The sequence below is a fragment of the Pongo abelii genome, chromosome X, assembly GCF_028885655.2.
Source record: "Pongo abelii isolate AG06213 chromosome X, NHGRI_mPonAbe1-v2.0_pri, whole genome shotgun sequence".
NCBI lineage: Eukaryota > Metazoa > Chordata > Mammalia > Primates > Hominidae > Pongo > Pongo abelii.
Window position 1 is genome coordinate 15,413,704 of NC_072008.2, and position 278,080 is coordinate 15,691,783.

Below are 278,080 nucleotides of genomic sequence, written 5' to 3' on the forward strand. Positions count from 1 at the left end.
TGCTCATACTTAAAAGAAAGGGACAAAGGAGCTGATCTGAGGTCTGAGCCCAGGAATGGGGCTTGTTGACCTGATTGGGTTGTTCCATTTGATAGTCCCTCCCCCAGCTAATTTTTAGTCCTTTTTAGGTCTTTTCTCTTAGGCTGGTAAGATTCCCCCTAGAGAAGCACTTTTCAAGTACAGATCCAACTGCCTGAATTGTGGTTGCACCTAGTATGTACGCGTTCACTTAATCCTCTTGTTAGTTCAGCACCCTGCCCTCATGGATGTCAGGCATCCCCCATTCAGGATGCTCTCTCTTTTACCTTAGCCAAATGACTAATACCCCATCTTTTGCCTGGGCTTGGAAGGAGCAGTCACTCCACCACAGGGAATGTGGGAGAAGATTTGGGATCAAACTGTTTCTTATACAGATTTTTGGAATGAACCTCATTTTAGCACCCCTCTCATCCCTCCCACTTCTAGAGGTGCTTGGGACACCCACTTCTGAGCTTTTGGGAACTCATCTTTCCAGACTGTTGGCTTAAATTATTTTTTTTTCAGGTCGGCCAAATCATTTACAACTTATCTACATGCTTTTCAGCTTTCAGAACACTGTTGTTTCTGTTGACTTTATCATTTACCCTGTCCTTGTGGGCTTATGCTATAACAAAAAAAAAAAAAAAAAAAAAAAAATCCCAGTCCGGGCACGGTGGCTCACACCTGTAATCCCAGCACTTTGGGAGGCCAAGGCGGGCGGATCACAAGGTCAGGAGATCGAGACCATCCTGGCTAACATAGTGAAACCCCGTCTCTACTAAAAATACAAAAATTAGCTAGGCATTGTGGCGGGTGCCTGTAGCCTGTAATCTCAGCTACTCAGGAGGCCGAGGCAGCAGAATCACTTGAACTTGGGAGGCGGAGGTTGCAGTGAGCCGAGATTGTGCCACTGCACTCCAGCCTGGGTGACAGAGTGAGACTCTGTCTCAAAAAAAAAAGAAAAAAAAATCCCCTTACTCTTTAGGAGTATTTACTTTACCCAGGGCATTGGAAAAAAGAGAGAGAAAAAACAAACAAACAAAAAAAACTAATGTGTTTATGCACTATCTGTATTTAGAGTCCACGCCATCAACACTAACATTTTAGAGATATACCACAAACATAACTAGAACCCATCAATAAATGTATCCATGACTTTATTTGAGTTGTGGAAACCTGAAATTTAAATCATTGTAACTTTTTAGCTTCATTGGGTTGCACACTACACAATGACTCAAATAAGGTGAGGCCAGTTGATTCCAACAATCGATCAAGGCCAGGTAACAGTGCCATTTCTTATAGGGGTTCAAGAAGCAGTCTAATTCATTATATTTAATGTTCATTGATGACGTGATAAAATAAGAAATATTTTTACACAAGGGGTTGGCTAACTTTTTCTGTAATGGACCAAAGAGTAAATATTTTAGGCATTGCAAGCCATACAGTCTCTGTCCCCAACTACTCAACTCTGCTGTTGTAGTAAAAGTAGTCATAGACAACACATCAACAAATGAGCATAACTGTGTTCCAATAAAGCAGTATTTACCAAAACAACAGGCAGTGAGCTGAAAGTGGCCTACAGGCCATAGCTTACTGACCACTGTTTCAGAACAAACAATATCAGTGATAAAATTACCAAAGGCAGACTTTCTTTCACTAAGCCATTAATAAGGGTCAAATAACAGAATTTTTTTGCTCCTTTTCATTTCATAAATATTTTGAGAATAGATTAAATTCCTTTCTAGAGTTGCAACATCTGAATAATTCAGACATGCATATAATTTAGCTGAGTTTGAAAAACATGAGCTATGTAAAATTACTCTTCACTTTTTAAAGAGATAATTTCATTCGCTGGCCACAAAATCAACGTAATAATTTATTATTTATTAAATAGTTATTTAATAATAATAACTCAATAAATAAATATTTATTGAGTACCTAATATATGCGAGACATTGTTCTCACACTGAGGATTAAGACTAAATTAGACAAAGTCCAGCTCTTGCTGACCAAATCTATTAAGCTCACAATTTTCACTGAACTATGGCTTTTCTTAAGGGCATTAAAACGTAATGTTTGTGTAATTTCCTTTATCAAGTCTCTGAGACAGTATTTTAATCTTCATTCAACTCTGATCATCATGCTGCCTAATCTGTTTCCATCTCTAAAGGGCCTCCTGCCACACTGTTTTAGTCATAGATTCATGATGTGTGCTGTCACATTAATAATTCTCTGGCCCTGTGGCGTAATCAGGGACATCATGCATTGCTGGCATTTACTGTGTTTGCTTAAAGCTCTTGGAGTTTCTCACTTACTTTTAGTTTGCAACAAGTTGAGGATTTTCAACTCACGTTCCAGGGCTGTTAGTATGACAAATATTCCTATGCAATGTCTAGTGAACTCTAACAAAGCAACAGGCCAGTTACCCCACCTCCGCCCTCAAGGACCAGACCCATCCTGACCCAGCGTCAGGGATCCAAGTGCAGGTCTTGATGGCAATTGGGAATTAAGGAGGAAGAAGAGGGAGGGGTTTTAGAGGCACAAAGCCAGATCACATTGAGTTTTGGCTTAGCTTAGAATTCCCTACGATAATCTCCATCTAAATGGCAATTATGAAGCCAGAGGCATTTCGAGCCAAAACATGGTTTGAGTTGGTTTTAGGACAGATCCAAGGATCCAGTATAAGCCAAGAACATCTCAGAGGTCCCAAGCTTCTAGATTTGCTCAGTCTTGCTTTTTTCCTTCAGAATAATTCCTTTGAGCTATAAGGTACATTGTATTGCTCAATTTTTTTTTCACTAATCGTAACTCTAATGAAATTATCAATTCTGAGATTTAGGGAAATGAGATTATCATTTACATTTGACAGATGAGAAAACTGAGGATTGATGACATTGTTCAGGCTTACAATGTGTTTAGGTGGCAGAGTCTGTCCTTAAATTCAGGTCTTTTCTCCTTAGTGATACATCCCCTCTTTTTACCAGTCGAGGATAAGCAAGGTAACTCCTTTAATTGTGTGGTATCCTTGAATTGTCTTCTGCCCCAGATCTCAAAGGAATTTAACCAAATATCATGGAGAATTTGGGAGTGGTAGAAACTGAATGAAAAGGCAAAGAGTCGAATGCCAAGTATGTTTTAAAAAACGAAGTTATGTGCAAGCATTTTCAGAAGCCTGATTAAAAATACAGTAAAATGAGAAGGAAGAAGCCTGTTGACATCAAGGTCATAAAGTGAGGGCAAAAAGAACAGTGGCAAAAGAGGAGTGACTGGGTTGGCACCAGTAAATGACAAGAGCAATGACAATGGCAGCACAGTGGGGAGTGGTTCCAAGGCCAGGTGAAGGTTAGCTCATGTCCCCAGGGCAGGGACTGAGAGTTAAAGCCAGGGAAACATCAAAGGACCTGGAACCCCAGGCTTCAGAGAATTTCAGTGAATGAAGGAAGAATTCAAGAACTGCTTAGAAACCCTGGCAGAGGAAGGGTAGGGATTTGGGCCAGGATCAAACAATGCCACTACCGTGGGGCTACATTTGTTTACCATTCCATTGTTTATCATTGTCTTTCTCCTTTTGATTGTACTGTTCCAGGGTGTTCTGGCCTGAGAAAGTTGGGTTACACAAATTTTATCAGGACACAGTTTCCAATCATAATGAGGTCTCCGTATGGTGGGGAGATAAACAGGAACACAACTATTTACACAAATGTGTTGTAAGTACCATAATGGGTTGTGTGTGTCTATACACATATCTATCTATGCAAGATACTACGCAGGGATTAATTTTAAGTTATTTAATACATAACAAACCTGCTAATGCTGCTAAATTATCTCTGTTATGGCAAAATTTCAATAAAGTCTACATCACCAACAAATTAGATGTAGGAGTACTTTGAGGAAAAAGGCTTTATGTGGCCGAGCGCACTGGCTTATGCCTGTAATCCTAGCACTTTGGGAGGCCGAGGAGGGTGGATCACAAGGTCAAGAGCTTGAGACCATCCTGGCCAACACGGTGAAAACCCGTCTCTAGTAAGAATACAAAAATTAGCTGGGCATGGTGGTGTGCATCTGTAGACCCAGCTACTCAGGAGGCTGAGGCAGGAGAATCACTTGAACCTGGGAGGCAGAGGTTGCAGTGAACCAAGATCGCACCACTGCACTCCAGCCTGGCGACAGAGTGAGACTCGGTCTAAAAAAAAAAAAAAAAAAAAGCGATAGCTGTAGAACAGAGAGAAGAACTGTGTTGCCATGAGAGTTGGGGTGTCCATGACACTGAGATTTGAGTAAGTGCAGAAACTTGGAGCCAGAGGTGGCTAGAAAAAATGCAAACTCTCAAAGAGGTCAAGGAAAGAGGTCAAGGGCAGGGATGGGTTCCCCTTTGCCATGGGATGGGGATCAGGTCAAGTTCAATTTAATCTCAAAGCACAGAGTGATTTGCAGTGGATTCTTGGGTCACATTTGCTTAGCCTCATTTAAGATCTTAACCTTTCTGAGAGCTATTCCCTTGGTTTCCCAAAACTGAGGTCCAGTGTTTGTGTCTCTCCCTGCACCTTCCACTTCGAAATTCCTTTCTTTCTTTAAAACACTTTTTCTTTAGCATAAATATGGAGTGGAAACATATTAAATGACATAAAATTATATGGCTTGAATAATGGTGTTTATTTTCTTTAAATACACTTAAATATGCAACATCAGATGGTAGTTCATTAAACTGGAAGACTATAAGCTGGACAGTAATCAGAAAGTCAGTACTGATCATACGAATCAAATTCTGCATAAGAAAGAATGAGAACAATTCACAAGAGTTGCGATTAGCAAAGGACTCAGAGACTACAGTTTTCCTCATCTGCTCTGAGTAATCAGTCATATGGCACCTGCCATTCCATGACCAGCACACCTTTCTCATTCACCAAAAAACAAAAACAAAACTAAACAAAAGGATTGCATGGGTCCCCTCCTCTCCATTCCTTGGTGTGCAGAGGCATCTGCAGCTAGAAGACATCCATCAATGAACCAGGGACTCAGCTGGTGTGAATGGAAGGTTGGTCTGGATTCACTGTGGTGCTTTGTAAAATGGATTTTTTTTTTAACACCTGGGAAAAAAACAGTGACAGCAACTTGGCAAAGCAGCATGCTGTTAAAAATGACAGGGATAGGGAACTTGGAACACTGAATCAAGGATTCTTCCGGCTGTGGGGCCCCTGGGCAGCCCTTTTCTCCTTTGGAAAGCGGCAATGCTTTGCACACGCTGTTTTGCCATTTGCACATGTTCTGGTATGAAAGGGGCATCTGTCCTCACAGCTGTTGCAAAAGAAAATAAAGATGAGAATTCAGAATCAATGACTAGATTCAAAAGAATAACTGTTCTGATTTGATTAAGTTTTCAGAGGAAGTTTTTCAGACATTTATTTAAAATGTCAGTATAAAATCCTGCATGGTTATCCCACATGGATTCAAAATCCACTAAAGTGAATCAGTAACCTCCAAGTGTTCTATTCATGAATAAATTACTTGCTATATAAATCCAATGACATTCCCTTCATTAAAGAAAAAAAACAAACATACATAGACATATACAATGAGAGATTGAACTAAACAGGTTGATGATCTGAAACCTCCCCTTCCTAAAATATTATTATTAAGCAATATCCTAATAATTGCTTAAATTTTACCAATTTCATTGTTGTTTAAGAGCTCTAAACCCCGGGTGGGCGCGGTGGCTCATGCCTGTAATCCCAGCACTTTGGGATGCTGAGGCGGGTGGATCATGAGGTCAGGAGATCAAGACTATCCTGGCCAACATGGTGAAACCCCGTCTCTACTGAAATACAAAAATTAGCTGGGTGTGGTGGCACGTGCCTGTAATCCCAGCTACTCAGGAGGCTGAGGCAGGAGACTCCCCTGAACCAGAGAGTCGGAGGTTGCAGTGAGCCCAGATCGCGCCACTGCACTCCAGCCTGGAGACAGAGTGAGACTCCCTCTAAAAAAAAAAAAAAAAAAAAAAAAAAAAAAAAAAAAAAAAAGCTCTAAACACATAATAGCAGGCAGGATTTTCTTAATTTCATGATTAATCATGATTCTGTATACTCTTGCTTATTCCTTAGCTGCTAAACCTCTGTTCTCTTATCCAAAAGGGACTCAGGCACTAAGGGGAAAAATTAGCTTACTAAGGAATCCCACCAAATTAAAATGGCATTTACATTAAATGTCATGAGTAAAGGCAAGACAACTCAAGGCATTTACCTGCAGGTGTCTGGGTGAAATAGCTTGTGCTTCTGGCAGCAGGTCTCCAGACTTTCTTTGCACTCAAAGCAACTGCAGTTTTTGGGGTGCTGGATTAGATCTTTGGGACATGGTGTTTTACAGACACACTCGCAACGATCTTCGTCAAACATCATGTGTGGCCCACAGAGAGCTGGTTCCTGGAGATGAGAGTGGTCTAAAGAGAAACAGAAACGTGTTGGTCAGATAGCTGTAGTGTGGATAATTGGATCATCAAAGTTGATTGTATCTTTTATGTCATCCGTAACTAACTTGGATTCACCCAGTCTCTTTCCTATAGATTTATGACCCTAATTTTTTCACAGGGTGAGGGAGATTAACCTCTGATTTCACAATACAAACACAGGTTTGTGTGTTTTCTTAGGTTTGTGATTTTTAAAATATCATAAGCTGAATATTCTTCATAAAATATTTTTAGAGATTTTTATGTTGATGACTTGCTTAAAATGCAAACTTCCACAACCAAGTATTAGTAATAAAATATAGGATGTCTAAGGGTTATGAGTCTAACTGTCTCCATTTTTTGGTGGAGATTAAAAGGAGAGACAGACAAAATAATTGGTGTTGTAGAAATACACCTCACACATTCCAGGCCAGGGGTAGCAATAGTAATGCATGTCCTCACTGCAGATCATAACACTAGTATAAAAGGTATAGGAGCAACAATGAACTTTGATTCCACCAACATCTGCTGGAAGATACATTCAGGTAAAGGGGAGGGTTTGAGAAGTTTTTGACATACTCAGCTGACAAATATTTCTTCTGGAAGGTGTATAAAACAATTGAATAGCTACTACTCCAAATCCATTTCTGATTAACAAGTTGAAACTCATTGCAAAATAAATAGAAGAGACAGAAACTTTGGAAGAACTTGACTCTGTCCCTTTAGCATTCTTGAAGGTTTTGGAGGGACGTACATGTTTAGTAGTTTTCTCCCCAGAGAAAAACTGCTTCTCTCCCAGTTTGCCTCATTTAGGGAATGGTGACATCATTTTTGACTCACTTGCTCTGGTAAGTCTGAGCATCGTGTCCACTCAGTTCTGCCTCTCTAAATTTGTTCTTTATTTTCCATCCCCACTACCACTGCCACAATTCAGTCTGTACCCTGTGTTTCTTGTGTAGATGGCTGTCGCTCTGTCACTCATCTCACCACCACAAGTTTTATCCCTCCAACCTATTCTTCTTCACATGATTAACAAATGCAAACCAAATCACTTCATTCCACTGCTTTCAATGCATTAAAAGGTTCCCTTCCCACAATAAAAACCAATTTTCCCACCAGGACATACAAGACCCTCCATGAACTGGACCATAATAACCTTACAGACTCATCTTCTGTTTCTTGCTCTCATATATCCTGTGTGTTCCATTTGTACCAAATGACAGCACTTTCTGTTGCCCTAATATTCCAGTGCCTCCCAGTCCCATGCCTTTGGCCTTGTCTTTCCTTCTGCCATCCCTTTTCGCTGACATCTTTCCCAATGTCTGCAGGTCTAGCTAAGTGTCCTTATCCTGTGCATATTTCCGTCCGATTCTTTCTTGCACTGATTACATTTGTCTGTTTACTTGTATGTTTCCCCCATTAAGTAAAATGTCCTGAAGGAGAAGGAGCAGGTCTCATTGTTCTGATATAAAATAGGCACTCTATGGATGTTTGTTGGGTTTATTTGGTGTAATAAAAGGGTCCTGAAGCAGGCTGATGTATGGAGCTTCTGGGAATCCCATCCAGCATTCCAAGACATTGGGTTAAACCATATGTTCTTGCCAATATCTGACTTTAATGACATATCAAAATGACAATCTCGTGTGGTTCAACTTTATAGTTTAAACTGTTCTGTAATGGACGACGTTTGAGAATGGGTGCTGGAAGGCTAAATCTGAGATATCCCCATTTTGAACTTTGTGAAGAGGAAAAATGTGAGCTTTGTAAGTCATATGCCAGTGAGGCAGATGCTGCTTTGGGGCAAGACAAGAATAACTTGTTAAAAGGATAAAGAGGCTCTTTAAAAATTCACAATGATCACTAGGTGGCAGCAGAAGTTCACTAAGAATACTTCAGACAGGCCCAAGGCCACTGTCGGACAAGGTTGTTTAGGGAAACACAATCCACAAGGTGTTTGCAGAACTTCAGCAGGCTGTTTGGCAGAGACTGTGCTCACATCCTTATAGCCAAGTTAAAAGAAACAAAGACTGGATGCAAGAGAACTGGTGGTGGAACAGCAAGTAGCTGAGGGTGATATCCTGAAGTATTATGTATTGATTTCCGTCCCTAGAGAGTTTGGTGATATGTTCTGTTCTCAGCTTTGTTCCTTTTACCATTTTTATCAATAAACTGATAGAATTTTTTCAAAATAAATTCTTGAAATTGTAGCTCTCTTCAAGAAGGAAGGGACATATTAAGTATTTTAAAACACAGAATTGGGACCTCCTCAATTTATTCTTTTGTGTGTGTGTGTGTGTTTGTGTATATCGTTTGTTTTAACAATTTAGAGCAATGACCTGAATCTAACAAGACTCAATTAAATTAGACTTGGATTCACTAACCTAAATGTGCTCATCTGGGCAAGAGAAGTCACTGTAGAAAAGGCAGTTGGCTTAACAGTCACATGTGTGGAAAAAAAGTATAGTGAGCAGTAAGCTCAGTAAATGCCATCAATTTGATGGGGCCACTGGAGAAATGAATGTGAACTTGGTCCACATTGGGGACTTATGGGAGATGAGAATGAGAAACAATTGTGATCCAGTCCACCCTGCGCCTCTCACTTAGATCATTGCTACAACTTTCCAAAAGGTTTCCTGCCTCTTTCCCCGCCCCGAGTCAACGCATCCTCTTCTACACTGTTGCTGATATGATTTTGTTAAAATTGTAATGGGTACTGTCACTCTCCTGCTTGAGCCAGTTGTGTGGTTTCCCTTTGTCCTTAGTATCACATTCAAGCTCCCACGCAAGAATTACAAGGTCCTTCTGCTTTGCCCCTGTAAGCCTGTCCAGCTTCTTCTCTCATATCTAACCAGCCCCTTCCCCATTATGTCCCCACCCATTATATCCCCACCATGCTGAACTTCTTCCAGTATGTTCTCTCACCTCCAGCCCTGAGTGCTCATATACCCCCTGCTTAGAGCAGCACTTCTCTTCTTCCCTATTCTTCTTTCCACCCTCTACGCACGTGTACTGGCTGAGTGCCTTCCCAAGAATTATCTACAGCAGAAATAAGCTGCCTCACCTAAGGCTACATCCCCTCTCCAAGGCAGCCAATGAACGGTCTACAGGGCTCAGCCTCTTCACCTAGATTTAAGACTTACCCCCGCAGGGGTTCCCAGCTTCAACTTCCCATTGGCTTAGGCTGATGCCTCTTAGCAACTGCGCTGTGGTCTGCTGCCTCTCTCTTTACCCTTTAATGCCTTGTGCCTGCCTACAAACCTCCTCGGTACAAAACCGTCTCAGAGGCTTTGTGCTAGGAAATCCTCAGCTAGAGCCTTTAAGCTCTAAATATATTGCCCTTCCCACAGTAACTTACTTTCTTTCTTTCTTTTTCTTTCCTTCTTTCTTTCTCTCTCTTTCTTTTTCTTTCTTTTCTTTTTTCTTTTTCTTTTTCTCTCTCTTTCTTTCTTTCTTTTTTTGGAGGCAGAGTCTCACTCTGTCATCCAGGCCCGAGTGCGGTGGCATGATCTCGGCTCACTGCAACCTCTGCCTCCCAGGTTCAAGAGATTCTCATGCCTCAGCCTCCTGAGTAGCTGGGACTATAGGCGCACATCACCACGCCCAGCTATTTTTATTTTTATTTTTTTTATTTTTATTTTTTAGTAGTAGTAGAGATGGGATTTCGCCATGCTGGCCAGGCTGGTTTTCAAACTCCCAACCTCAAGTGATCCTCCCGTCTCGGCCTCCCAAAGTGCTAGGATTACAGGCATGAGCCACCATTCCCGGCCAACCCCACAATAATTTTCTAACACTATTAAAACATGAGCCACATGGAGAAAGAATTAGATTTGTTTTACATGGTTCTACAGGGTAAAACCTGAACTAATGAGTTGATGCTCTTGAGCTGGGCTGTCCAACAAGGTAGCTATGGGCCATATGTGACTATTGGGCATGAAACAGAGTCTAAATTGAGATGTGCTGTAAGTGTACAACACACACTGGATTTCAAAGACTTAGCACAAAGAATGCAGGCTAGCTCATGAATTTTTTATATTGATTGCATGTTGAAATAATAGTACATTGGATAGATTGGATTAAATAAAATATATTAAGATAAATTTCACTTGTTTCTTTTTACCTTTTTAATGTGAGTAATGTAAAATGTGAGTTACATATATGACTCTTACTGTATTCCATTGGGCAGTCTGTTTTGTTCTAGAGAGAGATTTCAGTTCAGTATAACAACAGGAGTGTGCTCACCCCTTGGTGCTGCCTCATTGGATGGCAAGTCTCCAAATAACTGATGTATGTTCTGGTAGAGGATGGCTGAACACTTGGTGGGAAGGGTGTAAAGAACATTCAAGATCGGCATGGGCATTTAAACTACATAAATATTAAATTTCCCCACATGCTCTGGGTTGAGCTTTCATGAAAACATTTAGAAGGAAGCTGAGAGGCAGAAGAATGGAGAGTAGGTTGCTATTTACAGTTTTTAGGACAGCTTTCTTAGAGTTTAGCCCTTACTGTTCTTGCTTGTAGATTATAGTTTAAAACAAGCAAGGTTAAAACTGCATGACTACTTGTGACTTTTTTTTTCTTTCTCTCTTTTTTTTTTTTTTTTTTGGTGGAACCATGTAAAGCTCTCTGGAAAATAAGTTAAAATGAATTCATTTTCAAGCAAATGTTCATCACCCAAAGTCACAGAATTACGGATTATGAGCAATGACAATTTGACTATATCTCATTTTGCTCCCAGCTCCCCTTAGACCAATAGCCATATTTTGCTTTTGCTTTGCCCTAATTCCAGAAGAAGTTTTCTCTTATTCCCCCATTTCTTTTTTCAAATTACTGGTGTGTTTTCATATGATGCAGCTGACAAAAACCAAGTCCAAAATTACTTTTTGTTCCTGTGAGACTTTTATACAAATAAATTAGTAAACTGCAGTTGACTAGTATTTAGTTCCGAAGCAGCTTTCATTCAAGTTTAACATCCCCTTTCAATTTCAGTGTTTCAGGATGCTCCAATCACTCTGGGCTTTTCTTTGAGATTAAAAAGCAGAGTGATGCATTGATGGACTTACTACATGATTATGGTACAGAGGGTTCTGGAATCTGACCACTTCTATCACTCTCAGCTGTGTGACCTTGAGGAAATTACTCGATATCTTGGTGTGTCCATTTTGTAATTGTAAAAAAAGAAATAACAATAGTATATTATAGGGTTGTTGTGAGAATTAAATGAGTTAAAACATATAAAAGATTTACAACATTGTCTGGTCATACTAGGTACTCAATAACGGTTGCTGCTATTGTTGCTACTTTTATTATTACTGTTATTATTTTACTACTACTATCATTACCTTCTGTTCCAGCAAGTGGATTCTCCTCCTGTAAAACACATTTACATTTGTTGCTATCCCATAGCATGTCAATAGGACACAGTTTCTTGGAATGGGAACAGCTAGGAAAAGAAAACAATGAACCAGATTTAAAAGCTTTCAAGGATAATCAAAACTTTGGAACATTAAATAAATTCCTGAGTAGATAATAGTTAAGATTTTTTAAATTTATTTTTTGCTTTTTATTCTCAGTTTGGATAAATAAAGTTTTGAGATCTATTGCACAGCATGGTAACTGTAGTCAATAATAATAATGTATTTTATATTTCAAAATTGCTAAGAGAGTAAATTTCAAATGTTCTCACCACAAAATGATAAGGATGTGAGAAGAGTTAAGATTTTAAAGGAGCGGGCCAGGCGCAGTGGCTCACGCCTGTAATCCCAGCACTTTGGGAGTCCGAGGTGGGCAGATCACCTGAGGTCGGGCGTTTGAGACCAGCCTGACCAATACGGAGGAACCCCATCTCTACTAAAAAATGCAAAATTAGCCGGGCATGGCGGCACATGCCTGTAATCCCAGCTACTCGGGAGGCTGAGGCAGGAGAATCACTTGAACCTGGGAGGCAGAGGTTGCAGTGAGCCGAGATCTCGCCATTGCACTCCAGCCTGGGCAACAAGAGCGAAACTCCGTCTCAAAAAAAAAAAAAGATTTTAAAGGAGCTTAATTTGTATTTATGAACTGCATCTTACTAGATAGTGATTCTGTAATTATAAATATTCTACGTGGAAATGTTTAGAAACTAAACTGTAATTTTGGAAATTGTAATCTTCTTAAGATGATATATGTTAAAACTATGCAAATTATAGCTGTCAACAGTTTATTTACCAAAATTAAATATGTTCTAACATACCTCCTAAGATTTTTTTTTTTTTTTTTTTTTTTTTTTTTTGACAGAGTCTCGCTCTGTCGCCCAGGCTGGAGTGCAGTGGCGCGATCTCGGCTCACTGCAAGCTCCACCTCCCGGGTTCACGCCATTCTCCTGCCTCAGCCTCCCAAGTAACTGGGACTACAGGCACCCACCAGCACACCTGGCTAATTTTTTTTTATATTTTTAGTAGAGACGGGGTTTCACCGTGTTAGCCAGGATGGTCTCGATCTCCTGACCTCGTGATTCACCTGCCTTGGCCTCCCAAACTGCTGGGATTACAGGCGTGAGCCACCGTGCCCGGCCCCTAAGATTATTTTCTTTAAAATAAAGATAAAAGCATTGGCCAGAACAGCAGGAACATCTTGAGAATAAATGTTGCTTTTCTACAAGTTTTCTTTTCTGCTGGAGAGAGGCGGAGGTGTCTTCTTGGTTCAGTGTTAACTAATCACCAGCTTACTGTTTTACTTGCCACTCACACAATATATTTATTGTTTTACTTTTGCAAAGTCTAAGTATCTAACTAATGATCTTTTCATTCAGTTACCCTTTACTTGTTTCTTTATATTAAATCCTTTTTTTTCTTCAAATAAGTGATCCTTACCTTTGGTTTTGTCGTTTGTCTTATAAATAATCACAAAATTAATCTCAAGAGAATTTCAAAGCCAAATTAATTTTAAGTCATTTTAATTTAAAATAAGGGTTTTCCATTTGGTAATCTTAAGGGGGAAAGATTAGAAAGTTGCAAAACTCACGTGCTGCTAGTTTTGTCACTTCCCAGTGACTCCAGGAATCTTCTTTGTTTTCTCTCATTTCAGGATGTAAATATACAAACAGCTTGAAATAAGTTGTATTTAATGCTTGTTCTGGAGCATGTGCTAAATTTGAGGTTAGAGCGGTTTTACACCTGCAGTAGACTATGTATATTAAGAACAAATGTGTCTACGAGTGGACATGACGAGCTCATACCACTGAGCGTTTTGGTCCTACCACAATATATATCTAACATCTAATAAAAATATGTATTTGCCAGTTATTACCAGTAGGTTCAGGTTAGAAGCTAAAATATGAATAATTTGAAGATAAATTGATAACTCTACATTAATGAAATATCCTCTACACACAGTTCTGGCAAGGCAAGAACAAGCATAATCCACTATAAAAAAAAAAACAAAAGTGCTTACCGATCTTCCTCAGGGATCTGGATGGATCTTCTGATAATTGAGTATGGATGGCGGGGGGCTGTTGGCAAGCACTTACAACCTGTATGATTGGCAACTTTAACAGGCACTAATTCAGGTACTGATGTCAAAGGCACTGATATCTCAAAGAGCTACAGCAGAGAAAGATAACCACAATATATATTTTTAATTTTATATATTATTTTTAAAGTTGTTCTAGTCTGAATTTTTGCCTTTGTCATTTATGGCAATGACTTTAGCCAAGTTGTCCATTAAGAATGGAACTAAATAGGCTCATCTAACTTTATGAAGTGTTTAAGTTTGGTCAAATCTTTTAACTTTTTGATCATTGATACCCTTGTAAAATGGTACTGTTAATCCCTGCTCCTGCTTTAAATTTGAGTGTAAATCGTAAGGGTTAAATGAGATTAAAGCTATGCAGTTTCTTTAGGATTTTATTAGAATAGGTTATTATTCAAACTATTTATTCGTCCCTTCTCATACCATCTCTATTGAAGAAATATAGTTTCCTGTCTCTTGACTTTGTATTTGGCCACGTCACTTTCTTTGGCTAGTGGGATGTTAGCAGACATGACAGAAGTACAAATTTGAACTGTACATGTTTTATGGGGCTTGTTTTCTCAAACTTATGCTGTAGCCATGAAAAGAACATAATCTGGCAGGCTTGCTGGTCCAAGCGATGGGAAACATAGAAGTTGACTTGGACTCACACTGCAGCTCAGAGTCAAGCCCAGCTGAATCCACCCTAAACTAACTGAACCTCAGATACATAAGTGAGAATAAATCATTGTTGCTTGGAACCACTGAGTTTTAGTGTGTTTGTTATATAGCATTGTGTATTAATAGCTGACTGATACAAGATCATGATGCCCAAACAAATAATTATAGCTAACATGTATATCACTCTTTCTATGCTTTCCATAGGCCAGGCCCTGTTGTAAGTGCTTTCATGTCAACTCATTTACCCCTTATAACATTATGGGGTGGGTTTTTATTATCCCCATCTTACAGGTGAAGAAACAGATGTACAGAGAGATTATACAACTTTCTTGAGTGGTTCTATGATGTGTGGATGAGTTTGAAGTTGATTTTAATGCATTGTCCATTCAATCACCATTCCATGTAGTCCTTACTACATATTCATTTGTTCGCTTTGTTTCTAAGAGGTGGTTTGCCAAATAGTCCATAACTTTGGGGTGAGAGATAGTTTTTTAAAAACTACTATTAAAATACATGTTTGGAAGAAAAACTGCTGTACACTTAAACTTAAGTACATTGCATGAAATTAATCATTTGTTGAGTACAGCAGTCAAAATGAAGTACTCAACTATCTATTAAGTGGAAGCAATCCATTAAGGTTGTGTTTATTCTGACATCTCAATATGTAATGGAACTTCCATGAGTCTAAGTGAGAGTGTTTTTGTAGTGTTTACTTGGCATAAACTTCATCTTCTTGCACAATTTTTTGGCTATGCTCTAGGGAATCACATGATCATGAACTAAACCCTCTTACATTATGCAAGCTTTTTTTTCTACTAAGAATTGATGCTTAGCCCTACTTGGGTCATTTTTTTTTTCTAATTGTCAAATAGTAGAGGTTAAAATTCGCACAAGCTCCAAGATTCTCTAAAAGAATTTAGAAAAAGAAACTCTCCAGTTTAAAGGATATTTTAGAGGGTGGAGGAACAAAATTAAGGATAAGTAAATCTATTAACAAAACAAATCAGCATTAAGAAAATTACCTAACATGGATATATTCAGTGCATGTAATTTCTTGTACTACCTCTTTTTACAGTTAAAAGGAGAATAAATCATATAGGCAAACTGACAATTAAATAACTATATCAACATTCAAGGAATTTGCAAGAGATACCAAAAATAATGTAGTTTGATGTACAGTTTTTTAGTATTGCTTTCCCAAGTTGTTACTACTGCTCTCATATGAGACATTTATTAAAAACATGGTAACCAGAGAAAGGAAAACTTACCTACTAAGCAAAGGGAGTTTTATAAGATGAAGAGGGCTAAATTATTTCTTTCATGGGGACTGCAGAATTATTTCCAAATGTCTTTTGTGCTAGATATTCTCTCTTTGCCCCTCCAGAGACACCATCCTCTCTCCTTCCTTCCCCATCAGGCTCTCTGCCCCAGGACACTGCCCTCCATGGGCTACATCTATAAACCCTCTTGCCTCTCCCAGCCCCTGCCCCCACTCCCTGCCAGGCTAAGAGTTGACAGTGGCCAGTCCAGCAACCCTCTTCTCTGCTTTCCCTCTGGGTTCCCATAACTGCTCCCTCCCCTTGTCTCCTCAGTCTAAGGGTGGGGAAATCTCCCCCTTTTTGCTAGCTTCAGGTGCTTCACTGTCCCATCCCTCTTTCCCCAATTCTGCCCACAACCTTCATTAAACTTTTCTCAATCACTCCATTTGAGCAACACAGAACCTGATGGATACACAAGACAGCACAGCTATCTTCATTCCTTTTAACGTCCTGTCCTACTAACTTCCGTATGGCTTTCTGAGTCTTGACATTATAGCATCAGAGAGACAATAACTGATAAGAGTTCAGGCTCTGGCCTCCCACAGACCTGGGTTTGAATCCCAGCTCTGCTATTTATCAGCCGTATAAACTTGGATAAGTAAGTTACCTCTCTGAGCCTCAGTTTCCTCATCTATAAAGGAGCATAAAATACCCTCTTGACTTGTTTCAAAGATTAAATGCGATTATGCACATAAAGCATTTAGTACAGTGTTTGGCAACAAGGTTGTTGTAGCTATCAACGCTATTATCATCAGGGCTTTAGAGATGGCAGGCTTGCCGATGTCCTCATACCTGTTTGGAAATGTACGAGGTGCTGGTGTTCATACAGATAAGGCTCTCTTCATTGCAACAGCCACCACATCGGAACACGTTCACACAAGGGGGCTTGAAGAATGTGTTGGTACTCTTCCCCAGCTCACTGGCCACCTCCACACACGTTTCTCTAGGGCTGCACTGAGTTCTTTGCCATTCTTCATCTATAACTGCAGAGAGAAAGCTCACTGGGGCTAGCAGGTGGAATGGCCCTGGTGTGCCAACATGTGCCAGGGTTATGCTCAACACAGTCATTTTCACATTTCTACTGCTTGTTTCTTTTACTAGATGGATATTTTTTGTCAGTCCTTTAACCAAAGATTGTTTGCAGAGAAGTTACAACCAATCTCTGTGCTCTTTCCCATTTATACCATACCTTTGTAGAATGTAAGTATTTTATTTCCCTTTGAGGTAGAACACCATGTCCTGTACATAATTACATTGAATACATCTGGAGAAGCTTGCTAATAGGGAAGTAAATAGAAGCATGTAAAGAAGTAACATGTAAATATTATTTATCAAGCAATTTACAGGATACAGCTGGATAGCATTTCTTCTGCTTAAAGCCAGGTGTAGGTAGGTTTTAGCATCATCAAGAAATACGTTTCTGTTGGTTGCTTAAGTAACTACAGTAGGATTTAAACTTGGCAAACGCATAAATGGAAATTGAAGTGAAACTAATCCTTCCTCAAATCAGAGTTTTCTCATTTGCAAGTGCCCGATACTGATATTTATGTAAATGATGAAATAAGCCTGTTCTTATTAATAGAATGAGCAATGCTTTGGCCATAGTTAATCTGAAGGTAACAAAAAAAGAAGCATATGAGAATAAAAAAAATTATATACTTTCTTGTAAAACAGTACTTGCTTTTCTCTCATAATTTATTTTTTAAATTAGATTTTGACCCTTTGATACTTAATGCTGCATAGCCTTTCTACAGGTGTTTTGGGGGAAAGATTCAATTTTATGATAAAGGCAACACAAAGACTTCCTTGCAGCTTGCCATTGAACTGTAGAGTTTATTTATTATATGTGGGGATGTGGTGCTGGTGAAAATCTCTTGTGGTAGGCAGCTTTGAAACTAACCCCCAGTGGTCCCCACCTCCTGATTGTCATGCCCTTGTGTAAATCTCTTCCCCTTGTGTGTGAGCTGAACCTAGTAACTTGCTTCTTACGAAGAGAATACAGCAAAAGTGATAGGATACCACTTCCATGATGAAGTTAAAAAAGATTGCAGTTTTGTTTCTACTTATTGCAAGCTCTCTTCTTTCTTACTCTGTCTCACTTTCTCACACACACACTCTCTCCTTCTCCTTCTCCACTTGCAGGCTTTTTTTTTTTTTTTTTTTTTTTTTTTTTAGCTTATTTTACTTTAAGTTCTGGGATACATGTGCAGAACGTGCAGGTTTGTTACATAGGTATGCATGTGCCATGGTGGTTTGCTGCACCCATCAACCCGTCATCTAGGTTTCAAGCTCCACGTGCATTAGGTATTTGTCCTAATGCTCTCCCTCCCTTTGCCCCCCACCTACCAACAGGCCCTGGTTTTTGATGTTCCCCTCCTTGTGTATATGTGTTCTCATTGTTCAACTCCTACTTATGAGTGAGAACATGCGGTGTTTGGTTTTCTGTTCTTGTGTTAGTTTGCCGCCATGTTAGAAAGGTCCACAGGACAAGGACTTGGGGCAGCCTCTGGCCAATAGCCAGCGAGGAACTAAGACCCTCAGTCCAACAGCCTGTGAGGAATTGAGTCCTGCAAACAACAGCTGACTGAACTTGAAAGCACAGTCTGCTTCAGCTGTTCCCTAAGATGCCTGCAGCCCAAGCCAACATCTTAACTGCAGCCTCCAGAAACATCTGAAGCAGAAAAACTGATCTAGGCCATGTCAGCATTTCTGGCCCACAGAAACTGAGATAAATATTGTTTTAAGTAGCTAAGTTTTGTGGTAATGTGTTATGCAACAATAGGCAAACTCTCCTTTATTTTTACTGCATTTTCAAGAACTCTCCTGAGATTATTCTGAATTCCCATATAGGGGAATAGAAGGGATAGAGAAAACCTCTGCTTGAAGTATACTGATACAATATTACCATTTGAGATGTGACCCTAGTCCCTAAATTATTCCCTTATAACATCTTCTCCATATCCTTTCTCCTTTTTCATCCCTTAATACCAATTTTTTCCTATGTTGCTTCTTCAATCACAGAAAACATAATAGGAGTTGTCTGGAGCACTGCATTATACTACACAGTCTACCTAAACTTTGTTTTTTTAATTTTTTTCCTCACAATAAAACATTCTATCCCGAGAAACTTTTTTTTTTGTTTTGAGACGGGGTCTCGCTCTGTTGCCAGGCTGGAGTGCAGCAGCGCGATCTAGGCTCACTGCAACCTCCACCTCCTGGGTTCAAGCGATTCTCCTGCCTCAGCCTTCCAACTAGCTGGGATTACAGGTATGCGCCACCATGCCCAGCTAATTTTTGTATTTTTTAGTAGAGACGGGGTTTCACCATGTTGGCCAGGCTGGTCTTGATCTCTTAACCTTGTGATCCGCCCACCTCAGCCTCCCAAAGTGCTGGGATTAAAGGCGTGAGCCACTGTGCCCAGCCCCCAAGAAACCTTTTTAAAAATTTCTGATTATTAATATTTATATAAAAAGCCTGAAGGCTGAACACATGAAAGATAAATTACTCAATTAAGTATTATTATGGTTATTATTTAATTCACTACAATTAATCATGAATCCTTGAAAAAACAAGAAACCAACCTATGAAAATATTCCCAATTTAAAATTCTACTTAAAGATTGCTTTCCATTTGCTTTTTCTCTTTTTATAAAACTAAGTTTTGAAATTGGAGTGGTAAGCTTTTAATCAAAATCATATGCAATTATGACCAACATCACTGATTAAAGGCTTCATAACTCTACTATTCTTTACTACTTCCCAGCAGGACTGCTCTGCCTCAGGAAATTACCTTGAAATCCACAAGGGAGAGTTGATAAATTCTAATTGGTGTAACATGCTGATTTCATTATTTACTGCTTCTAACTTAGTAAATAACTTTAGATGATCCCCTAGAAATTACGAGATAAATTCATAGGGTTTGCAAATTCCGTGATATTTTAATGGTTTTCTCCTTAGAAAATGTCAATGTCATTGACTTTTTTTAGATCACCTAGTCTTGGTTTTATGGTAACATTCATCTTCATGAAATAGCTCCAGGTTCACCTCAGGCCTTCAGTCAGGTAATCTGGTTAAGGCCTTTGACCTCTAGATGAGGTGCCAACCCTTTGTTCTCGTGAAGGCTATATTAATTCACCACATAGAAACATCTAGAGCTTCAAATTCCTGTCTGAAGTGAGCTCGAGGCTATGGTTCCTAGCACGTCAACTCACTTAGACACACAGTCATACACATGAACACAAAGAATCCTCTTCACACTCATGCCCAAGGTGCTACCGAAGAATATGTCCCCATCTATGCACAGCTTTCCCCACAGCCAACAACAGAGGTCTGTGCAACCCCAACATCTTTTTACAAATGGGAAAAAACAAATACAATTTTAGGTAGAAAGAAAAAATAGTTTTGGCCTAGTGGTTAATATGAATTATGCTATATATATAGTCAGTTACCAGGTAATCATGGTAATCAAATCTAGAATGCTAGATCAGCAATGCTATAGCAGCTTCTTGTGTTGTTTTGACATGACATCAAAAAATTAAGTGCCTAATCAGAAACCACAGAACTTTACTTGACAAGCATTTTATTCATTATGACAGTACCTACTCACACTGGTTTTCTTTGTTTGTTTGTTTGTTTGTTTGTTTTAAGATGGAGTTTCACTCTTGTTGCCCAGGCTGGAGTGCAATGGTGCAATCTTGGCTCACTGCAATTCTTGAACCCGCCTCCCAGGTTCAAGCAATTCTCCTGCCTCAGCCTCCCAAGTAGTTGGGATTACAGGCATGCACCGCCATGCCTGGCTAATTTTGTATTTTTAGTAGAGATGGGTTTTCACCATGTTGGTCAGACTGGTCTCGAACTCCTGACCTCAGGTGATCCACCTGCCTCGACCTCCCAAAGTGCTGGGATTACAGGTGTCATCCACCACACCTGGCCTGATTTTCTTTTAAAGAATCTTCATATGTTACTAGGGAACGATCATTACCCTTATTTCAAATTATGTTATTTTCTAGTCTGGAGTTTTGATCATTTTGTCTTGAGAATTTTCTCCCTTCGTTATTCTCCTAGCAATACCAGTATCCAATATTACAACTCAGTGTCCAACTTTTACTTTTCACTTTTACTAAAAATCACACAACTTTGAAGAAATAAAAAAAAGCTATACCTAATCTATTGGTTCGGGGGTGGTGGTTTTTTTGAGACAGGATCTTGCTCTGTTGCCCAGGCTGGAGTGCAGTAGCATGATCATGGCTCACTGTAGCCTCGACCTCCTGGGCTCAGCCGATCCTCCCACCTCAGCCTCCCAAGTAGCTGGGAATACAGGCACGTACCACAATGCTCAGCTATTTTTTTCTATTTTTTTGTAGAGATGGGGTCTCATCATGTTGCCTAGGCTGGTCTCAAACTCCTGGGCTCAAGCGATCTGCCTTCCTTGGCCTCCCAAAGTGCTGGGATTACAGGCATGAGCTACCATGCCTGGCCATCTTTGGTTTTTATCTATGTATGTATGGCAGTAGAATACTCCTTGTGGATGAATCCCCAGGTTTTATTTTCTAAGTAAACCTGATGATTTTTTTTCTATTGAGAACAATAGTCTTCCTGGGTTTTCTTTGCCCCCACATCCTTGAGTTAAATTTATTTCTATATTTTGTGATGTTCTTTTGTGTTTTTTATCTCAAAATCATATTGACTATATTTCTCTGTGAAGCAAACATTAAAAAATCAAGATTCTGCACTAATACTGGAAATCAAAGACCGACTTTCGTTCTCCCTCTGACACGTGTCTGCCCTATGCAGACTTTTGGAGAAAGTAAGTGTGTTTGTCACTATCTGATAAAGAGAAAGAATTTGTCTCCACATCCACATACCTACCTTTTAGTGTTTCAATGTCATAGAAAGTTGCCGCAAACCTAGTCGACCGATGGGATGCTGAGCGAGAGTCCATACTGGTAAAACTTTTGAGCCTCAGCCTGCATCTCCACAGCTTCCAGTCCTCAGAGTGAGTAATTCGAAGTAGTTCCTCCAAACTAGAAGCAGCCCTGATCTGCTGTTCAGATCGTTCTAATGTGGACTGAGATGACCGCTTAAAAAAACAAAAATACCAGTTTAAAAACAAGTTGCTAAATTTTAAATTTGTCATAATAATCTTCATTGCTGACACTTAGAAGTGTAAATACATCTGTAAAGTAATTAGAGATACTATTGAAATGTATGCCAGTGCCTAGGAAAAAGGATATCTTCTAGTATTTTTGGTTCACATTCTGCTCATTTTTGATTGAATCAGAGGATTTACTTATTCTTCCTGGGTTCTCAGAACACTTACAAAAAAAATTGTAGTGCATTGAATGGTGGGCCTCAAAATGATATGTCCACATCCTAACCCACAGAACCTGTGAACATTACCTTAATTTGGACAAAGGATCTGTACAGATGTAATGAAGTTAAGGATCTTAAAATGAGATCCTCCTGGATTATCTATGTGGACCCTAAATACTGTACAATGACAAGTGTCCTTATAAGAGGCAGAAGAGAAGACAGGGACACAGAGGAATGCCATTTGAAGATGGAGGCAGAGACTGGAGTGATGCAGTCACAAGCGGGGGATTGCCTAGAGCCATCAGAAGCTGGATGAAGCAAGAAAAGATTCTCTCCAAGAGTGTTTGGAGGGCATGCAGCCTTGCTGACCCTTCCATTTTGGAATTCTGAACTCTGGAGCTGTGAAAAAATAAATTTCTGTTATTTTAAGCCACCAAGTTTGTGATAATTAGTTATGGCAGCCATAGGAAATGAATACATGTTTATCATATTATTTTTGTGACAGTAGCTAATGACAGTTGTTTTCATCTCTGTTATTTGTTTGGGAAATTGATCCACAAAGGCCTGGGTAACCTGACTACAGTCACAAAAAAAAGATACCAAGCCTCTGATAACCTGAATTTTCTTACTTCTAACCCTCTTTCTTTGTTTTCTTTTAAAACCTACTATTGCAAAAACATGATTTTTTTCTGACAAAATACTTTTCTGGAGTTTTACACTCTAGAAGTGTAAGAGTTTAATACTCTTACAGAATTATCAAATACTCTTCTAGAGTTTGCTTTCCATATAGTTGCATGAACTGTATTGGCGGATACAGTGCAACTGTATTGGATGGGTTTGTAAGAAAAAAAAAGACTTGGTAGATAAAAGATTTTCAGTATGTAGCCTCTTTTTCAAAATTGGGGGCTTAGTTATATAAATAATGATATATGCATACAATGAATTCTATGTGATCATCAAAACAAAGGATGTAGAGGTATATTGGGACAGAACGAATTAAGATCCTTCCTGGAATGTGCTGGAGAAATGATAAGGTGATCTGTCTATGGCTAGGGCCTCGGATTTTCTGTTGCTGACCCTGTAGTTACTAGATGTTTGTTTTGCTGGGTGGTTGGAATATGCAGGCTGAGGCCATTTGTAGAGCTGGGATGAGGGAGGAGGCAAAGGACCAGTGCTGAGAGAGGAGGGTGGAAGGGAAAGGGGAATGTCAGCTGCCTGCTGCAGGGTGAGGAACAGTGGAGGAAAACAAAGATGAGCAAAAGGGGCTGTTAAAAGGCTTTGCATTGGGTAGTGTGATGTACACTCTCCTCCACTGAGCCTCAAAAGCTGTAGTTAAAATCTACATCATGCATTAGCATTTTAGGAGTAGAAACTTTTTTTAGACATGCTAGTGGACACTGAGAGTTGTCCAAAAATGGGTACTCAGAAGAGCAAGTGTGGTCTAAGTCGTGGGTGATTCAGTTATGCTATAACCTCTTTTAAAATTACTTATGTATTTTTACTTTTGTACTTATGTACATCATATATACATACTTATATGGATATATGAAGAACATCTGGAGACATATACATGAAAATGTAAACAAAGGTTATTATTTATTTATTTATTTTCGAGACCGAGTCTGGCTCTGTCGTCCAGGCTGGAGTGCAGTGGCACCATCTCCGCTCACTGCAACCTCAGCCTCCCAGGTTCAAACGATTCCCCTGCCTCGGCCTCCTGAGTAGCTGGGACTACAGGAGCCTGCCACCATGCCCGGCTAATTTTTGTACTTTTAGTAGAGAAGAGGTTTCACCATGTTGCGCAGGCTAGTCTTGAACTCCTGGGCTCAAGTGATCTGCCTGCCTTGGCCGCCCAAAGTGTTGTGATTACAGACATGAGCCACTTCGCCTGGCCAACAATTATTATTCTTTAGATCAAGAGCTGTCAAACTATGACCTCCCAGCCCAATTTAGCCTGCTGCCTGCCTGTTTTTGTAAATCAAGTTGTATTGACACACAGCCATGTCCATTCATTTACTTATTGTCTATGGCCGCTTTCATACTACAAAAGCAGAGTTGAGAATTTGAGACAGAGACCTTCATGGCAGTTTCAATCTGAGGCCACTTGTCTTTTTTATTCTCAATTCTTTAATATTCTCAGCCATTATCATTTTCATTATTCCACCTATAATATTGTCTCTACTCTCTTTTTTGAAAAATGTTGAAGGCTTTTAATCATCTTACATGTCTCTTAAATGTGCTTTTATATTTAGCTATTTTTTTCCCCTTCACCTCTCTCTAATGTGTTATGGGTAAATTAATTGGTTCATCTTTCCAATCACCAACTCTCCAGTTGTTGTGAGTCTAGAGTTTACTTTGTTAAGGTTTTAATTTCAATCACCATATTTCTAATTTCAAGCATTTCTACTTCATTCTTCTTCCCATCTACTTTCTGTTACATTTCTTTATATTCTTCCTAGTTTGTCTTTTTTTTTTTTTTTTTTTTTTTTTTGAGACTGAGTCTCATTCTGTAGCCCAGGCTGGAGTGCAGTGGTGCGATCTCGGCTCACTGCAAGCTCCACCTCCCGGGTTCACGCCATTCTCCCACCTCAGCCTCCCCAGTAGCTGGGACTACAGGCGCCCACCACCACGCCGGGCTAATTTTGTTTTTGTATTTTTAGTAGAGACAGGGTTTCACCGTGTTAGCCAGGATGGTCTCGATCTCCTGACCTTGTGATCCACCCAGCTCGGCCTCCCACAGTGCTGGGATTACAGGCGTGAGCCACCGCTCCCGGCCCCTAGTTTGTCATTTTAATTTTATCAATATTATTTCTTTATCTCTTTGAGGGTTCTAAATATATTTAAATATTTCTTCAAATTATTTTAGATTTTAACTTTATAGGTATGACATATCCTGATTATTCATTTTGTTGCTGTCATTCTTAGTAATAATTGTATCAACGTGATTTGGAATTTTGATTAGTAGTTCCATTTTCATTCAGAGATTCATTTTTCTTTCTCATTATTCTTTCTCCAACATTTAGAAGTTTTATGGTTGTACCCCGTGATTCCCTAGGTCCTGAATCCGAATCTTGTTGAGTATTTATGATTCAGGGATCAGCTCAGCTCACGTCCTAGTTGCAAGGAAGTATCTGCTTCCTCCTTTGCCCCCTGTTAAGTAATTTCATAGAAGTCACAGCTCCAGGCAGCAATGAGCAGTAACTCTTCCTTCCTCTTTCATGAATCTGATGTAGTGCACTAAAAGAACCCATTTCCAACTGAAGCTGAATTTTTGATGGCCCCTGTCTTCTAGCTCAGATCCATAAGTCCTGCAGCTTCAGCTTCATGGCTTTAGTGCCATTTCTGTAAATGATTGTCATCTGCAGATGTTTGCCATCATTAAATCAATTTTATATTCTATGGACTAAGAATGATCTGAAAACATGAGTCTACAAGGTTATCGTACTTGGGAATCCAGATGTGAGTGTGTGTCTGTGGGTGCATGTTTTTAATAAAGGCGGGAGAATTATAAGCTGGTGGAAAGAGGCAACAGACAGGAAGAAAGAGAAAGCATATGCAGGAGCGCTAAGGCAGGACCTAGAGGGGTTGTTTTGACATAAGTGCCAGAGATAAGTGGATGTAGTGTGACTAGATGAGAGGATCACCGTCAGAAACAAGAGAAAAATACAGAATGACATGGGTTTGTAGATGGCAAGACTGCCTGGGAAGCTCAGTGAGCTCATACCTGTGGTTTCTCACTTTTCTATAAAGTTTGAATCAAGGCAAAATTCTGGGAGTGAGAGGAGTGGGGAGCATGAGGATCATAGATCGGGTTTGTGAAATTGGCTTGCCACAGCTTCTTCATCCAAGAAATCTGGAGATGAAACTGAGCAATTGTTAATGTCTCTGGCAGCTTGAAATTCAATGCTTCTCCATTAAGTCTTATTTGTCAATAGTCTCTCTTTTCCTGATTATTCATTCTCTTCTAGTTGGACAGTACTCCGTATACAATTCAGTCTTCAAAATAAAACTTTGTGACAATGCTGCTTCCACGTGAAAATAATGAAACCAAGCAGCTTTTTAAAGATTTTAGAGTTGAAGTATATTGAAAGGATTTTTATGTATTGAGGCAAATTTCACTCAGTACTATCCAAAAATACAAGGCCAGGCATGGTGGCTTACACTGGTAATCCCAGCACTTTGGGAAGCTGAGGCAGGAGGATTGCTTGAGCCCAAGAGTTCAAGACCAGACTGGACACATGGTGAGACCCTGTCTCTACTAAAAATACAAAAATTAGCCAGACATGCTGGTGCATGCCTGTACTCCCAGCTACTCAGGAGACTGAGGTGAAAGAATCACCTGAGCCTGGGGAGGCCAAGGTTGCAGTGAACCATGATCTCGCCACTTGCACTCCAGCCTGGGCAACAAGCGAGATCTTGGAAAAAAAAAGAAAGAAAAAGAAAGGAAGAAAGAGAAAGAAAGAAAGAAAGAAAGAAAGAAAGAAAGAAAGAAAGAAGAAAGAAAGAAAGGAAAGAGAGAAAGAAAGAGAGAAAGAAAGAGAGAAAGAAAGAGAGAAAGAAAGAGAGAAAGAAAGAAAGAGAAAGAAAGAAAGAAAGGAAAGAAAGAAAGAAAGAAAGAAAAGAAAGAAAGAAAGAAAAGAAAGAAAGAAAGAGAAAATAAAGAAAGAAAGGAGAGAAAGAGAAAGAGAAAGAAAGAAAACAGGCAGATGTATGGTTTTATTATAGTTCTTACAGGATTCAATTCAATCTTAGAAATATTTTTAAACTATCCAACTGTGAGAACTCAGGAGAAAATATCAAATCTCTGGATTGAATTAAAGTAATTAAATGGCTCGTACAACTTGCCTCATCATAAAAAATGCAGTGTTTACTCAAGTACTCAGAGTTATTTAAGCTTACTTTCAACCCCAGAATTTAAAACCTAGTTTGAAATAACAGAAATTGCAGACAGTCATTTTGCTATTTTAAGTGGAAGTACTAACAATTAAACATAAGTAGAAACCTGACAACTAATTCATCAAGGGCATACATTTTCAAAGGGTTCAAGAATGGTTGTTTGTTTCCAGTCGGCTTTCTGCACTGGTTGATTTTTGTATAATGAACTTTATGTTATCCACTTGGGTAAGACAAAAATAAAAATTAAACAGTGTGATTATCCCAAATACATACTTAAACCATTGATTTCAGTGGTTTTAATTACTAAACCTTTGCCAAGTGAATTGCTCCTAATTTCTTCCTATTTTCTGATGGAAGTGTTAATCAAAATTAAAATAATTAAAAGGCTTTCATCAAGAGGAAGAAAGTGAAGCAGGGTTACCAGATCTCTGCTTTTTATTACAGTGGCAGCTTTTTTATGGTAATTAATTCAAGACTACTAGCAATTTCACTCTTAAATAACAAATCATTCTCTAATTTCTTGGCTACCACAAGCCAGCTTCTAAATTGGGAGGCTTAAAGTCTTTTTAATAAGACTTCACCATCATTTGAATGTATGCTCCTTTCTGTGGTACAATTTCAAGGGTAGTCATTTCTCCTTTTGTTAATTTCTAAGTTCACACAGCATTCTCCCCTGAGGAAGCATGAGCATCTCCATAGCTTCCTAAGTATTAATTTAGGTCGTGGGTGACCAAGATGGCAGGCAAGATATTTGGAAAGGTATAGTGGTGGGGTTTGTAGGAGAAACTTAGGAGTGTCCCATGTTGTGAGGAAGTCAAAGGCCTTCTGTACTCCTACCAATTTGATCTCTCAATTTCCAGCCCCTCTCCTTCACCAAAAATACATATCCAGTCAAGTAACACATTCAAAGTGTGAAGAAAGGCATAATTTGGGGATATCAATGAGCCTCAGTGAAAAAAAAACCAGCAAGGGGTTCACTTTGGTTTTGCATAGAGCAGGTTTAGGAGTGGGGAATCTGGCAAATAAGTTAGGAAGAGGGGCTGGTGAAATGAGATACCACTTCACACCCAGTAGAATGGCTATAAACAAAAAGACTGACAATACCGAGTGTTGTAAGGGATATGGAGCAACAGGAACCCTCACACATGGCTGATGAAACTGTAAAATTGTATTGTTGCTTTGGAAAAGAGTTCAGCAGTTCTCTAATAAGCTAAATTTATTATACAACCAACCAATTCCACTCCTAAGTTTCCAGCCCGTAGAGACAGAAAATAGATTATTGGCTGCCTGAGGCTGGGAGTGAGAATGGAGGGTTCATTGCAAAGGGGCATAATGGACCTTATGTGGATGATAGCTATACAACTCAGTAAATTTACTAATATACTTGAATGAAATTTTATAGTAAGTAAATTCTATATCACTATAGTTGTATAAAATTTATAAAAAGAGGAAGGACTGGAGGCGTGAAGACCAGGCTACTTTGACCCAATTTGGGAGGCAATGAAAAATGTTGCATAGTTGAACGATGGAATATTACTGGACATCCATTTTATCAACTTGCTCTTTCATTCATATCTTCTTGTTTTGACCTTAGTCCATGCTGTTTCCTTTGCCTGGAATGCCATTCACTCTTTGTCTAACTAAATCTTTCCCAGCTTAGATGTTACCTACTCAGGGAAACCTCCTCCATAACTCCCACCCCTGCCTAGGTCTGGTCTGTCACATGGATTTCTAGCACCCCATCCTTGTCCTTCACAACGCTACCAGTAACACTAATGAATTGTGTCATTTCTTGTTATCTGCTTGTCTTCCCCACTAGGTTGTAAAAACCACCTGAGCAGTAATGGTATCTGTCTTATAGCAATAGTAAGAGCTGAATAAATATTTATTAAATGTATGAATAAACAACTTGATTCACTAAAAGCTATAGAAAAAGTAACCCTGAGATTATTCATGTATTCAAACTACATCGCTACATCACTTGTCTTTTGAATATCTTCTTTCAGTTCTCATTCCAGGTCCAAAATAAATGCCACTTCTTCCATCAAGCATTTTATGAAGTCCCTAACTTAGACTATATTATTTATGAACACATTGTATTTCCCTTCCTAGACTGAGAGCTCTTTGAGGGTAGGATATGTGTCTGATTCATCTTTTTAAAGTAATAAGCATGTAATACATATCTGATGAAGGAATTTATAAGTAATAAATACATACATGTATCTGACAAATAGCAATTGGGCCCAGGTTTGTGTGGTCTGTTGAATATTTTATATGTAGTGCTGCCTCTCAAAACTTAATGTGCATACCTGGGGATCTTGTTAAAATGCAGATTCTGATGCAGTGGGTTTGGGGCAAGACAGCATGCTGCACTTCTTTTTCTTTTTTCTTTCTTTCTTTTTTTTTGGCTGAGTACAGGGAACTTTATTGGTGGTACATGACAAAGTGGGGCTCCCTAGGCCCTTTCCTCTTCGGGGGGTCTGCATGGAAATTGTGAGGAGAGGAGATTCTCAGTGTGGTGGGGACTGAGTGTGGCAGGGATTCCCAAGCAGCTGAGGGCCTCTCTCTTTCTCTCATGCTCTCACTGGGGCTGATGGTCCTGGGGTGTTACTCCTTGGAGGCCATGTGGACCATGAGGTCCACCACCCTGTTGCTGTAGCCAGATTCATTGTCATACCAGGAAATGAGTTTGACAAAGTGGTTTCTAACAAGTTCCCAGGTGATGGCAATACTGTTGATTGGCTGACTGCACTTTGAGAAGGGTTTAAAGCAGGGGTTCACATTGTTAATTTTAAAACTAGCAATCTATTAAGTGCATCAGGTCAACTTGAATTAAAACACTATCACAGCCAGGTTTGCCAGTTTGCAGAAACTATCTAACTCTTCTCTCTCACATCAACGTTTGTAAAATTAATGTTATAGTGGAAAATAACATGTGGATTAAACAAGAAAATTTTTATCTTTTTTTCAAGAATATAGCTGGCAATCTTTAAGAAAGATGATATATCCTAAACAGCTTTGCAAGTAATTTTCTTTTTTCTTTCTAGCATTTGATGTCTAAATAATTTTGGACATCTTTTTATTAGACCATGTTTCTGTCTTAATCTTAAACCTGATAACACTTGATTTGCCTTCTATAACCTATTTATTTCAAGCATTCATATTTGAATTTCTTTGGGAAGAAAGTAAATCTGATGGCTCACTGATTTTTGAAAAGCCTGAATAAAATTGGAAAGGACAGAAAGTTAGGAGAACTGACTAGCTAAACTGCTACAGTGTGAAATTGGTATTACAGGAGGGAAAAGTAAAATTATTCTTTACCTGAAACTGACTTCTTACAGCTAGTGCATTGTGCTCTTTCCAAATTCAGCAGCAGTTCTATCAGTAGTGCCATTGAACCTGGGTATATTTATGATTTCTTTCAACGTTAAAAAGAAACATACTGTTGCTCTTTTTCTTAAAGCATCAGTGAAATTATGGAAAATTACTTAAAAAATGAATACATCATAACAGTAGAATTTATTATGAGAGCATGTAGTATGTATCTGTAGCCCTAACACACGGGATGAACGTTTTACTACTACCCAGATTTGTGTTGAACGAAAACATTGTGTATTGGAAAGGAGAATTCAACAATTAACTGTTGAAATTGTGAAATTAATGTTTAAAAAGCTTTACACCTATTTACAATTTGGGGACAAAAAGGCAGGCTTCATTTTTCATATGTTTCATGAAAACTGGCTTAAGATATTTGTAAATAGAATCAAGAGCAAAACTGCACAAACTTGCACATTGGAAAGTGCAACAAGTTCCTGTGATTGCAGTAAAAATATTTACTATTCTAAAAAAATGAGAATTGAAGACTTAGCCAGTCAGATGAGTTTTTTCATGAACCCATTGTGGAAATTATTGGATTAACTGAGCCAAAGTGATTATGCGTTCTCCATCTATTTAGTTAGCACTTTGTATCATTATATACAATTTATAATACATGTATAACTTGTAGCTATAAACATTTTGTGCCCTTAAAGCTCTCACCAAAAAAAAAAATAATAAAGCAGGGGTTCAAAATCTTGGCTTCTTCTTGAATCTACCTGGGAATAAGCTTCAAAGAAATACTGATGCTCGAATCCTAACTCAGAGATTCTCATTTTTTGGGTCTGGGCTGCAGCTTTGCTATCAGGATTTTTTAAAAAAACTTCCCAGGTGTTAGCCTTAGAGGAAGATGGGTTATATAGGAACTCTCTATATTGTCTCTCTACTACTAATTTACGGCATGAGAAATGCTGTTTTTAAGTTACAAGACCCAGGTTAACTCCCGAACTTCATACAAGTCCACTAGTCTTCAAATGGTCGATGCATGCTCAGAAATAGTCTTAGTCTTTAAATCTATTTGATGTATACCTTGGGTTCAAAATAGTTGTATGAGTATCTTGCTGACCTGGATTTGTAAATCCTTTTCCTATCTCAAGATACCTGACCGTTTGCAGGTCAGCTCCCAACCTGTACGACTTTTTCATGGTTGAAGACCAACAATATCGCTTTTCAGGCTAAATAGCATGATGAAGTTGGCTGCCTTATGTGATACCATCCTAAATGACAGACTAATTTGCCTCTCAAATTCCCAAAAAGCCAAACCAACCAATTTTTCAAAATAAAATTAAAGATAATAGGTACTGCTTTAACCTACTGAATTCAACAAAAAATTATAAATTATAATCCTTTCAAAAGGCAACCCTAAAAGGTATTTGAAAGAAGATATGAGAATATAAATATACATGCCAAGTGGAAGAGGCTTTGGTTTAGGAGTACCTAGCTGGTTCCAGTGCTGGTTTTGAGCTGTAAGGCCATCAGCAAAGAAGGTTTAAGGGGGGACCCTGGCTACTTTTCTCAAAGGCTGCAAAAAGCTTTTCTTGAGCCATTCCAATCCCATGCTATTAACAATCCTCTTGTTCTATATATATGGAAAAGGAGGCCAGCTTTGCTAAATTCATCCCTGGACCTCTTGAGAGCCATGAGTCTGAGACTATCCTTCCAAGGCTTTAAAAAGCTGTTGGTGCTATTTTCTTTGTCAAATTGTGTTGGCAATATGTCTTCAGGAAGCTTGGTGATAAAAGGGTGTGATGAATAGAATTTGCATATTTAGAATACCCAGAAGCTTTAGGGTGAGTTACGGAAGGGATACATTTCACACAACTTTCCCTAGATTTGCTTAAAAATTTACAAGTGTTCCCTCGGGGGGGGGGGGGGGGGGGCGTGGTTCTCTTCTTACTTACCCTGGAGTTCAGGGACACTGCAGTCAGCAATTTCCCTTTGCAGTGGATTTGGGGAGGTGGATTCGGTTGCAATACAAATAGTTCCATGCTCCCTCTACCTCTTAGCAGCTTCTTCTGTTTCACTGGAAGAGGATTTTGCATTTCCTGTTTAACCTGATGGTTCAGGCTCAACCAAAACCACCAAATTTTTCCTGGTTTTGGGGTCCAAGTAGCAATGTCTCACTCCACTCCCAGCCTTCCTCAGCAGATGTTGTCCCTCCCCCACCTGTCGAGGTATCTTCCCAGATCAAGTTAGATTTGTGAGTCTGAGCTGAAGTTTTGTGACTTTGCCTCCCATAGCTCTCAGTTGGAAATAAAATTCCCCAAGATGAAGCTTTGCCTAATATAGTAAACCACTCTGTCATCTGGAGAAACAGCTTACTGGAAAGGAGAAAGCATAGATTTGAATTGTTCAAAACTGGCTTTGAATGGTATAACACTCTGGAAAATGTGTTTGCAGTTTCTTATAAACATATGTTCACCATATGACCCAACAGTCCTACTTCTGGGGATTTTACCCTTGATAAATGAAGCCTTATGTTCACATAAATACATGTACATGAATGTTGGTAGTAGCTTTATTCACAATAGCCAAAAAACTAGAAACAACTTATGTGTCATTCAATGGGTGAACGGTTCAGCAATCGACGGAATACTACTCAGCAATAAAAAGGAATGAACTACTGGGACATTGGTAGAATCTCAAAGGCAGTATGAATGAAAGAAGCCAATCTCAAACTGTTACATACCGTATGATTCCATTTACATGACATTCCCAAAAAACCAGAATGACAGTAAACCAAAAATACAAAACGACAGTGAAGGAGAACAGATCAGTGATTGCCAGAGGTTGGGAGGCTGGGAGGAGGGTCTGACTATAAAAGGATAACCTAAGTGAATTTTTGGGGGGTGATGGAATAGTTCTGTATCCTAATTATGGTTGTGGTTATATAAATCTCTACATGTGTTAGAATTCATAGAACTACACACCAAAAGGGAAAAAAATCCATATTACTCTATAAGTTAAAAAAATAAGCTGTCTTTGAATCCAGGCACTACCCTTTCTTTCTTTTTTTTTTTTTTTAGCTATTTGACTGAGGATATGGTATTTGACTTCCTTAAGGCTTGGTTTCCTCATTTATAAAGCAGCATTGTTAATAATAGTCACCTCATAAAGCTCGTGAAGAGATTATATGTGGTCCTATGTAGGAAAGGGTCAGGTATACGGTAGGCACACAATAAATGTTGCATTCCTTTCTTTCCTTCCTCTTTCCTTTCTTTCCACACATAGGTGTGTCCTATGTGTTGGGGTTTAGAAGTCTGTGTTTTAGGGCCCCTGATATTCCTTAGGAGCCAGACAGATGAGCTTGAGAAGAGTAAGACACGGCAACTCCAATCATAGTAAATAAACATTAAAAAAATTTTTAAAGACAACTTTCCCACGGTAAATCAAAGACAAACTTTTTCTCTCCACCTTGCCTCCATCTCCTTTTTAAAATGGTTCTAGGAGGTATTTTCAGATAGAAGATGAATTTTAAGGTATCTGCTCAGGCTTTACATGTCTTTAGAAGTGTGTAAAGAAAAAAACAACCCACATTTTACATTTTGATGTTTTGTCATTAGGGTCTGACTTTACCTAGAACAGATGACACCTGGTGGTATAGGGTGTACTAACTGGGGCAGGGAGAACGCACACTTTCTAATAATTATTGCTGTAGCTATGGCTGCTGTGGCTGCTCAGATGGAACCTGCCAAGGGTCTGATCTTGCTTCTCTGAAATCCAGAAACCTGGCCATTTAAGGTTGGGGTGGGCTCATCTTTCATTTCAGAGGCCTCATGCTACCATTGGTGGTTCTGGTGGCTCTTTGCTTTATGCAATTCTATATTTAAATGAATATATATGAAATCCAAGTTGTTTAATTAAATTTAGACTGAGGAAAGGAAATACAAATGCAGGAAAAGTGTGTGTGAATGTATGTGTGTGTGCGTGTGCATTTGTGTGAGTGTGTGTGCATGGCTGTCTGGATTTTTTAAGGACATACTAGGGGACTAAATGCCTGGGACCTCCACATCCTCCAATTTGATGAAGACTGCTCGTGGTTTTCTCCCAGCCAGATCATCTAGCCCTGGGGGAGATGGCCATGCCCTGCCTTTATGTGTTTGAAATCTGTGCTCCACTCAAATGCCTCTGTTCTCACTTGACATAACTGTGCTCAGGATATGTGGGGGCAGATGGGTGTGGGATGGGCTTGAATGGCAAGACAACCCCAGACCCTCTAGAAGTGTGCTCTGAATAACCCCAAGGGGTTTCTGAGGTCTGTTACAGTCTATCACTGATCTCCAAGATCGAGGGCCCACTGTGCCACCCAAAGCCTTTATGGTGATTAGGCTATTGTTAAAAACAATTTCATTTCCACTCCTGACTCTCTGAGGGAGGGATATATTTCCCAGCCCTATTGACCAATGAGACATTACAAGACATGATGCAAGGAGAGGCTTGAAACTCACCTATGATTGCACGTTTTTCTATTTCCACCATCACTGCAAGCACACGCTCCTGCTAGCCCACTGATCAAAGGAGGATGAGAGACACGTGGGGCTGACCTGCACCAAACCTATGCTTTGAGCCTTAATCCTCTGACTCCCAGCTGACTCGGAGACATAAGTGAGAATAAGGTAGTGATGTTTTAAGCCACTGAAATTTGGACTGCTTTGTTACACAGCATTATTGTGGTAATAGCTAACTGCTACAGCCCTATTCCAGCGAAAGTGTAGCATAATCCATTGGATGGGGAAAGGATCCTTATGCAAAACTTTATTGTCCCTTCTACAAAGCAGCCTTGCTATGCCAGTGGCAGTCAGCCCAGCATATCCTCTTTCACATTTCTTCCCTAAGGATCTAGTATCCCACATCAAAATCCACTGATCTCCTCTTCCTCTTCCTTATCAACATCCTCTGCACTCTCTAAGATGCCCAATCATCCCTAGTCTTGCTGTGACAATGTACTTATAAATGAAGCACACCATTGCAAAGTTGTTTTCACTTTTTCATTCCACTCTGTTCTTTTGTGCAGTTTCTTATTTAGGGTGTTTTTTTAGCATATTCATTCAATCAAAATTACACTCTTTCTAACACTCTCCATAATGGAACAGTAAGTAACAGCAAGAATTTGCCATAGGGACATTCAACACATGTCATTTTCTCTTTCCAGAAGCAATGTTAGCCAAACCTAGATTTCAGGAAACCAATACTTATCTCCAATATGTGAGTGTTATAGTTACTTAGGAATACTCAGCGAATGACAAAAAGAGAATCAGCATAAAAATTTACATTACTAAAGTTTCAGGCATAAAATTATCCTTCCCACTGGCCAAATTGAACTCCCTGACTGTTAGTAAGACATGCAAATACTTAAGACATCTTTATTTTATAAAAACATCATTTCCACTCATATGTCTGGCACATGGTAGACATTCCACAAATATTTACTGAGATGAATATGTGTCTTTCCTTTTCCCAGGGAGAAGATGCCTCCTGAGAAATAAACCTGTCTTCCTTCAGCACACTTTACCCCATTGACCAGCCATGGTTGTTTCCCATCTTCACTAAAGTTGTTCTGAATGTGGTAATGTGATTTTCTAAGCAAAGTATACGTTCTTCCATGCAGTAAAGGAGGCATGACACATGACAGAAATCAGTGAATTTTTTTTATTCCATCTCCTTCTACTCCTCCCAACTTGTCTCAATACAATTCATTTTCCAGCACTGCTGTAAAATTGGGAATGTTTTTGACATTCTACAGTCAAAGGTGTGTTCAGAAGCACTTAGAAGTCACCAATGTGAAGAACTCACCATGTGTCACAGTCATTAATACGGTTTGTCAAATATTTCCATCTCTCTGCCTTCTGAGTGCATGGTGGGATTGCACCTCCTGGCCCTTTGTGGCTAGATGGGGCAGTGGGTCAAGGGGCTGCAACTAGAAGTAATATGTGTCACTTCTGGGCCAGAGAATTTAAGTGCCAGGGTGAGGCTCTCTGGGGCTCTCTCTCCCTCTGTCATAGTGATTCCTAACATTCAAGATTGGATACTCAGCCAGCTTCATCCCCATGTGGAGTTGACCCCAGATGAACCAGGCTGGTCATGTGGTATAAGCAATAAATAAGTCTCTGTTGTTTATGAATCCATCAAGATTTGGGGGGTTTGTTTTCACAGCATATCCTGGCCTAACCTGATAAAGTATCTGACCAGAGTATTTTGCCATAATTTACCATGATTTTACAAACCACCTAGCATAAAATGAAAGCATAGGTAGCATTTCTAAGGATCTCAGGGATGAAGGAAAACATCAAGATGTTGAAGTTTTGTCCAGACCCCTGTGCAGCCAGATGCTACTTTGCTCGTCTCTCTTTCTGTTACCAACAGGCTGGAATAATGGGCTCAGATGACTTCCTTCTATACCTGTGGCTCCTAAAAGGGAACGCTTCATAGGATGTGCCTGGAAGGACAGTGGAGAAGTCTTTGATACATCCACACAAATCCTATCGTATGTCCACAGGAAAATAGCACAGGGTGAATACACTGCCTTAAAAATGCTTTAGAATTTTTTTTAAATCATGAAGTGAGACAAGCCATCATGAGAGTAGATGTTGGAGATGATTTAATGCAGTAGTTCATATCCTGATCCTGGATATCTAAAAATCCTGAGGTCTAGTCCATCAATCAGTCAACAAATATTGTTTTTAGTATCTACTCTATTACAGGCTTTTCACAGGTGATTGGGATGCTGCAGTAAACAAGACAATTAAGAGCTCCTTTTCTCAAAAAACTTGTATTCTAGTAGATGGCGACAAAGCAATAAATGTATACACAGGCAAATAAAACATGTCAGGTATGGATGTGTACCATGAAGATAAAATAGTGTAATAATTTATATATAACACAATTGCCAAACTATGACCCATGAGCCAAATCTAACCTGCAGCCTGTTTTTGTATGGCCTGTTAGCTAAGAACAATTTTTTACATTTTCCAATGGTTAAAACAATTTTTTTTAAAAAAATTTCATGATGCAGGAAAATTACATAAAGTTCAATTTTTAGTGTCCATAAAGTTTTATGGGAACACAGCCACACCTTACATGATCTTCCCTGGCTACTTCTCCAACCTCAACAACTGCACTTCTGGCCTCCACTCACCCCACCTCCAGCTGCACCGGCTCCCTGGCTAATACCCAGACATCGAAGCCAACTTGCTGCGCCCACCATGGCCACTGCACTGATGGTTGCCTCTGTCTCTCTTATTTCCTTCAGGACTCTGTAGAGACATAACTGAATCAGAAAGGTCTCCTCTGATTTATTCAGTACTGTATCCGCTCCCCCTACTTGATTTTCTTCATAGCATTTATCACAACTGACATGTTACAGAGTTGCATATTGTCTGCCTCTACCCATCACACTTGGAATGCAAATTCCAAGAGAATTGAAACATTGTCTTACTTCCTGCTGTATTCCCAGCCCCTAGACTTATTTCCTGCTTCATTCCCAGCTCCTAGATCAGTGCCTAGATATATAGATGCCCAATAAATACCTGTTGAAAAAAATAAATGAATGAATTGTCAAATATTAGAAAGCTCTAATGAGAGACAAGGCAGATTCTTTATGAACTAGGACATCACAACCAGCTAAGGCTTTCATGATGCAGTAGCAGGGGGCCTCAGGGTGTGTTTGCTGTATAATGCCCTAGTGTCTTGGTAGGGACTGCAAGAACTAGTGGCAAGGAAGACAGAAGAGTGAACTTACCACCAGAAAGGCAAGGGAAGAAGAAATGCTTCCATCTCATCTTCGTCTCATCTCAGTCACATTCCCAATTATATACAGTTTCCACTCTCTCTGTTCATCCTAAGTTGTAGAAAAAAGTGGAGCCTAGAAATGTGCTCAGAAACAATTTTACTGTCATTTGTGTGCCTATTTCTGTAGCACCTCTATCCAATTGTGGTAATAATAAATGTATCTGGGAGTCCCAGATCTTATTACCTCAAGTTCTACATGGAATCATGTGTGTGGGCAAATACTATATTCTCATTCCAGAAATTGTCTTTGGGATTTATAGTAAAGGTTTATACACAGGTCTAAAACAGGATTTTTATGTTAAGAAATAAGTCATACAAGGAAGTACTACATCGAAGATATAAGATATTGAGGATTCTATTGTATCCTGGGTACCAAGAATACGCTATAGTGATATAAAAGTTTCAGTCACCAGTTATAAGTGAGTAACTGGATTAAAACAGATGTGTATAGAAGCATATAATTCAACACACTTAACTACAAGGTCATAAATAAAGAAGAAATTAATGGAAAGTATTTCAGATGTCTTTTGTGCCAAGGACTCTGTCTGACAGAAAAATGGACAAGAGCTTGTGGGGCCATTTGACCAACATCAAAGTCAATGGACTTCCCTGTACGTGACTTTGGAACTGGAAATAGGGCAGGGAGAAGGAGTGGGACTGCTTCCTGGAATTAAAGATGGAAAATACACCTCAGTCCTTGTTATTTGATTCACTGTAGAGACAATTTCAGGAGAAGGCAAGTAACACAAAGGTAAAGAAGTCTTGTGAGCCATGTGGCTTCTCATGAAAGAAGTATCCCATGTTCCTGTGGATCTTGGACTGATTCTAGTCTTACACAGAATGTGAATGACTCCATCACCCACCAATATTCTTCTACCAGTGTAATTAAGAAAGAGGGTGGATAAAAAAAGATAGTATACAGGGAAGATAAAGCAGAAAGAAACAAATTCTGTCAGAAAAAAGTTGTGAAAGCCTACCATTGCCTGGTATTCCTTTGTTGCAATAGTGACATGTCTTCATTTGAAAAGATTTATGAAGGCTGGCTTTCCCCCAGCATCTTCAGAAGACTCACAAAATTTCTGGGGACAAGAATTTTTTATTAAATAAACCAGAAATAGTGCTGGCCAGAAGGCCAATGTGAATGAGAGGAGAGTGAGGATGTAGATACTTATTTACCAAATGTCCAGAGTGTCTACCACATTGTACTTAGGGCTGTCACATACAGATGTGTCTATATGCATGGAGCACCCTAGAGTTGTGCAGTGCACGTCGTGTACAACTGTATATGACTGTCTGAGCTGTATTAAAAAGCTGGAGAAAATAGAAACAGAAATAAATTCCACATCTAGGCTGTAATCTGATTATATTAATGAACCATGCATACGTACTGGGTTAACCTTATTTCTAGAGGAAAACGTGTTCTTCTTAGACGGAGAAACTTAAAGAGCTAAATAGTATACACAGTGGATTTGAAATCTTAAGTTGAGATTTTCAAACAGATTTGTCTCAGTTCACATGTTCCATGCACTGCTGACTCCAAACAGCTATCCTTGCAAGCACAAGTGGTAAGACTAATGAAATGAGGAGGCCTTACACCCAAATGGCATTAAGCACAATCGTCCAGAGCACTAGTAGCTATTTCATGATTGCTACAGGAAAAAAAAAAAAAATCTTCACAGATACCTAGAACTATCGTAGAGGCAATGCTAGTCTAAGCTGGAAAAGTGGACAATCTTCAAAGCTAGAAAGTGAAAACTGGGCTGGGGGTGGCTGGAGGACAACCTAGGAGCAAAATTGGCATCACCATCCATTCTGGAAAAGAGGTGGTTAGAAGAGGCGAGAGTGAGGAGAAAGAAATACATATGGACCAAGTACTGAGGAAGACCATGAATTTCTTATAATAAATAAAACATTTTATGTCAAAAAGTAAAAAAAAAAAAAAAAATTCAAATACCACCACCCTAAACCATTACCACCATGAATATGTTTTCACACTACATTTTAATTTTAACAAGAAGAACTTTAACATTTAGAAACATTATTTCCTCTTAGATTTTCTTTTCTTAAAAGTTGGGGAAAAAAGAAAACTATAACCAATATTATATATCTCATTATCCCTTACCACTCAGTCATATCTATGCCAAAACTTCTGTTTAGCTATAGGCAATCCTTTCCTTCATATCACAAATAATTTAATTGAGCGAGGGGTTGGGTGGATATAAGTTCAGTATATGTAGCTTCACTTTTTAAAGGAAATTCTGATATATTCTGAAAAAAAAATTGCTAATCGTATCAGTAAGCATAGAATGAAAAAAATTGCTAATCATATTAGTAAGTATATAATGCTGCATCCTCCACGTGTAATGACTTGTTTTCTGTCACATGCAAATTCAGCTGCTTTCTTTCGTTGCTCCATTCAACAAATTTATATATTAACAGTACATTCAAAGCATTTAAAACTTCGCAGTGCCAGCCGGGCGCGGTGGCTCACGCCTGTAATCCCAGCACTTTGGGAGGCCAAGGCGGGCAGATCATGAGGTCAGGAGATTGAGACCATTCTGGCTAACACAGTGAAACCCTGTCTCTACTAAAAATACAAAAACTTAGCCCGGCATGGTGGCACGTGCCTGTAATCCCAGCTACTCGAGAGGCTGAGGCAGGAGAATCGCTTGAACCCGGGAGGCAGAGGTTGCAGTGAGCTGAGATTGCATCACTGCACTCCAGCCTGGGTGACAGAGCGAGACTCCGTCTCAAATAAATAAATAAATAAACAAATAAATAAATAAATAAAACTTCACAGTGCCCAGGACACCTGAGACATTCTTGGTGCTGTGCTCTTTAAAAGAGCTGAGCAACCTAAAGAATATGACTTATGTCCAACAATTCAGAGTCTCCTTTATTATACCATCAGATAAAGTGATGTTTTACAAGGAAAATGGAAATATTTTAAAACTGGAGGAGCCCAGCACATCTAAAGGATTTCCGTCTTATGAACTTACGAAAAAGCTGGACAGTCTGAAAAGTCTTACTTGCTTCAAACAAGTCAGACTGTTTTCTCCTGTTACCTATGCTTACAATCAGATTCCCATTTACCTACAATCTGGCCTTGAGATCCAATATCAAGGCTGGTGGCAGTAAAATGGAGCCGAACACTGTGATTTCTCCCATGTAAATTTGGAATTTGAAAAGTCAGAAAACTGCTGGCTGCCAGATAAGGTGACTTCCTACTCACCTCCAGCTCAGTGTTCAACATTTTTAAATATCAACCCCCACCCTCGCCAGGCCACCAACGCCAGCCAGGAGCCCTTGAAGACATTTTTCCCCTATGAAATTTGAATGTATAACGTATTTTAAAATACATACCATATGTACTCTATGTACGTCTGTGCGTGATGTATCAAGAGTAAAACTTTTTCATCCCTCCACGAACCAATTTTCCCCTGCTGGGGGCGATATCACCCCTGTTGAAAATGCATGTCCTAAACAACAGCTACAAAAACTCAAACTCACATTTAATTCTTTTCAAGGCCAGAAGTTCCTAAATCAATAATGATTTAGCACCACTTCAGTCAAAACAATTACATTCGAATCATTTTCAAAATAGAAGCTTAAAATATATATAATCTATGAAATGCATAAAATTGGGCTAAGTATTGTTCCAGCAGTCAGCAACATTCTGGTTAATTTTTTGCATTACTCTCAGTTCGTTAAGCTCTATTTGACGCTTGCTCATAGAACCAAAGATTTGATTAGTGTTGAATTTTACACCTTTCAAGAAGCGAAAAAACCAAACACTCTCTGAGAAAACATTTTTCTGGATGGCAGCAATTGGTAATTTGCAACAGCAGATAGAAAATGTTCATAGAAAGCACTGCAATTTTCAATTTACCAAACGAATAAACTAACCTCTGCTGCTCACAAAGACCTGAAAATAAATGGCCCACAAAGTTATCAGTCATAAAAACAAATCAATGTTTCATTAAAAAACCACTGTGCCATCTGCATATGCAACCGAGGAGAAACTGCTCCATCCAAAAAGATTCCGGACTGCTCATGTTCTACCATAACTTCAAAAAACAACCAACCCCCACCCCAGCATTTTCAAATACTCATGGCCAGAAGTTTAATAAGACTAAGAAACAGAATAGTCACCAATAAATGCACGATATATCCTGTCCAGTCCACTACTAGGATGGTTCTGCATTTTTATATTGTTTCAAAAATAGTGAGGGCAAAGAAAGTCCTCTGTATGAGCCAATAAAAAGAACTTCATCACATTAAAAATTGAGCTCACCTACCTTCACTGGTCCATGTTCATTACTGGAGCCCTGCACCAGCTGGACGTACAACATCATGAAAATATTCACCACTACCCACTCTCTGTACATTTTGAATATTTCAATATCCACTGATTACTAAGCAGTTGACATCAGGCAGCTAGAGAAAATTGTTTCAAAAGGCATTCTCCAGAAGGAAAGTTTGAAACCTCAAAACTTCACATAGAAAACCAAATAATCAGTTCTGATCAAAATCCAACGAAATTATTTCAATTAGGCAAGGTACGCTTTTTTTGCACAATCTTAGGGGTGGGGAGAGAGAGATGAAAAAAATTAAAATGTTCTCATGCTCCAAAAATAATCAGAAGGTGGACATGTCTTCTACCTGAAATTAGAAAGCACTCTAAATTTACTTCATGTCCAGAAAATTAAAAAAAATCTCTCCACCGTATGCCGCAGGTTCTAGTTGCTTTGTAAGGAGGTGGTGTGGCCACCAATGCTTACAGCTACAGAAAGCTGGAACCCAACTCTGGATTGAAACTTTTTTGTACAACCTTCATGGAAGCTTGCAGAAGCATGTGTCTTAAATCTGACACAGATTTTGGCAGAAAATGCAGAGAAGTCTTGGCTGTAATCCTGTTGCGTCCCTACCAATAGCAGGGCAGTTTTAAGAACTGACTCAAATGTTCAGGGCTGCCGTTATTTTAAAGCAGATAACCTGTAACATGAAACCCCAGCACATAGCTTTGACCTTTGTATCTCAGTAGGATTGCTTAAGAAGGGACCTCAGATGCTCATGCATCTGCTGCCAATGACACACAGAAAGCAATCAAATATGATTTTTAAAACCTGCACATGCACAAAAATAATAAAAACATCCATCCATACATGCAAAAAAAGGCAAACATACACAAAACGACTTTTTAAACAGAAGCTTAGTAACTTAGGTATTTCAAATGAAAAACACCGATTTTTAAAGAAACAATGATTAGGTTTATTTGCATGTGCCAGGAAATATCCTACATTTATTGTTACAAAAACCATGTTATCACTTTAGTGCGGAATTCTTTAGAAGCACCGGCTAAATAAGCTTTAGAAATGGAATGCCTTCAATGGCTCAATCTCACAAATGGCAAAATTCTAGGACACATCAAGACCTGCTCTTCTGCTTTCCACTAGTTCCCAATCTTTGATTTCCAGGTTTTGGCCCTTTCAAATCCATTTTTTGCGTTTCTGAAATCAAGAATGGCTTGAGAAATCTCTTCATTGGTGTTCATCACAAATGGACCTAGGGCAGAAAGAGACATTCAGAAAGTTCTGGGTGGCAATATTTTCCTCTACCACTAGAAATGATATATATTTCTGTAGTTCTTAATTTAAAACAAAATCCAAGCACATCCGAAGAGTAAAAGTTTATTTTCACAGTGTTCAATCCCCAAGGACTATAAGATGAGTTTCTTGACTAGGATTGTGTATGATTATTGATTATAAAGACAAAACTTCAGATAAATGCAATGGCATCTCACCCATTCAGTATAGGTTTCTCACCAGCAATGGTGATCTTTTTTATTAAAAAGAGTCTTAGATTTGGTTCTATTACAACCATTTTTGTAGTTATTTTTATGACATTAGCTGATGTCAAGAATTGAACCCATCTGATACAAAGAACTGACAAATCTTATCATAGCTTTGGTGTCTAAGCAGCATATAAGGCTGTACACTTATTTGAGGATTCTAAGTCATTTTTTGAAAATTAGCAGCACCTATTGACAATAAACAGAAGATTATAAAAATTTCAAGTCAAAAAGCATCATTTTTTAAAAAGTTTTCTCGGGGTTGGCAAATGTTTGCTAGGAAGGGCTAGATAGTATGTATTTTAGATTTTGTGGGTCAAACAGTGTCTGTCTCAACTACTCAACTCTTTCATCAAAGTGCAAAAGCAGCCATAGATAATGCAAAAGTGAATAGGTATGGCTGTGTCCCAATAAAACTTCATTTACAAAAACATGCAGTGGGCAGATGTAGCCCATGGACCATAGTTTGCTGACCCTTTTGTCTAATTGCTGGGTCTGAACTCAGATTTTGCTAAAAATGTACAAGAATTCCTCCCCTAATCTACCAGGAGGCAATGTGTGTTTCTTCCCCTTTCTTCATATATTGTAGGGGCAGAGAGGCACTGGACTGTCTCAACCCCATGATCTGCTAGATGAACAAGGCCAGCTTTTATGTGGCATTGACACTGTCGTTAGAGCAGTTGACAGACTTGTTCTCTCAGTGTATGTCCTCATCCAGCCTGCAGAAGTTCCTGACATTCCTTTTATGGAACTGCCTGCTCTAAGGGGCTTTCTCTGGGAGAGTCTGATTAATATATAACTGTATTGCTTAGAGAAAATAACATATTCAAACTTCTTAACCATTGTTATCATATCAACATGGATTTGGTGATCACTATAATTTAAATCTTCAGAAGGAAGACACAGGATAATATGTCTTGATGATACTGAAATCTTTGGAGAGGATGTGGGGAATAGAATACAAGTAGAAAGAAAACACCCAGGCATCTAAATCCATTCATTCAATTACCTATCTATTACGTATTGAATGCCCATTAAATGACAGACATTGTGCTAGAAGCTAGAGACATACAGATGAAAGACAAATAAATGGCAGACTCCCTCTCCTCAAGGACTCAAATCTATCACACAGATATGAAAAGAAATCATTACAAAACTGTTTGAAATATGGAAGGATAAAAGTGTAAAAACTATAAAATCAACACAGAAAGGGGGAGGAGGAGAAATCCAAGAAAGGATTCACAGAGGGAGTGATGTTTGAGCAGTCATACATGGAGGAAAGGCATGTTCAGGCTTAGTATGCTGGAGGAATACTGGAGGGGATAGGGGTACAGTGGTGGAAGGAGGGATCAAAGGGGGAAAAAATGGCGATCTGAAATATAGGAAGAAACCAGACCCTTCTGGGCTTTGGATGCAATCTACAGGAAGAAGTTTGGACCTACTTTTGCAGGTGATTATGAATCACTGTAAGGTTAAGTAGGGAGTAATATAATATGATTTATAATTTTTAAAGAAGACTTTGGCATCAGGGTAGAAGAGCAGGTGTCTAATTTGGGAGGCTGAGTCAATGGTGGAATTGTTAAGGGTATTTGAGATACAGGACATGGGAGGCTTTGGATGGAGCAAGGTGTTTGGTTCTGGATATTTTTGTTTTGTTTTTCTTTTCTTTTCTTTTCTCTTTTTTTTTTTTTTTGAGACCGAGTCTTGCTCTGTCACCCAGGCTGGAGTGCAGTGGTGAGTGGTGCGATCTTGGCTCACTGCAACCTCCGCCTCCCGGGTTCAAGTAATTCTCACACCTCAGCCTCCCCAGTAGCTGGGATTACAGGCACGCACCACCATGTCCGGCTAAATTTTTGTATTTTTAGTAGAGATGGGTTTTCACCATGTTGGCGAGGCTGGTCTCAAACTCCTGACCTCAAGTGATCCGCCAGCCTCGACCTCCCAAAGTGCTGGGATTACAGGCATGAGCCACTGCGCCCGGCCCAGTTCTGAGTATTTTAACATAGAGGTACTAGAGACAATAAAGTGGTTTCCCAAGCAGAGGTTTTTGGTACATTGTTGAAACTATGGATCTGGAGCTCATGAGAGAAATTTCATCTGGAAATGGAGGTTTGGACTATATCGAGTAGGAAAGAAAAAGAGAGTTAACATATGCAGAATAAACAATAAACCCAAGAGGGTACCCTGGGGAAGCCAACTTTTTAAAGGACACGCAGTGGAAAGGGAAATGCAACTTGGAAGATGGGAGCAGGTACTGAGTCAAGGACCAAATTCTTGTGCCTCATAATTTTGCTATGGTTGGGACTTGTGGAGCAGTACTCCCATCCCCCAACTATTTTCTGTAAGAATGGTGTGCTTCTAGGCTTCCATTTTGACACTTTCTGGGGTAGTCTGTCATGTTTCTCAATTTATAATGTGCACATGAATCAGCTGGGAATCTTATTAAAATGCAGATTCTGATTCAGGAGGTCTGGAGTGAGGCCTGAGATTCTGCATTTCTAACTATCTCCCAAGTGATGCTGATACTGCTGGTCCATGGACCACACTTTAGGAAACAAGTAAAACCTCTGTTATACAGGGAAGCATTGGAAGCTTGGAGTCCCCTAAAGCTAACTGATGAAGCTTATCTCCTCAAATCTTCAAGGAGAAAACTGAATCCAGAAAGCGTGTTCTTAAATTGATCAACTACAAGGGTTGTGAACAAGAAAATTATTTGATAGTTATCTATAGTTCTCTTTCAAATTATAGCTTTCATCACTTCTCTAATTAAGCCTCTGAAGCCCCCCTCTTGTATAAAATGGTGTGTCTAACCTCTTGTTATGTAGAACTTTGGTATAGTGGAGCGAACATAAGACATGGGGTCAGGAGACTAGGGTTCGAGTCCCAGCTCCACTGCTAACAATCGCTTTCCATTAGAGAAGCTACAGGGTAGAGCAATGGACGACCAGCATGGTAAGAGGCAGAAGGGCAGGGTGTTTGGAAAACAGACAGCCTGAGTGTGAATCCAGCTATGTGACCTTGAGTAAGCCAATGAACCTTTGACCTTCTGCTTCTTCATCTGTAAAATGGGCATGAGAGTACCAACCTCAGAGGGTTGTTTTGAAGGTTAAACGGATTAACATTAGGAAAGTGCTTTAACCAATGTCTAGGAAATAGTAAATTCTATGCAAGTATCTGTTAAGCAAATAAATAAAATATCTGGATTTTATTTTCCTCATCTATAAAAGAGGCATGACTACATCATGGCTAAGGTTATTTTCTATCCTAACATTCTATGACTTCCTGTGCTTGATCTGTGGATGAACAATTAAGGACACACGATGATAAGAGGAGAAAGGGTCTTAGCTAATTCATAAGATCTGTGCAAGTGCCCAATCAAGAGATGGTTGTGGCTGCCTTTAAACACACATAAGTAAAAGAAAAACTTAAATTTCTGAGTTTTTAAAAGTTAAAAAACAAAAACAAAATGCTTTGCTTCTCAGTAACTGAACTTTCAAGGGACATATTTATTTTGTCTGATTACTCTGAGTTTGTATGTGCAGGCATACCTAGTGTCCCTGTGTTCCAAGCCACTGGGAGAGGATCCACATGACCCCAGTGTAGGGTGGCTTTGAGCAGTCCCACTCCTTTGATCTGTCACCTAATTCAGTTAGACTCTTGCTTTTCATTATTGGTACAGAGGAGATTGCCTAAAATAAGACTTCCATCTCACACATGTTTTTCCCACCTAAATGTTAGTTACTAGGAATAAAGATTATGACCCTACTCAGTTTGTCTGAAGGCTTTTTCCAAAAAACAAACTATAATATTGCAGTGCTTTTCAGTTGAGAGAAAGGAAACAAGAACCACAAACCTTTGGAATGGAAATCGGATGCGTACAAAATGGTTGTCAAATGCTACAGGCAAGGCAGGGTACAATTTAATGTTCCCCCTGAAGTAGTTAGTAGAACAAAAAAGAATATTTTTAAAGCAGTCCGTGTTCTTTAAATTCATGAGCAGTTGGGGTTTATCTGCAATCATTGTGTGTACCTGGGAATTCATGCAAGGCAGGGAAATGCAATGGGATTTTAATGCATGTTGAATTTAATAATTGGTGAAGTGGACATATGTTTTGTAAGCATTTATCTAAATAATAAAATGGGTTTTAATTGCTTTTAGATGTTCCTCATTTAATCAAACAACAAAGATATGAAGAAGTCAAAACCCAAAGAGTTGAAGTAATCGTTATGGGTACTTAAGCCAGGATTTTCTGCCTCTAAGTATAGTACTATTTCTGCTATATCAGTTACCTCTACTCATTTTTTTAAATAAACAAAAAATAACAACCATTTTCTTAAAAATACTATTCTTAAGAGTTTCATATTTTTTACTATAAATGCAATAGACTACAGGACAGTATTGAAATCACCTTTATTTTTGATAAAGATAAAAAGGATGTTAAAGTTCCCAACAGACTGCAGACTCTTTTTTCAAGTTAAAATTCCCTATGACATAATACAAAAATACTATTTTTGTTCTTCTCACAGTTCCAAACTCAATATCCTACACATAATAGGTATCTAAGAAATGTTTCTTTAAAAAAAAAGAGATGAATAAACATCACATATATATTTCCCTCTGATGACAGAAAAATTAAACAATCCTCAGATTTATAGATGGAGAGACAGGACAAAAAAACCCAGCTATTCTTCCCAACAATAGTATACATGTATATTGTTTTCAAAGAAAAGGAAAATCAACCAAGAAAATCATTGTCATTTTGGTCTTACCATGTTGGACAACTGGTTCTCTTAATGGCTCCCCAGCAATTAAGACAAAGTGGCTTCTCTTGGGATCCTAAAGTTAACAAAGAAAACATTAAACAATAAGCAGGCTTATTTTCTAAGGTCAAATTGTGAACAACTTGAAATTGACATGCTAGCCAAATAGGCGATGTTCCTAATTCTGAATATAATTTTGAAAAATATTTTCTGTGCAACACTCAGTATAGACATGTTTATTTCTTAAGTTGTTTAGTAGCAAGTAGAACTCAAGAATAAGTCCAGGCCACCAAAATATTAACATTCTCAAATTTAAGAAGGAGAACTTAAATTAAGATTTCTTTAACTGGAAATATCTTCATGACAAACCATGTGATTAAATGGCTTATCATGGGATTTATGATTTCTCAGTAACCATATAATTTTTAAAAGGGAAGATTAGTTATGCAAATCCAAAATAAGATTTTATTACTTTTGAAAATTATTACTAATAATGTAAAATATGCCCCAGAAATATTGCACTAAATGGAACCTTATAAAAAGAGAGAATCCAAGGGACATCTGCTCAAGCAAATTTCCCTCCAAAAGGGTCCTATTACGTTAAAGTCTCTAAAAGTTTTTGCTTAGAATTAAGGATTCAATTTTTTTCCTGAAACTGGAAAAAATATTAACCATAATATCCAGTGTTAGTATGGATACAGGGAAAAATACACTTTCATATATCGTTTGGGAGATTTTCAATTGGTGCAGTAATCCTTCCAGAGAGCAATTTGACAATATGACTCAAAACCCCCAATATTGCTAATGTCCTCTGATCCAGTAATGACAGTTTTAGCAATATAGTGTAAGGGAATTTCACTATTGTAGCACTATTTATCACAGCAGAAATTGAAAACATTTCTCCAAAAATGAGGGGTTGGTTAAATAATTATATGTTTATAAGAAAAACTACCAAGTGGCCATTAAAATTCATTTTCTCAACAAATATTTAAGTGTGTAATAAAATGTTCATAATGTGTTGTAAGTTTTGTAAATATCACAAAATGGTATGTATATACTATGGTTTAAAAATACCAAAATGTTAGCATTTATTATTTCTGAATAATGGGAATTAAAGCAAATTTTATTTTCTTCTTTATGCTTTTCTGTATTTTTTTTAAATTGCTACAAAAATTTGCTAATTTTAAAAGTTAAAAGGAAACATATATATTTTCTAAAGTTTGTGTTTGGGGAATTGTTTTGTAATCAAATGCATTTCTGGTTTAACAATCATTAGATCATTTCATTATATAAAACTAAGTATTTTAAGTAATTCACATGTTATAATTGTAAGAGTCCTATCTATCAAAATCATACATATATCATATATATATATACACTTTTCAGTAATTTTATTTATTAGAAATGGATGTTTGATTTGAAATTAAGGAGAACTGTAGTTCCATCAGAAGTGAATTACGTATGTACTTAGATATACTTATATGTGATGTTTTGTGCCCTGGTAACTTAGTTAAGTTGAGACAATGTGGCGGTTAGTTGTAACAGGTAGTCAGAGGTGCTGCTAGACTTCAGCTTGTCGTCATCCTCCTGCATGCTATGTCCAGCTCTTCTTGCTGACTGCTAATTCTGCTAAGAGCGGCCGCAGCCCCATCCCTAGACACTAGGCTGCAGAACTACAGACTTCTCCACTAGACTTCTTTTGTGGCCTCATTTTAGTGCCTGAATATGCTTGACATTCCAGATTAACTGGTTGGTGACTTCTCTGATTCCCCAGCTTCTGCTTTTCTATCTTCATTTCCACAGCTCCTCCCATATGCAAATGCTCTGGGAAGCTGTCTTGTGACTGCCCTCTCGCGAGGAATCCCAAGCTAGCCAAATGGAGAGGCCACCTAGAGCAGAACTGAGGCATCTCTAAACAACAGCCCCAGCAGAGCCCAGCTCCCAGCCTGCCAGCCACATGAGTGACCCCAGAGAAACCGGCATTAGAACTCCCCACCACATGGAGAAATAATAAATGATTGTTATTTTAAGCCACTAAATTTTAGCGTGGTTACTCACTAATAGATAACTGAACATTATATATCTCTTTTCAGGCTTCTTTTAGATATGTCTTATTCAGAATAAAACAATAAACAAAGCCAAAATGATTACGCACTTTAAAATGAAGCCTTCAAAATTTTTGAAACTTCACCCCAATTCTAATAATATAGCATATTTCTAAATATGTAAGTCCATATTATACTATATCATACTTCTAATGCAAAGCCCTTTAATTAGAAATTATTATAATGTTACTAGTTCCAGAAGATTTATTACTGGATTCAATAAAATTAATAATTAATTCCTTAATATTCCATGTATTTAATAAAAACTACTGTATTTCACATGACTGAAATTTGTTTCCCTTTCCTGCCTTCAACTTAAAAAATAAATGGGACTGTAGGGTAGAATGGTTTCTTCAAAAGTCTTGATTTACTCCCTACAACCTCAGGGCTGGGGTCATTTAATACATCCACTCAGTTATGATGTTTTGATCACTTCTTTACGTTTTAAAAAGTCTCTGTTTAACCATTGCAAGGCCTATATTTATTTATGTACCATCACTTTACTTATCCATAACCCAACTAGCTGTCAAAATATGCAAACATGAACCTAGATGACATTTTCTTTCCTTAACTCGCCTTCTTTGGTGAAATCTAATAATCTTTCCAGATATTCCAGAAAATACAGTGATGATGTGGCTGAAAGTCTCAGTTGCTGTTATCTTGAAAAGCCCTTGTCTATGATGACCTTGTCGATGGTGTCAAATGATGAAAATCATGCAAAAGCCAAGAGAATTAAATACTCATTTAAGACCCAAGTCCTTGCATGGTTCTAAATGCCTTTACGGGATTTGATTTTAAAAACCCATATAAAAGTAGCAGAGGTCCACTTACTACTTCATCCCAACTAACATTCACCATCTTTTGGCACCATGTCTTTTACTTTGGTGCACCTTCTCAGAGTTTCTGGTACAGAGTTAAGCTCTTCTGGGTTTACTTAATAATTTACTTTTTTAAGTTGCTCTTGTTATTCCATAAGTATTTTTGCCAAGATATGTCTCGAGTTCTGCTGATACCAACAATAAATAACCAAAGCCCAGATGAAAGTTTTATGGTTCCCTTAATATGTTGATAACTTCTAAACTATGAGTAGCTACTTAGTTTGATCAACTATAAATATAAAGCTCAAGATGGCAGTAGGACTCTGAGTATGAATCTAAGGCAGGGGTCCCCAACTCCCAGGCCATGGACCAGTACCAATTGGTGGTCTGTTAGGAACTGGGCTGCACAACAGGTGAGTGGCAGGTGAGGTAGTGAAGCTTCATCTGTATGTACAGCCACTCCCCATTGCCCGAATTACCACCCCAGCTCTGCCTCCTGTCAGATCAGCAGTGGTGCTGGATTCTCATAGGAGCACAAACCCTGTTGTGAACTGCACATGTGAGGGATCTAGTTTGCAAACTCCTTATAAGAATCCAATACCTAATGATCTGTCACTGTCTCCCATCACCCCCGGATGGGACCATCTAGTTGCAGGAAAACAAATTCAGGGCTCCTACTGATTCTACATTATGGTGAGTTATAGAATTATTTCATTATATATTACAATGTAATAATAATAGAAATAAAGTACACAATAAAGGTAATGCACTTGAAGCATCCCCAAACCATTCCCAGCCACCCCCGTCTGAGGAAAAATTGTCTTCCAGGAAATTGGTCCCTGATGCCAAAAAGGTTGGGGACTGCTGATCAAAGGGCATGTTTTTGCATCAATAACATTGATTATAGTGATATATTACCTGAAAAAAATTACCAGAAAGAAACTGTGCTTTAGCGTGACTTATTGCATGCATTTGTTCCTACCAGACTTCATTGTTTATACTTCTTGGGCCAATGAAAAGATCAAACAAGTAACTGTTATCAGCTTAAAAATTTAGTGGTTTATTTCATCATGAACTTTTACACATAAACAAGCAAAAAAGTTTTCTCTAGTTTTAACAGGATGTTTTGTTTTATTTCTGTCTTTCAATGTTTATTTTGATCAAATGCTATATATAGTCAAATGTTAATCTTTATTATATTAATGAGTTTTCCATGAATAGTGCCAGTTAAAAAGCACTGTTACAGTGAAGTATGGCTTTGATGACAGCCAGTGAGGTATTGATTGTCTTCCTTGGTCCACTACGGGTGAGTTTGCTAATCCATGAGGCTTAAGACCTTCTCAATAGTACACCACTATAAACATAAGCCTAAGGGTGAGATGAAGCCTTTCATATCAAACTCTTGTACTCCTGATCGTGGAGCCATCAGGGCAACCATCATCTTAAGAGAAAGTCCAGAGTACCATCAGTAGGTCAAAGCAGCACAGGAAGCCTTAGCCCTTGAAACAGAAGCTATTCTGGGATGACTGGTACCAGCCCAGGATTAAATGTCCAGAGTAGTCTGGAGTTGATTCCAATCTCTAAGAACTCTGAAAAAGTTCTAAGATGGAACAGGGAAACCTGGGGCAGAAAGAAGCTGTAGTCTTTTGCATCATCCCTTCCTTGTCCTCCTCTCCTGTCCTGGAGATTGGCCACTATAGGAGATACTGCCCATACTACTGGTCAACCAGTAGTCAAATGGGTGTGATGGTGGAGAACACAGAAAGGAGGAGTAGTAAAAGTGCAGGAAGAACAGAGCCAGAAAAAAAGCCAGGCAAAAAATCAGCTTCTCATTCTTGACCACAGTTTAGTGGAAATGGGATTGGCGCAGCACTGGGCAGTCACATCTTCCTTCTTTATCAAATCCTCAGGCTAATGCTAGGTCCAAGTGAGGATAACACTGGCTTGGAGCATGAGTGAGTCAGGGTCTCTTGGAGCCTTCTTCTACCTGTAGGAACTGTTACATGCCCTAAGCCTTCAGGTCTACTGTATAAATCCTTATTAGGTAACATGTATGTGGTATGACTATCAAATTAGATATTTGGATACATAAACTTTCCAGTTACCATTATTGAGCATCTACAACGTAGTAAACCAAACTTTTTCTGTAAAGGGCCAGAGAGTTTTAGGCTTTATTTGTCACAACTACTCAATTCCACTGTTACTGGATGAAAGAACCTATAGACAATATGGAAATGAATGGGTGTGGCTGTGGTCCAATAAAACTTTATGAAAAAGGTTTGGATTTGGCCTATTGGACATAATTTACTGACCCCCATGCTCAATCTGGAGTAGACTTGTAATATACGTAATCTCAAATATTCTTTCTAACAATCACTTGCAGTTGGTAGTATTATTTTAATTTTGCAGACAAAGAAACTGAAGCTCAGAGGGCTTTACAAACGTGTCCAAAGTCACAACAGCTAACAAGTAGTAAAGCCAAGATTCAAACCTTCAGAATTTCTTTTCTGCTGTAATCTAAAGGGGACTTTCTACTATTGTGTGGATATAAGTGACACATGCTGCCTTTAAATGCTGATTTTTTAATATCAATTTTTTCATAGAAATCTTTCTAAGGTTTTGATGGCTCGGGCTACGCTTATACACAGCAACAATTACAGAATTGCACATAATAGAATGATGCCACTGGAGCCAGGAGTGCTGCTTGCCAGTGAATTGATGGTTTTAGCTGACTCTTTTCTATGTTGGCTGCACCTGTTCTTCTGACTCCCTTCATCACTTCTTTCTGGTGTTCTGTTTTAGCTTCCAACTCCTTATCTGCAATGTGCTCTCTGTGTATTATAGGAAGAACTGAGGTTGCCAAGTTAAGCTAGATAATGTGACAAACCACTCTGATATCAGTAGGTTCTGGCCTATGTGTAGCTTTCATGCCTCTTTCCTATATTGGATTGAAAGATATACAATAGACATTTTTGTAGGTCAAAAGTGGCAGTTTCATATGGCTGAGTCTAATATTAAAGGGCACTGACCCTGACATATGCATTTTTCTAGTGCTCATGAGGTTTTTCTTCCGTTTACCTCACAGTTCATGGTGGTGCTGCAGTAGATTGCTGCCAGAAAAGTGGGCTAAGATCTAATAACTCTTCAAATCCACTGTGTTCTATAACAACAGGCAGGATCAGAAGGCCAGAAGTCAGTCAGACTGCCTCGGCACTAGTCATCCACACACTGAAATAGTTTTCAAAGTTTGTTTTTTTCAGGAGCTTTTGCACAATTTTCTCCTCAATTGTCTTTATAAGAATGACATAAAGCAGTCAGATTGACTAAACAGACTCACAACATGGTGATTCAATTACTCAAGGGAATTAAATAGACATGAGAAAGAAACTTGGAAACTTGGGAATTAAAAACCTCCCAAGACTCCTAAAATATCAGAAACTTTACTTAAAGAGCAGGGATTCATCACAAAAAGACTATGAAATGCATCCTATCTTCCTCTCAGTTCAAAGTGGGGATTCTTTTCTTTTTCTTTTTCTTTTTTTTTTTTTTTTTTGAGACGGAGTCTCACTCTGTCGCCCAGGCTGGAGTGCAGTGGCGTGATCTCGGCTCACTGCAAGCTCCGTCTCCCGGGTTCACGCCATTCTCCTGCCTCAGCCTCCCGAGTAGTTGGGACCACAGGCGCCCGCCACCATGCCTGGCTAATTTTTTGTATTTTTAGTGGAGACGGGATTTCACCGTGTTACCCAGGATGGTCTCGATTTCCTGACCTCGTGATCCACCCGCCTCGGCCTCCCAAAGTGCTGCGATTACAGACGTGAGCCACCGCGCCCTGCCAAAGTGGGGATTCTTTTCAAAGGGCTCTATGTGAGTATGCATGTAGATTCATATTTCTACTTCTATAGGGCTGATCTATTTTCACTTATGCTAAAAACAAAATAAATCAATTGTATAAAGAAAGAAAATTAAGAGACAACAAAGATGTGTTGCTTCCAGATTCAAATTTCCAGGAGTAAACAATAGGGACTTTATATGATTTCTGAAGATAAAGAATCAATAAAGATAAAACTTTAAAATAAACCCATAGAAATAGCAGAAATTAATGAAAAGACATGATAAACTTCTGGTATAATTTCTTCTCCAAGGAAGAGAGAAAAACTTTCAGTTATCCACAACATTTAGGCATTTTCTTGGAAACCAGTAGAAAGTACATGTTAAGAAAGTTGAAGGAAAATAACACACTTACCTTGTTCTCCACCTGGACACTGTCACCTTCTCCAAGCACTGCTGTGTGATGAGGTTCTATTTTTTGTTGTGCATCATCGGGCCCTAAAAAGCCAATGACCCACTAATTTAATACCTATTATAGTACATTTGTTATATGGTTACTTACTTGGTTAACTATATAGCAGAACAACATTTATTTTAATTTGAGAAATAACAGACTTAGTAATTTTCTTGAATCTCTTGGTTAATTATATTTGCTATTATTAAAGCCTGAAACTAGTTTGTTTTCAATTTTGAAAAAGGACAAGGAGATGAATCCTGCGTTGTGTTTCCATTTACACTTTAATTGATAAGCAAAGTCCTTGGCATTATGTGCTCATGTTTCCTTAGGTAAATTATAAACTTTATAAGAATTAAGAATAGTTAGAAAAATTATCAAATGCCATAATTAATTCATTTCCACAAGTATTAATTGAGTACCTACAATTGCCTAGTACTATGGGACAATACAGAGACATGCAAAGTAGATTCCTTTCATAGAAATAATTCAAAATCCCATTGGAGCAAACTAAATCTATACACACAAAATAATCAGAGAATAATTCAACTGAAAAATAAGTAAATTGGATAGCTATTGAATAATAGCTATTGAACTCTGAATAAGACCCTGGGGTAGGGGGAGGGGGGAGGGATAGCATTAGGAGATATACCTAACGTAAATGATGAGTTAATGGGTGCAGCACACCAACATGGCACATGTATACCTATGTAACAAACCTGCACGTTGTGCACATGTACCCTAGAACTTAAAGTATAAAAAAAAGACCCTGTTCTAAATGTTGTGGGAATATTCAGGATAGATAAATTTCCATCTCTTCTATACTGAGGTTTACAAATAAAATAATACAAATGAAAGTGTCTCTTAAAGGCAACGATAAATTCATAAGCAAAGTTCAATAAGAGAACAGGGGTGATGGGGGCTTGTGCAGGTCTAGGGACCACAGATATTTGTTGTGGAGGAGGTAAGACTTGAACAGAGCTCTGTAGGATTAGATAAACCACAAGAGGCAAATCTGGGGAGAAGGGCATTCTAGACAAGAGAAAAGAGTGCAGTGAAAATTCTACCATTCCTGGAACAGTCTTTTGGGAAGAACGATGGAAACGTAAGCTGTCTTCAGATCAGGGAAAGCCTTTAAACCCATGTTTATCTGTATAAAATTGACAGCCCTTGAGGAGGGTGTGTGTGTGTGTGTGTGCGTGAAATTACCAGATCTGTGTCTTGGAGAAATCACTCTGATGGCAGAATGTGGAGTGAATTGGAGGGGACAACACTGAAGTTAGGATGACCTGTTAGGAGTTTGCTGTAACAGTCTAAGTGAAAATGAATTACACTCTGAATTGAGAAAGTGGCAACAGAAAGATAGGGATGGATTTGACAGGTGGAGTTGAAAAAGAAATCTAAAGGATTTGGCAACAGTTGGAGAGAGAAAAGTCTAACATGATTCTCACTAGGAGCAGAAGAATGTAGTGACTTGAAGATTGCAAGAGTGGTTCTGCAAGAGGAGGCTACAGATTGGAGAGGCCAAAGTGCACCACAGAAGGCTGTAGAGAGGGGGTGAGATTTGGACTAGGTCTTTCAGTTGGGAAAAACCCCGATACGTTAATGGGCAAGAGAGAGAAGATTTCAAATTGAATGAGCAGCCCATAAAATGTCTTGGGAGATACATCTGCATGCCCTTTTGGGATGTAAATAAGGGCATTCACGTGACAAGTTGGAGCTGAATAATCAATAAGGAAATGCTTATTTAAATGAAAACAATAGCTTGAGCAATTATTATGTAAACAGAAACATAATTTGTGAATTTTGGACATATTGGTTGGAGTCCAAACAACCATATTTTCTAGAGAAGACCTTCTCACGTCCACTTTGGAAATAACCAGTATGAGGCAGCAGGGTTCATTCTGATGCTTGCACACATGAAATAGGATTCTAACAGAGCAGGAGTTCTTAACGTGGAGTCAATGTCCTCCCAAGGGGGTCCATGGATACAATTCAGGGCATGGGTGGACTTCGATAGGAGATAAATTACATGTTTACTTTCACTAACACCTAAATTGAAACGTATGTTTTCCTTCAATCATGAATGTAGCCAACAAGCCACAGTAGTATTAGCTGGGCTGATGACTTTGTCTGCAGCAGACATCATAGATATTTTCATATCACATTATGGTTTTGTAGATATCTCAAAATATAGTTTCTGTTAATTATTACTTAAAATTTTGGGCAGGCCTGCTACTAGATCATGTTATGTCAAATGTCATTAAAGAAGCACACATATAGCTATATCCTAAACCTGTTCTTTTAACATTTTCATAACTGCACTGACTTTAAAAACATTATTTGAGGAGGCAGGAGGCTTGGCAGATGTCAGAAAGGTCCATGGCAGTAAAAAGATTAACAACTTCTGTCTCAGAGGAAGTAGTGTGCTGGATAATGTTTAACAGTTGGCTTTCAGGAGTAAAGGGGAGAACTAACCTGATTTGTAAGTGTGTGCCAATATCTGTGGTGTAAATACTCCCACTGTGGCCAATTTCAACCTACTAATGTGAGGCCAGGGAAGGCACACAATCAGCTCCTGCAAACTAGCAAGAGCCAGCCCCAGCATAATACTAAAGGTTTCTCCTCCATCAAAGATTTAGGTCAACAAACGTCGTGGAAACAAATGATAGAACTCCACTGATTTTCCACTTATGCAGGGATTTGGCAATAAAAGAGAGGTCTGGGAGTTTAAAAAAATCTCATTTAGAGTTGAGTAATATTTTTAACTGTGATACAGAGCAGCATTTTATTAAGTGTGCTTTACTGAGATCCCCTGGGAGCAATGAAACATGTCTTTATCTTCAACTAATTCATATATAACACCCATTACCCACGTGATCCACTCCTGGCCCATAATTTTGTCATGTAGGATGTTTCATGATACATAAACCAAAACAGTTTATAAACCCCTTCGCTATGTTTTAATGGAGTGAGCTGGCAAAAGAGTGCTCAAAAATAATGCTGAATTGGTATTTCTCTGCGCCCCCTATCAGGGGAGCTTGCTTGACTATGGTGTTCATTGGTCTGTGAGGAAATCTTAATTCAGCAACAAAGAGTTTAGCTTGTCTAAAGGGCTCTAACTCTAATCGTATGTGGGATGCAATTTCTGCCCATTCTCTTTGCAATCTCAGTGTTGATACTAAAGAGGTCATTTGAAATGCTCCACTCTGAGGTAAATATTTATTTATTTATTTATTTTTGAGACAGAGTCTCTCTCTGTCGCCCAGACTGGAGTACAGTGGCGCAACCTCAGCTCACTGCAACCTCTGCCTCCCGCGATTATTCTGCCTCAGCCTCCTGAGTAGCTGGGACTACAGGCACGTGCCACCAAGCCCGGCTAATTTTTTGTATTTTTAGTAGAGATGGGGTTTCACCATGTTAGCCAGGATGGTCTCGATCTCCTGACCTCGTGATCTGCCCCCCTTGATCTCCCAAAGTGCTGGGATTACAGGTGTGAGCCACTGCGCCCTGCTGTAAATCTTTATTTTTATTTATTTATTTTCTTTTGAGACAGAGTCTTACTCTGTTGCCAAGTCTGAAGTGCAGTGGTGTAATCACAGCTCACTGCAGCCTCAACCTCTGCGGCTTAATTGATCCTCCCACCTCAACCTCCCAAGTAGCTGGGACCACAGGCATGCACTACCATGCCCAGCTAGTTAAAAAAATTTTTTTTGGTAGAGGCAGGATCTTATCATGTTGCCCAGGCTGGTCTCAAACTCCTGGGCTCAAGCAATCCTCCCACCTCGGTCTCCCCAAGTGCTGGGATTACAGGCATGAGCCACTGCGCCTAACCAAGGTAAACCTTTCTTATAGACACTGGAGTCAGGGTTCCAGGTTAATAATAACTGCAAGTGTACTTTTAGCTTCTGTATTATTACATGAAATGTTTAAAACAGGGTCACGGTCACAGAAAGCAAAGATTGATTCTATCTTTATTTCCAGATCATTTTTATATTATTCACCCATCTGGTTATCTCCTGAACCTAAAATAAGTCTCAAAAAACATATCTTATTGTTTCTGACTACTTTCAATTATAAATAGACCCAAATCAGATAACAAATAGTTTCCATTGGGAATCACTGCCAAGAATGTTAAATCTAATAGCACAGTTAAGGAAAAAATTAACTGAAAACAATTTAATTGCAATTTTTTTGCCTAAATAGTCATAAAAGGGCGAAATACTTTAAAACCTATTTTAAAGTTAGTGCTGCATCTTCAGTGTCTGATTAATTGCTGTACAACTTTTCTGCAAATGCCAATTTTTCTTTTCCTTTTTTTCTATTTATAAGAATTGCTGTCCTATTTATCCTCTGTTCTATACACTCTAGTACTTCTATCATAGGTTTGATATTATCAATTTTATGTGTATAGTTGAAGCCTTCTTATCTGATGCAATTGAGATTGTTAATTGAAAAAGACAGTCAAACTGCCTCAAACATTTTATTTTAAATTAAAGCATAAATGTGTATTTGTTTGTAAATGTTTAGAAATACTCCTGTAGCAATTTGGGAGGCCAAGGCAGGAGGATTGCTTGAGCCCAGGAGTTCAAGACCAGCCTGGGCAACATAGGGAGACCCCGTCTGTACAAAACATTTTTAGGTGTGGTGGTGCACACCTGTCATTCCAGCTACTCAGGAGACAGGTGGGAGGAGTGCTTGAATGGAAAAAAAGAAAGAAAGAAATACAGTTAAGGTGGGTTTACTGACTTGATTGAAGCATTTTCTTTTTAAAGCATACCCATAATGCACCACCCATTAGATTATTAGAGTTTCCCCAAATCTTTCACAAATTCAAAGGCATTTTCTTATTATTCAATTTTCAATGTTTGTGGGTACATAGTAGGTGTATATATTTATGGGGTATATGAGATGTTTTGATTCAGGCATGCAATGCAGAACAGTCACATCGTGGAGCATGGGGAGTATCCATCCCTTCAAGCATTTATACTTTGTGTTACAAACAATCCAATTACACTCCTGTAGTTATTTTAAAATTTGCGATTAAGTTATTATTGACTATAGTCACCCTGTTGTGCTGTAAAATAGTAGATCTTATTCATTCTTTCTATTTTTTTGTACCCATTAACCATCCCCACCTCCCCCCGCCCAGCCCCCAACTACCATTCCCAGCCTCATGAACTCATGGTAACCTTCTTTCTATTCTCTGTGTTCATGAGTTCATATTGTTTTGATCTTTAGATCCCACAAAGAACTGAGAACATGTGATGTTTGTCTTTCCGTGTCAAAGGCATTTCCTTTAGCAATTCACTTTTACAAAGCATCTGCCTTAGTTATTCTGGAAATACCAACTCTCTTTTCACATTTATTTCATTAATTTACAACTGTTTAATTAAATTACATAATTTCAATTATTGGTGCAACTAGCATAAATGGACTGAGAACAAACATAGGTGCCTTTAAGTCCACTACTTAAAGCTGATGGGAGCAGCTATGAGCAGGAAGACCAGGGAGGAGCGGATCATCCTGGGTGTTCAAGCACCTTCCTCAAAGTATTCACCATAGAATGAAGAGCACTGGGCAATTCAGTTAGTTGGATAAATGGAGGTCAATTACGAGGCCTGCTGGTGCACATTTGTTTCCCCGCCTTTACTGCAAGATCCAGAGCCCGTTTCAAACTGCTTAATATCACCCAAAACCAGAGCACAGAAGTTTGTGCTCAAAACGTTAGCACAAACTAAGCGTGAATCATTAGTTATTTAAATGAATTCAAAACATTTTACTGCCTTTGTAAGCCAGTTCATTTCAATAAACACAAACAAATGTTTTTAGATTTCTAAAGATTTTCTAAGCACCAACAGTATACTTGATATCAGGCCTTCTAGGAGACTAGAATTCAAGCTGATAAACTCTACCAAGCTTCAAGGATACAGGATGTAAACTTTTCTATCCTTTTGATCTCTGCATTAATGTGTAAAGTAATTTTCAGCACAGCTGCAGGGAAGAGATTTGGTACTAGTATCTGTGGGATCTACTGGTTTTCTGACAGTGTATTTTTTATTTTCTTTTGACTTCTTTTTTTATCATATGATACACAGATTCCAGCTGTGGGCTAGTCAAAGAACTTTTTGCCTCAGCAAAAGATTGTTGTCAAAGGTCTCTCCCTCTGTTGCACACTTTTTAAAATTACTATTCAATAGTCAGCTTAGAAGGCTCTTCATTGTTGGAAAAAGCAAATATATTAAAAATTAAGAAGATCCTTGAAAAGCACAAAGTGAGTACTTTCAGACGAGTCTCAAATGAATACTTTCTTTGAATAAGAAAATGAGAATTCTACTAGTCTTATTTTAGCTCTGTTAACTCTTTTTCTTCAGGGTGTCATTAGAGGACAATTACATAGCCTCACAATACTTACCTTTACCTTTAAAATGACTGACTTACTTTGACAACTAGTTAAACATCCAGCATTTTCTTTTTTTCCCCCTTTCTTTTTTTTTTTTTTCTTTTTTTCAGACAAGAGTCCCACTCTGTTGCCTAGGCTGGAGTGCAGTGGCACAGTCTCGGATCACTGCAACCTCTGCTTTCCGGGTTCAAGTGATTCTCCTGCCTCAGCCTCCCATGTAGCTGGGATTACAGGCGTGCACCACCACACCCAGCTAATTTTTGTATTTTTACTGGAGATGGGGGTTTCACCATGTTGGCCAGGCTGGTCGCAAACTCCCAGCCTCAAGTGATCTGCCTGCCTCAGCCTCCCAAAGTGCTGGGATTACGGGCGTGAACCACCATGCCCGGCTGTGGAGCATTTTCTAATGTTCAAAACTCCACCTGTTTGTAGTCAAACTAAATTTATCAATGTCTTTTAAGCACTTCCTGTAATCAGTTAATATTTTAATAGCCCTCCTAAATTTCCATTTTATGCAGTCTCCTCAGATTATTTCCTTGACCCAAGTTGCAGCCCATTTATTCCAGCCCGATACACTAAGTATATATATATTAATTACATCTACTTCAACTGAACATGTTTGACATTTTGAAAAAGACAATTCCTTGCTTATCACTTCCTGCCATCTGTGGTTCATTGGTGCCAACCTAGTTTTATAAGCAAGATAAAATTGAGGCAGTGAAGTCAGAAAACATTTTCTGGATTTTCTCTATTGATTTTATAAGTCAGTGCTTATTCAAGAGCTATTTCTGTTGCGTCATTTCTTTTTCTCTGATGATTTGTTCTTGCCCTTTTGTTTTTCTCATTAACTGCCCCCCCCCATTAGGGTGTTGGTAGGAGGAAGGGAAGGAGATAAAATTCAAATGAGGTCATTTAGCCAGCCACTCACTGGTTAAAGCACAGTCCCAAGAGGCCAGTTGTGTGAGCTGGATTCTCTTCACAGTCCAGTTTATTCTAGACAGACGCAACTTTGCTCCAAGGCTACAGACCCATCCCCTGCCAGATGTTTTGCAGTGTGGCCCATGGTCACGAGGGGGGACCAGGTCAGTAAATAGAAATGACTCAGGAAAATCCTGCCTCATCTCAAGAAAAACAAGTGGATGTGTGGGTCATTCTTACCCCGAGAATTGCAGAGCATTTCACTTGTTAACTTCTCAGGCTAAAGTTCTGTCAGGAAACAAGGCTCTAACTACTGCTTAAAACAGGTTTTGGCAATTACTCGTTAATTTCTTTCCCTTTCATTCTCTGCAATTCATTTAAACCAAAATCAACTGTCACCTTTGGTAGAGCCCACAGGCTAAGAAAAATTTTCACTATTATAAATGGTTGAAACAAACTAAATAGCCTTTCATGACACATGAAAAAACATGAAATTCACATTTCAGTGACCATAAATGAAGTTTTATTGGAATAGCCACCCAATTTGTTTATGTATCATCTGTGGCTGCTTCTGTGAGACACGGGCAGGGCTAAGTAGTTGCAACTGAGACTATATGCCTTGCAAAGATGAAAATATTTGCTATCTGTCCTTTTACAGAAAGTTTGCTTCTCCCTGCTTTTTCTCATTCTGCACAAACATTTCTGTTATCCTTACCACCTTAAAATTCATGTGCTTTCTTCATTTCCATTTGTGCAGATTATTTTGTTGCTCTTGAAATCATAAATCGGGAGCACCACCTCCATAAAAATGTTTTTTTCTATTTTTATAAAGCACTATGTTTTTCTCAGGATTTTCAGAAGATCATAAAAACAAATAATGTATCATCTCTTCCAGATGGTTAATACAGTTTAAGCTGTGTACATATAAACTTATGATACTACTACAAGACTTTTTTTCACACTTTCTCCAGTGCTAAACTAAATGAATTTTGCTCCTGACTCCTAATTGAAATGCTATTCACTGAAAAGGGAACTAAGCCCATTTGTACTTTATTAGGAATAAATTCAAAATGCATGAGTTTGCATTACAATTATTTTCCAGAAGAATAATTTCAGGCAATTGAACATCCTTTTTGGAGAATAAAAGGAATGGTTTAAATAGCTCTGGGTGTGGCCTTCTATCCCTCAGCAGATGTTATCTGTAAGCCAGCTGCCTGGAGCTGGGAGTGTATTGCCCAAGGAGGTGGCCATGTTAGGGCTCCAGAAAGTTCAGTGCTGGCATCCCTGCAGGAGCGGGTGGAGAGCACCCAGCTGCAGAGGGTCTCAGAAATGGGGATTCTTGGCCTGTACCTTGAGATGCCCCACCCCATCCACACCACCCATAACCGTCTGTGGGGATGAGGAGGAGAAAACAAGAGGCTGGTTCTCTGAGGTGTCTCAGAAGTATAACTGGAGATGCATATATTCTGGTACAAGGAATTTATCTGGGAGATGATCTCAGGAAACAACAGTTCAGAGTCAGGAGAGTTAGACAGAAAAGGGAAGATGGACAATGAAGGGTATGTCATCAAGCACACTCAGGTGGCTTGGCTGTAATCCCACTGGGAAACTAGTAAATGGCTTTTCACACAGGCTTCAGAGTTATCCTGCCTGATGGGTGAGGTAGCTTCTGGGAATGTTAATTCTCCAGTACTTTCATCCTGCCCTGATTGGTTTCAGAGAAAAGCCTTCAGGCAAAGTGACACAGATACTGGCTATTGTTAGTTGGTCAGTGGGCACTCAGGAAGTAAGGGCCCAGGGGTGTGGGTGGGGTACCAACAGCATCTGCTATAGCTGTTTTCTCCCAATCCTACCAAGAGCCTTTTACGGGAACCCATGGCTGCTTTTAGGAGGATGGGAAGGGGAGGAGTAGACCCAGGCAGGAGCCAGGCTGCTCTGCAAGCCCCTCTTTCCCACCCGCTCTGTCCCTTCTGCTGCTGGGTTCGCTAAGGGATTTATACTTGAAAAGACAAGTTAGATGGTGCTATCTCTGCATTGTCATTGAACAAAAGGTATGGGGTGGAGCGTGGAGAGCAGGACTGAGGAGACCTTGATTCTGGTCCCACGTCTACCAATGCGTAACCCTGGCAAGTTAAACAACTTTCTTAGATTTCACATTCCTCATCTATAAAATGAGCATTGGTTAGGTCTCAAATATCTTTTCTTGATTAGACTCAACAAGCAACACATATACAACCCTCGGAAGAAGAGAAAAAAGCCACTTTTGAGATTTCTCAGAGGAAACTAGCATTGCAAATTCACCTCCTTCCACTTCCTTCTCCCAGGAGATAGGCAGATTCCTGCTCCCCTTGGAGTCCACTGTAGCTCCATCCCTTTATCAGTATGGAGGTTGCCAACATCTTAGCAAGGTATCAAAACACATAATGGTGCCTGGACTTTCATCTGTGCACAGGATGTGTCATGACTGGTGTTCATATTCTCTTCCCTCACTGAATGTTCTGTAAGCTGAAAGGCACCCTGCCCTGGGCATACCTGTGCTGGGATATAGAGAGGGCTAGTGTGGGAGAGAAGGTGGCATAGTATTCAATTACATAAAATGGTGTCATCCTACCTTTTCTCCCTTCAGTAGTTTAAATTAAATTGCAATTGAGCCCTAAGTGATATAGCCATAACTTACCAATATACACATCTCCAGATATCGTGTAAATGAAGCTTGTCCACCCTGGAAAGGACCAGCAACATTAAAATGTTAGTGTCCATAATGCCAGAAGGAACAAAGACATATACGTATTACAAACACAAAGATAAATTTGGAGATGAAATCCTTTTTTTCCCTTTAGATAGACATTTTAAGATTTAAGTTCTGTGAACTGTTTAAAATATACACTGACACTCATTCTCTTTCTCACACACAAACACAGACATACCCCTAAACCTAAATGACTTGGTCCCAAATATTTAAGAAGCACCCAAAGTACAGTGTACAATTCACTTGGCTGTGTATCTATAGGCTACAAGCTGTATTATCAAACAAACTATTCCTTCCAGTTGTAATGTTATGATAGTAACTGCAATACTCCAGTCTGGCTTTATCTTCCATTTGTTGTGCCTCCAGTGTGTCTGAAGTGTGAAGTTGATGCTAGAAATATGCTTTTTTTTTTGAGCTGGAGTGCAGTGGTGCCATCTCAGCTCACTGCAACCTCTGCCTCCCAGATTCAAGCGATTCTCCTGCCTCAGCCTTCCTAGTAGCTGGGATTACAGGCACATGCCACCGCATCTGGCTAATTTTTGTATTTATAAAATTATTTAGTAGAGATGGGGTTTCACCATGTTGGCCAGGCTGGTCTCAAACTCCTGACCTCAGGTGATCCGCCCGCCTTGACCTCCCAAAGTGCTGGGATTACAGGTGTGAGCCACCGTACCCGGCCTGCTTTTTTGTACTTACTTGCATTCTAGTTCCAGTGCATTCTAGTTGCATTCTGGTTCCAGTGAACTCCTTCTTTTTTTCTATCCTAACATAGAATATGCATCAGTTCCAGGGATGCAGGAATACATAATCTTAGGGATATAAATGGGCTCCAGGATGGCCTGTGAACTCCCTGGAATTGTTCACCGTTTTTCAAGTGTGTACACTTTTCTGGGAAGAGAGTACATAGAATTCACCAGATGCCTACCATGACCCAAGAAATCAAAATCACTCACAATAGGCTATTTGCACTCTCAGCACCAACACTTGATTTTCATGGATGTTTATGTATTGTACCCATGGTTCAGAAGAGATGCTGTGTTTCCACTGAGACATATGAACCTAGAAAAGGCACAGTCGAAATGGAATCATGATATCCCTCCACGTGCCTTCAGTGGAAAAGGAGATCTGGAAAGAGAATGCAGGGCACAGTTCAATGCTGGAAGGACAGAGCCCACACTGGAGTCTCTGGAGGAGTCAGCATGATGACAGAGTAAACAAAGGCAAGTGCAGAAGGAGCAAGGAGGCCAAAATATGTTCCAAGGATATGATTGTCATGGTAGATGGCTTGAAATGCCCAACTGGATACAAAAGAAAAGCTATAACTGAGAAAACGTAAATTAAGTCTCACTAAGAAAATCTGAAGGATGGCAAAACAAACACACTTGAGCAAGTGCCAGAGAATATTTTCCCATCCTCCTGTTTCACAGTTTTTCCTCTCTGAGATTTTACTAGAATGAGTTTAAGCTCTCTGAAAGTAATGTTACTTATTCATAGCTTACTCGTTTTTCTCCCATTATTTATTTATTTATTTATTTATTTATTTATTTATTTATTTATTTTGAGACGGAGTCTCGCTCTGTCGCCCAGGCTGGAGTGCAGTGGCGCGATCTCGGCTCACTGCAAGCTCCGCCTCCCGGGTTCACGCCATTCTCCTGCCTCAGCCTCCCGAGTAGCTGGGACTAAAGGCGCCCGCCACCACGCCCGGCTAATTTTTTTTTTGTATTTTTTAGTAGACACGGGGTTTCACCGTGTTAGCCAGGATGATCTCGATCTCCTGACCTCGTGATCCACCCGCCTCGGCCTCCCAAAGTGCTGGGATTATAGGCGTTTTTCTCCCATCTTAACCCACTCATACTTAGTCTTCCGAGCTTGGTCTACCATCATTTACTGAACATCTACCATGGGCATGTACTTTAGAGGAAGATACAAAAATGAATAAGGCATAGCCGGGGTGTGCAAATTGTGCACCTTTGGCAGGGGGAGGTCCATGGTAGATGCTGAAAACACATACTAACAATTTACAGCCAGATCCCATGTCTTATCTGGATGGGCTGGCTCTGCTGGAGCACTTCTTTCTTTGTTTTCTAATGAATGCTAAGCTTTTCTACTTCTATTTAGCCTGACTTATAATCACACTCTACAACCAAACCCCTTTCTTCTCTGCTTTTTCAAAAGTTTCGCCACAATTGTTTAAGTGTCTTTTTCAGAGCACCAATAGCTTCATTTTTTCTGATTATAAAAAAAACATTAATTTAAAAATATTTTAAGAATATGAAAGTGTGGGACATCTAAACTGAAAATCTTTCTGCAATCTTCATTCCTACCCTGACGTAAATATTGTTAGCAATTTGGTATCTGTGCTTTCAGTTTTTTTTTTCTTTTATGCACTATAAGTTATTTCCTTAAAAACTAGAACTAACTCGGGTTGGGCGCGGTGGCTCACGCCTGTAATCCCAGCACTTCGGAGGGCCAAGGCGAGCAGATCACGAGGTCAAGAGTTCGAGACCAGCCTGGCCAACATGGTGAAACCCCATCTCTACTAAGAATACAAAAATTAGCCAGGTGTGGTGGCACGTGCCTGTAATCCCAGCTACTTGGGAGGCTGAGGCAGGAAAATTGCTTGAACCTGGGAGGCAGAGGTTGCAGTGAGCCGAGATCTCGCCACAGCACTCCAGCCTGGGCGACAGAGCAAGACTCTGTCTCGGAAAAAACAAAACAAAACAAAACAAACAAACTAGAACTAACTCAATATTGTATTTTGGATACCTTTCCATGTCAAAACATAGAGAAGTAACTCATCCTTGGGAAAAACTGCATGCATTCCATTGTAAGGACATGTCATAATTTATACAACGAATCCTCTATTCATGGTTTAAAGGTATTAAAAAATGGTTACCACATTTGACAAAACCTCAAAACTCTCAATGGTTCAACTAGGCTTTTATATGAGTTCATTTTGATTGTTCTAATCTCATTTCTCCTCTACCTGCTTTGCTTCCTGTTCACCCTCCAAGCAGAAATCTAGTCCACAAATAATTGCCTAGATCTGTTTTCTTTCCTTTTTTATCTCTTTACATGATCTGGAAAGACCAAACATTTGCTTAAAGGAATGGCCTAAGTCAATTTACTAAGTGCGTTCATATATTTTTACTCCTTGTAAAAGTCTTCTGTTAGGATATAGTGTCCATCTTTGCCAGTAATAACACAATTCATGTTGCTGATTGGAAAGCACAGAGTGTTAGAGGGCATGGAATAGGAATGAAGGCAATTTACTTTTTTCTTTCTTTTTAGCATGATGCCCATCTGCACTTGCTTCTATTCATTTGTTTAATTTCCACTAAGCTTTGTTTCTTAAGCTTGCTGCAAAAGAAAACAAATGCCAAATTTCATGAATGCTTACTATATGTTTAACAACAGCCACATTTTATGAGAATTCCTTCTTTGTTAAGAGCAGGATTGCATTAACGAAGAGATCTCTTGTGAGATTTTCAGGTCCTTCTCATCTTTCTTTTTTCCCCTCACCTCTCCTCCCACTTTTATGTCCTGCACCAAGAATTGATGTCATCCTCCAATTTTTATTGCTTTGTCAGAGTTCACACCCTGCTACATTTTCCTTTCTCCTACAAATGTGGTCTGCAAGCTACCGTCTCTTTGCAGCTGAAAAGCTCTTCCCTTCCCTTGGGCAGTGACAAATAAAATGAGTTGGGAGGGAGGTCACATTTTCGTTCTGGCCCCCTAGGACAGTTAAGTCAGCAACGCATTTTAAGTCAGACCTCCTTTAGCCAAACATTAAAAACCCAAAACTTTTAAAAAATATGTAAATCATTTTCTGTGGCAGTTGCTCTCATTTCCAGGGAGGCTCCTAATTCTTGCAAACGTCCCTAGTGAGAGCTTTCCTTAGCCTACATTCCTTGCCTTAACCCAGGTCATTTTCCTTCTGCCTCAGTCTTGGAGTTCATTATTCCAATGAACTTACAAGTATTCCTTACACCTGTATGTGCAGAAAAAATAGAAAAACATGGCCTGGTGACACACCAACACCATTAACAGAGATAAGGGCAACTGGGCTAAGGAGAGATTGCAACCCTTCACAAACTCTGGATCACACTAATTGCCAGACCCCAAAGCAACCCTGGTTCCTAAGATCCTCCTCCCATACCCGCAACCCCCACCCCACCGGAAGTCCCCGCATCAGCTTTGGCAGGTAACTCCCTCATCTTGGACCTCAACCCTGGCCTCCTAGGACAAGAGGCAGACCTGCCTGGTTCTTCCCTCCCGCTCCTCCTTCCACCAAATTCTTTTTAATTTTTATTTTAAAATAATTTCAGACACACCAAAAAGTTGCAAAAATACTACAGAGAATTATTGTACACCATTCACCTAGATTCCCCCAAAGCTAACATGTTAACATATATGCTTTATCATTCTTCTTGCTATAAATATATGTCATTCTTTTTTTTTTCTGAACTATTTGAGAGTAATTTGCAGACTTGTAGCCCCTTTACCTTGAAATAATTTTCAGTATGTATTTCCTAAAAACAAAGATATTTTCTTACAAAAGTATAGTGCACTTATGAAAATTATGAAATTGACATTGATACAATGCTACTATCTATGTACAGATATTCAAATTGTGTCAATCATCTGAGTAATGCCTTTTATGGAAAAGGAGAAATAAATTTCTAGGCCAGGATCCAATCTGCGATCACACGCTGCACTTAGTTGTCATGTCTAATCTTCTTTCATTTGAAACAGTTCCTCAGTCTTTTTCTTTCATTAAAAGTACAGACCAGTTATTTTATCGAATGTCTCTCAGTTTGGGTTTATTTGATGTTTCTTCATTAGACTGAATTGTTTGCTAATCCCTGTCCCTCCCAGATTTAGAGAATTTTCATTTATTTTCAATACTTTAATTTTTAATTCAGAAGAGCACAAAGGATGAAATAATGAACATATATGTTTGCCATACTTATTTCATATCTATCTTTTCTTTAAGATAAAAACCATACTGGTGAAAAAAATGTTCCCCTAAGTGGTTGCTGCCAATCCGTTTTCTACACTCGTAAATTGCACCTTTTTAGAATCTCCACTTAAAATCCTTCAATGGCTCCCTGTTCTCCCAGGACAAGCCCAAACTTCTGACAGACAGACTCTTCTCAATATGGTCCTACATTTCTCCAGTATCATGGCCTCTCTGCCTGCCCTGCCTCCATATTTAATTCTATCCAAGCAACTCTCTCTTGGGGAGTGGGGAAACAAAGCGCAGCAGCAAATCTTAAAGGAGGCTTTGTGGAGAACCACAGAAAACAAACCAACTAAGCAACCATAAAACAGCAACAAAAATGAGCACACACCATTACAGGCAGAAAGTTCCTGTTTCAACATCAGTGCATCACCCTCAGGGAGATCTAGGACCAGACTCTTCATCTCTTCAAGCCTGTTTGCTGGTTTGTAAAATAAGGAATGAATACGTATAACACAGAGTTGTTGTGATGAACACAGTCTAACGAGGAAACATCAAACATACTGTTTCTATTGTATGTCTGTATAAACATATATAAATGTCCATATACATCTGTATATGCATATGTGTGTTATATGTTTTTAATCTTCTCTACACAATGCCAGGCACTTAGGAGGTATTTAACAAATATCAGTTCATTTTCCTGCCCCTTTCTTCTCTTTCCACTTTCCTTTAAATCTGTGCATGTGGAGAAGTTACACAATTCTGATGAGGCTGTGACCCAGGCCAGAGAAGGGTCGTTGCTATGGAGATGGCCCCAAGCTCCCTGCTGCACCCCCCTCACACCAAGCCAATTAGTCTCTTCAACTGTGGAGCAAAGCTCAGCAGGGTCATCATTTCCCAAAAGAAGTCTGCATTTTGGGACTTCTCCCAAAACGTCCTCATCAAGAACCTCATGGCATTAAGGATGCTGTCTGTGTCCCACCAAACACTGCAGACTAGAATTGGTGACATAAGTTGGGTTGCCTGATCATACAGCAAGTGACAGTTCACCATAAGATCTACTAGCTTGCCAAGAATAGGCATTTAACCCCCATCTTATAACTGAACATAAACAGCAAGATAAAGAAATGTCAACTTTGTAACTCCACAGTCTGGGAAAGAGATAGGTTATTACCTGAACTTGTGAGAATTCCATTGGAAAAAAATGAGAATGCCCATTTTACCAAATTTGATGAGTGACACCAATAATAAAATGCCCAACTATATAACACAATGGTATACACATCAAAACACTTGAGACAATTGGTTTTCCAGAATAAAATAGACTCAGAATGCACTTTATACATTACAGAACGATCATACTACAGGCTGTTTATAAGCCATGGGCATACAACATTAAGAGCCATCCCTCAGGATCCCGTATTTTAAGTAAGCATAATTGTAGCCTATAGGAGAACCCTGTCTTATGGTTTGGTCCACATTCATAATACTGAACACTCATTGCATCAGAAGCTAACAGGAAAACTAAGAAATAAATGAAATTTAACATTTTGAATGAGAAATATATAAGCAATATAAGCTCTTCAGAATGTAAACTCAGAATACAGCCTTCTGCATGCCCAGAATGAAGCCTAGCCCGCTGGAGGGAAATCCCTGCTGATTATTTTCTTGCTAATACAATAGTACTACAAATGTATTAGAGCGCCCTAGAAGCTTATCCTGCTCTTTAAAAAAAGTTTAAAATCAACACATAATAATTGTATCCTGCTCTTTAGAGACTAAGTGTACAATGATACATTGAGGTTTTCTCATCAAGACATTTAATAAAGTTTTTAACTAAAGCAATATATGCTACTACTATTTCTTGGTTTTATTTGAACAAAACTTGTCTCCTCTTCAGACATACAGTATTCACAACTGATTTTTAATTGCTCAGAAAAAAAATCAGAAAATAATTCAAATAATGTAGACATAATCATAAAATTCTATTTTAGCACTCTAAAACAGAAACTAGTTTAGGCATTCGAACTTAGATTGAAGCCAAGTTTATAGACTATTAAGATCTGAAATATACAGAATTTTAAGGATTAAATAAATGTTCAAAAAATAATAGAAACCTGAAATTAGCAGGGAATGTCATAAATAACCCTAAGATTACTTCAGGATGTGTTTGGACACCTAACTGTTTTTAAGAGAAAGAGGTCTTTTTTAAAAATTACAGAGTCTCACTTTGTTGCCTAGGCTTGTCTCGAACTCCTGGCCTCAAGTGATTCGCCTGCCTCAGTCCCCCAAAGTGTGTGGATTACAAGTGTGAGCCACCATGCCCAGCCTGAGAAAAATATTTTTTAAAAGCCCCTGTAAAATATGAAAAAAAATACACCCCTGCCAAAATTGAAACATATTTAAATTATTAGAATAGGTTTTTAGTTTACATTGATCATCAATTTAATCTGTTCTCTCCTAAAGGTGACATAACGGAAAAACACAACACAATTTTCGTACTGATGATATTACTCATCTAAAAATTTTCAAGAATAGTCGTTTTTCTAACCTATGTGCAAAATCTTGGATTTATTTACCAGTATGCCCAAGACACTACTAATAGAGTACTGTTCACTAAAGGTCCATGTTTTTGTTTGGTGCAGGACAAGACGGCAGTTAAGAGTCCTAGCAGAAACTCAGTCCCATTACTCACTAGCTAATTGATACTGAGTAAGTTACTTAATCTCTTTGTACCTCAGTTTCCTCATCTGAAAAATGAGGTAATCATAATCCTTACCTCATAGGGTCGTGAGGATTACAGGTGTTAATTCTTAGGACAGGGAAGGTTCTTAGAGCAGTTTCTGGCAAACAGTAGGCATTTAATAAATGTTAGCTATAATGATTGTTATTGCTATATGATGATTCAGTGAACTGTGAACCCCTTAAAATGTTCATGGCATTCTCCATCATGGATTTTTGCCATTTTTTCCTCTGTTTCAAACCATGTTTTAAAAAATGTAATTGTATCTTACCATACATGAAAACCAATTTCATCAAAGGATACAAAATTTCAGTTAAATAGTAGAAATAAGTTCAAGAGATCTATTGTACAACATGGTGACTACAGTTAATAACAATGTATTGTATTCTTGAAAAATGCTAAGAGAGGGAACATAAAGTGTTCTTATCACAAAAATGATAACTATGTGAGGTAATGTATGTTAATTAGTTAAATTCAGTCATTCCACAGTGTATAAATACTTCAAAACATCAAGTTGTACATGATAAATACATACAATTTTACCAGTCAATTTAAAAAATAATTTAAAAAACCATTCCAGGTGAAATAAATGTATCAATATGAAAGGCAAAACAACAAAGCACTTATAGTAGAGAGTACATTTTTATGATCTTGGGTTAGGGAAAGATGATTAAAGAAGCCACAGAAACCACTAATCATTAAGGAGCCAACTGATACATTTAAAGCATTTTTACTTATTAAAATAGAGAAACATAGTATAGAAAGGTTAAAAAAAAGGCAGGAAAGACATTTACAACACAAATAACTGACAATGACTAGTATTCAGAATATATAAAGAGCTCTCACAAATCAGTATGAAAAAGACAACCCAGTCAAAGGAAAATGATGTTAAAGTTCTTCCTGAATAATTTTATATTTCAGGCTCTGATTCACGTTAATCACTGTTCTGAAGACCTATAGATTTACATCCATAACTGTTATGTATATATTCTAAGTATGAAGGGAACTATGATTGAATAGTCTAATGTACTGCTGGGAAGTAGAGAGCTCTGAAAAAAAATTACTCATGAATTAAATCGGCTTTTGCTTTCTATGAAAAGACTCAAAATGTAAAATTCTACATGAATCATTCATGTTTGGGGCATTCTCCTTGAAAGTAGAGAAAGACTATGAAAAAACAGGCAAGAAGCCTGTGGAAAAAATCACTATGCATTTTTCGAGGTTTACTCAAGTCATTTTTAAAAGTCACAAATGAGAGAGAGAAAATGGAATATGGAGAGAGAATATGGAAAAATGTGTGGTACTTTCAACCAAGATCATAAGTGTGGAGGTCGACTCTAAGACGTCTCCCTGATCCTGCCTCCCGTATTGCCCTATGTAATTCCCTCTCTCTGAGTATGGACTGTGGCTAGAGTCTTGCTTCTAACCAGTAGAATATAGCAAAACTGATGCAATGTCACTTCTGAGATTAGGTTACATAAAGTCTCTGGCTTCCATCTTGCTCATCCTTGCGCCTTCTGAGGAAGTCAGTGGTCATGTTGTCAGCTGCCCTATATAGAGCCCCATGTGGCCAAAAACAGAGAGCAGACTCTAGCCAGCAACCCTTGAGGAACTGAATGCTGCCAGCAACCACATGAGTGTGAGCTTGGAAGCACATCCTTCCCAGTCAAGCCTTGAGATGACCACAGTCCCAGATGACACTTTATTTATTTTTTTCTGAGACAGAGTCTAGCTCTGCCACCCAGGCAGGAGTGAAGTGGGTGATCTTGGCTCACTGCAACCTCCACCTCCCAGGTTCAAGCAATTCTCATGCCTCAGCCAACCCCCGCCCCCCTCCACCCCCAGTAGCTGGGACTATAGGCCCGCACGACCATGCCTGGCTAATTTTTGTATTTTTAGTAGAGATGGGGTTTTGCCATGTTGGCCAGACTGGTCTCAAACTTTTGGCCGTGAGTGATCTGCCCACCTCAGCCTACCAAAGTATTAAGATTACAGGTGTAAGCCGCAGTGCCCAGCCCCCAGCTGACACTTTGATCATGGCCTTGTAACAGTACACAGCTAAGTTGAGAGACATTGCAAGACAATACATGTTGTTCTAAGGCACAAAGTTTTGGGGATAATTTGTTATGCAGCATATAGATAATTAATACAATAAGATTTATTTAAATGTATACTAATGTGACTTACCAAGTAGCTACTGTATGTATGGCATTAAAATCTACTTTTTAATCAAGGAAGATGTAGCTCCTTTCCTTTTTTTTCCCCGTAAACACAGCAGCAAAAATATATTGGTATATCAGTTTCCTATTGCTGCTATAACAAATTACTCTAAAACTTAGTGCTTTAAAGTAACAAAAATTTTTATCTTACAGTTCTTGAGGTCAGAAACCCCAAAATGAGCCTCATAGGTCTAAAATCAAGCAGGACTGTATTCTTCCTGGAGGCTGTAGGGGGAAATTTGTTTTCTTGCCTTTTTCAACTTCTAGAGGTTGCCACTAATCCTTGGCTTGTGGGCCCTTCCATTTTCAAAACCAGTAATCACGTCACTCTGACCTCTGCTTCTATTGTCACATGTCTTTCTCTAACTCTGACTCCGTCTCCCTGTTTCTCTTATTTAGTTTCTCCTTTATGATACGGGATCCACCTGCATCATCCAGGCTAATTGCCCTATCTCAGCAGCATTAACTTAGTCACATCTGCAAAGTCGTTTTTGCCATGGAACATAACATAAACACAGATTCTGGAAACTGGGACGTGGACATCTTTGGGGGGACATTATTTTGCCTACCACAGAGGGGTAGACTATATGGTTTCTAAAGAAATTTTGTTTATTGATCTATATATACTGTAAAGGAAAAGTTATAAGGTGAGGAAAAGCAAAAAGGTTCATAATATCAAGATTTTCCCATAACAGCTCTCCATTTTTAACATTCCAGATCCTGCCTTTAAGTATCTAGAGGCAAAGGTGCTGTAAAAGAAAATGAGGAAAATAAACAGAGTGGCTGTTGAGGGCCAAACTGTGATACAGTCATTCAGAAGACAAGGGGGACATGAGGACAAGAAGGCACATGTTTCTTGGAAAAGATTGATATTTTTCTAGAAATATAGATTTATGTCCTTCATAATTAATGGTAACAAACAGTGTTATCTGTAAATCAGTTTACAGCAAAAGGAAAGTCAGATTGCCTTGAGCCTTGCAAGAGATGGTAAAAGTCACCATTAAAAAACTACTTACTCTTATTTTAGCCAAGATCTAATATGAAAAACGTGTGGCCAATGTGAAAGGAATCTGGTACTGTCAGAAACTCGACAAATTAGATTCTTTGTAAGTGATGCACCGTCCAGCTCAATTCCTGATATCAACTGCCTTCCAAATCATCACTGCATGAAACATCTGTTTTCTGCAAGATTAGCACAACCCAAGAGAAACGTGCCTAGCCTGAAGGAAATAAAGAGATGGTAAAAATCGATTCAAATAGTATTTATGGGAAGGAACTCAGATAAAACCTAGTCTGATTCATGAGAAACGTTTTCAGTCTCCCTTAACTGGATTTCCCTTGGGATGTATGCATTTTCCCAGTATCAGGGATAGGATGGTAGCAGTGTATGCTTCTATTGCTATCCAATTAGTCTGTTAATGATACAACCAAGTCAACATTAAATTAGTTAGACTGCAAAGCTTATGCCAAAAGCCAAACATAACCCAGACATCCATGTCAAATCCCTTTACCATGAGTAACAAAACAATCAAATATTATAAACAAAACATGTCCAGGACCCAGCCAATGGCCTACACATTTCACGAAATATTTGATACAACAAAGCACCCAAATAAAAAGAATTTAGACAGTCGTTGGAGTTTATGATGGAATTTGACCTGGAAAGGTGGAAAAAAAAAAAAAAAGACAAATGGTGACCTTGATTTGAATTACTTCATAATAAAATTTGTACAGCATAATTTTACCATCCAGTATGTCTGATGACAGGCAGCCAGGACTATCAAAGCAGCAAATAATGAATGCTTTATAATACTTGAATTAATTGTTTGGCACTAAACAGAGAAGCCTCAAACTTTGTATTTGTCACCTGATGCAGTGGAAGCATGGATGAGTCTGTGTGTGTGTGTGTGTGTGTGTGTGTGTGTGTGTGTGTAAGAGAGAGACAGAGATAGGGGAGGGAGGGAGGGAGAGAGAGAGATACAGACAGACAGACTGAGAAAGAGAGAACACTATAACTTAAAGTGATGTATTGGAAAAGAAAGGATCTTTTGCTTCATAGCTGGGTTCATAACACACTTGTTTAAAGTGGGTTTACAGACGCTCAATGCTAAATGTGCAATTCTAAGCTATTTCCTGTTGTATCCCTATAAAAATGTTTTTGAGGCCGGGTGTGGTAGTTCATGCCTGTAATCTCAGCACTTTGGGAGGCCGAGGCGGGAGACCTGAGGTCAGGAGTTTGAGACCAGCCTGGCCAACATGGTGAAACCCCATCTCTACTAAAAATACAAAAATTAGTTGGGCGTGGTGGCGGGTGCCTGTAATCCCAGCTACTCAGGAGGCTGAGGCAGGAGAATCGCTTGAACCCGGGAGGCAGAGGTTGCAGTGAGCCGAGATTGTGCCATTGCACTCCAGCCTGGGCGACAAGAGCAAAACTCCGTGTCAAAAAAAAAAGTGTTTGAGGCTGGGTGCAGTGGCTCACACCTGTAATCCCAACTTTGGGAGGCCGAGGTGGGCAGATCACCTGAGGTCAGGAGTTCAAGACCAGCCTGGGCAACATGGTCAAACCCCATTGCTACTAAAAATACAAAAATTAGCCAGGCATGGTGGCATGCGCCTGTAGTCTCAGGTATTCGGGAGGCTGAAGCAGGAGAATCACTTGAACCTGGGAGGCAGAGGTTGCAGTGAGCCGAGATCACACCACTGCACTCCAGCCTGGGTGACAGAGCAAGACTTCATCTCAAAACAATAACAACGACAACAACAACAACAAAACGTGCTTGAAAACAAATCTCAGGTTTAAAATTCATGATGACAAAATAAAATGCAAATACAGCTTTGTAAACTGACAGATATACATTCTCTCAGGAGGCAATATAAGGTGATGTCTGAGAGCAGAGCAAAAATGAACATGAACCATACACTTCCTGCTAGTGGGATTGTGGAGAAACTGGTATTCTATATGCTGCTAATAGAAAGTGTGACTGCCTCTTTGGATTGCAACCTGACAATGTCTTTTAAAACTAAGCATGCATAGACCTGGTGACCATCCCTGGAAACCTGTTTCATCAAAATAAATTTCCACATGGGAAGGCAGATACACAAGGTATTCATTGCAGACCAGTTTGCTGTAGCCAAGCACTAGGAACAAAGTGAATTTCCATTGATAGAAAATAGCTAAATACATCATACTATGTATTTAGATGATGTAGAATATCACTGTTAAAAGGAGCCACCATTAATGATGAGTGCCTGTAGTCCTAGCTACTTGGGAGGCTGGGGTGGGAAGATCTCTTGGGCACAGGAGTTCGAGGTTGCAGTGAGCTATAATTGTGCCACTTTACTCCAGCCTGGGTGACACAGAGAAATCCTGTCTCTTAAACAAAACAAAACAAAAGGAGCTATATAAGTAAATTGGGAAGGATTTCCATGGGTATTTTTCAGTCAAATAAATAGGACGTAAAAGAGTAGTTACGATTCCATTTTAGTAAAATGACAAAATAACCTGATATCTGCATATATTTGAATGCACATATATGTCAGTGTAGAAAAATAAGTGTGGAGAAAAATACAGCAAGATATAATTCAAGGATATACCTGTGATCTATATGGTGAGGGTACTGGACATAGATAAGGGAGGACAAGGGATTGGAGGAAAGCAACTCAAAAGTAAAAGATAAAAGCACTGCACTAAAAGGTTAAAGCACACATACACTTATACTTATTGTTATAAAAATCACGGATCGTGAAGGCTTATGTTTAAGCAAATTAATCTAAAATTTTTCTGTACTTAAATAGCCAGAATGGAATCCAAAATTAGTAGAAGGAAAGAAATAATCAAGATCAGAGTAGAAGTAAATGAAATTGAGACAAAAAAATACAGAAGATCAATGAAGTGAAAAGTTGGTTTTTTGAAAAGATAAATAAAATTGACAAACCTTTAGCTGGACTAAGAATAAATGAGAGAAGACCCAAATAAATAAAATCAGAAATGAAAAAGAAGACACAATAACTGAGACCACAGAAATACAAAGAATCATTAGAGACTACTATGAACAACTATATGCCAAGCAAATGGAAAACCTAGAAAAAATTGATAAATTCCTGGATACATACAACCTACCAAGATTGAACCATGAAGAAATAGAAAACTTCAACAAAGCAATAACTAGTAATGAGATAGAAGCCATAATAAGTCTCCCATAAAAAAAAAAAAAAGCCCAAGATCTGATGGCCTCACTGCTGAATTCTACCAAACATTTAAAGACAAATTAATACCAATCCTACTGAAACTCTTCAAAGAGACTGAAGAGGAGGGAGTACTTCCAAATTTATCCTATGAGGCCAGCATTACCCTGATACCAAAACCAGACAAGAACGCAACAAAAAAAGAAAACCACAAGTCAATATTGCTGATGAACATAGATGCAAAAACTCTCAACAAAATACTAGCAAACTGAATTCAACAGCACCTTAAAATGATTGTTCACCATGATCAAGTGTGATTCATCCCAAAATGCAAGGATGTTTCAACATTCAACATACACAAATCAATAAATGTGACACATCACATTAACAGAATCAAGAAGAAAAAACATCATTATTTCAATAGATGCTGAAAAAGCATTCAATAAAATTCAACATCTCTTTATGACAAAAACCTTTAACAAACTGGGTACAGAATGAATGTACCTCAAAATAATAAAGGCCTTATTATGACAAACCCACAGCTATCACCACATTGAATGGGAAAAAATTGAAAGAATTCAGCTGAAAAACTGAATTCTTTCTTCTGAGATCTGGAACAAGAAAAAGATGCCCATTTTAACCACTTTTATTCAACATAATACTGGAAGTCTTGTCTAGAGCAACTAGGCAAGAGAAAAAAAAACAAAGGGCATTCAAATAAGAAAGGAAGAAGTCAAACTAATCTTGTTCACAGATTACATCATCTTACACTAAGAAAAACTTAAAGACTCTACCAAAAAAAAACCATTAAAACTAATAAACAAATTTGGTAAAGTTGCAGGATACAAAATCAACATACAAAAATTAGTAGGATTTATATACACCAAGAGTGAACAATCTGAAAAAAAAAATCAAGAAAGCAATCCTATTTACAATGGTTACAAAAAAAGATTATAAAATACCTGGGAATCAACTTAACCAAAGAAGTGAAAAATCTATACAAGGTAAACTATAAAACACTGATGATAGAAATTGAAAAGGACACAAAAAAATTGAAAGCTATTCTGTGCTCATGGATTGGAAGAATTAATATCATTAAAATGACAATACTACCCAAAGCAATTTACAGATTCAATGCAATCCCTACCAAAATGCCAATCTCATTCACAGAAATGAATCCTAAAACTTATATGGAACCACAAAAGACCCCAAATAGCCAAAGCAATCCTGAGCAAAATGAACAAAGCTGGAGGCATCACACTGCCTGACTTCAAATTATACTACAGAGCTATAGTAATCAAATCAGCATGGTATTGGCATAAAAACAGACACATAGATCAATGGAACTCATTTTTTGACAAAGGTGCTAAGAACATACACTGAAGAATAGACAGTCTTTTCAATAAATGGTGCTGGGAAAACTGGATATTCATATGCTGAAGAATGAAATTAGACCCCTATCTCTTGCCATAAACAAAAATCAAATCAAAATGAATTAAAGACTTAAATTTAAGACCTCAAAATATGAAACTACTGCAAGTAAACATTGAGGAATATCTCCAGGACATTGGACTGGACAAAGATATTTTGTGTAAGACCTCAAAAGCACAAGTAACCAAAGCAAAAATAGACAAATGATATTATATCAAGCTCAAAAGCTTCTGCACAGCAAAGGAAACAATCAATAACATGAGGCTGGGTGCGGTGGCTCACGCCTGTAATCCCAGCACTTTGGGAGGCCGAGGCAGGCAGATCACTTGAGGCCAGGAGTTCAAGACCAGCCTGGCCAACATGGTTAAACCACATCTGTACTAAAAATACAAAAATTAGCCAGGCATGGTGGCACACACCTGTAATCCCAGGTACTTGGAAAGCTGAAGCAGGAGAATTGCTTAAGCCTAGGAGGCAGAGGTTGCAGTGAGCAGAGGTCACGCCACTGTACTCCAGCCTGGGTGACAGAGTAAGACTCTGTCTCAAAAAAAAAAAAAAAAAAAGTGAACAGACAACCCACAGAATGGGAGAAAATATCTGCAAACTACCTATCTGACAAGGGATGAATAACCAGAATATATAAGGAGCTCAACAATACAATAGCAAAAAGAAATCCAATTTAAAAATGGGCAAAAGCTCGGAATAGACATTTCTCAAAAGAAGACATACAAATGGGCAATAGGTGTATGAACAAAATGCTCAACATTACTAATCATCAGAGAAATGCAAATCAAAACCACAACGAGACATCATCTCACCCCAGTTAAAATGGCTGTTATCAAAAAGGGAATAACACATGCTGGTGAGGATGTGGAGAAAGGGGAACCCTTGTATACAGTCAGTGAGAATGTAAATTAGTACAACCATTATGGAAAGCAGTATGAAGGTTCCTCAAAAAACTAAAAATAGAACTACCATATAATCCAGCAATTCAACTACTGGGTACCTATTTAAAAGAAAAAAATCAATATATCAAAGAAATATCTACACTCTCATGTTTATTGCAGCATTATTCACAAGGTACAAAACGTAGAATCAACCTAAGTGACCAGTAATAGATGAATGGATAAAGAAAATGTGATATAAATACACAATGAAATATTATTCAGCCATAAAAAGAATGAAATCCTGTCATCTGCAGCAACCTGGAGAGGACATTCAGTTAAATAAGCCAGGCACAGAAAGACAAATATTACACGTTCTCACTCTTATATGGGAGTAAAAAAGTGGATCTCATAAAGATCTCATGAAGACTGATGGTTACTAGAAGACATGAAGGGTAGGGGTCTGGGAGGAATAAAGAGAGATTGATTAATAAGTACAAATATACAATTTGATAGAAGAAATAAGATATGGTGTTTGATAGATCAGTAGGACGACTACTGTTTACAACAATCTTTGTATATTTCCAAACAGCTAGAAAAGAATAATTCAAATGTTTCTAGCATAAAGAAAAGACAAATATTTAAGGTGATGAATATCCTAATTATACTGACTTGATCTTTACAAATTATATGAACATATTAAATTATCACATGTACCCTGAAAATATGTACATCTATTGTGTGTTAATAAAAAAGTAAAATTATTTAAAAATAGACCAGACACAATGGCTCATGCCTGAAATCCCAGTGCTTTGGGAGGCCAAGGCAGAAGGATCGACTTAAGGCCAGGAATCTGAGACCAGCCTGGGCAACGTGGTGAAACCTCCATCTCTACAAAAGAATTAAAAAATTAGCTGGGCGTAGTGGCACACATCTGTAGTCTCAGTTACATGGGAGGCTGAGGCAAGAGGATCACTTAAGCCCAGGAGTTCAAGGCTGCAGTGAGCTATGATCATGCCACTGCACTTTAGCCTGGGTAACAGAGCGAGACCCCATGTCTACAGAATAAAACAATTGTAAAAATTAGCCAGAATTAAAAAAAAAAAGGAACAAAATAGGCCTTAAATACTTGGGACTTTTTAATTATTCTTTGGATTCAAATGTCAATCTAAAGGTAACCTTTACATAACAACACCTATATCAAGCAAAATCTGTATCTCAATCAAGTGGGCACTTGTGTATAAGTAACACAGGTCCGAATTTGCCTTCAGGAACACTGTGAGTCAATAGGAGCTGGAAAGTCAGGAGACAGGGGTATTTTCCTTGCCCTACCTCATGCAGTAAGTGTTTGGGTGGCCTTGAGCAAGTGACCCATCTTTTAGGCCTTCCACACCTGTAAATTGAGGGGTATGGCCCACAAGGTCTAGCCCTAACATTCTGTGAGTTCTTCCTGATTTTCTTTTCTTTCTTTTTTCTTTTTTTTTTTTTTTTTTTTTTTTGAGATGGAGTCTCGCTGTGTCTCCCAGGCTGGAGAGCAGTGGCATGATCTCGGCTCACTGCAACCTCCGCCTCCCGGGTTCAAGCGATTCTCCTGCCTCAGCCTCCCGAGTAGCTGGGACTACAGGCGTGCGCCACCACGCCCAGCTAGTTTTTGTATTTTTAGTAGAGACGGGGTTTCACCATGTTGGCCAGGATGGTCTTGATCTCCTGACCTCGTGATCCACCCGTCTCGGCTTCCCAAAGTGGTGGGATTACTGGCGTGAGCCACCGTGCCCGGCCTCTTCCTGATTTTCTTAACTTGGAAGGTCCCAGCAGTATTTGTCAATTTAAACACAATTAAACATAAACAAGAGTTCATAGAACTTTGTGCTGAGTTTCAGAAACAAGCACATTCCAGAGAAAACAGCCCCTTGTTGGTTTTTTGTTTTTGTCTTTGTTTTTGTTTTTCCTGACATGACTACTAAACCCCAGAACCCATCATACCTTTAGGGATAGGTTGGGAATGTTTTGCTCCTGGGTCCAATTTGAAGTCCAAATATAAGGTTGGTGTGCGAGTGTAAACCTTGGACTGAAAAGGAAAAGGAAACCATCAGTGTTTTTTTCTAAGAATAAGGTTCTTCTTTCCTTCAGCTGGCCCTTCTGTAATAGGCCTGGGCCTGGATCCATTATATTTATAGTTTCTCCTAGGGAAGTGTTAAAGCCGAGGTGGGCTGCTAAAACAGCCCCTCTTAAAGGTCTTGGTCTGGAAGTTAGCCCTCCTAGCTTTACAATGTGGTTGACAAGCTAATTTCAGGATGACAGCTGTCTCCCTACAGCCAGTTCTCAAATATGGTCCAATAGTAACATTTTACTGGCCAATAGTTGCTCCAACTTTCCCACTTCCGGTCTTCCACTCGATATGGTAGGTTATCTCACAACCAAATGTATGTTTCTTCCCCATGTCTCAAGAAAGCCATTTCCATTTTGAAATTTAAAAATGTGGCCTGCACATATTTTTCATTTTTTTTTACTTGGCCCTCTGGCTAACAAAAATGGTCCGACACTGCTCGCCTGAAAAAGCCACAACTCCAAATGTAAGAAAGGCAAACTTTTGCAGGATTTTCCATTATAAACAGTAACTTTTATTCCATCAAGAGTTAAGCAGAGTTTCTAATTTAATATAATACCATCCTGAATCATTGGCATAGACTAAAATTCAAGGGATTAGAACTGTTGCTACAAACTTTATGATGTCTCATTGTTTATCACAAAGCTCCAGTGGTTCTAGTCTACTTTATAAACTTAAAATGCATATGAAAATGAAAAAGCACATAACCTTAAGCTTGGCATGGATGTGTAGTAACTGGAATTTTCATACACTGCTGGTGGGACTATAACTTGGTATAAACACTTTGGGAAGCTGCTTGGCCGTGTGTAGCACAGATGAATATATGCATCATCTATGACCCAATATTCCAACTCATAGGTGTATACCTAACAGTCACCTAAAGACAGGCACAAGTACCTTAATAGTGACAGAACTGATAATAGCCCCAAACTGGAAATAGTCCAAATGTCTTTAATAATAGAATGGATAAATGAAATGTAATATACACTGGAATACTATACACCAAAGAGAATGAATGAACTCAACTACATGCAACAACTCAGGTGAATTTCACAGGCATAATATTGAGCAAATGAAGACAGACACAGAAGATCATACACCGTATGATTCCATTTCTACAAAGTTCAGAACAATCCAAAATTAATTTATGACGTCAGAAGTCAGAAAATTAATTACCTTGGGAAGGTTAGTAACTAGAAATGGATTTTAAAGGGGCTTCTGGGGGCTGGTAATGTTCTGTTTCTTAACCTGGCTGCTGCTTTTATGAGTGTATTTACTTGGTAAACATTCTTTGAGCTGTATACTTGATCTGTGTACTTCTCTGTGTATACGTTATATGTTAATTAAAAGATTACATTCATTAAACACATGCGTTTTTAGACAAAAAGTGAGAATCTGGAGCCCAGAATTATTTACTCTCCTTGATAAAGGCATAATTTTGTGGAGAATAATGATGCAAGCTCCATGAGGACATGAACATTTCTGCCTTTGTTACCACTGAATTCTCAGGGCCAACCCACTATGTCTGTCAAATACTAGGTGTTCAATAAATATTTATCGAATGATGTTTCATAATGGAAAACTCCATGTATAGTAATACAGTTATTGACAGTAGATATATGTATATATGAAGAGATATATGAATATATGTACTGACAGTACATATATACACAAACACACACACACACATATATATATACTGTCAACAACTGTATTACTATTCCATATACTGTCAATAACCGTATTACTATACATGGGATTTTACATACATATACACACACACAAGTGTGTGTGTGTGCATATGTGTGTGTATGTATACATATATATATATATGGGGCATTCATCAACATCTTTACCTACATGTAGCAAAATGCGTCTCTTCAGGACAGGTGAATTTGGTATGGCCAAAATATATGTCTGTACATTAAATTTTGAAATAAAGAATCGTGAGTAATGTTGACTATCAAAAGATTTTTTTCCTTTCCTCTGAGTGTCTCCTATTGAAGCTTTGGGGTTTAAAATGGTCTGGTAGAGTTTTGCATGGCTTAGAAGGTCAAGCTGCATTAATACAGCTTCAAAGACTAGAAAAGCAAATTCCCTCGTGTATACGTAAATGAAACCAGAAAGACCTGTGACATCAAGTGCAACCTGAGGCCAAAGATTCACAATCAATCAGAAGAGCTTGAAACACACATAAAAGAAGGGCAGCACACAAGGGGCACAGGATCTGATTCTCTAGGATCATTAGGTGTATAAGGCACCATCTGGAAAGGGGCTGGTTTTGTCTGATGAGGACTTCTAAAATTACCTCTAAAAAGATCAAGGGTAAACTTCTTATAATATCGAATGACTCCTCTGTTCAGGCAATATTTCGCTGTCCTTCAGATAAAGATCCCTGTTTGGTTTAGGCATCTTTTTCAACCTCTGCCTTAGTGGCAGATGCAGTATCCCTTCCAACAGAGAAGAAATGCATCACAAAGAGGTTCTTGCTTTAATTTTTGCTAGCACTCTCCCAGAATGTGGCCATAAAAATAATCTTGAACTGGAAGTCAGGAGTCTTTCATGCTGTATTGTTTTTTCTTTTTTCTTTCTTTACCTTTCTTTCTTTCTCTCTGTCTCTCTCTCTCTTTCTTTTTTAAATTTTCTTGTAGAGATGGGATTTCGCCATGTTGCCCAGGCTGGATTCGGACTGCTGAGCTCAAGCCATCTGCCCGCCTCGGCCTCCCAAAGTGGTGGGATTATAGGTATGAGCCACCGTGCCCAGCCAGAGGTATTGCTTTTTCTGCTGACCAGTGAAACACTTTTCTTCTTCTGGGTTAATTCGCTCATCTGAAAATTTTGTGAGGGTACTTGCTGTTGTTTAAGTCTATTTCTGGTTCTGAAATTCTGATTCAGAAAAGTAATGTTTTCCTCCACACTCTAATTTTTAAAATTCCCTTCCAATTTCTCAGACTAGAGCTAAAGAGAAGTGAGAATGTGGCTGGGGTGAGGGAGGGCAACTAGAGCTGTGGAGAGTCAGTGGGAAAGCTCTGGTTAACTTGCTGTATTCTTGCCCTCAACTTCAGTCATCAGTCTGCCCTCCTGGCTGGCTCTTTTTCCTTCTTCCTTCCTGTCTCTTGCTTCTCAACTTAATCCATATTGTTCAAAAAATAGTAGCTACCTCTCTAAGATTGCAACTACACAGGCACAAGCACACATGCAGGTGTATTCACACTCACACAGAACGTTTTATATTCATTTATGTATTCATCTTAAAAATTTTAAACAGAAACCAATGAGAGACTTTAATAAAGCCACAAAATATATTCTATTGTCTCACAGTGTGAAAAAGTCTAAGAGGAAATTTTTAATTCATTTTGCAGATGTTTTTCACAACATCTTTAACCTAAAACAGAATTCCAATTCTAGTATTCTTTTCATATTGGGAACTGGATCATTGAGGGTGTCAGTATAACATATGTCTTGAATAATGAACTACCTCAAAGCCTTCAAAACTGAATGTATATTATTCTATTTAAAATAATCTATAATGAGGCCGGGTGCAGTGGCTCACGCCTGTAATCCCAGCACTTTGAGAGGCCAAGGCGGGTGGATCACGAGATCAGGAGATCGAGATCATCCTGGCTAACACTGTGAAACCCCGTCTCTATTAAAAATACAAAAAATTAGCCGGGCGTGGAGGTGGTCGCCTGTAGTCCCAGCTACTCGGGAGGCTGAGGCGGTAGAAGGGCGTGAACCTGGGAGGCGGAGCTTGCAGTGAGCCGAGATCCTGCCACTGCACTCCAGCCTGGGCAGCAGAGCGAGACTCCGTCTCAAGGGAAAAAAAAAAAAAAAAAAGGTGATGATGTCAGCCTCAAATGTACCTTGAGCAAACCTGGATTCCGTCTTTCCATTACATACACTGCTGATTTTCAACCATAAAGAAATCTTCCTATTAGGCACATTGTTTCCTGTGTTGTTTTGTTTATTTTTATGTATAGTATTAAACTATTAATAGAACCTCAAAATAGAATGATAATTTAATTAAATCATTCTTTTTTGGTTAAAACTTAGCTATCAATGAATCTATTTCCACAAGTCAAACAAATTGGTCCATAAGAAACTAAAAGAAAATATTCCCCTATAAATCTGTTGCAACATGCACAGAGCTAATGCACTCAAATTCTATCAGTGAATTTGTTTTTGTTTTTTTTTCCTTTTTTTCTGTTTCAGTTCTGATTAATAATGCCTGCAGAGGTACTAAAATCCAAAGCTCTTCCCCTTTCATCTTTCTTTCCATTTCACAATCCTGTGTTGAAAGTATTTAGGAAACTTTCCTTTAAAGTTTTAGCCTATATTTCAAAAGCCTAATGGCTTAAAATATTATGGTTCAAATATTATGCAGGGAATATTTCTAGAAGGTAAGTAATTCAATTCTTCATAAGAGATTAAGGGTAAATTTTGGCTAACCTACAACAGGGCTGCTACCAAATCCAGGAAAACCTTGTCTCTCCTTCCCTATAAATATGTCAGAACCAAACCCATAATGAGTCTCAGACACCACTCCAATAATGACCACAAAACAACCAACACAAAACAAGGTCTATAAAACCACTTCCTTCCAAACTCCAACTACCTTCATCTTATGTCCTTCAAAGACTTCCCATTTACCCTGGCTTTTGGTAGGATACCCTTGTCAAGCTGGCTTCCTTCCTCTGCTTTTATTCATAAATGTGATCTTAATTAGGAGATGAAATCACTTCCACATGGAAGCTATGTGGCTTAAAAACATCTCCCCAAGAAAAAGAATGCAGCATGCTACGTTGCTATGTATGAGTGTGGAAAAGGAAGTATCTTGAATTTCGCCACTGCTCCTTTGACAGATAACTGCTGCCCATTGATTCCCAAATGCTGCTGTTTTTACCACCATCTTTGACCCTCCCTAAAAGCAAGTGGCAGCAACGTAGTGTCATAATGCTTTGTGAATGTAATAAATTGTGAATGTAATAAATGCATTCACAATTCTTTGGGGGAACTATTTCAAAAGCTCTTTATGATTTAGTTATTTTTCAGGAAATGCACTCAAATTGTCAACCTTACTATAATATGTTGCTTAAGGAAATTACTCTAAGTAACTGTATTAATGAGTGCCAATCCCCAATATCCTATAAGAGAAAGAAACAGTGTTTCTACTTGTTCCTAGACACGCACCCCCCATTTTGGACAATTCCCCTAATGTTGGACATTGTGTTTTATGGGGTTTTTGTGTGTCAATGTTAACTTTTGACGAATCTCTTTGCACATAAATCTTTGATTACATTTCTATTTTTTTCCTTCACAGTGAAATTATAGGTGTAAAGGTTAAGACATTGTGGCCAAAAGCAAATTGTTCAACATAATCATCTGGTTAAACAGCAATTTTGCTGAAAATCTCTACTGCTAGTCACTGCTTTTCCTAGTCTTGGTAATTTTGCTACACCACAGGGCAGCCTTTCAACTCTTTATGTGCTCTAAATCGTTTTTTCCCCATCCAGTCTCCTATTGTTAGAAAGTTAACATATTCCAACAGATCTCCTATTGTTGCACATTTTTTTTCCTTGTCACAAACATAGAATGGAAAAATTAATTGCTGAAAAAAGGTAAAAGTTAAAAAATAACCACCCCCCCAAAACCTTTGGAAAATGGACAAAAAGTAAGGAAACAAGCTTAATCTGAAGAAAAAAGTTTAAAGGCACCACCTCCACAGTACAAGTACCATTATCTCAACAACCCACATCTAGCAGTATCTGTTCTTGAACAAATCATCATCTGATCACTTGTTATACTAACTTGCTTTCATCCAAATTGGTTTTACCAAATCACTTGGTAACTACCTTTAAAAAGTGCCCATCTCATCAAAGTGTTGATCATCTTATTTTTTTTCATTGTAGTTCATTTAAAAAGCAGAAATCGGTATCTCCTTACTCTTTAAATTTGACTATTAGTTTGGGTGATATTATTATTAATTTTAAAATAATAGTAACTATTATTAATATAACAATAGCAATAACTAAATATGTTGAGGGCTTAGTATGTACCAGGCACTATTTTAGGGGCATTGTATGTATTAATTAAGGCCACTTGCATTTCTCTTTCAGTAAACTATCTGCTCATTAACCTATTTAACTTTTCATTCACTTATCAATTAATTTCCTCATTCAAAAAATATTGGTTGAGAATCTATAATGTGCTAGTCATTGGATATATATTGCTGAATAACAGTTCTGCTCAACCCTTGTGAAGTACTACTTTCTAGTGAAGAAGATAATTTAGCAAATTAAATATAAAACTTTAAAATGTGGTACTTGCTAGAAAAGAAATAAATAGGATGCAGAGAGAGAAAATAAAATGAGGAGAGTAAAGGAAGTCCTCACTAGGGAGATTACATTAAAGTGAAGACTTGAATAAGAAGAGTTGAGGGTAAGAGATTTCTGGGCAGAAAAAAGAGAATAGCATGTGTGAAGGCCATGAAGCCATAAAGAGCTTGAAGTATTCAGAAACTGAGAGGAGAGCAACATGGCAGACATAAAGTGGTTGCTGGAGCGAATGACATAAGTTTAGAAAGTTAGGAAAGATTCAATCAGATATAGACCATAGTATGGCATTTGGGATTTCTTTAAAATACAATGAGAACACATTGAAGAAGAACCAGATCCAATTTTCATCTTAAAGAGATGTCTTAAGCTACTATATAAAGAACTGGAAGGGAGTAAGAATAGAGGAGAGGAGACTCCTGAAGAGGACGCTGGAGTGGGCCAGAGAGAGATGGGAGAGAAATAGGTAGATTTGAAATAATATATTTGGAGATAGAAAGTTTTTGCTGAGGGACTGGAGGCAGTGGGTATAAGGATGGCCATCATGTTTCTACTTTGAGCAGTGAGTGACAGTGCCAATTATTAAGATGGAGAACACTGGAAGAGAAACAAGTTGTTTGTTTGCTGTCAAGACAGGTGAGGGTGGGGAGACCAAGACTTCAACTTTTGCTATTTTAAATTTGACATGCCTGGGCACCATGCAAATGGAGATGTCAAGTTGGCAGTTGCAGATAAGAATCTACATAGAGCTCGAAGGGGAGGCTTGTACTGTGAATATCAATCTGGGAGTTGTCAGACTATACATGGTATCTAAATCCATGAAATAAATAAGCTCACTTAGGCAGATGCTCAATGAAAGAAGACTCAGGACTGAGATCCAGGGAAGTGAAGTGTTTAAGGGTCTGGCCAAGAAAATGGTGTCACCTGGAGAAAGGAAACTGAGAAGGAGCAAAGAGCAACCAGAGACACAAGAATGTATTATCTCAGAAGCCAAAGAAAGAGAGGCTGTGGAGAAAGACAAAGCAATCAAGCCATGGAGAGGAAGAGCTGACATGAAGAAGGAACCAAAGAAAGAAGAAGAAGGAGAAGGAGAAGAAGGAGAAGAAGAAGAAGAAGAAAAGAAGAAGAAGAAGAGGAGGAGGAGGAAGAGGAAGAGGAAGAGGAAGGAGGAGGAGGAGGAAAGAAAGAAAAAAAGAAAGAGAAAGAGAAAGAAAGAAAGAAAATAAAAGAAAGAAAGAAAGAAATAAGGAGGAGGAAGGAGAAAGAAGGAGGAGGAGGAGGAAGGAGAAAGAAGGAGGAGAAGGAAGGAGAAAAGAGGAGGAGGAGGAAGGAGAAAGGAGGAGGAGGAGGGAGGAGAAAGAAGGAGGAGGAGGAAGGAGAAAGAAGGAGGAGGAGGAAGGAGAAAGAAGGAGGAGGAGGAAGGAGAAAAGAGGAGGAGGAGGGAGGAGAAAGAAGGAGGAGGAGGGAGGAGAAAGAAGGAGGAGGAGGAAGGAGAAAGAAGGAGGAGGACGAGGAAGGATAAAGAAAGAGGAGGAGGAAGGAGAAAGAAGAAGGAGGAGAAAAGAAGGAGGAGGAGGAAGGAGAAAGAAGGAGGAGCAGGAAGGAGAAAGAAGGAGGAGGAGGAAGGAGAAAGAAGAAGGAGGAGAAAAGAAGGAGGAGGAGGAAGGAGAAAGAAGGAGGAGGAGGAAGGAGAAAGAAGGAGGAGGAGAAAGAAGAAGGAGGAGAAAGAAGAAGGAGGAGATAGAAGAAGGAGGAGGAAGGAGAAAGAAGAAGGAGGAGGAAGGAGAAAAAGGAGGAGGAAGGAGAAAGAAGGAGGAGGAGAAAAAAGAAGGAGGAGGAGAAAGAAGAAGGAGGAGATAGAAGAAGGAGGAGGAGGAAGGAGGAGGAGGAGGAAGGAGGAGGAGGAAGGAAAAAGGAGGAGGAAGGAGGAGGAGGAAGAAGGAGAAGGAGAAGGAGAAGAAAGACAGGGAGAGGGAGAGGAGGAAGGAGAGGGAGAGGGAGAGGAAGAAGGAGAGGGAGAGGGAGAAGGAGAAGGAGATTACCACCTCTGGTTTGGCCACATGGAAGTCAGTGGTGACTGGTTTCAATGGACCAGTGTGGATGGATGTCAAGTTGAGAACATCAAGGAGGTAGGACAGTGGAGATAAAATGTGCAGACACATCTTCAGTGATGTGTGACTGTGAGAGGGAATGGAAAATTGGCGGCTATGAAGTCAAGGATGTTTGATGCTTCTCATCAATTTACATGGGAGGTTTTTTTCTTTTTTTCAATAAAGTAAGGTTATTATCTCCCAGTTTGTTTTTGGCCTTTAATTTCATTTACAAGGTTTCTGACATGGGTCTAATCTATTCATCTTTTACTTCCAATGCTTTTAAACCTAGAAAGTCTTTCCCCATCCAAGGATCATATAAATGTTTGTGTATATTTTTCTAGTTCAAAATGTTTAACATTAAATTATTTAATCTATGGCCGGGTACATTGGCTCAGGCCTGTAATCCCAGCATTTGGGGAGGCTGAAGCAGGCAGATCTCTTGAGGTCAGAAGTTCGAGACCAGCCTGGCCAACATGAGGAAACCCCGTCTCTACTAAAAACACAAAAATTAGCCAGGCGTAGTGGCGAGCGCCTGTAATCCCAGCTACTCGGGAAGCTGAGGCAGGAGAATCATTTGAACCTGGGAGGTGGAGATTGCAGTAGACTGATGTTGCATCACTGCATTCCAGTGAGACTCTGTCAAAAAAAAAAAAAAAAGAGAAAGAAAAGAAAAGAAAAAAAGAAAAGAAGAAAGAAAGAAAAGAAAGAAAGAAGAGAAAGAGAAAGAAAGAAAGAAAGAAAGAAAGAAAGAAAGAAAGAAAAAATTATTTAATCTATGTGGAATTATTTTGACAATTAACTGTCAGATAACGAGCTCTAATCTGGTTTCCTTTTATTAAATGGTTAACCAATTGTCCCAGTTGACTTATTCTTCTTTTCCTCAATTGATGATAATCTTCTTTATCCCTGCTAAGTTTGCATATATATTTGGGTCTAGTTCAGGTAGGTTCTCCTTCTACCACTTACAAGGAAGAGCCTCAATGGGGAAAACCAAGTGTTCACTTAATTTACTAGCTCAGGAGTCCCAACTAACAGAGTAAGATCTACTCCATGAGGAGCTCATGTCGTCATCTAGTACAGTTCTTATGGCTTCCCAATGTCCTCATCTTCCTTCTACCACCTTCCCACTCTCGTGATCTGTTGAGCTTTGCACTGGGGATAAAAATGCATCAGCACAGACCTAGTCTCTGCACTACCATACACACTCAGGAGACTCACTGCCAGATCCCATTGCCCCTGCATGGGGAGCCATACTTTCTCATTTCTCCTGCAGATGGTAAGGCTTTGAGGAAGTGAAAAGTAGATTTACCATATTGTTTAAAGCAAACTTCTAACTCATTTTTAGAATAGGCTGATGCTCTTCAACAAAATGATGTCTTCTGTATCCAATCCAAAGCACTTTGATTTCTGAATTCTTGATTATTTTAAACAATTCTGATAAGCAATGGGAAAGATTAGTTTCCATCCCCAGTGCCAAAGATATTGTGGGAAGGATTAAAACTCTGTAATCATATTTTGACATATACATGAAGTGCTACACAAAGAGAAGACAAGGAACTCTTAGGCAAAATGCCAATGACTCTTTGTAGGGTGGGAGTTAGAGAGGGCCAAAAAACATTTTTAACTTCTATCAACCATAGAAGACTGTGGACAGTCTTGAACATCAAGCTGTCTAGCTGACCAAGAATTTTAAACATAGCCAAATTCAGTCTATAGTATTCTTTTTCAAGCAGCCCTTTAATCAGTAGTAATACTCTTGTCCTTCTCTTTCTCACCTTTTATTTATGGGAAGAGTAGTGAGGAAAGAAGGACTAAATGGGAAGAGAATAAAGATGATGACGGGGACTCACAGTACTGAAATTTAACCAGAGACATGTTAATTGTGAAACTGGACTTTGATTTCTTCACCCTTTGAGTCAGCATCCTTGCCTGAATTTGGGTTACAGATGTTCTAATTTCTTGGAAAATTAAAACCAGGAAAAGAACAAATTCCCATGTCTTGTATAAATAATCCATCTACGACCCTATAAAGGCAACAGTATAATAAAACCACAAATGGCCCCCAAATAGGCTAACACAGAGCCTTCCTGTTTGTTAACTCCAATCCATGGGTAATGTGTTCCAAGACTGAGTCAGCAAATCTATTAACCAATGCTAGAATATTCCTCACAAGGCTTCTAATATTTATTAGTCACATTTGCTATTTACTAAAATATTTTTAAGAGTTCTTGTAGGAAAGTGTATCAAGATGTAACACGGGAAACTCATTGGCAAATATTTCATAGAGCTCTGGGTATGGATACCTTCATATAGATATGTTTCTTCAATTTTATGATTAAAATTAATGAAGGGGGAATTTATTATGGTCTAGGGCTTCTTCTACATGATCATTTGCAGGATGTTCTGACACAGACAGGCCGGGATGTCTGCTTGTACAGGCATGTGCCTGAAGGTACCCTTTTGGTGTAGAAAGAGACATGGTCATTTTGAAGCTTCCTTCCACGAAAATGAGCTAAGGCATGCCCTAACTGGAGAGAGATACATTCAGCAAACTTATGCATCAGGGCTGAATGGTGTGATAAGGCAGGGGAAGTGTTCAAATAAAATGGGGCAAAATTCAGGAAACCTGAGTTTGGGTCTGGTCTTCTTTCACAATGAGCTGTGTGACCTTGGGAAAGACTTTTTGCCTAGTTGGGTTTCAGCTTTCTCATTTACGAAGTGGTGGAGTTGGAGAGCTTATCTTTGGGGTTCATTGCTGCCTGACATTCTGATTCAAATGAAAGTACCGAAGAAAATGGGACAGTAAGTGGTGGTTGGCTTTGAAAAGCATCTCATTCTATTAGGAATTCTAGATTCGTGTTGCCCTAAGAACTTTGTTCGTATACTAATACACCATTATGGCAGTGGAAGAGCTGAATGAATGAATTGAAAGTTTTCTGTACAACTATTATATAAATGGGCCAGAGAGAGCCCCTGTATATTAGGTGAAAATGGCCCCCATGTTGGTTACTTCCTTACACTAGGATACGACCATTAGCCCAAAGAACACTGATGCCAAACTCCAATTTTCACATATCAAATTGCTTTAAATATATTCCAAAGTGAACAAAATTTCAGCCATTTAGAGCCTACCTACTTCATATACACTGTGAAACTATTCCCAACATCTGCTAGCCAGAAATAAGATAAACTATTACCAACATCTGCTAGCCAGCTATAAGACCTCAAACCGCTAATGTCCTTCAGAACTCTCTAATCCAGAGAAACCTCACCTTGCTGTTGAGTGATATCACCTGGACATGTAAGCCTCCTCTCTGATTTCCCCTACTTCTTCAGGTCTCTTGCCCTGTTTCCTTTCTGAGTGGTAGCCTTGTGCCACTGTCTCTGGAAAATCTCCAGCTATGAGGAAGTTTCCCTCTTATGCAACCTTGTCTGAGCACTGCCCAAATAAAGTTTGCATGTTACTGCTTCTCATGAAACTGTCTCTTCCTTGATCAACTCCCCAATCCCCAAATTTACCACATCAACCCATCTAAATACAGTATTCAAACAGGTCCTAAAAGTATTGAATATGGCCTCCTGTGTATCCACAAACAAGAGGAGAAGTAGTTCCCTGCTATTCAGCACCAGCTCAGAAAAATTGAAGAATTGACCAAATGTGCTGAAAGCCTGGAGCACTATGCAAGGGATCAGTATATATCCCCAACTCAGGTCAGGGATCATTCATGAATTCCTGTGCAAATAGGGAGTGGTCAGATCCTTGGCAAAATGACAGATGGGCCAAGGTTTTCCTTTTGAACGCTTCAACATGTATCTCTCCGCTTAAGCCTTTTCAGTCTTTAAAAGTTTCCAAGAAAAACCTTCTCTCAACAAAAAAAATCTGATTTCTATTGGGCTGTGCCAAACTGGTGAAGGACCTATGTGAGCATGTGATTAAGAGCACAGACCCTGGAGCCAGACCATCCAGTTAGAATCCCAGTTCTGTCACTTACTATATGTGTAACCCTAGGCAAGTTGCTAATCTCACTATGTTTCAGTTCCCTATCTCATTGTGAGAATTCAATTGCACGCATTTTACATGCCTCCTCAGAGTCGCTCAGCCTCATTATAGCTCCTCAGCCCTTGGCCTCTTATGGAGACCTGTAGGTGCCATCATTGTTGCAACTGTTGACATCGCCAGATGCCTTGGCCTCTCCTAGCCTACTGTCAAGTTCTGATATCGTCTTGATTGTCCTCTCAGTGGTGGGAGTTCCAGAAGCTCCAGAGTCTGGGCTTGACCTAACTGACCTACTGAGGCTCTGGATCCTCTCTTCATGCCCACACTTGGATACAGATCCAAGCCATAGAATGGGACATGTGGCCTATTCAGAGGCTGTCTGCAGGGGCCAGGTGACACAAACCAGAAGGGCAGGGAATTAGCTCCCCGTGGGCAAACTTCGACCAAAGAGGAATGGAAGATGTGGGGCAACAGACAAATTCTTGCTCCCTTAGAAAGTTCTGAGGTACAGCTTTCTGAACAGGCATCCTACATGGGCCAAGAATCTGTCTCACTTTCCTTCTCCTTCACTCCCACTGCCCTGGGATTGCAAATAATACTTGCCTTGGGCTTTGTTTTCCAGAGAACCCAAGTTAAATCAGAATTAAAAGAATTGACACATATAAAGAACTCAGAACTTCACTGTCCAATACAGTTGCCACTCAATGCGTGTGGCTATTGGGTACGTGAAATGTGGCCAGTCTGCACAGATGTGCTGCAAGTGTAAAATACACACTGGATTTCAAAGACTTGGTAACAAAAAGTGTGAACTATCTCATTACAATTTTATATTGATTACATGTTGCAATGATAATATTTTGGATATATTGGATTAAATATGCTATTAAAATTAATCTTACCTGTTTTATTTTACTTTTTAAATGTTTACTATGAAATTTGAAGTTACACGTTGCTTCCATTATATTTTTATTAGACAGCTCTGACTTAAAACTTAGCACCTCATAAGCCCATAAAAGATGTTGGCCATTTTCATTTCCCATCCCAAGAATTTCTAGAGATTTGCTGTCAGTAAAGACTAATAATAAAAGGAATGTGGGAAAAGAAAAGATAGATAAGGGAAAAGGAAAGAAATATTTATTAAGTACCCTCTATGTTGCTAGGCACATTAAATACCCTACAAAAACCTCAAGGACTGTGTATTATCATCCCCACTTGGCAGATGAGGAAATAAAATCTCAAAATAAATTTCCCAAGGTCACAGATATATTAAACAACAGAGCTGAGATTTGAACCTAGGTGTGCTTGACTCCACAGCCTATGCTCCTTTCAATCCCTCATACTGTTGAAGGATGGACTCTAATGGTACAGTTTTAATAACATGATAGTGAGATTTTCTGTCATATGTTGGGCTTTTTAGAATCCCTTAAATCAGCCACACAGGAGGTCACCTACACCAACCAAGTTAAAAGCTGGTGTTAGACACAAATTTCTCTCTCTCTCTCTCTCTCTCTGGCCCTGGGTTCATGGAATTGAGTTGGCTGTACACTATATTCCATGGCACAGGGTCATCATACATCCATGGGCACCCCTCTTGTTTTGTGTTATTTTCCCCCATCATCCCCCATCTCAAGACCATTACCCATTGGCTCTCAGTTGAGCATATGTAATGGACATCCTTCCAATCTACCCACAGTGTATTTATTTAGATATATGGGTGTCCTTGAAAAATGAGTAGTATTGTGTGCTAAACTGCTTTCTTTTCTGATTTATTCCTCATTTTTTTTTCCTGAGAGCTAATAACTACAAGTGAATATAGCCCACTGCTTCTGGCAGCTACACCATATTCCATCATATGTAACCACCATATTTCACTTATTCATTCTCTCAGTGGTGAACACCTATGTCAACTCTGACTCCTTTATATTACTGACGATGCTGGGATGACCACTGTCATATGTCTGCTTGGTGAAGTTTTGATTGAATAAATACTAGGAGTGAAATTTCTGGGGCATACCCTATATGCAGTGTTAGCTTCATTGACTAATGTCAACTTGCTCTCCACAATGAACACAGTTACACCCACTTACCAAACATGAAGTTTCCATTTCTTCCCATCCTTGCCAGCACTTCACAGTACCCAACTTTGTATTTTTTCTTAATTTGAAGGGTGTCAAGTGGCAGCATATTATTCAAATTTCTATTTTTCTGCATATTGGTGAGAGGAACATTTCTTCATATTCTTATCAGCTTTCCATAGTTGAGTACAGGATTTTCTTAAGATCTGGTGCCTGGAGTTACCACCAACACAAGCATACAACTTTACACAAAGGAGAAATGTCTCCCCCCAGAGAATGGAGACGGGATGGATACACGGTTTTGTTCTCCCAACTATGTTAATGCTCTGAACTGACCAAATACATCAATTTTCTACAGATATAACTGCTCTAAGGCTTGGAGATTTGCTTGTGCAATAAAATTTCATGGAACCAAAACCGGTATTGTGATAAATGTGTCTTTTATTACCTTTTGGGACTATTTTTAAAGTGAAACGAATGAGAATTGAGGTTGAATGGATTCAAGTTTGGCAGACCTGATGGAGCCACATCCAGTCCAGGGTCGGCAACTCAGGCTAAGATGCTCATAAAGAAAAAAGAAAATCCTTATTCTACCCAAGCAAAGCAGGGTTAAAATTGGATAAAGATGCTTTGGCATCTTATTTAGAAGGCAATTTTAATTCTAATTTATTTTAATGTGATTTATAAGGGCAAGGGGTTTTAGATCAGAACTTTACTTTTGTCTTAGAAGTTTGATGATAGGAGAGGTTTATGTTCAAATTCGTGATATTTTAATATTTAGATAAAATGAATGTGCAGTCTAGAAGACAGATATGCCTTGGTGTGAATTTAACAAAAAACTCTCCATATACATTTCAGATCATTCTGGGGGTAAAATTGATCCTAGAGAACAGAAGTTAGTTTTTATGTGAGGGGGTCCACACTGATAAATTTCTCATCTCTTTCCTTGAGGAGGTAGTCATGGCTAAGCGTCCGACTCTAATATGTTAATAGAAAAAAAACAGGGAATGTTTGAAGGAGCCTCCAGACCCCTCCCTAATATCCCCATGAGGCAATATTGCCAGCTGCTCTCTGCCTTTCTCACTAATCCCTGAGGGTGAGGGGGAGGCAGGGATCCAGCTGGTAAGAGTAATTCAAGGGACTGAGTATGCTCAGCTCAGGCCCTTCTGAGCTCTTTTTCTTTCTTTCTCTTTCTCTCTTCTTCTGTCAAGAGGTAAGCCTGCCTCTGAAGAAGATGCCTGTGACTGTATGTACACCTCTGGACGTAGTTAATGAAGCTGGGGAAGTATTAAGAAGCCCAACAGGTCTCAGATATAAGTCGTGTGCTTTTATCTAGATTTTACTGGTAAGAAAGATGATATTTGGATCCCTATCTGGCCAACTCCTCAGTCTCCCTCTCAATTCGTTCTGAACTTGGGAGGGAAAGAAAGACGTACAGGCATACCTTGTTTTATCACACTTCCTTTATTGTGCTTTGTAAAATATATGGGTTTTTTTTTTTTTTTTTTTTTTTACAAATTGAAAGTTTGTGGTAACCCTATGTTGAGCAAACCTATTGGTGTCATTTTTCCAACAGCATGTGCTCACCTCACATCTCAGTGTCACATTTTGGTAATTCTTGACATATTTCAAACTTTTTCATTATCACTATATCTATTATCTGTGATCTTTGATGTTACTATTGAAATTGTTTTGATGCACCACAGAACTGTGCCGACATAAGACACATCGAACTTAATTGATAAATGTGTGTTCTGACTGCTCCCCCAACTGGCCGTTCTCCATCTCTCTCCCTCTCCTTGAGTCTCCCTGTTCTGAGACACAATATTGAAATGAGACCAATTAACAACCCCACAATGGCCTCGATGTGTTCAGGAGAAAGAAAGAGTCATATGTCTCTCACTTTAAATAAAAAGCTAGAAATGATTAAGCTTAGTGAGGAAGGCATGTCAAAAGCCGAGATAGGCCAAGAGCTAGGCCTCTTGCACCAGTTAGCCAAGTTGGGAATGCAAGGGAAAAGTTTCTGAAGGAAATTAAAAGTGCTACTCCAGCGAACACACAGATGATAAGAAAGCAAAACAGCCTAATTGCTGATATGGAGAAAGTTTGAGTGGTCTGGATGGAAGATCAAACTACCCACAACATTCCCTTAAGCCAAAGTCCAATCCAGAGCAAGACCTTAACTCTCTTCACTTCTGTGAAGGCTGAGAGAGGTGAGGAAACTGTAGAAGAAAAGTTGGAAGCTAGCAGAGGTTGGTTATTGAGGTTTAAGGAAAGAAGACATCTCCATAACATAAAAGTAGAAGGTAAAGTAGCAAGTGCTGATGGAGAAGCTGCAGTAAGTTATCCAGAAGATTTAGCTAAGATCATTGATGAAGGTGGCTACACTAAACAACAGATTTTCAATGTAGATGAAACAGCCTTATATTGAAAAAAGATTCCATCTATGACTTTCATAGCTAGAGAGAAGTTGATGCTTGTCTTCAAAGCTTCAAAGAACAGGCTGACTCTCTCTCATTAGGGATTAATGCAGCTGGTGACTTTAAGTTGAAGCCAGTGTTCATTTACCATTGTAAAAATCCTAGGGCCCTTAAGAATTATGCTAAATCTACACTACTTGTGTTCTAGAAATGGAAGAACAAAACCTGAATGAAAGCTATTCTGTGTACAGCATGGTTTGCTGAATATTTAAGTCTATTATTGAGCCCTACTATTCAGAAAAAAAAAATTCCTTTAAAAATATTACTGCTCATTGACAATGCATTTGGTCAACCAAGAGCTCTGATGGAGATGTGCAAGATTAATGTGCCGCTAACACAACATCCACTTAGCAGCCCATGAATCAAGGAGTAATTTCAACTTTCAAGTCTCATTATTTCAGACTTGAAAGTCAAGATTACTCCCTATTATAATTCATCATAATATTATTAACAATTACTATTCAATAATTTAATTGATATTAATCATCATCAATTAATTATTTTATTAATTACAAGTATAATAATTATAATTATAAATTTCATAAGGCTATAGCTGCCGTAGATGGTGATTCCTCTAATGGATCTGGGCAAAGTAAGCTGAAAACCTTCTGGAAAGGATTCGCTGCTCTAGATGCCATTAAGAACATTTGTGATTCATGGGAGGGGATCAAAATATCAACATTAATAGGAGTTTGGTAGAAGTTGATTCCAACACTAATGGGTGACTTTAAAGGGGTTCAAGACTTCAGTGGAGGAAGTCACTGCAAATATGGTGGGAATAGCAAGAGAACTAGAATTAGAAGTGGAGCCTGAAGATGTGACTGAATTGCTACAAGCTCATGACAAAACTTCAGCAGATGAGGAGATGACTCTTATCAAAGAGCAAAGAAAGTAGTTTCTTGAGAGGGAACCTCCTGGTGAAGATGCTGTGAACATTGTGGAAATGACAACAAAAGTTTTAAAATATCAGATAAACTCAGTTGATAAAGCAGTGGAAGGGTTGGAGAGTATTGACTCCAATTTTGAAAGAAGTTCTACTGTGGGTAAAATATAATCGAACAGCATTACATGCTACAGAGAAATATTTCGCGAAAGGAAGAGTCAATCAATGCAGCAAACAACATTGTTGTCTGATTTTAAGAAATTGCCACAGCCACCCCAACCTTCAGCAACTACCACTCTAATCAGTCAGCACTCACCAACACTGAGACAAGATTCTCCATCAGCAGAAACATTAGGACGCGCTGGAGGTTCAGATGATCATTAGCATTTTTCAACAAAAGTATGTTTAAATTAAGGTATGTACTTTTTTAGATATAATGCTATTGCATACTTAACAGACTACAAAATAGTGTAAACATAACTTTTATATGCACTAGGAAGCAAAAAAAAATGTGTGATTCGCTTTATTGCAATATTCCCTTTATTACAGTGATCTGGAACTGAACCCACAATATCTCTGGGCTATGCCTGTGTTATCTTTTGGTCTTCTCAACCTCAACTCCCTACATTTGACTTCCACTGAATTCTAGGCCCTCTTCAATAAACTGGTCTGCTTTTGTTTGGCTGACAGACTTTGTCAGTTAAAACCTACGAAAACACTTAATGACAGTCACCAGAACTCTTGCTCAAAACTTCTTTTGGACTGACATGTAACAGATGGCCTCAAATCCATATCTGATGCTGGGAAAATCCACCAGCCAAGTCTTGGTAGTTACTTAGAGACACTCAAAGTCTCCCAAGGCAGACAAAAACATAGGTGGGTGCTGACTCCTGACAAGCAGAGCTGCCACAGCCAGAGTGGAGGCTGCTGAGGAAAAGAATCTAGCTGGGGGACTCAATTGGCAGAAAACCTAAGGAAACAGAGGCAGGGAGCAGTTTACAAGAAATCTGTTTGGTGGAGACAGGGTGGAAAGGCCCAAAAATCAATGTTAAAGGAACCAAGGTGGTGCAGAAACAGTGTCGGGTTTTCTTCCTCCTTTTCACTGCCCAGCTCTCCCTCTGTCCTGTGTATCGCTTCTTTGTAACTAGAGAATAACACGTGGGGGTGGGAGGTTGGGTGGGGAAGCCAGTATTGTTCTTAGAGCCCAGAGATGAGAAGAAAATTAATCAGAGGCAGGTGACTGAAGGCAGTGGGACAGAAGAGCCTTGTTCTGGACATCAAAATGGCTTCCTTTAAAAAAGAGGCATTTAAATTTCTCTAATTGCTATTTATAGTTGATCTAGGGTAGAAAAATTATGACCATCATGGTTTCCTTCCATAATGTTAAAAACGATCATCTTGAACAATGAGAACACTTGGACACAGGGCGGGGAACATCACACACCGGGGCCGGTCGGGGGGTGCGGGTCTGGGGGAGGGATACCATTAGGAGAAATACCCAACGTAAATGACGAGTTGATGGGTGCAGCAAACCAACATGGCACATGTATGCCTATGTAACAAACCTGCACGTTGTGCACATGTACCCCAGAACTTAAAGTATAATAATAAAAATAAAACAAAACAAACAGAGCAAGGGGGCTTTAAGGTTTTACGAAAAAGAGGTAAATTGTCATTGTTTTATTTCTCAACAAATCTGGAGGAGCCAGATCTTAATCAGTCCATATTGTATTCCAAACATAACAGCCATAGTCTCAATACAAAAGACTCCATTAGATGGCATCGTGAGAGCATTGTGTTTGAGTTTTGTTGGCTCGGGGAGGGAGGTAAAAGGTAAAGAATACAGATGAGCAACTAGTCCAGGTGAAACGTCCTCAGTATATTCAAGATATTTCTTTTTTTTTTCTTTTTTTTGAGACGGAGTCTCGCTCTGTCGCCCAGGCTGGAGTGCAGTGGCGCGATCTCGGCTCACTGCAAGCTCCGCCTCCTGGGTTCACGCCATTCTCCTGCCTCAGCCTCCCGAGTAGCTGGGACTACAGGCACTCGCCACCACGCCCGGCTAATTTTTTGCATTTTTAATAGAGACGGGGTTTCACGGTGTTAGCCAGGATGGTCTCGATCTCTTGACCTCGTGATCCACCCGCCTCGGCCTCCCAAAGTGCTGGGATTACAGGCGTTAGCCACCACGCCCAGCCTATTCAAGATATTTCTAAAAACAAAAGAGAATAAATTTGAAAAGTTTAAAAAAACTAAGAGAGAGAAACACACAAAGTACCAGACAAATTTTACATAGGAAAGATAAGAACTTTTCCAATTTTCATACTTTAGAAAATGAACGTGTGTTTTGAAGGCCTTCTTAAAGCATTGGTTTATACCACTGAACACTGTTTCTCTGTGCAGAAACACCTCTACTCATGCTGTCTCCTTCTGCACCATCTAGACCAGGGGTGGCCAAAATGGCTTCCCTGGGCCACACTGGAAGAAGAATTGTCTTGGGCCACACATAAAATACACTAACATTAATGATAGCTGATGAGCTAAAAGAAAAAAAATCACAAACAAAAATCTCACAATGTTTTAAGAAAGTTTATAAATTTGTGTTGGGCCATATTCAAAGTTGTCCTGGGCCACGAGTTGAATAAGCTTGATCTAGACATTCCACCCTTCTTCGCCAAGTCAGTTTTCTCCTTTAGACTTAGGCCTGTTTTCTTGGACCTCCAGATTGGACTGAGCCTCGTCCTCTGCTTTCCCATTAGCCTGCCATGATTTCTAGTGTGCTGACTCACCACAGTATACTCATGCTATCAGTTGATATGTCTTTCCCTTCAATTGCATCCATCCAGCCCCCTGATTTTTTCACCTTTTCCCCTCATACCTCTATAGGGTCTTGCATGCAGCTGGCCATCAGTAAATGTTTGCTGAACTCATCTCATTTTACTAAGCCAAAGGAATACTGAACAGCCCCTGGATCTGCAATGGATGGCAAAAAATGATTCCCTGTGATTTTTATGACAGAACATGCTATTCCTTTAATCGTTACTACCAATGATTTAGAGCTCATTTGAGTTGAAATGTCTAAATACTTGGCTATCTTGGAGTACCTATACCTGTCCACAGGAGTAGAATTCCTTTTCAAAACAGATTTATTGAGATATAATTTACATACTATAAACTTCTAATGCTTCCAGTAATCAGAATTTTATCTGAACCTGAATTTGCTCAACACATTTGAGTGTGAGTTTGATCAAATTATTCAAAACCTACATGATCCCAAGGATTTCTGCTTTGGTCAAAATAAAGTACTGTGTTTGCAGCTATCAACAACATAGCTTCATATATGTTGATACCAGTTGTTTTTTTTTTTTTTTGTTTGTTTGTTTTTTGAGATGGAGTCTCACTCTGTCGCCCAGGGCCCAGGCTGGAGTGCAGTGGCATGATCTCGGCTCACTGCAAGCTCCGCCTCGTGGGTTCACGCCGTTCTCCTGCCTCAGCCTCCCGAGTAGCTGGGACTACAGGCGCCCACCACCATGCCTGGCTAATTTTGTTTTTGTATTTTTAGTAGAGACGGGGTTTCACCGTGTTAGCCAGGATGGTCTCGATCTCCTGACCTCGTGATCCACCCGCCTCGGCCTCCCAAAGTGCTGGGATTACAGGCGTGAGCCACCACGCCCAGCGGCTGATACCAGTTTTTAAAATACTGACATCCACTTTATTTATATCCATAAGAGCTCAGCTTTTAATGCAACATGCAAGAGTCTCAAGACAGCTCTCTGAAGCTGTCCTGCATTTTTTTCTGTGGTTAGAAAAAATATGTAATGTGTTCCTGGGAAAAGACATACTATATCCTAAAAGGGCAAGTCTCGATGGCCATAGAAGTGATTACAATAATATGCTAAAGTGACCACTAACCTTTATTGAAGTTGACACTTTGGGTTTTTTTTAATAGCTTTTATTATGCTCTTAGTCTAAATTTCCCTGCTAAGTTACAATCCTGATTACTAAGGCCAACAAAGTATGAATGGCACAGGGTGTTACTTCTGGTTTAAAAGTGCACCTATCCATTCTTCATTCACTGGAAGGAGAGGGCTTGTCGCCACGACTGGAATGTACTTCTTAGGGATTAGGTCAGCAGGGACATCTTGAATGAATAAGAACATCTGGCACCCTTTGTGCACACCAAGAATGGTATTTCTGGGGTGAGTGGGCTGCCCTGGGCAAGAGTAAGCTTTTGTCCAGCTGATTTGAGCAGATCCTGACCACTGTTTATTTGCACATTCCTAACTGCAAATGAAGTGCCAACTACGGCTGCCTACCACAAGACAAATTCTTTGAAGTTGCTGGGTACATTTCTTTGGTGTCTTCCTATTTACTAAACAAGACTAGCAGACCTAATTGTGCCTATTCTCAACAGTGAATCCAAGCCAAGTTTTGCACTTGTCTGTGGAATGTTGCTGATCATCTTCTCAGGCTACATGGCCTGAGAAGGCACGTCCTTCTCAGCAGTAGCAGGCACGTCCGGTAGAATGAACTGCTTCATGAAACCTGAGATGAGATGGACTGCATATAGCATGCTGGGGAGGCCACTGCACCTTAACCTCATGCCCTACTATTTAAAACCTTGTGAGAGAAGGATGCAAGAATATGCATACAACAAACGTTGGCCTTAGGCAAAATCCAGAAGTACACAAACTTGGGTTTTTCTCCATCCCCATATTTTGCATCATTTCCTTCCTCTTGCCCTGCCATAACTCCACCAAGTATCTGGTTGCCTATGCAGCCTGCATCAGGACGCCTAAATAGTCACTGCACTCTTACTATCCAAGTCTTTATACAAGCCATTACAAGATGTGATCCCTGCCCAATCTTTCTTTCCCTTGCTCCATCCACACAAGCAGAATTGATTCTCCCTATTTTGGAGTATCATGAGATTTTCACATACTGCTGTTTTCGTGTTTCCTGTGTCACATTATACTTCTGCTGTTTGCCGGTTTCTCTCCCAAGCTAGACTGTGAGCATTTTTGAGGACAGTGGTTGTATCTTACTCACATTGTATCTCCAGGGAACTGCATGATGTACACACAGCAGGTGCCTAATAGGAATTAAGGGGAAATGGGACATGTAAATTAAATGCCATCAGCCCAAAAATCTCATGAGTTATGAAGACAGAATGGCTGTGTGGATCTGGGCAGAAGTTGAGATGCTTGTCGGCCAGGACAGCTGAGAAGGCTGCACCAAAGAGAGGGGACCTGGGTTGGACCTTGGTGCATAGAAGCAAGGAGATGAAGATGGGGAAATCCTCAACTCCTTTTTTCTACAGTATTTTGCAGAATTCTTTCTCCCCAAAATGTTCTGCTTCCTCCCTTGCCCTGTGTCAGAAAGAGACCAGGAAGCTCTCTGATTCATGTGGATATTTCCTTTACTTTCTCCTCCTATCTATCCATTAAAATACAGTTATAGAATGTCTTAAAAGGGTAATTTCACCAGAATTCATTAGGGTGATTGTGAATTTCTTAGGTGGAACTTTTTAAAGCACTTCTCATAGCATTGAATTAAACATGAACCATAAAAAAATCAATGGAAATAATCAGTGGAGAATGGAGTTGTTATCAGAAAGAAACATAAATTGCATCATCAAAAATCTTGGACTCCTAAAATGATAAAATCATATTGTTTCCAGAAACTGCCTCAAAGAAATAATGGCCATCCACTGTTTTAAAATGTCTATTTAATGTTGAATTTAACATTGAATATTACAGTATTTTTCTTAGCTCTTTTATATTTGTATCCATTTTTCTTATACTGAAAATCTTGATTTCTATAAACATTAACAAATTTACTAATTTGTTTTATTTCATAATACACATTAACTTGTTATGAAATTATAAAACCAACACTAACGACAAAAACTATGGAGTAAAGTTTAAAATATTTTTTGCTGTTCTTTTTGTCTTTAGAATATATCCCACTAAAACGTACAGCCAGGAAACCATGTTTAAAAGCCCTTCAAATAAATGTTTTCTCTGTGTGGTTATGTTGCCAATATCTTTATACCAATTTTAGATTCTTCACTTGTTTCTATTTGTTTTTGATTTTAAGACTTGTTTCTTTTTTCACTTCTGGTTTAACTTGATATTTTAAATATGTAAGCATTTCTATCTTTCAAAAGTAAAAATTAAAAGACATACTGAGGGAAGTTTCAGGTCCATCCTTATCCCTGCTACGCTCACCCCAAAGGGAACATTTGTTAAATATCCAGTTTTTAAATCTATCACAGAGCGCTCTGATTTATAAATACAATAAATTAAAAGAGAGGTCTTTGGAAGGGAGAATTCCTTCCCAAGCAAGTGTTGTTTTTCCTTTGCTTGCTCTCTGGGACAGCTGGAGCCTGTTTACTCAAGCTCCCTATGTCAGAAACCCAGTGCCCCTCTCACACTCTCTGCCATTAGGAGAGTATCCGTTATTTCTCTTTTTTTTAGCTAGATCCATGAACTTGCTGAAATATTTCAAAGGCAAAAAAAGTGTGTGTGTATATGTTACCTGTTTCCATGATTTAATAGTTTTTTTTAATGCTACTTCAAAATATTGTTCTCTTGAGCTTGAGAAGAAAAGAGCAGCCTCCTGTGGGAAGAGCCCAGCTCTCTCCACATCACACAGTGGACGGAAGCAAATGCAGGAAGGCAGGTGAGGGAGGAGCTCCTTAAATGTGCCCAATATAATCAAAGAAGTCAAATCTCCCCTGAAAATGTTCTGAGTTTACTAAGATGCAAAAATGTTTTAAGTTTACCTTCCAGTATTCTGATTGCCCAAAACCCACTACCGTTTGCATGTGCTATAAAAGTATTCCCCCAAAAGCCACATAAAATATATTTTTAATCAAGTTAAGGTAGAAGGAATACTGACAAAATTGCATTTTGGTGATAAAGTGTTTCAAATAACATCCAGCCCCTAAAAGTGTCTTGGATGAAAGCAAAACCTGGAAAATGTGGGCAGCTATTTCTCTCTAGTTCTGGTACAGGAAAAATCGTGTGTGTGCACCAGTGGCTTGCTATAGCCAGGAGACTCTATCAGCTATCCAAATCACAGGGGATTATTACAGGCTTGATTATAAATTACTTGTCAACCCACAACCAACACAGGCCGATTAGTGGGCAGGTTGCTCGTTGACTAGGAAAGAATTGCCCGAGGGACATGGGGTCTTCCAATGCTTGTACAGCTAAACCGGCAAGGGAGGGGAGATATCCACAAGAAATGCCTAGAAAGCTGGTAAGTATATCCACTATTCTGGAGCTCAAGCCATGCCCTGAAAAGCTACATGGAAGAAGCTAAAGCAGATAAGAAGACACCTGCCTGTGGACTTCCAAGGGGAACCACAAGCCTCTGAACCTTTGTTCACCATTATTGTCACTGCTTGAAGAAACCTGCAAGAACAATTTGGGTCCTGCAAAAGAGTCCACATTTAAAGAAAAAAAAAAAGATCAATCTGGTTTTTATTTCCTTACTTCCTAATCCCTTAAATAGTTTAACATATAATTTAGCTAATTTTATTGTTCTCTTAACTTTTTAGTAAGCTCATTTTAAGCTTATTTCACTCATTCTTAATCCCTATATTGTCTATCTTCTTAATACTTTACCTTCATTTCTCTTATTCCAGCATCCATGTATATTTTAATGATTTCATTTACTCATTTGAAAATATTTATTGATCATCTGTTATGTCTCAGGCATTGTTTCCGGTGCTAAGTGCACAGTGGTATGATCTGAGTGAATTACATGAGATGTTTAGCAGGCATTTTTGAAAATTAAATTTTTTAAAGTTTGGTTATCATCCAACACATGAATATACAGACTGTCCATCAGAAGAAAGATTCTTTTGGTTACATTTGCAGGCCACATGAAAACTGCCCAAAGATTTTGTATGGAAGTGAAAATAGCAACCACTTGTAGAGGGCTTACTCTGCACCAGTTCTAAGTACTTCACAAGTAATAGCCAACCTAATCCTCCCGGCAACCCTCTGCACTGGGTCATTATAATCTTCTCCATTTTACAGATGAGAACACTGAGGCACAGCAATCTTAAGTGACTTCTTCAGAGTGAGTCAGTGGTGAGCTGGCCTTGAACCAAGGCCATCTGGCTCCAGATTGCCTTTCTCTAACCCCAGTGGGGCTGAGGCCTCCTCAAGGTTTGCTTCTGACAACAGAATTTAGAGCAGCAGGAGGCAAGTAGAGGCGTGTTTTTGGAAAAAGAATTGTGTTCCAAAGAGAGCTGGCAATAAATATTGCTGATTAGTTGTCTGATAAGGATGGAATGGGGTTTGGAGAATTTCATACTTTCATGAAATAAACATGTGATTTTGACCTTCCAAAAGTGACAGGAACTATTCAAACTATCCCATTTTAACCTTTTCTCCCTGTTCAGCCTTCACTTTAGACTGTGCTGTCCTGGCAGAATCTTGTTCTGCCTTGGCTTTCCAAGGGTTGAATAAATGCTCAGGCACATACAACCTGGGAAACAGGCATACAGCTACCCTTGGTAGTATCAAAAAGGCAGTTTTGTTGCTCATAAAAGCGACAGTATCTTATTCAAAACCCCCCTCACCTTTTTTGTGGATGTCGGGACTGAGGTCCAGAAAAGCTAAATGAGATTTGCCAAAATTCACAGTACTAGATCATTTGACATCTTCTATAGGAGCTTAATCAAATGATTTCTCAAGATGGGTAAACTCCTGTGTCTTGTATCCCATGCCCATTATGCATGTTCCAAAGAGTGGTCCCCAGACCACAGTATTGGCATCACCTGGGAGCCTGTTAGAAATGTAGACTCTTAGATCCCACCTCAGATGCGCTGAATCAGAGTCTGCATTTTATCAAGACCCTCAGGTAATTCACATGAATATTAAAGTTGACGAAGTGCTGGAATTATTGCTAATTTCATTTTCTAGATATTTTAGTTGCAGAGATGGAAGTTGTTGTTGACTCTGTATTGGTTATAAATACATTAATCTCTTGAAATATATATTCTCAGCCTCACCTTGTAATTTAACCTAAAATTGTCTTCCTGATGCGAAACAATATTCAGTTTCTTTTTATGGTAGGTCTAGACCTTTTAAGACCCAGTCATTCCTTGTTAATCAGATATTAAGGCTTCAGATGTGCAAAACTATGTTTCTTATGAGACTCACAAAGTAATGGCCTGTTGCTCCCTATCTTTAAAATGACTCTTACTGGTGTCCTTTCTTGAGTGCAGGTTAATAACCCTTCCCAAATCACAGCAAATCCCTTTAGCTTAGATGGCAGACATAAATCTCAGCCCAGCTCCTGTTCAAGTTACCATAAATTAATCAAAATAATAACTGCCACTTATATGATGCTTACAATGTGTCTGGCACTATTCTGAGAGTTTAATGTATAAAAAGTCACTTAATCTTCGCAAAAAATCCTATTTAATAGATGAGACACTGAGGTCCAGAGAAGGTAACAACTGCCTTGCCCAAGGCCACACAGCTATTTCATGGTAAGGATTCCAACCCAGGCATTCTATCTCCAGAGTCCATGCAGGTAACCACTGCACCACGCTGCCTCTTGAAATCTAAATTACTGCTGCCCATGGTTCTAAGAGGCATTATTATTAAAATTCACTCATAAGAAAGACTGATCATTTACTTAGGAGAACATAATTCACTTCAGAGATTCTATTCAACAAAAATAAATAATAGAAGCTGGCAGATACTAAGACATTATTTTACAAAGTTAAAACATTACCTCTGGTCTCTTATCCTTGGCTGTGATTACAAGACCACATGGTCTGCTGCTTAAAAGTGCTTTACTGGCTCCAACTTTAAATTGCCTTATGATTTCTATAAATGAGAAGTAGTTGTAAACTCTAAGGATTCGTGATATCACTGGCTTTGCTAATCTACTAAATCACTGGTCTGATTTCTCTTTTGAACTGCCAACAGTTCAACTCTTTTTCTAAATCAAATCTTATGGACAATTACAATATATGAAATCGGGCAAAGTCTTGTGCTTTGGTTGAAGCAGAGGGGGGCTTCTTGCCCTCTACTATCCATCTCAGTATCCCCTAAAGGTGTGTCCCTAAAACCTCAGAGTCCTGGAAGCAGGGAAGGAAAATACCATGTGAGATGGAGTGAGCAGCTTCATATCTGTATTAATTCAGCTCCCTGTAGACCACTCTGCCTGATACTATACCGAACAATATCTTTTGCTGCTACACCAGGAAGTCCTCACAGGATCTTAACCCTCTTCTGCAGAGCTCAAGGGAAAGAAACTCTTCACAAACAGCTGAAAAGGGCACTCACTGACCAATGCTTGGAAAAACAGAAACGAGTCACAGAAACACAACCAAGGGTCTTTTCCAACGGCAAAGTAAGCAATAGTTCTGCCAGGGGTGTGGACAGCAGTCAGGTATGCTTAACTTTGTGAACTTTGATTTTTTGTTGTTGTTGTTCAATTACTTTTGTTTGCACTAGAAACACAAAACAAAATAATCCATATACCTAGGCACGGTACAGGTAAAAATAAATAAATAAATAAATAAAAACAGTAAAACTTTGGTTATAGTTCAGGAAATACAAAAACTGGTAAGTCCCAACCAATAACCATGACCATTCTGTTAACCATCCTATGCATCCCATTGAGTGGTTGGTTAGTAGCCACTGCCAAGCCATTATCCCTGATGGTACACATCAAAAAATTAAAATTTACAGAAGTTAGTTTTAGATAGTTTTAAGTACTGGTTGTGCACTGGGAGAATGGCAGAGTAACTTCCATTATCTTGATGCACTCAATGCCAGGTTCCATGTGTAGTACCCGATGTCAAGGCTTCTCCCAGATCCCCTCAGATCCCTTTTAACCATTTCGGTGCCTCCACCTCAAAGTTAATGGCCATAACCAATGACCATTGGGTAAGGGAGCATGAAAGCCCGGCTCCCTTGCCAGGGATGGGCTCGGACATCCCTGAGGCACGTTGATCCTTCAAAGTCCCTTGCAGGATCAAGGTAAAGCCACCTTCGTTAGGACTTTGCCTGAGATGGCAGCCTTGCTTCACTTCCTCCCCTAATTTGTCCTGATTCCTTTTACTGTTCTCCTAGGAACACTTACTTAAAAATCACTTGGATGGGAATCTTCATCTCAGGGTCTGCTTCTGGGAAACCCCACCTAAGAAAACACACTACCTCAAATTGGTTGGTGTGAGGAATCTTATCCTCCTCAGGAGCAGTTCTGGTGTACAATTAACATGGCATTTGCCACACCCCTTTCCTCCCACAAATATATCCATAATCTTTAGCCTAAATTGATTTATTTAATCAAAAAGGTGAGACTATAAACCCAAATAGTATAAAGTCCCAGTTGAAAAGAATGTACAGGGCATGTCATGTATGGGTTAGACAAATTGTCAAGTTAAAATTTAAAAATAAACTTTCTGCAATGTAGTAGTGTGCTTTCCTTACATTACTAAGTTGGGCATAAGTAATTTACGTAAATCTTTGTGGAGTTTAGTCTTGCTTTTTGGTTGGTTGTTTCTTAAAGGTAGCAATCCTGCTGTACTAAGGAGCTATAATTTAAAGCATAAAATTGCACTATAAGTGAAAGGAATTAGGCTAAATCAGCATACATATTAAGACACACTTTGAAAATTGCTCCTTGACCAAACTTTATATGAGCTTGCTTTCTTGTAATTTTCCTAACTCTATGGGTTTGTATGCAGCAAAAATTTCTGAGTTTTCTTAGGTTGCACTTATTCTGACAACTATGAATCAAGTCCATCCCACGGGACATGAATTTTGGCAAACCTAGTGAGCGCTAACAACCCAGAAGGGGCCAGCCTTATGTCACTGCACGCCTCAGGTTAAATAGACACAATAGTCTGGCTTACCTTTATTCCCAGGGCTTCTCCAGAAATGACAGCAACTGTCACACCATCCTTACTGGGTTTAGGGATTTCTTCACTTTTCAGTTCCTGGTACTGAGGTTCCACCATCTTCTCTGAGCTCCTCAAATTAACCCACAGTTGTAGGCCATGGGCTGGCTCCTCTGAGCAAGGCATCTCAGCGTGCAGAATGCCCCGGCCCGCAGTCATCCACTGCAAACACCAAACCAACAAGAGGGAAACATAACCAAGCTCCTAATAAGTCTATAGGTGGAACAATTACTACACCATCACTAAGTGAGGCATCTTACCAGTGCTGCTATCAGAGCCCCTGGGCATCGAGAGGAATAATAAACATCAGTGACAATTGCTGGGGCCCTTTCCAGCTTTGCAAATGCTTCCTGTGCTTCCTCACTTGAAATCAACTCATTGGAACTGGAATTCCCACAAATGGAAGAATCCTCTCTTTGACATCCCTGAGTCTTAGATTAAGCTCTAAGACGGGGAGTTGCAGGAAGATAGTATACTGGGCTGTGTTCTCAGGAGATACAACTTAAGAAGTGAAAAAAGCAGGATTGGGCAGGGGGAGAAGCCAACCAGCAATGCAGTTACTACAGAGGCTTTAGCCAATCCAACAGGGAGCTCTGGAGTTGAGATGTACCTTCAGAATTGTCCCGACTTGAGACAATGTGGCCAAGTTTTTATATCCCCACATCAGCAAACCATTGACTGTGGGCCATCCCCAAGTGGAAAGCACAACTTTGGGTGAGGCAATTCCCTGCTGCAGAGGGCAGTTCCTAGGGAGGGAAGCAGCTGTGAGCCATCAGCAGCCAGTGTTCCCAGACATTGGAGGATATAAATATGTGGGCCTAAAAATACATTTGGAGGTCCCCAGTATCCACTATACTGTGGATGGTTAATTTGTGTCTGTACTTGCTCAGTTCCAGTAATGGAACCCTTGCTACTTGGAGAAACAATTATTGCCTCCACTGTTGTGCAGATTCTTCAAGTGTTTGTTCATGTCTTTATTAAGAGCAGATTAGGGACCAGCCCCAAAGACTAAATCTTGGAATCTGGAGATGAAGGTATGAACATCATAGACGCATTTCCTACCTGTCTTAGTTTGAGTTCTCCCACAGAAGTTCCTGAGACAAAGACATGTGCAGGTTGTTTATTTGGAAAGTGATGCAGAAAGCACAAGTGAGAGAGTAGGGAAGAGTGAGGCAAGGGAGAAAGCCAAAAAGAGTTGTTAATAAGAAGGTTACATCTGTGGACATCTGGAATTCAATCCCACTGGGAACCATGTATGTACTTTCAAATTGTTGCATGGAGAAGAGGGGAAGCTAGGGTATTTAGACTCTAATTCCCATCCTTCACTGACCAAGAGTTCCCAGGGGAGTGTTAAATCACTGACACATATGGTCTGCCCACATATGGTCAGTGAGGGCTGGAGAAAGCTTCAGACAGAGTAACAGCACTTGAGATGGTACTGTACACATACGGGGACCATCACCACCTGAACTCACAGTTGGGCCAAGGGGCTATGAGGCAGGCCATCAAAAGCATCTTCCACACAGCCCTCATCAGGGGAAAAATCCTTAGACAAACAATGTCATGCATCATTATTGCCATTATAATTGTGCTTGCGCTTCGAAGAATGACAGGGTTCTGTGAGCACATGAAGTGTCCTGCTCGTTCAAGGCAGCTTATCTGAGGGTGCAATCTTCAGGCTGAGATCCAAACAAGGAGTAAGAATTAGCCAGGGGAAGGGGAAGAGGAAGAGGATTCCACAGAGAGACAACAGCATGTGAAAAAGAATCTGAGACAAGAAAGAGCATTATTAGTTGAAGGATCTGAAAGGAGGCCAGCGCATACTTCAAAGATTTTTTTCTTCCATGAAGTCTAGATTTCCCTCTACTCCCATTTGAAAAGGCTTGTTAAACCTTCTAATGTAGGAGTTGGCAAACTACAGCCTGGGGGCCCAATCTAACCTGCCACCTGTTTTTGTAAAGGTTTATTGGCACACGGCCATGCCCATTCATTGACATACTGTCTATGTCTGCTTTCATGCTGCAATGACAGAGTCTGGTAGTGGCAACAGAGGCCATATGGCCCCCAAAGCCCATTTGCCCTTTATAGAAAAAATTTGTTGACCCTGCTCTAATGCAGTATAAGGTATACCTAAACACCCTCTTATGCTGCATTTCTTCTGTCTAATGATAGTTATTGGTGTCCCTCAAAGACATCCTCCCATTTTTAAGCATTTTCCTTTTCCCTTAAAAGTTCATTTCTTCATATTTTCAATACCTTGGTTATCCTTTTTAGATATGAGCTAGTTTGGCAATACCTTACCTAAAATGGCCTATATATTGGATCTGGAAGGGGAGAATGGGGTTTTCTTTCCATCCTCATCATTTACTAGCTCTGAGGCCATGGGCATCTGTTTTTAAAAACATCTTTAAATCCCCATTTCCTCATTTTTAAAAATGAGATGAGAATAATATTATGCTTCTTTTTGCTGGGCACAGTGGCTCATGCTTGTAACCCAAGCACTTTGGGAGGCCAAGGCAGGTGGATCGCTTAAGCCTAGGAGTTTGAGACCAGCCTGGACAACATAACGAGACCCCACCTCTACAAAAAAGTAAAATTAGCCAGGTGTGGTGTTGTGCACCCATGGTCCCACCTACTAGGGAAGCTAAGGTGGAAGGATCGCTTGAGCTGGGGAGGTCGAGGCTGCAGTGACCCGTGAATGTACCATTGCACTACAGCCTGAGCAAGAGAGTGAGGCCCTGTCTCAAAACGATAATAATAATAATACTTATCGCAAAGAGATCATGCATACGAAAACTCTGAATAAACTGAAAGACACTATGCAATCATCATCCTAATCAATGTGAAGTTATAGTGGTAGAAGAAGTGTTGACCAATGTCTCACACATATGGCTGCTAGGCAGCTCCATGGTGCAGATGGCAGAAGTCACCACTTCCACGATCAGGACATTTCCAGTCATCATATCTATCTTTGCAAGCAGTCTTCATTTCATGTTCTGCTCCAGTGAGAGGTTACTATTGACTTTTCGCCATGACTTTTTTCGTTTGCTTTTTTGTCTTTAAATTTCACTTTCATTGAAATATTATGATTCAAATATGTGAATTTATCATTCCTCAAAACATATACATATAAAATCCCAGAAAGTACCTGGTATAGAGTTTCGACTTACAAAACTGGCAAATATGACCCAAGTATTTTAGGGGATTTTAATTGTAACATATCTCAGACAAGACTAGGATGATGGAGGGCTCAAGGTCATTGTCTTAAGTGATAACACCTAACCCTGCAAATGAGTTGGAAGATAAATAATAAATTGTCTCAAATGCAGCAGAGAGGTCTAGAAAGATGAGGACTGAAACAATCACTGAATTTGGCAATTGGGACATCACAAGTGACCATTACCTGAAAAGCTTCAGTAAAGATTTGGAAGAGGCTACTGAGAGGCCAAATCTGATTTCAGTAAGTACAAAACGAATGAAAGATAAGGAAGTTGGGATATCATTCCTGATTACTCTTTTGAGAAATGTAAGAAAAAGACTAGGTGGGAGCTAAAAAGTGATTGAGGGGTCAAGGAAAGTGTGAAAAAAGAATATAAGAGACCTGTGTGGTTTCCAGGCTGAGTAAAAGAATATGTAGAAAGGGAGAAGTCAAGAATATAATAGAGAGAGTGTGGAAAGGGTGAATGTACTGGAAGTGGGCAGGATCAAGCATGTGCACCCAAAAACTACTAAACCACCAGCAATTCCTTGTCCTTGGCCATACCTGCAAATCTCCTGGGTTCATTTTACCAGTGTGTCCACAGAAGTCTTCATGGGCCATGCTGCCCCCTTCCAGGAGGTAGGATACCTTTGAAAAACAAACAGGAAAAAAAGTAGATCCTTTGCCTATTTTTAAATTGGGTTATTATTTAATTATTCCTACTGACTTGTATGAGTTCCTTGTATATTTTGGAACTTAATCCCTTATTGGATAATATGGTTTGCAAACATTTTCTCCCATTCCGTGAGTTGCCTTTTCATTAAAAAAAAAAATAGGCAAAGGACTTGAATAGACACTTTTCCAAGGAAGAATACAAATGGCCAACAGGTGTATGAAAAGGTAGTCAACATTGTCAGAAAAATGCAAATGAAAGCTACAATGAGATATCACCTCACATGTTAGGACAGCTACTAGCAAAATGTCAAAAGATAACAAGTGTTGGTGAGGGTGTGGAGAAAAGGGAATCCTTATACATTGCTGGTGGAACGGTAAATTAGTATAGGCATTATGGAAAAGAATATGGAGGTTCTTCAAAAGATGAAAAATAGAACTCCTATACAACACAGCAATCTCATCCTGGGTATATATCCAAACAAAATAAAATCACTATCTCAAAGAGTTATTTTACACTCCCATGTTCATTGCAGCATTATTCATAATAGCCAAGATATAGAAATAACTAGAGTATCTGTTGACCAATAAATAGATAATGTGGTATATATACACAATGGAGTACTAGTAAGCCTTAAAAAATAAGGAAATCTTGCCATTTTCAGCAACACGGATGAACCTGGAGGATATTATGCTAAGTGAAATAAGCCAGACACAGAGGGACAAATACTGCATGATCTCACATAAACAGAGTAGAAGGGTAGCTACCAGGGGTCAGGAGGTAGGGAACATGGGAAGATGTTGATTAAAGGGTACAAACTTGCAGTGACAAGATGAATATGTTCTGAAGATCTAAAGCACAGCATAGTGACTAGAATTAACAGTAAGTATTGTACACTTAAAATTTCCTAAGAGAGTAATCTTCTCTGCTCTCACCACAAAAATAGGTAACTATGTGAGGTAATGGATACCTTAGCTTGGTTGTGGTAATCATTCCACAATGTATACATACATCAGATCATCACGTTGTACACCTTGAATATAAACAATTTTTATTTGTCAACTGTACCTCAATAAAGCTTGAAAAAAAGGAAAAAGAAAAAGTAGTTATTGGGTAGCTGTGAAGACGTGTTTGCTTTTTCCACAGAAAATTTGTTGAGGAAAGTGTCAGGAGCAACTAAGTGGAGTAAACTGAGATAAAGAATCTCTGTGACTGGGCCACATTAGCCATACAATGTCTTTGAGAGAATTTCACCTAGGTGCCCCTTCCTCCTAGCAGATGCATCCCTGAGCCTGCCAGAGCTCACAGCTGAGTGAAAAGAGCCGCCACTCACCCCTTCAGCCCAGCAGATGATGGCCCTGGCATGGTGGGCCCTGGAGATCGGGGTGAAAGAGAGACAGCTCCTGTTGAACCAGCAGGGTCCTTCACACAGGTGTGTGGGATGACATATGTGAGGTCTCCACACCTTCACCAAAAAGCTGCCTCAGGAAATCCAAAGGAAACATATTTCTGACACCAAGCACACAAACTCGCTAGGTGCTCAATAAATGTTTATAAAATATGTTAAATGAATTCACAGAAATTAAAGTCAACTTTTCCAGGGACATGTCCATACTAAATCTAAAAGTGGAAAGAAATTCTATGCTACCCAATAGAGTAGCCACTAGCGACATGTAGCTATTTAAGTTTAAATTAATTAAAATTAAATAAAATTGGCTGGGTGTGGTGGCTCACACCTGTAATCCCAGCACTTTGGGAGGCCAAGGTGGGCGGATCGCCTGAGGTCAGGAGTTCAAGACCAGCCTGGCCAACATGGTGAAACCCTGTCTCCACTAAAACTACAAAAATATTAGCCAGGCGTGGTGGCAGGGGCCTGTAATCCCAGCTACTGGGGAGGCTGAAGCAGGAGAATCACTTCAACTCGAGAGGCGGAGGTTGCAGTGAGCCGAGATCACACCATTGCACTCCAGCCTGGGCAACAAGAGTGAGACTTCATCTCAAAAAATAAATAAATAAATAAATAAATAAATAAATAAATAAAACAAAAACAAAACTAAATAAAATTTAAAATTCAGCACCTCAGGTGCACCTGCCACACTTTGGGTGCTCAAAAGCCCCATCCGGCTAATGGCAATCATATTGGATAGTGCAGATTATAGAACATTTCCATCTTTACAGAAAATTCCCTTTGATAGCACAGATTTAGATAGAATGAATTTGAAAATCAGTAGTCAACTATGGTAGGCATTTTGTGTAGATAGAAAAACCCTCCCAGGACTTTCTGCAATCACAGTACCTTTTGGTAGAACAAGACTTGCATCAACTCTAAAAAGCAGAAGAAAATTAAACGCTTCTTATTTTATTATTCTACTAAAGGGAAAAATCAAGCAACTCAAAACTTCTCATTTTAAGGCTATAGTGATTACTCTAGCAAATAAAGATTAAAAGATACCAATAATTAGCAAGAATTTAAAATTACCTCAGGAACATGGCAACATTGTTATTTGAAATACACAATTTAGCACTTAAAGCGTAAAATGTTGTGTGTCAGGACATGGGCTCTTTTTGTACAATCTATTTGGATTCGACATCCATTTTGTATGCATTTGGGAAATTTATCTGTAACTCCTTCAAGAAATACCTAAATCCACAATAAACAACAGAGTGGAAATATTATAAGATTTAAAGAAGAAAGAAAAACAAAAAATGCCCACGAGGCAAGAGAAGAGAAAATATTTATGAAGTTCTCAGCATATACATCAGTTATTGCTGTTTTACACAAATAAAATTGTTATTTCCTCCTCTATACAAGCACTCATCGAATATGTCAAAGTCAGATTGTTTTTGTTGTCTATGTTTTTGCTTTATCCTAAGGCATAAAAAGTAGACCTAAATAGTCTTTTTTTATATGAAAATTCAAAAAGTTGTTTTAAAAATCATAAACGGCAATGGTTATTATTTTGCCCTACACATTTGTATATTTAGGACGTAATCATAAGATATCAATTCAAATATATAAAACCTATGATACAATAATTTTAAAATAATATATTGAGAAGGTAAGTGTACCAACAACATTCATTGAACAAATACTCACTGAAGTCCTTAATGTCCTAGGTACTGTGTTGGGAGATAAAAAAGTGGAGAAGACAGATACAGTAATTGTCTTCATGAAGCTTATATTCTCATGAGGAAGACATATAGTAAGTAGGACTGGTAGATTTGAAAGTAGAAATTGAGTTTGCAGAGCCAAGCCCCTCCACTCTCCCTCCTCTTGAGAGTCAGCCTACCCACAGAAAGCAAGTGTCCTCTTTCTCTCCTTGTCTCCGTGAGAGGGACTAGCACCCGTGGTGGTAGCCTACAGGGATCTAGCACAGCTGGTGAGATCTGAGTAAATCTGCCTTATTTTCAGGTGCAGTATTCAGAAGCCCACCTGCCTGCATATATAAGCCACCTTCTCCAGTATCAGCTTTATCAGAAATAAAGGTATTTTTGTCTGCCATCTTTCTTACTCCTTTATCTTCTCAATTGGTTGAGAACTCAGGCTGGGAGAACAAGTTATTATTTATTATGCCTCCTAATACCGAAACTAAAAGCAATAAAAGCCTTGCTACTGTCATGTTGTTGACGTTTTATATTGCAGATTTATAATAAACTCTCCTCTTCCTGAGCTAACTTTATTGGATGCCAGTTCTTGAATCAAAATATTTACAGAGCACATAATACAGTGCAAATCAGGGCTGGCTGACACAAGGACTTACCACGTTTCATCCTGCAGAACAATATCATTGAGGTATACTGTGAACAGAATAGCCTAGGCAGGGCCTTTACCCCAGCAGGTCACAGGCAGATGGCCACAAAAATTAGAGGTTCTAGGTTTGAAGTCTAAAACCCCCATCTGAGAAATTGCTATGGTAATGGCAACAATGCAACATTGGCACAGGGATAGAAGAGACCCATTTGTATAGCAAATTAATATGTGAGAGTAGCAATTTCAAATTAGTGGGGCAAGGATGTATTTCCCAGTAAATGATGTTGGAACAAATGACCATATGAGAAAAGACAGTAATCCCCCACTACATATAAAAACATGTTCCAAATAGACGAAGGATTTAAATGCAAATAGTACACTTCTGAGATTTGAATCTAAGGAAACAAAAAAATACAAGATTTTCTGCACAATTCCATTCTCTGCAATATTTACTGTAATAACAAAACACAGGGACATTCTGGATGATAGGTTAATAAGTAACACAACTAAATTATAGTGTAGCCATATAGGAGAATACTATGCAACTGTTAAAAAGTGATATAGACCTTTATTTATTAACACAGAAAAAAATGAAATATTATTTAACTGAAAAAGCAGGTTACAGAACAGCAATTCTATTTAAAGGGGACAAATAAAACAATGCATTTAAATGGACTCATTTAAATAAAATTATCCAGTTGTGTTAGTACGCATGGAGGTGCCCGGATGAACATACATCACAATGTGAACAGTGTTCATCTCCAGATAGTAGAATTTCAGATATGTTTCTTCCCATTTTTCTGACAGTTTGAATTTTCTGTAATAATTAATTGACTTTTATACAATGGAAACAACTTTTTTATTTTGGAAAAAACAAAGATGCTGCCGCTAATTAGTGGATGAAAGTGGTATAGTTTATTTTACATAGACGCTGATGAGTATCTTGTTCCCTGCTTAGGTGAACTGGGGCTGAATAGAAAGGCAGTGAGACACAAGGAGAAACACTAAGAATCAGAAGAGTAATTCCATACTACATGTAGGACAATGCAGCTCCGACTTTAACATGTGTTACTGTGTGGAAAAGATCTGCATTTTTTATAGAGAGAGCTTATGTCAGAATAGGAACAAAGCATTTAGGATCTAATACAAAGCTTAAAAATTTAAGAGGACAAACAAAAGCTTCCAGATTTCAAACAATCAGCCAAACTATAAGGGGTGGTGTCTAGAATTGCTTTTCTTTTCCTGCTGCACATGCATTTTTAATTAAAATAATTGCATGAGAAAGGCAATCTCCATTCTGTTTGGGCTGAAGCTCCCTTTTGGGCTCTCAAAGGAGTCCCTTTCAAATCATATTCTTTTCCATCCCCAAATATTTTTCAATTATCCAAGCCTAAGGGCTTTCAGGTTGCTAACCATCTAAAAATATGTCAAGCAACTTTAAAAAGTAAATTGTGATGAGTATGACTCATTTAAGGATGAAAATCTAAGTGGACATCAAGATTTTTTTTTCCAAATTTGATTTTAGGAAGCAATTTCAACACTTTTTTAAAAAGATTCAGGAAACAGTTATCCCCCCTTTCCTCTACTTTTGCAGTGTGGATGTTCCTTTCCCTGGTTATACAATTCAACCTCGTTGCTCCCATCCTAAATATCATAAAATCTGAATTAGAGAAGTCTAGTCAATGAAGTTTTATTGAATACAAAATGCCTATCTTTTACTACTTAAAGCAAAAAACATACTTTCAGCCTTTGGGGAAAAAAATCAGAAACCAAGGAAACCACTGACGTTTTACTTATTATAACCTTTTATTTGTTTTTTTGCTAAGTAGTGTAAATGCTAGACTGAGACTTTACATATAAATTAATGTCTGTAGAGGATTTTTTAAAAAACTGAAGCAGTACTTCTGAGAGTTGACACAATCCAGATGATTTTTTAGGGCATTACATAATCACAAACACCTGGAGAATTGCCGTGGGTGGCTGACGAATTGTGTTATGTTTAAACTCAAGAGTTGCATGTGTCTAATTAAGTAAGAAATTTGTAATCTGAAACAGGTGTTCTCTTAAAGCACTTGACGTGCTTCTTGGTCCTGCTTCCTCTTTTCCTCCTTCTAATTCTTTCCGTGAGTCTTTACTAAATATTTTTGCTTCCTTGTCAGTTCTTATTTCCTTGTGTGTTTGTGTTTGGGGGCAGAAAGACAAAACACACAATAGTGATGAAAGAAAAGTGTCACTTGCCATGTGAAGTTTAGGAAAGGTGTACCTCAAGGAGCTAGAAATTAATTCTGAAGAATTACAACGCAAGAGATAATATAGTTTGTTGTTTCTTTCTGGCTGGTATCTAGAAGGCAGAGTCTGAGTACCTCATTCAGTGTTTGGGAATAAGATGCAAGACTTCTTCTTTAAAGCAAAACGTTTATATTACAGGGAAAACTGTTTTCCTTTAATTTCCATTTGCTTTAAAATGGTGGCTTTTTTTTTTTTTTTTTTTTTTTTTGGTCTACTAGTGGCTTGGTAGGAAAAAGAGAAAAACAAAACAAAACACGAGTTGAGGTCATGGCTGATGAGAGATGCCAGCAAGGAACATATTGCATAATAGAAGCTGCTAACTGGTCTTCAAGGATGTCTGAATCCATACAATTAAGGACTCAAGTTATTTTACAAAAATGTTTTCATGACTTGAGTAGAAACCTGGAAAATCACCCCACTAAACTGACTCACCCAATCCCAACCCCACATACGCACCTTCACAAGTTCCAAAAGGTGGTTTTAACAAAAAGGAAAAGATAACCAACACGGTTCAGGTATTCGGCCAATGGATAAATCCGAGTATTTTAAAGCTCTACCAGGTCCTGCCTTACATTTCCCTGCCACCACCCTGCAGAAGCACCAGTGCTTCAGAGACTCCCGCCACTCTGCCCCCTGCAGGTGTGGCCCTGTCTCCAAAAACTACTCCGGCTTTGGGGCTCTGGTGCAAACCTCGGGTTTGCCATTTACCAGGTTTGGTATGCAGGGTGAAGTCCCTTCACTTCTTGGAGGCTCAGTCTCCTCATGTACAGCATAGACCTGGGAGGTGAGCTCTCCGAGAGTGGTAAGGACTAAGTGAGTAATGTATGCAAAGCACCTGGCCCATAACAGGTGATGGGTAAGTTCTAGAGTTGGCACAGCCACCACAGCTCCGTGGGCAGAGATCCTATTCGTGCATCTTCACTCACGCTTCCTGGAATAGTTCCCCCCACCCCCTCCAATAGTCTCATAGTTCATCTCCTCGCTTCACTCAGGCCTCTGTTCAAATGTTACTGCCTAAGAAAGGTCACCTCCAACCAGCCTATCTGGTCTAATTTATCAATCAATTCTTTATCCTCCAACCATGGTTTGTTTCTTCTTCCTAGCTTTTTCACCATGGGACACTATATTATGTAATTATTTGTTACTCATTTATTGTCTGTCTTCATTAAGAGAATGTAAGCCCCATGAAGGCAGGGACTTTTTTAACTTACTTTTTTAACTTAGCTACAATGGTGCCTAGCATACAGCTGGCACTGAAGATTTGTTCAATGAATGAATGAATTGATCAATCAATCGATGGATGGATGGATGAATAGCATCTTATATTTGCATAGCGTTTCAGCATTTACAAAGCATCTGATCCCGGAAATATGTGATCACCTATATATTATTGATGAAAACATCATGGCTTAGTGAGATTAAGGTTACAGTTCATAATAGCAGAACAAGGCTCTAAACCAACATTATCTGTCCCTGAGAATAAAACTACTTTAACTCCCCCACCCCCATGCTGCCTCACAAATGCTGACGGCATATTGCCAGTAACGTATGTGCTTGGAGCACAGGGCTTGTCTCAGAGGAGAAATCCCATGACAATTGCAATAGGAGCCAGAACTGCAGGGATTTCACACAGGTAACAAGGGGACTTTGCCAACTTCAATGGCTTCAGGCAAACTGGCTATTTCAGGCAAAGAAAGGGTCCTACTGCTAATATACACAAAGCTGAAAATGGGCCTCATGATTTCTGAGTGAAGGGAGTAGGTTTATGGAAGATCCCAAAGCTACAGGATCCTGAGATGAGGTGATCATGAAATCCTTCTTCGGTGTGGGTATCAAAGAGTTCTATCTACCATCTAACTACAAAGAAAAGAACAACTGACTTATTTGTCTCTTATTTTTTTACGTTGTTCCCATTCTCAAGTCTCCCAAACCTATTTTTTTCTTTCACTCTGATTAAAATTTCTGACACGGACATCAAGGTTCTATGATAATCATATTCCCAAACCTAACTACTCAAAAGAGCGGAATCACAAACTCCCTCAGAAACTTCCAGCTGCTTCTAGAACCCCAGGACCAGGAATGCCCCTTCTTCTTCAAACCCAGATCAGGAATAAATGTTTTGGGGAATCTCTTCAGACAAGCTACGCCTGGGTCGCCATGTAATCGGCAGCCCAACTTCTTAACTGGCACCACCTACATCTGGCAAAACTGCGCTCAAGATGTTCATTTCCATTGTTTTAATTTCCATGTTATACTGAAGGGGCCTGAAGGGAATGGTTTGCTAATTTCTATGACTACCCAAATTTCCACATAAAAAAGTGTTCTCTCTGTACCTAAGGAAGAAAAATGGGTAGTCAGAACTATTGTTGCTTAAGAGAGCCCTCTGCTGACACAAATGATGTGTGCTCATTCTTTTCCGAAAATCAAACCCCACCAAACCAGATCTATGTCTTGCCAATAGATCCACTGATTATTAAATATGTCTTGTAGCACATGCATGGCATCTCTGCTTAAAGACTGTGTGTCACTGTGGCAGGTTGCCATGTAGTCATTAAGGGACCAGCTATGTTGTGGCGTAGAGGGAAGTTCTTCTGCTTAGTACAGTCTCCAGTTAAAAGTTGTTAAGGCAGACACCTAAGAATGAGGTGCCTGAAAACACTGGTTTGCGCATATGGTCTTGGGCAGGTTTGGGACTCACAGGGGTCTTACAGAGGAATAGGTTTCAGAGACTCATGTCAATTTTCCTTTTAATATTTTGTTAAAATTTCATTATAATAATATTTAATTAAGCAGCTGACACCTTTTTATGGGTACATTATTATTATGATTCCCTGATTCAATTCACTGTAGATTGAATTTCTCAAACTTTTAGTGAGTGTGATCGTTGTACTTGATGTTATTGGGCCCCAGGCCCCAGGATTTTGGACATCAAGAAGCAATAAAACATTTTATAATAAAGGGGTCTGAGAGAGGGATGCCAATTTTTTGCCTTCCTTAGTCTTTTAAAAATAAAAGTTAAACTTTGGAATAATTTTTAAGTTTACATAACAATTGTAAAGATAGTATGGAGAGTCCACCCAGCTTCTCCTGCCATTAACATATTATATAACCTCAGAACATTTGCCAAGACTAAGAAACCAACATTGATACATTGCCATTAACTAAACTATATCACTTATGTGGCTTTCACCAGTTTTTCTATGAATATTCATTTTTGGCCCAGGATCCATGTCATCATGTCCCTTTGGTTTCTTCCATCTGTGACAGTTTCTCACTCTTTGTTTTTCATGAGCTTGATAATTTTGAAGAGTACTGGTGAAGTATTTTATAGAATACTCCTCAATGGTGGGTGGTGGTGCCAACTTTTAAATTCAGATTATGAAAAGTAAAAATTATCTCTTATGATCATCATTTCATAAAAGAAAGGCCATTCTAACAACCAAAACAAGGAAAAATAGCAATATCTGAATAAAGAGCAATCTTTTAAATACAATAAATTTATCTCTAGGAAAAGGCCCACTACTTTGCTAATCATTCCTCCCTCCCCTTTCTTTTTCTTTCTTTCGTTCTGGCCCACCCAAGATAAAATGTCATTACAAACTCACAACAAGGAAGTCAGGAATCATCTAGAAGGAACACAGTGGTCATTGCTTCCATACCTTCAGGGAGCTACCACTCTAGCAGAAGATAAACCACTAAAACATGCAGACAAGAGAAATGAAAGCTAAAGAGAAGTACAAGCAAATCTAGAAGAAAGATTGATTGTGACAAAGATTCCAGAGGAATGAGGGAGTAATTCGTGGAGGAGGAATCCTCCCAGGTGGGTCTTAAAAAGAAGAAATTTGGGGGGAAAAATTAAGGTAGGGTGGGGAGAAAAGGTATACGGAAAGAGGGAAAAATTAGGTTGTAGTAAGTTATAAGCAACTGAAACATGAGTTTATTATCATGTTACTACTAGATCATGAACAGTGTTGCAGCTATAAGAAGTAAGGTAAATGATTGTCCTTAAATAGCCAGGTACAATCAACCTAATCCATTTCCTCATTATACTGGAAGTTCAGAGGACAAGTGAGAGCACTATTTTGCACTTACAGGTAGGAAAATTCAGATCCCTGGACCATGAAAGCACAGGTCCCGCAGTAAGTGAGTGGCAGAAGGAGTATGGGGTGTTTATTCATAGTTTTATGGTCTATGTCACCTGTACAATCTCATTTCTAATGGTACGAAAAATCTTTTGATCATCTGAATGTGCCAAAGTATTGAGAAAATATCAGATACATAGAAAGGGAACTTTCTTCCAGAAGGAGTGGTAGCAAAAAAGAGTGGACAACTGTGGGTGTGGGATCATATGAGCCCACCAAATCTTGCTCTGTATGGCCTGTGTGAACTTCGCAAGTCACCACCTCCCTGGACCTTAGTTTCCTCATCTGTGAAATGGGGGGGATAACAATTTTTACTTTTCAAGGTTGTTGTGAGGCTTACAGGTAATGTATCAACATATGAAGCTTCTCATATATCAGTAGTTAATACTGTTGCATGGCAAATTTCCTTCAAGTTTAATCCTGTGTAGACAGGCCTGTGATTCTAAGAGTCTATTGACTGGATGACTCTGAAGTAGCTTTGTTAATAGTGTGGACAATTTGCATGAAGCTTTTTATCATATAATGATCTATGTTAATTTACTTTGGACTTATTTCTTGTTTCACTTGAAAAGCTTTATTTTATATTTGGTGATATAAAATAATGTTTTTATGGTTGGCTTATAGTCTTTATTACATTTCCCCCCACTCAATTTTTCTTTCTTTCTTTTTTTTTTTTTTTTTGAGACAGAGTTTCACTCTTGTTGCCCAGGCTGGAGGGCAATGGTGCGATCTCAGCTCACTGCAACCTCCACCTCCTGAGTTCAAGCAAATCTCCTGCCTCAGCCTCCCGAGTAGCTAGGATTACAGGCGCCCACCACCACGCTCAGCTAATTTTTTGTATTTTTAGTAGAGACAGGGTTTCACCATGTTGGCCAGGCTGATCTTGAACTCCTGACCTCAAGTGATCCACTTGCCTTGGCCTCTCAAAGTGCTGGGATTACAGGTGTTAGCCACCGCGCCCGGTGCACCCCGGCCCCCCACCCCCCCACCCCCCCACCCCCCCAACACTCAATTTTTCTACTTAAAAACTCTTGGAATGTAGCCTTTAAGACATGAATGGTTTTTGTTTGTAATTGCAATATGGTGTGGGTAGGATGTACAGGGAAATTTGTTGGGAATTTATTTGGACTACTTTCAAAGAATATTTCAGTGAAATTTCTACTCTACCTCATGTGAGCTACGCTTGTTAACACAGACGAGGCTTTAATTCTTTGCTGTGGGAACTGTCCTGTGCACTGTAGGAAGTTTGGCAGCATCCCTGGCCTCTACCCACTAGATGGCAGTAGCACTCCCCAGTTGTGACACTCAGAAATGACTACAGAAATTGCCAAATGAGTCGCTTCTCGGGCTTTTGGCTAAGATCAAGTGTAGAAATTGCCATATGACCCAGACGGACAAATCACCTCCACCTGAGAACCACTGACATAGACAGCACTCCACAAAAAGCAGAACTTTTAGGCTAAAGATGGTTTTATTTTAACATGATTGTGTTAAGTTGACAGTATCAGGATGTGAAATATTGTTCATTATCTATAGCTAGAGATCAAGCTTGGGCTTCGAAGCTTGGGCCTTCCCCAGTAATGGCCCAGCCTAAAATTTTAGACTCTATAATACTCCTCCACCTCCCATCCTTCCACATCCCATTTGTAAGCCCGATTAGATGACTCACTGTTTCTACTATATCCCCATACCGCGACTTTCACCTTTACCTCCACTATACAGAGAGTCAAATCTTACTTATTGGTTAAGGCCTTACTAAATGGGTAAATTTTCCCTGAAGCCTTCCCAGATCCTTCTGTTAGAAGGGATAGCTTCTGCCTCAAAACATGAAACTTCTTCAACTATACCCATCTTGTTCCTCCTTAATTATTTTCTAACTTTCATGCAAATTGAAAGTCCTCTGCCTCCACTTCTAAACTCATGAGTGCACTCACTATTTTAATATCCTTTCAGCTAGGGAACGTGTTGTGGAGGAGAAAGTTATGCTTTTGATTTAAGGCACTCTTAAATCTCATGGGCCCCTCTAATGGTGCACAAATGTTTCCTAGAGAAAGTCCTCATCCCCATTACACATTGGCGTATATTATTAGCTTATCTGGTTGACAGGAATAGAACACAGATAAGGTTCACTTTATCTGGAGAGGGCAAAACCAAGTAGGAGGCCTCAGCAAGAGTTCCTGGAGAACAAGTGATCATCAGGACCTTCACTAACCATGAGGGCATAGTTTTATCTTTAAATATCTGAATGGCTGGTATGCGAAGAAGGAATTTTGAAAACATGAATTTCGAAAACATGAATTTCTTAAATAATTAACAAATACAACGAAACATTCTAAAGGTACAAAGAGAAAAAAAGCGTTCGGCGAAAACCAATAATCTTGTCCACAACTTTCCCTTGTCACCCACTAACCTTCCCTAGAGGTCACATTACGAGTTACTTGGGGGTCCTTTCAGAGATAATCCAGGCAAGTCCATGAATAAAGGTGTAAATGGAAACAACCCAAGTGTTCACCAATGGATGACTGGATAACAAAATGTGGTCTATCCATACAATACAATAGAATATTAGTCAGGCATATAAAGAAATATATATGCTACAAACTGAATGAACCTTGAAAACATTATGCTAAGTGAAAGAGAGCAAACACAAAAGGCCACATACCATATGATTCCTTTTATATAAAATAGTCAGAATAGACAAATAAATAGAGACAGAAAGTGTGGTTCCTAGGAGCTGGAGGAAGGAAAAATGAGAAAAGACTGATAATGAGTTCAGGTTTACTTTCTGGGCCGATGAAAGTGTTCTGGAATCAGCAGTGATGGTTGAACAATCCTATAAATATATAAACCACTACTTTTTAAAAAGCTTTGTAAATACGTATTTGTACCTGTTATGATGTGTTCATTTTCTCTCTAAACACCATCTTCTTTGGGTACTATAACATGTATTTTGTAATTTTATTTTATTTGCATCAGGATAGTCTGTAGAAATAATCATTCATTATAATAATCCATCTTCCCCACAATAAACTTGGCAATAAGCCATTTAAAAAAGAAAAAAGGCCTAGTTTTTGCTTTTTATATAAATGCTGCACTATGCCACAAAAATTGTGCACCTTGCCTCTGTCACTTTCCAAATATCATCAAGACTGTTCTACATTAGGACCTATCAAGCCATGTCATTCTCCTTAATGACTGCATGGTAAGCCATGCTATTGGACACATATATTTAAAGTACTGGTTCTCAGCCAGGGGTGATTTTCCCCCTCATACCCCCAGAAGACAGTTGACAATGTCTGGAGACTTTTTTTTATTGTCACAACTGGGTGTAGGCAGATGCAATTGGCACCGAGTGGGTAGAGGCCAAGGACGCTGCTAAACATCCTGCAATGCATGGAACAGCCCCCCATAGCAAAGAATTATGCACCCAAAAAGTCACTAGTTGTGGAGGTTAAAAAAAAAACAATCTAAATAGTTTATGATTGATGAATATTTAAATTGGCTACAATATTTGTCTTTATAGATAATGCTGCATAACATTCCATCTTTCAAATATATAATAATTTTCTTATAGATAATTTCTAGATATATAATTATTCCTCTACTATTTTGAATACATTTTTATTTTTATTTATTTAATTATTTATCTATTTTTGAGACAGAGTCTTGCTCGTTGCCCAGGGTGGAGTGCAATGGCGCAATATTGGCTCACTGCAACCTCCGCCTCCCAGGTTCAAACGATTCTCCTGCCTCAGCCTCCCAAGTAACTGGGATTACAGGCGCCTGCCACCACGCCCAGTTAATTTTTGTATTTTTAGTGGAGACAAGGTTTCACCATGTTGGCCAAGCTGGTCTCGAACTCCTGACCTCATGATCCGCCCACCTCAGCCTCCCAAAATGCTGGGATTACAGGCGTGAGCCACCACGCCCAGCCTCTGTTTTTTATTTTTTTAAAACTGTACCAGAATAAACATTTGTTAATAAGCCTTTCTTCTTACTTTGGATTTTTCCCAGAAATAGAGTCATAGAAGTAGGATTACTGGGTTAAAGGAGAATAACTTTTTTCTAGGGAATTACATCGGGTTCTTACTGTCATTATGAGTACGATGCTTTCCCCTATTAAAAGAAAACTTCAGACAAATTAAATTTAACAGAGTTTAACGGACCAAGAAAAAAAATAATTAGCAGATCTGGCAGCCCCCAGAATCACAGCAGATTCAGAGAGACTCCAGGGATGCCACGTGGTCAGAACAAATTTATAGACAACAAAAGGAAAGTGACGTACAGAAATCAGAAGTGAGGTACAGAAACAGCTGGATTGGTTCAAACAAGTCTTTGCCTTGTTTGAACACTCAGCAGTGTATGAGTGGTTGAAGTATGGATGCTGGGATTAGCCAAGACCCAGCTATTGTTACAGGCACATACTTCTAAGTTAGGTTTTCAATATTGTCTATCTATTAATTTAGGTTATGGTGCATCCACAAGGACTCAAATATAGAAATACAGAGTCCTTCTCAAGCCATATTTAGTTTGCTTTAACACCACCATTATATCTGATTATTGCTTTTAAGCAGGAGAATTATTGATTTTTCATAGTTATTTTATATCCAGCCATTTACTAATAGGTTTTGGTTGACATTCTTAGTACAGTGGTGCCAAGGGGTGTCTTGAGAGTAGAGGTGGCTTTAGCTTCCTTCTTATATCTGTTACCTTCACTCTCAAATCATGCCAAATGAATATATATGCTAAGATTTGTGTGCTTCACTACAATCACAACTTCAGGACAAATCCTGAGCCTTCCTCCCTCCTGCAGTCATATCACCAACCAAAGCCACATTAAGCCACTGTGAGTTTCATTATTATTTTACTACCTACAAATAATTTTTCTTCTCCTTTCCAACACTGTAACTCTTACTTAATAGCTTCAAAGTTTCCAGAACCATATTAAACTGTGATGGTACTGGTAGACAGTCTTGTCTTCTTTCTCATATTAATAGGAATATAGCTAATATCTCAGTGTTAAATATAACAAAAGATGCTCCCTGAACAATAGAGAGTCTTTATGATATTGAAAAAGTATCCTTTCCCGGTTTTCCAAAATGGATGTTGAATTTAATCAAGTCTTTTTTTTTCAGCCTTGATGGTAGGGTTTGCTTTTGAAAGTGGTGCACAGCAAGCTAGAAAAAAAAACAGGCTATGTGGGAGGTGGGAGGTTTGAATCCGGTCATAAATTTTGGGTGTGAATCACCAGGACCTTTCCCTTCCTCTCCTGGGTATTGTTTAGGCATTGCATGCAAACACTGTCGGCTACCGACAAGTAATTATGAGCGTGGCTTTTCTGATGGGCACACCCTTGGAAACAGGGTGGTTTTGTTCTTGTGAACAAAATCAAAGAACTTGCTGAGGCTTGTAGTGAAAAAATTTTAAAAACACTTCTCAGCCTAATTGAGAACACAGTAGACAAGGCCATCCTAAAATGTCCCTGAAAAGCAGGCAGGATGGTTTTCTCCTAATAGTTCCTAAGCTTAATTAAACAGGAGTGACCAATCATCTCAGTTTGCTAAGGACTGAGAGGTTCCCGGGGACAGGAGCCTTTCAGTGCTAAAACCTGAAAAGTCCAGAGGCTATCATTTAAGGATGATTTCAAAAGGCACAACACATGTTTCTCCCTAGGGTAGGTGAGAGGTTCATCAACGGAGTCCGATCTATAAGTACCTCCTTTTTCGAGCTAAACTTTAGCAGGACTTTCCCATGTCTCTGATTGTTCTTTGTTTCTGATAACTAAAGTTGCCCTAAACAAATCACAATATCAGGCCTGACCAGAAACAGGGTAAATGCAAAACTATTTCACCTTTCACCACTCAGGCCTTTTGAAAAACAATCATCCCCAGAAAACAAACTCCTGGTAGGAAAAACTGAATGCATTTCTCCTTTTGTGTTGTGACCACCAGCTGTGCCTCTTCCCTAGAGTACGCCTTCTCAATTTTCAGGCAAATTTTTAATAAAAAATATATAGCTATTCAAACCTAAGAGTTAAGTTTAAAAATGGCTTAGCCATTAACCCAGTAAAATTGGGTTCTCTCTCTTACTTATCTCATAGAATCGTATTTCTGATTTGGAAGATCTAGACCAGCATTCCTCAAATTTTAATGTGTATATCAATCATTTGATGATGTAGAAATGTAGATTCTGATCCAGAGCTCTGAAGTGGACACTGAGGCTACAAATGATAACACTGCTGGTTCATGGGTCACACCTGAGATAATGAGAATTTTATAGAATAATATTTTCCACATTCCTTTGATCATGTATCACTACCAGTTAAAATAAATGTGAGTGTGCACTCAAAATATGTATATTAGTTACATTTTATACTCATGTGTTAGTAAAGTTTCATTTTTATTAAAAAATAAATAAATGTGAGCTCCAGCACATCACTATTTTGAGGACCTTGATCCTGATAACACATCAAGTATGTGACCATTCAGTACATGCTTATGTTGCTCCAGTGCATGCTTATATTAGTTATTCTATCTTTGCATAACTAATCGTTACAAAGTTCTTCCTTCTATTTTGTATCTATGCTTTGTATTCGAAAGTTTACCTTTGAAGGCATACAAAACAAGCCAAATCCCTCTTAACACTATTGCAATTCCTATCACTGAAAATGATCTGACTTCCTTAATATGTGAAGAGCATCTATAAAATAATAAAAAGAATACCAGCAACCCAGCAGGAAAAAAAAAGCCAAGAATATTAAATATGTATGGTGAATGAATGTTTTAAAATGAAAAGAAAATCAATCTCGCTCAAATAAGAGAAATATAAATTAAAACTATCATAAAGCATTATTTTTCACTTGTAAAAATGGCAAAGGTAAGAAAAGTCAAATAAATACATTTATGTTGGTGATGTTGAGGGAAAATAGGAACCTTCAGAACACATCACTGTGGTAATATCAGTTGGTACAACCATCACGGCAGATGCCTAATGAGGCCATTAAAATTAGTTTTTTAAATAATATTTTTAAATGCTTATAGTATAATACTAAGCTAACAAAAAGATGCAAAACATAGTGTGGTACCAGAAAAAAAGTACTGAATGAAAATATATCAAAATAAAAACAATAGCTATTTCTGGATGGTGAGCTAACATCACAGGTGATTCTAAATTTGTTCTTTATCCTAGCCAGCATTTTCAAAATTTACAAGCCTGTATAATTTAGAAAATGCTCCAGGGAGGTGATGAGAGCGTACAGGTGGGCCTGGCTTTAAATTTCAGCCTTTTAAAGCTCACATTAAGAGATAATTGCTTACCACTTGAGTCTCTGGCTTACCTACACTCCTGAGGAAAACTGATACAGTTGATTCTCATCATTTTTATAGAAAAATGTTCTATATAGTTGCCATGATCACTGAATTAGAGAATACTAGACCATTGCTCCTAGAATAAATACAGGATTGTGTTCCTTCAAGCCTCTGGTCACAATATTTTGCTAAGTTGATCAATACATGGCTTTGTTATATGTTTATTTCTCTTTAAAGACACCTTATTTAACAGATATTGTTGATTAATTAACATTGAACTCTAGGCCAAGAGTGTTACAACTCATACCTGAATAAAGTTTATCTAAGACACATATTTTCTCCGTAAGGCACATTCAGCCTTCTTACACTTAGGAACACTAGACAGCATTAGTGTATTGTGTGTGGGAACCATTTTAAACAGTGGAATTACCCACACAAAGCACAAAAGTGTGGACAAAGTGGCACTAAATGTACTGTGAAAGGTCACTTTCTTGTGAAACAAGAAAAAAAGAGCATCGCTTCATTCAACCTCAGCTGGGAATGTGTGCATTGGGCAGCTCAAATTTTTTGCCACTCTACACATGCCCACGAATTAACACAAAAGCACCACAAGTACTGATTTGGGGGTTACAAATAAATTTTAGCAAGTAAATGAACTGACAAATAATTACAGTTACAGTTTTAAGGAAAATTCTTAAAAGAGCCAAACACTAATATTCTACAGCTGCACTCCTTCAGGGAGTTGCTTAAAGCTGAGTACCTTATAATTTATAAAGCATTCCCCCCCAGAAAGCATTTTCCATAATGGAAATGAAAGTAATATATTTAATCATTCATTTTATTTAATATATTAATTGTCTTCAACTTTTTATTATCCAATTAAATTCAGCCAGTAGTTACTAAGTATCTCCACATAGAGAACACAGAGAATGATCTCAGCTGAAGCAATTTATGATCCTCTTGGGTATGTGAGGGGAGGTTGAGGCAATCCCCAATTCTAACGCAAGACAGACAGAATACAATCAAGGTCATCAAAAAGGCATAATGTGCATGAGACTGGTAAAAATATAATGCGATGAGGACCAAATGAAGTAGAAAGTACATCCTCTTGGGATTGTCTGCAAAATTTGATGGAGCTGGTGATATCCGAAAAGACCTTGAAGGATTAGTAAGGTGGTAAGTGGAGCTATGGGATGGAGCACACAAGAAGTAGCTCAAGCAGGAGCACAGAGTGGAGACATCTTCCAGGAACAGGGTCAGAATCCAGCATGAGTGTAGGGTAGGTGAAAGGAATGGCTTCCATTATTGCTGCAAAGCAAGCCACAGCGCCTTCAAACGTGTTAGCAGAGAAGGGAACTGGAAGGCGAATGGCTAAATGAGGAAGGGAAAAGAGTCCAACTACCCTGATCCTACTTCCAGAAACTTTTTGGTTCATTATCCTTTTACACTGTGGTGGTGCCCTCTTTCCCAAACATCTTTAACCTCCTTAACTAGACTGCATATGAGGCAAGCAGGGATCATGCCTCACCCTTCTTTAGCCTCCCTCACTCTGCCTTCTGCCCACACTTCCCAACACACAACACACCCTAACATACAAAAGATCACCCTACACCAACGCCTGCATATCGCCAGCCAATAAATATTTACTCAATAAATACTTACTCATTCACTAATTGGCTTTACAAACACACTGAGCCTTTAACAAGCCCTGGTCTCTTCCCTACTAATGCAGGTTGTTCTGGTGAGTAGATGGTTAAACATTGTAACTAGGAAGTAACAATCCCTGAGCTTCCACAGAATGTATGTGTGCGGACAATGAGAATCTTTGAAAGTGCCACAATATTATGTTACACATTTTTATTTCTGTATCTAACTAAAACTGAACATTAAGTGTTCAGTAGAATCTCTAAATTTTGCAATTAAACTAGTAAATGTATATGTATGTTCTTAAAATCCTAATTTTTAGGCTATGTTATATTTGGACCCCTTGATTCTATAATTCCTTAGAAGTTAGTATAAATACTCATATAGTTCTTAGATTGTTTTTTGGAGTTTATATTACAGGAGGTTACACACATCTGAACATTCTTGGGTAGAACCAAGATAGAAACAGGTTTTTTTCTTTCTTTTTTTTTTTTCTAAGACAAGGTCTCACTCTGTTGCCCAGACTGGAGGGTAGTGACATGATTAGAAACAGGTTTTCTATATAAAAGTATTTTAATCACAAATAGTTTATTCTATCCCCAATGAATTATTTTAATTACAAAAATATTTTAATAAGCCAATTTATTAACTGCACAAATAGGAATGTTTTTGGTGGCATAAATTCAAAGAATACTAAAAACCGTAAATATTTAAATTTGAGTATATCTTATGTAAAATAGCCTGCAACTTATAAATGAATTTTTAGCCTATTATTTATTGCTTTTAAAATTGAATTTTCTATTAGAAGAAAGAGGTATATTTCAAAATACACACTTCTGCAGTCAAATTATTGTACTTACTGTTTCAAAACCTCGATGTGGATGATCAGGAAATCCTCCTGGTCTACCTCCTTCAAATTCATCAAACAGTAAAAACGGATCCAGATTTTTTAACTGAAATAAAAATAAAATTTGCAGATTAGATATGTCTTTTAAACCATACTACCAGGGGCTACATTTATGAACAGATCTAGCAAGCCTCATTGAAAACTACATAGCCAATGAGCAACTTTTTACAATAAAAATTGCTTTCAGGAAGAACTTCTTATAAACACTGATATGGTTTGGCTCCGTGTCCCCACCCAGATCTCATCTTGTAGCTCCCATAATTCCCATGTGTTGTGGGAGCAACTCAGTGGGAGATGACTGAATCATGGGGACGGGTCTTTCCTGTGCTGTTCTTGTGATAGTGAATGGGTCTCACGAGATCTGATTGTTTTAAAAATGGGAGTTTCTCGGCACAAACTCTCTTTTTTTTTTTTGCCTGCTGCCATCCATGTAAGATGTGACTTGCTCCTCCTTGCCTTCCACCATGAATGTGGGGCCTCCCCAGCCACATTGAGTTGTTTGAGTCCAGCTAAACCTCTTTCTTTTGTAAACTGCCCAGTTTCGGGTATGTCCTTATCAGCAGCGTGAAAACGGACTAATACACACACACACACACACACACAAGGACTCATGGATTGTGCTAGAAAGTTGTCATTTTATGAGAAGTGCAAAGAGTGGACAAACATTTCATAATCATCTAAGATATAAATAGTCAAGTACAAACAAGATGTATTCTGTATCCTAAACAGATTCATAATCTTACAGGGGAACAGACTAGAAAATCAATTATTGCAACAAGATGATAAATGCTTTGGAGGAAGACAATTTTACACATATGAGAGTGGGAATGGATCAAAGAAGGTCAGAAAACTCAGGAATATGGCACTTAATCTCTGTCTTGAAGTACATGGTTGAGTTAATCAAGTATATGGGAGAAAAGGAGAAGGAAAGATATTCCAGGTAGAAAAGCAGAAAAACAGCTTGGCATGCTTGAAGAACTAAGGGAAACTAATCTGTTGGGGCAAAAGATGCATATGGAATTATGAGATACATTGGCAGATGATGGAGGACAAATCCTAAAAGAGTTTGGATTTTATCCTGAAGGTGATGGGAGTTTTCATCAGAGTTTGATATGATCAGATTTAGAAGGATCACTCTGTGGAAGATGGTTCGGTAAAGGAGGACAGGAAACAAAGAATATCTAGAAGGTTATCTCAAATAGTCTGAGCGAAGGCAAAGGCCAGAACTAAGGCAATGGCAGTAGTGATGGAGAGTGGTTGAGTGACTGGGTAGATATTTATGAGACAAAAAGGAAGAGCATTAACTGACTCCAAAATTTTTAACTATGGTATCTGGGAAGATGGTAGGGCCATTCAGCACTTAAAGAACATAATAGAAGCTGCCTTGAAATAGCTATGGTGACTTCATTTTAGGTCACACTGAATTTGATATATCCATATAAATGTTATCTGTATAAATAGAACTATTAATATTGAGTGCACATTATATTATGCAAAGGCTAGCAGGCAACTAAAGATCAATCTCAAGCTCAAATGAGAGATAGAAACATATCTGGCTGTCATCAACATATGTTTGCGATTGTCTTGCTTATTCTTGACCATGTTATTTTATACAAATTTTAGGAAATTTATCAAATTCTATGAAGAAAAATTTTGAACATTTGATTGGAATTAGTTTTAATCTATGGATCAATTTGTGAAGAACTGACATTTATATAATATTGAGTATTCCTCAATGTTTCCTCAATAGAACCATGGCTATCCCCATTTATTTAGGTCTTTAAACATATTTCAATAAGGATTTGCAATTTTCTCCATAAAGGTCTTACATATATTTAAACATTATTTTTCTAGCTAACTGGTATTTTTAATGGAATTCTACTGCAAACAGCATTTACACATTATATTTTGAACAGTTTGCTGCTGGAAATTAGAAATGTGCTAGGCGATTTTTGAACCCTGCTAAGCTCTTATTAATTTTAATGATTCATCTGTAGCTTCTTTTGGGTTTTCTTTGTAGATGTTCATATCACCAGTGTATTTATCAATAAAGTTTTGCTTAATAGTTCACAAAAAAAATTTGTCTTGCATTGGATTAAAGCCATGGCCGACTGCAATTTCTCTGGGTTTTTATGGGCCTGGCTGGCCTTGACATGTCTTCTCACTCTGGGACTCAAGCTGAAACAGTGGCCACTATGGAGGGCATTATGTTCTCATAGCCAAGGGCAGGAGCAAAAAGCAAGTCAAGTCAACCATTCACAATCACATTAACACATCCCATTGGTCAAAGCATGTGACATGGCCAAGCCCAAAGTCAGGGAGGAGGGCACTTAACCCCTTCCTATGTGTCTCATGGGTAATGTGCCTAAAAATGGATGTGGGTGTAAAATCCTGTTGTAGAGAAGGAGTGAATATTTGGTAGTAATATTTCGAATAACACCCATTAGCAAATAAGAAGGGATTTTTTTTTCATTTTCAATTGTTATATTTTCTGTTTCTTTTTGTTGTATTTTTACAAGCAAGCATCTCTACAACAGTCTTGAGTAGAAATGGTGGTGGTAGACATCCTTGTCTTCTCCCTGATTTTACATAGATTGCTTTATAAAGTTTTATTGGTAATCTGGTTGTTTAATGCAGGTGTTTTATAGATTCCCTTCATAAAGTTAAAGAGTTACCCTTCTACTTCTAGTTTACAAAGTTGTTTTTTAAACATGAATGGATGTTGAATTCTGTCGAATGTCTTGTCCACACTATTGAGACACTTATATGATTTTTTCTCCTTTAACCTCTTAATGTTAATAAAATACACAAATAGATTTTCTAACATTAAACCAAATTTGCTCTCTTCAGATAATCCAAACTTGGTCATGATATATTATCTTTTAATACATTGTTGTATTTGGTTGGTTAATTTTCTATGATTCTTGCAAACATTTTCATAAATGTGATGTAATTTTGCTTTCACTGGCTGTCCTTGTCTGGTCCTGATAGCAAGGTAATGTCAGCTTCATGAAGTGATTTGAGGAGCACTTCCTTGGATTTCATCCCCTGGAGAGTTTGTGCATTATTAGAACTATTTACACCTTAAATATTTTGTAAAATTTGTCTATAAAATCTTCTGGTCCTGCTGTCTTTGTTATAAACTTTTAAAATATTCATTCGATTACCATTATGGCTATGAAACTATTCAGATTTTCCATTTTTTTCTTTCTTTCTTATTGTTTTTATACTCTAAGAGTTTCAGCAACCCCTTGGCAGCTCAGCTAATTAATTTTAAGTTATTTATTTCAGGATGTCTACTCTGTCATATTACTAGAAATGAAAGTATGAAACTGTCTCAGTCTCCGGTTTTATCTTTCTTATTTTAACTTTCTATGAAAAAACATGCACACACATATACATAACATATATATTATACATACATATATATATATATATAAAAATTCAACAAGCTACTGCAAGATTTTAACCTAACCAATTCTCAATTTCTTCATTTGAAAATGTGGACTGCAACCCATATAAAGCTGGGGCACTTTGTAGCCTATCTCGGCCTGGTATTTCATCCAGTCCAATATTTAAAAGTAATTGAAAATAAATTCAAATTATTTATTGAATCCTCTCAAAAACACCAAAAGAGGCTTCAATTTAAAGATATGTTTTAAATCCCTCTTACCCCTCTCCATGTATATATCTGTCTCCCATGATTCCATTTTCTCTAACTCTTCAAATCACTTCAAACCATCTGAAGACACCTCTTTCCTTTTCTCCTCTCCTCTCACCTTCTGTATTTACTCTTTTCTCTTCCACTAGTAAGTCTCTGCCCTTTCCAGTGAAAATCAACCAAACAAATTTGTTTCCTTTCAGTCTTGTCATTCATTTTTCCACATCGGCTTATTAAATGTCCAGGAACAGAACTGGGATTGGTAGGAGGAGAGGTTGAGAATTCTCATACCTTATTACACATTGCTTTCTCCTCACATGATAATATATACCTTGGAAGATTATAAGGATTGAAAACAATGAATGTAGCACACCTGGTCCAGTGCCCAAAGTACTGTAGGTTCTACATAGATGGGTGGTATCTGTTATACTGCACCAGTCCTACAAATATCACAGCCATCACTTCCCCAGGTACAAAACAAAGTGTTTGAAGGTCTAAGATAACTTTTAAATTCTGTGTTGTTGTGGTTCTATTAAAATATGGGTAAAGACAAGATCAAGAAATACTTATTGCTTCTTTGTATCAAAGAGTTTTATATGAGCAAATATGCCCTGCTGTCAAACTGTGAAAAACAAGAGGTTCTCTCTCTTTTTAGTCCTACCCTTATCACCATCCACCACCCACAGAACAGTAGTTTTTCATTGTTATCAAGAACTTGGAGCACTGATGTAATGAATACCTAAAACTGGAGGTAGCCTTGGAAATGCTTAAAGAGTAGAGGCTGGAAGTCTTGAAGTCATGCTAGCAAAAGCCTACATTGCTGTGAATGAACCATTAAAAGCAACTCTGGTGAGGGCCCAGAAAGAAAAGAGGAGAGCTGTAGATAGAGTCCGAATTTTCTTTTCTTTCTTTTTTTTTTTTTTTTTTTTTTTGAGACAGGGTCTCATTCTGTTGCCCGTGTTGGAGTGCGGTGGCATGATCTCGACTCACTGCAACCTCTGCTTCCTGGGCTCAAGCAATGCCCCCACCTCAGCGCCCCAAGTAGCTGGGACTACAGGTGCCAGCCACCATGCCCAGCTAATTTTTGTATTTTTTGTAAACACGAGGTTTCACCATGTTGCTCAGGCTAGTCTCAAACTCCTGAGCTCAAGTGATCCACCCACCTCGGCCTCCCAAAGTGGTAGGATTACAGGCGTGAGCCACTGCATCCGGCCTCAATCTTCTTAAAGAATACCTAAGTAATCCTGAACAGATTGTTGTAGAAATATGGACAGTAAAGGCCATTCTGATGAGGTCTTAGACAGAAACATGTTATTGAAAACTGAAGGAAAGATTACCCTTGTTATAAAGTGGCAAATAACTTGGCTGAACTGTGTTCATATCCTAGTGTTTTGTGGAAGGTAGAACCTGTAAGCAATGAAATTGGATGTTTAGCTGATGCTATTTGTACACAAAGCGTTGAGGGACAGGGTTCCTCCTGATGGCATATAGTAAAATGCAAGAAGAGAGAAATAATTTAAAGGCAGAATTGTTAATCAAAAGAGAAGCAGAACTTAAAGATTTGGAAAATTTTCAGCCTACCCATATTATAAAAATGAGAAACATGTTCAGGAGAAAACACCAAGGGTGTGGCCAAATGACCATTTCACCACTTAATAAGGAGCTTTGTCAGCCATCAAAACAGAAACCAGGACCTATTGTTCAAGACAATGGAAGAATGATCCCAATTTAAGTGCCAATTTTCTGTCTTAGTCTATTTGAGTTGCTATAACATAATACTATAAACTGGCTGGATTATAAACAACTGAAATCAATTTCCCACAGTTCTGGAGGCTAAGAAGTCCAAGATTAAGGCACCAACAAATTTGGTGTCTGGTGAGGGGCCAACTTTCTGGTTCAGACACAGTGCCTTGTAGCTGTGTCCCACGTGGTGGAAGGAGTCAGCTAGCTCTCCGGGGTCTCATTTATAAGGGCATTAATCCCATTCCTGAGGGTTCTGCCCTCATGACCTAACACCTCCCAGAGGCCTCCCCTCCTAATACCGTCATACTGAGTATTAGGTTTCAGGATAGGAATTTGGAGTAGGGAAGACACATAGATTCAGACCAAATCAGTACTATTTGTCATATTTATTGCCCATTTGATCCTTCTGGTCACCAATCCATGAAATATGAACACACATAGGAAGAAAGCCAGCACAAGAAAGCGACTGAAGAAGCTAGGGGGCTGATTGAGGTAAGAGTCAGAAGGATGAATTGATTATCTTGTCAGAAAATTGGTGATATGTGTAAGACACATTTTCCCTCCAAAAAGTAAGAATATCTTGCATTAGACTGTTGTACTAAAGTGTTATTTGCAGTACTGGGTATTAGTCCTCGTCAAACTTCCTAACATTCTCTAAACATTTAGCACGGATTCAATAGCATGTGAAATAAACATGTGTTATCTGTAGACAAGATCTAATTTACAAAACTCTGATTTTCTAAAATGTTTTCACTAAGTCCCCAATTCATTCACATCTTTCTCTCTCTACATATCAAATTGACAATCTTTTAACGTTTTTGAGCCACATGAGAATTTTTCATTCAAATAGTTCTAAATGCTTTAGCTGCTGAATTCAAGTGGCAGCTTCCAATCTACTTCTTTTAGTCTCTTAAGGCCAATCAGGTCAGGCGCGGTGGCTCATGCCTATAATCCCAGCACTTTGGGAGGCCGAGGCAGATGGATCCCTTGAGGCTGTGAGGTAGAGACCAGCCTGGCCAACATAGTGAAACCCTGTCTCTACTAAAAATACAAAAATTAGATAGGCGTGGTGGCTGAGGCACGAGAATTGCTTGAACCCAGGAGGCAGAGGTTGCAGTGAGCAGAGGGAGACAGAGACTGTCTCAAAAAAAAAAAAAGAGGTCAGTCAAAACTTGTGGCCACCACCCCTCAGGCATGTGGTACTCCCACAATAAAGCCTGGAATTTTATTTACAACAGGAAGCACTGGAAGTAGCTACCAAGAATAATAGTTCCTTGAGGATGGGACCGATGCTATGCTTTTTTATGATGCTCCACTGAACTTACAATAATTCTGTGTACATAAAAGGTACTCCATAATATACTGAGTGGTACTTGTTTTAGGTCCATGGCGTCTCTTGTAGCTAGTTGTGTTCATATGATTGAATCTAGCTACAATGTAGAAGTTGCAGGGTGGAACTTTAAGGAAAATTCCTTTTAAGAGGAGGACGGACAGCAGATGAGTATCATTTTGCCCTTCCCCTCTTCCTCCTTTCTTTGCCAGAAGGTAAATGGTTGCCATTTCCCTAACAGCTGTCTTGGACTATACGGCGATGCACTAAGAATGTACTAAGAATTATGACCTAAGATACAATGAACACAGGTCCCTGATAAGAGTGGAAGGCCACCCTGGAGTGCCTATTTGGCACTTTACAAAAGAGAAACAAACACTTACTTATGTATATCATTGGTTTTGGATGATGCTTTCTGTTACACACAGTTGAACCTAATCCTAACTGATATAAGGGCAATAATGCCTATGGTAGTAGCCAAGAATCAGGTGATTCTAGGTCAGCCTACATCAAGACAATACGGCAGCAGCTGAAGGAACAGGCGCCTCAAGATAGACTCCAACACCTCAGGCTACCTTCTGGGTTTACTCGCCTCTAGACTGGAACCTGGGGATAACAATGAGAAGGCAGAAGGAAACTGCAGCACATATCCTAGACTGAGATCTAGATACAGCCTTGAATGGACTTGAGCTGTGACTATATGGCCTACTTCCTTGACTCAATATCTAGAGACCTTGATAATGAAAAGCATCATCTACAGAGGCTAAATCAGTGAAGAACAAGATTAGTCAAGGCTATTTGATGACATTAAGGGATTTTTAAAATTTTCGTGTGATAATGAGATTGTAGTGTTTTTTTTCCAAGTTATCTTTTAGAGACACAAATTGAAATATTTATAAGTGAAATAAAATAATGGCTGGAATTCTCTTCAAAATACTTTGAGGGGAGAAATGGATGATAATATAGATGAAATAAGATTGCCATGAGTTGATCATTGTGGATGCAAGGAACATGGAGATTCATTATACTATTTCTCTACTTTTCTATGATGATTGAAATTCTTCATTAACAAAATAAAAATAAGAGTGACCCATGGAGAAACACATTACACTGAGGAGTGTCTGGCAGCAGGAGTGGGCATAGAAGCAAGTGCAGATTAGTAGTGGATTTCCCTCCTGCTGGGAGCACAGAGGAACCACTCCCTAGCACCTATGCTACTCAGCCATTCAAATTCCAGTCTGGCTAGCCTGGCCCACGTATAACTGTAATGAAGAGTGTGGGCCAGCCCCACTCCATCTCTTCCTTGTTGTTAAATCACAGAAAGGCTCAGTGAGAGCATTGTAAATTCCTCTTCTATCTCCACATTTGCAGCCAAAGGAGTCAAAACACTTGCGGCTGTGAATATTGAGCACTGTTGTAGACACTATGCTAAAATAGCTCTGGGTCCAAAGTTTATGAGATATTTCTTTAGAGACAGAAGCTTTGGTGCAGAGTTTGAAAAATAACCTCTTGGTCGGGCGCAGTGGCTCACGCCTGTAATCCCAGCACTTTGGGAGGCCGAGGTGGGCGGATCACCTGAGGTTGGGAGTTTGAGACCAGCCTGACCAACATGGAGAAACCCCGTCTCTACTAAAAATACAAAATTAGCCAGGCGTGGTGGCGCATGCCTGTAATCCCAGCGACTCGGGAGGCTGAGGCAGGAGAATCACTTGAACCAGGGAGGCGGAGGTTGCAGTGAGCCGAGATCGTGCCATTGCACTCCAGCCTGGGCAACAAGAGCGAAACTCCGTCTCAAAAAAAAAGAAAGAAAGAAAAGTAACCTCTTGATGTTAGACAGATGCTTTCATTCTCTGCTGATGGGAGGGTTAGGGAGTCTACCTTTCTGGCAAGTTGGTAATATGTAGAGTGCAAAAATAATATGGCAACAATCTAAATGGTCAAAAATAGATTCACAAGTAACAGAATAATGCTATGCTTATACACAGGATATGGCATAACTATTAAAATGATGTTTATGAAGAATTTATAACAACATGGGAAGTCCTTATGCTACCATTGTTAAATAAAAAAAACATTGGAACACAAAATTGTTTATTCTATATAATCCCATGATGTAAAATATACAATTATATGGAAACAAACAAAAAAAAGACCCTTTGTCTCAACAGTAATTAAACCAGGCTGATGGGATTAGGAATGATTCCTAACCATTTATTTTTCCTTAGGGTAGAGTCATACCTGGGGTACAGGAGACCTGAATCAGTAAAATATGGGGATTTTTAAAGCATAAGTTATCAGCCATGGACTCTTACCTGGCACCATTGATAGAACTCAGAAGGGTTGTAAACTTGGACTGCTAAAAAATTACATCTTTATTGTCACTAACCTCTACTAATTTTTTTCTGTTTTTTTTATTGTGGTAAAATATACATAACATAAAATTTAGCATTTTAACCATCTCAAGAGTACAGTTTTGTGGCATTAAATATATTTACATTGTGCAACCATCACTGTCATCTCCAGACTGAAATTTAACTTCTTCAATTATGAATGTAGTCAATGCACCACAGTAAATTACCAGTACCTGTGACTCCGTCACCAATTGAAATCAAAGTTATTTTCATATCACATTACAGTTGTTAGTAGATATATCGAAATATTGTTCATGTTCTTCACAGCTTTGAAATTCAGCAGTTACTAGAACTGCCAGCAAATCGTGTTATTTAATGTAAAATTACCAAATTATGAAATAGTTTTTAAAATTGTTCTTAACCATGTTTCAGTATAAAAGTTTTCCTTGGTAATCCTATATATTTTATTTTAGTAATCCTATGTATTTTAAGTATTTTAAAACATTGCTTTCAGAAGAAATTGATAGGTTTCATCAAACTGCCAAAGGGATTCACAGGATAAAAACAATAAAGAAATTCTCAGCAGATGTGTTCCTGACAGATGGGCTAATTAAAGTGTTAGTTACCCTCAATATATAATAGTGGCTTACTAACAGGTGTGTTTGGGGCTCCAAAATTCTTTCCAATTGTTCTATTGGTGATGTAGCCTAGTAGAATATGATACCACCTCTATCTGCATCTCCCCAACACTCCCTGTGCATTTAGCCATTAGAATAATCTTGTTTGCAGGTATCCTTCAGAAAACACTGTTTGATGGACCTCAGAAGACATTCAGGTGTAAACAGGAAGCTAATTGGAAAGAGAAATGGCCTGATGGGGCTGATGGAGAGTTGTGTTGACAGTTTTTCCTCTGCCTCAGTGGCCAATCAACATTATGCTAGGTGAAATAAGCCAGGCACAGAAAGACAATTACTGCATGGTCTCACTCATATGCGAAATCTAAAAAAATCAAACTCACAAAAGCAGAGAGTAGAATGGTGGTTACCCCGGCTAGGGGATGGGAGGATATGGAAGGAGAGATGTTGGTCAAAGGATGCAAAATTTCAGTCAGGAGGAATGAGTTCAAGAGATTCATTGCACAAAATGGTGACTACAGTTAATAACAATGTATACTTGAAATTGGCTAAGAGAGACTTTAAGTGTTCTCATCACAAAAAAATAAGTATGTGAGGTAATGAATATGTTAATTAGCTTGATTTAGCCATCCCACAATATAGACACCTATCAAAACATCATTTTGTATATCGTAAATATATACAATTTTTATTTGTCAATTTAAAACATAACTAAAAAAATTGAACCCATCAAAAATGTAGGTCAGCACTCATTGAGGAAGGCCAGGAGTTTTTTTAGAACCCTATAAATACATTTCAAAGATTAAAAAGTTGAGAAAGTAACCCTTTTAAAGCTTAAGTCGAGCAACAAAGTAGCATGAAAATTGTCAGAGTAGAGTTTAAGAAGAGGGACAAACCAGACTCACTTTTCAAAATGGAATCCATCTCTGTAATGTATTTCTTCTATTAGAAAATGTTTTGGGGATCTGATATGGTGCTAGGGGCTGTATTCCCTGGGCTATGACCACCATCTGATAGCTTTCTGTGCATATAAGACTTATTTCCCCCACAAATCCCAAATTTCCCATATTCAAATGAAAACATTCTCTAAAGTTGAAAGACATCTACCTAATCTATAATCACCTTCTCTGAGAGCTAGACCCATCTATACGTGTCCCTCACCAGACATCTACATAGTTGGGTCCCAGCAGTCTCTCAATGAAACTAAATCCTTGGCAACAGCAGATTGGCCAGGAGTGGAGACCTGATCTATGCTGAGCCAATCAGATTCTCTCTCCTGGGAATTTGCAATTGAGAATCAGAGTTACTCCCTGGTGCTTTGAAGTGTGGGCAAATAAACTTAGGGGCTGTGTGGTGGGCATGTTTGGCGATATGCATGCTGAGGCCAATATCACGTCAGCCCAGGGTGGCACGTTGGTGTGCAGAGAGAAGCAGAGACATTTCCTGAAGCTCAGCTGCACCTTCTGCCCAAGACCTCTGTATTCACATTACAGAAACCCCCTTTGGGCTGGGGCTGGTTTGCCCCAACTGCAAACTTTAAAGTTTGCACTTATGCACCCCACAGGCCAGCTCATGACTATCTTGGCCCTCTCTTCCCAAATCACCATCAACATCCCACCAGTCCCTTCTGAAAAGAAAACAAGGAGCGGCCACCCAACTAGCATACCTCGGGTCGGCCAATGCTTCTCCGGACCCTCGCTCCAACCCCTTCCGACTGCTCCCGGCTGAGCACTGAGAGAGTAACTTTCTTGGAGGACCCCATATCGGAGTCTACAAAGAGAGTGTTCTGATGCTGAGCTGTAGAGGATGGAGGGCTAAAGGAAGGACAACAAAAAAAGAAGTCATAAAGGAGGGAACATCCAAGGACTACTAAATAAATGATATTAAGATTAGATGCACAAAATAGTAGCAGCTACAATTTGTTGATGTCTTACTATGTGCAGGGCCTGGGTTAGGTGATTTAAAACAACCATAATGATGGTGAACATGTATGCATACCTACTAGGTGCCCAGTACCCTACCAATTATTTACAATTATCTCATGTAATCCTACAGTTAACTTGTTGTACAAAGGTTAGCAATATAGTCATGTGCCTGCCGCATAATGACATTTAGGTCAACGTTACACAGTCAACAATATATGGACTGTATGTATGACAGTAGTACCATAAGACTATAATGCCATATTTTTGTGTATCTTTTCTATGTTTAGGTATGTTTAGATACACAAATACTCACCATGGTGTTGCAGTTGCCTCAGTATTCAGTACAGGAACATGCTGTATGGGTTTGTAGCCTAGGAACAATAAGCTATACCATATATCCTACTACACACCTAGGTTATACCAGCTAGGTTTGTCTAAGTGCACTCTAAGATGTTTGCACAATGACAAAATCACCTAACAATGCATTTCTCAAAACTTATCCCCATCGTTAAGTGAAGCATGACTTTAGCAGCTCTGTTGGCCACTTACTAAAAATCTCCAATGAACACTTTATCTTTCTTACTTCATTGAATTCTCTCAATCTCCCACCCCTTCCCCAGTGCCACTCATCTGTCAGCCTCACTGGTAGCACCCCTGAGGTAGTTGCTACCAATGAGGCTGACAGATGGGAGGTTTGTGTGGCGCCTTAGAGAACATGGAGAAAAACAAAGAGGTCCCTAACTCTTGCCAGAACATGCTGAAGATCTTGGCATTAAAAGGGATCTTCGAGGGTCATTGAATTCAAAGACCCATCTATTCCTGAAGTTCAGGGCCAACATTTTGGGCAAGAAATCTTTCAGCATACTCATGAAGTCTTCTAGAGCATAGGCAAGTCATGGACCAGCTGCTCTTGGCAATGCATCTCGTATTTCAGGACTTACCTATAGCCAGAGTTTGTTATTCGAAAGTCTTTTCCTCTTTGGGAGGTCTAGGTTCTAATGGACTATCCCAGAAGGAATATAATCAATCCCTTTTCCACTTTAAGTGTTTGCAAACAGTACCCCCAATCCCTTAAATCTTTTCTTCAAGTGAAATATACCCAATTCCTTCAAAGATTCCTACTGAAACGAAGAGAGGTGCTTTGGCAAAAAGCAGACTCTGGAACCAGACAGCCTAGGTTTGCATCTCAGCTTCACCACATATCAGCTGTGTAACCTGAGTTTCTCTGTGGCTCAGTTTTATCTGTAAAATGGAATAAGACTGCCTACCTCAAAGGGGTGCAGTTAGTGCTATGAGAATGTTAGCTGCTGTTATTCAGAAGGGCTCTACTCCACAATACCCTCCACTTAGTCAAGGCCTACCCTAAAATGTATCCTCCCTGAATAGTAATCAATAAATATTTATTGGGTGATGGGATGTAAGGCGCAGAAACGAGCTTAATACTTAAAGCAGTACAGGCCGGTCATCACCTACATCAAAGCAACCAGAAAGTATCTTTATCCCCATCTAGATTATGTCTGGGTCCTTCCAGACTCCTACGATTAAATTGTATGCATGTGAACAACTGATGAGGTACTTAGATCTCAGTGCTTTGCAGAAAGAAAAGCCGTCTACCATTTTCACCAAATTTCGTAGTACAATTTAAGTATCTCTTGTTATCTCCGCTAGGAGTCTAAAGTGAGTTGGGGAAGGCAGGATTTTGCAAACTGACCGCCGGCATTCCCTCACCTAGTGGACCCCTGCAGGGGCCCCAGGTACTCACGCAGCGGTAGCGGCACCTGGAGCCTTAGCGGCGGGTGGGCGGGACGCGAAGAGCCGCCGGGAGCGAGTGCAGGGAGGGCAGGTTAAGAGAGTGTGGGTCCAGTCGCCTCACCGTGACTCAGCGCTTCGCGGCCGGCGGCCTAGACGAGGCGGGAGGCGGGAGGCGGGAGGCGGGAGGCGGGAGGCGGGAGGCGGGAGGCGGGAGTCTATGGGTCTCGGGGACCCTGGGGCTCCGCCTTAGGGAATGTCACTCCACTCTCGCTCCGCCCTACGCCTCTCCCAGGCCAGCTTGGCGGCCCTTTGGCCTCCCTGCGTCTCGTGCCGGGAAGAGATGCTCACTCGGGTAATTTAGGGGGCACTTGCTGTGCTCCAGGAGGAAATGTGTGGCCCGGGCAGGTGCTCTGATCGGTGCTCCGGTCGGTCTTGTGGGAAATTTGTTTTTAACTGTAGTCTCCCTGTCACCCAGCCCGCGGAGCTTGGCGGCACGGATTCCAGTGCTGCCTCCACCGCTGGGAGGCACCACTTGGCATGACCTGGGACAGGTGGCTCAGCCTCTCTGTGCCTCTGGTTCCTCCTCTATAAAATGAGGATGGTGATGATAATAGTGCCAGCCTCATAAGGCTGCAATGAGAATTAAATGAGCCTGTCACATTCTAAGCACTACAGAATCGTTTGTTCCATAGATAAGTTGCCTGCTGTTTGTCAGTTGGAATTGCGAGAAAAGGAGTGCGGGAGTGGGGACGGGCAGCCATACGTCTTTATTCCTGCCTGAAGAGAAGGCACACTCTAGTGGGGAGATAATTGGTTAAGAGTTTGTATGTTGTTGGAACACAGTGGGCAGGCGTTGTAGAGTTTTCCCAGGAGAATGAGGAGCTGGCACAAGCCAGTGAAGGGATCTAGTTCATTACTAGGATTATTAACTAGTGGTACAGACATAGCTGCAGTTTCTGTTCTCTAAACACCAGAAGGCTCATTGCCTGGTTTTGAGAAAGGAAAGACAGTGATGTCTCTAAAATAAGGTTGGCAAACTTTGTCTGTGAAGGACCAGATAGTAAATACTTTGACTTTGCGGGCCATGTACATTCTCCAGTTTGCCTTTGTAGCAAGAAAGCAGCCATAGATAACAGGCAAATAAATGAATGTGGCTGTAGTTCAATAAAACTTTAATAATGAATACTGAAATTTAAATTCATAAAATTCATACAATTTTGAGTTCATGTAATTTTTACTTGTCATAAAATATTATCCTTCTTTTCATCTTAAATGTAAAACCACTAAATGTAAAAACCATTCTTAGCCCTCTGGCCATACAAAAATAGGTAGTGGGCTACCTACTCATTTTGGCTGCAGGCCTAGTATGCAGACCCCTGCTCCAAAAGAACAGTTAGTAGAAGAACGAACACTTTTCTCTGGGCTTTTAAAATATCAGTGGGGCTTAAACTCGTCCTCATCACCTTACTTAGGCGGTTCAAGGCTAGCTGAGATAATACACATGAACATTAAAAGTGCTATGGAATAACAAAGTATTGTTTCTTATCGTCATTGTAACTAGTTCTGCAACTGTCTCCTCCACCTCTGCAGCTGTAATAGGTGTACTAGGAGTGACGGTTTCTCCCCTTTGTCTCTCAGAAGTCAGTTACAGGTAAAAGCTAAGTCCAAGGGTGTACATGGTTAGAGCAATGCAGGAATTCCATTTACAGGCCCCTGCAGAAGAAAGAAAAGAAAAGAAAAAGAACAAATCTGAAAAGGTAGAAGACTTAAAATGAGGAGAAACAAAGGTGAGAGAGGGAAGAATTCTTACAAATGAACAAAGGGCGTATAATGTTTCACTGTAACAGGGTCCTGTTTTGAGATGAGAAATGTGACTCTGTATATTAAGCTTTGAGCACTTTTCACACTGTCATTGACATCCAGATCAAGATGTGGAGTAGGCGGCTAAATATATGAGTGTGTAGACGGACTGTTGATCACCTTTGGAATCTTGGGAAGCATAAAGAAAACTCATACTGGTATGACAATGAACAAAGCCTTCCCTAAATGATTCCAAATAACACCATTATAATCTTTAAAGACAACCACGTTATTTATGTACTTTGACTCTTTTCTTTTTTATTCAAGAATTTCATTTTCCTCCTCTGTAAAACTTACTGATTTTCTTTTCAAAGATACATATTATAGAAGTACATGGGGCCAGGCGCAGTGGCTCACGCCTGTAATCTCAGCACTTTGGGAGGCCGAGGCGGGCAGATCACCTGAGGTCGGGAGTTCGAGACCACCCTGACCAAAATGGAGAAACCCTGTCTCTACTAAAAGTACAAAATTAGCCAGGCGTGGGGCGCATGCCTCTAATCGCAGCTACTCGGGAGACTGAGGCAGGAGAATCGCTTGAACCCAGGATATGGAGGTTGCGGTGAGCCGAGGTCGTGCCATTGCACTCCAGCCTGTGCAACAAGAGTGAAACTCCGTCTCAAAAATTAAAAAAAAAAAAAGTACATGGACATCTTAAACACTTCATTATTTTTGTTTCTTTCTTCTTCAAGCCATTAACTCAAAAATTCTGTCTTGTAGATTTTGTTAATTTGCCCTTCAGGGCAGTGTAGCTGCTATTCATTAGATGACAAATGCCTCTGAAATATTCCATATTAAAAACTCAGACTCATTGAACGCAGGAAATCAATTGGCTCCAAGTCAAGGACTGATTATTTTGTCAATGCTAGTTTACGAAGGCCATAAATACACTGGGTAGTCAAAGACATCCAAAGATATCCAGAAAAGATAAGCACATGTGACTCCCATATCCACCCTCATGAGAGCATTCTGCACAGACATGGTCTGTTCCATCGACCAGTGCTCTGACCCAGAAGCTACATGTGATCAGCTGTTGCATGAAACTCATAATTGTGTTTTTCTCTATCTTTCCCTTGGGTTTTTGGCAGTGTCTCTGAAAAAAAAATAGCTTATGACCCTTTCCTTTGAGCCACAGAACTTTCTAGAATCCATCACAAGCAAAATACTCTCAGGCCTGAAAGGCCAATTCATCTCTGAACCAGGAAACTGGAGAAATTTAGGTGAATGATTCCCCTGATACTTACCTCAATTACCCTGATAACCTTTCTCAGTTTTCAGCTTTTATAAAGTTTTGTCTTCTGGCTGAATGGAGGCTGCTTTCTAGATCACAGTATTGGAGTAAAAATTAAAAAATAATTTGAATAACTAACAACCTCTAGTTAATGTTATGTACATTAACTAGTGTTTATGGATTAAGTGTACTGATGTCCGCAACTTACTTTGAATGCACCAAAAAATAACAATAGCAGCAATAATAATAGGAATGACAACAAAGTGAATTAATGGATGAATAGAGAGATGGATAAACGGATTGATATATGACAAAGCAAATACAGCAAAATGTCAGTTGTAGAATCCAGATGGTGGTGTATTGGTGCTTTAACTTTTTTTAACTTTTCTATATTTTGAAATGTTTCAGATACAATCTTAGGAAAAAAATAATTTGAGTCACAGTGGGAATCAGAACTAGAAGGATTCCAAAACGTTATACCCCTTTGTCTACTTTCTTTGCTTCCAACTCTAGCACCTTGTACACAGTAAATGAAGTGACTCTCTGTTGAATTGAGCTGTTAAACTAAATTCCAAGATGCAAGATCACTTCCAAAGCTGGCAGGATGCTTCCAGAGTATGAGTTTGGTGATTTATTTCTGTGAAGGCCAGATAGTAAGTATTTGAGACTTTGTGAGCATACAATCTCTGTCTCAACTATTCAACTCTGCCGTTGTAGACTGAAAGCAGACATAGACAACACTTGACAGTTTGCCAAGTAGAGGATACCATCAATGCAAAGGCCGTGGGGCAGGAATAGTGGCTGTGTTCCAATAAATTTTATTCACAAAAACTCATGGGGCTCATAGTTCGCCAAGTCCATGTAGACCACAAACACTTACCTCCCACTAGAAAAACAGGAGTAAGATTGACAAAATGCCAACAGCCTATGTAAAGGTTTCATGGGTGACAGGACAGGACATGGGTGATAACAAAAGGAAACAACAAACATTTTTGTGTCTACCTCCACCTCCTACTCACCCATTTCCTTTCATTAAAAACAGGGCAGTTTGTTCCGGCACTGAACCTGAAGTTTGATATGCAAGCACCCTTAGGAGAGGTGACATGTTAATCTTCAATTCTAGTAAGTGTGAATAATTCACATCTGATCCCAACTTACAAGCAGATTATTTTAGCACCAGAAGGAATACATGCAGGAGGTAATGGAGTGATGTCCCCAAAGAAGAGATACCCATGAGCAAAGTTCAAACTGCAGAGATAAGCTGTTGGAGCCCTTGTGGTCTTACTCTTTAGTGAGGAGAGACAAATAATAAAGGTAATAAATAAGTAAATTATGTATTATGCTATAAGGTGATGAGTCCTGTAGAAGAAAGAAAACACAGAGCAGAGTAAGGGAGATTGGAGTGCTGGGTGGAGGGTGAGGCTGTGATATTAAACAGGGTGGTCTGCATAGGGCTATTAGGAAGATGCCATTAGAAGCAGAACCTGGAAATGAGGACACGAGCCAGTCAGATATCTGGGACAGTTTGCCAAGCAGAGGATACTGCCAATGCAATGGCCCTGGAGCAGATGTTGCTCAGAATATTGGAGGAGTAGAAAAGATGCCAGTTTTAGGAGTGGTAAGATGAAGTAGAATAATCATGTGATGATGTCAGAGACAGTCCTAGGGGACCAGAACAGGGGGGACAAGCGAAGAGTTCAGACTGGAGAAGTGCTAAGATGTGACTTACATTTAAAGAATCACTCTGGCCACTCAGTGAAGAATAGACTGCAGGGGCGAGGGTGGAAGAACAGTCAGGAGACTGGTACAATATTCCCCCAGGGGTGGTGGCAACTCAGACCAGTAGGTGGCAGTAGAGGTATTGAAAAGTGGCCAAACGGGGTACATTTGAGGATAGTGCTAACCTTATCACATGAAGGATTGAACGTTTGGTGCAAGAGAAGGGTAAAAATTAAGGATGACTCCATATTCTTTAGCCAGAGCAACTGGAGGGGGAGAGTTCTTATTAGCTGAGAAGAGGAAGACTGTAGGAAAAACTAGTTTTGGGGGTGGGGGTGTGGGTGTGAATCAGGAGGTCAGCTTTGGACAAGTTTTGACATATATATATCAGATATCCCAAGTACAGATGGACAAGTTGACAGTCAAACATGAGTCTGGAATTCAGGGAAGAGGTCCTGGCTGTCATAAGCATATAGATGGTGTTTAAAGCCATGAGTCAAGTGAATTTTCTAAAGTGAGAGAAAAATACAGGTCAGCCACAAGCCAGAAGGACTCTGATTATCTCATTTTCTTTCTTCCTCTCTCTCTCTCTCCCCTTCCCCCTTTCTCTCTCTCTCTCTGACAATGGATTCTACCAGGTTCTTTTTCATTTTAAAAATGTAAGCACAAGTAAACAGGCTTGTTCACATCATGAAGTCAAATTATCCCATGCCATGTCCCTTTAGTTGTGGCCTGCTATAAGGCTTGGGTGAACAAGCTTAGGAGAAAATTCCTAAAATTCTAACTGAGTAAAGATGACAATGCAGAGTATAATTTGAGTAAATGAAGTCATATTGTCATAATAGCAGGTTGCCAAAAGTTAAGATGTAACTAAACTCATGGAAAATACAGAGCCAAAGAAACAGGAGAAGTAGCAGAGGAAGTGAATGAATAGAATAAGTAAATAAATCTGTGACATTTTGCCTTAGAGGAAACCACTCCTCCCAGCTGCCCTTGGGTGTTTTATGCCCCAAGAAGGGATGGAAATCCCAAGAGATTGTGCCCAGGTTTTTCCACAGTTACACCAACTGTATTAGTCCATTTTCATACTGCTATGAAGAAATACTCAAGACTGGGTAATTTATAAAGGAAAAGAGGTTTAATGGACTCACAGTTCCATATGACTGGGGAGGCCTCACAATCATGGTGGAAGGTGAAAGCAGAACAAAGGCATGTCTTACCTGGTGGCAAGCAAGAGTGCATGTGCAGGGGAACTGCCCTATATAAAACCATCAGATCTGGTGAGACTTATTCACTGTCATGAGGACAGCATGGTAAAAACACCCACTCCCATGATTCAATTACCTCCCACTAGGTCCCTCCCACAACATGTGGGGATTATGGGAACTACAATTCAAAATGAGATTTGGGTGAGGACACAGCCAAACCATATCACCAACTCCTCCTTCCCCTACCCTAAGTTTACTTTTTATTCTAGAATCGAACTTTTGCCATATTACCATATATAAGTTGTGAAGTAAATACAAATCGCCATGTGGAAAAGGAAATTAATTAGCAGAGTGTAGAATTAATTTATTTGGCCAGGTTGTTGTGCCACTCTTGCCCTGCTTCACCCTTAATTTTTTGAATGACTACCTACTATATTCCTAAAGAATGGAGAGCTATTTGGAATCCATCAGTGACTTTAATTTGCTATTTGAATGTAAGTTACACTCTTTTGAATTCTTCTGAAGGACTCCTTTCCCTTCCCAAAATTCTAGTTTCCAAACTGAAATATTAAAAAATATTTCTGCAAGTTATTTTTCCCATACTCTACTGTAATTAAACCATTATTTGTGGTCCCCCCCCACACACACACACATAAGCCCCTTGAAGATGTGGGCTGCCTCTCTTCTGTTTGCTCTTGTGTCTCCAACCCCTAACGGAATGCTCAGCACATGGCAGGTTCTCAAATAAGACTTGACTGAACGAATTAATAGAAATGATGCTAATTCCATGTACACTCAAAAGAATACCTCTTTGAAAGTCAGTAGCTTCACTCTCCTCTGCCAACCCAAGACTTCTTCACATCATAGACACTTACAAATAAGTTACAGTAAGCAACAATTTATAAGTAAACACAGTGTGTCAATGCATGCCAAAAGGATGATTACTTTCCTTGGCTATCCATAGCAGGACATAAAATATGTCCTTAGATTTATTACAAATGGCTAGCCAGTATGCACCAGAGAAAATACTGGAATGGGGGAAGCCAAAAGTTGTGTCTGTCATAATGATGTCAAGTGACACACTTTTTCATTGCGATCTAGGTGTACCATACCTTAGCAAAAACAATCTATTTTCCATTTCTGGATTTCTTAATAATTTAAACTATATAAATAAGCTTCTTTTCCATCATATGAACTGTTCTTACATATTCTCTGGCCTTCCTTTGTCCAAATGTTGAGTTGAAGTTTTCATTGCATATTCTCTGTGCACTTTGGCATTACCTAATGGTTTCCTGGCTCGTGTGAGAGAAGTCAGCGTCAGCAGTCAGGTTTTGCCGAGATATTTTCTTGTCCTTTCCAGCATAGAGCTCTACAAACAAAGGCAGGGTTATCACATGTACCCAAGAGCTGCCTGGGAAAAGTGGGAGCTATAGTTATCAAAATTGGAAACTTTATGAAGTATGCTTTTGTCTCCGTTTTTGTTGCATTCAATCAGATCAACAAGTGTTGGCTAAGTGTTGAGCGTGGTTTCCTGTGGGATTGTGTAAGGCTCTGTAGGACAATAAACGTGTTGGGGGCACTGAGTAATGTAGCCATTTCTGACCCGGCAGCCAGGAAAATGTGAAACAATTTGCTTCTGGAAACAGGACAGCCGCGGCTGTGTTCCTGCAAGAGCAGACCAACCACCGCGGCGGACCCAGGCAAGCACGGAACAAGCCGAGATGGTGCGTTTAAGCGGCAGGTGGCTACTCAGTGTCATATACTATGGGGAAAAATAGGTTTGGTTTCTGGTGTTGTGGGGCCTGAAGTTACAAACTTTGGGAAGCTCACTTTAAGAAAAATAGTACAACATTTTTAATATGAAATTGCTAGGGCTTTCTCTGGGACTTTAGATGGGACCAGGTAATTTGGAGGCCAATGGCTGAAACTGCTATAATTTCACTGTAAATTCACTCCTTGCTCAAAATCTCAGTTAGGGAAGCTCTCAGGTTGTTTGTGTATCACCACCAGTTCTATCTAGCTTTGTGTGTATTCTCTGCTAATTTTCTCCATCCTCTTCTTTAGGTATTGCCTTTCCATAGCCTTTCATATTGGCCTCATAACTGCTTCCAAAGAGACATAGAAATGTTCCTTATACCTTCTTTAACTGTGTTTTTATGATGTTACTTTAGCTACAAATATTTGCTCTTAGGTTCCTGAAGTCTCCCTAAATCAAGTGCTTTGTGTATTTTAGATGGAGATAGGTGGGAGGGAGGTGAACCATACAGTTGTACTCACATCCATATAATTTTGAAAGATTTTGTGGGCCACAATGATTTCATTGGATTTGAAAAGAAGTACAACTTTGTGGTCCATATAAGTGCTTCTCAAGCTTTCCTGTGCACATGGATCACCTGGGGATCTTGCTTAAATGAAGATTTGGCTGCGCGAGGTCTCGGGTGGGAACTGAGAGTCTGCATGTCTAATGAGCGCCCGGATGATGCAAGTGCACGGACCACACTTTGAGTCACATCCAAGTATTTATTTGTAGGAAATATGGTGGCACAAATACACAGTCAATAAGGGGATGTTTCAACCTCGTTTTATGGTAACTCGTCTCAGGATGGAAAGTCTGTGACAAACCTACTATGGACTGGTGTTTGTTGACATGGCAATACATGAGGAGGTGTTCCTGCCTCCCATTATCTCCTATACCCAGGAGCTGGGGATAGAGGGATGGGAAGTAAAATTTTATCATTAAGGATCATTATTATTTCATTGTCTTTAGTTTTTTAACTTTGCCATGGTCTTTTTTAAAACTTTGCCTATGGAGTGATCAGAAGGGACATAAGTTTTTAGAATATCTACTAGGGTGTTGGGCATTAGGCTGCCATTTTCTCTTGACTACTCATAACCCTTCGAAGTGATTATTGTTTCACTGCCTTTACAGATGGGGAAACTGAGGTTTAGCTGGGTTAAGTAACATGACAGATTCCATAGAGACAGAGCAGGGATTCGAACCCAGCTCGGTGCTTTCACTTGCACTAACCGGCATCATGAAAGCAGTGTTACATAATTAATTCAGCATGAGATGCTAGCTCATGGATTTATTACTTTTTGCTTTTCTCCTAAGGAAAGCGCCTAGAGAGAGTGCCCTAGGCAGAGGAGAGGGAGCAGAAAGAAAGAGGTTACTGAAAAGAAGAAAAGACTTAGAAAAGCTCTATGGGGCACTGAAGATTAATCTCACACCTAAAGCAAAACTTAGCTCCAAAAGGACTAGCATTAAGATTCTTGCCTTCTTTGTGAAAAAATGATCTTCCCAAAGTGTCTGGTTTTTATACACTTATTTTGGATCAATTAAGGTATGATACTCCAAGATGCTGAGAATTTGACTGTCAATGTTAAAAGATTCCTGTCCATATCATGCCAAGATCAACTTTAACTTTCCCTCTCCTGCATAACATCATGTGAAATAAGGATCTGTCAGGTTCTGTGAAGCCAGTATTTGTCTTTGGCCAGAATCCTAAGACTTTTTGAACCACTTTACTTGATTCTCAGTCAAACTTTTTGTTCTTGTTTAAACCTACCATCACATTTTGTTCGGTTATTTAGCAGGAAGATAAGCGGGCCTGGCATTTGGGCAAATATTTGAAGATCAAGTTTGTCACAGGGCCCTCCAGTTTCTCTTCCAGATCCCGACCCACATGGAGTGTCTTCCCTTTCTTTCCCACCCTTCCTGCTCTACTGCCCTCCCACCACATGTATTAACATCTTGACACCTACCAAAATCTTTAGCTATATGGCATGTAAAGTAAGAGAGGATAACTAAACCAAGTCAAAGGGTAAGGAATTGCTATCCTTATCTCTGAATTTTAAAAGATAAATTTTTAAAGGCACCACCCTGAGCCAGTCAGAGAATACACTTCCTGGTTGAGGGAACTATCCAATGGCCATTTAACTAGATAACCCTGTCTCCCTTGGTATCCTGTTTCCTGCTCCCTTTCTGTACCACTGAGAATTTATTCCAACTTTTGAGGTTGTATGTTCTTACCTATTTTCAGAATGTGTTTTCAAATTTTGCTATTTAACACTGCCTTTCAGCAGGAGATTCCTATTGAAAGATTATAGGTAACATCTTTCTGATATTTCCAATAAAATGTCTCTTGCACGGGTCTGTTAAGACTCAGATTTATGGGTAGTTTCACCAAACTATGTCCCTTAGCAAAGCTGTAGTATGTTTGGCTGAACACACAGATATCTCCTACTCTGTTTGGGGACTGCCATCACGGAGTGGATGGTGTACAGGTATGACACCTGAAGCTGGCTCCCAGGGCCATGCCTCTTAGGTCACTGGTTAACAGTACTGGCTAAGTCACTTAGGCTGCTGGGGCTCAGTGTTACATCTGTAAAATGACTTCCAGGTTTCCTATAAGATTTGACATCCTGTGACTGCCTTCCTGTATTTAGGTTAGAGCAGTTTCTGGTTTAGGAGGGTCACACAGCAGGCATGTCCTTCTCTACCATTAGTAGCATGGTCACGAATATGGGCTGTGGAGTTAGACTGCTGGGATTCAAATCTAGCTCCACCCACTAGCAGTGTGACCTGGGCAATTTATTTATCTATTGCAGCTCCATAAGCTATAAGCAGGGAATGATATTACAACTTACTCTATAGGGTGAATGTGTCACAACCTATCCCATGGGCTGGGAGTATCACAAAATATCCCATAGGGTGGGGGTGTTCTGGCCTACTCCATAAGGTGGAGGTGTCATGACCTACCCCATAGAGCAGTTGTGACCAGGAAACTCTAAACAGCCTGGCACATAGTGAGCCCTCCTTAAGCATTGGCTAGGATCATTATCATAAAATCACTCTCATCCTTCAAAGTCTAATTTCAATGTGCTCCCTTCTAAAATATCTTACTTGGTTACCTTAAGAAAAAAACAACTTTTCCTTCCTTGGACCTTTCATAGCAAAGCGAATAGACTCTACTCTAGCACCTACATTTTTTTCCCCATCTTTTCTTTTTTAAAACATAGTTGGTACCCACAATGTGCCAAATACTTTCACATAAGGTTTCTCATTTAAGTCCCGTAAAGTAAGAGAGTTGTTACCTATCTCATTTTACAGATCAGAAAACTGAAGGTTAGTGCAGGGAAGGGGTTTGGCCAGGGTGACACAGTTTACAAATGACAGTTCTGTAACCTCCTCAATGCCTTCCGAGTCTGCCACCCCACAGCAATCTTTCATATTAATTAGTTATGGAGCCCATCTCTCAAACTTGTTCATCATCACTCAGGGCCACGGACAGCTGATCTTTATTTCTGGAACCAGTCACTCAATGTTGGACACACTGTAGGCTCAAAATCAAGCATGCCAAATAGAACTGCCGACTTGAACTTCTTACTCTCATGACATCATTTCCTTATAAATCCTAAAAAACTATAGTGATTACAAGTCATGTTAATTCAACACACACGTTTTATGTATGTAAGAGGTTAACGAATGGCTGCTGGCTTCCTTATAGGAAATACTATATTGATTTCTGCCAGGTTTTTGTGTCTCCTCTGTGCCTTAATCACTTTCTAGTTTCATATGTTTATGGAAATAGGCAGCCTGGGCTATTTGGTAAGCAAATTGATAGGTCTATTCTATGTGGGTGGTAATATGAGAGTCCACCCAGATCCCACTAGCTCCTTTATGGAAATAGATTTCTTGTTAATACTGACTGGGTTTAGGATCTCATTTTACTATAAAAGGTTTTTTGTTTCACCTTTCCAACTGAATTTTCCCTAAATAAGTGTAAGAAGAGCAGGGTTTGCTAGTTGTTGGACAGGCATTTGACTTAACAGTAAGCCCTGTTTATTTATTGTCAAAATACGAGGGGGGAAGATATTGCATTTCTAAAAATTAATCATCAGCAACTATCCAACTATCCTTCTATATCAAGAGAGACCATAGAAATGTTTTCAAATTAGAATTTAGGCCATGTAGAGGAGAAAGGAGAAGTATAAGGAAGGGACAGAAGTAAATAGAAGGAGAAAGGCAAGTCCAAGCCTGAGCAGAAACCACATGGTTTATCTTAGAAGAAACTGATCTGGAAATGAAAAAAGCTTGAGTCATCAAGGTGGGGTCCTTCAAGACTGTTAGGAAGCCTCAGTAGCCCAGCTTAGGGAGTGGAGCTTTGAAGGACTGTTCCTTTTGGATGGGTACCTCAAAAACGTGTGGCTTCAGGTATTTGTTACACGAGAACAACATATTACAGACTCAAGTGCACAGTATGTGAACCCATCTTTGAGAAAATAAGCATATGTACATAAATATTTGAAAAGAAAAACATCTAGAGATGTGCTGTGTTTTTCTTTTCCCTGTCTGTATCTCTTGGCTTTATAGAATAAACATATATTGCATATGAATCTTAAAATGAAAGCAAAAAATGTATAAAGGGCAGGATTTTGAAATGAACAATTATGTTGAAATTTCACAAGTTATATTTCATCAGATGCAACAACGCTTGTAAACCCTTGGAGGTTTACTGGAGAAGGTGCTTGAGGGCTCAATACCTTCCTTTTTACTCAATGTTCTTCCTTTCGATATACAGAGGCAACTTTGTGAATTTGTCAGTGGTCTCTGTGACTCATCTTATTAATTTTTTATATAAAATTCCAAAAATTCTCACCTTTAGTGTGATGCACATAAAAGTTTTTTCTTTTCTTTTTCTTTCTTTAGTATGATTATTATTTTTTTAAAAGACAGGGTCTCCCTCTATCGCCCAGGCTGGAGTGCAGTGGCGTGATCCTCTTGCCTCAGCCTCCCTAGTAGCTGGGACTACAGGTGCATGCCACCATGTCTGCTAATTTGTCAAAAAAATTTTCTAGAGACAGGATCTCACTATGTTTCCCAGGCTGGTCTCAAACTCCTGACCTCAAGCGATCCTCCCTCCTCAGCCTCCTAATGTGCAATATGCTGGGATTACAGGCATGAGACACTGTGCCCTGCCTAGGTGTGAAAGTTCTATAGACAGAAAAATATGTATACCAGCACATAGTACTGGGAAAGACTGAATAGAACCTTGGACATTGGGATTTTTACATTTTTAAAATAGTGTTGTTAATGTCACAAATTGATTCAGCATCTAAAAAAATTAAAAAGTAAATTTTCTATTCAACTAATCGGATCTATTTAATTAGCACTCTGCTTTGAGGAATGATGTTTCAGCTGTGGATATAAAAAATTGACAAGAGTTTTCACAGTTTTCTCCTTCTGCTTCATTAGTAAAATACAGAAATATAAAAGGCAAAAGTACCCTACAACTATGCCCTGTGTGATATTGCCTCCCCAAAGGAGGCTTTCACTCAAAAAAAGTAGACCCTCATTGTTTCCATAAGACTCCGAGCAAATTCTCTTCTGGCCACAGACTTTGGATGTAGAAAATAAGCTTATCTGGGCAGGTGGATATGTAGAGTTCACAATGGAAGCACAGATAAAAGGAAGGCATGCTACCTACCTCCATAGGCTCTACTATACCCTGATCTCTGCCTGTCTTTGATCACTGGGCAAAGAAACAAGTGACCATGGCAAATAGCACCCATTGTACTCAGAAGAAACCCATTATACTTTTGTGAAATAATTATCCTTTTTAAATAGCTAAAACAATATCCCAGGCAAAAAGTAACTAAGACTTTATTATATTGAATGGATAAGATTTCCACTACTTTTGTCTAAAAATCAAATAATGCCCTTGGAGGACATTTTAGGAATTAATAAATAATCTTTTGTTCTATGTAGTAAATAATAAAAGCTGGTTTTCTTAATTCCACTTTCAGAGTTGTGTGGTCTACGTTAGGAGGAAAGCTGGTTGGAGCCAACCATGGTTAATTCAATGCCAGGCTGTATTTCTTAGTCTCCCTTTCATTTCACTCTTCTGCCATAGTGGGTCCATCGTACTCCCAGGCCAGTGAGAAGTGCCCTCTAGTGATTGGATGGGTTCACTTGGCACCCGCCTCCATGCAGACAGAGCAATGCCTGTGTGGGTGCTTCCTGATCAAGACTGATGAGTGGGATGCAAATATCTTCTTTTTAATGCATGACCCTGGCATAGCCAGAGGGAATATGAGTGATGGTGCCTCAAAGCAGTAACTTTTTGCTTAGAGCTTGAGAGTCAAAATTAAGGACCCACACGTATACTTCGGCTCTAGCGAGTCTAAGGTGAGTAAAGCCTTCGGATTATCAATAAAGAAAGATTTTAACTATTGGGCATGTGAATTCAAATAATGATGCAATTTCACAAAACAAAGAAGAACATAAGAAAGTTTGTCTCTCTGGCCTACTGCTCAACATTGCTACTTTTCATGATCAGACCTGATATTAGACTGAGGGTTGCAGTAACTGTCTTAGTAGAATTAGAAAATTAATGCATTTATTTTTCAGAAATACCTTAAGTTTTAATGTTTTACATGATTTTGGGATAAAAAGGAAGGGTGTTTTTACTTTGTAAATGTACTCATTTTTTCAGTTCTTTTAAATCTCTTTTGATAGCATCTGTTAGTGCACCCTCATACATTTTCCTCATTTTATCTTATCTTAGGCATTCACTTTGATTTTAAATTCTCATAGATATTGAAAATTATACCTGTGTAATTTATGTTAAAGATCTGGTCATGATCAGGGGCTGCAGATGTTATTTACAATAATGTCAGTGTCTCATAGTGGTTTGGGTAATTTGGTCAAATTACAGGCCATTACTTCATAAATTGTGAGCCGTCTGGAGTTAAATTTTCTGAAGTTTTATTATATCCAATTTAATTCAACCAATACATATAGAATGTTTAAAAAGTAAGGAGCATTTTGATAAGGTGGTCTGGAGAATGGGGCAAAGATGATGAATTTATTATCCACAGTGGGAGGAGTCAAATGTATAAAGTGCTTTTTAAAAATCAACATATTTATAAAACCCAAAGCAAAGGCAGCATAAAAACTGTAGCTATTGTGTAATTTATTCTATAATCCTAAATAAGTCTCATTTATTAAAATTAGCATTTATATTATCCCTTAATAGGAAATCATTGAGGAAAAGATTTGAAGGTTAAAGAGAACTTACCTAGATGCTGCAAATACTCATTTTAATTATTTATTTTGTTTAGGATGATAATATGGATACAAAATCTATTCTAGAAGAACTTCTTCTCAAAAGGTCACAGCAAAAGAAGAAAATGTCACCAAATAATTACAAAGAACGGCTTTTTGTTTTGACCAAAACAAACCTTTCCTACTATGAATATGACAAAATGGTGAGACATCATGTGTTCCATTATTTTTATACTATTTGTTATTTTTCCTCAGTCTCCACAAAGTACTTGATCATAATGAAAGAATATCAGGTTTCTTAACTTACACAGTGAAGATCCTCTTCTATCCAGTTATCACATGACCTTTTCTTAATGAAAGTATAATGAATTCAAGATAAAGGATTTTAAAACATTAGTTAACTTTACTAAGGCAAATTATAACTTTAGAACAGTGGTTCTCAACTGAGGGCATTTTTGCTCCCCAGGTGACATTGGGAAAAGACTGGAGATATTTTGCGTTATTCCAACTGGGGGATAGGAACAGTAAGTGTTAAAGGCATCTAGTGAGTAGAGGCCAAGAATGCAGCTAACCATCCTGCAGTGCACAGGACAGTCCTCACAACAAATAATTACCCAGCCTTAAATGGCAATAGTGCCTTAAAACAGTGCTAGAAATAAGACTATTCCTGTACAGTTGAGAATCCTACTATAGTGAAAATACTGAAATACTGTCATAAGATTGAGCCAAAATGAAGATGGTTTGCAGAAGTTAAATCTTGATTTTCCTGAGTATATTAACCACATGGTAGGTGATTTGAAACACATTTCAAGATAATCAAACAAGATTATTAACCACTGGAATATATGCATTTGTGTCCAGACTCAAGGAATAGATTATGTTGTCATTGGATTTTGACTATTACGGAGTAATAGGAAGTGACTCTCCATTGCCCACCCCCTACCCCAATCTCCCTCTCAAGCATAACTTGAGCTTTATGCCTTTCCTTGTACACCATGATGTATTGCAGGAAGTATCTTACATTTTGTTTTTTAATTCAGAAAAGGGGCAGCAGAAAAGGCTCAATTGAAATTAAGAAAATCAGATGTGTGGAGAAAGTAAATCTCGAGGAGCAGACGCCTGTGGAGAGACAGTACCCATTTCAGGTAAAGGGAAGAACAACATTGCATTGGGTGGATGGTTCTTCCATTAATTTTTCTATCATGAACTCAGTATATCTAGGAAAAATAATGATATTTCAAAATAATCTAAACAAGGCTTGGAATATGCCCACATGGGAGTTGGGCATTTTGCTAAAATTCTGTCCACCAATCTGCCTTCCCTGGAGGGAAGGGAACGGAAGCAAGACAGGAGCGTAAGTCGCAGTGACCTGACCTGCCTCAGGTCTGATCATCTCTTTTAACAAACATTGTCGAGTATCTCCGATGTGGTACACAGTAGTAGGCATATTATGGGGAACAAAACACTGCCCCTACCCCAAGGCATTTACAGGGAAGTGGCAAAATAGACTAATACACAGACCATTACAAAGCAGTGAGGGTGAGTGTTAAGGTGGAGGTCAGCAGAATGCATCCATGGAGTCCCAGGATGTGGAAGCTTCATTCCTCACTCCAAGAGGCTAGAGAGATATTCTACTGGAGGTGACACTCAAGTTGGGAAGGACAAGTAAAATTTAACCCAGCAAATATGAGAAGGACAGTGGGACAAAGGAAGCAGCAGGTGTCAAGGCACTGATGAGTGAAATAGTATGACACATTTAGAGAGCACTAAGTAGTCCCTATGAATAGAGAAGCCCATGTGACAGTGAAAGAGCTGAGCCTGGAGAGGTGACCATGCTAAGTTTTCATTTTACCCTGAAGTATTTTAAACAATGGTATGGTATGGAGTGTATGCTGGCAGTACCTTTTGGAAGTGGCCTAATCTAAGTCATGCCCTGCTTTTCTTATAGCATAAAAACTTACATTTCTGATCTAAAGGTAGATGGATTGTCTTTCAGATGGCCTGACTACCCAGTGCTAGTATTAGGAACCTGTGGCCAAAAATGAAATACAATAATCCAGTTGATTAACAACCCAAACTTCCCATTTGGAAAAAATATTACCAGGCCAGGCACAGTGGTTCATGACTGTTATCCCAGCACTTTGGTAGGCCAAGGAGGGAGGATCACTTAAGGCTGGGAGTTCAAGACTAGCCTGGGCAACATAGCGAGACCTCATCTCTACATAAACATTGTTTTCATTTAAAAAATTACCCAATTGGGGGAAACCAGGGGAGGGCATGCTCATGGAAGATGCTGCAAACTCACCTCATAGAGGCATAGTGCTCAAAAGATCACAGGCTTGGAGCCCCCACAGAGTTCCTAGTTCCACCACTTATACTTGTGCAACCGTAAACACATACTCAACTTCTATTTCTCACAGAGTTGAAATAAGATTAAAATACTGAAGTAGCTAGGAAAGAGCCCAGAAACTAGTAAGTATTTAACAAACGCTGTGTATATTTACCAACAAGAGTTGAATAAACTAGAGAAGGATCTGGAGAAGATATTGTAATCTTCAAACGTTTAAACGTTTGTCTTAAGAAACAGAAAAGTATATATTTTGGGGATTCCTGGGGTGCCACATGATGAAACAGTTGGAAGTAACAGGGAGACATATTTTTACTCAATGTAAGTATAAACTGTATAATGATCAGAATATATGGATATTGGCAGAGATGACATAGCAGAGTAAAGAACATTCCATCCCTGAAGGTATTTTTAAAGATAGAGCAGTTAAACATTTTCCAATGGGCTGTAAGGAAATCATGCACTGCGTAGGCAAATGGACCAGAACAATACTAAGACACGTGTAATGTCTAACATATTAATGTCCATAGTCCAGGGTGTCCCTGATGAGAACTCAGTGTTCACCAATACTATTAGGTACATCATCGCTGTAATTTTCCAAAGTATAGAAGTGTCTGGGATAAAACAAATTGATAACTGGAGGATTTTTTAAGCAAATTTTTTTCATCTAATTCCAGAGCTAATGTATATTATATAAGCAAACTCAAGGTTTCTTTTGGATGACAAAAAATTTGCAGGTGCACCAAAGTGAAGTATGGTGCAATTATATATAAACACACCAAATATTTTCCTTTCCAGATTGTCTATAAAGATGGGCTTCTCTATGTCTATGCATCAAATGAAGAGAGCCGAAGTCAGTGGTTGAAAGCATTACAAAAAGGTAATTCAAAAAAAGAAATGTTGAAAGAGAAAGGTCAAAAAAAAGTCATCAAAGAGAGTCGTTTTTTGAGGCTTGGTGGAGGAGAGACATGGCAGTAAAAAGACTCAATGCCAAGAGACAATCTACTGATTTTCCTACCAACCTCAGGGAATGTGTCAGACTCATCCTCATTTTTGCTTTCTCATTGTTAGATACAGGAAGACTGTGGATCGGATTCCCTGGCCCGCACAGAGCCAGTATTGTGCCTTCCCAGCAGCTTAGGGGAAGCCAGGCCACCTGCTCTCCACTCAGTATGCTTTCCTTTACCAGGGGAAAGTCTAGGTCATCATGGGGCTATGTCAAGTCCTGTAGCTACCACACTTTTGATGTTTATAGAAAGTTACATCTAATACTTATACTGAGCATTTACCATTTGCCAGCTACTTTATCAAATGCTTGTAAAACATTTTTTAAGGTAACCCTCTTGACAACTCTATTGAAAGGGGTAATGTTATTCTCCATTTTTCAGACAAGTAAAGTTTTTAAAACATGGCCAATGTCATAGATACAGTAACGAGGGACTCAGAACTCAATTACCTAAACCTGATTTTTTAACCAATACATTGTAAATGCTAGGCAAAACTGAAGATTTAATGAAGCTTTTATTCAGTGATGTTTAGGCCGCCCTGGTAACAACTTTTGGTAGAAGGGAGAGAATCATTGTTAATGATTTGGCACTATAGTATTTCCCTCTGTGATATTTTCAAGATGGGTAATGGTGTGAAGACAATATTTAACTCAAATGAATGGCTCCATTTGTGAAATTTCAGGTATTATGCTCCTAGATGGAGGAAGATTTTATTTTATTTTATTTTATTTTATTAAGTTTTAGGTTATGGTTCTTTCTTGGTACACCTTAAATTACACACAGTTACTCCACTTTGATGCAAATACACCCTTCTCACACATAGGGCTTAATTTTTCCTTTGCATAAAGAGGTTTAGCAACCCATTCTGCGGGTAGCAAGTGGTCCACTGGGGGACAGAAGCTCCCCTCTACCCACCACCAGCTCATTGAAATGAGAAAGGCAACCCCTCTAGAGTTAGACACACCTGCAGCAAAGTCCTGCTTTGCTGTGTCACCTAATAAAATCATCTACCATCTCTGGGTTTAAGTTAATCCTGACCTGTCAAATAGGAGATCACATTTCTTTTCTCCTAGAGCAGTCACGAGCCACAGATGAGACACTCATAAATATATTAAAATATCTTATGCACAAACATGAGTCACTGTGGTTACTGTAGGGCTTCTAGGAGGAGCTCTAAGATTCTGCTTCCCATTTAGTCTCCTTTGGTGGAATTTCCTGAGCGGTAGGTGCTATGTCCTATGTACAGCTCTTGGTCATGCCCTGCTAGATCTCATGTGTCTGAGAAGCTCATGTGAAGATATACGAAATGTAAAGGAAGAGCAGAGAAAGAAGCAAAAAACACATCTCCTAGCCCCTCATAAAACTGCAGAGAGTCCCCATCACTACAGCTGCCATATGCACAATAAGTGGTTTGTCTCCATGCACAATAAGTGGTTTGTATCAGTCAATGATATTTTGGGCTGCAGGTAAAGACATCAAACAGTTGCTGAAACAAATTCACTTTTGTTCTTCTCCCACAGTAACAAATGCAAAGATAGGCAGTCAGTCAAGGGCTAGTGCAGCAACTCAGTGAAGTCAGTAGGGATGCAGGCTCCTCCTAGCTTTCTGCTCTGTTATCCTTAGAGGCTGCAGGAGAGATTCCAAGCCTTCCCAGAAGCCTCCCTGCAAACCTGTGCTTATGTCACATCATCCAGAACTATATCTGATGGCCATTGATGTGTACAAAGGAGGCAAGAAGACAGTATCTTTTTTTTTTCCAGTCTCTGTGCTGGAAGACAGTGAGAAAGAAGGTGCGTGGGATTTGCTGTCAAGTAGGCCAACCAACCTGCTGCAGGAAAACAAAGAGGTTCTCCTGCTCAAATATTCTCCCCTACAAAGTTTCATTGTGCTATAATGACTCCTCCTGCCTTCTGTGTCTACTATTTGGCTCAAGCATTATAAACTGAGGTAGACATTTAAGACAGAATTTTCCAGATGTTAACCTACACTTGGAAGGTTTGGGCTGATTCAGTGGTAACATAGGAGTGTGTGTCAACTATCATGCTTCTGAATTCAGCTAACCAGATGTGGAAAAAATGTGCTCTTCCTTCCAAAAATTAAAACAGAAGGGGGTTTTGCAGAGGAGTTGGCACCTGTACCTCGTAATGTAGTAGAAAAAGCCTGAGGCTGAGTCTCAGGTCTGCTATTTATTAAGCTTGTGAACTTGAGCAATTGTACTACCTCTCTGCACTTCAGTTTACCTAACTCTGTGAGAGGTGTAATAACAATAGCTACCCCTCAGGTTCTTGAATCGATTAAATTAGAGGACATATGTAAAGGAAAATACGTAAATGTAAAGTCCTATAGATATATGAATATATGAGTTCCTCTTATTGTCGTTATTAGGTGGTGAGACTGTTGCAATGTAAACTTTTGGATTTGGTTGGAAAAAGAATTAGTTACCCAGGAAACCAAATCCATGTAGTAAGGAAATAATAGGAATCCCAACACGTGGAGGCCAGAAGCTTAGAGAGCAGGAAGGCAAGTAATGTGCCCAAGAGATTGCAATGGCCGTTTGGAACCAAAATCAGAAACTTATGTTTTATAATTTTAACTCTTTTTGCCTTTTGTGATTTCTGTCATAATTTCCCTTTAATTCTCATTAGTAAAGTTTTTTAATGCCAGAATTTTCAGCTAAACTGAGCTAAGTTAAATTAAGGGAATGATATCACTAAAGCCCACTGTTTATTGAACACCTACTTACTCTGGGCCAAACACTGCTGGGTGCTTTACATACATTATCTAACAGCCTCCCAATGACCCAGCAGAGTAATTATTATCTCCATACGCTTCCTTGAGTGAGGACTGTAAGGATAAGCATAACTCTCCTGGGATCAACATAAGGAAACCTCAAGATGAACATAAAGTCAAGAGAGAAAGAGTTAAATGCACACATAGAACCAGCCCTTCTCACCTAGATACTCTTCTTAAAATATACTAAGATCTTGTAGGTTTCTCTGTTGTATTTCAAAAGAGGCTAATTTGTTATAGATTACAATTTCATTTATTTGAATTATACATTGCCCTATTCCCATGGCTTTTTAAAATATGCATATATTCCTAGGAAAGTAGCCCCATAAACCATTCATTCCTTAGTATAAATATGTCAAAGTCACAGAAGTCAAGGAAGGGATGAGAAACAGTTCTAAATTAAGGGAAACTAAGTGCCATGTTTGATTTTGAATTGGATCCTTGATCAAAAAAAAAGTGAGTGATTATAAAGGCCATTATTGGAATAATTAGAAAAATTTTAAAGATGAAATATATTTTAAATAAGAAATGCAGCCATAAAAAAGAATGAGTTCATGTCCTTTGCAGGGACATGGATGAAGCTGGAAGCCATCATTCTCAGCAAACTAACATAGGAACAGAAAACCAATCACCGCATGTTCTCACTCATAAGTGACAGTTGAACAATGAGAACACATGGACACAGGGAGGAGAACATCACACACCAGGGCCTGTTGGGGGATGAGGGGCAAGGAGTGGGAGAGCATTAGGACAGATACCTAACGCATGGGGGGCTTAAAACCTAGATGATAGGTTGATGGGTGCAGCAAACCACCATGGCACATGTATCCCTATGTAACAAACGTGCACGTTCTGCACATGTATCCCAGAACTTAAAGTAAAACAAAAATTAAAGAATTAAAAAATTAATAATAATAATATTGTATCAGTGTTAAATTTCCTGAGTTTGATAATCGTATCACAGTTATACAAGGGAACATCCTTGTTAATATAAGTTATGTGCTGAAGCATTTATGGATGACATTATTTAGGTCATACCATCTACTACTTCCTCATAAATTATTAAGCACAATATAATAATGATTTTAAAATTTAAAGAATAATACATATGTACAGAGAGAAAGAGATACAGCAAATGTGGCAATCAGTTAATAATTGGTGAATCTAGGTAAAAGGCATATGGATGCTCATTGTGTTAATCTTATTCTTGCAACTTTTCTGTACATTTGAAAATTTTCACAATAAAAAGTAGATAGAAGTGTATGTTTATCCAGGCCTTTTTTTTTAGAACCTTTTGCTAAAATTTAGCCCCACCCTTCCCCTTCTGCCACAAGAAAACACCATGTGTTGTAACCCACTCACTTTCTTTACAGATATATCTCTAAAATCCTAACATCAAGCTGATCTGTATATGCATTTTACTAGTTATTTTTTCTTCAAAAATGGTATGTAATTGTGTTGTTCTCAACATACTCGTGGTTAGACTTTTCTTTTTTATTTTTGGCTTATTAACTGTTGAGTGAAAGACCTATATCCTTCCGGAACCATTTGCTCTTACCTTGGTTGCTGGCCAAATGGGGTTTTTACTGTTCTGTGATAACAGCACTTACTGAATGTTTCTCCTCTTGGATCAACGTTTGCTAACGTCTTGTTTTCTTCCTGTCTGCTCCTCAGAGATAAGGGGTAACCCCCACCTGCTGGTCAAATACCACAGTGGGTTCTTCGTGGACGGGAAGTTCCTGTGTTGCCAGCAGAGTTGTAAAGCAGCCCCAGGATGTACCCTCTGGGAAGCATGTAATGTGTGATTCCTCTGTTGGACTGGACGTTGGGTGGATAGTGCTCCATTAGGCTAAACCTGCCAGAGGCCAGAAGAGCTTGCCAGAAAACAAGATGTGCCAGATTGGTTGGCATCATGAAAATTCAGCCTTGCAGATGCTATGTGACAAATGAAATCTCATTCTAGGGTCAACTGAGTCATAGCCATTAAGATAATAACAATATTAACATCTGCCATTCTTTCATTTCATGAGAAAAATTTTTTAAATTTGAATCATTAATCAAGCAATGAGCTGTTATTTCCTCCCATAATTTTTCTTGGTTCAAGATAAACTCCAAAAAGGTAGAATATGTTAGATATGTCATCATAGTTCAAACAGCTAGGTTTCCAGTTCGATAAGAAAACCAGCTCGCTCTTCTTATAAATAACAAAAATCACAAACTGAAAAAACAACATTATGTAAAAAAAAAAAAGAAAGATATAATTTAAGTAACACTTTTCATCACCATATATACTAAAATGATGGCCAAATTTTAAAATATATATTTAAAGCAGTTTGCCATTCTCTATATGTGTGTTAATTTCTTAATGACATGAGAGAAGGGGTTGCTTTACGTGAAATCAGATTCTATCCAGAGTTGTATTCCCAGGGAAACAAGAGGGACTTATATATATTTAAAGTTTATAATTATTTAACATAAAGTTGTCGATAAATACAAAATAGGATAACTTATTTTGGTAACAGTTTTACCAGCCTGGACAAAATATGCCCGGATTACAATGGCTTTAAAGAATTGAATAAGATCAGCTACAGAATCGAACTTCATGAACTGGAAAAGATACAGGCACATAAAATATTTTTTAAATTCACTTCATAACAGTATTGATACCCAACAATCATGTTAATGTTAATACTGGTCATTTTACCCCCAAAAAATCAATTAATAAATATTCATTGTATTTTCCATCTTAATTAGACTATACAATGAATATTTATTAATCTCAACTAGATCACATTGCTCTATATACTCATGAATTATAGTTATTTAATGAACTATACAGATTGGCTGCACATGGGTCTTCCCTCCACTGTAAGGGACTGAGGAGTAATGTCTCCATACGGTATTAATCATTTTCCCCAGTGGTTTTGTCTATGGTCTATTATCATTACCTAGCAGGTCAGATTCCAGCCTTGACCATGCCCTAACTTTCTGGAAGGAGCAGGAAAAAGGCCAGAGAGAGCACTGCCTTGGGATTGCCTTCCTAGGCTCTGTCTGGATGACACTCACCATGTGTTCTGGGTGCCACAGGTGCTGTGCCTCTGAGGAAAACTACAGAGTGTAGAGGTGTTGCAGCTCCTGAGCAGCTGTAATACTGTCTATCTGTCCAAGTATAATTTATTCCCTTGGCTTCTTCTGCTGAGCTACTGGGAAGTCCATGGGCATAACAACTAAAAGAGAAAAAGTTGGGTGTCTTTATTTCTTTTTGTCCAAGATGCCTTGATCCATCCTCTTTCCAGGATACATGGCCTACATAGGAGTTGGGCCTTGTATAGGAAAGCTACAGAATCACTCCAGATGTTGTGTCTGGATTCATTTAATCTGGAGTATTGCTCACACAAGCTGGTTCATTCTTTTAATTCATAACATTGAGTGCTTCTCTTTGTTTTGTTTAAAGTTCCTTCTGATATTACTTTGTTTTAATGTTCAGATGCTAATCTGCATACTGCAGTCAATGAAGAGAAACACAGAGTTCCCACCTTCCCGGACAGAGTGGTAAGTCAACATTTTAAAAATGTTTTTCATGGTCAGGATATATTAAGTAAACCAAGAGTTGCCAGATTCAAGACTAGAAAATGTGGAATTCATTTAGACTTCTCAGCAAAGAGAGAAAAACCATGAGCTCTAGATAATAGCTATGGGTGGTATTGAATAGTGGATTCAAATATAGAACCATTGTAACATCTCATATTTTTGCATTTCATTGTTGTGTCTTTTCCTAGCCAGTAAGCCCATAAATAGTCACCAAAAAAAAAAAAATGGGTGCATGTGGGAGATGTCCTTAAGATGGCATCACACATAACAGGCAACTGTTATTAGCTGTCATTCTTTCCTTACCATCAACATGGCCAAGACTGCTTCGTGGAAGTATCCTGGTGTTGAAATGAAACTCTATAGGACAAAAGCAGAAAACAACATAATTCTTTCTCTCCATTATCCCTTTAAAACTATTCAGTGGGCTTTCTTCTCTGCTTCCAAATAAAGTCTTTGCCAGATTCCATAGTTTTGCAGTCACTCTCAAATGATAAAAATGTCCCCATTACTTGTAATCATGAGAACAGCCTCTGAATTGTTCCATCCAATGTTATTATCACATGACTGCAAACATCATTCCAAGTTAAACATCCGTCACCTAGCTTGGGCCTGCATCACCTGGCAGCATGCTTTTGGGGAGAGATTTTGGGGGGGCTGAGATTCATGGCCCTTTCAGAGTTAGTTCCAAGGAAGATGAGGTCTAATTAAAAAAAGACACACATAGCTGTTTCTACCATGATTTGGTGGTGGTGGTGGTATCTGAGTGAGTTTTCCAGCACTGATTCTTTATCTCATGGGAGACTTTTAGGAATTTCCTACTGAAGGGCAGATCCATATGTAGTTTTATGACAGGGGAGAGATCTTGATCCTCAGCTCTTGGACTTTCAGCCCTCAATCTTTCAAGATGGCTGTCAGCCAACTTTTTCCCAAGGGTGGAGTTGGCCTATAAGAAAACAAACTAAACCTTGATTGCTCTGGTTAATTAAGCTGTATGTAGCTCTCTCTCGAAGTACAGGCTACTGCTGTCTTTTTGCTCTACTCTCTTGGGTTCATAGCCACAGCCTTCTGTTTTTGGGGTTCCCAGGCAGGTGTGAGCCTCCTCAAATGCCAGGATACACAAAAAATGGCTTCCCAGTGGTTCTCTGGAAGTTCACCTGAAAGCAAGGGGACATCTCCACCCATCTATTGGATCTATGGTGTCTTGGGTACTTATTTTCAGCTACACACATTGGCACACACTTCTCTCTTTCTAAGTAAAAGCCACATAATTTTCATGAATCAACATGAAAGACAAAAATAATCCATTATTGTAGTAGACTGAATAATGTCCCCCAAATTTCACGTCCATGTAGAACCTCAGAATGTGACCTTATTGGAACTAGGATCTTTGCAGATGTAATTAGTTAAAGATCAAGATGAAATCACACGAAAGATGAGAGTGGGCCATAAATCCAATGACTAGTAAGATGAGAGGACACAGAGAGATACGCAGAGGAGAAGGCCATGTGAAGACCTAGGAAGAGATTGGAGTTATGTTACCACAGGCCAAGGAACACCTGTTTCTTAGTCCGTTTGTGTTCTACTAAGGAATACCTGAGGCTGGGTAATTGATAAAGAAAAGAGGTTTATTTGGCTCACCGTTCTGCAGGCTGTATAAATAGCATAGCACTGGCATCTGCATCTGATGAGGGCCTTAGGCTGCTTCCACTCATTGCAGAAGGGAAGGGGAGCTAGTGTGTGCAGAAATTGTATGGTGAGAGAGAAGAAACAAGAGAGAGGGAGGGGAGATAGCAGGCTCTTTTCAACAACCAGCTCTCATGGGAAATCATAGAGTGAGAACTCATTCACTACCATGAGAATGGCACTAGGCCATTAATGAGGGATTCGCCCCTGTGACCCAAATACCTCCCATTAAGCTCTACCTCCAACACTGGAGATCACAGGTCAACATAAAATTTGGAGGGGTCGAATATCCAAACCATAGCAACTTGGAACCACCAGAAGGTGGAAGAGGCAAGGAAAGATTTTATCCTAGAGGCTTCAGAATAAGTATGGCAATGCTGAAACATTGATTTTGACTTCTAGCCTCTAGAACTGTGAAATAATACATTTTTGTGGTTCTAATCCACCAAACTTGTAGCAATTTGTCATGGTAGCCCTAGGAAACAATTATAATGGTTAGGAGTTTTTACTTTGTTATTAGCAACATTGCTGTTTGGGTTTGAAAATATGTTTCAGTCCTGAAGCTTGAAAAGTATTGCCTTCTAAAACACCTAGGAGAAACACCCAGATTAGGCAAATCTATAGAAACAAAGGGTGATCAGTGGTTGCCTGGGACCGGAGTAGGGATGAGAATTGACTGCAAAGAGGTATGAAGGATCTTATTGGAGTGATGGAAAGACTGGGCTGTGGTGGTGGTTATAAAAGTTGATAAATTTACAAAAGTCACTGAATTCTGCACTTTAAAAAGGATGAATTACCATTAAAGTTTGTTTTTGACAACTCTAAGAGCAGAAGATAATTTAAGAGCCAGAAACCATTGCATCCAGCCTCCAGCAGGGAACTTTTTGGCCAATATATTGAAAATTATCAGTTAGGCAAATCAGTGGCTAAGGGTTCATAAGCCTGTTTTGATTATAAGCTTCCCAAATGAACCAGGGATCAGAGGGTATCATGTAAAGTACGTCTTTCTTTGTTTTGTTTTTTACCAGAGTATTCAGTAGAGGGCTTATTTTCTGAATGGAGGAAATAAAAATCAGCTCTCTAGCTGTTCTGTTCAATCCTTAAATGATTTCCATTTAAGGAACTTCCCAGTGCATTTTTCTTTGGACATAGCCCACTTCACAGCTCATAAATAACACTGTCCTGCATAATTAAAATTTCCAGAATGTCAAAGCCTTAACTCCAAGTAAATGAAATTTCTGAAAAAGTAAAATATAGCATGAAAAAAATATTAAATGCATCTCTTTCTGTCACACACGCACACACAGACACACACACACATATTGTGAATTTTTAACTGAAATATAACATTAACATAGAAAAGCACACAAATCCTAAGTGTTCAGCTTGATGAATTTTCACAAACTGAACACTTCTCTATAATCCACCCTCAGATAAAGAAACACAACATCACAGAACCCCAGGGACACCCTGATGTTCCCTTTCAGTCACTACTACCCTCCAAATGTAGTTGCTAACCTGATTTATAACATCATAGATTGTTTGCCTGATTTTGACTTTTATATGAATGGAATTATAAAGTGTATAGTCATTTATTGTGTGTCTTCTTTTCTTCAATTTATGAGATTCGCTTATTTTTTTAGTATGTGATTGTATTTACTGTCATCATCGTATAGAATTCAGTTGTGTGAATATACAACTGTTTTGGTTTCTTATTACTGTTCTAAAAAATTATCACACAAATTTAGTGGCTTAAAGCAACATACATTTATTCTCTTATAGTTTGGAAGATCATATGTCTAAAATGGGTCTGCACAGCTGTGTTTCCTCTGGAAGCTTTAGGGAAGATTCTGTTTCCTTGCATTTTCCAGTTCCTAAGGGGTACTTACATTTATTGGTTCCTGGCTCCTTCCCCTGTCTGCAGAACCAGAAGGTCGCAGCTCCTCTGCTCTCTAACCTCTGCTTCCATCCTCACAGCTCTCTAATCTCTGACCACCTTATCTCCCTTTTATAAGGGCCATTTTCATTACAACAGGCCCACCCCCACAAAATCCAGAATAGTCACCCCATCTCAAAATCCTTAACTTAATTACAATCTGCAAAGTCTCTTTTACCATGTAAGGTGTTCACAGGTTCTGGGAATTAGGACATGAACATATTTGGGAGACCATTATTCAGCCTTCAACAACCACAACATGTTTATTATTTTATCCTCTTGATGGGCATGTAGGCAGTTTCTAGTTTTTATCTAATTAAAATAATTCTGCTATGAACATTCTTTTACAGGTCTTTTGGTTTCCCTGTTGGGTATATATACGTAAAATTTATGAGTCATAGGGTATGGCCAGATGCACATCCAGATTTACTAGATTCTGCAAACAAATTTCCAATGTTGTTGTACCACTTCATACTCCAACCAGCAAAAGTATGAGTTCCAGTTGCTCCATATCCTTGCTCATACCTTTCTTCTTTCCTTGCCTCTTTCCTTTCTCGCTTCCTCCCTCCCTTCCTCCCTCCCTTCCCTCCTTCCTTTCTCTCTCTTTCAAGAACTGATATACTTAATTGTCAGTTCCTGGTACCTGAATCTGTGCCTCACTGTGATGTATTAAAATCTCTTCCCCTCCAAAGCTGAAGATACCTCGGGCAGTTCCTGTTCTCAAAATGGATGCACCATCTTCAAGTACTGCTCTAGCCCAATATGACAACGAATCAAAGAAAAACTATGGCTCCCAGCCACCATCTTCAAGTACCACTCTAGCCCAATATGACAGCAACTCAAAGAAAATCTATGGCTCCCAGCCAAACTTCAACATGCAGTATATTCCAAGGGAAGACTTCCCTGACTGGTGGCAAGTAAGAAAACTGAAAAGGTAATCCCCAGCTTTCAGACGGGCTGCCCAGCATGTAGAGTAAACACTACCCTGCTGCCCTGGACCTCAGCCTCAAAGCTGTTGATCCAGGTCTTAGGCTGTCCTCTCAGAAAATGTTCAGTGCTTGCGCCAGAAGCCTGGGGAAGCAGTGGCCCCACTGGGGCTGAGAAGCATAGATTTTCCATTTAGATTATCCAAACTAATGCTCTCAATAATGCATGATCATTGTATTCCCTTCCCTTTCTCCTCCCTTTCCCCCAAATATCTCCACATTCCAGAATACAGAATCTTTAAAATCTATCCTTTATATGAAAGAGCTTAGGATGGGCTTACTTTTGTAATGTGCTTCGGTATCACTAGCCAAATGGCAAATAGCATTTCAAGCAAGGCCATGGCTTGCCTTCTTGGAATGTACAACCTCACCTCTCCTGACCTAATTAGTCTTCTCACAGTTTTTAGCCTAAAGATTCTATCTAAAGCCAGAATTGAAAATTCCTTGAAGGCAACATGTAAATTGTGTATGTATATATCTCTTGGTATGGCACTGAATTTGCCCTACACTTGATGCCCAATAAATGTTGAATTGAATTGCAAGATGATCATATGCAAAGGGTCAAGTGACTCCCCTTCCTTATTTCCTGTCTCAGACCTCCTTCCTATCATGTTGTCTACTCTCTGCCATCTTCTCACTCAGTTATCAGCATCCCTGCAGGGAAGTCATGTCTGCCTTTCCCCACAATGGATACAGAGCATCTCTCTGACTCATCATGTATCTCTTTTCTTAGTTATTTTTCCCATGTCCTTTTATTCCTTTTTTCTTTCCATCATCATCATTTTTGCCTAAAGCCAATTACTCAAAGTTTCAATAATACAGGGCCATACGTAATTTGAAATAATGTAAGTGTATTCTTCTTGATTTTTTTTTTCAGTATAATAAGCCATGTCCCTTTCATTCCAAAGCGGAGCTAGAATCCTAGTGTATTAATTTATACCTGCTGCCCGAGGGATGGGGTTACATTTGTGTGCCATAGCCAGCCATTCCTGTGGAAGGAGAGGATCAGTAAACCCAAATGCAAGGAGAGTGAAAGTCATGTTAATTGTGTTCCAGGTCTCCTTCCTGACAGAAACTCCAGTGATTCATTGAGAGAGGTGTGAAGTGAAACTGACTGCCCTGTTTTCAAATAACCAGGAAGAACTGTTGATTCACATGGGGTTGCTGCCATTATTGAGTTTTTGACACTCCCTTAGATTTGCACCTCCTTAGGTTTAGTCCCAACTGTGGATTTTCCCTAGAACTTCAGGAAGCTAGTTATTTTAACAAAGGATTGATTGATCACCTCTTAGCATGAGCAGTATTGCATCTGCAAGTGAATTATAATAATTGCTAAAAGGTCTTCATGGAGCTTGACTTTTTAAAGTGCAGCCATGATTCTCAGCTCATATATGGGATAATACTTTTTATCAACTTTCTGTCATTCTTACAATCTTCCCTGAGCTTCTTTTTAATCTATTTTCTGTTTAGTAAGATAATCTATGCTCCCATTAAATCATTCAAATATTACAGAATATTCCATTTACATTCCCCTAAAATGTTTTCTATGCACATGTGGCCATGTGTATACAAAAGCAAGTAAGTTCTCACAATACAGTCTTTGCCATTTGTTCTTTTCACTTGACATCTTCAGCATTTTTCCTATTTGAATACATGAGGATACACCTGACTTTTAAAATTTCATTTTCATTTAATTTTGGTGAAATATACATAACATAAAGTTTACCATCTTAATTATTTTTGAGCATACAGTTCGGTAGTGTTAAGTACATTTACATTGTTGTGCAAATTACCTGATTATTTTTAATGTCTGTATGTACCAGTTGTATAGATACTAGGTAAACGTAAGTGATGCACTATTGATGGACATTCTCTAAGTGTTTTTAGAAACAACAAGGCTAAATAAAAACTATTCTAGTGGGCAAGGCTCTTTGGGAAGGTGGAGAGAGAGGCATTTTAGAGTTTAAGGGCTTTATCTAGGCATTCCCTGAAATAGAGCCAGGAGAGCATTTCCTTGCTAAGGAAGCTTGTTTCTATGAACTGTGGTTTTGAAAAAAGTCTGGACTATGAAGGCAAACAGGAAATAGGTTCTACATTCCAGATAAAACAGCCTTTAAACTTTGAGAGGTAGGCACTTCTTCATGCTCTGCTTAATACCCCAAATAAAAGAGATAAAATGATCTATGGCAGAGGATGATGAAAATCCTCGTTATCCATCTGTGTCCAGAAGGAGTAAAAAGATCAGCATTTTCAAGAATTTTAATTGTAGTCACAATAGCTAAGAGGAAAATAAGTTATTTTAAAATATATAAGTGACAGAATGCTTGCATATATATATAAGAAAATCAGGGCAAATCCAGTCAAGATGATTTATTCATCTAGATTTTCCATTATTTGGGGTCATTATGAGCCATTATTAACAATTTTCTTTTGTTTAGAAATGTTGCCAAACTACTGCTTTTATTGGAATGCCTGAAAGAACCAAAATGTGACAGTAACTCATTAGCTTAAATTTCCCAAACAAGTGAAATGTGTGGGTCAAAATGTCAAATAAAGCTAAAACATATCTGAACAAAATTACTTTTGCCATTTAAAATTTATAAGTAGACATATGTTTATAAACTTATAAAATGTCTCTTTTTTGCAGTAGCAGCAGCAGTGAAGATGTTGCAAGCAGTAACCAAAAAGAAAGAAATGTAAATCACACCACCTCAAAGATTTCATGGTAAATCAAATTCAGATATTCCTCTACATCCAGAATATGCTTCCATTTTCAGGAAAACTAACCAAACTTGCAATAATTTTGCAGCTAGGCTTTGTACTTAAGGTAAATATAAACCAAAAAAGTCTATGTAGTTTGCCTCTCTGAACCCTGAATGGATGGCTTTTGGGTTCTAGTTTTTCTTGCACTGACTTTTCCTAGCCAGCATCCATGACATACAACAGTAGTAGCACAAACATTAGTATACCTGACCCAGGCATCTCTAGCAGGAAGAAAAGCAACCTAGAGTTGAATAACTCTTCCATAAGAATAGCTATATACACAACCCAATTTTTTTTTGAACTTTATACTACAGCCATCTCTGAAGGAGTCTTCATCTATTTCATGAGCCCACTCTCTGGAAAAAGTCAAAGAAATATAAGTTCTTCTGGGGGCCTCCTGGGGATCTCCTGTATCAAAGAACCATTCTTTCATTAAAACTTGGCATAAGCCCAACTTTTGAGTGACTCTCTCTTTACCGTTGCTGTGTTGATACTTTCCCAGGTGCAGAAGGAGAAACCTAACAATCTAATGTTATTTAGGTGGATAAAATCAGGGTGGGATTTGATATTGCATGGCTAGGCACTTGGATTATTTCTTGGTGCTTTTTTGCACTCACGTTTTTCCCAACTCTTCTTAAGGGAATTCCCTGAGTCAAGCTCATCTGAAGAAGAGGAAAACCTGGATGATTATGAGTGAGTATTGAAAGTCTTCTGGGTTCTTTTAAGACTAGACATTCTACTCTCTTCCTCAAAGACATTAAAACAGATGGCTGAGACCATCTCAGGAGGCTGTATTTACATGGGTAAACTCACATAATGTTCTGGGTCATTTATCTAGATGACAGGTGACAATCAGCTGGGTTGTTACCAATGAAAATATTTTCCCCAAAACTGGATTATCTAAATTGGATGCAAATACTCATTGGATTTATCATATGTCCAGAGTCACCCTCATTTCACTTTATCTTTTTAGATGTAGCATATAATGTTTCTGCTCATTATTTCTTTCCTGGAGACCTCTAATTAAGGTGATGTTTGAAAGCTCTTATTAACATTGAGTAATATTTTTGGAGAAGTTATTAATGATGCAGTAATTTTACAGGGTAGCACAAATGAGACCTTGAACATGGCAATATTGATGTCGACAGATCTCTATTCTTAGGATGACCTTGTCATTTTTTTTTTTTTTTTTTTTTTTTGAGACAGAGTTTTGCTCTTGTTGCCCAGACTGGAGTGCAATGGCACGATCTCGGCTCATTGCAACCTCCACCTCCTAGGTTCAAGCAATTCTCCTGCCTCAGCCTCCCGAGTAGCTAAGATTACAGGCACCTGCCACCACGCCCAGCTAATTTTTGTATTTTTAGTAGAGACAGGGTTTCGCCATGTTCGCCAGGCTGTTCTTGAACTCCTGACCTCAGGTGATCCACCCGCCTCGGCCTCCCAAAGTGCTGGGATTACAGGCGTGAGCCACCACGCCCAGCCAACCTTTTCATTTAACATCAAAATTGGGATACTTTAGAAAGAGAAAAAGTGCACTATTAAAAATTATACCCATTAATAATAACTTAATTATACATTTTAAAATAACTTAAAGAGTATAATTAATTGTTGTAACTCAAAGGATAAATGCTTGAGGGGATGGATACCCCATATTCCATGATGTGATTATTATGCATTGCATGTCTGTATCAAAACATCTCATGTACCCCATAAATATATATACCTGCTATGGTGAGCCGAGATGGCACCACTGCACTCCAGCCTGGGCGACGGAGCAAGACTCCGTCTCAAAAAAAAAAAAAAAAAAAAAACACACAAACAAACACACACACACACAAATATATATATATATATATATATACACCTGCTATGTACTCACAAAAATTAAAATAAAAATTACACCTGGACATTAGGCATAAACTGGACTTCTGGGCAAATAAGAACGTGTGGTCACCCCAAATATACTGAGAAGGTTGGCCTAAGTGGCTATTAGGGTTCTTTCCAAAATCTAAGGGTCTATCATTCTACAAATAGGGACAAATAATTGTCTCCTAGATGTAAAGATTAGTGTTAAGAAGAGGTGGGAATAATAGAGCGTGTTGCATTTCTCAGACACTTGATACCAATGGCACAGAATTCACTTGGACATTAGGATTATGCACATTTCCAGTTCTGTTTTTGTATAAGTGTTGTATTATTGATTTATTGGTTACATGTGAAACAAGAGCTTTTACAAAGTACATGCTACTGTTTACACTCCTCCTCTCATCTCTAACCCAGCCTGGCCCTAGCCATACCTGTTGCATTGGGGAAGATGTGCTGTACCCTCCACATCTTTGTGGCATGGTCTCTTTATCACCTTCTAGATCTCTTTCGGCTTTACTTTATTCCCTAACATCTATTCTCAGGAAAGCATTGATGGAATAATTCATACTAAGACATAAAAGACTGAGAATGACCAACGCGTGGTCATTTCCAAAGATAATTGCATTTTAATGAAACACAAAGACTTAAACCAATGGGAGTGAACCTCTAATTGTGGATTGTAGTCTTTAGCATTTAAATAAATTGGAAGTCTTTCTCTGATTGGGTAAGCCCAGATATGACCATTTAGACAGTCTCTATTCCCATCTTTTCTGAATGCAAGTGGTATGTGAGAGACAGACATTGAAGAAATTCTCAGGGAAGACTTGTCCTCTTCAAAATCAAAAAGATACCAAAAGGATCTCGGGATTATAGGGCTATAGGATCTGGGACTCAGTCACCTTACATTGTGCTTAATGCTCCCAGCTTCCTATTCTATCAGTGTCATGGGAGTTTTTGTTTTATGGCCATAACTTCATGAGCAATTCTAGTCAATTCCATTAAAGACAGAAGCACTAAGCACTGAGATTTAGATAGAAAATCATGTGTTAAGACTAGGCCTGGCCAGGTACAGTGGCACATGCCTATAATCCCAGCACTTTGAGAGGCTGAGCTAGTCAGATCGCTTGAGCTCAGAAGTTTGAGACCAGCCGGGGCAACATGACAAAACCTCATCTCTACAAAAATACAAAAATTAGCCAGGTGTGGTTGCCCATTCCTGTAGTCCCAACTACTTGGGAGCCTGAGGTGGGAGGATCACTTGAGCCTGGGAGGTCGAGGCTGTAGTGAGCCGAGATCATACCACTGCACTCCAGCCTATGTGACAGAGTGAGACCCTGTCAAAAAAACAAAAAACAAAACAAAACAAAAAAAAACCTTAGGCCTAGGGCTCTGCTGCTCTGTCATTGAAATACTGAAATATTATTTAAAACAATAAGAGGCAGTCCTCAGCAAAATTATGACACAGGCAACGTTTGTATGTGTGTGGGAGGTATAATGTATAGGGTACATAGGTTATATCACCTTGCCTCTCCAGGCCTCTCTCCTGATTCTTGATTTTCTTCCTTCTATTCCCCTGTAGGTATATATCCTGTGTCACAGCCCCTGAAGAGCCTTTTGATTAGCTAGTATTACCTTAAAATGTTGACTAATAAGAAAAACGACCAGTTAAAATTTCAAGTGTTAGTTATACAGTATCCATAATGGTAGAGCTAAAAGAGACTTTCAAACTTATCAAGATCAACCCTCTCCCTAGTTTTACAAGTAGGGAAGTCCAAGGTCAAACAAGGCCAAGTGGCTTGTTCAAAGTCATACAATTACACATAGGGAAGTTATGCCTAGAACCCAGACCTCCAAGCTGGGTGACCTAAGGCTTTTTCTATTTTATTGAGCTGTCCACCAGCTGACATCCCTTCCCAAAACTCATACAGAGATTATACAAAGAATCACTTCCCATCCATTCCTGCCAAGTTCTGAGATACCTTCTATATTGAATTTCTCCTATAACTCCTCCCTTCTACCCTCACCCTCCTCTTGTACTTCTTTCCTCTGCAGATGTTATCTTGTAGCCAGTGGGTCCTCCCACTCACCCAAACCCATGCTACATCCCACCTCATGCCCTACTTTTACTCATTTCCTAAGTAGGACGTTCTGTCTAAAGCCCAAAGGCCGCAGACATTATTGCCCTCACATGAGAAACAGCTCTTGGCCTGTTGAGCTCCACATATAAAGTAAAAGCATTTGATGTGAAAATAGATGTTATAATCAGATTATTACAAGGAAATTATATGATTGGAAGACAAGGGCTTTCATCCTTGGCAGTCCTGACTTTCCTCTTGGAATATTCTTCATAGGTCTAATCTCTAGCCCTTACTCAAAATGGTAAAATGTAGGAAAACTTAGAAGTCACCTAGAAGAAAACCAAAGATTCCTAAATGCCAGCCCATTTAAAAATTAGATGTGCAGACTCCACCCCAACATCAGAATTTGGTAGTGGGGACTTAAGCATCTGTATTTCTGAAAAGTTCCTCAAATCATTCTCTGGAGCAGTTAGGCTTGGAAACCCCTGAGGTAAGCCAATGCCTCATTTTACAGATTAGAAAGTTGAGTGTCAAGCTATACAATCTAAAACTTATTGATTCTCACATATAATTTTTTTTCCTTTTGCAGCTGGTTTGCTGGTAACATCTCAAGATCACAATCTGAACAGTTACTCAGACAAAAGGTAAATAGTCTTGTCTTTAAAACAGCCTCACAGAATCTCTTTGCATTTTGGGGTCCAGAGGTTGATGCATTTCTCATAGAAACCTTGCTGCTAATTATATAGTCAAGTCATTGTAGTGTTGCTTGTCCAGTCTGTGGGTTGCCCGACTCTTCATGTCTAGCCACTACTTCTGTGTCCATTATCTATTGCTGCATAATAAACCACTCCTAAATTTAGTGGCTTGAAACAGTGGGATTTATGATATCTCATGATTCTGTGAGTCAGCTGGGCCAGCAGTTCTTAGGCAGGTTTTGCTTAGGGGCACTCCTGTGGCTGCATTTGGGTGGTGGATTGACTGGGGGCTTGGGTTTAGCTGAGGCAGTCAACTGGAGTTCCACAGTTCTTCCCCAAGCAGTCTCTCCATGTGCCTTACTTGGGCCTCCTCACAGCATGGTGATCTCAAGGCAGTGGTTGAAGAGGACGAGCCCCACAGTGCAAGCACTTTTCGAGTCTCTGCTTTTGTTGTGTTTGCTAAGGTCCCATTGGTCATAGCAAATCACATGGCTCAGCCTAGAGTCAGTATGGGAGGGGACTGCTCAGAGCATGAATAAGAGAGATGATTTATCGGAGGCCGTCAATGTAGCCATTAACCTCAGCTCTGTCACTGCTCATTAGCACCTAGACCAGAGTACAGCAGATGTGATACAGAATATGTTTATCTGACTTTATTACTAATTGGTAAGGAATGCCAGTAGCAAACTCTTTTGATTTCTAAAAATGACACTTTGATATAGTTTAACCTGATAAAAACACTAAGCATTACACTTATTTCTTTGAGGGGTGCTAGTGAGAATGTAATGACTTCATTTGGTGTTTTGTCACATTCATAGTTTATAATCTGCTCTTTCTGAACCTTGATCTGCTTAGAATTAGCACAAGTCATTGAGAAAGACAACTTGAGTATAGAACTTTAACAACTGATTTATTCTGGATCTTTGGTTTTCTAAAACCTTCCAAAGGCATGATACAGTGATACATGGTTCTAAATTGTATTTCTTAAAGATGAAAACATTAAGCTTACATAAGCACAACACCGAGAAAAGTAAGTGATAGGGTTAAATATTAATTGGAGAGGAAGAGTTCATACACATACACATAGAGCAGATCTATAAAGAGATTGAGTGAGAAACCTGTGCCCTTTGTGATATATAAAGTCAGTCTAAAAGATTTATTTTCCAACTACCTACCATGCAAAATCATTTTCAAGAACGATGAAAATATTTTCTGTTCCTTCTATATTTTCCTTCCTTTTCAGGGAAAAGAAGGAGCATTTATGGTTAGAAATTCGAGCCAAGTGGGAATGTACACAGTGTCCTTATTTAGTAAGGCTGTGAAGTAAGTATGATGAGGATTAATTTCTTTTATCTTTCTGCGTATATTCTTTGAATATGCTGGTCACAATCACATTTTGGGATAAGACATCATCTTTAAACTCTGGAATTTTAAATCAAAGTATTTCTATTGAATGTGACCATTTGTAGTTGCCTCCACCACTCTCACCCCACTGCCCCACCATCCTTGCCCCACTACTTTCAAGAGGCCATTCTCTGGCTAATCCTTTCCTGCCCACCCCAGGCAGTAACAGAGTGCCCAGAGCACAGCATGCCTCAGTAAATGTTTATTAAGAGACTCTCAGGTGATTCCCTTTCATTCAGGTCTAAGTCTGGAAAGAAAAAAAATAGCAATGGAGCCTCTATACTCTCAGCCCTAGCCACCTGCTGAGCAAAGATGCCTACTCCAGTGTCCAGTTCTTAGTAAGCCCTTCCACTGGGTGCAGAGTTAGCAGAAGGTTGACTCAGTGCTGCTGTGTTCTCTACACAGCTTCCTTCCAGGGCTCTGTCCTCTTTGTGCGACTAAAAGTTCTTGTTTGAAGCCAAACTTCTAGATCCAAATCCTGGCTCTACTATTTCAATAGGGCTTTGTGACATTGAGCAAGTTTCTCAGCCTCTGTGCCTCAACTCCTTCATTTGAAAGGGGAACATAATGATTGTTACGTTCTATGAGTGGAGTGAGTTAATTAATATATTATATCCAGAACAGTGCCTGACACATAGTAAGCACTTAATAAACTAATAGTACTTACTATTATTGCTGTTGTTGTTGCTGGGGAAGAGTAGTTCTACCTGCTCCACTCCCTGTACCCTAACACTTGGGCATAAAAGACACCCCACAGTCATCTCATGCAAATCATCATCAAAATCCTCCTCCAGAGTTTTACAAGCCACTTTCTTATTGGTAGTTAGCTCTTTTTTTTCCCTTCTAATCATCCTCCAAAGCAAATGGGAAAGCTGTTTTTATTTATACCATATTGCAGATGAGAGGATTGAGGTTCAAAAAGAGCTTATAAAGACCTACCTGGAGCTAATAAGTGACTAATTTGAAGCTGGGCTTCCAATAGCCAAGTCATGTTTCTTCATCTACACCTCTGTGTTTACACTGAACCCCCAATGTTTTGGAATAAGAATCTGGTCAAATATTGATTCGGATCTTTTCTTAAATTTCTATGTGTGCAACTCTTTTTTAGCAGCTAGATTGAATGATCGTCTGCCTTGGTGCCTTCCCCATGTGCCCTACCCCACAGTGCATATATGTATATTTATAATAATTAAATAATAAAAAAATTATTTTATTTTGAAATTTTTTACAGAGTGCCTACCTTGAGATAATAGGATGTACCCTGAATTGTCCCACAGCACTTTCCAATGCCAGAATCCATGTCCCCAGTGTATCTCATACATTATTTTGCACATGGTAACACCTGGATGCTGGCTAAAGCCAACTCAGTAAGAATCAGGAGGACTTTGTTGACTGAGTATCAAAAGCTTTGTGGCCCTCTGGCCCTGCAGTTTCAGCCAAACCTGGTATCCGATGTCCTCCTAGTTGAGTTTCTTGACTACAGATTCATTTTTTAAGGTAGCCAGGTAGATAAATCAGCAAATAGATAAAGAATCAAATGAATACAGAAGCCCTCTTTTATGAAACCTCATCAATAGCCTTGAGTGAATTGTACGCTGACACCAAAAGCTGATTAAACATTTGCAGCAAAGAGAAGAACCGTTTCTCCTTTTGTACTTGCAATTTTTACTCGGTTGATGTTACAGCAACAATTTTTTAATTTTTTTAGCTTTTATTTTAAGTTGATGGGTACATGTGCAGGTTTATTATATAGGTAAACTCTTGTCATGCGGCTCTCTTGTAGAGATTATTTCATCACCCAGGTACTAAGCCTAGTATTCAATAGTTATTTTTTCTGCTCTTCTCCCTCCTCCCACCCTCTACCCTCAAGTAGGCCTCAGTGTCTACTATTTTCCTCTATGTGTCCATGTGTTGTCATCATTTATCTCCCACTTACAAGTAAAAATATGTGGTATTTGGTTTTCTTTTCCTGCATTAGTTTGCTATACATCAACAATTTGTTAACTGTTTCTTATATGCCAGGCATAACCATATAGGGTAGCTAGCAAGTGATAGAACTAAACTCAAAGCCTGGTTCTTGACCACTATGTCATTGTCTACAATCTAAGACAGGTGTATTATTCCTGATTAGCTTAAATCAACGTGCATCAATTCAGCATTATTGTATAAAAGCAGAGGAAAAGAAGAAAGTGTTTTATGTGGAGAAGGTACAAGTTCACATGAGGAGTTAAAGGACATCCCCACCTATTTCATTCTGCATGCCCCAAAAGAGCCTCCTCCCATGTTTTGGGGTGAGAATACCCAACAGCCTAATCACCTTTACCTCTCTCATTTCCACCTCCATTATTATCCTATAAGATAATTTATGTTCAGAATAATGATCCTGAAGAACTATAAGCCTCTCTCGATCATCAAAGAAAGATTCCAGTTTTATACACTTACTAAGGGAGGAGAAGCCTGGAAAGTTGGAATTTTACTGTACATGAAATCCATATGTGCACCAAAAGATACATTGAGTTCAGAGAAGAACTCTCTTCCATAATTACTTCTATAGTTACACCAGATGTCAAGACTGAGAAAAACACCAGATGCCAAGCCTGAGAAACCCTCCCTGACTTCCCTCTCCAAAATTTGCAAATGCATCTAAAATAATTATTTAACCCTTGCTTAATCAAGCTTTAATTGTTTATTTTAAATGTTCTAACATTCTTTCTGTTATTAGTGATAAAAAAGGAACTGTCAAACATTACCATGTGCATACAAATGCTGAGAGCAAATTATACCTGGCAGAAAACTACTGTTTTGATTCCATTCCAAAGCTTATTCATTATCATCAACATAATTCAGCAGGTAACTTATTTTAGTTTTTCTTTTATGGGCCCTTGTTGTAAAATATCAATTTTCTTGGATACTACTGATCCTCCTAATATTCTTAATTATATAGGGAACCATGAAAGTAGGAAAAAATCCTCTCAAGTCTTTTGCCTATCATAATTTTTAGCTTACATTCCCAGGAATATAACATGATTCTCTTCTTAATGCCAGAAAGAATGAAATTGAGTAAACTGGGTGACTTAGAAAGATAAATTATCTTTATAAAAATATTTGTAGGGTTTTTCTGTGTATAGAAGCAAGAGGATTATAAATTTAAAATATTATAGAAATATATACATATCATTGGATCATGGACCAGTTGTCTATTATGACAGGGTTTTTTGCATGCTGACACTAGCACTTACTAATCATTACATATATAAATAGAAATTATATATTATGTATATACATTACATTTTTACAGAGATGAGATCATTCTACACATGTTGCTCAGCTTGCTTTCTTTACTCCACATGTCTTAGAAGTCTTTCCATGCAAACACAAAGAGCTTATTTTGGTCTATTTAACAGCTGCGTAGAATTCTATCATAGTTACCCCATAATTTATTCACCTAGCCCTCTGTTGATTAGCAGTTGGATCACATCCAGTATTTTCACATTATAATGGATGTTTCAGTGCACAATTCTGCATGCATAGCTCTGTCCATCTATATGAGTGGTTCTATAGCCAAATCCCTAGAAATGGAATTTCTGAGACAAAGGCTAAGAATACTTAAAATGTACAGATTGCCAACTGCTTTTCAGAAATGTACAATCCTACTAACAACATTTTCTTTCATCCTCACCAACACTGGGTGCTATTAGTCTTCTAATTTTTGCCTAATCAACCGGTGGATATACATCTAGAAATACCCTCTGTTTTCTAGAATAGTGCCACTTAAGAGCAGTGGCTGGGTGAATTTCCAACAGTGAGTAAAAATAAGCCATAAGCTCAGCACTTAATTTGCGCTACTTTATATGACTTGATTGCATGCATGTAGGTGAATTGGCCTCACTTCTGGCTTTCATTTTGGCTCTTACTGTTGTTTTTCCTTTGCCCCAATTTCCTCAATTGTTTATTTTAACCTGTAGTACCTCAGAAGTACCTTTTGTAAAAGGTATTGCACAAAGAGACATCTCTAAGTGAAATGATTCCACTGCAGAGGATGCACAGGAAACTTCACAGGATATCAGAAGGAAATATTAAGATGTTTATTTATATTTGGATTTTTATCTCATTCTCTTACATTTTCTGTTTGTGAGTTTATTTTTATAATTCACACCAAATATATATTTTATAGAAATGTACTAATTTTTACATTTTAATTAATTAATTTAGTTGATTAAAGGTGAAGGATTTTTATCAAGCAGAGAAACAAGAAAAAAAGATAAAAGTGAAGGATTTTAAAAGTTTGGAGACCACTCATATAAAAACCAGACAAATATATAGAAAAAGGAAGGAGGGGAAAAGTACATGTGTGATAGGTCCCTTGACTTGGAGAGCATTCCACATTTAAAGCAAAAAACATATATACATATATTTTTAATGGGTTCTTTCAAGCCACTATTAAATTTTATAATTATTTTAACCCAGTTTTACCATAACTAAATATAAACAATTAAAATGACTTGACCACTTAATGAAGCTTAGTAATAGGTTCAGTTTTTAAAAATTCAGATGGCTTATTATTTTTTACCCTTCTGTATTTTTTGAATTTTTTGTCAAATGTATGTGCTGTGTGTATACATATTTTAAGTATAAGATTGTAAAGAGATAGCAAAAAAGAAGGGGGAGAATTTTAAAAGATTCCATCATGCAATTAATTTCTATGGGATTTTTAAAAATCACATACAGTGTTTTATTCATTTAATTTTCCCTTTGCATTAAGCTAATTAGTCAAGTTAAGCACAATTACAACATGAATGAATTCTCTCTCTGCATTACAACATTCTGAACTCTGCTTTTTCAGCCACTTTGGAGAGAGACTAGTTGTGAACCAATGTTACGTAATGTGATGGGATATGATATAATGATGTGATGATATGATGCTGATTCCATTGCAGGCATGATCACACGGCTCCGCCACCCTGTGTCAACAAAGGCCGACAAGGTCCCTGACTCTGTGTCCCTGGGAAATGGTATGGATACATTCTTGGGCTCTTAAACTCCATTTTCCATCGTTTTTTATTGAAATGTATGGTGAATTTACTGGCAAAAAAAAAAAAAAAAAAAAGGAGGAAAGACAGGAAGGAGGCCTCTGTTTAGATTGTATCAGGAAGGATTTTCTTTAAAAAAAAAAAAAAAAATCTGTCCTCTCAACTTAAATCTGTAAGCTTCTAGAATCACCAAAAAGATCATCAATTTGTTTTCTTATCAGACACCATTATTAGCCTCCAGCACCCCATTGTCTGTCCTTTCTTTTTCCTGGATTTTGTGCCCACTGAGCAGAGCCAGTATTCAACCTTGAGTGTTAGGACGACCACATCCACTGCGATCACAGTTCAATTTTTTATTAAAAAAAATCTAACAATGTTTTACCAATCTAAGGACATCGAGTACATTTTGACGCTGAGCCTCTCCAAGATGCCTCTGGTTGGCAAATTGTTTTTACTCTGAGCCTTCTTGTCAAATAACTGTAGCTACTTCAAGAATAGTGTTGCCCTGGTGCCATTATCACGTAGCCACAAAACCACATCACTAAGCGGGTTTTTTTTTTTAATTTATCAACTTAAAATAAAAAGTCTTGTTTATATTGTCACTGTGAAACTCCCATTGGAGAAGAAATCACTTGGGAAGCTGTTAGCCCCAAAGCTTTCTATGCTTATCCTAAAGAATGTCTGTCTTGCCTTGTTAGGAATCTGGGAACTGAAAAGAGAAGAGATTACCTTGTTGAAGGAGCTGGGAAGTGGCCAGTTTGGAGTGGTCCAGCTGGGCAAGTGGAAGGGGCAGTATGATGTTGCTGTTAAGATGATCAAGGAGGGCTCCATGTCAGAAGATGAATTCTTTCAGGAGGCCCAGACTATGATGTAAGTTTTTCCCAAGGAATGGCTGTTTAGCTCTCATCATGGGAGGGCATTAGCACTAATAGGCCTGCTGTTAACTTTGCAAGGCCTAGAGCAAAAGTCCACATACTGTATCATAGACATAAGTATTTAGAAGTTATAAATTGAACTAACAGACTATTAAATCAAATCAGTCTTATGTTCCTACTTTGACAAATATACCTTCATAACAACCTGAAAGGCCATATTCAAATTGAGAATTCCCAAGACTCTACAAAGAAACCAGCCTCTGGCCTGTGGTCTTCCAAACTCCCCTCCTGCTTCTCCCCTCACACCCAACTCCGTCCTGAACTATAAGGGGCCTCAGTAGTTATGTGCAGACACAGCATTCAGTACACACAAGCTCCCTCTTTGTCTCCTGCAAACAATTATCTAGTGGCTAATGATCTTGGCTAGGGTTAGCGTGCTTTACCCTTAAGTGGACAGACCCCTTAAGGAAGAGTCAGCACAGGTCCTGAAAGAGGCCTCAGGACTACATGGTCGGGTGATTTCAGAGTCCTGGTGCTCTAAGGGTGGCAGAGAAAGAAAGGGACATATAGGGTCGGAGTAGGCATGTCTCCTTGGCCCTGTGGCCTCCTTGCCCTGTGGGGAGGTGCATGGTGGGATGAAGAACAGAGTGGGGCTACCACCCAGAACTAATGCAGTACTGAAAACTAATGCTCTGCCAACAATATCCTTTTCCTTCTTGGTACCTTCAATACAGTCTAATACTCTTCCTAATGTGTCTCAGCTCCCAGCACAACGGCCTTCAATTATTGGCAATACATATGTGTTCTCTTTCCCTCTGTGTCTTCTCTCTCTCTCTCTCTTTCCCCCTCTCTCTCTTTCTCTCTCCCTCTCCCTCTCTCTCCCTCTCTGTCCCTCTCTCTTTCAGTTGTATATAATTCTCCCTCTCTTGTCAACATAGTAAATCAGACTTTGTAGAGTGGCCACCATTCAGGTTTGCTGAGGTCTGGGAGGTTTTAGCACTGAAAGTCCTGTGTCCTAGGAAACCTCTCAGCCCCAGGCAAACCAGGACAGTTGGTCACTCTACTTTTAGAGAATCAAACAGTATGGTATGAAAAATGATGTTATAGTAGTTCTCTGGTCAAAAATAGTTGAAATAAAAAATTCCTAGCCTGCTAGAGATTGAGAGCACTTTTTAAATTTTTACTTAAACAGTTATACTGTACAGTGTGTTTACAGGCATTTCTCTAAACACTTTACAAATATTAACTCACTTAATCCCCATAAGAAACCTGTGAGGGTTGTACCATCGTTATCTTAGATTTACAGGAAACCGAAGCACAGAAATGTTGAATAACTTGTCCAGAGTCAGCAAGCTAGTAAAAGTGGAAAAGCAGAGAAACAAACCCAGGCAGACATTCTAGGGTCCATTTCTTTAGTCATTCTTTTATGAAGACCAAAGGAACTAAGAAAGTCAGAACAATCACTTTTACCATAATTGCAAAATTATATGGAAACAGAGATGCTATGTGAATATAGGCCTTTGGCCCTAGCTGGCTTCATGGGCATATGAGATCTGCACAGTTGCAAGGGCCCCCAGTACCCAGAAGGGCCCTGTGCTTGGTTTAATGCTCTGCTGTTGCCATCTTGAAATAATACTTCGTGATTTTTTAAACAAGGATTCCTGCATTTTCATTTTGCATTGGTGCCTGCAATTATGTAACTGGTTCTGCCTTCAGCGATTGGACTGTCATAAAACTGGGAAGGGGGCCCCTGATATTCTCCTTTTGTAGGACAGGAAAATCTGGTGGAAACTTTCTGCCAGATTTTTCTCATGGTTACAGGCTCATGATGTAACCTCTGTGTCTTGGTATAACTTTAAAACATATTTTTGCCATTACCAAGCTGGTATCCATAAAAAAAATCACAAGAAGTCATTTAAAAACATCACCTAATCATAAAGAAAGATGTCAAACTGTGCCACAATGGGAAAAAGTCTAATCCCAAATGTAGGGGTCAAGCTGAAGCCTATCATGTGGGGAATATCAGTTAATATGGTGCCCCCACCTTGAGCCGCCTGGGCAGTGACTGAATTTGTTCAAAGAATATTTCTTTATTGGGTGATGGACCTTTGTGCCATCACAAGCCTTCCCTTTGAAGGGAGCAGTGTTGAGTACCATGCAGATCTCCAAAACCGCTAAAAGATAAATACTCCCAAGCTCATCACCTTGAGTGACGTGATAAGCATTGTCCCTATAGTTAAACTAAGAAGGAAGAAAATAACTAAAAATTTAATAAATTCTTCTTAAAATATTTAAAACTTCACATGTTAAATTTAGATTTCTTTACACATTTGAACATTACAGAATAATCCTGTAAATTGTTAAAATTAGATTAATCATATAAGAACAAGTTAATGAGCTTGTAAAAACTGAGTGTCCCTTCTCAAAAGAAGACATTTATGCAGACAACAAACATATGAAAAAAAGCTCATCATCACTTGTCATTAGAGAAACGCAAATCAAAACCACAATGAGAGACCATTTCACGCCATTTAGAATGGCAATCATTAAAAAGCCAGGAAACAACAGATGCTGGAGAGGATGTAGAGAAATAGGAATGCTTTTACACTGTTGGTGGGAGTGCAAATTAGTTCAACCACTGTGGAAGACAGTGTGGTGATTCCTCAAGGATCTAGAACCAGAAATATCATTTGACCCAGCAATCCCAGTACTGGGTATATATTCAAAGGATTATAAATCATTCTACTATAAAGACACATGCACACATATGTGTATTGCAGCACTGTTCACAATAGCAAAGACTTGGAACCAACTCAAATGCCCATCAATGTTAGACTGGATAAAGAAAATGTGGCACATATACACCATGGAATACTATGCAGCCATAAAAAGAATGAGTTCATGTCCTTTGCAAGGACATGGATGAAGCTGGAAACCATCATTCTCAGCAAACTAACACAGGAACAGAAAACCAAACACAGCATGCTCTCACTCATAAGTGGGAGTTGAACAATGAGAACAGATGGACACAGGGAGGGGAACATCACACACTGGGGCCTGTTGGGGGGTGGGGGGGTAGGGGAAAGATAGCATTAGGAGAAATACCTAATGAAGATGACGGGTTGATGGGTGCAGCAAACCACCATGGCACATGTATATATATGTAACAAACCTGCACGTTCTGTACATGTATCCCAGAACTTAAAGCATAATAAAAAAATAAAAATAAAATTTAAAAATCAACTTCTGCGTGGCAACAAAACAAAATAAAAACCCTATGCAAACTAAAAGACAAATGACAAACTGGGCAAAATTATTTGTAATTCATATTATAGACAAAAGGCTAATCTCCCCAAAAAGGCTAATACCTCCAAACTCATTAACAACTACACTAATGCACTGTTTGTTTGTACAATGGATCACTCAGAGTCAGCTCAGAATCTAAGAGTAAAGTACATGTCAATCCAAAAATGTGTTCAAATTCACTGAAATACAATGTAGAACAGGGAAGAAAGAGTAATTGGAGTTGCTAAGTACTTTCAAAAGGCTTTATGCTTAACCGTGAGGACAGTAAAAAGAGTAAAGCAGCAGTTCGGGAGCCTGTCTGGAGAAGTAAAGGTGATATGGCAGCACACTGCTAGAGACTCCGCTAGACATTTAGCTTAACCTGTGCATCTCACAAATGGAAAAAAAAAAAAAAAAAAAAAAAAAAAACAAGATAGGTGAGAAAAGATATCATGAGAAAGGTAATTAAGGTAGAAGAATCACACTTTACAAGAAGGTTTGCTTGATTTCTTTTAAGCTCTAGGCTAGTACAAAATTTAAGGTTGATATTACTTAAATTAATAAGAAACACTAAAGGACTCTTCAATTCGCAAGATTAAACACTTCCATCTGGAATATCTGATTACTAAATAAATAGCCCATAGCTACATTACACTCCATTTTCTTCTACTTAACTTTATCATTTTAAAAAGGGTGCTGGGAAGAGGTACGGTAAAACCATCTGCCATAATAAAATGAAAATTATCTCACTAAAAAAAAATCTGAGTGTCCATACCATCATGACCTACCAGAAGTGCTACATCATATGGTTAGTATTTTATAAATTTATTATTCAAAAATAATGAAAACAATAATGTAAAATAACTTTTTTAAAAAAGAAAAAAAATCAAACCTCATCTGACTTCATTTAGCCTACATCCTTTGTATTCTAATATACTTTTTTAGAATGAAATATTTAGATGTGAAAGTTAAAGAGAAATGATTGTTCTTAGGGTGTGGCTTCCTCTAAATAAGTCATGGACGTTCCCAGGATGCCATGAGACTAAACAGGGTTTCCAGTGCAACAGACCATTGCTACCCTGATTCTCTGTAGGAAAGTTGAATACAGCATTCACAAACTGCTAAATTGCTGCTGAAGTCACCAATGCCTGATATGAGGCAGAAATTTTTTTTTGCCTCCAAAGATAATGTGCTTGAAATATAAGATCCTAAACTTTTCCCTCTCTTTCTCTGTTCAAGTGAAAGGGGGTGGGGGTGGGAATTAAAACAAACAGAAATCTGAGAGCAACTCTTTTTCAGTACATGTAGAAAATGGAGTGTGGAGCATTGAACTTTGAAAATCTGTTATTTCCAGGAAACTCAGCCATCCCAAGCTGGTTAAATTCTATGGAGTGTGTTCAAAGGAATACCCCATATACATAGTGACTGAATATATAAGCAATGGCTGCTTGCTGAATTACCTGAGGAGTCACGGAAAAGGGCTTGAACCTTCCCAGCTCTTAGAAATGTGCTACGACGTCTGTGAAGGCATGGCCTTCTTGGAGAGCCACCAATTCATACATCGGGACTTGGTAAGCAAAGCCATTGGAATTTCAAAGAAAGGAAAGCAGTCCATGGCTCCCACTTCTGGAGATGGGGTCACTGGTAGGGAAGGCAAGAAGGGCACCATCACTTTTACTTTGCTCACTTGTGACTTGTTTAAGCAAATGACATTTTTACAAAAATCAATGTAAAAATATTTGAAGTATGGAAAGAACAGTGAGAATAAAATAAGCTGTTAAGGTCTACATAGCTGTGTTGTGGTACGAAGGAGAACAGATGTAAAGGAAAGACTTTTGCCAGTTTAGTGTCTCTCAAAACCATTAAACCCAAGTTGACCTTTATTTCAGGAAGGGCTTAGTGCTAAAGCAGCCATTTGATACAATAACTGAAAATGAAAAAAAAAAAGAAAATAGAATTTGTGTGTCTTTGGATCAGAATGAGAGTGGGGAGTGCTGTGTTTGGTATTCGCTGGGATTTATCTTTAGAGATTTTCTTGCGCTCAACAGTAGACCTGCATTCACACTAGGCCAGCATGTTCCCTAAGTCACAGGTGCAGCGTTTATGCCTTCAAAGCATCTGTGAATGCACGGTATCTGGTGGTGGAAAGGGAGATTCTAGAAATTTCTCATCTTTCCTTGATAAGCTAAGGTTCTGTGTTTAAAGTGTAATACCTTTTCATGTTGTTTGACAAGGATGGATGCTTGGTTGAAAGTACTCATGGGAGAACATTTTTATTTTGAAAAATTGAAAATTGCAAAGGAAAGAAAAGACAACTTTAGAGCATTTGGGGGTTGTGCTAGTTAATCTTAGATTTTGCTGAGAATTCTACTGAAGAGGAGGAAAATGTCAGGAGATTCTTGGTCACTTTCACTACTTGGTGATTTTGTTTTTCCTTTAAAGGCTGCTCGTAACTGCTTGGTGGACAGAGATCTCTGTGTGAAAGTATCCGACTTTGGAATGACAAGGTAAGCCAATTCCAAAAGGGCAACCAGTGAAAGGGGGATTTCCATTCACATTTGAATACCATCATAATTGAAGGCCTTGTGGGGATATAGAAGATGCTCTGAATTGGGGGCTTAGAAACCTAAGTCCCTCCCATATTGCCTCTAACTACATGTGAAACATGTTTCACCTCATTCCTTTACTTATAAGATGGGATTGTTCTTCAGAAATTATCTGAAGTCACTTTTAGTTCTTTCAACAATCTGATACTTTCTAAACTTCTAAATAAATTCCATGAAAGATCCTAAATTTAAATACAATATGTTACAGCCACATTATTGGATTTTTTTACTCTCTTTTAAATTTTTTTATTTTTAATTTTTGTGGGTACATAGTAGGTGTACATATTTATGGGGTACATGTGATGTTTTGATACAGGCATGCCATGTGAAATAATCGCATCATGGAGAATGGGGTATCCATCCCCTCAAGCATTTTGGAGTACTACTCAGCCATTAAAAAAGAATGGATATTTATAATTTTTTAACTCAATCAAGGATCTGCTAGCTCTTTTTGTCTGTCATTAAAAAAAAAACCTGATGTTCAAATGGGTAGAGCATTCACACTAGGAAAATTTTTGTTGTCACATCATTAGATTTTCTGCATCACAAAGTAAGGCATAAAACTAGACTCTGAGATTCTCTTGATGGGCATTCTACCAGCACTTAACGATGTGGAACAATTATTTTGATTACGATCATTTTTTTAAAGTCTTCTTTTACCTTAATCCTGTATCCTAATACTATTTAAGCCTCAGAGCAAATTTTCATAGTTTTGCAAAGAAAATGAAGACATACACATTAACCTTTCTATTCAACATTTATTGAGTGCCTACTGAATACCTCAGTCCTGCAGGAGATACTGATATGAATAGGATAGTCCATGCTCTCAAAATGACCACAGTTTAGTCTAGAGGGTAAGTAGATATCCCTGACATTGAGAAAAAATATAACTATAAAGTTGTGCTGACTCAGTATGTAATTCTGAAGGTGAATAATGCAGTTTAAAAGAGATCTGAAGAGTTGACCAAGGCCAGGTTAATATTTAGCAAACATTGCCCTAAAATGCCATAGGAGGATCTGTTTTTTAAGTGTCTTCTCCAAAATTCAGTGTTAGGGGATGCTTTTTGACCCTGGTGGCAAATACCGTGGAAGCTATGGTAATTCCTCTGGGAGCCCTAAATATTGGCAAGATGACCTTTTAGCTGTGTACTAGCTACCGTCACTCCAACCACCATACACTGAGTCCCCTACACTGACACTCCAAACGTGTAGCTTTCTCAAGAGCAAGAAAAAAAAATCTGCTGACAGGTTCTTAAAGCAGGGAGAAGCTCCCAGGTCAAGGGAACTGATCCCCACCTTTACTCTAAAAGCAAGAATATTGGCTGTTATGCCAGCATCCAGGGAACATGCTTTCACGTTCTCTGTAGCTTTGGAAAAGGGAGACTTTTCCAAAAAAAGATCCAAAGAAAAAGAGATCTTGCTCTGAGTAAGAGATCCTGGAAGCCATGTACCAGCCCTGTTGGTTATGAAGCTCTGTGGCCACATCAATTAGGTGCCTGTGACTTCATTTGCTCCTACTAGCCTGAAGGAAGGTTTAAGCCACGAGCATCCCCAAACCAGGAGTGCCAGGGTAGTGTCTGGGTATCTGGTAGTGTCTGGGGAGCTGAGGGGTTCTGGGGAGAAAAGTATGGAATGTACTGTATGTAATCCTATGAAAGTGTAGTTTATTAATATTATTGTTAATATTTAGAAGAATGATCTTCCCAGCCAGCTATTTTAAATTACAGTGAGATCTCTAAAACATTTGGTATGTAAATTATATCCAAAATTCCAATTGCCATAACTCCTGTTGTTCTATTTTCTCTAATTAAGAGTCATTATGTGTTTGTTTTTGTTGTGGTTTTTGTGGGCAAATATATGATGTTCTCTTTTATTAATACTATAAATAATATGTACATATTATAAGAAAAATAGCAGTAATGTATAAAGTAAAAAGTAGAATTGTTAGCAGCAGTGAATCCGTAAAGGTCTGCAGCAACTCAATTCTTGCCTCCTCAAAGGAAAGGATTCATCTGAGGGGCATAAGGCAGAGAGAGAGACTGAGGCAAGTTTTTGAGCAGGAGTGAAAGTTTATTAAAAAGTTTTAGAGCAGGAAGGAAAGGAAGTAAAGTACACTTGGAAGAGGGCCAAGAGGGCAACTTGAGAGATCCAACTGCCCGACTTGGCCCTTGACTTAGGGTTTCATACATTGGCATAATTCCAAAGTTTGCATCTTTTCTCCCCTGATTCTTCCCTTGGGGTGGGCTGTCTGCATGAGCAGTAGCCTGCCAGCACTTGGGAGGGGCCGCACGCACAGTGTGTTCACTTAGGTTGTGCGCATGCTCACTTGAGGCATTTTTCTTTTACCAGTCGAGTATTCTTAGAGGAAGGTCATATACCAGTTAAACGCCATCATTTTGCCTCTTATTGCGCATGTTTGACCCCAGTTGCCCAACTCCAGAGATCATATCAGGAAGCTGTTGATCATCAGCTTCAAGTATTTTCAATCTATTGGGACACTGCCGTTCCCTGGCACCAGCTGCGACCAATTATTATTTTAGAGAGACGGTTAACAACTGCCTGACTATTACCTGACGGTCACCTAATATTCCTGGGTTGGGGGTGGGGGACCTCTCCTGCCCTGCTCATGTCTGCCTAGCTACCTACTCTGACAGAATCTGTCCCTCATTTTCAGTGCTAGGAGGAACCACTGCTCAGATGTTTGGTGGGTATCCTTTCAGACCTCATTCTTAAGTGTATCCAATCATATACACAAATATGCACATTTACTACTTGTTCCCACACAGAAAAAAATGGAATCACATTATACACACTTTCTTTTGCACATAACCATATACCATGAGCACCTTTTTATTTTGGTGAAGAGTTATCTCATTTTTTAATGGCTACATGCTATTCTATTGTATTAGTGTGCCATAATATATTTAATTACTCCTCAACATTGGGAACATTGAGGTTGCTTTCATTTTATCATTATTACAAACAAAGAGTTTAGTGAACATTCTTCAACATGTATTTTGGTTTTGATATCTCCATAGGATATTTTTGTTCATCATTATTCATAACAGCAGAAGATTAGAAGCAATTTACCTGGTTAAACAAATTATGTTTAATTCCTTCCATAAGAAGAAATAATAAGAGGGAATGGTATTCAGCCATTAAACATGATGCTGCAGTAGAAATGTAACCATATGGGGAAATGCTCATGATATACCATTAAAGGAAAAATAAAAGCAAATCTCAATATAACAGAAACCCTATTTTGTTCAACTTATATATGTGGGAAATAAGATCAGAAAGTACAAACAAAAATGTATTTTGAGTGACAGAATTACAGGTTATCTTTAGGGTGGGTTTCTGAGTGATTTTATTTTTACTTTTTTGTGTTTTTCTATATTTACCAAACATTTTACATTGAGGTTTTGCTATATTCAGTTAGATATTATTTTTTAAATGCTTACAAACCATAAGCAGCCTCCAGCTAAGCCCACACATTGAAAGGAAGCAAAAGTTCCAGAAAACTGAGGCAATCGACTGAGACTCTGGGTGGCTTCCGTGTCCTTCATCAGCCTGTACCACCACGGCTTAAGGTCTGTGTTGATGTGTTTTCCCTGGCAGGTATGTTCTTGATGACCAGTATGTCAGTTCAGTCGGAACAAAGTTTCCAGTCAAGTGGTCAGCTCCAGAGGTGTTTCATTACTTCAAATACAGCAGCAAGTCAGATGTATGGGCATTTGGTAAGGATGTGGCCACATACGACCTGGCCCTGTTTCATAAGCTTACTTCCACAACAGGAAACCACAAGAGTAGCAACGTCCATTTTAAAAGGGCCCTTGAACACTTACAAAGTTACACATATAGCCTAAGAGAAGAAAGCTGTTGAAGAAGGTGATTTATTTTCTTGGGTTTGGTACTAGGATGTCTTCTACACATTTTGTAATTTACATCCTGCTAGCACTTTCTCATAAAATCAAAAGGGATAAATCTACTCAGAGGTTGAGGTGGAAGGATTGTTTGAGCCCAGAAGTTCAAGTCCAGCCGGGGCAACACAGTTAAGACCCTGTCTTTAGAAACATCAAAGGGGATGAAAGTTTTTCCAGTGAAGATTTCAAATAGTTTTTTAAAAGGAGTCATTGAAAGCTAAATCTGAGTTTTTGCTAAGCCCCAAACGTTGAAAAGACATCAATTTTCTGCATGAAAATAATGGGATAGCCATTCCCTTCTGCACTGACCAATTCTTAGTGTAAACACCACACATGACTTGGTACTTTCTTTGACTCGTGCCTAGTTTCAAGTAGTCTCCTCTCTGTTAAAATTTATATTTTAGATTGGGATTGGCAAACCACAGCCCAGGACCAGGTCAGTTGGTTTTTGTAAATAAAGTTTTATTGGAACACAGTCATGCCTATTCATTTATGTATTGTCTATGGCTCATTTTGTGCTACAACAGCAGAGTAGAGTAGTTGCCACAGATACTGCATGTCCCAAAAAGTCTAAAATGCTATGTGGCCCTTTATAGGATAAGTTTGCTGACTCTTATTTTACTAAAATATCTATATTAAAATTTAGTAAAGGTCATTAGAAAAGGGAAACAATTCTTAAATTGTGACTACATTTTCTGATATTTTTTCTATGTTGTGAGAATATCAAGGCTATTTTCAATCACTGTCGGATGGACCCAGGATAAGTAATCCAAATGTGACTGAGACCTATTTCATGCCTTAGTTCATAAGTGTAATTTGATTTACTGCTTGTCACCTACAAGATTGCCTTTGAAAAGGGGAAAATTTAGTTATTTATTTCTCTATGTGACACAATTTTTAAAACTAACTATTCCCTTTGTAAAAGTGGCATTGTTCGTTGTTAAAAAAAAAAAAAAGATAATCAAATACACACAGAAAAAGAAAAAAAATCACAAAGATAGCATTTTGGTGAATGCTTCATGCCATGTTGTACTGATTAACTTTTGTACCGTGTTGTCAAAATTAGTTTTGAGGCTGAGTGCAGTGGCTCATGCCTGTAATCCCAGCACTTCGAGAGGCCGAGGCAGGCAGATCACTTGAGGCCAGGAGTTCAAGACCAGCCCAGCCAACATGGCAAAAACTCGTCTCTACTAAAAACACAAAAATTAGCCGGGCATGGTGGTGCACGCCTGTAACCCCAGCTACTCGAGAGGCTGAGGCACGAGAATCGCTTAAACCTGGGAGGCAGAGTTTACAGTGAGCTGAGATTGTGCCACTGCACTCCAGCCTTGGCGACACAGCAAGAGGCTGTCTTAAAAAAAATTAGTTTTGATAATCATGCATCAATTATAAATGATAGCAAAAAATCAATGCCCTAATTTAATAATTACAGCTTGTTTTTGACCAAAAAATAGTATTACCCAGCTTGATTATTTACTGTATGCCATAGAAGTTGGCCCCAGATAATTTCCGGCTGTTTATAAACACTAAATTCATTCTTAAACAATATATCCCAGTGAGGATACCCAAAATGAATCAGGGCCTCTGATAGCAATTCCCAAAAAAGAACCCCACAGATATTTTGAAATAAGTGTGTAGCCTTCCAAAGAGAAAGTTATGAGGAAACTGCATTATTTTGGATGGTTGTTTTAGACTGTATGATTTAAAAGAAAAAAGCAGCCATAAAATTTATAAGGTTGCTTTATTATAAATATTTGAAACTGGCTGACTGTTGAAATTTTCTGACCTTGGCCAGCACAGCACAATTGCCACCATTTAGAGAGCACTTGAAACATCTCAGTGCTCTTTTAAGTGCTTTACGTGTTTTATCCTATTTAATCCTCACAGCAAGTCCATGAGGTGCAAATACCCCATTTTATAGATGGAGAACCTGTGGCTGAGAGAGGTTGAGAAACTTATCCCACCTGTAAGTGACAGAAGTCAACTTCAAAGGCCATGTCTAACTGATCCCAAATGCCACCCTGCTGACCACCATGACCAGAACTGAGATTTCTTAACCTGGGGACTGCAATTTCCTGGATGAGTTTTGGGGGACTGTGAACATCCTGAAACTGAACACAAAAATGCTGTGTATTCACTTTCCCAAAAGCGGCCAGTGGCTTTCATCAGATTCCCAAAAGGGCGCCTGACCCATATGAGATTAGGAACCACTGCAGCAATAGAAAGGAGAATGTTGTCAATGATTTTATCTTGAAATTTCCACTGAAGTGTAATCTGATTGTGCAATGAAATTGTTGCACGCAGCTGCCAAAGCCAAGAGACAGAAAGGGTGAGGACATCAACCACTCATTCATAAGGGTTGGGGCAGGGGTTCACTACACAGGTAGTTGTCACTGTGAGGCTGACAATTCACACTTCACAGGACTAGCTCAAGAATTATGTCTTGGCCCCAAGCGGTTCCTCTGCGGCTGCCCTTGCCATTCACCCATTTTCCAGCAAGCACAGATGTACAGGCATCAGGGAACATGAGGAAGAAACCCCAGGCTCCAGAAGCAATGGCACAGGCTCACCTTCCAAGCTCTGCTCATTTCGCTGGGACTCATTTCCCAGGGATCCCTCGCTCTGACCCATAGCCTTCCTGACCTGTTGTGTGAAACTCACTCCACAAACCCTGTACTTTCTGATAACAGCTCTCTTCCTTTTTTATCTGGGCCACCTCTTGGTGTGGTGCAGGGATCCTGATGTGGGAGGTGTTCAGCCTGGGGAAGCAGCCCTATGACTTGTATGACAACTCCCAGGTGGTTCTGAAGGTCTCCCAGGGCCACAGGCTTTACCGGCCCCACCTGGCATCGGACACCATCTACCAGATCATGTACAGCTGCTGGCACGAGGCAAGTGTATTCTCTGTGTGGGCTGGAAGGGGTCTCAGGCACATCCGGGGTGATTACTGCCTCACCACTGGGACAAAGCTTTTTTGAGGGAAAGCACCTGGTACAGAGCAGGAGAAAATGTCCCTCAGCCCCTGCCCTAAAATGTTTGTAATCTAAAACATGCGGGTGCCAAACAATTTACTGAACAACTTACATACAGCAGTGTTCTAAGAACACTATAAATATTAACTTACTTATGCATCGGGAAACAGACTGAGGTAAGTACTATCATTGCTAAAACTAACAGAAGAGTAAACAAAGACTCAGAAAGGTTAAGTGACTTGCCCAAGGTCACATAGCTAGTAAGAGGTAGACTAGCTAGTGCCAGGGTCCCTGTTCTTAACTGCAACACTATGGAGCTCCTCAAGTAGAAAATGGTAGCAGAAAACATCTAACCACACGTAGAGAACACATAATGGACACTATCCCGTCTTCTCTCCCCTGCCTCCCAAACACTGAATAAAAGCATTCCATGCAGGTAGAAGATAAGGGTATCTTATGGGGAAGACATGGAGCTGAAGTTTCAGGGGATTAATTTGCAAAGCATCCATTAAGTTCACAGAACTAATGGAGGTTTTTAAGGAAGTATGAGGCTCCATTTGTGCCCTCACTGAACTCAAAGTCTTTAACACACACACACACACACACACACACACACACACACACACACACACAAACAATGGGACTGAAAACACCAAGCAGTTTATAATTATGTGCCCAAATTAGAAAGACAAGACAAGGTTTTTGCCATAACTTTCAATGGCAAAAAACGTGATTACTTTTGCACCAACCTAATACAAGAAGCGCTCAGAGGAAAGAGAAACCAGCTTCCTGAGAGAAAGCAGCTTCTTGAATGCATTGGTACCTGAGCTGAAGCAGGAAATCTCTACAAAATTTCCTAAGTATGTGAGTGGAGACATTGTAAAAGGGTGTCCAGGTGAGAACAGCACAAGCAAAGGTGTGGAGGCAGGAACGAGCATGGCACGCTAGGCTGGTGCTATTGTTGGAAGGGCTGGAGATAAGTTTGGAAGAGTAGGTCTGGTTCAGGTTCTACAAGGTGAATAACAAGGAGACAAGTGAGAGTTTTGGTTTTTATAGGCGATGAGGAGCCACTGAAGACTTTTGAGCAGTAACATGATAAAAGGAGGCTTTTGAGAACATTATTCTAAGAGCCCATGTTCATAATCATTACATGGTACTTCCTCAGTGACAAAGGGCTTAATGCTGCATTCATTCATTCACTAGTAAAAGGCAAATTGGTGTAATGGTTAAGCCTGTGGGTTCTGGCATCAGAATACCTGGGTTGAATCCTGTCGTGATCACTTACTAGTTATACGACCTTGTACAAACCTCCTATTATTATCTCTGTGCTTCACTGTAATGCAATACTTACCTCATAGAATTTTTGGGTGGATTGAATGAATTAACATTATAAAGTCCTTAGGACAGTGCCTGGTACACAGTGCTGTTTGTTATTAATATTGTGTGTGTGTGTGTGTGTGTGTGTGTGTGTGTGTATATATTTATTTACAAAGCACCTATGCACCAGGCAGTACACTTGGTGCTAAGAATAAATTGACGCACACAACTTAAATAGTTTCTAAACTCTTGTACCAGAGCCTAGAGTCCCACTTTGGAAGAGTTTCTGATTGCATAACATAACAATATTTTTCGTTTAGCCTTAAATTATCGCCTGGAATATGAGCACTCTGTAATTTCCCACCCTATGGCATTTGGAACAGTATATAAGGTTTCCCCACCTTTTTCTACCCCAAATGTTGACTATGGGAACTATGGATATGGACAGGGATATGCAGACTACAGTGGCCAACAGAGCACTTATGGCAAGGCATCTCGAGGGGGTGGCAATCACCAAAACAATTACCAGCCATACTAAAGGAGAACATTGGAGAAAACAGGATGAGATGTTAAAGTAACCCATCTTGCAGGATGACATTGAAGATTGGTCTTCTGTTGATCTAAGATGATTATGTTGTAAAAGACTTTCTAGTGTACAAGACACAGTTGTGTCCAACTGTATATAGCTGCCAATTAGTTTTCTTTGTTTTTACTTTGTCCTTTGCTATCTGTGTTATGACTCATTTTATTTGTATGATTTCATGTTAAACTTCAAATAAATGCTTCCTTATGTGATTGCTTTTCTGTATCAGGTACTACATAGCTCTGTAAAAATGTAATTTAAAATAAGCAATAATTAAGGCACAGTTGATTTTGTAGAGAGTATTGGTCCATAAGGAGAAACTGTGGTCCTTTATAAATAGCCAGCCAGGGTCACCCTCTTCCCCAATTTGTAGATGTATTCTATGCTCTTCAGGTTTCATCTTCTGCCTGTTAACTGAGGTTTCTACCACACTTTTGAATAATGTTCTTTCCCCTCTGGTTATCTGAAGACTGTCCTGAGAGGAAGACATAAGTGTTGTGATTAGTAGAAACTTTCTAGTAGACCACGTTTCTTCTGGATTGTAATAAAATTGTTAGTAGCTCCTTTTGCTTTGTTCCTGTCTCTAGAAAGCCATCTTTGAATTGTTACTTTGGCTTTAATCAGTGGTCACCTAGAAAAAGCTTTGTAATCATAACACCATGACTTTAATTCTTGATAAAAATTCAGATGCACACAGGAAGGAGCACTGTAAAACTCCATAGTAGGAGCCGTGGTTTAAGAGCATTGAAAGTAGTTATAACTCAAGGATTTTGGCAGAAAGGTATGAGTTTGGTCAAAAGTTAGATTAAAATTTGCAATAGTGGCAAAATAAGATTTAGTTGTATTTTGTTTTCTCACAGCCACCATAAGACTGAACAAAATATTTTCTGTTTGGGCATTCTGAGGAAGCTGTATTACAGTTAACTGTTAATGCTGTGTGAGTTTAGAAAAAGTCTTGATAGTAAATCTAATTTTTAACACAGTTAGTGCATGAACTGAGTAGTTAAACATTTCCGTATTCAGACAGGAATAGTGGAAAAGGTATCTTAGGTGCGTTACTCAATCCAAATGTGACTGAATCATTACAGTGGACCCTCATGGTGCATTGAAAAGAAATCGTTTTATATCCAGGTTTCAGAGGACCTGGATAAATAAAAGCTTTGGATTTTGCATTCAGTGTAGTTAGTTGGATTTGGGGACCTTTGCCTCAATGTTGGCTACTGGGATTGGCATACGTGTTCACAGGCAGAGTAGTTGATCTCACACAACGGGTGCCCTCACAAAACTGGTGTAAGTTTCTTATGCTGATGAGCCCCCGCTTTTTTTTAATTTGGTGCCTACAACTTTGTTACAATGATTGTACTTGCTGAGCTATCAAGTTACAATGCTTTTGGCCTTTTTTGCTGCTGTTTCGCTATTTGTCCTTACACCTAGGCCAAGTACCAATGTTAGCTGTTGGAAGGGATTCTGTTTATTCATTCAACATGCAACCATCCAACTTTAGGGAATGGAAGGAAGTTCATTTTTAAGTTGTGTTGTCAGTAGGTGCAGTGTCTAGGGTAGCGAATCCTGTAAGTTCAAATTTATGATTAGGTGACAAATTGACATTGAGATTGTCCTTTTCCCTGATTAAAAAAATGAATAAAGGCTTTTTAAACAAACAAACAAACAAAAATGTTGTGTCTAAGATTATCAGGCAGCACTAGAGGGTCAGACTGGGTCTGGGTAGAGTTGGTCACAACCAGGCTGACTTACTGCTGTCACCTGTCAGATGAAGAAGAGCAGACAAGGGTTTTTCAGTTGAAGCCCAGAACCTCCCTGGCCCTCCCTACTCTAGCTCCTGGGAATATGACTGCACCGTAGGATGGACAGGGGCCCTGAGTTGGGAGGAACTGCCTTCTTCTCACGGTTGGTTCATAAAAGTGTGTGAATTGTGGCAGAATCTGTGAAGAGGGGTTTGCATTGAGACAACAATATCCAGTTAAAACATTGCACCTAATGAGCAGAGCTTATAGATTTGGGTTTTCCCTCCTTTTTTAGATTTTATTTTGTGACTTTCCCAATTCATAAAGAGATTGAAAGAACATTCACAATTTTCATTAGATTTTGATTCATCCTTCTGGTATTTCTGTATGCAAAAACAAGCATATGTACAGATGTGTGTTTTCTTGCTTCCCTTTCTCTCTTACAAAGAAAAAGTAGCATATGAACTTCTCCTCTCCATAGGCGTTGCCTCACTAGCAATGTAAGAGGGTACCTATTTTCTTACAACCTCACCAATGGAGTGCATTGTCAAGCTTTTGAAGAATTCTTGCCAATCTGATAAGTGAAAGCTTGATGGCATCTTAGTGCAGCTTTAATATATATATCTTTAATTATGAGGTTGAGGCTCTTTTCATGTTTTTAAGGGTCATTTTGTATCTTTCTGAACTATCTGTCATGTCTTTTTTCTTTTTTCTATCAGGTTTTAAAGATCTCTTTACAAATTAGGTAGAGTAATACTTTAAGTTATCAGCTTTATTTGATTGAGGGTGGGTGGGGTTTTTTTTCTTTTTTTGACCATGCAGAAGTTTTTCTTAATATAGCTGAATATATCAATATTTGTTTTCATCGCTTCTGGAAATTGTCATAGATAGGCTTTCTCATGCCCAAATTATAATGACTTTTGCCCGGATTTTCCTCTAGTACTTTTATGATTGCATTATTTTCCATTTATGTTTCTGATATAGTTTGTGTTTGTTATGGTATATGGTATTAAATATGGCTCCAAATATATAATTTTATGTGACTATTCTGTTGCTGGCAGCCCTGTTTATTAAAAGACCATCTTATCATCAGGAATGAGATACCACCTTAATGGTGGTGAAATGCCACCCTAATATTAATACTAAATTTCCATATGTACTTGAATCTATTTGGAGGCTTCCTCTTCTGTTCTTTGGTCTCTTTGTTCATGTGCCAGCACCACACTGCTCTGATTCTGTAGCGACTTTATGACATGTTTGAATACTAGGTAGGCTAGCACCCCTCATTGCTCACCTTACTGTATAATTTCTTAGCCATTTTTACATATTTTTAATTCTATAAGCCAAAGAATCAATTTGTTTAGCTTGAAACAAACTCATTCATATTTTTGAGGAGATTGTATTTAGTTTGTATTTTAAGTTGGGAAATTTGACATCTTTATGATACTGACTTGTCCCAGTCTAGAACGAGAATGAGGGAAGCTTTTTTTTTTTTTTTTTTTTTAAGACAGAGTCTTGCTCTATCACTCAGGCTGGAATGCAGTGGTATGATCTAGGCCTACTGCAACTTCCAGGCTTAAGTGATTTTCATGTCCCAGCCTCCCGAGTAGCTTGGACTACAGTTGTGCACAACCACAGCTGGCTAATTTTTGTATTTTTAGTAGAGACAGGGTTTCGCCATGTTGTTCAGGATGGTCTCGAACTCCTGCCCTCAAGTGATCCACCCACCTCAGCCTCCCAGAGTGCTGGGATTACAGGCGTGAGCCACTGCGCCTGGCCAGGGATGCTTTTTTATATAGTCAAGTCTACATTTGCATTTTTCAGCAGCGTTTTAAAGTCGTCCCCGTTTTAGAGGGGGAGACTTTTTTTAGTGTTTTATTTTGGTGGCGTTGCTATTATAAATGGGGTTTTCTCTTCCATGATAACTTCTAAGTGGTTACCGTAGGTATATGTGAAGGCTATTGATTTTGTATGTTAATTTTATATCCTGCTCTCCTAGTGAATTCCTTTATTCTTTAAGACTCTTCTAACATTGATACTCTCAGATTTTCCAGGTATACACTAAAATGCTTGCAAATAAAGAGACTTTTTCTTTTCCAATTATTGGGGCTCTAATTGTTCTTGCCTTCCAATTGCATTGGTTAACACCTTCAACATAATGTTAAGAGTGGTTATTATAGTGAGTGTCCTTGCCTTATTTCTGACCTCAATTGAAATGTCTGCTGTGTTTCCACATTTTAAAAGTTGCTAGCTTTAGGACTTAGATGTAAATATTTTATATATTTTATCATTGATCATAACTTTCATCATCTAAAACATTGGGTTTCTTGTTTTTGTTTAGCTTCCAGAAAAGCGTCCCACATTTCAGCAACTCCTGTCTTCCATTGAACCACTTCGCGAAAAAGACAAGCATTGAAGAAGAAATTAGGAGTGCTGATAAGAATGAATATAGATGCTGGCCAGCATTTTCATTCATTTTAAGGAAAGTAGCAAGGCATAATGTAATTTAGCTAGTTTTTAATAGTGTTCTCTGTATTGTCTATTATTTAGAAATGAACAAGGCAGGAAACAAAAGATTTCCTTGAAATTTAGATCAAATTAGTAATTTTGTTTATGCTGCTCCTGATATAACACTTTCCAGCCTATAGCAGAAGCACATTTTCAGACTGCAATACAGAGACTGTATTCATGTGTAAAGACTGAGCAGAACTGAAAAATTACTTATTGGATATTCATTCTTTTCTTTATATTGTCATTGTCACAACAATTAAATATACTACCAAGTACAGAAATGTGGACATTTGTCTTAATATTTCAATGTTTTCAAACTTCAGTAGGCATGATAATCAAATGCAGAGTTTATGAAAAGATTCCTAGAAACTACCTCCATAAAACCTAGCGGAGGAGGTCTGAGTGCAGCCTGTGAATTTGTATTTTTAGCAAACTCCCAAATGTTACTGAAGCAGTTGTTCTGAACTGCCCTAGGGGACCTCATTATATGGTGGGGTATCATCAGGTGGTCAGTTACCCAATCCAAATGGCACAATTCTCGTCTAATATCCAGATTAGTACAATGACTCTTTATGTCATGTATAAAACTAAAGTTAAATAATATTAAATAATATATTAAATATGTTTCACATAAAGCAAATTTTTTAAGATGCTAAGGTACAATTTCTAGAATTAATTACATTGTTGCTTTCTAATCATCTTTTTTTTTTATAAGTAGACAGTTTATTTGGGTCAAGTTTAAGGATTATAACCTGGGAGCAAAGACTCAAGTTGCCTGGAATCTACACTTTGATTAGCAGCAGTTGCAAGAGGAGTTGTAAAGACAAAAACAAAGGGACAGAGAGTGGGCTGATACAGAGCTGTTTGTCAGAAATTTTTATTTATTTAAAGAAATAACATTGGTTATTGATTAGATATATATCATTATGATTTAGGGTATGAGATATAGTGTCCAATGTGGTATTATTAGTTTAATATATATCTACTTGTGGCAATAGTGAACAGTTTCAAGAGATGAATACATAATTTAAAGGGGGAGAATGGCATAACTGCACATTCATTTTAATGTCTGAGTTTGATAACCAAAAGTACTTCCATTTTTTAGATAAAAATTTTCTATTTCCCAAATCTCAAGACCTGGATACAAAATATAGAGCTGCAGATCTAAGGCCTGAATGGCTGGAGTAGCAGGTGCTACCTGCACACTTGTGAACATTTTACCAAGAGAAAAAAGGGGAAAGTGGAGATTCTCATGTCTACATGTGTACTCAATGAACACATGTTACTCTGATTAGGTTTGTGGGCCCCATGGTCTCTGAATCAGTTTCAGGTCTGAAGATAACAAGAGTCATTGAGGGAGATAAAACGATTGATTGTTGCCCAGTGAAGTTGGTAGAAATTAGGATGAACTATGTATGACATGGTGCTGTAAATTCTTCTACTTGTGGACTAACTTTGGTGACCATCTGTCTAATCATGTTAAATCCTTGAGTTTGGGGATCTGGGGCTTCTGGCTAGTTTGATAACTGAAGTTTCTATTTCAGTCTGCTATCTTAACACAAAAATACAGAAGTACTATTTTAGCTTCTCATGCCTATTACTAAATAGTATTTCAGCTTTAAAACAGTACCTGCGGATGCCCTTCTTCATGGCCTGCTACTGAACCCACAGGTTTTAACCTCTTTCCGAGTATTCCATTGTCTTTTCTATAATGTCAAGAAGGGAGAGACAGATTCTGTAGAGGGCACCATTACAATGAAGAGACACCCCAATTAAACCCTGCTGCTATTTTCCAGAGATCAGTCAATAATCTCTCAGAGACACTTATATCCTCTCTCATCCCACTCTGTCCTTCAGCCACCAGCTAGTTTCAATGCTCCCTCTTGCTTATTTGTTTCTTGACATTTCATTAATAATTCCTTCATTTCAACAGAGAATTGACACGCATTAACAGTCTTCTATTTTTTACAGAAGTACACAAATCTCAATTTATGATTAAATGTAACTCAAAATAATCACTAGGGCATTTGTATATTTTATTTTTGTAGTTTTTTTTTGTAGTGTTGACTGTATGCTAGATTCTTTCCTACCCAAGAGAAAAGAAAGGACAGGTGACCCAAACCCTCTTTCTCAATGGACCCACAGTCCGATGGGGGTGCCAGCCTTTCCTGCACCACAGACTGTTTCCCCACTCAGAGGATGAGCTCATGCACAAGCTGGGTCTTTCTGGTCTCCCTCTTGAAGATTTTTTTCCTTTCTTCTTCTTATTTTTGTATATTTACCTTTTAAAAATAATCCTCTTTATAACAAAATACACGCTTGTTGCAAAAATTCAAACAATACAGAATTGTTTACTATGAAAAGAGGCCAAAGCTCCGCTTAGAAGCCTAGCTGCAAAAATCAAGTCAGGCAGCAATTTAAGGTACCACTAGAGGTTTATCAGAAAACAAGTCCACAATGGTTGAACTAGTTTACAGTCCCACCAACAGTGTAAAAGTGTTCCTATTTCTCCACATCCTCTCCAGCACCTGTTGTTTCCTGACTTTTGAATGATTGCCATTCTAACTGGTGTGAGATGGTATCTCATTGTGGTTTTGATTTGCATTTCTCTGATGGCCAGTGATGAGGAGCATTTTTTCACGTGTCTTTTGGCTGCATAAATGTCTTCTTTTGAGAAGTGTCTGTTCATATCCTTTGCCCACTTTTTGATGGGATTGTTTGTTTTTTCTTGTAAATTTGTTTGAGTTCATTGTAGATTCTGGATATTAGCCCTTTGTCAGATGAGTAGGTTGCGAAAATTTTCTCCCATTTTGTAGGTTGCCTGTTCACTCTGATGGTAGTTTCTTTTGCTGTGCAGAAGCTCTTGAGTTTAATTAGATCCCATTTGTCAATTTTGGCTTTTGTTGCCATTGCTTTTGGTGTTTTAGACATGAAGTCCTTGCCCATGCCTATGTCCTGAATGGTAATGCCTATCACAAGGACAAAAAACCAAACACCGCATGTTCTCACTCATAGATGGGAATTGAACAATGAGAACACTTGGACACAGGAAGGGGAACATCACACTCTGGGGACTGTTGTGGGGTGGGGGGAAGGGGGAGGGATAGCATTAGGAGATATACCTAATGCTAAATGGCGAGTTAATGGGTACAGCACACCAGCATGGCACATGTATACATATGTAACTAACCTGCACATTGTGTACATGTACCCTAAAACTTAAAGTATAATAATAATAATAATAATAAAGAAAATAAGTCCAGTGATGCTAGGAGGAGCCAAGTAAAAGAACACTATTCATAGTATTTCAAACGTGCATAATGATTTTTTAATGCTGTATAACTGTGTTTAGTGGTGATATGCAGAATTTATTGTTGTTATCTTAAACCAAATGTCTGCCTACACTCTTTTGGCAGTGAAGAAAAAGGAAGACTATGTGGTAAGAAACTTTCCCAAAGGGCAGGCTGCAGAGCAAGTTCAGATAAATCACTTGCTAGGTAAAATCCAACAGATGCTCCCTCGTCTTGCTGAGCATTTTCTGACCTACCAGAAGTCAAACACAAAGTCAAGAGGGTCTGGCAAAACTCACCTCATATCTACTTGAGTTCATTAAGATTCCAACACAGTAGATGTAGCAAGTTGAGTTTCTCAGTTTTTATTCTATCTTGGGAGTGGGTTTATGAGGAGGAGAGATTGGACCTAAGGCCCCATCTTTACCTAAATGTGGAGGGAGGAGGGTCTCAAATGAGGAAGAATAGTTCATTGAGAGACACCAGAGAAGAGGAAGCTAGCACCTGCCCCTTCTGGCCTGATCACTATGTTTCTCTGGTCTGTGAGCTCCACAATGGCCCTTTTGCATTAGCAGTTTCATTTAATCCTTGCTTCCTTATAGCCCAGGGTTTGGCAAAGTTTGTCTGTAAATGGCTTTGTGGGCCATGCCGTCTCTACTTCAACTACTCAGCTCTGCTCTGTAGCATGAAAGCAGCCCTAGACAATATGAAAATGAATGGGTGTGGCTGGGTTCCAATAAAACTTTATTTACGGACACTGAAATTTGAATTTCATATCATTTTCATTTATCATGAAATCTTATTCTAATTTTTTTCAACCACTTAAAAATGTAAAAATCACTCTTAGTTCACAGGCCAGACAAAAACAGGTGGTGGGGTGGCCAGGCGCAATGACTCACGCCTGTAATCCCAGCACTTTGGGAGGCCGAGTCAGGCAGATCACCTGAGGTCAGGAGTTTGAGACCAGCCTGGCCAAATGGTGAAACCCCATCTCTACAAAAAAATACAAAAAATTAGCTGCGTGTGGTGGCACACACCTGTAGTCCCAGCTGCTCGGGAGGCTGAGGCAGGAGAATCACTTGAACCCAGGGGGCAGAGGTTGCAGTGAGCCAAGATCGCACCACTGCATTCCAGCCTGGGTGACAGAGCAAGACTCCGTCTCAAAACAGAACAGAATAAAACAAAACAAAACAAAACAAAAAATGTGGTGGGCAGGATTTGGCCCATGGGCCATTGTTTGCCAATTTCCATCCTAGGCCCAGGCACCAGTCCCTGTTTGTAGAGTCTGCATCCTTTCAGAGGATGCTGCTACACAGGAGAAGGACCACAAGCGTTACCTGGTGGGCACAGTGAGGACTGTTCTGGAGAAAACCCCAAAGTTAAGTTATGGAAATAAGCAGGTTTTTCTTTCTGTGTTACAGTTGGACACTATGTCACATGCACATCGGTCCTTTGCCATGTCTGGGGAGGCTCTTTTGAAGGTGTTAGATGATGAAATTGGTTCCTGCAGAAATGATTCTTACACTGTGTTGAACCAAGTTTATGAACTTCATAAAGACCTTGTGGCAACTACAAAGGATGTTTAGATAGCAGTAGCTTGACAGAAGATTTTCATGATATATTAGAGAAGATGAGATATATACAAGATAAAAGAAAAAACTGTCTATGAAATGGTTGCTTAGCCAAGGAGTAAATTATATTGTATGTTGCCCCAAGCTGTGGGCCCAGTGAATGGCAGGATGATGCAGATGGTGATGCAAAATGTTGATTGTATCTCGTAAAATAACAAAGAACTCTATCTCTGCTACCTGGGTATCAGATAATTAAGACATCAAAGAGCCTCAAATGACCCTTATTTTGAGGTTATTTTATAGATTATGAAAGTCATCTTCCCTTCACTTGGCTAATTGATCCACAATTACCATAGAGAATTTATGAAGTACAAAGTCATTGTAACATTATGCTGGTCACCACATAGAATAAGTTAATGCGTAGAATTTAGATATGTTAATATATTTAATATAGTTTTAACCAATCTTCAGGTATCTAAGAAATGCTGTGCTCACACTGGGGTAGTGACTGCGAGAAATACAAAAGCAGCATCAGGTTTGGTTCCTAACCCGATGGTGTATACACTGTACACAACTTTTTTGGGACTAATTTTACAATTGCTTTGTACAATAAAGCAATCTGAGAATTTGCAATATGTCACGAGACATTTGGGAGGTCAGGAGCCCCAGACACTCAGATGATAACTTTGTTCATAGAACTGAAAAGCAGACAACGTAAAGAAGCCCCAGCACATAAGTAAGCATAAGGAGCGTGTAAATCTAGCATTTATTGAGTGTCTGCTTTGTGCTCAACGCTACTCAAACACTGTGAGCAAATACAAAAGATTTAAGAGACTGGGTACCCACTTCAGAGGGTGAACATACAGTTGGAATTTCCATTCACTCCACAGTTAGAGAACAGTAGAAATGAGTTTCTATCAGGCATGCTCTGGGAGTTCACGGAGGCCCCTGGCGCTAGTTTTGTGTTGTCAGGGAGATGTTGATCAAGCAGCTTGGAAGTGAAAAAGCAATGTCCTCTACCTGTTCCCTGGATTCTTCTCTCTTTAGACCTGTCACCTTGAAGAAAGTGTGATCGATTCCAAACATCACTGTAGGCAAATCACCATAGTACTTGGATTGAGTTAATGTGAAGAAAGCATGTCATCCTTGACAATGGATTAAATGAAAGTGAGCTAATGCATGCCATTCTCAATCCTTGCAGCTGCACCAGTTCCCAGGCACTGTCCTTACAAGTGATCCATCCATATTCCATACAAGGTCCAACACTTGCTCCCATGATATATCCTTGTTTTCAACTTCAGAAATTCAACAGACATTTACATTTAGATTATCCCTGAACAGCCTGTGAGACCAAATACACACTTTCCCTAATATACTCCAATACAAAATCCTTATTAGGAAACAGAACAGAAGTCAAACCCAGAGACAGAAATAAATACTGAAAGCAATGTCAATGAAGATGCTCTCTCCTTGGCCATGTTGTCTTTGGACAATTTTTTTTTTCTGAACAGAGTCATAGTTTTGACATTTAACGATATCTTTAACAACTTATATTTTCTATACCATGAAATTAACATTTACATACAACAAAATCACCTCAAGAGGAAAAACATAGATTTTTCTAAAAGGAGGTCTGAACATCATCAGTGTTTTGGAATCCTGGATTATTTTCTCCTTTGCTAATATCGATGGAGGCATAAGGATTTTCTTCATTTCTTGCTTTATTTTTCCTGTTAAATAGAGCAAGGTTGCCTTAATATACTTATGTTAAAATCAATCGAACTGTTGAAGATCAAAAAGTTTGAGGGCAATCTGTGTTAAGGAGGCTGGGCAGGAGGAACAGGAAGTTTCATAAACTGTTGATGTGAGTATAAATTGGTACAGCCGCTATTGAGGGCAATTTGGCAATATTTATCAAAATTAGCAATTGCACGTATGCTTTGACCCAGCTTTCCCACTGCTAGGATTCATCTTACGGGTATATTGGCATACTCAGGAAATTATCTATATTAAGCCACCACTTTTTTTAAGTAAACACAAATATTTGGAAACAACACAAAAGTTCATCAATAGATGACTGTTTATCAAAATCACAATCCATTCGTGAAATGGAAATTATACTGCCAGAAAAAAGGAGAAGTTTTTTGTGCAACTAATGTGTAATGATCTCTAAAACACATTAAGTGGGCTGCGTGTGGTGGATCACACCTATATAAATAAAAATTAAAAAAAAACATTAAGTGGAAAACAAAATATGCAGAACATTGTCTATAGCCTAACATTTGTATACTAAAAAATGAGATATACATATGCACATACACACATATATACACACTAAAAAAGTATATATTTGTATACTAAAAAGGAGATATATATATATATGTCTGAGAAAAAAGAAAAAAAGACTATATATGTGTGTGTGTGTGTGTGTGTGTGTGTGTGTGTGTGTGTGTATCTCCAAGGAACTGATAATTTTGTTTGGCTTTGGGAAGAGAACTTGGAGGCAAAAGGTGATAAGGAAGACTCTTCACGTTCACCTTTGTATTTTTTAATTTTCACCATATGAATGTATTACACATTGAATGCCTAATTTTTTAGATGAAGCTATTAAAATCTCTATAGTGAAGAAAATTGAGCAAAATAGACTAGCAAATATAGAGATTCAATCAAGAATATGTTTAAACAACCTGAGGTGTGCATAGAGTTTTGTTAGGTGCTGTAAAATATTAACCTTCATTCCATAAGCCCAGCAAGAGTCAATTTCTTAAGGATAGAAGAAAAACATCTAGTAGCAAAGCAAGACTAGAAATCAGGTCTCTAGTAATTTAAATCCTCAATGAACTTTGATCTTCGGTTCAGGAACAAATTAAAGCGTGCCTAACCATGAACTGAGAGAATCACATAGAGTCTGAGCTACCCCATGAGAAATAAAGCTGAGTAAAGAGTAGCAGTTTGGGCAGGGCACGGTGGCTCACGCCTGTAATCCCAGCACTGGAGGGCGAGGCAGGCAGACTGCTTGAACTCAGGAGTTCAAGAACAGCTTGGGCAACATGACAAAACCTGGTCTCCACAAAAAATACAAAAATTAGCTGGGCTTGGTGGCGCACCCCTGTAGTCCCAGCTACTCAGGAAGCTGAGGTGGGACGATCACTTGAGCTTGGGAGATCGAGGCTGCGGTGAACTATGATTGCACCACTGCACTCCAGCCTGGGTGACAGAGCAAGACTCTGTCTCAAAAAAACAAACAAACAAACAAAAAACCAAGAGTAGCAGTTTCAAAGAAATTTCACAGCCCATTCTTGAACAATTTCATGGTTCAAACCCATCAGCAATCCAGTCTCCAGCAATCCAGTCCCCAGTTTTAGACTGAAAAGGATTCAGCAGTGACAGCAGTGAAAACCATTCCCTGAGCCCACCCATACCTGCTGAGTTTGCAGTGCCTCTTTGTAGGAAGGAAATGACACTGTGGCTGGGATGGAGTTTACTAGGGCATGCTAATAAATCCCAGGCCAGATACTTACTGTGTGGGCTTACTAGGAAGATGAACTGCTGATGACATCTAGTAAATTTCTAGGGAATGCATCAGAGTATTTAGTTGCAAAATTGTCCAACTAAGTAATTGGTCTATACAATCTACCACTTACTGAAAATTTTCCAGTTACTGTTCTCTAAATCTTTCTATTTTTGGATAGTTAAGTCTAGGAAAGGCCACTTACTTTTTTCGATCTCTGATTCCAGTGAAGATCAAGACGACAATGCCAACCACTATCACTCCCATCACAACTCCAAAAACAATCAGCCATATGGAAACAGGGGGCTGGTTAGGAGGTCCAAGTGTTGGCTGTATCCCCAGAAACTCCAGGCTGTTGTCATTCAGACGGAAAGCATCATTGATACGGCTCCGGGACATCCTATTTGCAAAAGCAAAAAACAGCAAAGGGGACACTTAGACAAAATAAAATTGTATGTAGTTATTTACTGTTTATATCATTGTTCCTGAAAGGATTTAATAGAGCTTATCATAAGACTATACACCTATCCAGGCATAGTGGCGCATGTCTGTAGTCCCAGCTACTTGGGAGGCTGAGGCAGGAGAATCGCTTGAACCCAGGAGGCAGAGGTTGCAGTGAGCCGAGATCGCGCCACTGCCCTCTAGCCTGGGTGACAGAGCAAAACTCCGTCTCAAAAAAAAAAAAAGAAATATACACCTAAAATCATAAGAGCAAAGTAAATAGGTCTAATTAAAGATATAAGTCTTTGACAATTATGCATCTTTCATACCTTGCAACCTAGATTAGGTTCATCAACAGCTCCATTGGAAAATTGAGTTGCAAGTGTGCAAATGTATAAATGGTTGGCATTTATTCATTTGTGACTGCTGTGTTTAAGGGCAAAGTTAACATATTTGGCAAGAATTTCCCTTCTGTCAGAGTACATCTACAATGACTTTATATCAAATAATGGAAACGGATAATTGGATACACTTCTTCTATTATACAAATGAATCAGGTCCTATGACCAAGTCTCTATAGTGATATTTTCCAAATAAAAGGTATTGGCATTTGGAGGTAGCACTGGGGAGGCACATAAGAAAGGGACCTTTGCCAGTGTCTTCAAGCACTGGGATGGGAAATGGCTGACTTTTATGGAGGCAAAAGGATAAAGATTGTTTAAAGAAAAAAAAAAAACAGTGATATGGAGAACATTCTGGATCAAAGACCAAAGTGTCTGGCATCTCATCTTCCTACGCTTGGGTATAGCCCAGGTCAGGAGGTCAGAGTCCACCAGAGAGGGAGAGAGATCAATGCAGGATTAGTCAGGTAACCCCTGGCAACCTCAGCCAGAAAAGGTCTGAAAAGAGTCATCCTGGAAACAGAGAGTCTGAGGTCCCCTGTAGCTTGCAGCTGAGTATCCAAGAAGGCTGAGCTTTTTCATAAAGATCTCAGCCAGAAGTTTTCCTTAAGACAGACACAAGTCTTCTGGAGGCAGTGAGTGAGTCTCTGGGCACAGCTGGGTCATACACTCCAACCAAGTCAGATTTTCTAGGCACACCCTGCCCAGCAGGTCTTAGATCTGCTTCCAAAGTTAAACAGGACTCTGATGCAGCTCGAGAGGGCCACCTAGTGAGCTGCCCAGAAGCAGTAGGTATATTAAGCCTTTTTATAATGACAGGAAACCATCTGCAAGGTCAATCCATTCTTCACTCCTGCTGTCTGTTGTGGGAAACAATTGAGGCAAATTGGACAGACTGTTTCTTCTAAACATTCATTGCAAGTCCCTCACCTAGCGTAGAGGCCAAGAAATATGTAAGGAATCCTGTACTTGCCTACCTTGTTTCAGGATTTGGGCAGTTAAATGAATCCTACATCAAAGTCCCGAGAGCAAATGATGGCAATACCTGTCCACGTCCCTTCTGCACTTACTATTTTCCATGAGTTCTAGCCAGACTTTCTTCAACCAGCACCTGCTCCCCTTTACCAGAGAGCATTCTCGGACCACAAGATCTGCCCTGCCTGCTGAAATGCTGGGGAATTAATGCCACCTGGAAGCAGTTCTCAGCCAATAACTGATGGGAGGTGGTAAATAAATACCCCAGCTTCCTCAGCCCTCTGATGGGACAATTCAGGTGCACATTCTACACAGTCTCTCCACATTTCCCAGCAGGACTGAGCTCTAGTTGCCCATAGTGGTAACTTGCTTGATAACATGTAATCTATAGTTTTCCTTCCCTTTTGTAAGAGCCTACATCTGGGGGAACTCAAATCAAGATTATTCCCTTGCTGTGGGATCCTTCTGGAATTACATGGAGTTTGTAGCATGAGGTAACACATGTAAATGACACAGAATAATGCTTGGCACACAGGAAGAACACATAAAATACTGGTTATTGTTGTATTTGGTAACCCCCTCACCCTTAGATGAAAGTAAAATGTCACCTGATGGCCTTTTCAACTTCAGTTCTAGGAATGATGTCAGACACATTTTTAGGTGCAGTGACAAAGAAATTAAAGGAGATTCTTGGTTTCAAATTAGCCACTCGCACATCCTCCTCCCTGTAGAGAAACAAAACAGACATCTTCACTTGTGGCACAGAGGACACAATAAAGAGAATGAAGACTTCCCCTGCTGGTGAAAAGGAGATTAGAGAGAGGATCACAGGGTAGAGAGACATGGGGGAGGGCAAACAATGAGAGGATGTAATTGTCAAAAAAAAAAACATTAATGCTGCCCAAAGCACATGAAATCAACTACATAAAAATTGTGATATCAAGTTTTGGCACTATTTGTTCTGCCTTTATATAAAATCCACATCTTTTTCAATGATAGAAAATTTCCAAACTGAAAACAGCAGGAGAATCAACAAGGAATAATTGGTGGCCCAGGATTGTGGCAAACAATGTGGTGGGCAGAGATGGCTCAGTACCACACACAGATTTACACCCACAACCTGGTCCTACCCAGCAGAAAACGACGTGTTGCACCCATGGATGAAGGTAATGAGTGAGGTCTACCATACGATGTGACAGGACTGTGCTCTCACAGCTGTCAAGTGATCCTAGCACAAAATAAGGTAGATCATGTGGCTCATAGCCCTTGAGCGACTACCCATCTAACTCAGAATAAAAGCCAAAGTCCTTAGAACGGCCTTCAAGGCCCACATGACCTTTTGTCTCTCCCTCCTTCCTCTATGCCCTAACATCATCCTGGCCATGTCTCCACTTGTCTTCTAATCTGCTCCAACCACACTGACCTCCTTGCTGTTCCTTTAACAGGCCGAGGATATTCCTTCCTCAGGGTCTGCACCTGCTGTTTCCCCCAGCTGAGACACTTTCCCCATTGTCTGCATTGCTGGCTCTTGCTCTCGCTCTCTCGCTCTCTCACTCTCTCCCTCCTGCTTCATATACTTGTTCAAATATTAGTGACGTCTTTTCTGACCATTTTGGTTAAAATTGACCTACCCCCTGCCCAACACACACACACACACACACACACACACACACACACCAGCCCTCCCCAGACCCTTTTATATTTTTCTCCTAGCACTTAGTACCTTGTAATTTTATATTTCACTTACATATTACACACATATACACACACACAAAACATACGTACTAGAATATAGGTCAATGAAGGCAGGAAGTTCTGCCTTTTATTTCTTTCAGTGCTGAGGGTGTGTGAGAGCATCTGAGAAGACAGTGACAGCTGTTTAGTAGGAACAATACTCTTGCAATTTACCAGTCAAATAAAGCACGATCAGCCCTCTATGGAGTCACCCAAATTCTACAATACCAAAGAAGTACAAGTTACTAGGAGATTTGTATCAATTTCACTTGAAGAAAAGTTTAGGCAGAGTATCTCCTCAGACTCAAGAGTAAGAGAAATCCTAGTTGGAGTAATTTGAGAACCCAGCAAATCAACTCACCCAAAAAGAATCATCTGATTTTTGACTTCTAAAAAGTACTTCCTCATGGCATATGCAACAGATGATCGGAACAGGTACATTTCATTGTCGTTCCATTCATACTGCAAATTCAGAAGAAAGACACTGCTCAGCTGGACTCATAAGACATTTATAATCTGATACTCCTCAAGAATTATTCTTAATATTCCAGAGATTCTTGCTATTCATTAAGTCAGTGACCTTTAATGTAAGTGTGCATCCGTATCACCTGAAGGGTTAGTTAAAACACTGAGTGCTGGGTCCACCCCTAGAGCGTCTGATTCAGAAAGCCTGAGATGAAACCCAATAATTTACATCTCTAACAAACTCCCAGGTTGTGGTAATGCTGCTGGTCAGGCAACCATGCTTTAGGAACCATTGGGTTCATGGGTCCTTTTACTTTAGTTTGATGTAAACTGAAATTAACACCTTGAGTGTAGGTTTACCGATGGGAGTCAAACAAAAGTTGTGGGTTTTGTAGCAAAATGTCTGTACATTGTGGACAAAATCAGTTTTTACTATTTTTATGGTACGTTCTCAGAAATGTACTTATCTATAAGTGTAAAAGAAAAACTTGAAGTTCAAATGAAAAATAACACTTTGTAAACAGCAAGCTAATCTGTTTGTTCTTGTTTTCCAGTGCTAAACAAATAGCTTATGTTTGCATAGCTTTTAAAGATTTAAAAGAAAGCATTCACTCTTTCCTCCAGTAGCCGGCAGTAGGAATCAATGAATGGCACTAGTTGTATGTTTCTCCTTTCCCTTTAAAAAATTATAATATTTCACAAAAGAATTGTTACATTCACTTCAGCTTGGTTTCACCCAGGTTTGGAGGAGTTCCTTTAATAGTAATACTATTATTAATATTGTTACTAATAACAGTCTGGCTACTATATAAATATAAAATATAAAAGATTTTAAAGGCTGAGTTCTCAAAATAATGCCATAGATCCACTGGAATTCACCATGAAATAGCTTGAACTGAGCAGATATTCTGACCCTGTTGTGTAGATGCACTAAATATATGATCTCGTTTCATCAAAACAGATTGTTGCTCAGTGAATTGGCCTCAGAACATTACAGAATCAAACCCCCTGAACACTATTTACCAACCCTCACTGCATGGAAAGAGGATGAGTATAAATGTCAAGAAAAAAGATAATTGAAAATATCCTGATCTGCTGAGACTAATTAAAATTTATTAAGCCAAGGAAGAGCTAATAAAAATATGACAAAGAAATAGTCCCACAATCACCCAATGATTATTACGAAATAGGAACTTGAACTCTTAACGATTGGAAAGAAATGCACTTCCATTTTCATTTTTTCTTTCTTGAATGTTGATCTTTTTACTCTTGAGTTATTTATGTTTTGATGTCTTACCTATGAAAATTATACTAAAAGTGTTATTGAATCTTGGACAATGTTTAACTTTTCACAAAAGATAAGGGGGTAGAAACACAATCTTTGGATCTATCCAATGCAGACAACAATTTACTGTAGCATCTTGGACCGTTTTATCAATAGTCCCAGATTGACTTCTAACCCTGCAAAGCCTTCAGGGTGTCATGCCCACTCTCAGGCTTTTGAACCCCATTTACCCGAGACTACTCTTTCCTCTCCTCTTTCCCAATCAAAGCTACTACTTCCTCAGGCTGGATCACCTGAGACAGGTGTTAACGACAGAGCAATAGCTAAGTAAATAATTCACATTGAGGTGTAAATAACACAATTTCCTGTAAAATATTTTGTTACTCCCAAAATGCATTTCCCTAAATAAGTGGTTCTCAAACTTTGCTGTGACTAGAATCACCTGGGGAGCTTTAAACACTCTTGATGCCCAACTCTTGACTCCATACCCCAGAACAATTAAATCAGAATCTCTGGAGGTGTATAACCTAGGCATTAATATTTTTGAAACTTCCCATGTGATTCCACTGTGCAGCCAAGTTTGAGAAGCATTGTTCTAAATTAGAGCTTCCCAGTCTTGATTGTACGTACAAATCACCTGGAGGCTTGCTAAAATGCAGATTCTGATTAAGTGGTCCAGGGCTAGGCTTGAAATTACGCATTTTTAACAAGCTTCCAGGTGATTCAAATGCTGCTGGTCCATGGGCCACACTCTGAGTGAAGCCAGGATACAGATGATTGACTAAAATAAAACAAACTAGAAAAACCTAACTGTACTGCTTCTAAAAACAAACTACCTTTCAAAATATAACTATATTCTCTTTCTAGAATAAAAGTAATGGTGACAAGAGTCAATTGAAAGGATTGGTATCCGATATTTAAGGATTGATACAGATGTTTTCTCATTGAAGTTCATAACACCTTCAAGGCAATAAAAAGTAGGAATAGCTTATCCAATAAGGAATAGGTTACTTTAAAAACCCAAAGCCAAAGGCCAGAATCTGGAACTTATAGTTTTGAAAAGAACCACATGGCTTCTCTTCTTTCAGTTCACACTGAAATGGGTTTATTGTGTCCTATTTAAGTGAAGAATGTGCACTCAAAAATAATCAATTCACTGTCCAGAATACTCACTGCTTTATTTCCAAGAGCTGATTTTAGGCTTATCCTCACTTTGATGCTTTGGTCTGCATCTGATTAAAGAGAAATAGCAGACTGCTGGTTACAGACGACAGATTGCCCACATGTGCTTATTTCCTTTTCCTCCCAAGATCCCACTAAAGTGATAGTAAAGGGATCTTTTAAAAGTATCAACAGACTTTTGGAAAACGAGAAATGATGAGACAGGGGTAACTGCTTTCTCAGGGACAGGAAGCCATGACCTAATTTGTACACAGAGGGGGCACAGCACAAAGAGCCAAAAAATCCAGAAGAGGTTTGGAATTCAAGCACAGGTGAGGGTGGGAAAATAATACTGGGCTGAAAAGAAGAGGAATGGAAGTCAGGGTGTGGTTAAAACCACTTTGGAGAACAGTTGATCCTCCTACCCCTTGTGTCCTTGCTTAGACAGTCAGTTGGAGGCTATGCTCCAGAAAAACAAGAGGTAATCCAAGAAAGAAGACATGGAATCTAGGAAGCAGTGGATTCAACCCAGGAGAACAACAAATGTTGGGAAAGGAGAATATAAGACTCCAAGAGGGAAGTCTCTAGGGAAAAAAAAATGAGACTGAAAAGAATAGATATGTTGAAATATTTGGGAGAAAAACTAACACAACGTAGATAGCAAATTAGGTAGGCCAAAAAATTCAGGCAAGTAGAAACTTTGAGACAAACAACAAGCCACATAAGAAAGGACACAAAATAGTACATTACTTGGCTCTTCAGGCATAGTGATGTAAACATTGATAATTGTTTTACTAAAAATCATTATAAGGCCTTATTGGAAGAGCAAGAAATGGAAGTGGAAGAGTAGACCAAAGCGAAGGTTTAAAACTGAGCAATAACAAAATAGCAATATAAGAAAATTATTTAGAAATATGAAAGTGACTGCCAGAAAGAAGAGATAATAGCATTAAAATTGTTTAAAAAAAAAGTATTTGTCTTTGGAAAGCAGGATTCGAGTACAGGTGGTTGGAGACAGTTATAATATGTATTTTAAAGATGAGACTAATAAAACAGACTTGAAAGAGTACACACTCTTGTATGTGTATGCACACATGTGCATGCATCTGTGTGTGTTTGTCTGTACAGTTGCTTTCACTATGTCTCATACATAAGTGCTCGACAGTTGTGATTTTTCTCCCATAAAATGGCAGCTGTTACCATAGCAGAGAAAGAAGCAGGTACTATAGAGAAAGAAACATTCTCAGCTGTGTCACAAGTCCTCATGAGACTGGGGCCAAAGGAGACTAGACGAAGTAGACAAGGAATGGGTGTGAAACTTGTCAACTGGGTGTACTCACATGGACTCCAGTCGGTACTCCATCCCACAAAAGAATTCTTGTTCTGGTCTTTCAGCCAGGTAAATAAGGGCTCAAAGTAGTTGAGCAGTGGTCTTACATTCATGTTCTTTGCTCCTACAACATTTTCCAATGCTAGGGTCCAGGGTTCTGATTTTCCAAGCCTCAGCATATTGCTACACAAAAAAAGGGGGTTCAGGGCCTTTTGAGGGGTTCCAGATGTACATATATTTACATCTATGATCTATGGTTTCTTCTCTTTGACTTGGCTAAATTTGCTTCTGGCAGATAAGAAAAGAATGCATATTAACGGATATATTCCTCCCTAAATCGCTGTTTCCTTCCAATTACCAGGAAGGCTGTAGTTATGATAGGGAGAAAAGAGATGGCCCACCCAATTGTTGTATGGTCTAGGTTCCTGTCTGACCACAAATTAAATGTTTGGTTTGTAAATGAGGACATTTTGAGGCCATAAAATTTTCTTTTTAGAACAAAGAAATCAAATTCAAACCTAGGCATGGAAATGAGTAATACTGAATACTAGGAGAGGTTCAACATTTTGAGGTATTTCTTACAGCAGTTTCTGTCCAGCTTCTGTAGAGTTTGAGATGTCACATTTGTGCAGAGGGCCTTCATGTTTAGCTGCTTGGCAAAGTGCTTCTTGAAACTGGAATTGGTAAAGGGTCCTTGTGTAATATCTGCACAGGAGACAAAGAAACAAAAAAGCAGTCGCGTGTTTACTTACTGTCTTAGAGTTATAGATTGGGGCATATATTTAAATCTGGAGCCCAAGTAACCAAAGAGATACTGATCAAATCTCTTTCTCCAGACATGAACTCTACACTCATCATAACCTATTTGCGTTTTATGTATCTGTTGACAAACATGGCAATATTACTCTGTTAAATGTTAGCTAACATTTGTTTTGTGTTTTACAGATTAATAGCCCTTTCACATAAATGATGCAAATCCATCCTTATAACAAGTCAATAATATTATTTTCATTTTACAAATAAACTGAGCTCCAGCAAATTCAAGGACTGGGGTTACTAGGTGAAGAACATATGTTTTTGGACTTCAAGTTAAAAATTCTCTTTCTATTACAATGTACAATAAACTGCCAGTAACAAGAAGACGAAACTACTTTTTATTTCTCCCAATGATACTATTGATTGCTTGATGACAGGGACAAGATCTTACACAAGTTTAATTTAACCCAATAAATTGTGTTAGTTTAAATTGAATTGAAATTGATCATCTATACAGACAGTTCCCAACTTACAACGGTTGGACTTTTGATTTTTCGACTTTACAATAGTGCTTTCAGCTGTATATGTTAATGGTAAGTACCCAAAGTTTTTCACTTTCAGCACAGTATTAAATAATTACATGAGATATTGAACACTTTATTATAAAATGAGGTTTGTGTTAGATGATTTTGCCCAACAGTAGGCTAATGTGAGTGTTCTGAGCATGTTTAAGGTAGACTAGGCTATGCTTTGGTGTACCATAGGTTAGGTGTATTCAGTGCATTCTTAAGGTATTTTCAACTTATGATAAGTTTATTGGGCTGTAACCCCATTGTAAAGCAAGGAGCATCTGTATTGAGCTTGGTAGTTATGGGTGGAAATAGAAAAATTATAATTATCACTTCATTTATCCCCACTTTTTGTCGTTATTAGCACAGCTGTCCACAAACCCTAGAAGTTAAACAGAAACAAGAAAACTGTAATTTACCGAATGAATGAGTAATCATTAGAAACATGGAACAGAGATGCGGGGTCACAGTATGTTTCATCATGGGGCACAGGTTCCACCACCCCAACTATCTCTCGCCTTTGGGGAGAAAAGAAAACAACACATTAGCTGTGGATCACCCATCACAAGCATCACAAGCAGGTGGGCATAACCAGTGCAGTTTCATCAATCAAAAATTTTTTTTTTTTTGAGACAGAGTCTCACTCCGTCACCCAGGCTGTAGTGCAGTGGCACGATCTTGGCTCACTGCAACCTCCGCCTCCCAGGTTCAAGAGATTCTCCCATCTCAGCCTCCCAAGTAGCTTGGTTTATAGGTGTGCGCCACCACATCTAACTAATTTGTGTATTTTTAATAGAGACGGGGTTTCACCATGTTTGCCAGGCTGGTCTCAAACTCCTGGCCTCAAGTGATCTGCCCGCCTCGGCCTCCCAAAATGCTGGAATTACAGGCGCCACCGTGTCCAGCCAATCAATGGTATTTATATTAGAAATGGTTGTTGGGTGAAATAGAAACAATGTAAAAAAAATCACCTACAAAAATAAAAAATAAATAAAAATTTTTTTAAAAATCAGACAGTAAAGCTCATTATGTGGTTATCTCTTAGTTTTAATTAATTCAGCCAGAATATACACTTGGAAAATAGCTATGTCTTCAAAAGACTAATTTAATAAAATTCATAAAGTGCATTGCATGGCCAAAAATGTACAGTGAAAGCCCTAATAATTCCTCTCAGGCACCACACTTCATGTACTCCTGGCAGACAGAATTTAATAAAATTGAAATCTTACTTATTCTCCACGCCTACCTAGCTCAAGTGTTCCCTCCTCTGTGAAGCCTGGCCCTGATCCCATCCACCTTCTGGCAGAATTAACCCCTCAATCTCCTTTAGCCTTCTCTAGTTGTGCCTCCTTTGCCATTTATCTCCCTGTTTTGCAGTTATTCACCTACAGTAACTTCCTGCCCTAGAGACTTGAGCTCCTAGAAGGCGGGGCTGTGTCTTGGTCTTCTCTCTAATTCCAGTGTCAAACATGGTGCCTGACACTACTGAAAGAATTAATTTATATTTATTGAACAAAGGAACAATTGATGCATTAATGAATCACTCTAAGGATCGGATTCCATGTGCCTTTAAAATAAGCTAAGAGGGATCAAAAGATTAATCCAGCCAGAAAAAAAGGTAGCAAAATCATGTATTTGGTCTTGATTAAATGGAATACATTTTTCCTTTAAAATTGCAGGATCATTGTAGACATAACTTCAGTAATATTTAAACACTGGAAACAGTTCTTATAGGTGCTGCATCTTTCCTCCCAAGTAAGATTTATGTTAACAGAGAGAATCTTGACAGAAGAAGTGTACTGTTTTAAACCTGTGCATGTGGAACTGCTTGTTACACATGAGATCTTCACTTCAAAAAGAAAATATAAGAAAAATAAAGAAAGAAATAATTGACCAGGGTCTATGATGGTAAAAAGAAGATAGATTTCTTTTTTCCATTCTCTCCCTCCCTCTCTCCTTTCTTTTTTTCCTTCTTTTTCTTTTTCTCTTATAATTCCTTCATCCAAAAACCTATTTATTTCATACTTGCATGTGACAGACACAGTGTGAGGCACTTGTGACACAGCAATGAGTAATGTAGTGCTGCAACCATGGAAACGGTCACTGTTGCCCAAATGTGTCAGGTTCTCTCTAGCTTGGAATTCTCTGTGTTCCCCTCTACACCCACGTCTTTCTCAGGGCTTAAATGCCTCTCCTCACCTGACACCCCCAGTTGGGCTTTGGATCTCCCCTGGACACTAATGGACCCTGTACCCTCCCATCACAACACTACAAATTGCAGTGGTTTAATTTTCCACATCCTGCCATAAACTAAACGTTTTTTGGGGTTGAGGACCATACCTGAAATTATTAGCATTGGATCCCCAGTGCTTTGCCTAAAATGTGGGGTCACCATTTTGTTTAAAAGGCTGGATAAAAGAATATGTAAAATGAATAAATTGATCACTTTCAACATATCATAGTTTAATGAGTAAGCCAATACTTAAGAATATAGAGTATGAAGTAGTGTCACCTGACCCAAGGAAATTTTATCTGAGGAGATGGTATCCAAATGGAGACTAAAATATAAAATATAACAAACTAAAAATACAAAAAGTAGTTAGTTAATGTGTGCCTCTGTGTGTGTGTGTACATGCCAGTCAAATGCTTTTAAATACACAGAAAACTCATTAGAAAACATTTTACTGATTGCATATTCATTGACTTACTTCATCTCCCACCACTTTTTCATCCACTGGTCTTTGGGAATTTCCCCTTTAAAGACCATCCACCTCCACTTCTCTAACATGTAAGTAAATGGCAGAGTCCCAACAATCGTGAGTGCTTGTTTGAGCAGGAAGTTTATTTCTGTTTCTGAAAGTAAAATAGAAAAGGATAAATATTACGATGAAGATGACAGTGGATGTTTTGTGTTAAAGAGAATTCTCCTAACCTCAAAATACTATTCCTCAAGATGTACTTACTATAAGGATACATGAGAAAAATTGACAGTATTCATAATAATATGTATATATTTATTTTCTCAGCTAAGGGATTTGGAGTAGGTTGAAGCCCTGGAACAGAACAGGTAAATAAAACCCAAAGTTACTTCTACTCCTCATTTTCTTCATTAGTTTCGGTTTCCTCCCTTAAATACCTCTTATCAGAGTTCATTAGAGCTATTTCATCCACTTTCCCAGTCACACTGTTTATTCTGGAAAGCTCCATGAAGTCAGCGACTGTTAATGTCTCATTTAAGACTGTATAACCTAGTCCCATGTCTGCTACGTGATGCCTTCTGTGAGTCTTTGTTAAATAAACAAATACTAAACAGATTCAGTGAAAAGCCTGTAAACCAGGGAGGGGAAATAAAACAAAAGAGCCCTCCTGGAGGGCACTATCCACTGGATGGTGAAAAGTACAATGTACTTTAAATGTAAGGATATCTTCCTTACCAATAATTTAAAATGCTTTAACAAATCATGTTATTTCATTTTATCCTTTATTAGTGACATAAAGAGGCAGTGGAGTTCATCTCTAGTGTACAAAGGAAATGCATTGAAATGTAAGCAGTGGATGTTATCTACTTTTCACATCACTGTGTCTCCAGTGTCTAGAAAAATGTCTTGCACACAGTATGTGCTCGATAAATATGTTTGGAAGAAGAAAGAAAGAGAAAGGCGGAGGGAGGAATGGAAGGAATAAAGGAATTTATTTAACATTATTCACAAATCAGGGGCAGAGTCAAGAAAAAAAGCAGGAGTTTTCCAAACCGGTGGTTTAACCATGTCTAATACCATCTTTTTAAAAACAAAAACAAAACAAAAAAAAACTTTTATTTTAGGTTCAGGGGTATGTGTCCAGGTTTATTATATAGGTAAATTCGTGTCACGGGGTTTGTTGTACAGATTATTTCATCACTGATCTAAAACCATCTTAGGAAACATAGTCATCAACCATTTTTACCTGCTATCAGGGAATATTTAAAAATAATAAAATATCTGTTCATTGACTTGAATTAATGATATTTTAAAATTAGGAAGCAGGTATGGTTACTGTTAACTACCTTTGTTTGTTACTCTCTTCATGGGAGGATGCTGCTACTGCTACTGGTCTGTAATCCACTAGGACTGTGCTTACAGTAACTATTTCAAACATGATGATAGGCTTTACGCTGGCCCACTCCCAGGCCCTTGTGGGATCACCAAGGATCTGGAACCAGAGATAAAGGCAAAGTGAATTGTCTACTCAAGGATGGAGCTCATGACCTTGACCTCATCGACCAAATGCTCCAGACAGAGGAGCTGATCTTTATGTCACAAATAACTAAAATTAGGGGAGAGAATATACGGAAGAGAAGAAGGTATTAGGCTCTATTTGTCCTCCATTTATGAGGAAGAATCAAAAGCCATGGCATCCTCACTGAAGAAACTGGATCTCCTGAACATTTGTCATGTTCCATCAAGTCCAAGGCATCTAAAAGGAAATGGGCTGCCTCAGGCAGAAATGTTGAAGGATAGCACAGATCTAAGGGGATGTTACAGGGGAAATTCACGCTTCAGCAGGATGAACAAAATGTTTCAATTCCTTCTAATCTTGTTATTAAACACCTGTTCTTTAAGAATTCCAAAATTTAAAGCTATACTTTGCTTTGCATAATATTATGGAAAAGACTTTAGATTAGGGCTCTTGTTCTGGTTCTGCCACTACATTGAGTTTTGACTTTGGGCTACTTTCCCTCTCTTGTCTTCAGTTTACTCCTCTATAAAATGGTTTTTAGAATCTATTCCAACTCTAAAGTTTTGGGAAGTTTTTACCTAGAACCAGAGGGGTCTAGTTAGAATGCTGACACTAATTGGACAAGACATTTCAGTTCTGTGAGACTGTTTCATCATCTTTAAGAAAAAAACTTCTGTTAGATATTTCACAGGATCCCAAGTCCATTCATTCAGTTACCTCTCTTATTCCCTTTTCAATAATACAAAACCAAAAGTTGACATGTTCTGGTATATACTTAAATTTTTTCACCAGTAGTAATTTCCAGTTACCTGTAAATACTTTATACCTTATGTGGCAAAAAGTAAATATTTCCTACATGAGATAATAAATACCTTTGCCTGTATCAGATTAAAGAACCTCCAAAACAAGCCATGAGAAAATGTCCATACCATTGTCTTCTTGAAAATTGGGTGACAGAAGACCAATGGATTTTAAGTGCTTAGGTGTGGCTGCAGAAAGTGACATGATTTCCCCAACAGCTTCATGGAATCCTTCATTAGCTCCATTTCTTAGCAGAAAAGGTTGTGCAGCATATGCCATATCATACTGGATATGCCCCATCTCATGATGAGCTGTCAGGAAGTCGTCCATTGTCACCTTTGTGCACATAAGGATCCTGCATGAAAATGGACAAGATGAAAATGAATCTCACTGACTTTCATTTAACCATTACAGTGGAGTTGTATGGGGTTTTGGTAGCATGAATCATCTTTCCAAGATTTATTCACCAGTGAATCTTGAGTACCCACCTCTTATGTCCTAGAAACAGTACTAGTTGCTCAATATAAAGCAATGGGCACGGCTGGCTCCTGTTCTTTTGCTCATAGACTAACAGGAAGACAGATAAGCAGAGTTCTCTGCTACAAGAACTCTGAGGCAAGTACTCTATAAGTGATCAGTACACACAGCCTTGAGCATAAAAATGAGTGAATGTAGGCACAGTTCCCTAGAAGCACCAAGAAGGGCACGACTGAGGATACAATGAGCAATTTGGACCTTAATCAGTGTGCAGGAGTTTGCCCGGTGGATGACATGGAAGTTGACGTTCCTAGTGCTCAATGAGAAAGGCTTAGGGGCAGGGGGGTGGAAATGTGGCATTCAGGACACTGCACGCTGTTTGGTATTGCCAGGATAGAGAAAGAGCAGAAGGGGCTGCAAATTGAAACTTGGGAATCATTAGCATGTAAGCTGGGAAATAGATATGATGGGCCATGGAGCAGGAATAGAATGCAAGAAAAGAGGACCAAAGATAAACCTTTAGAAGGTCCAAGTACCTAAGGAGTGGGGAGAGGAGGATTATTCAGGGGAGATGGAGAAAGTACAATCAGAGAAGTCAAGGAAATCTGGAAAAGAATGACAATGTGGAAGTCGGTTAAAAAAAAAAAAGCATTTGAAAGACAACTTGTAAATCTTGTCTAATGCTGCTATAGCCCAATGGGATAAGAACTGCATTTGGCAATGAGATGGTGGTCCTTTTTAACTTAGCAAGAGCATTTTCATTCAGGTGGGTGTAGGGGTCATACATCAGTAGATTCCCAAATTTATTTCATACCACTTGGATCATGTCACCACCCCCTCCAATATCCTGCGAGGCCTCCTCATTGCTCAAGAATAAACTCAGCCACCTTTTATACACCAATATGACCCTGTAAACCAAAAACTATTTGAGATAGGTCTCAATCAATTCACAAGTTTATTTTGCCAAGGTTAAGAACATGCCCAGAAGAAAAGAAGAGAGAATTTATAGAAACAGTCTGTGGTTTGTGCCTTTCTCCAAAAATAATTTTGAGGGCTTCAACATTTATAGGAGAAAAGTGAGCTGGAGGGGATAGTGGGAGGGCATGGTAATCCACACATTGCAAGAGAAAGGGGGAAGGTAAGGAAATATTCAGTTATGTTTTCATCTCATGCTCAGTAAATCTATTTTCCTTTCACAACCCCAACCTACTTTTCTAATTTGCTTTCTCTCTATTCTCTTTTGAAATAATTATAAAAATAACTACTATATATTTACTGCTTACTGTATGTAAGATTCTGTGCTTGAAAACTTACTTATACTTTCTCATTTTTAAGCCTCACTCTAGTACTGGCATCAGTAAACTATGGCCTGCTGGCCAGCCATTGTTTTTATAAATAAATTTTTATTGGCACACAGCCACATCCATTCGTTTGTGTATTGTCTATGGCTGTTTTCATGTCACAAGGGCAGAGCTGAGTAGTTGCAACAGAGATCTGCAAAGCTTAAACTATTTACTATCTGGCCCTTTACAGAGAAGGATTGTAGATCCAATCCCTACCCTAGTCAATGCTGGTGGGGGCCTGCCAAGACTTTATCCACCATCCCCTAGCTGCCTGAGTCACAGCTGATAACGGCCTACAGCTGCTCCCTTCACTGCCTTTGGCCAAATGGGGGTTATGCTCCCCCATACTCTGGGGCAGTCCACAGCCAAAGACGGCCTAATACAAAAGGCTAGCCCCGTTGTCTTGAGGTGTGGCCTAGTCTGTGGCTCAAGTTATGCTCCAGAGAGCTTCATGGGATAAGGCTGAGGCCAAGTTTCCAGTAAAGATCACATCCTTACTTACCTCCCTCCTTTGTCCCAGCCTGCTTCCCTCATTTCCCTCTGCATCAGAGCTCTCCTCAATGAAGCACTTGTAAAACGATCTCCTTTTCAAGCTAGAGAATCCAACCTAAGGCTCTCACAAGCCTGCAACCTGGGAATTACTATTCTACTTTATAAAATAAGGAAACTGAAACCAAAGAAAGTTAAATACCTTGTCCAAGGTTGCATAGTCACTAAGTGACACACCTAGGATTCTGAAGCCTGTGCTCATTCTGCCACATTACACAAACTCTCCTTCACTTATTTCTCATTCTAGCCTAACTTGCCGACCTCAGTATGCAGGTCAGGGCCTGCCTCTCTGTATTCGATCCTGCTGTTCTCACAGCTTGGGTCCTCCTCCCGACTCTGTGTATCTGAATCCTTCTTGTCTTTCTAAACCTAATTCAAATCCCACTTGTAAAGCACGGTCTGATCCTATCTCCTATTGCAAGTGTGGTCAGTTTTCTTCCAGTTCTCCATAGAGCATGCCCTGTGTCTGTCTTACAACATGTACTACTTTCTCCCTTCGATCCAAGCTTATTTATTCACCTATTCTGTCTCACTCACAAGAGTGAAACATGGAGGGGAAGATCAATATGTGATTCATATGTCCATCTTCCAAAAATCTTAGCACCAAATCTTTCCTGATATGGGTGCAACCATCCCCATTACCATACAACGCCAATGGATGCATAATATTTCAAAGAAAGCAGATTGTCCAAAGGTTCAAATTAGAGCCTGCTGGCAATCCTCTTTTCCTGGGAAAACCCAAATGTGCTCTCCTGGACTCCCAGCCTTAGTTCAAGGAGAATTAACTTATCTTTTCTGTGCTCAGAAAAGCAGAGAAAGAATTCAAGTTAAACTTCAGCCTGCCTCTGTTGTCTCCCATTTAGTATCAGTTGTGTAAGTATCAGCCCCACTACCTGAAGTCGCCCTTCCCCAGGTCCCAAGCTGTGGGGTGGCAGACTACTTTCTGAACATTTCCTGGGTCAGTTAGCATGGAATTTTCCCAGAATCTTTGAGTCATATTAGGAAGACCAACAGACACAAAGAACTTCTCGGCCTCCTTGAATATTCTCTGTGCATCCCAGGCCTGGGAAAAGAGAACAGTATTAATTCCAGCATCAAAACAACAGCATTCTTAAATTAAATAAGCCAGGCACTGAAAAACAAATACCACATGTTCTCACTTATGTGTGGAATCTAAAACAATGGAACTGGTAGAAGTAGAGAGGAGAATGGTGGTTACAGAGGCTATGGGGTGGGGGCAATGGGGAGATGATGGTCAAAGCGTACAAAGTCTCAAACAGGATGAATAAGTTGGTTTTATTTTTTTGAGATCTATTGCACAGCATAGTAAATACAGTTAATAATAGAACATTGTACATTTTGAAATTGCTAAGAGAGTAAATTTCAAATGTTCTCACTGCAAAAAAAGTATGTGAAGTAATTGATATGTTAATTAGCTTTATTTAACTATTTTTCATTGTATTCATAAATCATGAAATCACCTTGTACCCTATAAATATATACAATAATAAATGTCAATTTACAATAAAATTTTAAAATGGAAAAAAGTGCTAATGTCATTTTTAAAATAGCAGCATTATTTCTGTTGGATATATACATTGGCATAACCTTTCCAAAAGGTAATTTGATAACACATATGGATAGCATTTGAAATTTTTCTCTTTATCTCAGTAATGCTGTCTCTAAGGAACTAACCTAAAAAATTATCAGAAATTAGATTCAACAATTACATTGAGAATTATTTTTAATAGAGAAAAAAGTTGAAACGACCATCAGAATGGTTAAATAAATAATGATACCTTTGAAAAATAGAATAATGTGCAGCCACTCAAATTATATTTATGAAAAATTTTTTGGTTTATATCTAAAAGACAGGCAATAACAAATGCTGATGAGGGTGTGGAGAAAACGGTACCCTCCTACACTGTTGGAAGGAATGTAAGTTAGTACAACCACTATGGAAAACAGTTTGGAGGTTCCCCAAAAAAGTAAAAATAGAGCTACCATATGATCCAACAATTCCACTGCTGGGTATATACCCAAAAGAAAGGAAATCAGTATTTTGAAGAGATATCTGCACTCCTATGTTTGTTGCAGCACTGTTCACAATAGCTAATATTTGGAAACAACCTAAGTGTCCATCAGTAGATGAATGGATAAAGAAACTGTGGTACACATACAAATTGGAATACTATTCAGCCATAAAAAATGAAATCCTGCCATTTGCAACAACACAGACGGAACTGAAGGTCATTATATTAAGTGAAATAAGCCAGGCACAGAAAGACAAACATTACATGTTCTCACTTATTTGTGGGACCTAAAAATCAAAAGAGTTGAACTCATGGACATACAGAGTGGAAGGATGGTTACCAGAGGCTGGAAAGAGTAGTGGGAAGGTGGCAGGGGCAGGTGAGGATGGTTAATTGGTACAAAAAAATAGAAAGAATGAGGCTGTGTGATTTGTGACTTTGGGCAAATCATTTACCTGAGCCTCAGTTTCCTCACCTATAGCATGGAGCTGTCACAATACCTATCCTGAGTCAGAGATGACAATAGAAGAGATGGGTGTAAAAACCCTTTAGAAAGACTAAAAATCTACATCAAGATGGCCCTATACTGCTGCTCAACTTCAAAGTGGAGCTAGAACAGCTACAAGAGTTTAGAGGCCTTGCAGTTTCACTTTTTATTCTGCAGTGGACTTTTCCCAGGAGTATGTTATGTATGTGAAGATGTTCATTGCATTGCTTCTTACAGATTTAAAACTATTAACAAGCAAAGGTTCAGCAATGCACAAATAGTAAATTATGGTGCAATTATCTGAAGAAATTTTATAAGGCAAATAGAAGTATGATTAGATATTCTACTCAGAAATGTAGAATTTTAGTTGAATGAACAAATATACATAATTATAACTATAATACCATTTCATCAACAGAAGGGAACACAGAGAATTTTTTTTTTTTTTGAGACAGTCTCATTCTGTCACCCAGGCTGGAGTGCAGTGGCGTGATCTCGGCTCACTGCAACCTCTGTTTCCCGAGTTCAAGTGATTCTCCTGCCTCAGCCTCCTAAATAGCTGGGACTACAGGCGCACACCAATATGCCCAGCTAATTTTTTTTTTTTTTTGTATTTTTAGTAGAGATGGGGTTTCACCATGTTGGCCAGGCTGGTCTCGATCTCCTGACCTCGTGATCCACCTGCCTCAGCCTTCCAAAGTGCTGGGATTACACCTGTGAGACACTGTGCCCGGCCTGATAATTTTTTAATTTTAATTTTAATTTTAAATTCAGGGAGTACATGTGCAGGTTTGTTACAAGGGTATATTGTGTGATACCGACGTTGGGTTTCTATTGGTCCTATCAACCAGATATGAACATAGTACTCAATAGGAAGGTTTGTATTTCTGTGGGATCAGTTGCAATGTCACCTTTGTCATTTCTGATTGTGCTTATTTGGATCTTCTTTCTTTCTCTGTTAATCTAGCTAGAGGTCTTTCCATCTTGTTTATCCTTTTAAAAAACTGACTTTTCATTTTGTTGATCCTTTGTATGATTTTTTAGGTCTCAGTTTCATTAATTCTGCCCTGATTTTAGTTATCTCTTTTTTTCTAGCTTTGGAACTAGTTTGTTCTTGTTTTTCTAGTTGCTTTAAGTGTGGTGTTAGATTATTAATTTGATATCTTTCTAGGTTCTTGATGTAGGCATTTAGCACTATAAACATTCCTCTTAACATTGCTTTTGCCACATCCCAGATATGTTGTTGGTATGCTGTGTCTCTGTTTTCATTTGTTTCAAAGACTTTTTTGATATCTGCCTTAATTTCATTGTTTACTCAAAAGTCATTCAGAAATAAGTTGTTCAGTTTCCAGGTTATTTCATGGTTTTGAGAGTTCCTCCTGGTATTGATTTCTATTTTTATTCTACTGTGGTCTGAGAATATGCTTGGTATAATTTTAATTTTTTGAATTTATTAAGACTTGCTTTACGACTGAGCATGTTGCCAGTCTTAGAGTATGTTTCGTATACAGATGAGAATGTATATTCCATAGCTGCTAGGTGGAATATTCTATAGATGTTTCTTAGGTTCAATTGGTCAAGTGTCAAGTTTAAGTCCAGAATTTCCAGAATTTCTTTGTTAGTTTTCTGCCTCAGTGATCTGTATTACACTGTCAGTGGGGTGATGAAGTCCCCCACTATTATTTTCTGGATGTCTAAGTCTTTTCCTAGGTCTAAAAGTGCTATGTTTATGAATCTGGATACTCCAATGTTGGGTGCATATATATTTAGGATAGTTAAGTCTTCTTGTTAAATTGAAACCTTTATCATTATGTAATGACCCTCTTTGTCCTTTTTTACTGTTGTTGGTTTAAAGTCTGTTTTATCTGATACAAGAATAGCAGCCCCTGCTCTTTTTTGTTTTCTATTTGCATGACAGATCTTTCTGCATCACTGTACTTTGAGCCCATGGGTGTCATCACACGTGAGATGAATCTCGAAGACAGTAGAAGGTTAGGTTTTGTTTTTCTCTCCAATTTGCCACTCTGTCTGTTAGGTGAAGCGTTTCTGTCACGCTGTTGTTAGCTGGTTGCTTTGTAGTCTCGATTGTGTAGTTGCTTTATTGGGTCTATGGGCTATGTACTTACTTGTGTTTTGAGGAACCTAGCACATTTAAATAATTAAACCAAAGCAGTAATAAAGATGTTACTTAAAATTGTTTTAAAGATTCTTGTAATATTTTTAACACTAATAATTTTTTAAATATGCAAAAATACCCTCATTATATTCTTGTTTTTACTATCCATAGAGATTACTGGCTGGTTACTTAGCAATGACAAACTTTGGAAAGAGTGATACCAACCAGTTGACAATTCTACATCTTACTGCTTAATGGAAAACTCAGGTAATCTCCATTTCAAATACCTTTCAATGAGATCAATACTACACCTGCAATTCAAGGTATCTGAGGCCATTGTAAACTGCTTTTCCATGAAAATATAGCTACATAAGAAATAAATTTCAATTAGCTTAAATTTTTTGTTTACATGGTTTCACATAAAAATAAAAATAGAAGGATGACATAAAAATAAATGAAGTTGAGAATTTAGATTTAGTTTTTAAGGGTTCTTTTTCCTACCTGGTCCACCATTGCATCAGTAACATCTATGTTTGGTTTCTGTCCAAAGGGAACTGTCAAAGAGTACAGATTTGTCCAAAATCTACCCCACATATCACCTATTTTTTAAAAAGAATCTGTTAGTATATGACAACACAGCAGAAATGTAGACATAATTTATTAAATACATGGACCATCATTGACACTGTAAATTAGAAAGAGATTTCTATAATCTACCATCCATGGTACAAAATATTACAAATTAAGCTGTTAGTAATTCCTAGTGTTGCCTTCAAAAGAGATCATATAATATCATCATTCAGGAACTTCTACTAACTGGTAACTAAATTCCACTTTTATTCCTATATTCATGTACTTAACTTGGTGACTTTGTAAACATCTGAAACAAATGTTAAGTTGTATTCCAAGGCCAGGGACCATAAAAAAGAAGATGTATCTAGAAAAAGTCAATCTAAGAGCAGGACCAGAATCCTGGTGCCAAAAAAATGGGGCAACAAACTTCATGAAGAGTACGCCTGTAATCCCAGCACTTTGCAGAGCTGAAGCAGGCAGATCACTTGAGGTCAGGAGTTCGAGACCAGCCTGGCCAACATGGTGAAGCCCTGTCTCTACTAAAAATACAAAAATTAGCTGGGCATGGCAGCTTGAGCCTGTAATCCCAGCTACTCAGGAGGCTGAAGCAGGAGAATCGCTTGAACCCAGGAGGCAGAGGTTGCGGTGAGCTGAGATCAGCCACTGCACTCCAGCCTAGGCGACAGAGCGAGACTCTGTCTGAAAAAAAAAAAAAAGTACTCCCTAAACTTATATTTTAAAACATAAAATTTAGTAGTGATACATGTGAAGTCCTATGCTTCAATTTTAAAGAAAAACCTATCCATCATAAAAACATATATGTGACATCAGGCTAAAGCACAGTCCACATGTAAAAGACCAAAAATGAGCCAACAAACAGTATGACCTGGCTTCTAAAGCATAAATATGAACTTGAGCTAAATCAATAGAAGTAGAACAAAGGTAGTCATGGTACCATGTCTTTCTTTATGTTGGTCAAACCTCATCTGGAGTAACTGTTCATCTCTGAGCATGATAATTGAGGAGGGACATTGACAAAGTATAACTCATCAAAAGGAGAACAATTATAGAAAAGTGAGGTTTTAAGGAATGGTTGATAATGTATAAGATATTTAACTTGACAAAAGAAAATAGTGTAAACATGACAGTAACAATAATAGTCACTAAAATGTATTGCACCAGGTACTATGCTGTATCTTATATGATGGTTCTTTATGAATATCTGGAAGGTCATCTTGTAGAATAGGAATTGACATTCTGGGTAACCTCATAGCATGGAAATAGGACTAACGAATGGAAGGCATCAGAGGGGTGTTGCTTAAGTTCCACATAAGGTAGAATTGTGCTACATTGGTTCCATGTAGCAGTAAATTAGTCTACATTGGAATGAAGAAATTATCCCATCACACCAGACAGGTTTAAGCAGAAACTGAATTACTAAATAATGCTTGCCATTGACATTGTAGGAAGGATTTCCATATTACTTTAGAGTTAAAAGTCTCCACAGGTCCTTTCTCCGCATTCTCTCCTGCTGACAGACACGAGGTTTGGCTGTGGAGATTAGCTTCCAGCAACTTAGTTTGACTATAGTAGAAATGCTATGTATGCATGGCATGAAATTTTCAAATATTTATATTTTATTTGGCCTCAGCTGCTGCGGTGGGAGAGGGGAAGATGGTCACTTTCATTCATTCTTCACTCATACGATTCCAAGCCAAGCACTTTTCAGCAAGAGTAATTGGTGAGGTCTAGAATGAACTTAGGAAGCTTTCGCCAAAGCTATAACCTTCTGTTACCCCTGACCACCCCCAGCCAACCAAGCTTTGATAATATGGTACTAAAATCTCAAATTCCACCTTAAGAGCTTAGCCAACCAACTTGAATACTAAAAATTATTTTCCCCATTTCCACTCTCATTTGAGCCTGTAATTCTTTCTCTAGTTATCTTAAATAACCCCTTTATCATTTGAATTGCAGCCAAAATAATAACTCTTTATGTACAAAAAAAGTAATACAATAGAGAATTGTTTAAAATAGACTTTTGGTTGAAGAAAATACTTTCAAAATGCGATTTCTACAATGTTACTAACCACTTACAGAATTTTTCAAAAGTTTTATGTTAAGGCTCACTCAAAAAGGCAATTTTATTGTTAGAAATAACAAAGAGCCAAGTACACGAAGAATTCGTGGGGCTGCTTACCAAGCAAATGAGCAGGGAGGCATCCAATTGGACTGATATAGGAAGGGTAGGCATTTATCAACTTTGCCCTCACATAGGCATGAAGATGTTCATATAATGGTTTAATCTGAAAAGTCCAGGAAGAAAGCTTAAGACCAAGAGTAACCAATTCTAATTTCCATTCCACAACACTAGAAATAGGAGATTCTTTAAACAACTAGAATTTCCCCAAATCATAATAATTCTTCTCTCAAATTTCTGGAAAATTTAAAAGTATTCCTTCTTCCTAGAACTTGATGATAACTCCACTGCATAAATCAATAAACATACTTGGGAGAACACAGGTCCCAAAATAAAAGCAGATGCAAAAAATATATATTCATTTTTAAGATTGTTACCTACTTCCTTTGTTTTTACATTGAGGTATAATTTACATAGTATAAAATTCACCCATTTTCAAGTGTGTAGTTCCATGAGTTTCAATAAATTAAAACTACCGGGAAACCATCACCACTATCTAGTATTTTAATATTTCTATAACCACAAAAGGTTTCTTGTAGTCAGTTCCACTCCGATCTCCGACTACTCTGAGTATATCAGAGTCTGTTTATCCATTCACTAGTTGAAGGACAGCTGGGTTTCCCAGTTTGGGGCTATTATGAATATTGCTGCTATGAACATTTGTGTATGGCTTTCTATGGATAAGGACATGTTTTCATTTATTTCATATAGAAACCTAAGAGTCATGGTAAGTGTGTGTTTAACTTTTTAAGAAATTGCCAAACTGTTTTCCAAAGTGACTGCCCCATTTTACATTTCTTCCCGCGGTGTAAGAGGGCTCCAGCGTCTCCACATTCTCCCCAATACTTGGTATTGTCTATCTTTTTAATCATAGCTATCCTGGTGGGTGTGGAGTGGATTTTCATCATAGCTTTAATTTGCATTTCCCTAATAACTTTTTATTTGCCTATTTGCCATTTGTGTAATTTCTTTGATGATGTACTTATTCAAGTCTTCTCCCCATTTCCTTTTTGGGGAGTTGTTTGTCTTACTTCCGTTTTTGATAGCTCTGCCAAACTATGGCTGTGACAAGGTAACTCACATCAGAAGTTTGAAGGTTCAGGTACAGGGGAGGCATGGGGCCAAAATGAAGGAAAAACATCCATGGGACATTTCTGTTCACAAAACTCTCTCTTCCCTATGAAGACTAGCTTACTCAAAGTAATAGTATCAATTGTCCTGAGGAAGGAAGCAAAGTCTATAGCTCTGCTAACACAGGAAGACAATGCCAGCCCCAGGTAGCTCAAGAAGATCATTCCTACTTATAATCTAAAGGACCATTTCTTCTTATAATATTTCTTTCTTATAGTCTTTCTATTGGTAATTAATGGTCAGTGACTAAAAGAAGGAGGAAAGCAGTGCAATTCTGATCATCTGTAGGGGCTGTCCTATTATTCTCTAAAATCTTTCAAACTGTAATATTCCATAACTTTATGAGGCCTGGGAATGGCTGACCAATGTGTTAAGAATGAGCCAGAATGCCTTTAGTCACTGTCCCTCTTTCCCATACACTGCCCCACAACTATTTCTGTGTACAGTTCCTTGCTTACCTCTTCAAAGGTATGTTCCACATCTTCAATCAATTGGCCGCGGCTGTAGTCATAGCTATCTACCCCGTTTACTTCATAGTCTCCTCTCCAATAATCCCCATAGTCCTCATAATCTGTTTTTGTTTTTTTTTTTAAGAGAAAGGGAAGAACATAAGGGAAAGAAAGAGAGAAAGCACAATATACATAGATTAGCCTTGCTGGGAGGTTAAAAGAAATTTAAAGGCTTATCACATTTTTATTGTGATAAACATCAATTCAAAGGGATGCAAACGAATAATAACATTAAGTAATCTCTGTTTAAGCACTTGCTCTGTGCCAGGAGTTTAAATGTATTATTTTATTTAATAAGCACAAGAACCATACAAGATTGTCATTATTATAACTCCCACTGTGCAGAGTAACAGCCTGTGTTTATTTTTAAATAAATTTTATTGTGTATATTTAAGGTGTACAACATGATGTTATGAGATACATATATAATAAAATGGTTACTATAGTAAAACAAATTAACATATCCATCATCTCACATAGTTAAGCATTATCCCCCCATGGAAGAGCAGCTAAAATCTACTCATTTTGCAAAAATCCTGAATACAAAACATTATTACTAACTACAGTCCTTATGTTGTACATTAGATCTTTAGACTTGTTCATCCTGCATATCTGCTACTTTGTATCCTTTAACCCACTTCTCCCCATATCCCACCCCGCTCCACCTCACCCCTGGTAATCACTATTACTCTATCTCTGTATATTTGATTTTTTTGTAGAATCCACTTTTGAGTGAGATGATGCCATATTTTTCTTTTTATGTCTGGATTATTTCACTTAGCATAATGTCCTCCAGGTCTATCCATGTTGAGGCAAATGACAGGATCTCCTCTTTTTTAAGGCTGAATAATATTCCATTCCATATACCTACCACAGTTTCTTTATTCATTCATCCCTTGACAAACACTTGGGTTGTTTCCCTATCTTGGCTATTGCAAATAATGCTGCAGTGAACATGGCAGTGTAGATATCCTTATGAAGTGGTAATTTCATCTAATTTAGGTATATACCCAGAAGAGGGATTACTGGATCATATGGTAATTCTATTTTTAATTTATTTAGGAATCCTCATACTATTTTTCCATAACAGCTTCACCAGTTTATATTCCCACCAACAACCTGTGCTTAGAGTGGTTAAATCACGTGTCCAAGATCACACAGCTGGTAAGCAAAAGAAGCACACTCCTAGTCTCTTAACCCTGAGTGTGTACTCTCTTGATACACCAGTTTGTATCTTTAGCTTTAAAATATGTGACTGGATCTCTAAGTTTTTAAATTCTTCTTTTGTTCAGGGCCTTTTATTTTTAGATCAGACCCAACTCATCTTTGACTCTGCCACAGTGAACCTGTGTTTGTTTGCAAATTATATGTATCAATAGCATGTTTCTATGTGCTTTCTTTAGTATCTCACCATCAGGAAACACAAGCTTGTGTTAGGATATTAGCTAATAAAGTTTGTAAACATAATTTAATAATTTTTATTTTTACATTCACATTGGCAATTAATGATCAGGAAGATGAGGAGAGAAATAAATATTTGGATGAAAGGACATGCAGGATATTGTTTTAAAAATGGTGATAAGCTATTGTCTCCAGCTTGCCTAAGGCTTAAGAATACTGAATTTAAGTGGCAGTGAAAGAAATGTTAAAACAACAAATGCGGGAAAAAATTCTTCCTTACTCAACCTCAGTGGGCAGTAAATCATCAAAGCAAAATGTGAATCATGATTCCATGACTTCAGCTCACTATTCAGGGAAGAGAATAAGTTAAGAGATATGGAAATTCCTTCCTATGTTAAGATTTTTTATGACCACATAATTTGAGATATAATTACAACTGCAGAAAATAATACATTTCCAGCCTAAACTAATCTGATATTTTTTCTTTCTGGGGTATCGCCCTAAGGTAGACACACAAATGACCTTTGAAAGTGAACTGTGGGGGCTTTAGACAAAAGACAGTGACTCTGTCTTTCATCCTGAGAAATGGGATCCCCCCCACCTTAATCCCCAGACTCCCTCAGGAACTTTTAGGGGCCTGAGATCTTCCTAGATTACTTATAATTCATAATTCCTGGATAATTTATTTTAGGCCTTGTAGTTGAGTCTCATTCTTGAGCTTCTTGAATTGTAGAATGCCAGTGCACCTTTTCTTTTTCCCCAGTAATTTATTTTGAAAACAAGTAATCTGAATTGTTCAGGAGATGATTGTTAATTGAGGGGTTTCCCTGATATCAAAGGGCAGGCTTGGTAATGCAGAAGAAATAGCCCCGCGGCCACACAGAGAGCTTCAGGACCTCTACAGATCAGCAAACTTACGATTTGCTCTTGCCATCTCATTTTTCAAGACCACATACTCTTCATATAATGGCCTCAGCTGCTTGCCGACCTCAGATCTCCAGCTTTCCCAAGCCCAGAGCCTCTCATTGTAGTCTAAACTGTTTGCCATTATTTCATTCAAACCTGTTATCCCAAAGCACACAAAGACAAGAAAAGATGCCTTTGTAAAAATTTTATTTGTAAAGAACTACATGAACTTTAAAGAATTAAAAGTAAGGTTGGCAGACATCAGATCATAAAGTGGTTAAATAAAATCTCATGATTCATTCATTTCCTTGCCCTTATAGTTCCAAAATATGTCTGCAGAGAAAATAAACCACTGAAATGACTTACTTATTGACTTGATCAAATTAAGTAAATGTGATACAATTTACAAGAAAGTTTTACTAAAAGTTAAAAGAGCATCTATGTGTTGAAACACACATATCTGCAATCATTTTTAAAACTTGAGAGAAAAGTAAATTTCATAATCACTGCTCAAAATTAGTAGCCTACCTGGTTCAAGTAACAAGCATTCCTGTGGATTATTTGGGTTACAAACTTTTCCAGTACTGTAGATGGTGCTCATTGTATTTAGAATTGTGTTCAACTGCAAATTTAAGATAATAAACAATGTTAACAATGGAAATTTTGCTGAAGAGAATGCTAATATAAAGATATCCTTTTGGCCACATGATTTTTTGATTACTCAAAATACAGCAATTTACTTCTTTGCCATGTATCTTTCTGTATGTGGAGAAGGAATAGCCCAGTTAAGTTTCCCCACTGTCAACTAGCACAAAGTGCTATAAGCACATAATAAATATATATGGAGTAATTGAAATAACCAGATCTATCAAAACCCAAAGAATTTTTCTTATCTACACATACACAGAGAAGTGCATTTTTTGTTTCATTCAGCATTTATTGAACCTGTAATATGTCCTACACTCTGACAATTCTGAAATGAACAAGTCAAAGACCATAAAGTCATAGGACAGTGAGGCAGCCATGAAATCAATAACTATTAATACATAACAGAATGACAAGTGCTATAACTGTCACCAAAAAGTGATGCGGTAGTATAGGAGCAGGGAGAAATTAATAACTAATAACCTGGAGATTCAAGAATGGGTCCAAAGAGAAGGGAAGATAAGAGCTGTGTCTTGGAGAGAAGTAGGTATTGGTCATGTAGAGAAGGGAGGTAGAGGGAAGAGTCTAAAAGATGGAAGGAGGTTGGAAAAGACAAGGCATTCCCAGGGGACAGTGAGATGTTGAATGAAACTGGAGCGATGGTGTTCATTAGGGGAAATGAAAGACATGAGAATGGAGAGACAAGCAGGGGCCAGATCACGAGGGACCGTCTATGCCATACTAAAGTTTTTAAACTTTACCCTGCAGATAAAGTGAAGGTGATAGAGTGAAGCAGTGCTACTCCAGGTGTAATCCGTGGACCAGTGCAAGTGACAAATAGTTCATTTCCATTCTGTGTTAAGTACAGGAATTAAGAGAATAAAAGTTTATAAACTTTGGAAAACAATTTGATATTTCCATGACATCTAAGCATGTAATCAATGAACTTAAGCAAGTATTGATCTGCCAAGTATTGATCTGCAAATTATTGGAAATAAAGGAATAAAGGAGGGAGAAAGGAAAGACGGGAGGGAGGAGAGAAGGAGGGAAGGAAGAAGAGAAAGAAGGAAGGAAGGAAGGAAGGAAGGATGGAAGGAAGGAAGGAAGGAAGGAAGGAAGGAAGGAAATGGTTCTCTCCCTCAGATTGATTTAAGAAGCACTGGATTAAAGGATCTGTTTCTCCTTCTGCTGTTTCCCTTTGGTTCTGCCTTGAGAGTCATCCTAAAACATGAAATAGATCCTATGTTTAAAACTTCCACACAATCCCATAGTCCAAAGGAATAAACCTAAATTCCTTACCATGGCACAAAACCCCTCATGGTCTCTCTCTACCTCTTCTTCAATCTCCACTGCTTCCTCTCCATCGAATCTAAGCACCCTTGAGTCCCTCCTCTTCCCAAACACTTTAAGCTCTTACATGCATTTCAGTGGTTTTCGGTCCTGGCTGCACATTAGAATTATCTGGGGATTTTTTAAAAAATAGAATTTCTAGGCTCCACCTAGGCTAGACCAGACTGTTTATATGCGAATGGGCAAGGTTTCTCATAGTGTCCTTGTTGGGGGAAAAAAATGGAGAAACATAGAATGGATAAGGTAAAGTGGATTGATAATTAGTTGGATAATTGGACCCAAAGAATGCAGAAAAATAAATGTTAACTTGTAGAAAGATACATTTCACATGGTTTTATCTTTGCCTTTTTGATGCACTTTTATTTTTATATTCACAGATTAGAACATACAAAGTTCCAGAGGACAAGCAACTGAGAAAGAAGACTTTCTTTTTAAATAGCTAAATATTTTAGATTAAAAATATTTCAATAGGCTATATCAGAGGTCTGCAAACTGTGTTCTGCAGACCAAATCCTGTCTGCTGCCTGTTTTTGTAAAGTTTTATTTGAACACAGCCATACTTGTTCATCTACATATTAGCTACAGCTGATTTCCTGATACAACAGCACAGTTGACTCGTTGCAACACAGACAATACTTAAATACACAAAACTTAAAATATTTACTGTCATCTGTTCGTTTACAGAAAAAAAAGTTTGCTGTTGACATTGTGGACAAGATCATTCTTTGTTGTTGGGGGCCATCCCATGCGTTGTGAAATGTTCTGCAGCATCCCTACCCACTAGATGTCAACAGTATCCCCATTTGTGGCAACCAAAAACGTCCCCAGACATTGTCAAATATCCCCGGAAGGCTAAATCACCCCCAGTTGAGAACCACTGACATAGACTAACTGTATTCTTCAGGCTGCCTGATCCTTCAGGAAGGTGACCTAACACTAGGGGGTGTCCATACACACCACAGTGCCAGGGACAATCTCAGTTTAACTCTGTGTTTGAATATAATTATTACCAGTGTCTTTCACTCTCAAAAAGATTCCAGTTTGAATAATAAATTATATGGACACCTTACCTAGGCATAGAGAGAGCTTTTTCTAACATCAGCATTACTATTTTTTCAAATAAAGGCAGCTGCTGTGGGTGATATTAATGTTTAATATTTCCCAAATATTTCAACTCTTGGGATCAATGCTAAAATGTTCACAAACGTACCCGTTTGCTCTTGTCTTCTGAGAGCACTGAAGACCCATTTTGCTGAAGAGCCTGCAGCTGAAGCTTGACTGTGAGATTCTGAATTTCTTGTAGTGGATACATTTGGGCAAGTGTGGACTGTTCTTTTAAAAAGGCAGACCATTTGTCCCCAGCATTATTCTGAAATGACATAAAAGAAAATTGAAGTTGGAATGGCATTGCTTGAAGAGATAGAACAGAAGATATAGTCCAAAGAATATCTGGTGAAACATTTAATATTTCCTGAGTGATTTAGTCCTCTACTCCGCTCAAGGTCAAGGTTTAGGTTAAGAGTGACCAGGCCACTTTTGACCACTCTCTCTCTCTCTGGCCTATTGCCTGGTTTTCCCAAGGGTCCTGTCCCCAGAACTGGAAATGAATTCTCACAGATAATCCACATTGTGGGGCCCTGGAATTTATAGCCTTAGTGCTGTGACATAGATGAGTTGGCCAAGAATTCAAAGACGAGTGCTCTAAAAAGAGAATCCAGTAGAGCTCAGAGTGGACTTAATGAGAATACAGCTGCCTAATAACAATGGAAACCATAAGAAATGAGAACCAGTTCACAGTAGCCTCCTAGCTGCCATGACTTAGGCCAGGGATTTTGATCTCAAGTTAGGATTCCCAAAAAAGGCTTCCCAGAAAATGGACATTGGTAGCCATGGTGATTTTCTACCAGCAAAAGAAATCATCAAGCAAGTGATGATGCCAGGACACATTCCCCCCCTCCTGAAGCTTGAACATCAGTTGGAAAGTGGACTTCTCCAAACTACTCTAGTGTAGTCTTTTCTCAACGTACAAATTCATTTCCATCTATCAAAGGCCAAAATGAGCAACTACTTGGTATATTGTACTGCTCTAGACCACACAAAAGAGATAACGTGTGAGGAAAGTAAGAATTCCGCTCCTGGACTCAAGTACCTTAGCCTCTCTGAGCCGCAGTTGTCTTATCTGCAAAATGAAAGTAATAATAGGACTTACCTCCAAGGACTGTTGTAAGGATTCGAAGAAGTAACAAAAAAATGAAATTCTTACAAGAGTGCCTAACACATCCTAATCATTCAACAAATGTTAGTTATTTTATTATTTATTTATTATTTATTATTATGTTATGATTTATTTTATATTTTGTTATGTATAGGGGAAAAGTCGTTGTCCTTAGATTGCTTTCAATTTTATCAGACAGATAAGATATGCATTATAAATGTTCATTAATGAAACATAAGCGTATATAATAATGTATAAATTATGAGTGGGCCAAGCAGTTTCTGTTACAAGAAAGAGAAAATTCATGCAGATGACTATATTTGGCCAAGCCATCATGCAGAAGTTGCAACTTAAGACAGACCTGAAAGTAGGTAGGAGTCAGATGAGTAGAGAATACTTTGCAAAATAATTTACCTCATTTGATTTTCTTAACAACACTATGAGGTAGAAAATCACTCTCTCTCCTTTTTTGTACATACAGAAAGGGGCTGAGAGAAATAAACAGTGGAGCTGGCAATGAGCCACCAGCATTTGATCCTGGCCCTGTGGCAGACAGACTCTTAAGAATGCTCCCGTGATCTCTGCCTTTGGTGGTCACACCCTTGTGTGATCCCTTCCCCATAAGTATGAGCAGACCTGTGATTTACTTTCAACCAATAGCATACAACACAGGTGACAGGATGTTCATGTTTACGTTACATAAGATTTTAACTTTAATCTTGATAGAAGACTCTCTCCTTTGCTGACTTGTTGCAGCAAGATGCCACGTTGTGAGCTACCCTATGGAAAAGGCCACATGGCAAATAACTAAAGACGGCCTCTGAGTAATTGCATTGGCTTGGAAGTAGATCCATCCCCAGTCAAGCCTCAGAAGAGACCATAGCTCTAGCCAGCACCTTGAATGCAACCATATGAGACTTAGAAGCAGAAGATCCAGCTGAACTGTGCCTGGACTCCTAGCCCACAGATACTGTGGGATATTAAATATGTGTTGTTTTAATCTGCTAAGCTTGTGGTAACTTTTTACATAATAGATAACTAGTACAGCTCCCACAGGTAGAACTTCAGGCATGATTGCACTTTCCAGGCCAAGGAATTTCACTTTTACCCTCTGAGAATTAGGCAGTCACTGAGGGTCTTGACTACGCATGTGACATGATGGAAATGGTGCACGGAAGCGGCAGTAATGAGCCACACAAAAGACAGAGAAAACAGTGGCAGTGAAAATGGAAAATAGGCTGTGTGTGGTGGTTCATGCCTGTAATCCCAGCACTTTGGGAGGTTGAGGTGGGAAGATCGCTTGAGCCCAGAAGTTTGAGATAAGCCTGGGCAACGAGGCGAGACCCCATCTCTGCAAGTAATACAAAAACTAGCCAGGTGTGGTGGCTCACACCTGTAGTCCCACCTACTCAGGAGGCTGAGGTAGGAAGATTGCCTGAGCTTGGGGAAGTCGAGGAGCCATGATTGTGCCACTGCACTCCAGCCTGAATGACAGAATGAGAATCTGTCTCAAAAAAAAAAAAAAAAAAAAAAGAAAGAAAGCAATTTCTTTCTTTACTGAACACTCACAACCTCTCAGAAACTGCTTTTTGATTAATCTTCACAACAACCTTGTGAAGGAGATGTTATTGTCTCAACTTTACAAATAAGGGAAATGAGGCACACAGCAGGTAACTTTCCCTAGGTCACACAGCTAGAAATTAGAAGAACCAGGGCATCAACCCAGTGTTTACTTCTGAAGCTAATGCTCTGAACTATTATCCTATAGGCTGTATTTGACACATTCTATCTAGTCTTCTCTCTAACATGCAGGAGTGGGAAGAAGTGAGCTATGGGAAGAGGAGTTTGGTCTGCAGCACAGACTCATCTATGCAACCCACCTGACTCACTTCTCAATCCCTACCTGGCTTCACCCAATCCAGATGATTTACTGTGAAGCAAAATTTCTGGTAAAACTTTCATACCAAATTATAGGAATAATTTTACTCTCTATCTATAGGAAATAACTCACTACCTCCCAAAGGCCTCAGTCTTAGAACATTGTTTATCATACTACATGTAGGAATTTTGAGGCTATCCAATTTTATTTTATTTATCACTACCATCCTATATGTGTTATAATTATATCACCAAAAAAATCACTTTGTGTTGCCTTGCATTTTGGCCCCTGAGGAGGTATTATTCCTTGCCAAGCTATTCTTTTAATATTATTTACAATTTATTCTGTATCCTTACCCTAGGGCTCCCAAGCCTAAATAAAACAGATAGCTTAGCAGTTATGCAAAGAATCAGTCAGTTCATGCGTATCTATCAGATAATTTAGTGGTTGATAGCTATATTTAGGCTGAATGATGAATGGAATGAAGCATATATAGCAGCTTACACAGCCCCAGGCTTGAAAGGAACCATTACAGATAAAATTGGTGGCATTCCACACTACCTCTGGACAAAGGCAGGAGAGAAGCAACTAAAACTGCAACAGTTTCTGTAGCCATACAAGGGAGTTTTGGGAGTAAGGCACACATTGTTTGAGATAATCACAAGAAATTAAAACACTCTCTAAACCCCCTCTATAACTGCAATGGATAGCATATTCCCAACTTGAGAGAGATCCTTTGTAATTTCAAGGACTGTAGGCGTAAAATCCTAAATTATATTTTAAAACATTCAAAAAGATACTCTGCTCTTTTTGGCCCTAACTATATGCATAAATTAAATATATGATTTATCAGGCCATAGGTCTGGTGGTCTTTACCCCACTTGTGATAATTGTATTTAAACTATTAAAATCCTTTTGTAAGAAGTTGTTTGAGATTTAAAGTATTGACAACTTATTTTCTCTTTTTCTATAGCTCACTATCACCTAAACCAGGCTATATACTTTTAGTAACCTCTAAACCATTTCTTCCCCTGTAGGTGTGACAGTTCCATGAAGACAGAAAATGAAAAACTGAATGGAATCTTTAGCATCTATCCAGTACCTTGGAGCCCAAAAGTCTCCCAGGAAAACTTTCACCCTTGGCTCCCATATGCTGGCTCAATTTCCAGACAGAGCTGTCAAAACCGCATCGGGTTCAAAGACAAAAGCTGCCTTGGTTACTTTCTAAATATGCCCAGGTACTAGCAAATTAAAAAAAAAAAGTATTCCATTTAACAGAATAGGTAATGTAAATTATAAGAATGTGAATTCCGTAACTCAAGCTTAGGATTTAAGAAATTATTTTTTCTTTATTTTGGATTGGGGGTTTAATATTTTAACATTTAAAATTTTTAATCTGTATGAACATTTTTATTTTTTCCTAACTTTATCTCATGGGAAAAAAAAAGTGCTCGCCCCTGAATTTTATTTTATGTGCTGCACAGTGATCTTCCCCGACTTGTACCTGTGTGTAGGTGTTCATGTGTATTAAGGGGCATGGGACAGACTCATTAGAGACAGGGATGAAATTTCCTTGGGTATATACAGAATAGCAGTTTAGAATGACCCTGCTCTGAGTTCACTGTGACTCTATCCCTGGAGACAGGAATAGGTTCAGAAATGGGGCATGCCCAAGACCCTCGGGGCCCTGGCAGCAGGGGGGCTGAAGAAGCTCTAGAGACCACGCAAAGAGTAAGTGTGGTAGGCTAGGTGCAGTGGCTCATGCTTGTCATCCCAGCACTTTGGGAGCCTGAGGCAAGAGGATCGCTTGAGCCCAGGAGTTCAAGACCAGCCTGGGAGACAAAGTGAGATCTCATCTCTACAAAAAAAAAAAAAAAAGTTAAATGAGGCGGGAGGATCATTTAAGCCCAGGAGGTCAAGCTGCAGTGAATCATGATCATGCCACTCCATTCCAGCCTGGACAACAGAGCGAGACCCTTCAAAAAAACAAAAATAAAAGTATGGGCCTCGTGCTCTGTCTTCACGGCTTCTAATAACTCATCAAGAAATAGGTACAATGTGTCCTTGCTTTTGTTTTTTGGCCAGGAATTGCTTGATCCTGAAAGTCTTGTAAGAAAACATGATGAGAAATGGAGTCAACCACACATACCACAATGGCAGAGAAAGGGAGAGAGCTTTGGAAACCTGTTTTAACCAAGCTTTTTTTTTTCCATATCTCTAGCTGATGGACATCTCCACACTTCTACATCAGCGGCTTTATGACACTATACTGATCAAGTTTTGATGCCTTCTATTATTTTGAGGTATATTCTCACAGTTTGACATAAGGATCACCACATTAGGTCAGATCCATAGGCTGACAAAGATATTCTGACTTCTGAAAGTTACACCATAGGACAATATGGGAATGGTAGATTATCCTCAATCATGTCACTCTGATAGGATATGAACATACACATGTCATGCAGCCCAAATTTCCCTTCCTGTATCAGTTATTTATTGCTACACTAATACTACATAACAACTTTGTTTGTTTGTTTTTTGTTATGTAATACTACATAACAAGCAACTTTGTTTGTTATTTAGTACATAACAAATAACATTTTGTTATGTAACACTAAATAACAAATAACAAACCTCAGTGGCTTACGCGGTCATTGTTTACCACTAGAAACAATATTTTGGGTGGCAAAATTCTGCTTTGGTTATAGTTTGAATCGTTTTTCCAAATACTTGTCTGTATATTGAACTGCCAAAAATTTACTTTATGGCATATTATAAATATTTATTTTATGGAAGAACTTTTTTCAGATTTTGCAAACCTTCTTTGAGGTAAAAAGTATATCACAAACACCAAGATTTGAAGCACTAAGTGGCCTTAGAAATATTAATGGTAATTTCTTTCTCTCTCTCTCTCTCTCTTTTTTTCTGATAGGGTCTTGCTCTGTCTCCCAGGCAGTGTCAAGATTTCAGCTCAGTACAACCTCTGCCTCCCGGACTCAAGTGATCCTCCTGCCTCAGCCTCCTGAGTAGCTGGGAGTACAGGCGTCTGCCACCACACCCAACTAATTTTTGCATTTTTTGTAGAGACAGGGTTTCGCTATGTTGCCCAGGCTGGTCTCGAACTCCTGAGCTCAAATGATTCACCCACCTCGGTCTCTCAAAGTACCGCACCCAGCCAGTAATTTCAAATATTTTACTTATTTTCAGTTAAGAGTGGGTTATTGATCAGCAAATATTCAAAACTGGGGATTACAGAGCAAGTTATTTAATCTAAGAAGTTCATTTATTGTTAACCCCAAAAAAGATAAACTTGATCATCAGAAAGTCTCATTAAAATAAATCTTCACTGCGTTTAATTTAGTGAGTCAGTACATACAATCTTTTCTTAAATAAAGTTGTTTGATTTCTCAGCACTTAAACATGTAAGGATACTGTTTTGGGATCTGTGAGAGAAGAAATTCCTAAATCCTTGCACTTGTTAAAGCATCTGGCTTTCCCAGAGCATTCTGATATTTGTCAGAACTGGTTTAATCATAGTCTTTTTGTTGTTTGTTTTTGTTTTTGTTTTAGAGGGCTCTGCCTGGATTCTGTGACTTTTTGGAGTCCCTTGGAGGTCTGTGACAAAGAGGAAAGGAATTCCCAAGTCCAGCCTCACCCAAGCCCTGATTAGCTTAATTACTAGTTTTTTCACTAAGCCTCCAGTTGCATTTTTCAGTTAATATATCATTTGTAGAGAATCTTTAGATATTCCTATTGATATTGTAGGCTAAAGGAAATTATTAACTCAATAACTTATGGCATTTCCATGAAATGCTTTGAAATCCTGACTGTGATGAGAATCATGGTGGTAACTTTATAAAGAATATTCACTTGTTTCCAAGCATCTGGATTGAGACCAGTGAATTATTTTGTAACAATTTTCTGAATGAACCCCAGGGTCAATTAAGTTTAGTTATCTGTGACTCCAAAATCAGGTATATGGAGGCAAACATCCAATCTCACAACTCAGAGCATTTTTTTGATTTCCCTTTTCAGTTTCATGGGCTGTAATCTAATCTTTAAGAGGCAACAAATAGCCCAATAGAGCCATGAGAACTCACCATGTTTTGGACATTCTCTTCAGTAATATTGGTGTTATAATTCCAAGAAGCAAGTGAACTTTGATAGAACAGGTCTTCGGCTTCGTGGTTAAACTTGTCCAAAAATGTCTTTGCCTGTTCCTCAATGGTGGACTGAGCAGCAGTTACAGCAACAAGGCTGAGAAGGAGCCAGGAAGAGCCTGACATCGTCCCCTGTGAGCCAAGATCACATCCACTGAATGACTTTCCCTAGACTAAAACCTCCTCATGAGATTTTCTCTCTTATCAGCCTTTGAACTTGGGTTGGGCACTGAGCAGGAAAGACCAAAAAAAGAAAAAGAAGAAGAACACAGTAAACAATCTGCTGAGCCAATATAAAGTTCATCCTGGAGAGGACAGATATGTAACAGATTTTAGAATAATTTTTTAAAGTAAATCAAATAAGAAAACGTTATTCTTTAATCCTAGAGAAACTTACCTCTCCTGTCACTTTATGGCCAAATCAAAACCGGTACTTTTGGTTAATATTTTCCTAGAAAGCTGTTAAAGATACATGGAAAATGTTATAATTTTACAGTGACCAAAGAGGTCTAGAACTAGGGATCATGAAGATAATGTTGGTGTTTGTATGGTTTTCAGACAATTTCATTAATAGTTATCTCACATTTATTTTTATTTCAAGATCATATTCCCAGAAACTCTCTACTTGGGTAACATTTTCCCTTCCAAATACATGACTTTGCCCTTGTCTTTCTGGAATTCATATTTCTGATCAGTTTTTTTTTTTTTTTTTTTTTTTGAGACTGAGTCTCGGTCTGTCGCCCAGGCTGGAGCACAGTGGCGCGATCTCGGCTCACTGCAAGCTCTGCCTCCCAGGTCCACGCCATTGCCCTGCCTCAGCCTCCCAAGTAGTTGGGACTACAGGTGCCCGCCACCACGCCCAGCTAATTTTTTGTATTTTTAAAAGAGACGGGGTTTCACCGTGTTAGCCAGAATGGTTTCGATCTCCTGACCTCGTGATCTGCCCAACTCGGCCTCCCAAAGTGCTGGGATTACAGGGGTGAGCCACCATGCCCAGCCATTTCTGATCAGTTTTAATTTCCATGGCCATTTTTTAAAATTATGACTACTCTCCACTCCACAGGTCAGCTCTCCTGATCTGCCTTTGCAAAACTTAAAAAAGCTCATTTCCTATTTCTCACACTGGTTCTGTGGCTGACTTCTTTGAGCGCCTCCTTCTCTTTCACTTACCTATTCAAAACTCAGTCACGATCACGTGGAAGTTAAGAAAGCCTCCACGTGGTATGAAATCCAAAGAGTATCTATGTCAACTCCTGATCCTCTGTAGTCATGGGATCACAACAACATAGAATTCAAAGAGATTTTAGTGGTTATCTTGTCAAATTTCAGAAGCGAGCTCAGTGTCCTCATTGCCAGAGTGTATGTATGAGTGCCACAGATCAAAGAGAGGAGCACTTTAAATGGCAGGGTTCAAGGGCCTACTTGACGATGATTGTGAAACTTTGACACAGAGAAAATATTTCTTCACCCAGAAAAACAAGTCTTCCAGGTTCAGGTGACATTGCAATAATCAAGCCTTTAAAAAAATGTCCGCTGCTTTTCCTTATTCCAAAGTGGTGTGTATTATTGTAGAATAGGAAAAAAACAATTATAAGTAATATCCAAAGTGCTTTGTGTTATAATATCTCATTTGAGCATAACAAGAAACCTATAGGCAAATATTTTATCACCATTTTATGAATTATGAAACTAAGTTTAAGTAAATTGCTATACCTCACTCAGCTAACAAATGATGGAATCAGAACATGGATCTATGTACTCTGATTCTAGAGTATAGGCTCTTAACTAACTTGTAGTCAACAGTCTAAAAGCAATAGTGGAGGCATAGATAAAATGTGACAGAGGGCCTTGTGCCTCAGTGAAGATGATAGATTTAGTTACACTGCATCAAAAAGAGGTGGACTCTCACTTCCCGTGATGTGAATCAAAATATACTCTCCTTTTAAAAAATAAAGCAGTTCACAAATATAAGAAATAATAATAAAGAATTTTAAATGAAAGTGAGTTGAGGGGAAAAAAAAAAAAAATCAGTGCAGAAATTTCAGAAAGGCTCCTCCCACATTCCAGGAAGCCTAGATCCACTCACTCCTTGCACACAATAGGAGAAAAAACAGGCAAGAAAGAGCACAGCACACGAGCATCTGAAGAAAAAGTGGAAATGTTACTGTAATAAAAGCGGAAATAAATTTCTACACAGGTAGGTTCCTAAATGAAACACGTGGGTTTAGTGGAAAAAATGGGAGTAGTCCAAATTCAATTCACTGAGGCAGAAAATACGATTAACTTGATCAAACTGAAATGGAGAAAGCAAGTTATAAAATCTGAAAGCTAAGAATAAATGAACAAGGAGCCTGGGACAGCAGTGAGGCAGGAAAATGCTAGAAGCCAAGAAACTTTGAGAAGCAAGGGAAAAGGGAGAATTGTCTACAGGGATTCTGTAGAAAAACTAGCCCAGAATGGCCAACTGCAAGCACTGACTGAATTATTGGAATTTTTGTTCACACTTTTTTGAGAAGATGTCAATGTTCTGATAGTTCCCCAGAAGCGTTCTCTCTGAGCCCATTCCGAGAATGGAAAGAATTCACTGAAGACTCAGGGGATGAGACCCAGAAAAACAATTGGTCTAAAGGAATGTATTGTCTTTGAGAAAAATTGGAGAATCAGAAAAAATTAGAAGACCAAAGATGCAGGAAAGATGTTCTATGTTTCAACAAGATTGGGGGAGGGGGTGGATTTCATAACGGTAAAGGAAAGTTTGACCTTAACACCTAGTAAAGCTATAAAGTAAATTTTTTTTTTTTTTGAGATGGAGTCTCGCTTTGTCACTCAGGCTGGAGTGCAGTGGCATGATCTCCGCTCACTGCAACCTCTGCCTCCCAGGTTCACACCATTCTCCTGCCTCGGCCTCCCGAGTAGCTGGGACTACAGGCGCCCGCCACCATGCCCAGCTAATATTTTTGTATTTTTAGTAGAGACGGGGTTTCACCGTGTCAGCCAGGATGGTCTCGATCTTCTGACCTCGTGATCCGCCCGCCTTGGCCTCCCAAAGTGCTGGGATTACAGGCATGAGCCACCGTACCTGGCCTAAAGTAAAATTTTTAGAATGTGATTTGCACTTGGAAAAATATATTTCTGGTGCATTAGGAATTCACTAGGAATAAGTCAGATGCTGCCTTCCCTATCTCCTCTCTGATAGAATACAATAGTAAAAAAATATATCCAAAGACATAGTGTATCTTCCTTTTCAATAAGGGATTTAACAAAATGTAAAATGCTATGACTAGATCCAAATGTCCCCTGAAACAATTACACAGTACAGGATTAGGCAGTCCTCTGATAAACAACAATTCATGTCCAAAACAACAAGAATCTTGCTTCAATCATTGTTTATTGACTACCTACTATATGCCAAACACCATTCTAGATATTGAACACAAACTAATAAATATTGTATTATATGAGGTGAGAATAGAGGGAAGACAAAAATAGTGATACATGCCATGACTTATAAGAAGCAAGAAATGGAGGATAGAGAATTATGGGGTGGGGAGAGGGATTTTCTATAAGGAGGGCCTCTCTGAGAAGGTGACGTTTGAGCAAAGACCTGAAAGAAGTGATGAAAGTTGTGCGGATCTCTGGGTGAAGAAGTTTTCCTAGGGAGAGGGAGCAGCAAGTGTAAAGGATGTAGGCAGATTTCAAGAACATCAGAGGTCTTTGTGACCGGAGCTCAGTGTGCAGGGGAAAGTGGTGGGAGGTGAAGTCAAGGAAGAAGCTAGGGTCACACCAGGGGGTCTTAAAGACAATTAACTGTGAGACTTCAGCTTTACTCTCAGCAACATGGGAAGACACTGGAAGGCTTCAAGCAGAGAAGTGATCTAGTAGAAGCTTTAGCAGAGTCACTTTGGCTGCTGCTTAGAGAATGGACACTAAAGGGGTAAGGATGGAAGCAGGGAGGCTAGTTAATGAGCTATTGCAGCAGCCCAGTCAAGCTGGTTGAATAAAAGCTTAGTATGAGCTTCAAGATCCAACTAGGAGGCCCAGTAAAAAGTACTGGGCCTATAATTATATCTTATACTATATTAGACTTTGTTAATATAAGCATTAGATACAAAATAATCTAGACTATAACATTCATTTCTGTGAACCACAATTTTAGAGACACACAAAAGAGTATCCAGAGGAAAATAAATAGGAGAGCAGATGGATCTAAAATAATATAATTCGGAGAATGGTTTAGATGTGGAAGAGAAGACAGGGTGGACAGCTTTCTTCCATCATGGTACTGTCATGTAGAAGAAGACTTAGCATAGTGGATTTACTCTGCCACTTGTTAGCTGTGTGACTTTAGGCAGGTAATATCCTCCCTGCACCTAATTTATTTCAAAGCCAATGATAGTTTTATATCCATTTCATAGGGATGTCATATTACATGAATTAATACATAAGAACACAGAGAGTAATGCTGTAAGCCTAGTAATAAAAGCCACTGAAAATGAAAGGAGCTGTGTAATAATTAGGGAACTTCCACACTGGAATGTTTAATCAAACCATCTGCAAGGTCATCTTTCAAAGACACTGCAGCAGACAGAGATTGGCTGGGAGTTTGACTCAAAGGTCTATTTGGACTGTAGGATCCTGCATTGTAGGAGAAGTCTGCCAGTCTGTGCTGAAACAGCAGGATGGAGGAGCTCACCAATGGAATGAGTAGAGTCATATATGAAAGGAAAGGGGAGTCAGGCAGTAGTCTACATGAGCCCAGCCATGGAGAACCTCTCAGCGTGCTTTCATCACCCAATCATGGTCAGGTCCTGGTATAAAACTTCCTACATACAGAGAAGAGAAAACTTGAGTCTGTCACGCTATCTTGAGGAAGAAGGGGAAAGTCATAAAGGTAAATGACTCCCTCCCAATATTTACAGATGTTGTATTTGTTGGTTGCATATGCTTTGTACCTGGTCCTGTAGATAAACTCTTCACAACAACTTTACAGGTAGAAATAGTGAGATCCATTATAATTAAGGAAACCAAATGTTCCCATGATTAATTCAAACTTCCACAACTGATAGGCAATGGGGCTGTATTTTGATCCCAGATTGCTTAAGAGACCTTTTCTCTCCACAGAGTCATGGGTTCGGTTATCTGCTAACTTCATGCATGTCTAATAAGTCCTCATCAATCTGTCATATTCTGAGAATAAGCATGCCCCCATAAGCAAAATTAAAATGTACTGCTTTGATTACACCAGTTATACATTTTTAAACCATTTTAGGTAGAAATTTTTCTTCAATATATTCCATCCTGATCGGGATGTTGCCTGGACATTAGTTTAGGGTTATATTTCAGATGACTCAGTGTCATCATCTTAAATAATATTTACTGGCTAAGCTATAATGTGACAATGTCTTCAAGGCTTTACATTAAATGGCTCAACAGCTTTATTGCTATTAATTCTGCTGTTTCTGCACATTCTGAGTTCACAGTCACAGTATCAACTTTCAGTAGCCCTGCTCTCCACAAATCCCCTCCCTGTTTCTGATCTGCTATCTGCTAAAACCTAAATGGAAACTAGATAACCATGGAGTTCAACTAGAAACCTCCCTTTTCATAGGCTGAAATCTGAGGGTGGGTCTTTATTCTGCTAGAGCAAAGTACATAGACTTTGAAATCCATATTTCCCTTACTGTTCAACTTTTTATATCCTTCCAACTGAGTCACAAATGCTGAGGTTGCCAAACAGCTATAGGAGAAACCTCCTCCAGTTCCCCAAGTTGGGTGGATAACTTTGGTAAACATCAGAAAAGAAAGGATGTTTTGTTCAATTTCTTATTGATTAATACTGCTGACAGAACAAGGAAGGGTATCAGGAATACAATGCATAGAGAAATTCAAAACTTTGCATGGTCAAGAACTATTTGCATTCAGTACAATTGATTTTGACCACATGTTTATCACACAAAGTGAATTTATAAGTGCTTTACAGAAAATAAATAACTAGTTGGGCTTTCAGCCCAAAGGAAAAGCTAAAGCTCTTTCCTGTTTACATTTTTAGTTGCATAGCAGTCCCTTTTTTCCTAAATGTAAAAAGTAAAGTAGAGGTTCCTCTTCAAAGACTTTCCTCCCTGTCTAATTAGGAATAAATAATAGCTTCTCTTAGAAGCAAAATTCATTCAAAAACCTGTGCTAACATTCTTAAATATCTGCTAGCCATAATAAAAAAAAAATCAATGTACTTTATGTTCTTAGCTCCCACAATTTAATCTAAATATTTGCCCTGGCATCCTTAATACTGCTCAAAACAAGCATTAGGTCATAGCCTGTTCCTCTTCCTTATTTGAAGGGGTTTTTACCTTTCTCAACATTCCACAAGTTACTTCCTCCTTCCTTTGTTCTCCTCTGCCTTTGCCTCTTTTAAAAAGTTCTAAGTTGCTAGCCAATCAAGACAAATACAAAATGTGAGGTCCCGTTCCAGCCAATAAAAACCAGACACAACAGTAGGGTAGACGCGTCAAGTTATAAATAACCCTATCTCCTTTGTTCGGTATACTCTCGTAACAAAACTACTGGCAAGTGGACCCTTTCGACAGAAAGTATAAAAATAGCCTTACAAAAAAAAATAAATCTATGTTCAAATACTATTTCTTTATGGCACCAAAAAACAAACATTTCAAATACTAAAGATACAGCAAAGATAATCTTCATTAACCAAATTGATAAACAGTTTCAATAGACAGAGTTCAAATTTGTGAGAATAAACATTGGATTCTAAGAAGGTTATACTGATTGTTACTGGCCTGAATTTATGATAGTACAGTGCTTGCCACAGTAACCGTAATTTATTTGGATACCTATACTGTACAAAATATCAGATAGCACTAGAGCAAGGAAATCACTAGTATAAATTTACATCTAAGACTTTAGAAGCAAAACATGAGCATTTATCCTAAGTGAGATGGGATGCATGGTACAATTTGAACAGAAGAGTTACATGATATCACTTACATTTAAAAGAAATCCTGGGCCGGGCACAGTGGCTCACACCTGTAATCCCAACACTTTGGGAGGCCACAGCGGGAGGATCTCTTGAACCCAAGAGTTCAAGGCCAGCCTGGGCAACACGGCGAAACACCATCTCTACTAAAACTACAACAAATTAGCCAGGTGTGGTGGTGTGTGCCTGTAGCCCCAGCTACTTGGGAGGCTGAGGTGGTAGCATCATGTGAAACCAGGAAGTTGAGGCTGCAGTGAGCCGTGATCGCACCATGGCACTGCAGCCTGGGCGACAGGACTGAGACCCTGCCTCAAAAAAAAAAAAAAAAGGAATCCCTCTGGCCACTATATGAAAAACAAACCACATATGGGGCAAGACTACAGGCAGAGAAACCACTGAGGAAGCTGTTGCAATAATCCAGATGAAATATAATGGTGGCTTGGTGGTAACAGTAGAGTTGACGAGACGTGATTGGATTTTTAATACATTTTAAAAGTAAAGCAAACAAGATTTGCTGATGAATTGGATGTAGGCTATGAAAGAAAGAGTCAAAGATCCCTCCAGGGTTTTTGGATTGAACAACTAGAAGGATGAAATTAACATCAATTTAGATGAGAAAGATTGCTGGTAAAATAGGCTTAAAGGGAAGACTGGAAGTTTAGTTAAGTTTATGATATCTATTAGCAACCCAAGGGTAGATGTTGAGAAGGCAATTGGATATACAAATCTGGAGTTTGGCAGAGAGGTCAAGGATGGAGATACAAATTTGAGAATTGTCAGCTAGAGATAGTTAGTCAAATATTGTCTCTCAGCTAAAACTAAAAAGAAAAGATCTTACCTCTTCAAAATCCCAGTGTACTGAAAATTATTAAAGTCTAGACCTCAGGAGGGAAATTGGAAGGATAAATAGTGGGGGAAAGTTACTTGAAACAACTCTCCTTAAAAGAGCCATCTGTGAACAGAGACCTCAGAAATAAAACCACACATCTACAACTATCTGATCTTTGACAAACCTGACAAAAAGAAGCAATGGGGAAAGGATTCCCTATTTAATAAATGGTGCTGGGAAAACTGATTAGCCATATGCAGAAAACAGAAAGCCGACCCCTTCCTTACACCTTATACAAAAATTAACTCAAGATGGATTAAAGACTTAAATGCAAAACCCAAAACCATAAAAACCCTAGAAGAAACACTAGGCAATACAATTCAGGACTTAGGCATGGCAAAATATTTCATGACTAAAACACCAAAAGCAATTGCAACAAAAGCTAAAATTGACAAATGGGATCTATTTTTTTTTTTTTTTTTTTGAGATGACTGGATCTTGACTCACTGCAACCTCCACCTCCCAGGTTCAAGCGATTCTTCTGCCTCAGCCTCCCTAGTAGCTGGGATTACAGGTGCCCACCACCATGCCCAGCTAACTTTTTGTATGTTTTTAGTACAGACGGGGTTTCACTATGTTGGCCAGGCTGGTCTCAAACTCCTGACCTCAGGTGATCCACCCACCTCAGCCTACCAAAGTGCTGGGATTACAAGCGTGAGCCACCACGCCCAGCTCAACAAATGGGAACTAATTAAACTAAAGAGCTTCTGCACAGCAAAAGAAACCATCACCAGAGTGAACAGGCAATCTACAGAATGGGAGAAAATTTTTGCAATCTATCCATCTGACAAAGGTCTAATATCCAGAATCTAAAAGGAACTTAAACAAATTTACAAGAAGAAAACAAACAACCCCATCAAAAAGTAGGCGAAGGATATGAACAGACACTTCTCGAAAGAAGACATTTATGTGGCCAACAAACATACGAAAAAATGCTCATTATCACTGGTCATTAGAGAAATGCAAATGAAAACCACAATATGATATCATTTCACACCAGTTAGAATGGCAGTTATTAAAAAGTCAGGAAACAATAGATACTGGCTAAGCTGTGGAGAAATAGGAATGCTTTTACACGCTGGTGGGAGTGTAAATTAGTTCAACCATTGTGGAAGACAGTGTGGCAATTCCTCAAGGATCTAGAACCAGAAATACCATTTGACCCAGCAATCCCATTACTGCGTATATACCCAGAGGATTATAAATCATTCTACTATAAAGACACATGCACACGTATGTTTATTGCAGCACTATTCACAATAGCAAAGACTTGGAACCAACCCAAATTCCCATCAATGATAGAATAGATAAAGAAAATGTGGCACATAAATACCATGGAATACTATGCAGCCATAAAAAAGAATGAGTTCATGTCCTTTGCAGGGATATGGATGAAGCTGGAAGCCATCATTCTCAGAAAACTAACACAGGAAAAAAAAACCAAACACCACACGTTCTCACTCATGAGTGGGAGTTGAACAATGAGAACACATGGACACAGGGAGGGGAGCATCACACACTGGGGCCTGTCGGGAGGTGGAGGGTAAGGGGAGGGAGAGCATTAGGACAAATACCTAATGCATGCGGGCCTTAAAAACTAGATAATGGGTTGATAGGTGCAGCAAACCACCATGGAACATGTACACCTATGTAACAAACCTGCACGTTCTGCACATGTATCCCAGGACAAAAAAAAAAAATGCCATCTGTGGAATGAACAGGAAGGAGAAATGGGAGTTTCAGGATCTTGGCTAGAGCATTGTAGTCCTCACTGGTTTACGGCAAAGTAGAAACATCTCAGAAGAACAGGGTGGTGAAGTTGAGGCAAGGTGCCAGTTCAGGAAAGTCAGCTGACATGACCGATAGTCAAAGTCAAGGGCTTAGACCCAATCCAGGTCAAGGCTGCAACACTGGTGGGCATTTAAGGCATAGAAGACTTATTGTGGAACCAGCTCTGGCATCTCAGCTAGAGTGTGAGGGTGACAGAAGAATTTTATACTTTGGTCAATGCTTCCTAATTGACTCTAAATATCTTAGAATACCCCTTTATTTTATTGGCCTCCACCTCAGTCTATGGATTGTGTATAAGAGTCATGTTTTCTGATCCAACTGGAAATGTTCAACAGTAGTTGTCTTCTTGAGGTCTAGCAGGCTCATCTTGGAGACCTCATTGTATTCCTCCCTCCTCATCTTCTAAGGGATTTGTCTGGTCTGAGCCATCAGTGGAGCTTGGTCAAGGTTAGTTACAGACTCCAACCTTAACCTTCCTATTCACTCGTAGAGTCCCTTCTATCAAGTTGGAAGAAGAGACCTCACAGAGAACTAACAGAACAATAACCCAATAGAGCCAGTTTTACTAAGTCCAGCATTGGTCCCAAAGTCCCAATTTTACTAAACACTGTTTTTGCCTCCTGTCAATCTGACGACTTGAATTTTTTTAAATATTATGATTCTCTTTTTTAATGAGTCAAGGAGTAGAGCTCAAGCTACCCAATCAACTAATTAAAATTTATCCTCCCTATCACCACTACATACACATATAGTGGCACTACTTATACAACTTCCATCCTTTATTTTTTTTCATGACACTTACCACCATCTGCTACACTGTACTCATAATTACATGTTTTACTAATGTATTCCTTTGTTATCTGTCTCTCCCCACTAAAATATAAGCTCCAAGAGGGCAGGAACTTTTCTCTGTTTTGTTCACCGCTATATCTTCAGCTGCTTAGAAAAGTGGCTGGTGCATAATAGGTACACACAACAAATATTTATTGAATACAGACATTGTTCAGCAACTCAGTAGTAAGGAGGAAGAAGAGGGAAAGAAGCTCAGTTGTCTACCCTGTGTGTAGCAAAATTCATTTTCATATGGCATATTTCATCTGTTTCTTTGCCCATCCACAGAATCTGATGGATAGAGATTAGCATCAACTGAAAAAAAGGTGGAAAAATTTTCTGGAACAAAATGAGATTTGGAAGCTATGATTCAAGTTACTATGGTAAAAGACGTGAGAGAAAAACAGCATGATTACTGTAAGTCAGGCATTGGGCTAAATGCCTTACATGTGTTGTCACTGAATCCACCAAATGACCCTGTAAAAATGGTATTGTTACTACCTTCTTATAGATGAAGAAAATGAAAGGCCCAGGCGTGGTGGCTCAGGCCTGTAATCCCAGCACTTTGGGAGGCTGAGGTGGGTGGATCACCTGAGGTCAGGAGTTTGAGACCAGCCTGGACAATGTGATGAAACCCTGTCTCTACTAAACATACAAAAATTAGCCGGGCATGGTGGTGCACGCCCGTAGTTCCAGCTACTCAGGAGGCTGAGGCAGAAGAATCGCTTGTACCCGGGAGGTGGAGGTTGCAGTGAGCCAAGATCGCGCCACTGGACTCCAGCCTGGGTGACAGAGTGAGACTCTATCTCAAAAAAAAAAAGGGGGTGGTGAGAGCGTAAATGAAGTTTACCTCAATCAAGCTGCTTCTTCTCCCAAGGTCATACTATTATTTACTAAGTAGCCAAGCCAAGTGTTGAACACTGGTTAGTCTTTTCCCTGAGCCAGATATCTCAGCCCACAATTAATGTTTTAGGCAACAAGAGAAATGAGGACACTCCAGCATTGTATGAAAAGAACCATATTTATGTTGCAACTACCATGATGCCAAAGTTCATTGATGACTGAAAGTGGGTGTCAAGGAATGAGGTAACAGCAATGGAAATCCCTCCAGTTGGTTTCATTAATAATTTTTATTTTATAAAAATGTATTCTGAAATTTATTCATCTACTTTTTATTTTAATATGACATTAATTCCTCACTGCTACCCAATGCTGGCCCATCTGTGGCCATAAACTAGCACTGATTTTCCCATAGCTGTGGTTATCAGAATCCCTAGATGGTGAGATGTGGGATATTGTTCTAATTGGGATATCAAAGTGGTAATATTCCATAAAATAATAGTATTCTAGGATATAAATATAAAATGGCCTATAAAAATAAGTATTGTAGATCAAGATTCAGGAGATGTAAACACTCTTTAAAGCAAAACATAGGGCTGGTAATTCTAGCATTGCTAATTTATTCCACAATCTGGAGGGCTCTGAACTCAAAAGGTTAGAATGCTATCAAGAGTCCATGCCATTCCTTGAGGAGCTGCTATTTATTAAGTGTGGTCCTAATAACCAGCCATTAACTTCAGCAAAGATGAGATAGCCAAGTAGTCACAGACACATGCAGAGAGGCCAGAATACTGGTTAAACCGAGAAGCTGTTTTGGCAGCCATGCTGGATGCATTTTTTTTCCCAAACAATGTATCAAGAGAATTAGGATAAGATGATTATGACTTGGAGTTCTCAGACATGCCACTCCTGTTAACAAGTTGTCATATTAGTACATCACAAAAATAATATGCCTAAAGTCCTGAGAGAGAAAAAAATAATGATTGCAAAGACAGAATGGCATGGCAGAATATATGATAATTATTCTACAAGGTATAAAATTCTCTTTCCATTTGTGCCCCTCTATGACACACAATGTCCCAGATAAGAACTTACTAACACCAGTGGTGAATGAGAAATTGTAAGCTTCAAGGCTGGGAACTACTTTGGAGATATCAGATCTCTGGAAAGGTAGAAGGACCCGGGTGAGGCTCAGAGGGAAGCTTGCTGGTCGGGTCTATAGTAAGAGAAGGGATCTTAATTGGGGCTTTGAAGTTTTGCTCTAGATTATTCTATAAGACTGGTCCCCTGCCCAAGGATGCTATCGTTTATTTGATTGAAGGACTCCTTTGTTTTCTCTGTATATAGAACCTAAGCAAGTGGTTAGTGAAGGAGATGTGGGGGAAGATATGAGAGGTCATAGAACCACCTCATTTCCAAAAATTACAGACATAGGGAATGCGTAAGTTACTTTGTAAATTTTCAGGTGCTTAATATCTGAACTTCAAAGAGGTGGACCAATCTGAAAGTCGAAAGTCAAAAGTCAAAGGGTAAGGGCTTCAATTTTATGCCACATGAATACATGCACTTGAAATTATAAGAACTTTTCTGAGGTCTTATAGTGTATCATATTTTAAATAAAAATCCCTTGATTTTTGATGATGCCAAAGATGTAATGTCACAATGAATATATAAAAACTAGAAGGTAAGTTGCGTAAGAGCTTTACTCCTACTTCATTCTTTGCCACCAAAGACCCTCCTAAGATTTACCAACCTGTCTTCAATCCCATCAGACGTGTTCTTTGGCTGCAAAATATGTTCAGTGCCTAGAAATTACACAGTGCAAATTCTAGGGAAGCCTTGCATCTTTTCTGGGGACAGTCAAAATGTGATAGGTCTTAATAATATTAATTTGGATTCAATGCAGAAAGGAATTGGGGCCCTGTTGCCTTGAAATTTGGATATTGCCATCATGCTACAAGATGTTATTTTTAGATCTCGGTGATTACCAGTGTTTTTCAACATTGGTTGAAAGGCAGACAAGGACTGAGCAACCTCTACAAGGATGAAGTCATGAAGCAATTATAAACATTGGAAATTTGAGAACATACCTGAAGGAACTCTCATAGTGAGTGTCTTTCTCTGCTTAGCCTTTTCACTGGATTTGGTAGTTGGTATTGTCCAAAGCTTTTTTGACCTTCCTAGATCATCTTTATGAATTTTGCCTCAGTCTTCAGGGGAGCTTCCATGTTAGTACCAATATCATGCTGATGTCTCTACCTACTGACTACATATGAAATAACCAGATAAGAGAGGACAAGAGGAGGAGGAAATTCTGATAAGAGAGGAGAGAGTTTCCCAAACCACTATCCAATTTTGTACAGGTATACAGACCCCCCCCCCAAGTGGTGTTAACAACTACTTACCCAATTTATGAGGTGGATGAGAAAATGCAAATCATGTAGCACATATAATTTATGGCTAATACATCCTTGTGCTATTGGGAAATTTTATTCAGATGGCCCAGATAAAAGATAATGTGAATAAGCTTTGATCTATAAAATTATAAGACCTTTTATGATTTCAGAGATATAAGAGGTCAAAGTGGGCTCAAGGAGTCCGGCAGGCTTTCTGACGGAGATGAGACTCTGAATTATAGAGACTACTACTCTTCTAGCAATAATAATATCCAAACTTTGTTGAGTGATTATTATGTGCCAAACAGAGTTTAACTGCTTTACATGTGCTCCCTTACTAAATCCTCACAAAACCCTACGAGGTGAGTAACAGCATCATTCCCATTTTTTAGATGAGGAAACCGTGGCACAGAATCAAGGTCACACAGCTGGAAATCAATGGAACTGGGATTTGAACCTTAGCAATCTGTCCTCAGGCCCAGAATCTTTGTAGTCAGAAAGGGCTTTTTGAGAGAATTCTTATCAGAGGCATGAAAGAGAGGGACAGTTAAAGCATAAGGAAGCATAAAAATCTTTGGTTCCATGATGACATCAAACTTGCATGAATTACAAACATAGTTTGTCCTTACATTTCTTATACTGCATTTTTCTTCTTGATTTTCACTGAAAGGAGACAACTGGTGCTCTATTCTATCTTGGTAATAGGCCATGTTTTTCTCAGTAGGGTCAGAATATTCAGGATAGAGAGTAATTAGAGATCACAGACTTACAGATGACAACCTCAGTTGGTATGGCAGTAATTTGTGCTCTTCAAAGCACTATATCAGAGATATAGAACAGGGGTTCTCAACCAGGGTGATTTTGTCTCCCAGGAGACATGTTTGGTTATCACACTGAGGGTAGAGTACTACTGCATCTAGTTGGTAGAGACCAGGGATACTACTTAACATTATACAGTATGCACGACAGCCTCCCACAACCAAGAATTATTTGGCCCCAAATGTCAAGTACCAAGATTGAGGAGCTCTGATCTACATAGTGCTATGAACATAGCGTTGTCAGGAACTAACATGTGTGCATTATTCCACCTCCTCACATCTCAGTCAGGGCCAAGGAGAATAGTAAATCACCTATTCCTAGTAGCAAAGCTCCCAAGGCATTCAAGCATGAAATAGCTAATCCTTTTGGACACGTATATGTATGTATAAGCTGTGGTCTCCATAACAAGTAGAAGAAATCAGAAATAGGCCAGGCACGGTGGCTCACACCTGTAATCCCAGAACTTTGGGAGGCTGAGGCGGGCAGATCACTTGAGGTCAAGAGTTCGAAACCAGCCTGGCCAATATGGTGAAACTCTGCTTCTACTAAAAATACAAAAATTAGCCGGGCTTGGTGGCACACGCCTGTAATCCCAGCTACTTGGGAGGCTGAGGCATGAGAATTGCTTGAACCTGGGAGGCGGAGGTTGCAGTGAGCTGAGATTGCACCACTGCACTCCAGCCTGGGTGACAGAGTGAGACTCCGTCTCAAAAAAAAAAAAAAAAAAAAGAAAGAAAGAAATCAGAAATAACTAAATAAAATATAAAATATCAGTCCAGGTAATTAGCCCTGACTAGAACAACACAGTGGGGATAACTAAAACTTCAAGTATTTACTGTGTTCCGGGCTCAAATGTACCTTACCTCACTGAGTGTTCACAACCACCTTAGAGGAAGCTGTTATTTTTCAAATCCTCAGCAAGGTTAGTAACTAGCTCTGTGTCATCCAGTAAGAGAACTGGGGTTTAATCTGTCAGTGTGTTTTCAATTGCAACCCCTGCCTCTTTCTATGGGATGTGGTAAAGGTTCAGAAGAACTAGTAAGGTTATTAAAGAAGAAAATAATTATCATTTTAAAAAATAGATGAAAATGACAGAGTACTTTTGCCTTGAAATTTGTTGACGTCAATACATAGGAGATATTGCCCAGATAGCTGTTTCTTGCAAGAAAAGAACAGGAGGAAATGTACTGAAAGAACACAGTGAAACCTCATGTTTAGTCTTTAGGGAGAATCACTTCACAGTTTGAAACATTGACGCAGACTATTGAAGGATGTTGTGTAATCTGCGTCTCTGGAGGGTTTATAGAATAGATGCTCTGCTGGGGAGGGTTTGAGTGTGGCCCTGACCAAGGGCAAGGACATGGGCTGCCAGGGCTCCACTCAACTGCTTCTCTGGGAATAATCCCTGACCACAGCCCAGTGTGGCCTCTTCCCCCGCCCCTCCACCATGCCCACTCCCACTTTGTGAGGAACTCAGTTCAATAGGCAGTCTAGCCCACCTTGCATTCCATCTCTAACAGTCTGATCTGGTAGGTCCTCTCTCTTTTCATTCCCAACCCTCCCAGGACTCCATCTCTCCAAGCCCTTTATAACGTTAGTTTTGAATTGTTCGATCAAATTGGTAGACACCTGGGTGTTCATTGTACTATTCATCCAACTTCTCTTTATGTATGACAACTTTTATAATGAAAAATAGTAGGGGGTTCACAGGGGTTGAGAAAAGATTGTGTGGGGACTGGTTACCATTTAAAGACTTTGGCTTCTACCCTGGGAGAGATGAGGAGATATGGAGAAGTTGGAGTAAAGGAATGATATGGTCTGGTTTTCTGTTTTAACATGATATGTCAGGGCTTTCTTTCTCTACTTAAACCTGGCTCAATACCGGGAGGATGAGGAGTGTTGTAGTTCTGGACATAGTCTTGCCAGAGCCTCTGAAATATGCCCTGCATTACTCACAAGAAAAGCATAAACAGCTGGGCACAGTGGCTCACGCCTGTAATCCCAGCACTTTGGCAGGCCGAGGTGGGTGGATCACCTGAGGTCAGGAGTTCAAGACCAGCCTGGCCAACGTGGTGAAACCCCATCTCTACTAAAAATACAAAAATTAGCCAGGCATAGTGGCATGT

At 38.9% G+C, this 278,080-nt stretch overlaps 4 protein-coding genes across 11 annotated transcripts; 1 reads left to right on the forward strand and 3 right to left on the reverse strand.

Moving 5' to 3' along the window:
* Positions 1 to 4,652: 4,652 nt before the first annotated feature.
* Positions 4,653 to 43,456, reverse strand: VEGFD (vascular endothelial growth factor D). Its single transcript, XM_024240732.2, has 7 exons — positions 42,611 to 43,456; positions 21,810 to 22,020; positions 16,735 to 16,925; positions 13,886 to 14,034; positions 11,797 to 11,897; positions 6,256 to 6,451; positions 4,653 to 5,313 (listed from the first exon to the last, which is right to left on the reverse strand). Exons 1-7 carry the CDS (start codon positions 42,698 to 42,700, stop codon positions 5,187 to 5,189), a joined length of 1,065 nt encoding a protein of 354 aa, XP_024096500.1. The 5' UTR covers positions 42,701 to 43,456; the 3' UTR covers positions 4,653 to 5,186.
* Positions 43,457 to 43,559: 103 nt separating this feature from the next.
* On the reverse strand, positions 43,560 to 152,042 carry PIR (pirin). Of its 6 annotated transcripts, none has more exons than XM_063721155.1 (11): positions 151,851 to 152,015; positions 149,830 to 149,977; positions 138,397 to 138,489; positions 118,295 to 118,378; positions 114,487 to 114,693; positions 84,610 to 84,694; positions 71,553 to 71,642; positions 66,127 to 66,171; positions 56,090 to 56,172; positions 48,933 to 48,999; positions 43,560 to 43,877 (listed from the first exon to the last, which is right to left on the reverse strand). In XM_063721155.1, exons 2-11 carry the CDS (start codon positions 149,923 to 149,925, stop codon positions 43,765 to 43,767), a joined length of 963 nt encoding a protein of 320 aa, XP_063577225.1. In that variant the 5' UTR covers positions 149,926 to 149,977; positions 151,851 to 152,015; the 3' UTR covers positions 43,560 to 43,764. The 6 variants fall into 6 exon arrangements, with proteins under 6 accessions (XP_063577225.1, XP_063577226.1, XP_002831458.1 ...); XM_063721156.1 differs by having other exon boundaries at positions 151,817 to 152,015; XM_002831412.4 differs by lacking the exon at positions 71,553 to 71,642 and having other exon boundaries at positions 151,851 to 152,042.
* Positions 152,043 to 159,445: 7,403 nt separating this feature from the next.
* On the forward strand, positions 159,446 to 215,192 carry BMX (BMX non-receptor tyrosine kinase). 2 transcript variants are annotated; one of them, XM_002831409.3, is made up of 19 exons: positions 159,446 to 159,579; positions 166,979 to 167,125; positions 167,963 to 168,067; positions 170,068 to 170,149; positions 174,741 to 174,860; positions 176,554 to 176,618; positions 180,969 to 181,210; positions 183,910 to 183,987; positions 184,665 to 184,718; positions 188,559 to 188,613; positions 189,908 to 189,987; positions 192,791 to 192,918; positions 195,006 to 195,080; positions 195,797 to 195,968; positions 200,613 to 200,829; positions 201,701 to 201,765; positions 205,483 to 205,601; positions 208,521 to 208,678; positions 214,746 to 215,192. In XM_002831409.3, exons 1-19 carry the CDS (start codon positions 159,577 to 159,579, stop codon positions 214,818 to 214,820), a joined length of 2,040 nt encoding a protein of 679 aa, XP_002831455.1. In that variant the 5' UTR covers positions 159,446 to 159,576; the 3' UTR covers positions 214,821 to 215,192. The 2 variants fall into 2 exon arrangements, with proteins under 2 accessions (XP_002831455.1, XP_024096501.1); XM_024240733.2 differs by having other exon boundaries at positions 183,913 to 183,987.
* Positions 215,193 to 220,210: 5,018 nt separating this feature from the next.
* On the reverse strand, positions 220,211 to 261,859 carry ACE2 (angiotensin converting enzyme 2). Of its 2 annotated transcripts, XM_054543949.1 has the most exons (19): positions 261,798 to 261,859; positions 261,341 to 261,629; positions 254,354 to 254,512; positions 251,677 to 251,770; positions 251,161 to 251,304; positions 248,791 to 248,903; positions 247,202 to 247,307; positions 244,930 to 245,027; positions 240,686 to 240,855; positions 237,552 to 237,778; positions 235,113 to 235,257; positions 232,824 to 232,922; positions 231,662 to 231,784; positions 231,090 to 231,262; positions 229,762 to 229,820; positions 227,200 to 227,300; positions 225,713 to 225,829; positions 223,493 to 223,687; positions 220,211 to 221,506 (listed from the first exon to the last, which is right to left on the reverse strand). In XM_054543949.1, the coding sequence occupies exons 2-19, from the start codon at positions 261,524 to 261,526 to the stop codon at positions 221,398 to 221,400; spliced, it is 2,418 nt and encodes an 805-aa protein (XP_054399924.1). In that variant the 5' UTR covers positions 261,527 to 261,629; positions 261,798 to 261,859; the 3' UTR covers positions 220,211 to 221,397.
* Between the last annotated feature and the right edge of the window lie 16,221 nt (positions 261,860 to 278,080).

Excerpts from the sequence above, each read along its gene's own strand:
- PIR (XM_063721155.1), bottom strand. The coding sequence starts at position 149,925 with ATGGGGTCCTCCAAGAAAGTTACTCTCTCAGTGCTCAGCCGGGAGCAG. Across the intron at positions 49,000-56,089 it reads GTGTCCAGGTGGAGAACAAG|GATCCCAAGAGAAGCCACTT; the intron begins GTAAGTGTGTTA and ends TGTTAACTTTAG. Across the intron at positions 43,878-48,932 it reads AGAACCAGTTGTCCAACATG|GTCCATTTGTGATGAACACC; the intron begins GTAAGACCAAAA and ends TTTCTGCCCTAG.
- BMX (XM_002831409.3), top strand. Across the intron at positions 201,766-205,482 it reads TCCGACTTTGGAATGACAAG|GTATGTTCTTGATGACCAGT; the intron begins GTAAGCCAATTC and ends TTTCCCTGGCAG. Across the intron at positions 208,679-214,745 it reads TGTACAGCTGCTGGCACGAG|CTTCCAGAAAAGCGTCCCAC; the intron begins GCAAGTGTATTC and ends GTTTTTGTTTAG.
- VEGFD (XM_024240732.2), bottom strand. The coding sequence starts at position 42,700 with ATGTACAGAGAGTGGGTAGTGGTGAATATTTTCATGATGTTGTACGTC. Across the intron at positions 22,021-42,610 it reads ATGAACATGGACCAGTGAAG|CGGTCATCTCAGTCCACATT; the intron begins GTAGGTGAGCTC and ends TGTTTTTTTAAG. Across the intron at positions 14,035-16,734 it reads CCTCGTACATTTCCAAACAG|CTCTTTGAGATATCAGTGCC; the intron begins GTATGAGGACAT and ends TCTCTGCTGTAG.
- ACE2 (XM_054543949.1), bottom strand. The coding sequence starts at position 261,526 with ATGTCAGGCTCTTCCTGGCTCCTTCTCAGCCTTGTTGCTGTAACTGCT. Across the intron at positions 248,904-251,160 it reads TGAGATGGCAAGAGCAAATC|ATTATGAGGACTATGGGGAT; the intron begins GTAAGTTTGCTG and ends AAACAAAAACAG. Across the intron at positions 231,785-232,823 it reads AATGATTACTCATTCATTCG|ATATTACACAAGGACCCTTT; the intron begins GTAAATTACAGT and ends TCTCCTGTGCAG.